General features: G+C 41.5%; 1 protein-coding gene across 1 annotated transcript; it reads right to left on the reverse strand.

Annotated features, from left to right (window-relative positions):
* Positions 1-82,166: 82,166 nt before the first annotated feature.
* Positions 82,167-232,920, reverse strand: LOC148019705 (xylose isomerase family protein). The gene is made up of 20 exons (XM_087699849.1): positions 232,763-232,920; positions 232,171-232,281; positions 188,008-188,082; positions 187,785-187,914; positions 163,516-163,607; positions 129,457-129,507; positions 129,271-129,350; positions 129,101-129,155; positions 123,623-123,724; positions 123,385-123,436; positions 123,248-123,293; positions 123,086-123,141; positions 122,927-122,978; positions 115,574-115,653; positions 115,403-115,473; positions 114,733-114,773; positions 114,508-114,607; positions 83,068-83,139; positions 82,885-82,962; positions 82,167-82,439 (listed from the first exon to the last, which is right to left on the reverse strand). Exons 1-20 carry the CDS (start codon positions 232,838-232,840, stop codon positions 82,404-82,406), a joined length of 1,458 nt encoding a protein of 485 aa, XP_087555975.1. The 5' UTR covers positions 232,841-232,920; the 3' UTR covers positions 82,167-82,403.
* Positions 232,921-288,358: the final 55,438 nt, after the last annotated feature.

Consider the following 288,358-nt stretch of genomic DNA (forward strand, 5'->3'; position numbering starts at 1 on the left):
TGGAGGTGTTGTGGGAGCCTATTAGCAAAGTAGTATCAAGTAAGGATAATGATTTACTATTGAGAGAGCTTACTGAGGAAGAATAAACTTGAGCATTCAAGAGTTACTAAGAAGTCTTTTGGCTACGATGTTATGAAAATAGAGACGTTCGATTGAGCCTAAAGGTCACATTCTTGTTTTGGTCAATGGACATTGGGCCTCTTAGAAGGTTCCTAGGTCTTGGACAAGAATCATGATTAGATTACTCTCAAAGCAAAGCCATTGTAATGAACTTGACCAATAGAGTCCCATTTCTTTAATGGGCATAGCATACAAGATATTCACCAAAACTCTTGCACTTAGATAATCATTGATATTATAGAAGTATAGAAATAAACAAGCATCAATATGGCTTTCTTAAAGGAAGGATGGACTTGGGGATTCAAACCACATCTAGTTATGACATTTGGGGAACTATATATGCCATAGTTCTTCCTTGCAAACTTGTTTGTGTCACAATAGATCATCTTAGGAAGAGATCATTGATAATGGTTAATGGTCCAATTCCCTAGATCAATAAAAATTTTAGAATTTTACTAAAAAACTCAAGTTGTTGTAATCCTCACACATGAAGATCAAGCATGAAGAAAAAAATCTATGGAGCATTAAATGATCTATTTTTCTGTAGTTTTGAGTTATCAATCTTGATCTTCTCTAGTACATTGTAGAAGAAGTCATAATGCTAGATAGGGTAAGATCAAAGCTCATCTTTTTCCATGAATATGAAGGTTCTTGTAAACTATTCTAAATTTAAATTCTCAAAGAAAAAAGCTAAATGAAAAACTATTTTAAGTTATGCAAAATCATAAATCGACATTCATTCAATGGTGTAACCTATGTTGCTACTAGTATTGTAAAATTGTAATGTTCACAATACTGGGAGGATTGTAATCATCAAATGAACTAATGAAATTCCTATGATACCAAATGATCGTGGTACTAGGATTGTAATCATAAAATTTAAAGTAATGAAATTCCTATGCTATTAGGTTACTACTTAAGTTCTCTCTCAACCAAGAATACTTAGAAAAGTATTTGAAGAAGACATTGAATAAAATATCACTTAAATTTGACCTACCACTATACCTGCTTTAGTTTGCAATATTTGAAATCCTCCCTACTTATGATCGTCCCATTAAAAGTGGAGTAAAGGACCTACTATTGATTGCATGAGGCACTATATATTGTTATTCAGAGGTATCTGAAACAAATCACACCTTCAAGGTTACAAGAAAGATAACAATTTTAAAAGCAAAGAGCCATGCATAGGTAGGCATAATATTTGTATGGCCCAAATGGGGAGGACAAACTACATGTTAGAGCTATTCAAGAAATTATTTGGTGTAGAAAAAGTGAAGAAGAGGAGAAGAGTAGCTCCCCAAGTATAGTATTTCATATAAGAAGATATGCACCTAAAGTATTAATATCATAGATAAATCAAGAGTAAAATAGTATCTCTACCTCAACCATGAACATTGGACTAAAAGTTTTGCAGGGGAGGGAGGATCATCTACATTCATGTTTCAACTCCTAGCATGTAAAGAAGAAATATTCAATACTCTAATATTTGATCTCATTGCTCATAAGCCTGGTAGGCAAGACAACACTTTGCTTTATACCTTTCTTCTTCTTTATTAACCCCAAACAAAGAAGGCCATTGAAGGATTGTTAAAATTCAAAGTAAAACAACTCGCTAAAGAAGCCAAAGTAGGGTCAAAGGAGTAAGCCAAATAAAGGTCAAAGGAGTCAATGGAGGCGAGTTAGATGAAAGGGAAGTGAAACCCATGAGGAAGAAGCTTGGTGGTGAGAGCTATGGTGGATGGAGAGCAAGAGCCAAGAGAGACAGAGACTCAAAAGTGGGAACTCCAACAACTACAATGTGTGGCTAGGCCTTCCTTTACTCAAACTGTCACTAAAAGAATAAAGAATAAGTGACTGTGACGGGCGCCCGCCACCTGTAGTGTGCAGTGGCGGGTACTATTAGTGTAGTAATACATGGGCGGTTAGGCGGAGGCACCTTTACCCCCAACAACCTCCCACTTAAAGGTGAATTTGCCCTAGTGAGAGAGAAAAAAGAAAAGACCGTACAACATGTACATATGTATAACAGGATGAGGAAAAAGACATCATCTCATCCAATGCCCATCAATCTCCTGAGGAAGGCAAAGTGCTCGATAGTGAGGCTCTTCATGAGCATGTCTGCAGGATTCTGCTAAGTCAAAATCTTGACAAGGTCAATAGACCTATCCTCAATGACCTCACAAATGAAGTGATACCTCACCTCAATATGTTTTGTTTTCACATGGAAGAACAGATTCTTGGCCAATTGAATGGCACTCATGGAATCCGAATGCAGTGTAGGCATAGCATCTGTCATACCAAGGTTAGCAATCAAACAGCCTAACCAAATAGCCTCCTTGCAAGCCTCTGTGGCTATAATATACTCGGCCTCTATAGTAGAAAGGGTCGTACACTTTTGCACCCTGGACATCCAAGAGATAGCCCCTCCAACATAAGTGAACACATAGCCAGAAGTGGACTTCCTACTATCTACATGTCCTACATAATCAGAGTCAGTGTACCCCACGACTCCTGTATCCTAGCTGCCATAACAAAGACACATATCTGCTATGCCCTTGAGGTACCTCATGATACCCTTCACGGCATCCCAATGTTTCTTGCCAGGTGTAGCCATATAACGTGCCACAACCCCAACTGCAAAAGCAATATCTGGACGAGTGGCTATCATGGCATACATAAGACTGCCCCCCACGGCTGATGCATAGGGAATCTTGGCCATCTCGGCCTTCTGCTCATCCGTCTGCGGACAATCGGCCTGTGAAACCTTCACATGAGAAGGTAATGGACAACGAATAGGCTTAATATCCTGCATGTGGAAGCGCTCAAGGACTTTATGAATGTACTCCCTCTATGACAGATAGAGTAGTCCCTGAGATCTATCGTGCATAATGCGCATACCAAGTATATGAGAGGCCTGTCCTAGATCTTTCATCTCAAAACTCTTCTTGAGCTGAGCCTTAAGAGCATCTAGCTCCTCATGAGCTATCCCTGCTAAAAGCATGTCATCCACATAGAGTACCAAAATCAATAAAGAACCGACACGGACTTTCTTCGTGTACAAGCATGAATCCATAGCACTCCGATTGTAGCCCTGTGACTGCATGAATGCATCAAACTTATGGTACCATTCCCTAGGTGCCTACTTCAAGCCATATAGACTCTTCTTTAACTCGCACTCTAGGTGTTCCCTGCCAAGGTCTGCAAAGCCCTTAGGCTGCTCCATGTAAATCTCATCATGCAAGTCCCCATGTAAAAAAGCCGTCTTGATATCCATTTGATACAAGTCTAGGTCAAGTTGTGCAACCAAGGCCAAGACTAAGCATAGGGTGGTCATCTTGACCACAGGAGAAAAGACTTCATCAAAGTCAACACCATGCTCCTACTTAAAACCCTTAGCAAATGAAAAGCTGCATTTGTAAGAATATGATTTTTTAAAAATTCTTATGCATTAAAAAAAATTCTAGGAAATTTCTTAACCACAAATTCCAATAAATAATTTGGGTTTATACGAGATGTACTAGAAATAGGGTGTAAGGAAGATACTGCGCTTCCCAAAAGAGTAGAAAAATTTAATTGAACTAGTGGAACCTCTGATTGATAAACATGTACGCTAATTCTCTATTTTAAAAAAACATTCTTGAGATGAAATTGTTAAAAAATATTTTTTGTATTAAGAATCATCAAGAATTTCAAACTATCGCTAGACAAGGACCCATAAAACTTCGTTAAGAAAAAGAAAAATATTATCATAGGAGTTGCTCTCAAAAATAGAAGTCTAGGAAAAACAAACAATTGTTTAATTTTATCCCACGCTAGATTCCAAGGGGAGAATAATGCGAGAAGATTGTTGGAAGATATGGCTACTTATGCTAAGTTTAGCATGTTATCCTAGAAAAGGAGTTTGTCTTGGAAATAAATTTGTTGAAAGTTTATGTATAATGCATTTGAAGTAAGATGTTTCTGATTGTAAACTAGGTACTAATCTTTCCTAAATTATTAGGCTAAGAGATGGATAATTGGGTACAGATCGCTAATTGAGGTAGTATTCCGATGGGCATAGAATGCCATCTAAGGTAGTGTTCTCTAATGGTGATAGACATCCCCAAAGTTAGTGTGAATAAAACCTACTCCAAGGGGTTTTCGTTTTCGTGTTAGTGAGTATAGACCAACCACAGCGTGAAAGGTCATATCATAGGGAGTTCTAGTTGGTAGGAGGAGGTGAGGATACCAGGGGGCTTTGGTCATAAACTCCTTAGACTCTTATGAACTATCAATTACCCTTCAAACCCAAATAGTATTATGGAAGTTCCAACGCTAGTCTAGGAACTAAACTTGGAGATAATAATACCTTTGGGTTGACATTACATCCAGCCAGGATAGAAAACATTGTAAAAGATATTTTGCCATTGCACTGTTTTTGTGTCATGAGATAAAGACATGTAATGAATTTGTGTGAGGAGATAATCAAAGAACCAATTTTTATATGTTGAACCTAAAGTGGTAGGTAATTAGGTAATTAAAAATACTTTATTGGAAATTGTCATTGTTAAGTTTAGCTACTTGATCAATCTCACTCATTTGCGAATAGAAGGTCTTACCACATGTTTATAAGTGCAACTAGAGAGTGTCTACCCTAGTGCATGGATGGGTCAATCATGGATAGTGTTTACCTTAGTAAATTTTGCACTCTTAGCAGCATCTTCTTATTAAAAATGGACTTAAAGACCAGTTCATGGCTAAAGAGGATGACTGATGAGATAAAACATGATTTTGATTTAAGCAACCTAAAGCTACAAGATAGCTAACATGAGAATGGAGCCAAAATAAAACCCAATTTGCAAGATAAAGAATTACTGTGATCTAAGCACCTTGTAAAGCTACAAGACAACTAACATGACAAGGAAGCCAAAATCAAGCCCAACTTACAAGAGAGATGTGGGAGGATGGATCCCCACAGCAGGTCTAGACCTACGGTTGGGTGAACTCAGTAAGCTGAGAGCTTTTCTCAAAAGGAAAAATTTAGGTTTGTGGATAGGTAAACGACTGACCACTAGATATTAGGAAACCCAACTTGCATTGTTTTAGGGGGCGAGAATGGGATTTTTCCCTATGGCATAAGGGTTGACGTGCCACACTCCCCTTTGTCTCCCATTCTCTTTGAACCAAGTGCAATTCAAGACTACTTCAGTTCAAGTAATGCTATTAGAAGTGGGAATCCAAATTACTAATGCTAACCAACCATTAGTAGGTGACTTGACCCATAATAGGGACCTAAAACTCAGGTGGATCCTGATGGGAATGACCGAAACTTCCACCGTGAGGTAGACTCGAGCGAGGCTAGACAGCAAACTCTGAGGTATTCCATGGAATCCTGGATGACATTGTCTAGGATATCTCTTGATGGGCTACTAAGAACATGCTAGTGAGGAAGTAGCTTAGGCGGCCATATCACATGGGCACATGGCATACCACACACCACCGTGCACTAACACAACCCTAGTGAACACATTTCATACTCCAAGACTTGTTGGATCTTGATTCTCTCTCTCTCCTTCCTAATGCTTGCAACGTTTGCAAGGGGGAGACCAAGGGAAAGAAAGAGAAAGGAAGATGGTATCTTGTAGTGCTAGCATAGTAGAAGGCATAGAAAAAACAAGAGGAATCATAGAGGAGACCTCAAACCAACTAAGAAAAAGCTACATGTATGCTTGTTGGCCACAAAATCTACAAGAACACATCTCTCTTCACCAAGAAACCATGCTCTCAAACACACAAGAATGTCACATAAGAAATTTTTCATTATCACCATCCTCACTCTTACTCTCTGCTTCCATGAAAGAGATACAATAAGAAAGCACAAGAGAGAAAGACTAAGAGTGGTGTCAAAATGAGTGAGGGAGAAATGAAGCATGAGAGGAGAAGATGAAGAGGAAAGGGGCTGGCAACTACCCTTAGCCACCCACCTCCTCAAATCACATAACTCAAAACCACTTTTCCTTTTCTTTTCCTTATGATATTCAAATTGCGTACATTGGCTAAGGTCTTGAAACCCCTCATTTTCAAAATGGGACAAAAGGTGTTGACCTTCCTTTTCCTTTCAACATTTTTAAATGTGAGCCTTTAGACTACAAATTTTTTACATTACTTTATATATGATTTTTGACAAAGGGTACAAAAGCAAAATGCTATTTTACAAAATATATTTCTATGACAAGCACATTTTTGTGCCTATTTTTGCACACATTTTTGAGTCATCATTGTCCAAATTGCTTACATCATCATTGCTCTTAGTTTGATATTTTAATTGTAGATATATTTTATGGGATTGCTACAAGGAACTAAATGGCATAAACTAGTCCTAAATATTGTTTATGTTTAGGCTATCCTAAGGGATAATACTTTTTGATATGGCTATTGTTAAAGTAACCATCCTTTTCCCATAGACGGTTTCAAGCTCCATATTTTTGGTCGAGCTAATCACATGAAATCGGTAGGTCCCAACCCTTTAGATTTAACTTTTGCTTATGTTCCTTAAGGAAGTACAATAGAATTAGATCTCTTTGGTCAAAAGATGATTGTTGTATGTGCATGCCAAACCAATCTTTTCTTTGGGTTTTCTCTAGAATTACTGCATGGTTGGCTAAAAATCAAGTCTCAATCAACCATTCTAGCTCAATGAGTTGCCCATTCTGGGCCTTGTTTTCTTCCCAATATTCTTGTAGTACAATGTACATGCTAGGGGTTAAAAATTCTACATACATAATAACATCAATATCATATGTCAATAAGTGTTTGATCTATGGTAGTTTTGTATGTGGTTTGGTATGCCCATAAAGTTAACATTAGCTTATTATCCCAATCCAATTATGATGCGAAAATTGCATTTGTCAGTATATTGACCAAGGTCTTACTTGCTGACTTTGCTTGGCCATTCACCTATGGGTAATAAAGAGTTCACTTTCCATGGATGATCAAGAACATAGAGAGAAAGTGCTCTCGAAAAACTTGGACTCGTATTTGGGCCTTTTAGTTTTAGAGAGAGAACTTCTCAATCAATAGAGGAAGAGTCACATAAAAAATGGAGTTTTTAAATTATATATGTTTTATATCATTTTTAACCATTCTCAACATTAAACATTTAAATGTGTTTTTTGGGGATAAATCTATTGAGGCACAAAAAGCAAGAGGCTCCTGAGCAATTTAAGATACTATATAAAGTTTTTTTTTTGTCATCCCTATACACCCTCGTGTTCTTCCCATGATTTTCTAATTTCTTTTTCATTATGATACTAAAATTCTCCCTCCATTGTAGTATATGTATCTTTTTCTTGAAACTCTTTGGTACTTCAATAAAGTGCATTTCCTCCCAGAATTTTGTGCATGATTTGTTATTCTCACTCCTGCTTTTCATTCAATGTTTTCTTTACTTCAGCTTCTATTTCAATGGAAACTACACATCTTTGGTACCCAATACACATTTATGTAGAACTTGATAAAGTAGTTGTCATAAGCTTCATGGAGGCCAAAAAGATTTACAATTAATTATATTATGAATACAAGACAATATATTACATCAAAGTATTTTGAATATTCTCATATGTAAGTAAGTCATTACTCCATGTTGGAGTACTTCATGTTCATGGATGAAGGAGTTAAAGACTCTTGTGATCTCCCCATTGTTGAGATATCGAGCTCCACTCGTGATATGCCAGGGTGACCGTTGTGCATTTATGCCATCGACTTGTCAGTTTGCAGATGCGGTTGGTACACCGCCTATAAATAATAGCTAGATGACAGCTATCCTTATCTACTCTAGTTCGTGGCTCAGTTAGTATGCCACCTTAGTTAGTTGAGTTTGGTTTGAGACCCATATATAGGGTCCTTCTATTTCCTTGTACTTGAGTTCTTTTGGCTTACACAACTAAGAAGAGAAAAACTGTTTTCAGCCTCCACCCTTGTGTGTATTCCCCCATTGTGCAAGCAAGAAAGTTACAAGTGAGACTCCTTCCTTCTCTCCCACAATCTTGACATGGTATCAGAGCCTTGTTCATGGTAAGGAGCTCAAGAAAGCAAGCCAAGCTCGCGGTGTTTTGGTAAGAGAAGCAGTGTTGCTTTCCTTTTCTGTTTTGGGAGCAGATCTCTGCAGGTAGCACAGCCGAAAATTGCAAGAGTGCATTGTCTCAGGTTGAGACGCCCTTCGCGGTGAAGCAAGAGGGCAGTATATGTTGCGGGCAAGGGCTTTAGCCCTTAGGGACCCTGTTTTTTTGGTTTGAGGCCATTTCGGGGCCTGTTTTGGAGGCGGAAGTTTTCTGCAAGCACTCAAGAAAAGGCCCAGTTTTATGCTGTGCAGCCGCTGTTCTACAGGTCGGTGAAAAGTTACTGTAGAAATTGCATCGTATACCTGTGCGCAGAGACATTGGGAGTTACAGAATCATCCCTGTTGCATGTTGATGCAAAATCGTCACTAGGAAGTGACTGTGTGGTCAAATACCACTTTCGTCAGTTTTGCAGATTTGCCCTTGTGAGGCTGAAGTTGTGTTCTTTGCAGTGATAGAATTTTTTGCAGTGTTCTGTAATGGCGTCTGATTCTCTTTCACAGATTGTCACTGAAAAGCTTGACAAGATTAACTTCCAAGCATGGAAGTTTAGAATGACGAATTTCCTTATGGGAAAAGGATATTGGGAATTTGTTGCAGAAAATGAAGAAGAACCAGTTCTTCCTGATGTTCCCAATCAATAGCAAATGCAGGCATTTAAAGCATGGCATGAGAGAACCAGAAAAGTTATGTACTGGCTGTCTATCAGCATTTCAGACTCTATGATTGTGCATATTCAGGATGCAAGTACGCCAAAGGAGGCATGGGATACTCTGTCAAAAATGTATAGCACAAATACGCAAGCGAGAAAAATGCAGCTCAAGCAAGAGTTGCACAATGTGCAAAGAGAAAATATGAGCATCAATGACTACCACATGAAGGTGAAGAAGATCGCAAATGCACTTACTTCCATTGGGTCGCCAGTGGAAGATGATGATTTAGTTTCTGTGACCTTGAATGGTCTAGGAAAGGATTATGCACAGTTCCGAACATCCATTTCCATCCGTGAAAGATTTCCTGATTTTGAGGAGTTGATCGCTCTTCTAATTTCTGAGGAGCAGAGAAATGGTGGTGCATCTTCTTCAGGAGGAACTTCAAAAGAAGCTGTCTTCTACTCAAATGCTAGAAGAGGTAGAGGCAGAGGTAGAGGAGGCCGATTTGGAGGCCATGGTAGAAATCAGAATATGCAGCAAACTCAAGAAAACCAGTCCTATGGAGGAGGACGTGGTAACTCTAGAGGCAGGGGGAGCCAAAGAGGTCGTGGTGGATGGCAAAGAGGCCAAAATGCAAACAGTAATGTTGAATGCTACTACTGTGGTAAAATGGGTCATATGGCTAAAGACTGCTATAAAAAGCAGAATGACATCATGAATGGAAAACTGCAACAAGGAAATTATGCATCTTCTAGTAGACAGGGTGATGACAGAAATGAACATTTGTTTATGGTGGAACACATGAACAATTCTGTGACAAGTGCAGAAGAAAGCAACAAAGTGTGGTATGTTGACTCAGATGCATCAAACTGCATGACAGGTCATGCAGAATGGATGAAGGATGCAAGGAAAATGGAAAAACTAGGATTTGTGGAGACTGCTGATGATACTGCACATCCTATTGTGCAGATTGGAAAAATTCCTTTGTCTATGCAGGATGGGAAAAAGAAATATCTGTCAGATGTATTTCATGTCCCGAATATCACCAAGAATCTGGTTTCTGTTGGTCAAATGGTTGAGCAGGGCTTGCAGGTCAGATTTAATCCTCATGGATGCTTTGTTGAGGATATGAAAAATAAAGGTCGGTTGATAGCAAAAGGAAAGAAGAAGGGCAGAATGTTTACGTTGGATGCAGACATGCCTGAATTGAGTGCATCAATGTTTGCACATGGGACCTGTGTAGTTGCAGATATTGATATCTGGCATAAACGCATTGGTTATGTTAATGTACAGCGACTTAAATCAATGCAAGCCCAAAATATTGTTGCAGGATTGCCAAAATTCAAGGTTGCAGAAATGCATAAGGTATGTAAAGCCTGTCAGTTTGGAAAACAGGCAAGGAAACCATTTCCTAAACATGTTCAAGAGAGTAAGAAGCCATTGGAATTAATCCACTCTGATGTGTGGACTACTAAAGCTGCATCTCTTGGAGGCTGTCATTATTTTGTCAGTTTTATTGATGACTATAGTAGAAAAGTTTGGGTGTATTTTATGAAAAAGAAAAGTGAAGTTTTTGGGCATTTCAAAACTCGTAAAGCTATGGTTGAAAAAGAAAACAGGCCTGCAAATAAAATGCCTAAGGTCAGATGGAGGGGGAGAGTACCTCTCAAATGAGTTTGCAAGGTTCCTGCAGGAGCATGGCATAAAGTAGCAATATTCATGCAGTCATACCCCACAACAAAATGGAGTTGCAGAAAGGAAAAACATGCATATTGGAGAGGTATCTCGTGCCATGCTCAACGAAAAAGACTTGCCAGATTTTTACTGGGCTGAAGCAGTTGCTACGGCAGTCTATATAATGAACATGACTCCCACTGCAGCAATACATGGGATGACTCCAGAGGAGAGGTATACTGGTAGGAAACCAGATATTTCTCATTTGAAAATTTTTGGTTGCATTGCCTATGTACATGTGCCAGATGAGTTGAGATCCAAGTTGGATCCAAAAGCTGAGAAGTGCATCTTTATTGGTTACTCTCTGCAGCAAAAAGGGTATAGATGCTATAACCCTTCTACTTGTAAGTTTACAGTGAGCAGAGATGTTGTTTTTGATGAGATGAGTAGCTGATATAAACCGGTAAATGTGATTGATGATGTAGATGCACAAAATGGTAATACTGCACAGAATTCACAGCAGCAGTCACAAAATATTAGTGGACCTGGAGCGTCCTCTATCAGTGGTTCACATTCTTCGCCATGGACAGGCAGATTGAGATCAGGAGAATCTTCTCACAGCAAAACAGATAGTGGTATTCAGGTATCACGAAAAGGAAAAGAGAAGGTAGATCAGCCCATGTTTGATGTGAATGCAGGTCACTCTTATGTGGATGGTGAATCCAGTGGCTCAGAACAGAGAATTGATGATGAGTTGGGTATTCCTTCTATTGTTACACCTGGAGTAAGGAAGACCAGGGATGTTTTGAGAGCACCTGGAAGTGAACCTACTTTGCGCAGGTCTACGAGAGCTAGGTATCCTGTGGATAGGCTGAAATATGATGGATTTACAGCCATTCACTATGCATATATGGTCAAAGTGATACAGGAACCAGAACCCACTTTTTTTGAGCAAGCCATGGATGCCTTGGAAGCAAATGCTACATGGGAGTTAGTACCTTTGCCTAAAGGTAAGAATGCAATTGGCTGTAAGTGGGTTTATAAGGTGAAGCACAATGCAGATGGTTCTGTGAACAGATACAAGGCAAGATTAGTAGTCAAGGGGTATGCACAAACATATGGCATTGATTATGAAGAAACATTCAGTCCGGTTGCAAGGATGGCAACCGTAAGAGCAGTCATTGCTATGGTTGCATCAAAGGAATGGTCTTTACATCAGATGGATGTAAAGAATGCCTTCTTGCATGGTGATTTGCAAGAAGAGGTATATATGGAGCAGCCACCAGGTTATGTGCATGCTGTTCATCCTGAGTTTGTTTGCAGGTTGAAGAAAGAATTGTATGGCTTGAAGCAAGCACCTAGAGCATGGTCTGACAAGATAGGACAGTATCTTGTCACTATTGGCTTTCAGATTTCCAAGGCATATTTCTCACTTTATGTGAGAAAAACAGAGAAAGTTATCATGCTACTTGTCATTTATGTTGATGATTTGATTATGACAGGTGACAGTGATGAAGATATCCTTCATGTGAAAATGCTATTGAAGCAGAAGTTTGAGATGAAGGATTTGGGAGAGCTGCGTTATTTCTTGGACATTGAGGTGATTAGATCACCAAGTGGGATACAGCTCTTGCAGAGGCAGTATGGATTGGACATGTTGTCCAAATATGGGATGACAGGCTGTAATCCTATTTCAGTTCCTTTGGAGCAGAATGTGAAGCTGAGGCAGATGCAGGTGAGCTTCTGGAAGACCCTACTATGTACAGACGCATAGTAGGAAGCTTGATTTATATGACTATTACCAGGCCAGATTTGAGCTATGCTGTTGGATTGGTAAGTCAGTTTATGCAGGCTCTAAGGAAACCGCATTTGGATGCAGCTAGACGCATACTCAGGTATGTGAAGTCCACATTGCAGTATGGACTATTTTATGAGACTGGGGTCCAGATACAGTTGCATGGATACACTAATGCTGATTGGGCTGGTAGCATTTCTGATAGACGATCTACCAGTGGATATGTGTTCTCTTTTGGGAGTGCTGCAGTCACTTGGAGCAGCAAGAAACAGCCTACAGTTGCCTTATCCAGCACAGAGGCTGAGTACAGGGGTGCAGCAATGGCTGCATGTGAGGTAGCTTGGTTGCATAAGCTACTTTATGATATGCATCAGTCTACAGATGGACCAGTTGTCATTTATTGTGACAACATGAGTAGTATACACTTGGCAAATAACCCAGTCTATCATGCTAGAACAAAGCACATTGAGGTGCATTATCACTATGTGCGGGAGAGGGTTTTACTAGGTCTTATTGATCTAGTTTATGTCAGCACAGAGGATCAGGTAGCTGACATATTTACGAAGGCATTGGGCACAGAGAAGCTGCGCAAGTTCAAAGACCTGCTTGGTGTGCAGGAATTGGGATTGAGCTCGAGGGGGAGTGTTGAGATATCGAGCTCCACTCGTGATATGCCAAGGTGACCGTTGTGCATTTATGTCACCGACTTGTCAGTTTGTAGATGCGGTTGGTACACCGCCTATAAATAATAGCTAGATGACAGCTATCCTTATTTACTCTAGTTCGTGGCTCAGTTAGTATGCCACCTTAGTTAGTTGAGTTTGGTTTGAGACCCATATATAGGGTCCTTCTATTTCCTTGTACTTGAGTTCTTTTGGCTTACACAACTAAGAAGAGAAAAACTGTTTTCAGCCTCCACCCTTGTGTGTATTCCCCCATTGTGCAAGCAAGAAAGCTACAAGTGAGATTCCTTCCTTCTCTTCCACAATCTTGACACCCATATTGTTATGTTTGATTTACATTAGATCATTTCAAACTCTACATCCATGGAAAGGTCAATCTCATATCACAATACATCATGGTATTTCTATGTTGAGTCCCTTGTATTAGAATTAAAATTGATATCCTTGACATTTGAGTATATCAAAATATACCATTCTATACCAAGACACCATGGATGGCAATGGAAATATTCCACTTAATTAGAAGAAATAAAATAACCTCTCATGTGTTTTTATCTCACTTTCCCTAGATTGTTGAGACAAATTTCTCCATCTTAATAAGATCCATCTATAAATAGACATGGGTACTCAGATCAATCACCAAGACAATACAAAAATCTCTTAGATCATGTAGGCCTTGGGCCAAGACGATGTGATGGAGGGCCCCCATTTTGTCTCAAGGACCCCCTCATGTTGTCGTATCCCAAGGCCCCCTTACATTGTGCCAGCCTAGGGCCAATCCAACATGAAGGAGAGGAGGGGTCCCCACCAATAGTCTTAGTGCCCCCTTGTGTTGTACTAGGGCTAGCACAACACGAGAGAGGGACCCAAGATAGTGTTTGGAAATGACTTATCACATTGTGCTAGTCACCATGGCTTCTCTATAATTTGGTCTCCTAATGTCCATTTTGAGTATTTTTTGGCAAATAATAAAAGAAATAAGGAAGTTACCTATGATACGAAGAAAAATACCAAGATATAAAGAAATAAGGAAGGTACATGAGAAGATTGACACAATGTGAGGGGTGCCTTGGGCCAGCATAAGGATGCCGCCCCCAACCCCCCCAAGACCATTGGAGGGTATGCCATCAGATTGTGCCAACCCAAGTCTTGCTCACATGGTGCTAGCCTAGGGGCTTCACAATATGATTAAGAATCCCCCAATGGTCTTAGGGTCCCTCTTCATATGTAGTAAAGCACAACATGAGAGGAGATCCCACATAGTGTGTTCTTGATGATAAGCCATCAAGGAAGTTGTACTTTTCCTCCTTGATTGCTCAGTAATATGTTCATTGTAGGGTAATGGTTAATGATTTCTCCTTGTAGCTATGTTCACCTTTTCATCATTCACGAATACTCATAATTTACTATTCTTTTTTATTACAACCACAATGGGTGATACCCAATCCATATACTCTATCTCATAGATAAGCCTTACCTTGAGAAGGTTTTCTAGTTCTTTTCTTACAAGATGTGCATATTATGGTCTATGTTTAGTGGGTTTGATGTCTAGGTCCATTAGTATTGTGTGAATGAGCATAGTGTGGTGGTACTTCCCTGAGACTAGTACGTTTCCATACAAACACAACTTGGCATTCCTTGAAGAGTTTGATGAGTATCCCCTCATCCTCCCAAAAGGTTGTCAATAATGTACATAAGTTGGGAGACACTCCATCCCTATTAAGGAAGTGGTTGTACTCCCTTCATATCAGTATGTTTCCATACAAACACAACATGGCATTCCTTGAAGATTTTGATGAGTATTCCCATATCTTCTTCCAAAAGGTTTTTAGCAATGTGCATGGGTTTGGGAGAGTCTCCATCCCTATCAAGATTTACATCCTTAATATATGTAGACACCTTGATTGATTCATTAGATTTCCCTTCTCATTTGACTCCAAGTGAAATAACTATGTGGTCTCCCTTTTTGAATTGAGTAAATCTATTTAAGAGATCTTACTGCTTCTTTTGGTTGTCATAATTAGAGTCTCAACTTTTCCAAGTTTCCTTTAGTATTCTTTGACTTGAACACATAAGCGGACTTCTCTTAGATTACTTTGATTGAGTTAGCTCTATAGAATCTTTGATCAATATCTACATTATCATCTCTTGCACATCCTTCAATAGTGATTCTTTCTCCATTGTACTCTAACATAGTGACTTGATAGAAATTGAAACGTATACAAGTGTGATTTTTAACTTAAGGTGAAGCTAAATTATGTGATTAGCTAGTTGATTGTTCCTTTTAAGTTTTCGAGGTTTTTTCTTAGTGGCTTTGGTTTCTCAATCTTTCAACAATAGGTCCCCTTTTACTAAAAATGGTTTCCGTTGCAAGGGTCTTTCTAATTCAATCAATATCTTAAGTTAAAACAATTAAAACTTAGTTGTGCCTCATGCTCTAGTAGGCTTTTTTTTCAAACAATGCATATTTTAAGTGATCAAAGTGATTCAACCTTGTATTTGTGCTCAAGTAGACTCTCTACTTTTCAAGACAATTTGTGACTAACGAGCAATTTTAGCCCTTCAATTTTCTTTTTTCTTTTCCACAAGGTAATGGTCACTCAACCACCAAACTAGTGTCATATAATTCCCAAGGTACACAAAGTGTCCTTGTCCTTCCTAAGTGTCAACAAGAGTTAGTGGTGCAACTCTAGTTTGTGGGATGCCTAGTCTATAATGATGTGTGGGACCCTATCCTATGTGACCTACATCTTAAGTTTGCTTTGCTAGTGCCAGTAGCAACCCACAAAGAACGAGGCTTTGGAGGCTACAATTTGTTTGCAATATTTGTCTCTTGAGGTATGTGGGTCCAAAGTTCCCTTGGGTGGAATTAGAGATCTCTTTTCCCCACAAAGGATTGAGGATAATTCTATGGAATGTGAACCTCAAAGACAACCAATTGATTACTCTACTCAATGCTCTAAGGGACAAAAGTTCTTGTGCAAATGCTTGGTGTGTAAAGGTTTTACTGTGATGCTTTAGGATTTCTAGGTTTCTAAGAGAGCATTTACAACCACAAGTTCTTCTTTTTTCATATATGTGCATTCAAAAATAGTTAATGAATGTGGACCTATAGGGATTTAGCCTTATGCCTACAATGGCCTATCTTAAGTAATAATGATGTGTGAAAGATCTAAGTTCACAAGTGCAACTAGAGATCTACAAGGTTCTTGAGTTGATAAAAGACTTAATATGAATACTTCAATGAGATTCCTTATATTTGAGTTCTCCCTTTTTAGCTTCCACTGCTTTCTTCAATTCCAAAGGTGATGTAGCCCACTCTCACAATTTTGAGTACTAGCAAATGCTTTATGGGTTCAAGTTGTAAGTTCAATGAGATGTGGGTTTACGGTTTCTTGTGTGCTTGGTTCTTGGGGCTATGATTGTTGGTCAAAGTTGAAACCTTAATTTTCAAAGGTCTCAATGCACTTATGTAATGTCCTAATGCATGGCTAATGTGTGTTGGCCTTGCATTATGAGTTTGTGAGTCACTACTACCATTTTCCTATATGGAAGGTCCTATTCCTAGTAATGGCAAGGGGGGCTCTATAATGCTCTACTCATGAACATGCACTACAAAACCTATGGCTTCATGTTACCTAAGGTATCCAACTCTATGCAACTTTGATATGATCATTTCTTCATAATGTAAGTGTGATGCCTAGTGCAGATGGGTAGTCAAAGTTGGTTTTTGAATGTTAAGTTGTTTAAAGCCAAAAGAAAACTTAACAAGGAACTTAGACTATGGGCATACTTAGATTAGTTTATCCAATCTCCTAGAACCAATTCTAAAGTTTAACACAAAGAAAAACTTGGATAAATTTTCCCAACAAGCAACATGAGTAAAATTATGAAGCGGCCCCTGAGAGATGGGGAGAATCCCTAATCTACCTAGGGTAGTTTTCTAGTTCCTAGTATAGAGACTTGGTCATGAGTGTTTGTTTAGAGTAAGTGCTAGATATTTTCGAACTCATTGAAACCTAGTAGTTTGATTGGTCAGAGTGGTTTTTCAATACTATAGAAGTGGTTTTTAGGTTAGCTTGGAAAGTGAGTGAAAGAATGTACTTATTAGCACAATTTCACTTGACCTAGCTCAACAATCCTTAGGGTTTGGCTTGCTATCCGGATAAAAATGGCTCCTTAGGATTTGGCTTGCTATTAAGATAAAAGTGGATTTGGCTAGTCATGGATGACCTTATGATTACAATTGTATGGATGTGCATCTAACAATAAAAGAGGCCTAACCTAATTGATTATTATTGTATGGATGTGCATCTAACAATGGCAGAGATTGAAAGGTATGATGGCACAAGCCTGGATAGAGTGAATGCCATCATAGTAGCCTTGGAATATATTTCTATAGCCAAGGTGGATTACAACATACTCAAGGGTGAGTTTGAAGCATCATATTGTCGGACCAAGAATTAACATTACTATCATGAGGAAATTTGTGGATCCCTCTATCTAGAAGGGTGCCTCATTGACAAATGAGGAGATGAAGATATAGGATGAACTAGAAAATGTAAGCTCTCAAACTTCTATACATTTTCATGCAAGGAAACTTGACCATGGGGTGCATCGAGTCTCCATGAGGCCATCGATACAATTAAGGTCCAAAATGAGGGATCCAAGGCCTTGGTTTGAAGTTTGGCATCTAGGAACTACTTCTTATTTTTTATATATTGACTATGATTTTGTGTATGTAGGATCTTTGGATGGAGAATTCTTGGATGAAAAGGACTTGTCCAGTAACGTGTGGTATATTTACATGTGATAGCATGTCACACATTTTGCATACAATGACATAATCTGATTTAATTATGTAGACACATGGTATGTGTGAATATAATCATGTAATCTAAATTGAATTTTTAAATGTGTGATACTTGTATGTGTGATAACATAACTTGGATCCGTTTATACATCATGCATGAGTGTATTAAAGTAGTCCAAATTTGTTAAACATGAGTTAATGGTTGTGCATGGCATTTCAAGAAACACAATAAATAAAATTACTCTAAATGATTGCAATTGAATACAAAAATATGCATCATAGACACTCACACACATACACACATATTCGAGAGAATATACAAAAGATATTGACTTTCCAATTTGTTATAAAACATGGCACACTTTGAAAAACCTTGTGTTATATATCTATGAATTCTACAAGGAAGGTCCCTTTCCCTCATGATGGTATGGAATTTACTAGAATTCATTATGAAAATAAGATTTTATTTATTTTATCCATTTTTGTGGATTTGGTCTATTTGCCACATGATTCATGACTTGTTGCATGTGTGTACACATGTGACACTAGTTGCATTATGTGCATGGTAGGAAGATGGAAAGATAATAATGTGTTTTGAGAGCGATTTAAGTAGATAATTGGATGGACTTATGAAAAATAAAGAAGTCAAGAAAACATAATTTAATACATAGAAATTATTCATGTTTGAGTACTTTTGTAGCATGAAATTACTCAAATTTTGATCAATTGCTAGTGCAAGGATATTATATGTATATTCGTACAAATAATCTAATTAGATGTAACTACGGTGTATGGCCTAGAGGGCATGATTATTATTTTGTTAATCTTAGATTGGATTTATTAAAATAGAATTTAGAAATATTATGACAAAGGTAAGACATTTATGCAAAGAAAGCAAAAGACCAAAAAAGGGGATGTTTTTTACTGACTTTTGAGCACAAAAACTTAATAGAAATTGAGAAATACATATATGGGGTAGGTGCTTATCCATGCATGGGTGAAGATTGTGGCCAATCTTATGTCATGCATACTTTCTCTATTTCTCGTTTCACTTGTAATATTTGTATGTCTTTTCAATTTCTTATTAATAATTCTTATTGTATAATGAAGGAACCTTAATATTGGTATCAAGAGCAAAGTGATTAGTGTATATCTCAACATCACATAGGAAATAGATAGATACATCCTTGGGAGTCATCAACATCCTCACATCATGCTGCAGAATATTACCTATATTGGATTTGACAAGAGGCTCCTTTTGAAATATTAGTCTATGCACCTTAATCACATGCTCTAGTTTCATATGTATCTTTTTCTTAGGGAAAGTAGTATCATGGCAATGGATAACATTGTGAGCATGTGGATCGCAAAGATGATAGCCCAGCTCACCATATCACCATAGCCAAGAAAAATGCATTTCATGCACTCGGATCCAACTTATTGTGTCTTTCTTCGGGAATATGGTAGAAAGCCTCACATCCAAAGATTTACAAGTATGTATACAAGAGAGATTTACCAGACCATAGGTCCTCTATAACTCTATCACCAAGAGCAATGTATGTGGATCTATTAATGAGATGTATAAATAACTGCCTCAACTTGAAAATGTTACCATAAGCATGCCTAACTAAGCATATTATGAACTCTTTCCTAAATAGTCTTGTTCATATGGTTTGAAAGACCATTTTGGGGTGGGGTGCATGGGGCGATCAAATGTCACTTAATACCCCTCTCATCACATAGTTCCTCAAAGTCCTTAGAGACATATTCACCCCCCATACACATGTCAACCTATGCTCAAACTCATTCTTAAATATCATTCTCAACCATGGCAAGAAAGTGCTAAAATGTAGGCAAAATATTTTATTTCTATTTAATAGGATAGGCTCAAATATTATGGCAATAATTTTTTATGAAAAAAATAAAGTACTTCACACCACCCAAGGACTGATTGGGTATAGGGCCACAAATATATGGATACACAAGAGCCAAAAACTCACCCACATGTGTTGAACTAGAATTTTTATGCGAGTTACAAGTTAGCCTGCCATATACACAATGATCACATGAATCGAAAAAAGAATAATCAAACAAGAATAATCAAGAGGCAAAAGATGCTACAAATGGGTCAATACTTTCATTTCTTTCAAAAACATGGTAATGATACCATAAATATACATATGGAAGATTGATCACAACCAAAATATGGTTAACAAGTCCCCCTAGAGAAAAGCAAAGGGTAGATATTACCAATCTTAACATTTTTAGCAAAAACAAGATTGCCATGGGTGATTTTTAAGGAAGATTTACAAAAGATACATGGTACCTATCATCATCTATCCAAATAAAATAAGGCTTTTAGTCAAAAGATAGGACATAACATACATTATGAAGCACAAAAGGAGCACATGTACAAAATTGTAGTCTACTCGCATCACCTATGCTAATGATATTCAATGTAGTGTCATCTCCCAATTTAACAAAACCCGTAATATTAGAGTAGCTATGAAACCAAAAATTATGCGGGGTAAAGACCCCAAATGAAGAAGCCACTGAGAGTAAGAACATGAACAAGTGTCACTCAATTGAGTAGCATTAAGTGATGAAGCAACAAGAATATAATAGTCAAAATTGTACTCCAAGGCATTTGTCTTGTCTATCTTCATGTTAGACTTAGGCACAATTTTAGTGGACTTTGCATTTTTTTGCACTTTATCCTTGCCTTTCTCATTATACCTATCATTTCACACTATATGGCACTGCAGCCTAATGTGACCATGTTTCTCACAATAATGACATGTCAAAGAGGACTTCAAATAACAAGACTTACCATGGGATTGCCCATGAGACTGAGACTTACCCCTATCAAATTGTGAGTCTCTACCATGATTATTATTACCATTTTCACTATTTGTATCTCCAATTGTAGGTGCATGAGAAGTGTAGGTTGTATTAATATTCTTCATGTTTAGTTCTTTTTTAAGTAAAGCACTCTCTACATCACTACATTTAAATCTATCTTTAGGAGGATTAGAACTCATAGTAGTATAAAATGTATCCCATGACTCTAGTAGTGTGACAAGCAAGAACAAAGACTTTATGTTATCTTCAAACTTAATGCCTTGCAAGATATGTTGGGTAAAAATAGAGTGAAACTCATTCAAAAACTCCTCAATCCAATGACCACTAATGAATGCTCAATGGAGCCTCTTGAAGCTCTGGAATAAGCTTTGATAAGTTGGGAGTAAGGTAAGACACAATATATACATTTGTTATCTTCAAACTTAATGCCTTGCGAGATACATTGGCTAAAAATAGAGTGAAACTCATTCAAACGCTCCTCAACCCAATGACCACTAATGGATGCTCAATGGAGCCTCTTGAAGCTCTGGAATAAGCTTTGATAAGTTGGGAGTAAGCTAAGACACAATATATACCTTCTTGAAAAGATGAAGGGTGGGTTGCCATGAAAGCTTAAAGTGAAGCTCTTCTTCTCGGGCTGAAGCAAGTGATGATGAAGCTCCTCAAATGCCCTCTCTAATAGTAGTTGAAAGTTGGAGTAGAAGTGGAAGCATAATTAGAAGGAAAAAGAGAGCAAGAGCAGTGGAGGTTCAAGCAAGAAGAGAGAGACCGATGTGTGGGAACTCTAATAGTCACAATGTATGACCTACCTTCCCTTATTCTATTGCTTATAAAAGAAGAAAGAATAAAGTGACAATGATGGGAGCCATCACTTGCAATGTACAAGTGTGTGGGTATAGTATGCAGGTAAATGTAGGTCTAGGCACATGTGGCCTTTAACCCACAACATAGATCCAATCATTTGAGTATATATTAATTTCTTGATCCTATAAGGTTACCAAATTTGTCTTGCATTATATCCTCTTTGTACACCCCCAATGTTTGATATTATCATTGAAGTCAAGAGAAAATACATATGAGATAAGAGATTGAGTGAACTCAAGCTTACGCTCCTTGACCTTGCCAGACTTCTTGATGAGTTCCATTTGAGATGATGCTTTCCCAATCATTCTAAGGTAACTAGGCAAATTTTAACAATCCAATTTGAAGTGGCCATTCTCTAATGTTTGCATTGGATGTATCCAATTGCAAAATAGAATCCATTACATGGGTTTGCTTTGCACCTGGCCCCCATGAGATGCTTTTTAGGTTGATTTGGATATAATTGTATCATCCTTCTTTATTGATGTAATGTCTGGTGGACTATCAGACCAGTTAGGATCATCATTGTCTTTTCAAACCTATTCTATTAGGTGCTTAACTCATAACTTCTAAGTCTCCATGGATTGTGTTTTTCACATGGTTGAACATATCAAAGAGAGCATTGAGAATCAAGAGAAGATAGTACTTGAGAAATTAGTAGCACATGATGGCAAAGCAAAGATGAAAATGCAGGTGCTAAATTCACATTTGTTTTGTTGGCCATCCTTTACCATGAGACTACATTTCTTATGCTATCACAAAAGCATTTTGTGGCTACCTATAAGGACTATTTTACCAATGATTGTCCAACTTAGTTGCCACCTCCTTGAGAAGAGTTAGACCACAAGATAGAACTATTTCTTGGATTTTCTCCTCCACATATGGCATCTTATAGGCACAGCCCACTTCACCAAAAGGAAATTCAATGGTAAGTCACTGAACTTCTAGATAAAGGCCTTGTCCTAGTTTGTCACATTTTAGATCACCTATACTTCTTGTAGAGAAGAAAAACAAAACATGTCGCATGCATCAACTATAAAGACTTAACAAAGTCACATCACTGCAAAAATTCAATATACTATACCTTGTGTTGATGATCTGCTAGATAAATTATATGAAGCTTGTATTTTTAGTAAAATTGATCTAAATTTAGGACACCATCAAATTAGAATGAGCATTGTAAATATTGTTAAAAATGTTTTTTCCCACACAATTTGGACACTATGAATTTATTTTTATGCCTTTCAAATTAATGAATGCACATGCCACTTTTGCTCTGCTTATGAACAAAATTTCAATTAATTATCAATACTTTGTCGTTGTGGTTTTTGATGATATATTAGTTTTTAGTAAATAAAAAAGCGAACATAAAGAATATTTAAAAGTATTCTTTTATTTATCAAAAGCTAATCACTTATGCTAATCTTGCTAAAAGCATATTCTTCTAAGGAATAATTGAATATCTAGGTCATATTGTTTTGGCCTAAGGGCAACAATGTTAATCCAAAGAAAGTACGCACTTTTAATGAATAGCATGTATCTAAAATTGTGTTTGCTTTTTTCTTGGATTAGCTAGTTTTTACAAGAAGTTTGTGCGTATATTTTTCTTTGATTGCACACCCTTTAACACTATTACTTCAAAAAAATATTGTTTCATATTGGAGGTTTAGTCAATAATAATCTATTGACTCTTAAAAATATCTCTTGACTTATGCTTTCACCTTGCAATTACCCGATTTTAACTCGCTTTCCTTTTTTGTTGTTAGTGATGATTAGGAATAGGTGTTATACTCATATATAATGACCAACTCATTTCCCATGAGCGCTGCAAACTAAAAGCATTCGAGTAGAATTATAGCACCTATAAAGAGTTGTTAGATGTTGTTTATGCTCTAAACATTTGAAAACAATACCTTATGGATTCAAAATTTTAAATAAAAAGGATCAACAAGCCATAAAGCATCTTTTGTCTCAGTCATTAATTTTTTGTGGACATATTAAATGGGCTTCTTTTATTCAAAACTTCCATCCTATGATTTAGTTCAACCAAGGCATACTAATGTTGTAGCTTATGCCCTTAGCCATTTCCCCCATGTTTATGTTTCTACTCATTATTCTTGGTTTTAATAAAATAAAAACTATTTATTTAAATCATGTTTCCTTAGTAGCAGCTTAAAGTTTTGATTCCATGATTTCTACTTACCCTTTAGATCCTTATTTTTGTGATGTATGGTGCCATGTGCATGATTCTAACATTACTATTTTCAATGATTATAATTTTGCTAATAGATTTTTGTATTTCCAAAAGAAGTTGCATGTGTTTGCACCATTTAGAGTTATGGTTATGAACAAAATGTATGCACTACCCTACATGGGTCATAGAGGTATTCAATCTACTTTATCTATTTGCAAATACTTTTTCTATTGGTCTAATTTGAACCTAATTCAAAACATGATGTAACTTAATTTGTATCTGAATGTCTTATTTGTTGTCAAAGGGTCAAATGGCGTCATGGCAAAATGTTTGGTTTACTTATACCTTTATCCACCCCTACTAGTCCATGGAGTTCATCAATGGTTTGCCAAACTATTTCAACACTTAATAATATGATTTATAAATTTTTGGTAGGCTTAACAAAGAAGCCTATTTTATTCCATGCAAAAAGACCTTAATTGCTCCTCAAGCCACCATGGATTTTCCCAAGTTCTTTTATCTTACCATGACCATCATTTTTGGGTTGTTTTATTCAAGAACTTAGATTCTAAAATGGATTTCATATATGCTTTCCATCATGAAAGTAATAGTCAAATCGAGGCTACTAATTACACTATCCTAGATCTTTGATATTATAGGATCAATCAACCTACTTTACAATTTGCCTATAATATTATACCCTAGTCTACTACTGGTCGAGCACCATTCAAGATTGTATATGGCAAGAGATTGCCCATTCCCATGACTATATAGCTTCTGATATTCCAATTGTGTTGATGTTTTTGCATTTAACCTTAAGAAAATTTAAGAGGACATTACTCAACACATTCAGCAATCTCCATTGTACTATACCATTCAAGATAATAAGAACATAGAGCCATTAAATTTAATGAAAATGAATTGGTATGGCTGCACAAAGAAAAATGCCAATTAAAATCTATTGATACACATCCAAAGATGAAATTGGCTCCTCATTATTATGGTTTGTTTCAAATTATATACAAGATTAATGATAATGTTTTCCAATTGGATATACCTCCATATTGGCAAATCCATAACTCTTTTCACATTAGTTTATTGGAACCCTTTCGAGATACATCTCATGTGTTACTAAATTGATTGCTTATTACACATTCTCTATTTAGTAAATTTATGTCAATAAATTAAATGAATCACTTTTCTCTAAGTGTTGATGATGATCTAGCATGGTCATGAGACCATTTAGATATGAGTATTCCTAAGTGCATCACTTAATGGGGTGATTAGAGCACTGTGATGGGGATATTTGGTACATGGAGTACAAGTTATGAAGGGGGAAGGAAGTGTCTCCCAAGTGTAAGAGTGTATACAAGAACCAAGAAGTTACACATAAATAAAGATGGATTGAGTTTTAAGAAGAGGAAGTGCATTAGCATTGTGTATATGTATCTATGTGTGCATCCAGGGACTCTTGGGAACGTTTACTTGTGTGTAATGAGCATTGCATTCATTTGGGGTCATCCTCTCCCTTACAAGTCAAGGTTTAAGGTCTTTCTCTCTTAATGAATTAAGGACATAAGTAATTATTTAACTAAGAAAGATGAGAGACGTGATCCACTAGAAGTGAGGAGAGAAGTGATTTTCTCTTTCTAAGGTCTAAGATGACACAAGCTTTTGTGTAGAAGTCAATCTTAAGGTTGAGGTCAAGGCAATCTAATCAATGGCTCAAGGTGGTTGCATGGACCATAAGTTAAGAATAGAGTTTAAAAAGCTAAGTTTTCTTAAAATAGACATAGTGAATTCATTTTTAAAATATCTTGCAATAGAAAGTCTATCTCTAAAAATGACCCATGCTCAAAGTAAAGGCGATCCTTGCAAGAAGAAGGTAAAGATGACAATTGATGAAGTGCCTACAAGTAAGCAATTACAGGCTCAATTGATAGAGTATCGTAGCTTGTTGGAGATTTCGGAAGTACATCAATTAATTGACAGCTTAAGGGCAAAGGAAGAAGCTACTTATGAAGGACCGGATCCTCCAAAAGATGGTGATATTGGAGGAAACACCATTGCACCAATTGATGGTGAAGATGCGAAGCATCCAATTGCTGAGAAGCTTCCTAGAAGGAAGAAGGACTCTCGGGTCAAGAATAGTAAAAAGACCTCACCTCGAGTGAGGTGGATAAGGAGGAAGTCATCTCATCTCCCTCAGCAACCAGCTACTCCCTTGATTACTCAAGTTCCTCCTCCTCCTCCTCCTCCTCATCTTCTAGTTCCTACTCTCTTGGTTCTAAGTCTCGTGCAATCTACAAATGGACAAAGAGGGAGCATAAGAGGAGCAAGCTTAAGAAAACTAAGACTTTCAAGTTTGGGGATAAGGACATAAAGTTTGACTCTTACTCCGATAAGAGAGATCTTGTTAAGGTGTTAGCCGTTGTCAAGCAATTTGAAGTTTCTTTTTCTGATGGTGATTTCTCAGAAAAGTCCAAGCTCAAGCATGTAGGCATGTACTTGAAAGACACCACTAGAAATCGGTGGTTGGCTCTCATTTTGAAGGGAAGGAAACCTAGGACTTGGGAAAAGTTCAAAAAGAAGTTTTATGCTCAGTTCTTGCCTCTTGATTTTGAGAATGATGTCAAGAAGGAGTGGGATTGGTTAGGCTAGAAAGAGCATGAGAAGGTCACTAGTTATGTGGATAAGTTTTGGTCTACTCTTCTCAAGGTTACTCCTTTCATGGAGATCAGTGATGAAGAGAAGAAAAGGAAGTTTGAAGCTAGCCTACTCTCTCATTTACACAACCATGAAGGTGTATCCACATGAAACCTTATCTCGCATGATGGAGTCTGCCATCATAGCTAAAAGTTTGCATACACCTGGCATATCTTGAAAGTTGGAGATGAGTTCTCATAGAGCTAGACAAGAGCAACTCTATGATCGACCAAGAGACAGGACTAATCGAAGAAGACCTACCTCTACCCATGACCAAAATTCAAAGTCAGAGGGTAGTAAGAAGAAGCGCAAGTATCTCTCACCCTTTGAGATACAAAAGTACAAAGAGGGAGGAAGGTGCTTTCTTTGTGGTGAGTTAGGCCATATGAAGCCTCATTATCCTCACAAAAGGAAGAAAACAAATGTAATTAAAGATCCTCCTTCGCCATTCTCAAATTTTATTCTGGATGTGCAAGCTAACACTCATTCAAATGAGAAGAAGAGACAACTCTTAAAGGATTGGGGAACACTCAACAATCAATGAGTTTTAATACTCTTTGATCAAGGGTCCACAGAGAGTTTTGTGTTAGCAGATACTACTAAAAGGCTACAAATTCCACCAAATCGATTGGGAACACCAATTCGATCAAGTTCGGCATTTGAAGGACTTAAACCAATTCTACTCCTACCAGGGGAAGTTGAATCTCAGAATTGGGGATTACCGTGACCAAAAAAATTTTCTACTTGCACCCATTGGTAACTGTGATGTTACCTTAGGTATGCCTTGGCATTACAAGATTAGACCTCTTCCCAATTTTGTTAAGAAGACCCTTGCATTTCAATTCAAGGATTGGAACATAGTATGCATTGCTGATGCTGGAGATTGGTCCATGCCAATGGTTAGTCATGTTAGCATTTCTAAAGAAATGAAGAAAGCTATTTTTGCATACCGTGATTTTTGTGAGAGAGTCAAAAGAATCTAATGATTCAAGGGCACTTGATGCCTCTAATGAACATACAATACCAACTACTGCTTTTAAGTCTCAGAATTTAAAAGAACCCCTCTCTTTAATTGATCAAGCCAGACATGATTTTGGTAAAATGCCCAAAAGATTACACAATTGATCTTATCCCAGGCAGTTCACCACCTAACCAATTGCCTTACTAAGTAAGTGCAAGTTAGCAAGAGGAGATCCTAAAACTAGTAAACGAATTGTTAGAAAAAGGGTTAGTTCAACCTAGCTCTTCTCCATACTGCTCTCCAGTCTTACTTGTTCAAAAGAAAGACAATTCTTTCCATATGTGCATAGACTATAGATCTTTGAACAAGATTTCAATCAAGAATCATTTTCCTATCCCAAGGATAGATGATATCTTGGATATGTTGCAAGGGGCTAGTATCTTTAGTCGCATTGATATCAAGAGCGGCTATTACTGGATATGGATAGCACCTAAAGATGTTTATAAGACAACTTTTCATACAACGTTTGGACTATATGAGTTCTTAGCGATGCCATTTGGTTTGACTAATGCACCTGCCACATTCAATCGAATGATGGAGATAATTTTTAGACCTCACTCAAAGTTCAGAGGTGTCTTCTTTGATGACATTCTAATATTTTCACAGTTTGAAGAAGAGCATAGAAAACATCTATCTATTGTTTTTCAAGAGCTTTGCAAGCATAGACTACAGGTCAATGCTAAGAAGAGTGAAATTTTCCTTTCAGAAATTCATTACTTGGGCCATATTGTTTCTTACAATCTAGTGGGAATGGATCCTAAGAAGATTCGAGCCATTGTTGAATGGCCTACATCTACTTCTGTACATGAAGTTAGAAGTTTCTTGGGCCTATGTTCATACTACAGGAGGTTCATATGAGGTTTTGCGTATGTTGCATCTCCTCTATGCGATCTTACTAAGAAGCAAATGCCTTTTTGTTGGGGATCAAGGCAACTACAAGCCTTTGAAAAAATTAAGTTTCTTGTGACTCAAAGAACCAGTTCTCATAGTTTCGGATCTTGAAAAACCTTTTGAAGTTCACTTTGATGCTTCTAGGGATTGCATTGGAGCTGTGCTTAACCAAGAGCATCATGCAGTAGCATTTGAGAGCTGATGCCTCAAGGATCATGAGCTACATGCTCCAATATATGAGAAAGAGCTTATGGTGGTGGTACATGCTCTTTAAATATGGAAACATTATTTACTTGGTGCAGATTTTGTTATTAAAACAGATCACCAAAGTCTAAGATACTTCCTCATTCTGAAGAAGCTCTCAGAGAAACAGATGCGTTGGGAAAATTTCTTATCTATGTTTCACTTTCAAATCCTTCACACATCTGGAACTAAGAATGTGGTAGCAGATGCTCTATCAGGGTGACCTCGAGTGAATGCAATCATAACTGTTTACCATAACGAGTTCATAGATTTACCCAAAATGTATACAATTGATTCCGACTTTTCAACCATATGGGATCAGCTTAGTCGATTACACCTTACTTAATTCGAGATGGTTATTTGTATCATCATCAAGAAATTTGTATAGCATTACCATTGCAACACAAGGTAATGGATGAAGCACATGCATCTCCATATGCTAGGGACATAGGGATATTCTATCCACTGCTCAAGCATTGGAAAGATATTTCTTTTGGCCCACTCTTAGAGCTAACATTGAAAGATATGTCCATGAGTGCAAGATATGCCAAAAAGTAAAGTATGACAGGCATAAACCACCTAGTCTAGTAAAGCCATTACCTATTCCCAATGAGCCTTGGGAAAGTATAGCCATGGACTAAGCAAGCACACTTTATACTTGTGCAAAAGACAATCAAAGTTGATCATATGGCTAAGCTATTAATTGCTCATATTTTCAAGCATCATGACATGCCTAAGTCCATTATAAGTGATCGACATCCCCGCATGACCAGCCTCTTTTGGCAAGCTCTCTTCGAGAACCTTGGGACTAGATTAAAGTTTTCATCCTCTTATCATCCTCAAACAAATGGGCAAAGTGAAAATGCTAATTCTACTATTTTAGACCTTTTGAAATTCTATGTCTCTGATAATCAAAGAGAATGAGAAAAGTATTTTCCTTTAGTAGTGTTTGCATACAATAACATGGTGCATGCTAGTACTGGTAAGGCATCCTTTGAGATCATCTATGGTAAGGGTCATTTACCACCCATTCTTCTTATGAAGGATGAGATCTTTGTAGCATATGAGTTTGTTAGAGACATTGATATAACTTTCACTCAAGTAAAATCTGCTATCCAAAGGATACAAGAGAAGTATAAACGCGAAGCTGATAAGCATCGTCGTAAGTTAGATCTCAAGTTGGGACAATATGTTTTTCTTAAGTTTGAGAAGGCTAGCTTGAAGAAGTAGAAATGTCAAAATGGTAAAGTGGTTAAGATTTCTAATCACTATTATGGCCCTTTTAAGATCATAGATAATATAAATTATGTGACTTTTTGTTTGGATCTACTAAGTCATTGGAACATTCATAATGCTTTCCATATAAGTTTGCTACATCCCTATATTGGAGAACCTCTAATGAAACCAATCAAGGAAGATTCACCTGACATAGAAGAAATAGAAGAGTTCGTTATGCCTGAAAGAATTTTACACCATTAGGATAATACTCTAAGGTCAGGTAAGGTATTACAAAAATATCTGGTTAAGTTTAAGAATTATCCCCCATTGGACGCTCAGTTTATGACTGAGAGAGAGCTACAAGACTTTCCAGATCTTCTTAAGGACTATGTATCCCCTCTATAGTTGAGGTCAACTGTTTAGAAGCTAGAGGGATGTTACTGATTTGATTGCTTATTACACATTCTCTTTTTAGTAAATTTATTTCAATAAATTAAATGACTCACTTTTTTTAAAGCGTTGATGATGATCTAGCACGGCCATTAGACCATTTAGAGACTAGTATTCCTAAGTACATCACTTAATGGGGTGATCAAAGCACCGTGACGGGGATATCTGGTACATGCAGTACAAGTCATGAAGGAGGAAGGAAGTGTCTGCTGCCAAGTGTAAGAGTGTACACAAGAACCAAGGAGTTACACATAAATGAAGATGGATTGAGTTCTAAGAAGAGGAAGTGCATTAGCTTTGTGTATATGTATTTATGTCTGCATCAGGGGATGCCTGGGAACATTTACTTGTGTGTAATGAGCATTGCATTCATTTGGGATCACCCTCTCCCTTACAAGTCAAGGTTTAAGGTATTTTCTCTCTTAATGAATTAAGAAGAGAAGTAATTCTTTCATTAAGAAAGACGAGAGAGGTAATTCTCTCACTAAGAAAGACGAGAGACATGATCCACTGTGTAACGTGTCCACTTGTATCTTCAGGATACGTCTTAGCAGTCCATCGGAAAGGATGTCTAGAAAGCTCCACCCGGCACTCCCATGGAATGTTACGGGGTTGACGATCTAGGGCTTTCTGCGTCTGCCACGTAGCGGAAGTATTCCGGCCGTTCCCACTTAGGATCGACCTGAATTAGGGTTTTCCTTATTGGTCATTTCCTCACGGCAACTAGCGTCAGACCCAAGCGAACTACTTTACGCAAAAACGCCAGGTTTGAAGCGGATTCACACTGTACTTGGTTCAAGGAGAATGGGAAACAAGAGGGAGGCAAAGCTTAACCTCTCTGCCATAAGGCATAGTCCCATTCCATTCCCCTAAAACATCGTAAATCGGGTATAATCATAACTCTAGGTTCGTGTTCTTTGACGATCTTCCTGCTGTCCATCGTGATTTGAAAAAAGTTCCTGGCCAACCGGAACCATCCATCCGTAGGACGGACCTATGGCCCATCCTCCGCACTTTCCTCGGGATGTTTTAGTTATTTAATTATCTAACACATTAGTTGAACATGTAACAACTAGCTTCTTTAATTAACCCGTTAGGCACTGGTTCCTTCATACAATCTTATCACTTGACATAGAAAAACAATATCAGACAAGTTCCTTATTAACACGTTGTCATAATTATCTTTGAAATACAAAGAGTCCAGCCCGTAGGCTTATCCACAATCCGCCCGAAGGCTATCCGGCAATCCACAGGGATCACTATTCCAAGATTCTGCCCGTAGACTAGTATGCGGACCTCGAGATCCAATCCCGAGTCATGTTAGCCTCTTGTGCAGGACCCGGAAGGCGAGGGATTTACGGCCAGAGCCCCTCCTGGCACCCAAGCGTCCTCCTTCTCCAAGTAGCGCTCAATGGAGAGACCTCTCGCGAGACGGGTTAGGTCCACTTTCCCGGCGCGGTCAACAACCCCCTTGGTTAGGGTTAGGCAGGTAGTCGGGGGTAATTGAAGCTGCCTCTCCCTTCAGGCCTTCAATGTGAAGTATAGATATCCATTTATCGTTTAATTCATTGATCAAACAAAGCCAAACAGTGCTCTAAAATTTGTAGCAAGCACAAACATTTCCATTGATCGTTTTTATTGGCAAACTGCTAAGGAATGAATCCTTCCTTTCGAATGCATCCAGCACTCGATCCGGGATGACTTGCTACTTGGCAAGATCCCCTATATCCTGGGTTAGGGCGTACCCTATTAACACAACTTGGTCAAACCTTAAGTTCATTAGGTACTTCAGTTTATCGGCTGGTCTTTAGTTTCCAATCAATCTTCTTTACTCAAGAAAGACCACTAAATTAGGATGATTATTCATCCTCTTGCAAGATAACTTGCATAAGGACATGCCAACTTCATTATGAGAACTTGGCCATCCCCTTGTGATCCAATCACAAGATCATATGACTCCGCACTTGTTGCGCAAGTGCTGCATCAAACTATGAGTCTATGGAGTCACGAACAATCTGTTTCAGGTTACTAGGCTGACGTCGTTAGACCTAGGGTTTCCAAGTTTCATCTTGTAAGGTTCTTAGGTAAAACCATAGCTCATTTTACGATTACCTTTCACTGTCCCTACATTCAGTGAATGTGGGAAAGTATTTAAGATATAGGCGTTTCTTGGAATTTAACTTATTCCGAACGAGTACTAGGTATATTAGTTTTATGCCAAATTGGTTAACTCTAGAAGATAGTTTCGAGATTACTTCCACATGATTCATTGACTATGCATAAATTGATTTTTCAACCCTAACTTATCGGTTTGAGGTCAGGCATAGGTTAGGTTAATTTCAACTAATCTTCCCTTTTCTTTGTGAACAAAAATTCATGCTAAATAAGCAGCCTTTTTATTGCTAATTTATGCAGTTGACAACGATAATTCCATAAATCGTTTCATGCTTTGCACTTTCCATGATGATTCATTGCGATATGGGTTAATAGTGCAAGATGTAGTTTATACTTCTAGGCTTAACCGAAGTATACTATTTTAATGGATAATAATCTAGTCTTATAATTCATTTCAATGCATAAGCTATTTGCTAGAAATGCGTTTATACTTTCTTAATTTGCATGTTCCATTTAAAAGTATTGATGATTAAGTTCCTTCGTCGTGAACAACTAGGACAAAAATATATCCTATTTCCAACAATTAACCTTGCATGATTGAATTACAACAATATCAAATAACAATTAGGAAGGAAAACCTGGGCTTGGGGTGAGATATCCACGTGGATGCCGGGAGATGACCCTCTCGCGGTTGCACCTTGGACTTTCTTAGGAGGCATTTCCCCCGTGGAAGCAGCTTAATAACTTCTTTTTGATATTCCACCGTGGCTCTCTTTCGCAATAACCTGCACCGTCCGTTGAGAGCATTTTTAGAAGGCTTCCTCCTTGGAGTCGGGATTTCGAAAGGGGATGTTTCAGAATCTTTCACGACTAAGATCTATTAAGCCATGGGAAAGGCTTAATGGCCTTTATAAGGACTCACACGAATGGGGAATAATGAGATGTAGAATCCCTTATGAGGGTTTTTTTTTTTTTTTTTTTGAGTGGGAAAGGAAGGTGTTAAAACCTTCAACACTCTTCTTCTCTTTTTCGAGTGGGGAAAAAACAAAGTCCCAAGGGTATTTTGCATACGGGAAAGAAAGGGCTAAGGACAATTTTTCTCGGGGAAAATGGCCTTATAGAATCCTAAGGGAGGAACTTCCAAGGGGAAATAGTAGCCTTTAAAGGCTATACCTTTTTGGAATGCGAAAAAAGGACTAAGGGCCTTTAAAGACAACTCGGAGGGGGTAATCCTAAAATCCCTAAAAAATGGGCTAATTGGTTTAAACACAGGGGGGGATGATTCTGAGGCCAATGAGGAAGGGCCTAAATGAAAATTAAAAACACGAGGGGGGGGTGAGGGGTTTTAAAACTTAGGGGAAAGGGGGCTTATGAGCTTTAAGCACGAGGGGGGTTCCAAAATGCCATGGGAAAGGGGGCTTATAGGGGTTAAAACCGGGGGGGAGTGGGGGGGGGGGGGGGGGAGGTGACTCCAAAGTGAAGGGAAAGGGGTTTTAGCACGGGGGTCAAAGGGGGCTTAAGGGTTAAACACGGGGGAGGGGAAAAAAGGGTTTTTAAAAGGGCACAAGAAGGAGGGGGTGAAAGCGGGCTTATCTAGCCCCCTTAGAAGCTTCCCCTCAGAAGCTTCTATGGCTTCTTACATGGCAGGAGGGGGGAAATTCAACGTCGTATTGGCATTCTATCGGCTGGCACGGCCACAGCAAAGCGACGTCATCCAAGCCCGGCGTACATCAGTGCCTCATTCCCTCCCTCTCACAGCGACGTGCACCCGGCTCACCACTTGCCGCATAGCAGATTCTTCCTTCCCTCATGGCTAGCAGCAGACCTCTTTTCACGATCTCTCCTCACGGCTAGCAGTAGCCCTCTCTTCACGATCTCTCCACACGACTCAACTACCCCCTATGGTAGTGCCTCCTCCTATTTAAATAGGGGAGGGGAGGGGGATCCTCCCTCTCCTATGTGTCGCATCGCCATGGTAGCTAGAAGCATCGAGCTCCACCGAGGAGCTTCTGCGACCTTTTTATTCCCCTCCCCTTCCAGCTTAACAGTCGGCTGGGGAGGGGAATAATAAAAAAATTTGCATTATCCTTAGGCAATTATCAAAATTGATATATCATTATCCCTATTACCTAAAGGGGTTAGTTCACATGAAGAAGAAATTTAGAACTTTACATTCTCTCCCCCTTAGAGGAATCGAGATGTTCTCATCTCAAGATAAACTGGGGATATTGATGGTTGAGAGTGCCTTCATCTACCCAAGTGGCATCCTCTTCGGAATAATCTTTCCACTGGATGAGGCATTCTCTCAAGGTTCTAGATCTTAATTGTCTCTCCCTAACATCTAAGATCCTGTCAGGCCTTAGTTCAAGGACTCCTTGACTAGGCATTACAACTTGTTGGTCATCGAGTAGATGGTTAGGATTAGGTACATATTTCTTCAATAAGCTAATATGGAATACATTGTGAACCTTTAGGTTCTCAGGGAGTTGCAATTTATAAGCATTAGGTCCTAGGCATTTGAGGATCTTGTATGGCCCACAATACCTTGGACTTAGCTTCTTGCAATCTCCTAAAGATAGGGAACTCTTCTTAGGGCTCACGCGAATGAAGACCATGTCTCCTTCTTTGAAGATTCTATCTTGATGCTTCAAATCTACGTATGCCTTCTGTCTATCCTTGGCAGCTTGGATGTCCTGTCTTATTGACTTTATTTGGTCATCCATATCTTCTAACATCTGCCTTGAAGCTTCAACCCTTAAGGTTGGATCTGAGAAGTTTAGGGGACTTCTGCAGTCATGACCATACAATGCTTGGAAAGGGGTCATCTGAATGCTTTGTTGGTAAGAAGCATTGTAGGCAAATTCAACCAAAGGCAAATATTGAATCCACCTCTTCGGCTCACGACAGCAGTATGCCCTAAGCATATCCTCGATGACTTGATTTACTCGCTCTGTTTGGCCATCCGTTTGGGGATGGTAAGCGGTGCTAAAACAGAGTTGAGTCCCAATAGCTTCAAAGATAGCTCTCCAGAAGTGTGACGTGAAGAGAGAATCACGATCACTAATGATTCTTCTAGGTAATCCATGTAACTTGAATATCTCCTTGATAAACAATCTTGCAATGTCTGAGGCTTTATAGTTTGTCTTTACTGGAATAAGGTGTGCAACCTTAGTAAGCATGTCAACCACAACCATGATGGAGTTGTATCCTCCCTGAACTTGGGTTAGGCCTACAACAAAATCCATACTGATGAATTCCCATTTCATTTGGGGGATGTCAAGCGGTTGCAGTTTCCCTGGCATCTTGACATGTTCGGCTTTGATACGTTGACAAGACAAACACTCGGTGACATATTTGAGAACATCACCTTTGAGCCTCTCCCAATGGTAGCTCTTTCTAACTGCATTAAGAGTCTTGGCATAGCCAGGATGTCCTGCGAAAGGGGAATCATGAGCTTCCCACAATATCTTCTGCTTAAGTGACTGGCTTGCTAGTATACACAGCCTTGTTCTATAGTAGACAAGTGCACTATTGATAGAGAATTCATGATACTTAGCCTGCAACTTTTGGTTCTGATCCTTGATAGAGATCTCCATCAGCATTGTTTGGTAGGCCGGATCATGGCATGCATCCTCTCTAGCTAACTCAAGTATTGGATTGTTTGGCATATATACTTTTGTAGCTAGAGATCTAGCTGTTGATGGGTTCTGCAAGATTAGGGAATTAAGGAATGCCTTGCGACTAAGTGCATCGGCAACTACATTCTCTTTTTCTGATCGGTACTTAATTCAAAGTCATATTCCTCCAACACTTCAATCCACTGACGTTGCCTCATATTGAGCTCATTCTGGGTAAAGATCCATTTGAGACTCTTATGGTCAGTTACTAGAGTAAACTTGTTACCCAACAGGTAGTGTCTCCAAATCTTTAGAGCATGGATGACAGCTAACAATTCCAGATCATGCGTAGCATAATTCTTTTCATGACTCTTCAATTTCCTTGAAGAGTATGCTACTGGATGACCTTCCTACATGAGTACACACCCCAAGGCAAGAATGCTAGCATCAGTTACTACCTCAAAATCCTTATTGAGGTCTGGAAGTTTTAGAATAGGTGCTGATACCAAACTTTGCTTCAATCTATCGAAGCTATTTTGTTCGGGAGTTGACCATGCAATGGAAGTTTGTTTCTTCAGTAAGTCCATCAGAGGTGCTGCAATCAAAGCATAGTTTTTGATGAGGACCCTATACCATCCCGTCAATCCAAGAAAGCTGCGTATCTTTGACCTTGGCTGGGTCCACTGAGATTCCTTCCTGCTTATACTATGAATCCGAGATATTCAATCTGACGTTTGAAGAATGCACACTTCTTCATCTTAGCATACAGCTTATGTGCCCTCATTGTCTCAAGGACAATCCGAAGTTGGGGTTCATGATCTTCTTCATGTTTAGAATAGAGTAAAGTGTTGTCGAAGAAGACAAGCACGAAATCATCAACATATGGCCTAAAGATATCCTACATTAATCTGTTGAAGGTGGCAGGTGCATTTGTAAGCCCGAATGACATAACTAGGAACTCAAAGTGCCCATATCTTGTATTGAAGGCCGTCTTGGGAATATCTTCTTCCTTGATCCTTGTCTGATAGTAACCTGACCTGAGATCAATCTTGGAAAAGATATTTGCCCCCTGAAGACGATCAAGAAGCTCATCTATTCTAGGGATAGGGTACTTGTTCTTGACCGTTGATTGATTCAATCCTCGGTAATCAATACATAGTCGAAGTTTCCCATCTTTCTTTTTTTGGAATAGTACTGGAGCTCCCCACAGTGAACTGCTAGGCCGGATATAGCCCTGCTCTAGCAATTGCTTGAGTTGTTCCTTCAGCTCAATTGCTTCTGGTATGGACATTCTATAAGGTCTCTTTGCAATTGGCGCAACTCCTGGTACTAACCTAATCTCATGATCCACTTCTCTTTGAGGTGGGAGTTTTGTCAACTCTTCAGGGAATACGTCCGTGTATTCCTTTAGCCAAGAAGGTTCCTCATTAGACTCTTGCTTCTGATCTAACTTGTTCAGTTTGATCAAGTAAACAGGTAATCCTTTTCTGACTCCTTTTTTGATCCGAGATACTTTGGCCGATTGGATTCTTGGTACTCCAGTCTCACCTTGGGTTGTGACTAATTCCCTTTCAGAGTCTCGAAAGGAAACTTGACCCTTTCCACAGTGAATGTAGGCATCATTAGGCTTAAGCCAATCCATTCCGAGTAGACACTCATGGATACCTAAATTCATGACTCTGAATTTGACCGAAGTCTTCTTTCCTCCCAGAAAGAATTCCACCTTAGCAGTTTACCTGGTACAAGTAACCTCACGACCATTTGCCAATTCCACAAGTAGGGTAGGTGCATCTACTATGGCTATTCCTAATCTTTTTGCACATGCTGGTGAGATAAAAGAATGTGTACTGTCACAATCAATCAAGGTCTTGAAACTTTTACCTTGATAGTCCGACGGTGTCTGAATCATCGAGAACTGGCGATTCGGCCCTTTCTTGTGTAGAGCGGCATGGATTGTTGCTCTTTCAAACTCTGCTTCCACGGTCGGATCTTCTTCTTCTTCTTCTTCTTCTTCACACATTTGCCTATTGGCAATGCAGGCGGTTCTTCCTCTACCTCGGGTAGCAGCTCCTTGACCATGGCCCACTCCTTGGAAAGGTGCTTGGCGATGTCCTCAACCGAGCTTGGGACATTGCCTCTTGAAGTGACCGGGTTCGTTGCAGTGGAAACAACAGAGGTTTCGGCCATTGCTTTGAGTAGAAACAAAGTTGTTGACGTTGTTAGTCCTTGCTTTCTTTCTTTGTCCCTGATTATGACCTTGAACTCTCTTCATTTGAGGTCTGAATGCTCCTTTGTTTAGATCATTATAAGACCAAGTTTTGTTACCCCTTGGTCTAGACTGTACCTCCTGAATTATAGGTGCCGCTCGAGTGAGTGCGTCCTGAAGATCTGATGGATGCATAGATTCGAGACGGGTATTTACTGGTGGATTTAAACCCACACAAAATTTGGACACCTGCTGTGTCATGTCCATCTGTGGCGCATACTTTAAAAGTGAGACCAATTTAGAATAGTATGCATCAAGAGTGAGTCTCAGCTGTTTTAGCTCATAGAACTCATTCATTTTCTGCGTGCGATAAGCAGGTGGTAAATATCCCTTGATCCCTGCACCATTGCTTCCACCAAAGCCTGGCTTCACTGGTGAGCTTTAGCTTGGCGAGCATAGCTTGATTGGCGGGTGCAGTACCGGCTGCTTCGATGTAATCCTCCATGGATTCAATCCAAATTTCAGCGTCCGCTTGGATGGACCTGCCTCTCTTATCAAACTCGGGTGGCTTAATCTGCTTGAGAAGGAACTTCTTCTCCTGGATTACAACAGTTTTTGATGTAGGAGGCGAATTAGGAACCTGTACCTGGGGTTGTGCCTGAATAAAGGTTTCTTAATGTTATTATATGATAATCGTTATTGATTTATATTACATATTCAATTCTGCTATCATGTAAGCAATGTAGCTACTTAACTTTTTATCAATTCTCATGCACAATCAGACATTGATAAAAAGAAGTTTTATTTGTATTTATATGGGCATAGCCCTTTCGGAATACAACATTTCTTGTGATGATAAGCCAATTGTTACATTTAGTTTGGGGAGAACAATGTTGTATTACATTTATCTACAGGAACTTTATAGTAATATGGTTTCGGGTCATGGATTTTTAGGAATCGGTAAATCATTGGAAGTTCCGGATATCCTTTCCATTGGAATCCATTCTTCTCATGGCGGCCCAACACTTTAATCATGTCGGCAGGGATTACACGGGTTACTTCCTCATATACATATGAGTTCATCTCAACCCTCCGATCTCGAATATGTAAAGTTGAGTTTACGTGAGCTTCCACAAAAATGAATAGCTTCACGACTTTCACGTCTTCCAACCACTTGATCCTCTTTAGGTTGGTTTGTAGGTAAGCAAACCATGGGCGGCTATATAATAGATTCCTAAAGTACTCGTCCATCTTCGTTCCATGTACAAGGGTGATGGATTATAGATTTGCTCCAGGATGTTCATCATCTCAACCCTTTGTCGATAATGCGGAGAATGCATTGCCGTCATAAACATGATTCAAAATACTAAGAACTTATTCCACGCTTCGCAATTCTGCAAGACAGCATTGAAGGTAAAGAAATGTTTGGAACATCAACATTTGCTTTATTTCTTCTTATTAAGATTTCATAAAACAATTCCGTTGTTGGTTGGCTATGATACCAACTGTAACGTGTCCACTTGTATCTTTAGGACACGTCTTAGCAGTCCATTGGAAAGGATGTCTAGAAAGCTCCGCCCGGCACTCCCATGGAATGTTACGGGGTTTGCGATCTAGGGCTTTCCGCGTCTGCCACGTAGCAAAAGTATTCCGGCCGTTCCCACTTAGGATCGACCTGAATTAGGGTTTTCCTTATTGGTCATTTCCTAATGGCAACTAGTGTCAGACCCAAGCGAACTACTTTACGCAGAAACGCCAAGTCTGAAGCGGATTCACGCTGCACTTGGTTCAAGGAGAATGGGAAACGAGAGGGAGGCAAAGCTCAACATCTCTGCCATAAGGCATAGTCCCATTCCGTTCCCTAAAACAACGTAAATTGGGTATAATCATAACTCTAGGTCAACGCTTTTGTTGTTCTTGTTCTTTGATGATCTTCCTGCTGTCCATTGTGATTTGAGAAAAGTATCCAGCCAACCGGGACCACCCATCTGTAGGACGGACCTATGGCCCATCCTTCGCACTTTCCTCGGGATGTTTTAGTTATTTAATTACCTAACACATTAGTTGGACATGTAACAACCAGCTTCTTTAATTAACCCGTTAGGCACTGGTTCCTTCATACAATCTTATCACTTGACATAGAAAAACAATATCAGACAAGTTCCTTATTAACAGGTTGTCATAATTATCTTTGAAATACAAAGAGTCCAGCCCGTAGGCTTATCCACAATCCACCCGAAGGCTATCCGGCAATCCATAGGGATCACTATTCCAAGATTCTGCCTGTAGACTAGTATGCGGGCCTCGAGATCCAATCCCGAGTCATGTTAGCCTCTTGTGCAAGACCCGGAAGGCGAGGGATTTACGGCCAGAGCCCCCCCTGGCACCCAAGAGTCCTCCTGCTCCAAGTAGCGCTCAATGGAGAGACCTCTCGCGACAGGTTCAGTCCACTTTCTCGGCGCGGTCAACAACCCCCTTGGTTAGGGTTAGGCAGGTAGTCGGGGGTAATTGAAGCTGCCTCTCCCTTCAGGCCTTCAACTTGAAGTATAGATATCCATTTATCTTTTAATTCATTGATCAAACAAAGCCAAATAGTGCTCTAAAATCTGTGGCAAGCACAAACATTTCCATTGATCGTTTTTGTTGGCAAATTGCTAAGGAATGAATCCTTCCTTTCGAATACATCCAGCACTCGATCCGGGATGACTTGCTACTTGGTAAGATCCCCTATATCCTGGGTTAGGGCGTACCCTATTAACACAACTTGGTCAAACCTTAAGTTCATTGGGTACTTCAGTTTATCGGCTGGTCTTTAGTTTCCAATCAATCTTCTTTACTGAAGAAAAACCACTAAATTAGGATGATTATTCATCCTCTTGCAAGATAACTTGCGTAAGGACATGCCAACTTCATTGCGAGAACTTGGCCATCCCCTTGTGATCCAATCACAAGATCATATGACTCCGCACTTGTTGTGCAAGTGCTGCATCGAACTATGAGTCTATGGAGTCACGAACAATCTGTTTCAGGTTACTAGGTTGACGTCGTTAGACCTAGGGTTTCCAAGTTTCATCTTGTAAGGTTCTTAGGGAAAATCCTAGCTCATTTTACGATTACCTTTCACTGTCCCTACATTTAGTGAATGTGGGCAAGTATTTAAGGTATAGGCATTTCTTGGAATTTAACTTATTCCGAACGAGTACTCCACGGCTTAGGTATTTTAGTTTTATGCCAATTTGGTTAACTCTAGAAGATAGTTTCGAGATTACTTCCACATGATTCGTTGACTATGCGTAAATTGATTTTTCAACCCTAACTTATCGGTTTGAGGTTAGGCATAGGTTAGGTTAATTTCAACTAATCTTCCCTTTTCTTTGCGAACAAAAAATCATGCTAAATAAGCAGCCTTTTTCTTGCTAATTTATGCAGTTGACAACGATAATTCCATAAAGTTTATGCATTGTAAGAATCGTTTCATGCTTTGCACTTTCCATGATGATTCATTGCGATATGGGTTAATAGTGCAAGATGCAGTTTATACTTCTAGGCTTAACTGAAGTATACTATTTTAATGGATAATAATCTAGTCTTATAATTCATTTCAATGCATAAGCTATTTGCTAGAAATGCATTTATACTTTCTTAATTTGCATGTTCCATTTTAAAGTATTGATGACTAAGTTCCTTCGTCGTGAACAACTAGGACAAAAATATATCCTATTTCCAACAATTAACCTTGCATGATTGAATTACAACAATATCAAATAACAATTAGGAAGGAAAACCTGGGCTTGGGGTGAGATATCCACGTGGATGCCGGGAGATGACCCTCCCGCGGTTGCGCCTTGGACTTTCTTAGGAGGCATTTCCGCCGTGGAAGCAGCTTAACAACTTCTTTTTGATATTCCACCGTGGCTCTCTTTCACAATAACTTGCACCGTCTATCGAAAGCATTTTTAGAAGGCTTCCTCCTTGGAGTCGGAAGTTCGAAAGGGGGTGTTTCAGAATCTTTCACGACTAAGACCTCTTACGCCATGGGAAAGGCTTAATGGCCTTTTTAAGGACTCACACGAATGGGGAATAATGAGACGTGGAATCCCTTACGAGGGTTTTTTTTTTTTTTGAGTGGGAAAGGAAGGTGTTAAAACCTTCAACACTCTTCTTCTCTTTTTCTAGTGGGGAAAAAACAAAGTCCCAAGGGTATTTTGCATACGGGAAAGAAAGGGCTAAGGACAATTTTTCTTGGGAACAATGGCCTTATAGAATCCTAAGGGAGGAACTTCCAAGGGGAAATAGTAGCCTTTAAAGGCTATACCTTTTTGGAATGTGGAAAAAGGCCTAAGGGCCTTTAAAGACAACTCGGAGGGGGTAATCCTAAAATCCTTAAAAAAGGGGCTAATTGGTTTAAACACAGGGGGGGGATGATTCCGAGGCCAATGAGGAAGGGCCTAAATGAAAATTAAAAACATGCGGGTGGGGGGGGGGGGGGGGGGAGGGGTGAGGGGTTTTAAAACTTAGGGGAGAGGGGGCTTATGAGCTTTAAGCACAAGGGGGTTCCAAAATGCCATGGGAAAGGGGGCTTATAGGGGTTAAAACCGGGGGGAGGGGGGGGGGGGGGTGACTCCAAAGTGAAGGGAAAGGGGTTTCAGCACGAGGGTGAAAGGGGGCTTAAGGGTTAAACACGGGGGAGGGGGAAAAAAGGGTTTTTAAAAGGGCACAAGAAGGGGGGGGTGAAAGGGGGCTTATCTAGCCCCCTTAGAAGCTTCCCCTCAGAAGCTTCTATGGCTTCTTACGTGGCAGGAGGGGGGAAATTCAAAGCCGTATTGGCGTTCTGTCGGCTGGCATGGTCATAGCAAAGCGACGTCGTCCAGGCCCAGTGTACATCAACACCTCATTCCCTCCCTCTCACAGCGATGCCCACCCGGCTCACCACTTTCTGCGTAGCAGATTCTTCCTTCCCTCATGGCTAGCAGCAGCCCTCTCTTCACGATCTCTCCTCACGGCTAGCAGCAGCCCTCTCTTCACGATCTCTCCACACGGCTCAACTACCCCCTATGGCAGTGCCTCCTCCTATTTAAATAGGGGAGGGGAGGGGAGGGGGATCCTCCCTCTCCTATGTGTCGCATCGCCATGGTAGCTAGAAGCATCGAGCTCCATCGAGGAGCTTCTGCGACCTTTCTATTCCCCTCCCCTTCTAGCACAACAGTCGGCTGGGGAGGGGAATAATAAAAAATTTTGCATTATCCTTAGGTAATTATCAAAATTGATATATCATTATCCCTATTACCTAAAAGGGTTAGTTCACGCGAAGAAGAAATGTAGAACTTTACACACTGGAAGTGAGGAGAGAAGTGATTTTCTCTTTCTAAGGTCTAAGATGACACAAGCTTTTGTGTGGAAGTCAATCTTAAGGTTGAGGCCCAAGGCAATCTAGTCTATGGCTCAAGGTAGTTGCATGGACCATAAGTTAAGAATAGAGTTTAAAAAGCTAAGTTTTCTTAAAATAGACCTAGTGAATCCATTTTTAAAATATATTGCGATAGAAAACCGATCTCTAAAAATGGCCCACGAGAGTTATCAGAAACGACAAGATCTACAACTTTTGTGTTCCATCCGAGCAATGCACAGAGAGATATTCCAAAATTGGTGTTGCAAAGTAGGTTATGGAATAGTCGCATCTTGCATGAAGATCAACCTTTCCAATCTTGGCACTCAAGTCTCTCTCCAAGAAGAGAAGCTCTTGGAGCCTATAAAAGGGAGGCTCTCCTTGGGTGTGGAGGAGGTGAAGGAAGCATCACTTTGCATGCATCCAAGAGGAGAAGAGAAGAAGCAAGTACCGTGAAAACTCTATTGAAATCAAGTTCCAAGAGGAGATCCCTACACATATTGTGTAGGAGAGAAGGTGCAAGTGCTGCGGAAGCTCTATTGAAATCAAGCTCCAAGAGGAGAGCCCTACACATATTGTGTAGTAGGAGAGACTCAAGAAGGATCAAAAGGCACCAACTTCCAAGTTGTGCAAGTGTTAGCCGGTTGTATACCATGCAAGGAATTGTGATCTTGTTCCCAAGATCTACAAGTTAAGAATTGGTTTATGTGTAGCAAAGGAGCTTGGTCCTTGTCAATAATATAACTCCACAAGGGGGGGATTGGCCCATCTGCCAGTCCCTAATGTGTTGTCAATCTCTCTATCTCTCTCTCTTTCTCTCTACATCTTTCTTTTCTCTCATCTGTTCTCTCTCTGCGCCAACATAATATTCACCATATACCTTTTAAGTATATAAGAAGGTTGAGCATGTCTCTTGGATCTTATAACATCATGTTACTCTTGCAGTTGAGAATACACCTTTATTAGATGAGGATATTGAGATTTTAGCTATTGAAAAGATAATCAATCATGACTTGAATACTACATGAACTGGCAATTAGTATCGCCGATACTTAGTCAAATATGAAAGCCATTCTCTTCAAGAATCAAAATAGATTCCAAAATCATATTTGATTCCTACTTATGATTCTTTAATTGTTGTTTACCACTTGCAATCATGCTAACAAATCTGAAGGTCACATATTTACCGCATTGAGACAGTGACCTATGAAAATCCATGATTTTCTTATTTTCCTTTGGGGGTGTGTATAGATTCACCGTGTTGAGACAATACACAAATCTTTTTTGTTCTCCATGTTATTTTAGTACAATTTTGCCACATTGAGGTAGTAGTAGTATGTGGTTAGCCACCCTTGATTTATCTATGGATTATTCAACTTAGGATAGTTACTTCTTAACCCTCTAGAATGTTACTTGAATAATTACATGAAATTAAGATAACGAGTTAATTTATTTGGATTTTCAATATTGTTAAATTACTATGTGATTGCAGCTTGTCATGCATAGCGATGCATATGACATTAATTGCTCATACTTAGTAGTTAAAGGGCAGGGACTAATGTGATTTGCACTTAGTACAATAGATTATTGTATAAATATTTTATTTTTAAAATATCACTTATGGATCCCAAGGAATATTTCTTGGATACTCAAGTAATACAAAATTATTTTATTCAGGATGCAAGCTCCTTTGTGTTTTTGGTTGTATGTACATAAGCGTTAGTGATTATTTGTGGACTAATTTTCTATAAAAGCTTGGAATTATTGTTGAATCAAAGTATATCTTGATAAAATTAGGATTGATATTTTAGATCTTACCATTAGGAAAGATAATCCACTTTGGAGAAAAGAATTGGGAAAGATGAATTGTACAAAGAAGTTAAATATGTGGGTCTATTTTTGGGATTTCTTTTGTATTTTGGATACCAAGAAAATAAAATTAAATAAATAGATTAATGGGGGAGGTGCTCACCTATGTATGGGAGGATGATTGTATCCAATTTGTCTCTCGTGCACTCTTCTCTCTCAACTCTATTATTTGGCAATTAGTTGTTTAATGATTTTTCATCAATTATGCACATACCTATAATGAAATCCTATATAAAGTATATGTGAGCAATGTGAATTCCTACACAGTACTTTTCATAATTTTATTTTTGAAAAGTTGATTAGGAGGTTGCAACTAGAGACTAGTCCTTCATTGTACAAAGGTAAGTTTAATTCTTATTGGGGGTTAAAGGAGGCTGCATGTGCCTTGCCACCTACATTTACTTGTACACATACATGCACATGTATAATTGTAGGTGGTGGGCACCCATAAAACTGTTACTTTATTCTTTACTCAAATAGTGGTAATAGATTAAGGGAAGGTAGATTGCATACTATTGGAGTTCCCACACACTGGTCGCTCTCTTCTTGCTCAAACCTTCATAGCCCTTGCTCCATTCTTGCTTTTGCTTCTACTTCCACTTATGGCTCCACCTTTCAACTAGTATTAGAGTAGGCATTTAAGGAGCTTCATCAACATTCACTTCAGCTTAAGAAGAAAGCTTCATTTGCAACTTCCATGGCAGCCACACATTGAGGTATGCATAAGTCTTGTCGGCTCCCCAATCACTTCCACTTTTTCCAGAATTGATTAGGGCCTTCTCTGAAACTTTTGAGCTTTGCAAAGTGAGCATTTAACTCAAAAGAAGCAATAAAAAACAACTACTAGCCATTAGTATGATCTATACAACCTAATTTACTACCTTTCTCCCTTACATTTTTCACCTCTTCTAGCTCTCGATGTTCACTCTGTACAAGACAGATCTGTTGTTCAGTCCTACTGTTCACTTTGTACAAGATAGACTTGTTGTTCACTCTGTGTAGGATAGACTTACTATTCATTGTATTATAGGATAGACATGATGTTCACTGCATTGAGGTCATACCTTCTATTTATTGTGTTCAATCTAGACCTACTATTTAGTATTATTCATCAAGTTAGACTTGTTGTATACTCCTTTCTTTAATAGCAAACACCTTGTTTAAGCACTCTACTACCTATTGTTTGTAATTACATGTACACACCTTTGTTACCCACCTCTTGTACACTTCTTCCTGGTATAAAGCTAGAAGGTTGAGATAGAAATGATTGGGATGAGATGAATGAGTTATGCAAGTCTACAATCATACTCTCATTGTCTAAGCACGTGTATTTCAATATTATTTCTATAGCTAGTCATGCATATGATTTATGGGAGAAGATATGCGATCTTTATGACAAGTAGACTAGATCTTAGTTTTACTGGTTGAAGAAGAATTTGGACCTTCACATGAAGGAGGGAACACCTATATCTACTGATATGAATGAGTTTCACTTTACTTTAAGCTAGCTTATCTCGCAGGACTTCAAGCTTGAGGTTGACATAAAGTCTTTGTTCTTGCTTATCATAGTACCAGAGTCATGGGGTACATTTGTATTGCTATGAGTGCTAATCCTCCCAAGGATGGCTTTTGCAATGATATAGAGATTGATTTACTTACATAAAAAGTAAATAAGAAGAATATTGATGTAGCTCCACACTTCTCATGCACTTATTGTTAGAGTGAGACATGGCAAAGTGGTAATAACAACAAGTCTTGGACTCATAAGCAATCCCTAGTGATTCTCATTGGTCATAAGTCCTCTATGATATATTATTATAGGCCACAATACCATAAAATGCACAATGATAGGTGCAATGAGAAAGGCAAGGGGAAAGTATATGAAAATGGAAAGTCCACTGAGATTGTGTCTAAGTCTAGTGTGAAGATAGGGGAGATCAATTCCTTGGAGTATAATTCTGATAACTACATTCTTGAAGCTTTATCTCTTTATGCTACTCAATTGACCATTGCACCATCTTCTTACTCTTAGTGTTGGCTTCTTGATTAAAGAGCATCATTCCATATTACTTTGCAATGTCATGGGTTTCATGGCTATCATATTGTTATAGGTTCTATTAGACTAGGAAATGACTGCACCTTGAATATTATTGGTATACATGATGTTAGATTGTAGTTTGATACTAATGCTTCTTTTGTGCTTCATGATGTACATAATATCCTAGCTTTGACAAAAAGCCTTATTTCAACTGGACAGTTGGATGATGATGGGTACCATGTATCTTTTAGTGATTATTCATGGAAGATCACCCATGGTAGTCTAATTTTTACTGGAGGTGCCAAGGTTAGAAACCTCTACCCTTTGCTTGTTTTTGGGTTTGTTGACCATATTTTGGTTGTGATCAATCTACCACATGTTTCTCTATGGTATCATCACCTTGGGCACATGTCTTTGAAAGGAATGAAAGTATTGACCCGTATGTAATATCTCCTATCCTTGGATTATTTTTGTTTTGATTCATGTAATCATTGTTTGTATAGCAGAAAAACTCATAACTTGCATAAGAAGTTTGGTTCTATGCCACGTCTTCCTAATTACTATGAGCCCTCTATGGGTTATGTCATAGTGATAGACTCTATTGAGTTACTTTTGTATGAGAAGGCTATGCATAGAGGTGATTCTCATTCTTGGGAGAGAGCTATATAGTTTGACTTTGATTCATTATAGAAGAACCCTACATGGGACTTAGTTTCCTTGCCTTATGGAAAGCATGCATTGCCATGCAAGTGGTTGTACAAGTTGAAGAGTACTCTTGGTCACTCTAAGCCATCATATAAGACTAGATTGATTGCTAAGGGTTTTAAGTAGGAAAAGGGAGTTGATTATGATGAGATATTCTTCTGTGTTGTCAAGATGACTACCCTGTGCTTGGTATTGGCCTTGGTTGCTTAGTTGGATTTGAATCTTTATCTAATGGATGTTAAGATAACTTTTTTACATGGTGACCAGTATGAGGATATTTATATGCAACAACCTAAGGGCTTTGTGGAATAAAGCAAGAAACACCTAGTGTGCAAATTGAAGAAGTGTCTTTGTGGGCTTAAGAAAATGATACTATAAGTTTAATAATTTCATGAATTCATAGGAGTATTCTCATAGTGATATGGATATGTGTCTATACACAAAGAAGGCCCATGATGGTAGCCTTATTATCTCGATGCTTTATGTTGATGATATTTTTATTGCTAGGAGTGCTCATATTGAGATGGATAATTTAAAGACTTAGCTCAAGAAGAGCTTTGAGATGAAAGACATGGGTTAAATCTCACACATACTTGGCATGTGTATTACACAATAATTACTCTAAGGGACTTCTCTACTTGTCCCATATATAAGGAGTACATTCATAGAGTACTTGATTGATTCCATATACAAGATGGCAAATCTGTAAGTTTTCCTTTATCTTCTCATGTGAAGGTTAGTTAGGCCAATTGTTCTTAGCTAGATGATGAGAGGGATGCGATGGCCAAGGTTTTGTATGCACATGTAGTGACAGTTTGATGTATACCATAATAGCCACTTGCCCTAACATAGCATTTGTAGTGGGAGTTGTGGCACATTATATGGCTACACTTGGCAAGCAACATTGAGATACCATAATAGCCACTTGCCCTAACATAGCATTTGTAGTGGGAGTTGTATGCACATGTAGTGGCAGTTTGATGTATACCATAATAGCCACTTGCCCTAACATATCATTTGTAGTGGGAGTTGTGGCACATTATATGGCTACACTTGGCAAGCAACATTGAGATACCATGAAGGGTATCATGAGTTACCTTAAAGGAATTGTAGATATGTGCATGTGTTATGGTAGCCAGGATACAAGAGTTGTGGATTACATTGACTCAAATTATATAGGATATACAAATAGTAGGAAGTGTATGTCTTCACCCTTACTAGAGGTGCTATATCTTGGATGTCCAAGGTGCATAAATGTATGGCCTTATCTACTATCCAAGGTTGAGTACATTGTAGTCACTAAGGCTTGTAAGGAGGCCCTATGGTAGGCTGTCTAGTTGTGCAAATCTTGGTATGACTATGACTCATATACTATGTTCAGATTTGACGAATGCTATTCAATTGGCTTGTACTTTGGTCTTTCATATACGAAGACAAAGCACATTGATGTGCACTATCACTTTATTAGAGAGGTAGTAGGAGATAAGTCCATTGAGCTTGTTAAGATCTCTATGAATATGAATCCTACTGATCTGCTCACTAAAAGTCTCTTGGTGGAAGTTATGCCTTTCTTAAGAAGATGATAAGTGTAGGATGATATGATGTATTTCCTCATCTAGTTGTACCCTATGTACATATTGTAAAGCTTTCTCTTTTTCCTTTACTCCTCACTCAAGCATGGTTGCCTTTAAGTGAGAGGCTATTAAAGGTTAAAGGCCACTTGTGCCTAGCTACCTACTTATATATTGTACCCACATACTTGTACACTACAGGTGCATGCATTGCTGTCACTTTATTCTTTATTCTTTTAGTGGTAATATAATAAGGGAAGGCATGTCATGTATTGTGATAGTTAGAGTTCCCACACACCAGTCTCTCTCTTCTTGCTTGAACCTCGATAGCTCTTGCTCCATTCTCGCATTCACTCTTGTGCTTCCACTTTTGGCTCCATCTTTCAATTTCAAGGCATAAGATATAACGGAACATGGAAAATTAAAGGGCTAAAATTTTATATGGGTATGTATAAAGAAAAATGTGACTTTCTAATTGCATCTCTTCAATGTAAAACATCATTCTAGGTATGTCATTTAGACACCAAGACAATATGGGGATTGATTATCATACTCACATGCTCACTTTTGAATTCCAAGGCTAATCTATCTCTTTATTTAGAGACCTCAAGATTACTATTTTCACTTGTTAGCCATACACAAGCTAAACGAGTACTCATAAAATAACAAAAAGCATGTATTTTTGTCACTGAAGTAGAAATCTTAGAATCTTGTACATTGACTACTACATAGAAAAAGTTATTGGGTTCCTACAAGTATTGGTCTATTAATGATTATCCACTTTAATTACCACCATCTAGTGTAGACCTAGATCACAAGATAGAACTTTTTCCTAGGGTACTCTATTGCACTAAGCTCCATATTTGCATAATCCTTTGCATAAAAAATAAATACAAAGAAAAGTGACTTAATTGGTAAATAAAAGTTTGACCTATCCTTGTTCTTCCTCATTTGATGTACTTGGTTTTTTGGTTTAAAAGAAAAACAAAGCTTATACGATGTGCATTGGTTATAGAGCACTAGACAAAATGAATTTTAAAAACCAATACCTATTTACTAGATGATTTATTGGATAGAATTTTGGGTGGGGGGATTTTTTACTAAGATATATCTCAAATCAAGATATCATCAAATTCTAATTGATTCAATTGATATGTTTAAGACCATATTTAGGACATAGTTTGGTCACTTTAAATTTATTGTTATGCCTTTGATTTGATTAACACACCAACTATTTTCATACAGATCATGAATAAAATTTTTCTTGATTATCAATGTCTCATTATTGTCTTCTTCAATGTTAGATTTGTTTTTTGAGTAAGTTAGAAGAGGAACATAAGAAACATCTTTGAATTGTATTTGACTTAATGTGTAAAAATAACGTGTATGCAAATCTTGATGAAGTGTTTATTCTTTCATACTCAAATTGAGTACTTGGGACATATACATTAAGTCCAATTTTGAGGAAGAATAGACTTTTAATTAGTGTTTATACTAATGACAAGATTAGTGAATAGGTTGATGGGTCTAACGTAATGTTTGACTCTCTATACTAATTCGGCCAAACTCCATCCTCTAGCAAAAAGATGAAAAGGAGCCTCTAAACTTATCCTCACAAGACAATGCTAGCCAAAGGACTTGTCCTTAATAATGACTTTTTTTGGTTCCTTTTTCTTACTTTAAATACCTTGACGTGACTTTTTGAAAAGTAGGATTCTTTTAACTCACCTCAAAGTTAAAAACTATAAAAATTTTACAATGATCTAAGAGATATTTCAAAAGTTTTTGTAGTTCGTGTACTGTTTGTGCACATTCATCTCATAGATCTCATTGTTTTGGTGCTTCAGTTCTCCAAACTCCTTTTTGCATTACCTTTGCTCAATGTTAGCCTCATTTCTTGTCAACACCTTAGATTTTTTCTTTTATGGCTTCATCTAAGTAACCATCTAACTCTATGTAGGCATGCACATCTTACAATACAAGGTAGAATGGTATGTGGTATCTAGTGAGCTACAAGCTTCATAGTTGGACAACGATGCTCCCCTCTTGTAAAATTTCTCAAAAGAGCAATAAACAAAAAGTTAAAAATGTGCACTTTCATTAGAAAGGATGAATTCTTAGATTTAAGTTACAAGTGAAAAAATTGTATGTAAGCATTCAACATGTGTATTTTATTCAGGATTGTTAACCCTTAAATGAACGAAGGTGGAAAATCCGGAAAAGCCAAAGCAGAAGACAAAGACAAAGGCCAAGGCAAAGAGAAACGGAAGACAAAGACACACAAGGAGAAGAGTCCTAAATAAGGGAGAAAGGCGCACAACGAAAAGCGCAAGTCAAAACTTTTGTAAAAGAGCGCAAGCGCATCATGGTTTAATTCAAGGAGCGCCGGGCTCTCACCCGTGCAAATTGTAAATGTAGACAGGCGGTGGAAAGGAAGATAGGAAGATAGAAGGACAATGGGAAAAAGGGCCTAGGCTACGGCCGGCCATGTAAAAAAGGGGAAAAGGGGATGACCGCCCAAAAGGGATTTAGGGTTTTGTATATAAAGTTGAAAAGTGAATGAGAAGCTCATTCTTGTGTGTGGCAAAAAGTGGCTCTCCTCTTCTTCTTCTTCTTCTTGTTCTTGCTTGCTTGAGCTTGTGCTTGAGAGAGGGAGTGTGAGAGTGTGAGGGAGTGAGTGTGTGAGGGTGAGGGACCGAGGAGGAGAAGCTCTCCATCTTCTCCTCTCTTCTTCTCTTCTCTTCTCTTCTCTTCTCTTGTCTTGCTCGCGGCAATGGAGCTTGGAGCGTGGAGCTTGAGGATGGAGCTTGCTTGAAGCTTGCACTTGGATCGTGGAGCTACCGGAGTGCGCGGGAGAGGAGGTAACTCGAACGGCACGGAGGTAAGCTCACTGCACCCTTAGATATGGATGGCGCGTCGGTTATGTGAGAGGTAGCCATTAGTGCTCGGCTTGGAACGCTTGAAACAATAAGCGGTCCGTGGGTCTTGGCGGTTGAGCGAAAGCTCCCACAAGGATCTTCACTTGGTGCCTTTTATGCATCAACACTTCCTACCTCACTGTAAGGTTACAAAATTTACCTTTTAACGAAAGTCAACATCTAGTGTATCTTTTTATTTTAACTTTTATTGTTTCATTGAGCTAGTAGACTAGCTTTGAGTTTCAGTGTATCTTTTTTATTTTTATCACCTCAAACTTCTTTTATGGCTTTTTCTAAGAAATAATATAGCTCTATCTGGGTATACACATATCACAATAGAAGAGAGGATGACGTGTGCCATCCAATAACCTAGAAGAGCCATGATTGGATAACATTGATTCCCTCTTACAAATATTCTCACAAGATCAACAAACACAAAAGAGCAATGTTGACTTTCACAAGAGATGATGGATTTCGAGCTTCAAATTATGGGATGAAAAAATTTATGTAAATATCTAACTTGTATATTTTACAAAATATCTTCATCTATCACATTTTATTCAATACTATTTTTTCATGTTACTACAAGGTAATGATTGTGTTGGTTATTTTCATTGTTTTTATCTTAAGTAAAATTTAGGGCTAATTGTAAAAACTTTGTATAGATGTAGTCCCATGACCGAATGTGAGAATGGCAAACATTGAAGTTTTTTAATAAGTATATTAGAAATCATGCATGAAAAATTTGGATACCTTATTTACCCTAGACATCATTCATTCTTCGTTGTAAAAAGAATTGAGTTTTTACTCTACAATATACATTGTTCCAGCAAAGACACATACATTCATACTCAATCGTATTCCATTCCCAAATTGGGATATGCCTAATGATGGATACATCCATGCCTTCAAGCCATGAGAAGAGTCAAAGTTTGTTCAACTTAGAATATCCATACAATTATTCAAAATACTCAAATGAAATCATAAATATATATTTTGATTTTCTAATAGTTCAATCAAACATTATCTATTGCGGCTCTTTTAGGATCCTCCTAGGGGATATTTCATATTGTGCATCCTTGCACAATGTTCTCTTAGGGTCTTTCTTGGGGATAGTTGACTCTTTTTTAGTGTGCCATTTGCAATCTCCTTGGCTCCTTTGGGCCTCTCCCCTTTGGTATCCTTGGGGGCCTTTTTTGTCTTTGAAGTCTATCTTTGCTTATCAATAGTAGGTAATGATTACAAAATCTTCAATAATCCTCACATTCTTGACAATGGGACCCTTCATTTCTTTGGTTGTTACAAACCATACATTTTCTCCTTTGCAATAATCTAATGCATATCACACATATGACATTATGGATGCTAAAAATAATGAGAATAAAATTCCAAAAACTAGATAAATCATTGACAATCATCGTCTTCTTTTGAAGCATAAGTTTGTTTTTAGAAACATCCAAGCATTTGTTTTTACCCCATCTACAAGTATTTTCATCTAGTTGGTGAGAAACTTAAAGATTGCACAAAGTTATTTCTTTATTCCTTTCTAAATAAGGCTCCTCTAAGATAGCATATATTCCTCTTGAAACCTATTTAGTGGGATCCATAGAAAAGTGGAGATATTGTATTGTTAAAAAAAGAATGTGCACTTACATTTTGACATCTCCATGAAATCCATGGAGAAATTTCATCAGCTAAATCTATCTAAATTAGAGATCAAGTACTGCAACACTCTTGTAAGAACTCCATAGATAGCCAAGATTAGTCTACTAATAATCCAAATTATTTAACAACAAATATGATTAAGTATGCATTTATTGAATGCACTTACCCCTCATGATAGGGCATTATGATATTGTAAATTCTTTAGCAAGTCTTCTTTATGCTTAAAGATACCAAAAGTATAGTCAAATTTTATTTGAGCAAGCTCTAAACCTTCATTCACAAAGAGAAAGTGATGAAAAAATAGGAAAGGTAGAATCTAGAATGATATTTTAGGTAATGATGATAGAAAGCACTACAAAAAATGGTTGGACCCTACTGTACGATAGGAGACAATTCCATGCTTCCATATTACTTCTCAACACATCATAGGGTCTTGACCTAGATAGCTCATAAGGCTTAAAATATTTCAAAAACTCCATAAGGCTTGAAAGTTATGGGTGATTACCTTAGTAGGATGAAGTGTGTTGAAGATGGGGATACCTTAAGATACTTATAAGTGAAAATTTATTATAATTAGCATTACTTGAGGTGTCCAAGTGTAGCAATGATATATTTTTAGACACCTCTAATATTAATTACTCTGGGAAAATTTTTAATTATTTGAGCTAATAACTTCTAAACATATGTTAATAGTAAGTACAACGAGAAAATGATAATATCATGAGCCAAAATTTAAGATGCAAGGTACACATAAGAAATAATAACAAAGTTTTTAATGCAAAAATTTTATGGTGAGAATTGTGAAATGTAAGGTCATAGATGCACTCGTCATTTCTATTGGTTTGAATTTTTAAAGCCTTTTGAGCTATCTAGGTCAAGACCCTATTATTTTTGGCTCATTTTTGGGTCAAGACCTTATCAGCTCATGTAGGCTTAAAAAATGTAGCCTTTCTTGTATCTTAAATTTTGTCTCAAAAAAATAGTTTCATTATAGTAGTTCATCCAAGTTTTCACATATGTCTTTCCTTGTTAGAGACATGCAAATTAATAATGTGTGTCTTATTTGTCAATGTGAAAGTAGATCTCCTGTATCATCTTCCATACCAACACTCTAGAGAGTACATGACACAAATCCTTATATCACCCTCATATATGCCTCCTTACTTGGACCCTATGGTGCATGGGGATGGGATCCAAAATTGTGGAAAGGGCTTCTCTTGTTTCATGTTTACCCCCTCACTTGCGATTTCAGTCATCCTCTTGCACCATGTCCTAATAGCCAAACACGGGGGATTCACTAGTAGTAATAAGGAGATGTCACCTGTGTGAAAGAAATATATGAAAATACCCCTTATCTACCCCCTATTTATGGGACCTTACCTTATAAAATGTACCTTCCTTCCCTTAAATAACCCCCCTCCCTTACACTCACATGGTACCATACGATAAACCCTAGTGGACCCCTCGGGTAGCCAAATAACCAAAGAATTTGTGATACCTAAGACAATGATGAAAAAATATATGAAGAAGCCATGTATAAGCATTGTCACATCTAAATCACAAGTTGAATCATGTTAGAATATCCTTAAGTGCAATGGCTAAGGAAGAAGATGTTTATAGTGGTTTGCCATTCCAAAAATACTTGAGCTAGATGGCTAGTTTGATAACCTAGCTTGTGCCTAGGAAATGTGCGATTTAGGGGTAGCAAAGTCTTGTCAAGAGAAGCCCAAGTAGTTATAAGGAACTATCAAAAACACATAAATACCTACAAATTTAAAATAGTTCATGAGATGTTGGAAAACCTTACAACTTTGCATAGGTCAATACTTGTAGTCTAAGTAGAATTTAACCTAACAAGGGGAATAGAAAAGGATCATGCAAATATATCCCACCTCCACAAATTAGGTACTCTTAGATTGATATTGCCCTTTTAGATGAGGATGAGTGAGATGAAAGAAATGAACATATCACAAGAAAAGAATGTATGAGGAGATTCTTTATGAGGTGACCATAAAGACACAAGAGAAGTCACAAGGGAACATCTTGAGGGCTTGAAAGAGTGAGATAATATTTCAAAGAGTGAGATAAGCAGCTTGACACCCTAGATTGTGCCTAAGAATTGTGTGACATAAGGGTAGCAAAGTCTGTTTTTTCCCTATCAACAACAGAGAATACTACAAAAGGATCAATATCTACAAGTTTAAAATAGTTGAAAAACCTTACAACTTGGCATAGTTCCCATACTTGTAGAATTTAGCTACACAAGGGAGAATAGCAAAGGCCCATGCCAATATAGCCCACCCCCACAAATCATGTATAGTTCAATTAATATTGCCTTTCTAGATGAGGATGAGTGAGATGTAAGAAAGGAACAAATCACAAGGTAATAAAGTTTAAGGAGTTTGTGAGGTTAGGGGTAAAGAACTGAAGATTTCCTATTTCTTAAACTACTTACAATTGAAAACTTATTGCATGATGTATCATCATTCATATTGATTGAAAAGTATGCTACAATTAAGTTTGTTGGCTATACTTTAGGATTCAAAGGTCTAAGAAGTGTATACTTCTTGTGCTACAATGCTTATGCGTTGGCAGCTAATCCTTAGAAGAACCCCTTATTGCCAGGCTACATGAGGCAAAAATACCTCATACAAAAAAAGAGGAGCACATTCTTGCTTGTGAAGACAAAGAGAAAGATGGGAAAGTAAAAAACAAGAGAGAAAATGGCTTTATAATTGACTTCTAAGTAGCACAAAAGAATAAAATCATACTTATTATATAACCCTAATTATCAATATAAAATATTATTAAGTGACTTATATGCAAAATAATTGGATCAAAATCATGTCTTGTACAAACTCATAATATTAATGAGAAGCTTATCTACTGAGTTAAATTTGGTTTGTATGTGGTTTCTTTAGTTTGTTCTAGTGTATTGATTTTATACATCAAAGTTGTCTATAGCAAAGTGATTTTACTTTTCTTTGTCCACCACCACATCTTGTGATTCTAAAGTAGAATGTTCTTGGTTGGTAGTGGGACTTCTCCATACTTTGTGTATTCCATTTTGATAATGGTCCATAATTGTTAACAAAGTATATTTTGTGTGCCTGAATAAAGCGTACTCCATAAGAAAAACGATTCAAGACTATGGAAAATGTTCTTACGAGATAAAGTGGTAACAAATTATAACTCACCTAGCATATGTGATTGAATAGCCATTTTAGGGTCTCATGACTCTCATCCACCATAAATTATTCTCAAATTGAATGCTTGTGGCCTTACCTTGTGAAGACAAATCCCTACATATTGTAGATCCCTATTCATGAGTGCAATACTTACAAGTTCCATGTTTTGGTGTTTAATATTTGTGCCTCATCTAGTTTCTTGCTTCTTAGCATTCAAATTACCTTAGCAAGTTTCTTTCTTATTTCAATCCAATCAACATACCAAGGCTTTTTGGATAGAGCATATGAATATATAAACAACACAAGAGTGATAGTAAGAAAGAAAGAAGATAAAGGCTTGTAGCAATGAAAGACTTCTAAAATACTTATAGTCAGTAATACAATTACCTCACAAATTTCTTATTTCTTTTTATCCAATTGACATAGCAATCCTATTCCAATAGAGCATACGAATATATAAAAAGAGCAAGGGAAATAGTAAGAAAGAAAGAAAACAAAGAGAAAGGCTTGTAGTAATGAACAACTTCTAAGACCAATCAAATTACGCTCATAGCTTTGTTGCTTCTTCCATTTCAATTGACATGGCAAGTTTCTTCCAATAGAGCATCCAAATACATGAAAAGGGCAAGAGCAATAATAACACACAAAAACAAAGAGAAATGCATGCAGCTCAATGAAGGTGGCTTTTAAAAAGCTTAGAATCTTAATGTTCAATACCATGTTAACTTTGTTGCTTCTTCCAATTCAATTGATACAACAAGCTTATTTCAATAGGGCATATAAATACAATAAAAATGTAAGACTTCTAAGACCCTTAACAATGTCTTTAAATTGAAATGATATCTCGAGCTTCTTCAATGGCGCAAATGCGATATCTCAAGATTCTTCTGATGGAGTACATGAATATAGAGAAAGATAAATTTTGAGAGAGAAAAAAAAGAAGAGAAAACAAAAAATTTCTTGGAAAATGGAATGTCATTTTGAGGTCTCAATCAAAATCCTTGGGGACAAGGCTATTAAATATTAAATTAAAGAGAAGAGAGAGAAGATAGAGCTACCATTGTTATTTAATAATAATTTAGCTCTAAAGTTAGAGAAAAAAATCCATTAATAAGGTATCATTCTTTCCCTATTTTTACCTACTTAGGATGTAATCAAGACTAAATCAAAGTCCTTATAGGGCCTGTTTGACCTCAAGATTGGCATTAATGGTTTTTACTAAATAAATAACTATAGATCTAAAGAAAGTTCAAAAAATAAGAGAGCAACATATCCCTAAGAGTGGGCATGAAGTTAGATTTTTTGTTGGACTATTGGGTTTCTACTTAAAGTTTGTTTAAAATTTTACATTGACTACTTTGCCTTTAATCATGTTTTTGTGTTAAAAATTTATTTTCCAATGCTATCCTTGCTAATAAAAACCTTTTGACATCTTGAAATACCTTTTGATCCACACATCTATACTTCAATTTGCCATATTTTTTTTCACCTTTCTTTCTAGTGGTGATGACTTATGCTAGTGGTTTAGATCTACATGCAATTTTAATGCAAAATGATTACCCTATTGCCTACGAAAGTTGATAACTCAAAACCTATGAATAAAGTTTTAGTACCTATGATAAAGAACTATTGGCTGTGGTGTATGCACTAAATATCTGGAGGCATTATCTTATGGGATCTGAAGTTCTTATTTTACAAAACCAACAAGCCATTAAACACTAATTGAACCAAGTACTTTTTTTTACAGTCATATTAAATGGACTTCCTTCATTCAAAACTTTCACCTAATGATCAAATACCAAATTGGCCATGCTAATATGGTTGCAGATACATTGAGTTGTATACCTATTGAAAATGTTGCATCACATTATCTATTTTTTAAATAGAATGAAAATTGTATATTTGAATCATAAATCTATTATTAAAGTTCAAACTTTTGATGCCACTATTTCTTCGTATGTGACATATTTGGATTTTTCTATTATTTGGTAGAGTTTGTGGAATATTATACGAAGTGAGACTAAAAGTAAATGATGATTTATGCAATAATATCCCTAGAATCAAAGAAAGAATGGCAAATCATATAGACAATGCTAGCTCTTACTTGTTGCAAAAACTAGCATCGAGATTTAGAAATGATTCAATCAATAACATATTCTCCAAGATAGATCTTTTTCGTGTCAAAGAAATGAATGAAACAAAGGCTTTATTCTTAGGATAGTCAACAATTAAACTCCCGAATCAATCTATCTCATACATATGTCAATGAATTTCTGTATTATTAAGGAAAATAGTGTGTTACTGCATCTTTTAGAAATGTTGTAATGACTAAAATTCATGTACAAGCTTATGTTAAAACTCTAAAATCATTTTGCATTAAAATTGCATGTATGCCAAAACCATTAACATTAAAACCATTGAATGTTTAGCTTACATGTTTGAATGATTAGCCTTTCAATGGTCTTAATGCTAGTGGCTAAGGCATATATGCAGCTTACATGAAATTTTTGTTTGAATGTATTGTGTATCAATGAATTGAAAGTTGCCATGCTTATGCGTTCACCTATACCTATTCGACCATGGAGACAAATCTCTATGGATTTTATTACTAGTCTCCCTATGAGGTCCACCCATCATGGCATGATATAGACTATAGTGGATAGATTCAATGAAAAATATTACTTTCTTCATTGTAAAAAGAGCTTACTACATCACAATATGTAAAACTTTTCATCAACACTATCTTTTCTCATCATGGATTTCCAAAAGCAATACTTCTTTATCATGAAGATAGATTTTGTAATTACTTTTGGGTAGCTTTGTTTAAAAATCACTTTTAGGTAGCATATAGATTCTAAGATGGATTTTGTCAACTTTTCACCTCGAGAGAAATAATATGGACTATAGGGAATATTTTCAATAAACAAGCTTACTTTTTCCCTTGTAAAAAGAGCTTGACTACACCACAAGAAGTTGCAAACCTTTTCATTTCAATACTATATTTTCTCATCATAGATTTCCAAAAGGAATACCTTTTTATTATTATGGTAGATTTTATAATTACTTTTGGGTAGCATTGTCTAAAACTCTATGTTCTAATATGGATTTCATCTCATCTTTCCTTCTCAAGAGTAATGGTTAGACTAAAACAACCAATAATACTATAATTGACATTCTTAGATCCTACACAATTGATAATCCAAACAATTATCTAATACTTACACCTCCTTCGATTCTCCTATAACAACACCCAACACTCTGCTACTGGTAGAGCACATTTTGAAGTTATTTATGAGAAGAAACTACCTATCCCCTATGGTCACTATGGCTACTGATATTTGCAACCACTGATACTTTAGCTACTAACTATAGGAAAATTCTAGAAGAAGTGATTGAGAAGATTAAACAATCATGACTGAGATATGTTAGTTAAGAAAACAGGAAACATAAGGCTATTATATTCAAAGAAAATAATTTAATTTGGTCACATATTGAAAAGAGGAGGTTAAAATCCATTGAAAGGCACATGAAAATTAAATTAGTCCCTATATATTATGGGTCATTTATATTGTTTATAAAATCCAAGATAATGCATTTAGATTAGGCATTTCTCCTCATTGGTAGATTCATAATTCTTTTCATATTAGCTTTTTGAAGCCTTTTAAGGAAGCCCCGCCAGTAACTCTAGTTGCAAATGGCCCTCCATTGTTAGAGAGAGGAAGACAAACAATTTGATACCCAAAGTTATTCTTGACCATGCTCAAACCATAGCTAGAACTAGTGATCAATATCATATGTATTTAGTATAATACTGAAATCATTACGAAAGAATCCTCGTGGATTCAAAAGATAGTGGTAACTCAAACTTATGATCATCTAATAGCTCCTACCACTCACAATCATATTAATGTCCCACAAGCACACTGATTCACCACACCACGTAACCCACACACACACACACACACACACACTCTCTCTCTCTCTCTCTCTCTATATATATATATATATATATATATATATATATATATATATATATATATATATATATATATATATATCATTAATATAATATAGATTCACTATACAAGATAATGCTAGCACATGGTCACTTATGTAGGTTTCATGTATTTCATCTATTTGTTGCATGATGTGTCACTTATGGTACATATGCATGCATTGGTCACATTATGCTTGGTAGATAGATGTAATGATATTACTATTTTGTGTTTTGATGAGTAAATAATGAGATGGAGCTATATAAAATAAATATTTTAAGTAAGTCTATTTTAATGCATAGAAACTATTTATAATTGAATGCCTCATATCGTAGAATTTTAATACTTTTGATGCTTACTAGCACAAGGATATTGTATGTGCATTCATGTATATTATTTAGTAGGACATAACTATGGTATAAAACCTAGAGGCCTTGATTAAATTTTTGTAAACCTTAGAATATGTTTATTAGAATAGGAGTTAGAAAATATAAGGATAAAGCAAGGCATTCAGGCAAAGAAAGCAATAGCCTAAAAGGGGGATGCTTCTCAATGATTTTTTAGCACAAATGTTGAAAGGTATAGCTCGACTGGAAACACAAGCAAGGCAAGAAACGAGAGAGACGAGCTATGGAGGAAGGAGCAAGAGAGCAAGAGAGCAAGAGAGCAAGAGAGAGACACAGGATGTGGGAACTCCAAGAGTCATAGTGTGTGATCGACCTCCGCTTTTTAGTCACTTTCTAAAATAATAAAGAACAAAGTGATAGTGATGGGAACCCGCCACCTACAATGTACACGTGTGCAAGCACCGTCATTGTAGTGAATAAATGGGCGATGTAGGTGCTTTACCCCCAATAACCTCCCACTTAAAGATGAACGTGTCTCTAGTAATAAGGAGATACAAATGTACATAAAGTACAATAGAATAGGGAAAGATGTCATCTCAGATGACAAAGAATCAGCCTAACTAACCTTCACATGAGAAGGTAAAGGACAACCAATAGGCTTAATGTCCTACATATGAAACTGCTCACAAGGACCTTTTGGATGTACTCCTTTTGTGATAAGTAAAGAAGCCCTTTAGAGTGATTGCGTGTGATGCGCATTCTCAAGAATATGATAGGCTTGCTATCCCATGTCCTTCATCTCAAAGGTTTTTTTAAAGTCAACTTTTCAAGGCATCCAGCTTATCATGAGCAGTGAGCACTCCTAGCAATCAACATATCATCCAACTATCATCATTGACCTTCTTTGTGTATAAACACAGATCCATATCATTGCTAGTATATCCCTATGAATGTGCACAAAAGTATCAAACTTGTGATACCATTCCCTAGGTGCCTACTTAAGGCCATAAAGGCTCTTTTATAACTTTCACACTAGGTGTTCCCTACCTTTTTCGTCAAAGCCCTAGGGTTGTTGTATATGAATTTCATCATGCAAGTCTCCATGTAAGAAAGTTGTCTTGATATTTCTCTATCACCCCTATGCATTGCCTTATCATAAGTAAGAGGCTCAACAGGCATCTCTCACCATAATATAATCCATGGAGGGTGCAAATCGATTAGATTGACATCTATCTTTAGTAGACTGCTTCAAAATAGGCTATGGGGCTCGTACATCTTGTCCAACATCATAGTCATGGGCCATTGGAGCATTAGCTAGTACATGCTATCTAGTTGGCTATATAGTAATAGGAGACTTCTCTTGAAATATCACCATGTGTACCTAAACAACCTGCTTAGGCTACTTTAGCATTTTCTTCTCATGGAAGTCAATATCATAGTTATAGATGACCTTTGGAGCATGTGGGTCCCATAGGAAATATCCCATCTTACTTGCGTCCCCATAACCAAGAAATATGCCTTTCATGGACTTAGGATCCAACTTATTGTGCGTGCCCTTAGAAACATGGCAGAAATCCTCACAACCAAATATATGGAATCGATTAATCAAATATATAGTAGTAATAACTACCTCAATCAAAAAGTGTTGTGATAGTTCTACCTAGCTAAGCATACTAGGAACTCTCTCCTAAATTATCTTAATCATGCACTTAGTCTTATCATTCTAGGTTGGGGTGTACGAGCTGATCAAGTGATGCTTAATGCTCCTCTCATTACAAAATTGTTCAAAGGCTTTATATACATATTCATTGTCAAATCATAGGCATTTCAACTTATACCCAAACTAGTTCTCAATAAAAGCAAGCTAGCATTGAAATGTAGATAATACTTTTGGTTTCTGCTTTATAGGGTATGCCTAGACCTTATGTGATTAATCATCATTGAAAATAACAAAATACTTCACGCCACCTAACGACTTACAAGGCATAGATCCACAAAAATTAGAATGAATAAGAGTCAGAGGCTAACCCATGTACGTAATGCTAGACTTATTATGTGAACTGTGTTTCTAGTAGTTAAGGGATGGAAGTTACTGCAAACAAGTAAGCATTTTCATTCCCTTTAATGGCATGTGCCTAGGCGATGATGCTGTAGCAATATATGTGGTATTGTAGCAACTACCAAAACATGGTTAATAGACCCAGATAAAAGTAAGGGCTAAAGAGTTCTAGACTTGGGACCTCATGCTAGGACAAGGTTCCCACATGTCATCTTCCATGAGGAATCCGCAAAGGATACAAAGTAACTTGCATCATTCAACTATCTTCCAAAGGGTTTCCTTTTAGTCAAAGTCGAAACATAGTGTACATCATACAAAGTAAAAATGCCATCTAAAGCAAATTGTAGTTGTACATCTCTAATACCAAAAATATCAAATCGTGGGTCATTATCCAATCTAATAGATCATGTTATGTTGCAATAGAAGTGAAACCACTCTTAATGATGAGGGGTAACATGAAATGAAGCCCCTAAATCAATCAGTCAACACCAAGTATATGTGGACAACTACAAAACATCAAGAGAAGCTGCAAGTATGTAATCATCATCAAAATCATTATGCACAATATTAATCTCTTCAATCTTGATACTGGACTTGCTAGAGACAATGCTATGATCATCATACTTTTCTTGCACTTTGCCATTTCCCTTTTCCTTGTGCTTGTCATCACACGTTTTGTGGCACTGTGGCTGAATATGACCCTATTTCCCACAATAATGACAAGTCAATGTGGACTTATGACCATGAAATTCCTGTGAGACTGTCCATATGACTAAGAATGAGACCTCTAAGAGTCTGTCCTATGGCGATTGTTACCGCTATTAGCATTATTGCCTCTAACTATCAAAGCATGAGAGCTACTAGAAGTGTTAATATTCTTTCTATTAACCTCTTCATTCAACAATGTACCCTCTACATCCTTCAATTTCAACCCAATAGCAAGCATATTGCACATATAGTATTACAGAATGTGTCCTGTGATTCAAATAACGTAACCAATAAGAATAATGGTGGAAGATTATCCTTAAAGTCAATCCCCCTGAAGTGGCTGAGAATGAAACTCGTTCAAGTGGATGGACATGGAAGTTCCATCCATACATAGGTTGATGAGTTGCTTTAGCCAATACATCTGAGAGACATGGCTCTTCTTATCATAGATATTATGGATCTTTTGGCATAATTTCCAACAAGCAACATTATAGAAGAACTTCTTAGAGAGTGGAAACATGATTGTAAATTTACATAACTCATCCAATTCAGCCCAATCCTTTGCATTAAAGCATTCAAGCTTTACACCCTTGTGTCTCAATGGCTTAATCTATAATTTCTACACCAAAACTTTTCATATCCATGCCTTTCAATAGTTATAATTAGTGCCATCCAAATTTTCAATGTTAAAGATAACACTATCATTTGATCCATCAGCCCCCATCATGCCAAGAGATGAAAGCATAGTGCAAGAATATGGGCTATTGTAAATTACTATAAATCAACCCCAAAAATACAGCAAACATAAGGGCTAAGCAAGAGAAACTACCAAAATAGTGAGTTATCCACTAATTACAACCAATGAAGTGTGAAGACAAAGTGTCTGCTCTCATAAATAATGCTGAAAACTATAATTATAGCATGCTAAAATAAATACATCAGCAAGTCCAAAGCCAAGTGTAGCAAATTAAAAAAAGACCAAGCTTCCACCACCGCCACAAATATCTAGGAAAACAACTAGGATATGTAGAAGCAACTAGTAGTGAAGTGTAAAATATTACACGGCGCAACGAACAGAATCTGAGAAAGAGATAGAGAGTACACAATAGATAAGAGGAGAATCAGTAAATTCTTTAACTCCAAACAACTGATACAAAGATGGCTTTGTCCACCCGTGCGCTTCCATTGTGTGAAGCTTAGATGGCGATCTAGACAGAAGATAGGTGAAGAGCTTAAGGCTAGCTGGAACAACAACTCAGACTGGGTGAAAGATGAGTGATCGATGGCTGTGAAGGGGTTTATCTTTTATAGCCCGCGAAGGTCGTTAGGTCGGCCTGCTGACCAACCTACCATATGAGCCTCCACTAGTCGGCTAGGGAATATTCCAGCGAATATTCCCTTTACCATCGGGTCGGGGGCGCTGGCCCCGGACCCCCGCCAGGGGGGGCTGCTGGCCCCCCTGGGACCCCCCCAGCCAGGGGCAGCTTCTGCGGCCCCTAGACCCCAAAATAGGGGCCCCTTTTAACTCCCTTACCCCGCAACTCGATGCAATGAGTCTCGAGTTGCTACTAGCTTAATCACTCCGTCTAACCCAAAGATTAGACCCATAATGGTCACCTTTTTGACATCCGATCACATAGACCTCATCTGATATACAAGTCAGGACTCAACCAATGTCCGGGCTCACATTTGGCTTCTCCTCATAATGGGGGCCTTACAACTTTGAGGACCATGGATCATTGGTAGCACCTAATGAGGGTGGGGCATTGATCATATCTAACACCCCTCCCCTCAATGTCCACCCGTAGGTGAACTATCTCCTCGGGCCAATGCCGAGTCTCTGAAGATGAACTTGAAGCAGATCCTTCGTAAGTGCTTTGGTGAAGATGTCTGCTCCATTCTCCTCTGTTGGACAGTAGACTAGTTCCACTATCCCATCCTCCATCAAATCACGCACATAGTGATACTGGATCTCTATATGTTTGGTGCGTGCATGAAACACTAGATTTTTGGCAATGGCGATGCAATTCTGATTGTCACATCTCAACACAATTGGTTTTTCATCCTGCACTCCCATATGCCATATAATCCTTCTCAACCATACTGCTTCATATGCAGCAAAACAAGCTGCCTTGTACTCTGCTTCGATAGAAGACAATGCCACTGTTGGCTGCTTCTTACTAATCCAAGAGAAAATTCCTGAACCCAAAGAGAAAAAATAACCAGAAACTGACTTCTTGGAATCACTGTCTCCTGCCCAATCTGAGTCACAGTTCCCCACAAGAGAAGTTCCGAAACTGTATATGATACCATAGTCAAGAGTTTTCTTCAAGTATCTGAGCACCCACATCCCAGCCTTCCAATGACTCTCATGAGGTTTGTTTGAGAACCTGCTCAAAACACCAACAACAAAACTGATATCTGGTCTGGTGTTACACAAGTAGATCAGATTGCCGACCAACCTCCTATACCTCCCAATGTCTACTAGTGTTGATGTATCCTCGACGGATAACTTTGCATTCACCTCCATAGATGTAGCTATCTCCTTGCACTCAGTCATGCCAAATGCCTTTAAGATCTCCCATGTATACTTCTTCTGAGAGATGAAGATCTTTCCTGACTTCAATCCCCAAACAATAGTGTAGCAAGCCCAAGTCTGTCATTTCAAACTCAGAACTCAAAGCCTTTCGAGTTTGGTTGATCATATCTTCATAGTCACCTGTAATAAGAAGGTCGTCCACATATAGGACAATCACTACAGACTTTTTACCATCCCTGTAAACATACAAGTTAGCATCTGAGGCACATCTTTTGAAGTTTAGGTTTAAAAAGAACTTATCTATCCGCTGGTACCATGCTCTAGGGGCTTGTTTCAGCCCATATAATGCCTTCTTCAGCTTACACACTTTGTTCTCAGAATGGGGGGCCTCAAACCCTGGTGGCTGAGCCACGTACACCTCCTCCTTGAGGTCACCATTTAAGAACACTGACTTAACATCCATTTGGTACACTGGCCACTTCTTGTGGGCAGCCACTGCAAGTACCGTGCGAATAGTGGTCATTCTGGCAGTTGGGGCAAATGACTTTTGAAAATCAAACCCTTCAACTTGTGAAAATCCTTGGGCAACCAGTCTAGCTTTGTACTTTTCTAAGGTACCATCAGCCTTGTACTTTACCTTCCAGATCCACTTGGTGCCAATAACCTTCCGCTTTGCTAGTTGATCCACTAGCTCCCAAGTGTCATTCTTCATTATGCTATCATACTCCGCCTGCATAGCAGCCTTCCATGATGGATCTGCAAGTGCTTCTTCTAAGTCAGTTGGCTCCTTTACTTCTCTCATAATCTCAACCATCAAGGCCATATTGACTATGTGAGCAGAAGCCCTCCTTTGCTCCTCTATTCTCTGAGACCTCCTTGGTCCGTCTGCCTTCTCCTCAACAGATGCAGGCATAGGATTATTGTGGTCATAGAGCTGCTTCACCCAGTGCGGCAATGGCTTTTCCGGTGGGGTGATGTCAGGTTGGTGAACTTTTTCCTCATCATCTGAAGATGATGCTTCCTCCTCCTTAAGGATATGGATAGCTCTCGGGACAGGTTCATAGTGGACTACTTCTTCGCTTGATGATAAAGTGGAAGAACTCGCCTTCTTCTCCTCCACTGTATGCGCCTCCTCCTTGAACACCACATCACGGCTCGCGATGATCTTCTTTGCCTCTTGGTCATATAAATTGTAAGCCTTCTGCTCATCACTATAACCCAAGAAGATACATTTTCTGCTTTTTGGTTTTAACTTGTTTCTCTTCTCATTTGGAACATGTGCATAACATTCACATCCAAAAATTCTGAAATGTGAGACAGATGGTTTCTTACCAGTGTAAGCCTCATGAGGTGTTTTTCCCTTGAGAGCCTTTGTGTAGCTCTGATTTAGAATGTAGACTGCAGTATTAACAGCTTCAGCCCAAAAATGGTTAGGCAATCCCTTGCCCTTTAGCATGCATCTTGCCATCTCCACAATGGTGCGATTCCTGTGTTCCACGACACCGTTCTGCTGAGGTGTGTGAGGCGTCGTCAATTGACGCTTGATCCCTTTGCTCTTGCAAAAGCCTTCAAACTCCTTTGAGTTGAACTCACCACCACCATCTGTTCTAAATTTCTTCACACTTTTCCCTGTTTCATTCTCAACAAGTTTTAGCCATTCTTTAAACTTACCAAAAGCTTGAGCCTTATCACGAAGGAAATACACCCATATCTTCCTACTGTAGTCGTCGACAATCAACATCAAATAAGAAGATCCTCCCAAGGCCTGTGTAGGCATCTTACTACACAAGTCAGCATGCACCAACTCTAGAGGAGCCTGTGCTCTATTCTTGCTTTCTTGTGGAAATGCCTTTCTCTATTGCTTGCCCATCATACAAGCTTTACATGGTTCCTTCAATTCAGTTATTATAGGTAGGTGAGCAACCATACCTTGCTTTTGCATCTCCTTCAACACTGCAAATCCGATGTAACCAAACCTTTCATGCCAAAGCTTACTTGTGCCCACTCCAGCAGTGGCTGTAAGAGCACTTAGCTCATACAAGTTATTCCTTCTTTCTCCTTTGCCAACAATTGTGCCAGCACTATCAAGAATTTCTGCACCTGTCTTCTTGAACCTCACTTCATGACCAAGATCAGTTATGGCAGCAAACTGATAACAGATTTCTCCTGATTTCAGGAACATACAACACATTTGAAAGCTTTTTGACTTCACCATTTGCAGCAACAAAAGATATAGTACCTGTGCCCGCAGAAGGGCATTTAGCATCATTTCCAACTGTCACAGTGATGGATTCTTATAGAGGCTGCATAGAACTGTATAGACCTTTCTTGTTGGTCATGTGACGGGAGACCCCACTATCCAACACGCATGAGTCAGTGGTAGATTCTTCTTGCGCCAAGGAGCACACTTTCTCAATGGTCGCCATGAATAATTCCAACGCTGCTTCAGCCGTATTGGCTGTCTCTTTCCCTTTACTTTTAAGGGTACCATTCTTTTCATCTGCCTTCTTGACATGACAATCTACAATTGCATGTCCTTTCTTCTTGTAGTAGAAGCACTCTCCTTGAAACTTCTTCTTGCCGCCCTTCTTCTTTTTGTCACCATCATTTTTGGTGGAGGAACCACCTTTGCCTTTTGCATTGGCAGAGAATGCAGCATCTCCATTGTTGCTTCCTTCTCAGGCTTTCATCCTCAACTCCTCCTCCCTCACTAATGCACAAAACTCCTCAAAAGTCAAAGCTTGAGGTCTCACCTGAGTATTAAGGGCAGTTACTAGTCCATTAAACTTTTGTGGACAAATCCGAAGACACCTCCGAGCTAGCTCTTCGTTAGTCTTTTGTATCCCAGCACTAGCCATCTGGTCGCGTAGATTCTTAATTCGAGTGATGAATACTTCAACTGTCTCTCCTTCAGCAAACTTCTCCGCTGCTAGTTGATTCTTCAAGTTTTGAATCCTTGTTTGGTTTCGTGTTTCATACTGACTTCTTAGTACATTCCAAGCCTCTGACGCTTTGGTTGTATGTGCTGAATCAAAGTCAGAACACTGTCAGAACAGCTTGTAACTAAGGCACACAATGCATGTAAGAGCCTAAGGAGTTTATGACCAAAGCCCCCTAGTATCCTTACCCCCTCATGTCGATAAGAGTTCCCTATGACAAGATCTTTTATGTCATGATTGGTCTATACTCAGTAACGCAAAACAAAAAGTGAAATCCCTTGGAGTAGGTTTTATTCACGCTAGCCTTGGGAAGGTCTAGCGCCATTAAGAATACTGCCTTAGTCTCTCGGTGTTCCTGTGCTCATTGGAATACTATCTCAGTCAACATTCTCTACTCAATAATCCATCTTTTAGCTTGATGATTTTAGAAATGATCGGTACCTAGCTTGCAATCACAAACATAAACTTTCAACAAGTTTATTTCCAAGATAAAACTTTTATTTCCAAAAATTAATAACATCGAGATAAATTAGTATAAGTTACAAAATTAGCGTAAGTGGCCATACCTTAATAACGTCGAGACAAATTAGCATACATGGAAAATTTAGCATAAGTGGTAATACCTTCCAATAGTCTTCTTGGATTCCCCTTCCTTGGGGACTAGTTTGATCTAAATCTAAACAAAAATTTCATATTTGAGAATAATTTCCTTGGAGTTTCGTGGGTCCTTGTCTGCAATAAAAGAAAATCTTGGTTAGTTTAATTACGAACAATATCCTTTGGCAAATTTATCTCAAGGTCTCTTATATATCAAGAATTAGCATCCGTGATTACCCATTAGAGATTTTGTTCAATCAACAAAAAATTAAAAATATTAAATATTTTAGGGACATAGTGCCTTCCTTGTACTCGTTTAGGTTCATCTTGTAGAGACCCAAGTTATCCCTTGGAATTTGCGCTTAAGAATTCTTTAAGGAGATTATATGCAAGAATCAAATAAAAACTTATTTTACGAATGCAACTTTTGTTGCTTGTTCATGGGGTGAAGGCCTACTAGTTGTTGTTTTTAAAAAAAATAGTATCTAGGGATCCATGATGGATGCTTGGTTGATGGTATTCGCATCTTTGTTTGTAATCCATGTACTTGCCATTCCATTTGTAGTAATTATTTATGTAGCATTATTGGCAGCTCATGCTTCCCCAAACTTCGTAACTTTCTTCTTTGGGGCCATGGTCTTTAATCGCGAGATCGCAAAAAGGGAATTTCGGCGAAGGAGCTTGGGGTAATTATATTGACGGAAATTTGATCAAATGTGGGGGGGGGGGGGAAGAAGATCACAAAGAATTTAGGAAAATCGAGAAGTCTCGATTCCACAGAGAAATAGGATAGAAGAGATGGAGGATTTGAATTCAAGAGCTCGTGGAGTATCCTTCTTGTCTTCGTGATGAGAAATTCCTGTGCTTGTACTTCTCTTGCCCCCCTTCCTCTTGCTCTATACTCCTGAGAAAGGCCTCTGCCCTCTTGCTTGGACTGCCCTCAACGGTTCCCCATGCCTCGTATTTATAGCTAAATTAAAGAAGAAGGGTTGTGGCCAAGAAGAAGAGCTCTTTATGAAAGAGATCTTGGCAAAATCAGCAATCTGAAGCTTCTAAGATGCAATCTGACGTTGGTGATTTGATCTTTGAGGTCTAGAAAGGCTACCAAAGATGCCATGACTGATTCGCCTACTCTCGAATGATCTTGTTGCTGGAGTTAATTGCTAAATTACTGAAGGTGAACTGAGGATTTTTGGTTCAGAATCAAAGATGCCAAAATTGGGGAAAATAGTGCACCATTTTTTCCATTAAAAAAAGGGGGGAGGGGGTGCACGATGGCCTGTTTGCCATCATCTCCTTCTCAATCTTCTTCTTTTTTATAATGCATTAAGCTTTAAAGCTTAAAGATTTTGTGACTTACCTTACTTGCCAAGTTTCAAACGTGTTTGGTCGACTTTGACTTATAGCTCACAACTCTCGTTCACATGGTAACTTCCATGATGACGGATGGCTACAATCCTTATTAATTTGGAAAAATATCGGGTTACGATCCTCGAGTCATTTTTCTCGAGATCTTCTCTATTTAATGATTTAGAGTTCTTCAAATCCATTTTTGTGAGTAGTTGGGAAGATTTTAAATTAAAATTGAGATATCACAAGAGAGCCTTTAATGGAAACAAGTATACAAAAAATGAGTATTTCAACTTACAATATGATTGGGTAGCTCTTAAGAAACAAACCCAATTTTTGTGAAAATGTTCAAAAGTCATTTTTTGGGGCAAAAATAAATCCAATTTATTGATGTGGCACCTTTGGAGGAGTGGTAGTCCCAACTTGGAGGATGAAAAGAGCTAGTTACCAAGGTAAAAAGAAAGGGAGACCACCCCTCGTCTTTCTTTCTAGGTAGTCGGTGGAGGCTAGGAATGTAGGGGGAATAGGGAACAAAAAGGCATGCAATGATAACCATTAAAGAGGGACTAATCTAAGATTAAGGATTCCTAATCAATTTCTTATGAGGTTCTTTTTGAGTCCATACTTCCCCTAGTATTTTCTCCACTAGTTTGATAAAAAATGATAGCATGTAAAATTTTCCACCCATTATAGTCTTATAGCCTACAAACTACAATATTTCCTTCCTTGATATGAGCTAAAAGAAGCTTCTTGGCCTTGGCTTATTCAAAAAAATGTTTATTTGGTAAATTACCAGAGTTTCATGCTCTCTTCTTTTCCTTAATTATTACTTGATGCTTGCGTACCCCAATCTCTAATAGCACTCACTCGAAGTTCTTACCCATTGCAATGGCTTCTTTCTCTAGTTACATTCTATAAACAAAGGAAATATATTCGTACACAATTCTCTTCATAATATTAACAAAATCGTACAACAAGCAAATATAAATATGATCCAATGGAATGTTGAAGATATGCTTCTACATGGAATCTTCTTTATGATGCATTAGTGTATTACTTGTCACTCTTTGTCAATTCTTCTTCCCATCCTTCCTTCTAGCCTCTTTGACAAGTAGTATAGGCCTAGAAATATTACATTTTCACCCTTGGAGATTCCATATATGTAATTTAAAGCTTTCAAGTCTCTCGCAAGGTTCCATTCAATCAGGTATTTACCATACCCTTTGACTAAGAGCATCTTGCCATATTCTTCGTTATCAATGATGTTTGGAATACATGCATGTGAATTAGAGCGATAGTACCTTAAATGTGTTCTTAAAAACTTCAAATGCAACAAGCCACCGTACATGGTGCTTTGATTGAACATTAAACTTCCTAGGGTTTTTTTAATCGAATTGTGAGGCTTTGTTAATCAAAGTGATACTAACTCTTTCAAGCTTTACTCCTTTGATGATGTCACAATCATGAAATTTTATAACAAATTGCAATTTACAACCACAATCTTCTATAGCCATATTATAATACATCACCATTGTGAGCTACACCTTGCATAGATTTAGGTAGTAATTATTGAGTTATGTAAACCTAATCTCATAGGCATTTTCATATGCCAATAACATGCATGGGATCTCCTATTAGCTCCAAAACCCTTGTGTTAACTTTGAAGGCCTAGAAAGAGGTATTATTCTGCATACATGACCAAACCCAACCTTGACACCCTTGAATATTTTCAAGTAAATCTCTATGCTAATGCCAACTCTATCATAAATAGATTGAGTGTAAACTCATTTGACATATCTTTTAATGTGGACTCAATCACCTTCTCCTTAATATTATTGAGCTTTGGGTTGCATAAAAAGCATCTATTCCAATGTATTTGCCTTCAGCAATCTATGAATGGCTGATCACACCCTCACCTAGGTTTTCATTCAAAGCAACCTTATAAGTTCTTCATGCATTGCTCACACGAGCTATTATTCAACAATCCACTCATTAATTGGATTTTTCCTTTGTTTGTATTTTTTTGTCAACTTACTATTGATCTTCTTTAGGTCTTCCAATTGAAGTTGATGTGCAATGATGACATCTTTTGTATAGTTGCTTGGCACGTTGTAAATACCTTTAGTGCTTGTTTGCTAAGTCTCCTAGTATAAGAAAGTAATTTGTTTTACCCTCATACATATACTTTACCAAGTTTGTATTTCTAAAGAAAGCATGAGGTTCATTGGCTAGGGAACCAATTGGATAGATTCTTCCATCAACCCACAAGTCCTTCAATCCCATCTACCTATAGCTTTGTAGAGATCTAAGATTAATACAAGTATACTGTCGGCCTATTGAAAAAAAGAGTATATTCAAGCTCTATCTCAATGTGTAGCTTCTTCTTGCATATATTCATTTCGTTTATTGATTGTGAGGTCAAGTTGGAGATATATGAATTGATTAAAAATTTAGGTGAACATATGTTCAGTGTGTTAAGGAGTCTAGATGGGCATACAAAGATGTCGATGAAAGTAGGGGGGTTTGATGTCTATGGAGTTAGATTGAAGAGGCCAAGAAAGACACATAAAGTTGTAAATGGAAATAGGGTAGCTAAGTCTATGGAATTAAATTGGAGAGGCATGGATAGACACACGAAGATATTAATGATAATAGAGTAGTTGAGTCTAAGAAGATAGACTAGAGAGGCACAAATAGACACACAGAAATATTAATGAAAATAGGGGGTTTGATGTCTACGGACGTAGGTTGAAGAGGTATAGATAGACACACAAGGATATTAATGGTATCAAGGTATTTAAGTCTATTGAGGTAGATTTGAGAGGCATGGACATGTTAATAGAAATAGGGGATTTGGTGTTTATGGAGGTAGACTAGAGAGGCATAGATAGACAAATGGAGATATCAAAGAAAAGCATGTAACTTAGTGTGTGAAGGTAAGATCGATAAACATACAGAGATGTTAATGGACATAGAACAGGTCTGTGATAGAAAGGTGCATAGACACCAATAGACTCCATAATATTGGATATTATTGATCGATGGTGATGAGTAAGAGAGGTTAAGGGAAATGGATAGTTCAATGTGTCAAGGTAGGCTGGATAGACTTAAAGAAAAGGCCATAGTAGAGTAATGAGAAAGTAGTGGAATGGAGTAGAATAGCTCAAAGAGAAGGGATGTCTAACACTTTTCAGATTTTAGAAAGTCCAATTTTACTTTGAATACATTTGTTAAAAATGACAACATTAGCCAACACATTTGTTTGTTGACCAAAAGCTAGAATATAAAAATCCCTAAAAAATCCTAAAAGAGACTCTCAAGTGTTTATTTTTCTTTTTTTATTTAAGAATAAATTACACCACATTTATGAAACATTTTATATTCAAAACCAAGCATCACAATCCCTTATTTAATTTCTATCTAAATATGAAAATTGGTTTAAAAAGAGCTATTAAATGTGGAGAGAGAAGAAACTTAAGAAAATCATTTGTGGATAATATTAAAAATGTAAAATGAGATTAGAAAAGTAGAGAAAGAATATGATTATTTTACTATTCTTCTCTCCACTTTTATTTGTTTTAAAGAGGAGAGAGGGGGATTAAAAGGCCCTAGAAAGAGTTTGTTATTTTCCTAATGACAATTTTGCAAATGGGCCTAGTACCAAAAAGGTGAAACTCCTTGGATATGTCCTACATTTGAGTATCCACTTGGTAAAAGGATGGATGGTGTAATGTAATTTGGGATGACAAGTTTGTTGAGCAAGCACTAGATGTCCTACCCTTGAGGTGCCCTAAGTTTGTGCTGTGATGGAAAAAAGGCTAGGGTGTTAGAGATAAAGTTTTCCATTCAAGACATTGAGCCGCGTGAGGAACCTTAGGTGTAGTGATTATGGGTGCAATTATTTTAAGTTGAAGCTTTTTCTCTCTTTTAGTTTTTTTCATTTTTTATTTTACTTTCTTCTTTCCTATTTTTGCTAATGAAAGAAGGTGAATATTAATTTTAAGGGAGTGATTGTAAAGTTTTTGACAAGCATTTTACACTCAAAGAGGTAATCCTTGAGCGACTTTAATAGTGAAACAGACGACTCCCAAAAAAATGATGTATGTCTCTCACAAAGTGTAGCACCATTTTGGTTTCACCTTCCATGTGTTCCTAGGCTTCATGCTAAGCACAAGTTTTGATGAGGGTATCTATGGTGTCAATAGGTTGGATCCTTCTAAGCCTTGGGTCTTGTGAGACAACAAAGTCAAACGCCACAACAGTATGTGGCTTGTGACAACTTAAATATCCTTAGGGTCTCCTTCCCATTCTTTTGGTCCTAAGAAGTTTGTGTGGCTAGTGGAAGGTGTGACACCCTCTATGACCAAGCCCTAACATTTTTTTCATCCTGGTGTCCTACTCTTAAGAGTATGTGGATGTTTCTAATGTTGACTCTATCTCCTTTAGTTGGATGGACCCAATCTTTGAGTTTGAGTAGTAGTAGCTCTTATTGAGTTTCGTGGCATGCAATATCATCGATTAGTCCTCCTATCACTCTTGCATACTTCCCTAGGCCACACCACTACACTACCTTTGTTTTTGCATCGTTGCTTATGATTACCTGTCAAGCTTGTTCATCTCTTGATGTTTTAGTTCTTCAAGGCTCTAGATCTATGGTGTAAGTCAAATCGGTTTTTTGTTCCATAGTGAAAATCATGTCGTTCATCTTGATATCTTAGGCAAAAATAATTGCAACTAGGGCAGCTATTCCACTTCTTGCCATCTCACACAAACAAAAATCCTTTCCTGAATGCATTTTTTCATATAAGGAAAAAATGCAAAAAAATCAAGCTCAATTCGATTACCTTTACCTTGTACTTATCTCCCCCAACATAAGCTCAATTTAGTTACCTTTATCATGTACCTACCTCCCCTGCACAAGAAGCATTGCAATGCTTCCTAACATTGTAGGGGTTGAGTGTGCCTAATTCTTGAGTGGATCCGTGTGATGCACATGGTATTTTTTTGGTTTATATACATACAACTAAATAAGTGTGCCTATTTTTGTACACATGAATGTGTCCTACGCCTTGGAAACCCACCAATCATAGAAGTTTTCGTTCTGTTGAAGGTTTCGCTCTAATAGGTCTAAGGAAAATGGTATATACATTAATACCCAAAGATAAGTTATGGTATTAGGAGGCATGTTGGGTGCATTGAAACTACTTCAACATGGATTTCTTCGTCAAATAGAATCTTCTCCAATAAAGGATGTTGTTGAACTTTTGGTGGATAGTCCAGATTGCATGCAAGGGTTCGGACCTTAGAGAAGTGGACATATAAAATGTTGGTCATATTAGTATGCTTTAATGGGCTATTATCACTCAACATTGGTCATAATATGGCTATCTACACAAGCTATTTGTATCATATGTTTATACCACCTTTGTTGAAGGGGGCTTCAATGTGATTTCTATTTGATCTCTTCTCTCTTTGCCTTGTCTATGATCTTCATAAGAGGTGCATGGAGTTATATGAGACAAATATTTTTTTTTCTCTTGCTTTGTCAAACCCTTTAGGAATCTCTCTTAAATCAAAATGCTCTTAAGCTAGATGTGTTTTCTATCTTCCTAGGTCATAGACTAACAAGACATGGCCTTAACTACATTGTCATTTATGCTACCCAAATCAATCATTTTATAGGCTTTGGCTAGAGTTCCAAACGTGACATCAAGTTGGGGCAAGCATTTTGTCACTATTAGCTCTGTTTGCTTTGCTAGTTCTTCAACCATTTTACATATCATGTGTTGGCTGTTAGGTTTGGACATAGTTACCTAATGGTGGTTTGGCTGTTAACCTCCAAATATTTTGTCTATATGATACTTCATATTGATTGCTTTATCTTCTTTTGATTGTGGGGCATCATTGGTCATAGGTTGAATAGTGATCAAATACACTAGTTTGGGATTAGCTCCATAAGAGGTGTTGTGTACTACTATTTGTTAGGCATGGAAACCCATGTTTCCTTTGATGAACTATAAACTAAAAGCAGAAGAGGCTAATGGTACTGTGCATCTAAGGGTGGTGGGTTGAGTGGGCCTTTTCACTTGTTCATTCAACTTAAGTTGTGTGTTTCAAGCAATAAATAGGGGCTATTACTATTCTAGATGTACAATTATAGTTCCTTACAATCACCTTTGTTTAAGTATCTTTGAACTAGCCCTTGGTTGTACTAACTCTTCCAGGTTCATCATGAAGTCTACCTTGCTAAAATTGATTCCTTACTTGATTAAAACAAGTTCATAGCAAGCTCTTGCAATCCTTCTTGACTCATTCTCTAGCAAGCCAAGCACGTGCACCCAGTCATGTTCATCTTTTGCACAAGAAATGTACTTAGTGGCTTAAGTGCACCCATGTCTTAAAGTTTCTCCAAGCACTAGATTACCTTTCATAATGTCCCCAATGAAACTTTCATATTTTTGAGGCTAGGGTTACAAATGATGGCAACTTGGATATCAATGCACTTATTTCTCTTTCTTGAGCTCTTCTTTCCAATCATTGATCCATTGGCTATACATGCATTAGGTATACCAATACCTCGTTTCTCTCTTCGAGCTCTTGTTATCACATCCATCAAGATTGGGATTGTGTCCTTGCCATTGGTCATCTACAATCTAAAGAGACTCACTAGGAATGATGGAAGAATTGCCTTACTCATACTAAGCATATTCTCCTATAGGGAATAGTTTCTCTTTTTTTAAAATAACTTTTCAAAAAGGTTCAATTTAGTATGCCAAAAAAACCTCATGCCATGTTCAAGTTGTTGGTAAAATGCATGTTATAACATCTAATAACATTATTATTACATCTCAACAATGTTTTATGTGCAAACAATATGTTTTGTCAATTTTTGTAGTTGCAAAAGCTAGCTCTATCATTATGTTTGTGAATACAAGATGTGTGGCACATGTTCCCAACAATAGTGAAATGATTGTTACATTATTAACCTTATATCTTAGATGGATATAAGGTGGAATACTTATGAGTGACTTGCACATTATGCTTATGCTATTGTTGTTTATTCTATAGATGATGCTAAATTGCAGTAGTATGTACGTTTTAGCCATTTGAAATAGGATTCCTTGTTGCATATTGTTGAAGAAGACACTTCATTTTCTAGATTTGGACTCTCCTACAAAACTTGTGTAGGAGGGCTATATTCTTGGTTGAATGTAGAAAGTTTCATGTGCTAAGAATTGTTTTGTTTGGATCACAAGGAAGTTATAATTGGTGCTTGTCAATAATAAAAAAATAAGACACGTCATACTCTTGGTAGAATGCATATGGATGGTGGGGAGTAGTATTATACCTAAATTGTTTTGTGCTTTTTTGCTCAAAAAGGGCATCATGCATCATTTTACAATGCCTTTCACTCCACAAGAAATGGAGTGGTTGAGAGAGAGATTGACTTTAAAGGAGATGACATGATGCATGGTAGATTGTCACATGGTTACTTGTCGAAAATTATTTTGTGTGCTAATCAATTATTGAACAAGTGTCTAACCAAGGATTTGTAAACAATTATAACTTATGAGGCTTGGCATAGTAGAAAGTCTTTTGTTACACATTTGCATTGTTTTGGATGCTTGACTTATGCTCTTATGATGCCAGAAAAATTAAGCACAAAGTTGGATGATTGTCGTAAAATGCATTTCCCTAGTTACAACGTTGAAAGTAGAACATATAGACTTTATAATCCTAACACAAAGAAGTGATTAATAAGAGTATGATCTTTATTGAAGATATAGCTCAAACCTCACTCACATGTAAAAGGCAATGAAATGTGTCTACAACAGACATCTTGAATGATCTCCTTTCCTTATTCGCTATAAAAATTAATGGAGATTATAGCTCTTTGTTATCTACACATTCTCATTTGCTACTAGAGTAATTGCCCAATAAGTATCTTCATAGATTACAACAATGCTTGAAGAGAGAGAAACCACTATTGAGTCAACACAATTTTCTAAATAGGCTTTACAAACTATTAAAAATAACAATTTCACTACTCTTTGTCTAGTAAGACGTGTTGGGACTTTTTTCCATGCTTTATTTGTTGATGATCATGCCCTTATTTCTATATGAAATGGAGAGAAATTGAACTTACTTGAAGCAACACAAAAAATATTGGTGTTGAATGCACATCATGAATAGTGAGTACTTAAAAATGATACATGAGATTTGGTTGACTTGCTTCCATCCTTAGAATAGCAAGCTCTTGGTTGTCTTGATTCTAAAACACTAGAACAATCTTTATAGCTACAATTGAGTGTGGCTCATGGTATTGATTATCACTTATCCATATCAATAGAGTGATTTGCCACCTACAAAATATTGAGTCTTCCATGCTCACGTCAAGCACAATGAGGTGGATAATCATTAGGTGCATGAGTGCTCTTAGTCAATGAGCTCAACTTGACCTATATGCCTACATACAATACAATGCCATCTCTTTTTACAAAGCCTCTTACTTGTGAGAAGTTTAAAGCTTTCATCAAAGATTCAAACATCTCACCCTTAGCATCATGATCCACCATAGCACTGTACTTATTCACATCATTGCTTTTAAGGAAAATTTAAAGCATATACTATGGTAGTGATGTGTGAAAGATTCAAACATCTCACCCTTAGCATCATGATCCACCATAGCACCGTACTTGTTCGCATCATTGCTTCTAAGGGACACCGTACTTGTTCGCATCATTGCTTCTAAGGGAAATTTATAGCATATACTATGGAAGTGATATGTGAACACACTTGGGACTATCCATTTTTTCCCCTTAAAAGGTTGTTTTAACTCAAATTAGTATACATCTTAGCCTGGTTCATTTTAGGGTTATATACTTACCTTTTGTATCTTCTCTTCATTATCTTAAATAATAGAGCTCTCAGCTTCCTGTTGCTCCTCCATTGCTTTTCTATCATTACTTAGACTCTTACTTTTGCCCCTTGTCATTATTTTCCGTAGGGTTTGTTTTTTAAGAGATTGAACTTTCCCATGTGATACTAGAATTCTCATGTCATGCAGACACATCCCAAATTTGACACAAGCATTCCACTCACTTTTGGGCTCTCACACCTAGTTGTTTGTTAGCATAAAGTGCTATGTTTCTCTTGACACCCTCCCAAGTCAAGAGTAGATGTGAGGTTTTAATGTCTTTCAGATTGCTTGTATCCAAAAACTTCAGATTCCTAGAAATTATAAATTTAGAGGAACAATTTAATGATCAGGACAGCTATGTGCAAAAAGAAAAACAAGAATCACAGAGTCTTAGTGGACCAGAAACATCATTTGGTACTATATCTACAATGATCCCTTGGTCTGGGAGACTAAGGAGTAGTCCCATATCTTTAGGTGGATTTATAAGTATTGCAAGGAAGGACAAAGAAAAGAAGAAACTGCTGGATGGTAATGATGCATCTACCAATCATTTGGGATTTGACAGAGATTCTAGTGGTTCAGAGAGTTTGGATGATGAGCTTGGTATTCCTTCAGTCAGGACACCAGGTGTACAAAGAGCTCATAGTAATGTAAAGGCTCCATCGAGTGATCCGGTGGTACGTAGATCTAGCAGGGTCAGATACCCTGTTAAAAGATTTGGTTTTGAAGGTTATGTAGCTCACTATTATGGGGCAGGACTCTTGCATGGGTAGGACAAGAGGATTCATTTCCTTGGTTGTCATTCACCCTTCTCAAGGGCTTTTTGACACTCCTAGTGCAGTCTAGCATAAAATGGAGTACCTGACCAAAAAAGCAAACTATATTTGCTCATGGAAGGACAATAAAGGTATGTGGCAAGACAAACTGCTTCGATTGTGAAATTAAAGATCCTTCTTATGAGGCGGCCTTTGTTTGGAGGGTTTTGATAGGTGGTCTTTTCATGGGTAATATGCTCTGATGACTATTGTCACACCTTTTCATTTTCTGCCTAGGCATGCATAAGGCCTGGGCCTTTTTTTTCAATTTTCATGCTCCGCGGTTGTGCGTCCAAATGGAAACATTGATCAAAGAAACATCGCATAGAAAAAGTATACTTTGTACCAACGAGTGAAAAAGGTGGAAATTTGATTACAAAAACCTGCTTTCCATGCTGATACCATTGTTTTTGTGGGTGGGGCAAGTTGTGGATCAATCATGCATCCCATATAGATGTAGCATTCTCTTTCACGGGAAATCGTTTCCCAGCTTAAAAGCTACAATCTGTTGTGATCTACTGAACTTGTGTCTTGCTTTTGAAGCATCTATGACCTTGTTCTCATGATGAAGATCTTCTAAAGAAAGGAGTAAAATATCATCTCTGCTAGTTCCTGCAAAATAAATACCAACTTATGTGAGTGATTTTGTGTTCAGAAACTGGAAAAATAAAATAAAATTTGCGATTGAAGTCTTAAAACACGCAAAACATGATTGCAAAAAAAGGTCCAAACACACTTGCCATTGAATTCTTAGAAACCCATCCCAAAAATGTCTAGACATGCTTGCAATGGAATTTTCATGACCCGTAGTGTGATTGCCTAACACGTGCTACGTAAACATGCCATACATCATTTTTCTGAGGCACATACAATCTCCTTGCTATGAAAGTAGGTATTTTACTCATAGACCTCCTCAAAGCTTGCAGATGTCTAGAGCAGAACCATTCTACGAAAGATGTGGAGTTTCTTGCTATGATTTGTGCATAAAGAAGTGGCACCATCATTACATGAATAAATTTTCCAAGGATGTTTGGCCAAAGTAAAACTCGGTCTTTACCTGTTTTCCAGAAACAAGAGAAGGTTCTGCAGATTTTAATGCTTCTTGCTCAAGCTCTTCAAAGCCTATTCTTCCTTCCTGTGTACAAGAGCAACATATCTAATTAGCAAAAGTTTGCAAAGGAGAAATTAGGCTAGCTGATCTAAACTAACTGTGAAAGTGACCAAGTATTCTGTAACAAACCTTAATGGCTTTTCCAAGTGGTGAGTCAAAGCTTGCATAGCGTTTCTTAACAAGTTCAGCCAATGTTCCATCCTGAAGAAATATATATAATAAGATTAGACCACACCCCCTGCAATTATCATGAAAATGAGACCACATCATCCTTTCAATAAATCAGATCTAGTACACTAGGGATGCTAGCCAAATTTGGCTTCAGAGCTTCATGAGTATGACAGTTGCACACAAGAGCTAACAAGTAGTGCTAATAAAACTTCTAAACATGAAAATAGTAAAGACACAAAAGTGATATTGACGATAGTGCATGCATGTCACAAACATGGTTTTCCTCGAGCTGCTTGCTGCCACCTTTGCAGCCCTTTTCACACTTATTTCCCCCACTCCGACGGACACTACCCCTCCCCTCTTTGCGCTTCTCTCACTCCTTTCCTGCTTAGCACCACCAGCCAGTCCTTTCTCCTCTCCCTTTTTCTCTTCCTTAGCACCACCTGCCCTCTACCCTCATCATGTTAGTGTGTTTGCAGGTACGGGCTGTGAGTCACCTGAAACACGAACCCATACCAGTACATAAACTTCAATAGAGAATCTTGAAGCAAAAGATCTCCATCAGGCATATGTCAAGGTTTACATTTTGCTTCACACGAGCACATGTTTGGTCCATTCCAATCTCAAAATCTCTCCTGTCCCACCATATTCTCAAAACTTTGTAGGGCCTCTCAAAACTTTGTAGGGCCATTTCACTGCCATCTCTTGAAGTCCACATGCCTCTATGCCATAGTGACATGTAATAGAGGGGATGCTGGCTTGGAATGGAGGAATGCCATTCCCTAATGGTTAGGAACAGAGAATGTGTTCCAAGATAGGGGAACATTCCGGCCCCCTTCCTAACAAGTACTATCACGGGGACGTGAAATTTTAAGATGCTTTAATCTTGTTGATAACGTTTGATTAAGTTACTAATCAAATGTGCGAGGTTGTTTAGCACATGTGATGCACATAGTAGTTATTTCATGGTAACAAGCCAAGGGCCCTGAGGATGCAATGGGTGTCAAAGGCAAAAGTTATGATAAGTTATGCCAGCTAGGCTTTGGGGGTCAGTTAGTGTTAGTTTTGACCCTAGGAAAGTTGTTTGGTCAATAAGTGTTAGTGATAACACTAGGGACTAGCATTAATTCATAAATTAATTAATGCTAGTCTAAGGTATAGTTGTACGGTACTAATCGTACCGTACGATTTGTACCATACGTATCCGTACGAAAAAACTTGCCTTCTTTGGCTGCCACATCTTCTCACGTCTCCCTGTGTTCCGCCTACACGTGTGCTGCGTGGCACTTTTGGGGGGGGGGGGGGGGGGGGGGGGGGGAGCCTTGGATACCTCAGCTCACTGCCTTTTCCAGCTATGCACTCCTCCCCCAACCCCCCTTGGATCCCATCCAGCTAGTAGCCATGTTTGACTCTTAACCCCTCTTTGACTGTTTGACCCTTCTCTCATCTACACAAGGTGCTCCTCTTCTCCATGCTTCCACACCAATTCAGCAAGCATTTGCCATTCTCATCTACCTCTCTTGGATCTTGAATTGATTTGTGATTCATGAAGCTTTAGCCTCTCACTCTCTCCTCTTCCTGCACCCTATCAAGGCTCAAGGCTCAAGCCTCTCCCATCCTCTCCCTCTCACTCTTGCTCTTTCAACTTTAAAGTTTACCCCAATAGTATTGTTACTTGTAATTTGTGGTTGTAGGTAGGCCCCTTAAATGTGGTGCAAGTTGTTACTAACAATGCATCGAATTATCGCTATGATAAGCATGGGTAGTCCAAAGCAGGTAAACAATTAACCATAAAATTTGAAATTTGTTGTTTTAAATTTTGAAGTTTATACTTTACAATTTAGACTTTAGCATTTGCAACCTTACGTACATTATATAGGTGAATGTTGATACATTGAAGTTGATTGGCGACACTCTTCGGAGTGTACATCAGGAGGTGGACGAGGAGATGATTTTGCAAAGCTCTATAGAGAGCTTATAGCAGTAGATACTCATGACACTCACAATCTACGTACTCGTGGGTGAGGAGTTTGAGTAGGTGGTAGTAGGGGCATGGTCATTCGGTGCTCTCCAACATCAAGGAGGGGTGGTTCAAGTGGCTTGCAAACATATGTAAGGGCGGGGCTCTAGTAGCTCACATCCCATGCCTCATGATGATATCCCCCCCTTGCCTACACAACCATCACCTAGGGAGTCATCATTTGATGATGATAGTAACCTCATCAATGAGGATGAGTATGAAAGTGTCTTATCATCCAATGCCGAGGAGTAATCTTTAGACTTTCTTGATGAGCACTCAAATGGTTTTGATGATGATGATGATGCCTCATCATAGATTCATAGATATCTCTCTTTTTTTAATCTACTATCATTGTATCCACATACATGATGCCACTATGATGCATCATCCATGGATCATATATGTACTAGACTATAGTTGTACCGCATGTTATGCCCAGCCCATGTGACTACGATAGCCACCCTCATGTATTCATCTTATTTTGTAATAAAATGGCTATTTCCACTTTAAACAAGGATTCTATTATTTAATGATTTATGATTTTTTTAAAATCATGCTAACTTTTTTTTGTACTAATATCGTACAGTATCTTCTAAAATCAAAGGTACCATTTAGTACCGTATTTTATCGCACCATACCATATCGTATCTTTCGTACTTGGACAACTATGGTCTAAGGGTCAACAAAGGTCGGGGACCACTCTAGGTTGCAAATGGCCTAGCCAATTTAATTATGGATGGGTATATTTAATTTGGCACGGTTAGAAGGGCTAAAATTAATTTTCATGATTATTTAATTCTGAAAATTAATTAAATGGCTAGATAATGCTTAAAAATGGGTTTAGAAGACCGTCACTTGGCAAAAATGCCCACACAATTGAGGGAACATTTTTTTTTGGGGCCTGAGTCTCAACCATTCTGTTAGTTTACAACATGGAAGAGAGGGAGGGAGGGAGTTACTACTTCATTTTCTGATCAGAGAACAACAATTTGCTACAGAAGAAACCCATTTGGGGGCCTCAATAAGCAGGGGAAAGCAAGGAGATACCTTCTAGGAGCATGCAATAGCAATGTTGTTTAGGTGACAACATTTTGGAGGTGCCCGGTAGTTGGTAATTGCATTAAATGTAGGTTGGAGCAGGCAGTGGCTCTCTCTCTCACCTTCTTCAATTATTTCTCAAAAGATATCAACACTTCTCAGTCATTCTCAGTAGATCTTAGCTAGATTTGATGGACAACATAAGGATTTCTATTGTAAAGCCTAATTTTTTACAGAATATAGAGTTTGACAGTCACCTTGGGACCTATGCCAACAAGAGAAAGCATCGTATACTGAAATCGGCACTTGAAATTTGTGGAATTGATAGGGATTTTAGATACTAGCCCATCCATTGTAAATTGGGGTAGCATTTGGCCAGTTGATGGTTCCATCTATGCAAGTCCTATGTGAACTCAAGGAGCAATTGGTCCAAATTGCTTGCTGATTGTATGTATAGTAAGGGGCTTTTGAATCAACAAAGAAGATTATGGAATCTCAACTTGTACATTATCCCTTAGCAATCAAAGTTAAAGAAATACTGAAAGGGGTGCCAATTTTGGGGCCAACTAGGTGTCTATTGTCCAAGATTCTTAAGGTAATGTATGCATTTTAATTTATGCTTAGTTATTAATTGATGTAATTAAGTGCTTGATCAAGTTTTACCACCCGTTTCATGGTTCCATTGCCGAGATACCACTCAATCCTTTGATTTGGTGGGGTCGAGTCACTTGATTGCAAGCCAAAGTTTTGTGCTAGTACTGATTTTTTCTCTTAGTTGAGAAATTACAGCAATATGTCTTCATACAATGAGATGGAATCAAGCAGTGATGATGCCTTTGAATATAAACATTTACATGGGAATGAAGGAAATGCAATGCCTAATCTTGGACAACACTCGTACCATGGACAACAAGCTGAAAATGTTGTTGTTAGGCAAGATGTAGGGCCTTTAAGATATAATGAGGCCAATGACTAGCACAGTGTAGTTTAAGAATCTGATGAGAACAACAACAAATCTCTTTGCTAAATTGGCAAAGGATCCTCAATTCACCCGATTTTTGAATGCTCCGAAGGAAGAGGGCAAGGGTAAGAAAAAGAAGTCATCTTCTACACCTTCATGATAACAAGGTGCATTGAAGGAAATGCCAAAACCTTCATTTGAACCTCCCAAAGATACTATAGAAGCAAAACAATTAGTACGTACGGGGCAAGAAATGCAAAGGCAAGGCTATCATGGAAGTGCCAATCCAATGGATTTTGGACAGCCAGGTATGCATGCTATGATGGGCCAACCAGGATACTTTGGTGGTAGCACGATTTTTCATGCTATGGTTGGACAGGGCCCGCATACCGGAATGTATGGCACAAATCCCTATCGTATGCAGCAGCCAATGCATGGTGTGCAAGGCCCAATGTATTCAGATATGGATGGAAATTATGCAAAACCCTATGGATAGCAACATTGGCTTGATTCTTGGGGCACAAAGTAGCATGTTTGGTAATGCATCTACACCCCTGAATGCTTATGGGACTCAAGAATGAGTGCTCGTCATGTAAATATTCCATTTGGTATTGGTTTTTATGTAAATTCAATGAATGCACCCTTTTTGCAATAGCCACTAAATGACAACTTGAAAAATAAAGGGCCAACAAAAGACTATGATGAGGGTGGAAAAACAGTGAAGTTTGAGTCCTTCAGTGGTGCACAAGATAGACCGAAAGCTTTGACTTTCATTTAGCAGTTTGATACAGCCTACTCAGGGAGGGACTTCACCGAGTCCTCAAACATTTGAAAGGCAACCACTTTCTTGAAGGGAAATGCATTGTAGTGGTGGTCCACTCTTTTGATGCAAGGTAGTAGCACCATCAACATGGGTACAATTCAAGCAAATGTTTGCATCGAATTGGTTGACAAGTACCTTTAAGATGGACATCATGACAACTTGGAATAAGCTAGATGCTATGAAATGCAAGGATTTAAAGAAATTTAATAAGAAGTTTAGGGATACATTGCTGCCTATCACTTCTTATCACCCCATACCTCTTCATGAGCAAGTGGAAAAATATGTTTGTGGGCTATCCAAAGCAATCAGGATTTTTTGCAATAAATCCACTGTGTGTAGCATGTCTCAGCTCATACAGATTGCTGCTACAACAAATACTTTGCTACATGGGAAGGATTCGGGCTTCCTAGAGAGTGGGGAGAGGCCGAATAAAAAGTTGTGTAAGGCTCAGAAAGGGGCAGATCTGAAAATCAGCCTAATGAGAGGCCAAAATAGCAAAGAAAGGGCTCGAAAACATTGGTAAAATGTAGGGAATTTATGGCTGCAAATAGATGCTTTATTTGTGAACAAAAGGGTCACATTACAAGGGATTGTCCCAATAGGCAGCAAGTTGGAAAATCAAAAAATTAGAAAATGAGGAAAATCCTAAGAGAAAGAAGTCCAAAACACCTGTGGGATTGATGCTTGATGTTGTTAGTGATTAGTCCAATGATGATGCTACTGAGTTGTGTAGAGCATGGGACATAATTAGGGATCACTATGCATTGATTTTCTTTGATAATGGTGCATGAGCCAACTTCATCTTTGTGGACATGGCAATCCATCTAGGCATCAGAGAGGATGAGATGGGGCCCATAGGGGAAGTTGAAATGGCATGTAAAGGCCATGCAGAGCCTATCACACCACTCATTGGAAAGCTTAGGTCACTTTCAAGGCAACTACCGCCTCAACAACCTGAAGATCATGGCATAGATTTTATCCTTGGAAGTAGCCCATCTAATAAGCCACCTTAGAGAGTTAGTTTATTAAAACCACGGTTGTTGAATACCATGATCCCTTTTCACCTATGACCTCTCTCCACCTACCAATACCACCTACTCTAAGCCTATAAAAGGCACTCATCCCCACACTCATTCAATCAGTCATTATCAATCAGTTGTACTTGCATTAAGCTTGGATAATATTAGTTGTTCTTCCTTGTCAATGCTTTTGCCTCATTATGATTGTCTATTTTCTCATCAGTGATGCTCCATAGCATGCATTCTCAGTATCGTAACATGGTATCAGAGCGGGTTTTATGTTAATGAGTCATCAGGCCACTAATTGAGTCATTCCAGTTTGAATTTCTGGCTCCCTCCACTTTTCCTTGGATCTCTCACCTACCTCCATAGCTACCCACCTTCAGTGGACTTGTAGCTCCCAATCTATGCCATTTCAGCTCGTTTTTTCTGGGCAAACCTTCTCTGACTCAGGGCGCTCCTCCCTATTACCTCAAACCACGACATTGTTGACTCCACACTCCAGCATTGCGCCATCATTCAGTCGCTGCGTTTTCTGCGCCCTCTGCTGTTCGTACAGTCAATTCCGCCTACACTCTTCACGATTTTGACGACCATCATAGGGCTTTGATAGCTTACTTCCTAAGCTTCATTTCTATTAAAAAAGTTTTGGAAATGATCAAGTATTCAGCTCATAGGAGGTGAAAAACCAAGCTGCCCCTTGAAACCCTAATGCAGACTCCATAGCTATCAAGCTCCAAGCTCTTGTTTTACTTCCTTCTCTCACTCCTGTGGCTCAAATCAAGTCATTGACCCTCTAATCTGCTCCAGCACTCAGTCTTCAGCAAGCATTCAAGTTATTTACCAGCAAGGAGAGGAGATCTTAACAAGTTTCTCAACAACAAGATTCTCAAGCATCTCAAGAAACAGTGTCCATTGACACTCATCTAGTGCTTTTAGCACTGATGTCAGTTAACACAATCAGCTTTGCCTCTAATCAAAACTGATTTTTTTTGCAACTCCAGCATCAAATCAAGGAGGGAAAGACTCAAACTTGCATCAGATCTTGAAGATTTCAACTTCAAGAGCATCATAGTCACTAAATTGCCTAGTATCTCTTGATACTAATCACCTAGTGATTCTTAGCACTTGTGCTCAACTGAAATTGGAATTGTTTGGAGCTGATTTGCTGTTGATCTTGCAATCTCAAAATGGGCAAGGATCCACCAACATCCCGATTCAATGGTATTGGATTCCATACATAGCAAACTAGGATCAAATTGATCCTAATGAAGAAAGGCTTGTGGTCAATCACAAGTGGTCAAGAGAAGAAACCAAGGGAAGCTGCACTTTCAGTTGTATGGGATAAAAATGATGATAAGGCTCAAGCTATTAGCTCGAACTTGATGACAGCTACATTCATCATGTTGATGATTGTGAAACCTCTTACGCAACATGGGATCGATTAGAAACCTTATTTGGAGCTCATTCCAAATCCTCAAAATATTGTTTACTAATTGAATTTTTAAGGCTCAACATGCAAAGTAATACCTCACTTGCAACTCATTTGAATTATATGGAAAGCTTGTTGACACAACTTGGAGGAATCAACTTGAAGATGGATAAAGACATTTGTATTGGAGTGCTTCTCAAACGTCTTCCACCTGAGTTTGACAATGTGTCTACCACATTAATCAACATGCCAAAGCCAAAACTTGTGGACATCAAAGCCTCTCTTGGAAGAGGAAAAAAAGATCAAGAACAAAGGAGAAAAAAGCATCCCAAGAGGAGACCACCAACTCCTCTATGTTAAAGGGAAGAAGAGCGTAGTCTGTGACTTTTGTAAGAAACTTGGGCATATTGAGAAATTCTTCTATGCTAAGAAAAAGTCTCAAAGAGCATATCTTGCTACAGCCAAAGAAGATGAAGACAACATTGAAGAAGAAGGAGAAGAAGAAACCCAAGATGAAAAGGATAAGACTCACCAATCCCTCTTTTGTAGCTCATTTTCTGATGATAGACTGTTTTAAAGTTCAACATGTGGACTTGCCTTATGTTTCCACCATAAGCTCCTAAAACTCCTCATGTAGCCTCTGCACACTACAGCCTCTACATACTTAGTGAGGCTTTGTAACAGCCTCTAGCTTTGTATGGTTGTTTTTTTCCTTCCATGTCTACACTTAGCAAGGTTCTACTCACAACAGCCTTTGTATACTCAGTGTGTCTTTTCTGGTTGTGATTGAGGAGGGGTGTGAGAAATGTGCAATCACATCCACCACAGTCTCTTTATATGGGACAAACAAGGCAAAGAAACGGACTGCAAATAAAGCTTTAGACTAGGTTATGTATGCACGGTTTATTAAAACCACGGTTGTTGATTACCATTGTTCCTTTCCACCTATCTCCACCTACCAATACCACCTACTGTAAGCCTATAAAAGGCACTCATCCCCACACTCATTCAATCAGTCATTATCAATCAGTTGTACTTGCATTATGCTTGGATAATATTAGTTGTTCTTCCTTGTCAATGCTTCTGCCTCATTATGATTGTCTATTTGCTCATCAGTGATCCTCCATAGCATGCATTCTCAGTATCGTAACAGTTAGTGCAGCCCAACACAAGGAGATTGAGTCAGGTAAATAAGCTATTAGAAAAAGGGCTAATTTAGGCCAACTCATCTCCTTTTGATTTCCAATGCTTTTGGTGTAGAAAAAGAACGATTCGTGGCATATGTGCATTGATTATCGTGTTCTGAACCAAATCACAATAAAGATTTGCTTTCTGACTTCTTAGAACAATGATGTTATGGATAGATTGTAAGGGGCAGCCATATTCAATCGTATATATTTAAAAAGTGGATATCATCAGATACACATTAGACCGGAGGATGTGCCTAAGATAGCTTTCGTGACACCTTTTGGGTTATATGAGTTTCATGTCCCATAATGGACCGTATTTTCAAGTGTCTTTGTAGGCCTTCTTTTATTCCTTAGTGGACTCATCAGGAAGTTCAGGCATGCATCTTCACCTATAATGAGGTCCCGAAGGATTGGGGTTTTACATGTCATTGTCTACGTCTTTGTGTTTCAATCGTGGCTGTACTTTTTGTGTTTTCTCACCACAAACCCTAGCATATCTTTACATGGTATTAGAACCGATGCTCTTGTAAAGAGTATCCTCTAGATATTGTGGAGGCTTGGTTTCATGTGAGGTACATGAACAACACATAACTGATTCATAATGTCTTACACTCCTTCACGGATTCCCACGATGTCTTATCAAGCTTCTCCATCATTGGAAGCCCTGAGGAAGCATTATGGACTTGGCGAGGAAGATGACACCCCACCTTCAACTTTACCTTTTTCTTCTCCTCCTATTCCAAATTTCAATCACTTGACAGAGGAGTTTAAAGAGTACTTATGCATCACGTATAGTCGAGCTTACACCCCTCCTACCAACTTTTCTACTACATCCGGACCGGTTGATGAGACTGATCATCTCTTTGATCATGGAGAGAACATACGATATTTGGAACAATTGGCAAGCCATCTTCTCCATCTTATCCAAGCCCAGTGTGAGGTTTGTACAACCACTTTGGGTTATATGAATCAAAACCCTCTCCTATTTCTCCTTTTGATATGCAGGATCCAAATGATTTTCAATATGTAAACTTCAATAGAGGGGGAATTTTGAAGCAGACATTCTTCATCAAGTATATCTGTATCTTTTATTTCACTAAGCATGTAAACCACTCTTCTTTAATCCCTCCCACCCCATCCTCTTTGTTGGGTTTCACCCACACCTACACTCACAGAGGAGTGTCGGTGATCAATAGGACACTGAGGCACCTTTTACTCTCCGTATGAGAGGTTTTTTCACCTAGATTCATTCTCTTTATTGTATGTGCCTATGTTTTTTTTTTTGCAAGTAGAATGTGGCTGATTATATTACTCAAAAAGCTAATTACAACAGAGTGCTCCTGCTCAACAGACTAGCTAGGGCTGAAACAGAGTCACCAGTACATCATGTATACAAGCCTCTCAAGGCGGTCTAGGGGGGATGGGGGCAAGAAGCCATTGGGAGGGGGGGGGTATATCGCCAAATGGGGTTGCTTGCCTGCAATCACCAAAAACAGGCCTTGGCTGCCGCAGGTACACATGAAGTGACCACGGAGCTCCTAACGAGCCCTGGACTTGCCCTGCACCTGATCCCATCGGCCGCGGAGGGAATGGATGATGGAGGTCCATAGCTCTGCTAAGGTCGCAAGTGCTGAAAGTCTCTCTCCGCCAAAGGCCACCTGTCATTCGTGCCTTCCGAATATGCCATCTAGTAAGACTCCCTATGATCTCCCATATCTCCAAGCGGTCTGCTGTGGGCTCCAGTACCTGGCGGATGGGAAAAGCCTCCAAACCGACCACTGCACATGACCCTGCCTCAATCATGAATATCATGTCCTGCATCCCAGTCTCATACAAAAGGTGACGACTATGGCTGACTGCTTGGCAACAGAAAGCTCCCCATGAGATACACCCAAGGATGGGCGCTATACGTCGAAGGATACGGCATGCTCCTCTCCACATGAGCTGCGCCTCCTCACAAGACCAAAGGCAGTGCTTTGGGGTTTCCAAAGGCTGCTGTGAGCAGTGCTTACAACCTCTCTCCTTCTGCATTTGGGCAAGCCAGCTTCCCACCGCCAACCCTCCATGTGCCACCAGCCATAAAAAATACGACACCCTCCTCGGCCTCCAGCTATCCCATAGGCGGCGCCAGAAGGTCCGTCGGATCCGTGATGCTGTGCTCTGCCTAGTGCCCGCTGCGTGACACTGCCCAGTTCATATCCTCCTGCATCAGTACATGTCTGCCAATCTTGGCAGTATACTCTAGGAACCTGGGTGGCTTTTTGGCGAACGCAGAGGCCGGCCATAGCCACTCTCCTAGATCCCACTCGAGCTCATCAAGTGGTCTACCCTCCCAGATCCAAAGGCGCCACTCCTTGAGCTCCTTTCAAAAAATATAGGGGTCCAGTCGCCAAGTCTTCCCCTGAAGACCCACCACCTGAATCCTCCTCCACGAAAGAGTGGCAATCCCCTCATCCTGGTGGCCTCTGTCAAGGGCCAAACATCCCCCCTCCTGAACGGCGAAGAAGATTCCATGGGGGGCGCCACCCACTCTACCTGCCACCTCAAGAGGAATGCTTGCTGGAGAGAACCTAGCTGCCCATACCTCCCTAGCCTCTATCGGCTCTCGTATCGAGGGGACAAGCCACTTCGGAGGTATTGCTGCGTCTATCTCTCTTCTCCTCAACTCCACTCCTCTTGTGCAACCTGATAATCACTGTAGCACCTCTTCGTCCGCCATCCTGTACACCTCCTGCCATGTCCTAATGGAACGAGCCGGGCCAGCCTCCCACCCAGCCTCCCACCCAGTCCACTGGATGTGGGGGGGCTCACCTATCTGTGCCCCTTCCCTATCTTTGACCTAGAGGTTCCAGATCACCGGCTGACGGTCTATTTCCTCTTGGCAACCTGGGGGGCTCTGGATTGGGGCCTTACGGAGGTCCTGCCACACGCGGAGTAGGCTCCGCAAGAAAGGTGATCTGGGCTAAAGTGAAGATCCATCTCAGGGACGGCCTCCACTCACCGCCAAGCCTCCGTTTACAGTCCTGAAGGCCCTCCTGTAGTAAGACCTTCCAGGTGTGCCCGCCTAGTGTGAAACCACGACCAACTAGCTTGCCCAAGAGGGCCACACTCTGATATTCTGGGTCTATGATCCCAAGCCCTCCCTCTGATCAATGTCGTATGATGGTCACCCACGCCACCTTGGCCCTGGAGTCCCTGGAGCCATAAGACCCAGACCAAAGGAAATTCCGCACTAGGCGGCGAAGCTGCCCTACGCACGATGAGGAGAAGCACCAACACGAGGCGATGTACCACGCCGTCGCTAGGAGGACCTGGTTAACCACCAGGGCTCAACCGGCTAGTGAGAGACGAACCGTGCTCCAGTAGGTCAGTTTCCTCCGAATAGAATCTAGGACAGGAAGAAATTGCTGGGCAAGAGTGATGTCAAGTCCCACCTGGAACCCTAGGTATCGGACGGTCTGCCCTCTGCTCACCCATCTGAATCCCAGGTGGACGCCCCACTCCGTGCTGGAGTCCAGGTCTGTGAGGAAACCAACCGACTTTCGCCAGTTGATTTTCGCACCCGTTGCAAAGCAGAACACATCAAGAGCCAGACTCATTCTCTCTAGCATCACCTCATCATCCTCTATGTAGAGGCATGTATCGTCTGCATACTCTGAGTCTAACAACTCAGTCTCCTCTCTCATTGGAAGTCGCAGGCCGTGTAGTCCGCTCACACATGACCTGAGGAAGTGAGACATTGCCTCTACGAAGAGTAGGAACAGGTATGGGGCCAGGGGACAGCCCTGTCAAACAGATCTCTCTAGCCGAAACTCCTCCCCTCACCTTCCGCCTGTGAGAACCCTGCTGGTGGCTAATCTGTACAGGCCGAAGACCCCGCGAATCCAAGCATGGGGGAATCCCAACTTCACCATGGTGCCCTCTAGGAAATCCCAGTCCACCCTGTCATCATAAGCTTTCTCGAAATCCAAGAGTAGTACTGCCAGTCTTTGCCCATTGTGTTGAGCCCACTCTATCGCCTCAAAGAATGTAAATTTATTGTCTAGGATGCTCCTATCCTGGACAAAGCCTGTCTGTGTGTCATGAATGATATCTGGAAGCATAGGGCGTAATCCCCTACCAATCATCTTCGCTAGTGCCTTATAGGCCACTGACAATAAGGCGATCAGTCTCCACTGGGAGAGCTCCAACCGGTCTTCCCCTTTGGGGAGAAGACTGATAAGGCCTGCTGAGAGACTGCCTCTGGCATCTGTCCTGAGGTGAAGATCTCCTGGAAAGCCCTCAGTAAGGGGTCCTTCACCACATCCCAGTAGGTAGTGAAGAAAGCCTTAGAGAGGCCATCCTCCCCCGGGCATTTCTGCCCATCTTGTGTATGGAAAGCCTCCTCTAGTTCCTTCTCTGTGAAGGGGGCTAGGAGGGAGTGTCCTATCTCCTCTGTGACGAGGGACGGGGTGTGATCCCATACCTGTTGTCTGTATCTCTGTCCTCTAGCTGAAACTGTCTCTTGTTGGAAGAGGCACGTGTAATAGTCGGTGGCAATCTCCATCACCTCATCAGGGCTAGAACGGGTCCTCCCATGCTGATCTCTAAGGCTGCGTATTTGCTCTCCCACGGTGCGGGGTTGGTGCACCTGGAAGAACTCCTTGCACATCGTGTCCCCCTTCCGCGCCCAAAAGGCTGCTAAAGTGCGGAAAGAGAACTCCGAGCGCTTGTCCCCTAGGCCAGGAATGGCTGCACGCGTGCGCACCTCTTGTGCATGGAGAGTGGGGTCCCCTGGTGCCTCCTGCAATAATCTCTGCGTGGCTGCAAGGTCCTGCCGGAGTGCTCTCCCCTCCTCCCAACACTGCTGCCTCGCCTGTACGGCTGCCTCTTGGTAGATTCTGCTTGACTCGGCTAGGACCTCTGCAACCTCCTCTGCTATCCTGTCCCTCCTGACCCACTCTCTGGTCCAAATCTTCTCTATCTGTCTCGACACCTCCTCCCTCCTATAGATCGAGTTAGGGATCCGACAGGATCATGTATCTAGGGCGGATGCTCGGGGATCAAGTGTCAAGAGAACCGCGCAGTGATCAGATAACGTGGTGCCTGCCAACTTCTCAATCTAGCCTCCACGAGAGCCTCCTCACTCTCCCACATAAAACCTGTCCAACCGCTCCAGCAGAGCTCCACCTAGCCGCTTGTATCCCCAGGAGAAGTCCAACGACCTCTCCCTCCTGTGGAAGGCAGGGTCTTTCCGGGCATCACGTGCTCCATTTGCAAGCAAAAAGACCTCCCATGCCTCCTACTCCTCCCCAGCCATGCCCTGGTAGTTTCTTCCTCTGCCCTACTGGTCCTCCAAAGCCTCTAGGTTGTTGAAGTCTCCTCCAACAATCCAGGAGTCCACCTCTAGGAGTCCAGCTGCAATCTCCACCCAGAACCTGCTACGTACCCTAACCTCCGTAGGGGCATAGACATTGAGGACTCCAATACACGAGTCCCCAATATCCAATCTGATCCATAGAACCCTTCTTGCCACTATTGTCCTGTGGTCTCATACACAAGTGGTGAGACTCGAGCCAATAGAGGTGCATACGCCTCCGTTCCTACCATGGACACCTATGGCGTGCTCCTAGTAAGTATGCGAGCTGCCCGGAAATACCTTCCCAACCCACTTATCTTGGGCGAGGATGAGCTTGTGCTCCTGCAGAAGCAAGATGTCGATCCGTCCGGCAAGGGCAGGTTGCAACTCCTGCCGAACAATCAACTTCCTCAAGCCACGTGCCCCACTGTAGTGGAGACTGTTCACATTCCAAGATGCAAGATGTAAGCTCATGGGGAAACCTATGACTGACCGAACAGGCATCTGTTCGGTGTGGATGCTGCAGATGAGAAAGAGAGACTATGAGGCATGCAAGTGCGCTTTGCCGCCGGTCTGGATGGTGAACTCCAGTCCCCCATGGTGGCCCTCGGCCGGACCATAGGGGTGATAGATGCTCCAGGTGGTACTATCAATGCATCTATCAGCCATGCTGAAAAACGCGACTTTGTACACTGGTAGAAGCGGGCCACCTGTGCCGAGGGCCACTTGATCACGTCCCTCGACGCTCTCCACTGTGGGGGGGGCTCGAAAGATAGTGCTCAAGTGCGGGACGTCGGCGCCAACCCACCAGTTAATGTCCATCATGCAACCTGGTCACTGTTGTGCAAACAGTGCTAATCCTTCATCTCCCATCCACTGGGAGATGTGATCAGCCACCTGACTCTTCAACTCCTCCTCAATATGTGTAGTCGTCCACTCCTTTGAGTAAGATGATTGAAGAAAAAAGGCGTAGTTTAGTCCATCCGGTGGTGCTAGTAGGTGGACCTTGCCCCTCCTTGACTTACAAACCACGAAGATCCCCACCTCTAGAGGTAGTGGGAACTCTCCGCGCTCCGCAACTCGCAGGTAGGACCATGGGCCACTGCCGAAGAACTCTTGTGGCAGCAGTTGTGCCTGTCTCAAAAAGTGTGGCGGGTGGTAGGGGCGGATGAGGTGGTGGTTGTGTGGGCGGAGGGAGACTGCTGGTGTGCAGAGGAGGTAGGTGTGTGTGGCTCATTACCTCCTGTGGGAGGAGGGGAGTGTGTCTAGGGGGGCTCACCTAACCTGGGTGCGGATCAGGGGGTAAAGAGAATGAGGGGAGTGTGTCTAGGGGGGCTCACCTAACCTGGGTGCGGATCAGGGGGGGTGATGGGGGTAAAGAGAATTGAGATATGGTGGGATGGCTGGGTGGGGGGGGGGGGGGGGGAGGGACCTGTGGGAACTCAGGCGAGGCAGTCTGTGGCGCATGTGGAGAATGTGGGGGGCTGCGGTCCTGTCGGGTGGGGCGGACAAGGGGGAGGTTATGGAGTACTCTACCGAGAGGGGGCCGCTCGCCCGCCAACACCCTACTAATGAGGCTGGGTCTGAGGAGCTGGTTGCGCCCCCCCTTGCCGTCTCCTTGTCCGTCGTCTCTAGACCCGTGTAAAACCGTCAGCGTCCACCTGCGGACCTGTGGGCGGAGCCGCCTTGGCTCCAAAACACGTACAAACTGCTGCCTGATGTCCAAAGTCGTGGCAGTGCAGGCACTGCCCTTGTTGCCCAGTCACAATGACCTGCTGCCTAAAGGAATGCCCACCTGCCTCAATCTCTAGGAACTATAGGATATTCTTGACCTCTTTCACTGCCACCCGTATCTTTGGGACCCATGCAGCTATCACTGCATCCGCGAAGGATGCGGGAAGGACAGTGCCGAAGAGCCGCCCAAAGTCTTCCACCAACTGGCGATACTCAATCGCCAAGCCGGGGAACAGAAGGGTGACCGGGTGCCGAAGAAACCTGTTGTGGAGTGCAAACGCCTCCACAGTAAAGCCACTGTACCAAGGGACCATGTATATGATCCCCTTCGTGGATGCATATGGTGAACTGGCGAGTAGCTCGCGAGTTGCGTCTGCCGAGCTGAGGCGGGCCATGAAGATCCCTTGGCCAATAGGACCGCCTCCATGATGTGCGCTGTGCCGATGCACAACGTGGAGTGAAGCCAATCCCGAAGCTGGGCCCTGGCTGGGGGAATGTCCTACTACTTGACCATAAATCGTTGTTTCCATTAGCTCCAGCTCTTTAGCTCGGACGGCTAAGAGCTACTCCTCAGAGAGGACTACGCGCAAGGTGTTCGACTGGGGGGTACTCAGTGAGTGCGCCGGCGTCTGAGCATAGGTTTCCATTGTGCGTCCCTTCTGGGAAAACCTACCTATCGCGCTGCTGTGCTAATGGATGGGGAGTTGCTGCAGGGGGAGGGAGCAACTGGAGGGGGAAGGGGGGGTGTCGATGGCGGGGGGGGGGGGGGGGGGGGGGGAGCCAACGAAGGCCCTAGCGAAGGCGAGAAGGATGGGCGCAGGTGATGACAAGGAGAGTGGTTCCTGTCGATAGCGAGGGAGGGAGTCACTGGCGAAGGCGTTGTACCGGCGAGACACAACGAAACGACGGGGCGGGCTAGGGCACAACGAACAGGTGGGCGGGGGCACGACGAACAAGCGGGCAGGGGCAGGACGACGTGACGGGCAAGAGAGCTCGCTTTATTGAAACTGTGGATTAAGTTCTTAGGAAGCTCTAGGCTATTAAGAGGTATGTGCCTATGTTACACATTTATGGGCACTTATCATGTTGCACACACTTTTGGGTGTGAACACCCTCTTACAACCCCAAGGTTTAAGGGTTGTATCTTGTACTTTCATCTTACACTCTTTCAGTCTATTGCATTGGGTGTCGTGCTTCTCTCTCCACACTGTCTACTGCACTCTTAGCTAAGCTTTGATCCTCTAAATCCTCTCACATTTGGTATCAAAGCTCAACTCAGCTCTGTTCTGGTCTCAATCTTCGGGAGTCCCCACTCAGTCCAGCTTTGCCACATCAGTTCCCTCACCACAAGCCTCAACTGAAGACCGTCAGCCCCCCCTGTAGCAGTTTGGTAGTAGCGTCTCACCACCTCCAATCCAGTGCAGCGCCTACCTGCTCCACCCTCTACTGCCGCTGCCCAAATGGCACTGCCTGACTAAGTCGCTTGCCGCCCCCAGCGCCTCCTGTGCACTGCCCCTGTGGTGCTCCTCCTGGACTGTGCCGCCCAAGTCCCTAATCAGCGCTGCATGTCCTCTAGTGAGCTTGCTGCACACGACTGCAGCCTGTGAGCGCTGCCACTTCGCCAGTCCACCACCACTGTTTCCTGCATCCCTAGCCCGTTCCTACTCTCCACGCCTCCACAGCACTCTGGTCCAGCAGTTTGAGCTTGCTCAACAGCCAAAATCATGGCAAAAGAAAAAAAAAATCAATTTTTTATTTCAAATCTTATTCGCAAGAAAAGGCTTGTGTCGGGGCAACACATTTCTGCATTTGAAAGTGTTTGGGACACATTTCATGCAGGGATTTTGTGAAATTTTGGGGCTTTTGTTGTTAGTTTACAGATTGGCAAATGTACTGTAGTTTCAGTCTGAAATAGACTGTTTTTGACAATTTTGGGGCAAGAATTTTTGGGGCTTTTGCTTCTATAGAGTTGCTGAGCATTAAATGCACCTTGGGTTGCGTGCATTACAGACAGTTTTGACAAAGTGAATTTCAGTTTGCGAATTGCAACAACCTATTTGCTGTAATTTCTGGAAATTTTGAGATTAGTCCAGCTTGGACATTGCTCTTTTTTTTTTTTTTTTTGCTCTTTTTGGCACTGATTATCATGGCAAATCAGGGAGGTGATGTATTTACCTATGTATCCAAGGAGAAAAGGTTGGATGGTAACAACTATTCACTTTGGTCCTTCATGATGAAGAATGTGCTGATTGCGAAGAATCTTTGGGACTACGTAAGTGGAGAAGAAGTTAGGCCCAGAGTTGTGGCTCTTACTACTACTCCTCTAGGAGGACGTGGACAACGGGCACCTCAGCTTATTCAGCCTGCTCCACTTGAGCCACTTCCCCAAAGATCAACAGCTCAAAAGGCATGGGATACACGGGATGCACATGCTTTATCGCTGATTGCATTGGCAGTTCAACGGTCTATCATCCCTCACATTTGGTCTACAGCTTCTTCACGAGAAGCCTGGCCAACTTTGGAGCAGATGTTTGCTGGTAAGAATGAGACCCGCATCTCTTTCTTAAAGAAAGAGCTTGAGACACTAAAGATGGATGAGGGTGATTCTATGCAGGATCACTTAAACAAAATTTGGGACTCGCGCCAGCAGCTTATGAATGTCAATGAGTACTACTCAGATGGATAGTTGATATCTACTACATTGAACTCATTGCCGCTCTTATACTTGGCCTTTCATACAGCCTTGAACCTCACCATGAGGATTGCCCCACAGCCAATTATTTTTCTTCAGCTCGTCAGTTTGCTCTTAGAGGAGGAGCAAACAAGAAGAAACAGTGGTGTCGATGTCATAGCCTCTGAGCAAGCTTTTATGGCACGACAGAAGGGCAAGGGCACCCAAGCAAAGAATGCTACGTAGAGCTCTAGAAATTCAAGCACTTCAGAGAGTAATAAGAAGCAAGGGGGAGTACGCAAGCCAGGAAGGGAAAATGCCATTATTGCAAGAAGCCAAGCCACTACATCACTAAGTGTAGAAAGCGCATAGCCAAAGAGAAGAAAAAGAAGTCAGGGATGTCTGTTTCTGATGCTCCTTCCACTGCTACTGAGTCAGCGTCCTTTGTTGCAGACAGGGACTATTGCTTTTATACATACAGTTACGACTCTTCTTGGGCTGATAGAGCATTTAGCTCTACTGAGGATGCAAGTACTTGGTTTTTTGACAGTGGTGCTTCTACACACATCACATCTCACAAAGATTTATTTGCTTTTGTTGGTGCAGCTCCAGTTAGCGAGTCTATACAGTGTGCCAACAATGCATCATACCCTATTAGAGGTATTGGGGAGATTGTGCTCACAGCCATTGATGGCTCTATTCTGCGCCTACATAATGCTTTGTTTGTGCCAGGCATCAAGAAGAATTTGCTATCTATTTCTTCTTTGACACGATGTGGATTGCAGGTTACCTTTGATGATGACAGATGCATGGTGCGAGATAAGGAACACATGACTTTGGTTTTGAACGGCACTCTATGTCATGGGTTATATGAGTTGGATGCTCTTTTAGTTGATCAGTCTGCATACTTAGTGCCCACTCTTACTCCTGCTATGTTACAGGTGGAGCTATGACATGCTCGCATGGGGCATGTGAACTATGGTAGCTTGATGCTCTTACAGCGTACACAGATGCTAGATGGATTACCTATCTTGGAGAGACCTCCTAAGCACTTATGCGAGGGATGTATGTTGGGGAAAATGCATCGGTTTTTGTTTCCCTGTGATGTTGCTTTTTAGAGCCACAATCAGGTTACAACTTACAGTTAGTGCACTTAGATGTATATGGCCCTATGCAGACAAAGTCATTGGGTGGATGTTACTATTTTGTGACTTTTATTGATGACTTTGCTCGCTTATATTGTGGGTCTATTCTTTATAGAAAAAGTCAGAAGTGTATGATGCATTTTTGGCTTTTGTAGCACTTGTTGAGAACCAATCCGGCTGTAAAGTGAAGACTCTCCATTCGGACCGAGGGGGGGAATATATGTCCTCTATGTTGAATTCTTTTTTGAAGCAGAAGGGCATTGTTCATCAATTCAGTACTACTTATACTCCACAGCAGAATGGGGTTGCAAAGATGAAGAATTGGTCACTCATGGAGATGGCCACATGTATGCTGAAAGCAAAGAGCTTGCCACACAGTTTTTGGATGGAAGACGTCATATGTGCTTGCCATGTTTTAAACAGATGCCCCACCAAAGCATTAAAGAATGTCATGCCTTTTGAGACTTGGAACAGCTAGAAACGTTCTGTTGGGCACTTTCGTACCTTTGGATATCTTACATATGCACACATTACCCAGGTACTTAGAAAAAAGTTGGATAACAAGGCTGTCAAATGCATTTTTGTGGGATATAGCAATGAGAGCAAACGATACAGACAATATGATCCTGTCTCTAAAAAGGTATTTGTCAGTAGGGATGTACTTTTTGATGAAAAAAACAGAATTATCCCTTGCTGGTTTTGACACATATTAGGTTGCCCGTGATGTATTTGAAGGGTTGCTGCCCATTTCATTTGGTGATTCAGCTGGAGTTTCAACAAGTGAACTTAATGTTCAGCCAGCTGTTCCATTGGAAAATGCAGAAAATCAGCCATTAGCTGATCTGAATATTCAGCAAAGTGCTGAATCTGAACTTGAGCAAGAGCTTGTGCACGGTCAAGAGGCAAGACAAATGCCTAGATGATATTTACATATTATGAAAGATAGTCATTTGGATGCTCCCATGGCTGGTCGTACTAAAAGGCAAGCTTGTATGCATAATACTGCACATACCATGGAGTTTGTTATGGCAGCAAGTACACTTGATGATGAAGAGCCTGAATGTTTTGAGGATGCACAACATAGTGTGCATTGGATGGTAGCAATGCAAGCTGAGTTTGATTCTATCATTAAGAATCAAACATGGGATTTAGTGTCTTTGCCTATTGGGAAGAAAACCATTGGAACAAAATGGGTCTACAAGCTAAAAAGGAATGCAGATGGATCATTAACAAATACAAGGCAAGGCTTGTAGCCAAGGGCTATGCACAAAAAAAAAGGCACTGACTATGGGGAGACTTTTCTCCTACCTCCCGCATGACTACCATCAGGTCTATAGTTGCTTTGGCTGCCCATTATGGATGGAATGTGCATCAATTAGATATTAAGACTGCATTTTTACATGGGAAACTTCATGAAGAAGTATATGTACAACGCCCCATTGGTTTTGCAGTTGAGGGATCCGAACACTTGGTTTGCAAGCTAAAAAAGGCTTTATATGGCTTGAAACAAACTCCTAGAGCTTGGTACGCAAAGATTGATGCCTTTTTACTCAGCCAAGGGTTTATAAACAGCTTGTCAGAGTCTACCCTTTACGTATGTAAAGAGGGGGGATCCATGCTGATCATTTGTCTATACGTTGATGACCTTTTGCTTACAGGGACACATGCTGATTAGATTTCAGCATTTAAACAAAAATTGCAGCAAACTTTTGAGATGTGAGACTTGGGGTCTTTGCATTATTACTTGGGCATACAGTTCATACATGATACTAGAGATATCGGTTTATCACAGTCAAGATACATTGGTAAACTCCTTGAGAGGTTTGGCTTACAAGATTGCAAGCCAGTATGTACACCAATGGAACCTAGACTGAAGCTTTCATTACATGATGACTGTGATTTGTTTGATATACACGCATATGCTCCAGCAGTTGGATGCCTTATCTACCTATGCAACTCTAGGCCAGACATATAATTTGCAGTTTCAGCCTTGAGCAGATATATACACGAGCCATGCATGTCACATTGGCAAGCTGTCAAGTGTGTCTTCCATTACTTGCAAGGTACTAGATCTCTTGGATTGCTTTATGCCAAGGGGGAACCACTACACTTACATGCTTACAGTAATTTTGATTGGGTTAGTGATTATGATTCACGTCACTCTACTGGTGGCAATTGTTTCTTTCTAGGCTCATCTTGCATATTTTGGCTTACCAAGAAACAATCCACTATTGCCACATCGTCATGTGAAGCTAAATACATAGCAGCTTTTACTACCACAGTTAAATGTGTATGGCTTAGACGCTTGCTACATGATCTAGATGTATCTGTCATGGAGCCTACTCCTTCATTCAGTGACAGTCAGAGTGCCATTGCAGTGGCATGAAACACATTGAGATACATTATCACTTTGTTAGAGAGAGGCTACATGCAAGAGATATCAGCCTTATCTATTGCCCTACCACCAATAATGTGGCAAACATCTTTACCAAAGCTCTTCCTCCTGAAAAATTTGAAGCATTTTGCAATGCTTTAAATTTGATCTCCTTTGCTGGAGGATGACCCTTCTATCTTGATCACTCTTCACTCTAGGGGGGTTTGTTGGGTTTCATCCACGCCTACGCTCACAGAGGAGTGTTGGTGGTCAGCAGGACACTGAAGTTGTACGAGAGGTTTTTCCCCCCAAATTCATTCTCTTTATTGTATGTGCCTATGTTACACATTTACGCGCACTTATCATATTTCACACACTTTGGGTGTGAACACCCTCTTACAACCCTAAGCTTTAAGGGTTGTACCCTGTACTTTCAACTTACACTCTTTCAGCCTATTGCATTGGATGTGGTACTTCACTCTCCACACTATGTACTGCACTCTCAGCTGAGCTTCAATCCTTTCAATCCTCTCACACTCTTCTGATCCACACCTTGATTTCCTCAATTCTTCATTTCAAGACCTCAGATTGCACTCCCCTTCCACCTCCAACACAATAGGAGTTGGATCCTACATCTCCACTCCTAGCAGTTTCTTCTTTTCCACACCATATTCTACCTACCCTCACTTCACTATCCTTCTTTTGACTTCCGATGCATTCACTCATATATACATTCATTGCATTTTGTTTTGCTTTAAATAATCTCACTACTAAACTCTGTTTTGCATTTTCTAATCTCTCTTACACAGTTTGTACTTCACTCTCACTAGTGTAGAGCTAACATGCAGGTTTGCACATATCCTTCTTGGGCTGGATACATGGGATACGCACCATTACTTTCGTGGTTTCACCTTCCTAGGAGATTTGCTCTTCTATCAATGTGGAGGCTTCCCCTCTTGAGACAGATCGCACATCACCTCTCTTAATGCAATCATGGCAATGACTTTTACCTTGCCTTTCTAGTCAAGATACTTCATCCTCATCTTCATCTATCGTCATGGTTCTTAGCACCACACGAAGATCGACATCAGGCTTCTCTTCCTCCTTCGGCATCGACATCCAAAGTTAAGAGGGGTTTTCTACCCTTTCATGGTATTCTACAGGATTTGACATCAGTCTCCCTTCCCTGTTGTACCTTCTTCTTTGCATTGCATGATTTCATTATCTTTGTAAAGGTCACTTGGGCAAGTGAACAATTTTTCCACAAGGGACACTGTCCAAGTGACACCTGTTGCATGCGTATTCTCATCATGTAGCACACTACTCTATGTATCTCATTTGGCAAAGCAAATATCTCAAGGTCTTGGATCCCACACTATGAAATAATTAACTTGCACCTCACATGTGCAAGTCACATTAGCACATTTGATTAACTTTTAATCAAATGCTAAGCAAAACAATAAAATTTCACATTCTCATGACAACAGTCTTCAAATCCACTTAATGCATATGCCAATCAAAATGAGATGCCAAAGCAATGGAGTCACCTTAGAACAGAGCCAACAAGAGTTGCAGAGCACATTGCCCACGGCCCATTGATCCAAGTTTCCACTCGAGGCACCATGGCAAGATACAAATGATACTAGTACCTCATCACGCAACTCTACTTTGACAGTTCAAACTTATCCATATTGGAAAGACCCATGAGAGATTTTTGGGGATGATATTGATACCCATATCACTTTCACATTGCATTAGATCCCAAGTGCCTTTTTAGTTATTTTAGTTATTTGTTGTTTCCCAGCTAAATGTTTTTTTAGATCATGGTTTCTTTATTCTACTTGGGAAACATGACAATTCCTTAAACTTGAAATATATCTATTTTTTTCTCATGGAACGATTTGGTGTCTTCTCTTTTTCTTCTTTTGTAATAGGTAATTGTATTAATCACAAAAAAAGTACAAGATTACAAGATATAGAATGGCTCTAAGCCATTGAGCATAAAGCACATACAACAAACTCGACAGATACTCTCTGAGACATCACAATCAAAGTACAAAGGGAGTAGATGAGCTGGAGGGGCATAGAAGAAACTACGACGTGTCAAGAAAGTAAATCCTATCTAGGGAGAATATCTACTAACTCAATCAAGTCAAGCTATCAATGAAGAAGTCCTTTCAAGCAGACTATATAATTCTGCACTCCTAATGAAGCATCAAAGATGAATGCATTTCTCATAGTTCACATTTTCCAAAAACCCCAAAAAATAAGAAATGAAAGAGTACTTTTAAATCGGCCTACACAAGATCCACCAACTTGGGAGTCCAAAGACTCGATCTTTTGGAAGCATCAATAGCCCAACCACTCAAAACCAAATGGCCAATAGCAATGACCAAACCTTCCACGCCATCGGGCAAGTAAGGAATTGATGGCGGGGGGTTTCAACAAACACCTAACAAAAAAAGCAGCAACCATTGGAAATCCTCTACTTGAAGAGTGCAAAGGCAAGAGGAAAAGCACCATCAACATTCACCAAATAAAGACCTTGGATCCAAAAGGCGTTTTGTTAAACCACCCTATCATTACCACAGATTTCCACTACGCTTGACCTTTCTAGAGACCCCCAGTGGTGTTGCCCTTCTAGGCAAGTCAATCCCTATCATGTATAAGCAAATGGTATATCTGATTGGCTGAAGCATGGCCCCTCTCTCTCTTTCTCTCTCTCTCTGTAATGGGTAATTATATTAATTATGAAGAAAAGTACAGGATAACAAGATTACAAAGTGCAGGCTAGCTCTAGGCCATCATGTATCCAGATACAAAGATTCAGCAAGTACAAAAGGGCAAGAGTGCAGGAGCACCTTGAGACTAGACACAAGATCAATAGTTTTGACAAGATTTTGTCGCATGGGCATATTCCTTTGCTTCCAATGTCTCCAATACACCATCTTTTTCCCTCCTGTAAAGAAGTTTGAATTCACATATAGAAATATGTACATCAAGCCTTCTAGCCAACAAGGCACAATCAAAGACTGGCAACAAACACTCATGAAGCCAACATTATTTGTTTCTTTGATCATGAGCATTTGCTTTCACCTTTTGAAACTACTCATTTATGGGGGTTTCTAGTCAATGTGACCACCCAATTGAAGAGTCCTAGTTATCCACGCTTCTAGGTCAATCTAACCACCTAGCTAAGCTTTTAATCCTCTTGGGCATCTTCTCCATGATGACCCAATTGTAAAATATCGAGCATCAAATTATTATGATTCATTTCAAGCTCTAAGAGCCTCAAATTAATATGGGTCATTGAGCAATACATCTAGAAAGTAGTTGATTTATTAAGAACTTGTTATAGGCAGCTTGGGGATCATTCATCTAGATAGGCAAAGTAGAGCGTCAATAGTGAGGCTTATTGTAAGGGATCTTCTTCTGAGTGAGGAGTAGTGGAAGAAGTTTCTGCTATGGATATTAGAGATTATTGTTCCTACTAATGGAGGACCATGAGAGCATAGCATGCATTGGATTTTTAGCACATCCAAGCTACAAGGCTTGGAAATGATTTCAAGGTCAAATTTGCTGAAGCTAGTATATGGCCTTGCAGATCAATATCTATAGAACTCACTAGATTGACCTAACCATTATTGAATAGAAGTTGAGACAGCCACTTCTTTTCAAGAAAGAGATGCCACACCATCCAAGAGGACTCACTTATCTTGGGGGATGTTCTTCCATAGATCTCTTCTACAATGTGGGAGGATACTTTTCCCTTCTTGAGCTAGGGACTCAATCACACCAAGGGAGGCTTTGTTGCATCAAAGGGGCTAGAGACATGATGGAGAGCATTAGGCAAGGGGTACCCTTGAAGTAGGATTGATATAAACACCTCTTAGATATTTATTGTGCTCTTCAACACACAAGACATTCTTCTCGCAGTGGTAGCCACTAGTGTAGAGAGAGAGAGAGACAGAGAGAGAGAGAGAGAAAGATATATTAGCGTCTACATAAGGCCAATGTGGCCTATGAGACAAAATCCAGAGTACATCCATGTCTAATGTCATCCCATCAGTAAGGAAAATATAACATTACAAATAAGTGTGTGGTCTATGAAACAATGCTGAACCTATACGATGGGACTATACTAGGGTTGAACCATGTGTAGTGTTGTTCCATCGATAGAAAAGAAAAGGAAAGGAAAGGAGAACCAGATCTGATAGAACCATATACAAAAGTGTGGTGGGGACTATGGGCTATAGCTAATCTCAAGATCTGCACATGATCTCAGCTATGATGTGGTCCCTAGCTGCTTCACGGATACGCTTGGTAGTGAGTCTGCGGTATCTCGTGATAATGGCTCTAATCCTTCTGTGGTGTGGCCTCCTCGGACATGGTCCTGGTAGACGGGGTCGTCGTGCTCGACGAAGGGAAATGGCTCTATCTAATGCGACTCCATGGTGTGGCCTATAAGGTGTCTGGCGGGGTGGCTCTGTCTCTGCTAGGCTCGTAGTGTCAGTAGGGTCGGCTTTGTAGAAGAAGTCTGTCACTGCTCTCTGTGTGTGTCCCTCTAGGCGAGCTAACCTCCTATCTCGCAGTAGTGCAGTTCGGCGCCTCTTGAGCTCCAGGAGGAAGAGACTTAGGTATCTCTGGTCCTCGTACTCCATGACGCAACGAAGGAGTCCAAATTCATCACGGAAGAGGAAGTGGTACCGTCCTTGTATGTCATAGTATACTGTGCATCTGCATATGTAGTGCTCCTCTGTCTCAAGCTCTTGACCGCAAAGCTAGCAAGTCCTATCCTCTGCTAGGGTATTTGTCCATCTGCCTGTCTCCATCTGAAGCCTATGTGAGGAGGTGCGAATCTGTCCAATAGCAACCCGTACGCTATGGGAGAGATGGGTGTCCACATATGTTGGCCGAATAGTGAAACCATCATCAGAGAGACACAAGAAATGACTCTTGTAGAACTCCATCCTCGATCCTAGAGGGAGTGGTGGACAGATCCATGTCCTTGCGCACACACACACACACACACACACACACACACACACACACACACACACACACACACACACACACACACACACACACACACAGAGAGTTTATTGTCTCGATACATGAGGATGGAAAACTCAAGAGAGAATCTAGATCATTTGGAGTTCAAAATATGCTCTTGGCAAAGGATTAGGGTTGTGGCTCATTGTGATAGAACTTGGTACCTAGACCACACATATGATGGGTGGCTAGAAGTATTGGGTATATAGAGATTCCTTTGCAAAGATACCTAGGGATTTCCCTGTTTGGATACACCACTATAATTGGGAGGAGGATCCAAATGAGCAAGATTGTAGTGATGTTAGGGGCAGCTTAGCATCAAACCACCACCTAGCTGACTTCTAGAGCAAACTGGAGGACAAATTTATACCTAGAAATTCAGAAGTTGGTACTTGGCTTGGCTACATTAGAGACTACTATTCCTTGTGTTGCATGTGAGAAGCTAGAGGAGACATAGAGACATTACATTTGGGATTTCCCTAGGGCTTTGGAGGTTTGGGGAAGAGCCCTTAGGATGGTGTTTCATGGCACTACACATTCTAAGTTTGCTACATGGGAATGGTTGCTTGGGTCATGGGTAGAGACCCAACTTATAGACATGAGAATGTACAAGTGCATCATGCTTAACTTATCTCAACATAGTTTGTGAGTAGGATTGCCAAGCCAGATTATTATAGACTTGTGGATCCAAGGGCATTGTCACAAATGGGAGCTCATACCTAGCATTATTTCTTGGTACATATGAACCCCAAGATGCAGCCATGCTATGTATTAAATAGACTATCCACTACAAATACCCTCTATAGTGTTTGGACAGAGAATCTCCACGCTCTTTGCAAAAAGATGGGCAAGGATACAAGGCAATTCAGAGACTATGCGGATGAGAGATGCTTTTCTTAGGACTCAGGATTTTGGCACTTTCTTTCATTGTCAACCACATATAGTGTGGCATTATAGAACTCCAAAACGGTTATTCTCTCAAGCCTTATAACGGACTTCCCCTTGTTGAGAAACCCTTCACCTGCAGTTCGCGTTTTGTGTTTTGCGCTTAGGGTTTCACAGTGGACAGCCCCAAAAATCACCCTAGACAACCGGCGCCCTCCCTTCGAGTGCCATCCTAAACAGTCTCTTGCCTATTTATAGGCTGCCTTTGTCACTCGTTCTGTGTGGTTGATTCACTCAGTCCATCACCTCTTCTCTCCAACCTCTCCACTGGCCTCACACCCCTTCAAGAGGACATTGCAGTTCCTAGTTCATGGTTGCCTTCATCATCTTCCTTGTGCTACGACACCCTTGTTCCCCTGTATCACATTCACTCCATAATTCAGATCTTCATCATTCCATTCATCGGAGTTTCTTCTCTCTTCTCTACTCTTCTCAATGTTTGCCGAGTTCACTCTATGTTCCTCCCCGCAAACCCTATTGTCTCACTAGTACATCGTCTTTTTACATGGTATCAAAGCTGGATTTGCTCAAACAACGGCAAAAATTCTCCACTCCAGTGATGGCAAAGACCCGTGGCGGGTTCAACATCCACTTCTCTTCTTCTTCCGCTGCATCAACACCCTAACTGGCGGCTGCTCCCTCCTGCGTTTGCTGTTTTCCAGCCTACGTTCAAGGTTGCTGCTGCCGCCTCCACCTCCCCTTTGCTGCATTTACTGTTGGCTGCACCTATCGGTATTCCAGCACCTACCCCCTGCTGCGTTTACTGCTGGCAACTCTTCTACTGCACCTGGCGGTATTCCAGTACTTATCCCCTGCTGCGTTTCAGCCACGCAACCACCGACAGCACCTCCCCCTTCCTTTTCAGCCTGCCTTTCAGCCAAGCGGCATTTGGCAGCAACCTTCTCCCTCTTTGGCCAACAGTCTTGTATGTGAGAGCTAGTGGCTCCTCCCTGACTGCTAGCGGCTCCTCCTTGACTACTGGTGGCTCCTCCTAGTTTGTTGCAAGCTGCGTTTGCAACTGGCAACTCCTCCCCGCAACAGGCACTTCACTTCCAGCCCTTCTACTACCCTCCCACCCCTTGACGTGGACATTGCAGTTCATGCTTCCCACTGCCCTCACACCCCTTTGAGGCAAATGTTGCCGTTCACTGTGGCATCATCGCACACACCACCGATGCTTGCCGACTTCAACCTTTGCTCCCCACCCCCCCTGGAGTATATGTGTCTCCCACCCAACACTACCTATGCCACCTCTCCTTTTTGGGCCACAGAGATCATTCTACATCAGCTATCAAAGTACTATGCTTAAGGCAATAAGATGCATCTCATGCGCACTAAGTCCTCACAAGCACATGGAGGATCAATTGGCGCTACCTCTTGGAGATCGTCGCAATGCCAGCGGCAATCTTTTCCCACCTATTTTCAGGTACAGTGGCTACTACGGCTCACAGTTCTGCAATCGGCTCCATCAAGAGATAGTGATTGTTTAATATCATCTCCTCATCAGTCCGCTCCTTCCAGAGACAATGGTTGGCTGCTCGACTCCTTTCTCTTCTTCCACTTCCCAGTTCGCTCCATTGAGAAGCGACGATTGTTGCCCACTCATTGCTCAACCTGATCCCTAACCTTCTCCACCCTCGCCTACTCAGGTTTGAGAGGCCACCTCCCTCTGGGAATTCTTCACCACCCCAAATACCTTCTTCAGTATGACTGGTGGCACTTTCTTCGTCCTCCAACATTTCAGAGTTCGTGATCCATGACTCTTTGGATGCCCTATCTACCTCAAAGGGGGATTTAGAGGGGGATGATCTTTCTTTGCCTTCTGAGAGGGCATCTATATCTATTGCAACTTCAAAGGAGGCTCCCATTCCTCCAGTTTCAAAGGGGGTCCCCACCCACCACTCAGTCCTTCACACGCCCTAGTGGAGGCCTTTTACCATCTTCTACCCTTGGATGGGATGACTTCCTTCCAGCGGTCATCTCACCTATTGATTCCCAAAATCTGGAGGATCTACCTAGCTTGGGGCCTTGGAGGTTCAACTGCGACTTGGTGACGAGGCCTTCGTATTCCTTCCCGCATGCATGGATGCATGGAGCTAGTGGCTTCTCTCCCGAGGATGATTTTCGGGTTCTCCAATTCACTCTATCTACTCTTTTTTACTACAAGTTACCTTTCAAGTGGAAATCTTGGATCTTAGGGATCCTCTACATCTTCTTCCTCCTCTTCTTCTTGCCTTGGTCCCTTGGTTAGCATGGAGCCAACTCTCGCGATCGCGTATGGGCATATCCTTATGGTCCTCGACACCACAAAAAGTTCGACATTCCTCCTATGCATTGCATGATTTCATCATTTTCGTACTAGGGCGCTTAGGCAAGTGAACAATTTCCCCAGGAGGGACACTATCCAAGTGGCACCTGCTGCACCAGCATTCTTCAACCTATAGCATTGTATCTCCACCTCACTCTTCTCTTGTTCCCCCTTTTGGGCCTAAGAGGGGGTGTTGAGAAACCCTTCGCCTGCATTTTGCATTTAGGGTTTCACAGTAGACAGCCCCAAAAAGGGGCTGGGTGCCCACAATGGGGCACCACCCTAGACAGCCCCAAAAAGGGGTTGGGTGCCCACAATGGGGCACCACCCTAGACAGCCGGCGCCCTCCCTTCGGGTGCCACTCTAGACAATCTCTTGCCTATTTATAGGTTGCCTCTGTCACTCATTCTTCACGGCTGATTCATTCAGTCCGTCGCCTCTTCTCTTCAACCTCTCCACTGCCCTCACACTCCTTTAGGAGGACATTGCGGTTCGTGGTTCGTGGTTGTCTTCATCATCTTCCTTATGCTATGGCACCCTTGTTCCCTTGTATCACACTCACTCCATGATTTCAGATCTTCATCATTCCATTCATTAGAGTTTCTTCTCTCTTCTCTTCTCTTCTCTTCTCTTCTCTTCTCTTCTCAGTGTTTGCCAAGTTCACTCTATGTTCCTCCCCGCAAACCCTACTATCTCGGTGGTACATCGTCTTTTGACACCCCTTTCTTGTATATATCTTGTTTCAAGAGCCCCTTACAAGGCTGCTTTGTACTTTATACTTCGTTTAGCAATGCTGTCTTAAGAGGGATTTATTACTGGAGTTTTTTCTCTTCTCTGGGATAAAAAATGTCTAGATATAGCTGATATTGTATGAGAATGCAAACTTGTATACCCTCAAACCTCTATGCATCCTTGTTATTTCTTATTCTCTCTTGTGCCTCTCATATTCTAAGGAGAGAGAAGGTGAAGTCCATCTTTTAAAAATGTAAACATTGTTCTTTAATTATTTGCTAGTCAATGTTCTTTTTGTAACTTACATTTTCAAGGAGAAATTGTTGAAACAAACATGTGTTATAAACTACTTTTTCTGAACCAGCAATGCACATTATACAACATTATAACCATCCACTCATCAGCCAGATGCTAATCTGAGACAAGATTGATTCAGCAATCCAACTGCAACTAACAAGATGCTTGCTCATCATATACCAGCATCATCTAGTGGTTACATCAATACTTTAGGCCCATACAATGCTTCCAAACCAGGTACCCAAAGATGCTAATTAAAACACAAACTTCAGAAACACAAGTGCAATGCTTGAATTACAAACAAGGGAGTGATCTTGACCTCTACTATCTTAGCGGCATTGCGTAATCCACGGGCCATTGCATCCATTCCAACTATATGTGCAATGAAAAGATCTTCAATGTCTACACTCTCTCTCCTCCTATTATAGATCAATCGACCAGAATTCATAGCTTCAGGCTTAAAATTTTGAGTGTGACTGAAGGTAACTAATAGCATGCTACAGTAGTTATTCTTGTTCAGAATAGACATAGATTAAAACATTACAATTTCGCATCAAAGTTGAATCCACCAGGGGCGATACCCTCCTGCACAAAGAAGAAAGTACTTAGATTGAACTTTCTGCTTGTAATACATCATGTAGCTAAGCATAGATTGATGTCTAAGAAGTTTCAAATTCCATGCAAACAGCGCACACTTGTGCACATTTCCCATCTATCGGGACCATGCTCCATACTTCTTCAACTTTATAAACACACTGCTAACAAATCACAAGGTTATGGGTTATCAGGTAATGATACCAGTTGCACTCAAATCATTGAAGGCAATTGAGATGTCAACAGCATATCCAAGCAAAAATGCAAACGGTTTGAAACATTTGCTTCAATATTTATCTGCAGAAATCATTCTTCTATATTCCAATTGTCCCATTCAAGCCAAATGGAAACACCAGAAACATGCACTACAGGATTCTCACTTTAAATGTTTATCTTTACAAACAAATTTGATTTGTTGACTAGGTTGATCTCCCACCAAATGAAATGTGGACCTTCTATAAGAAATAATCAGACACCTACCATCTTTTCAAACAAAACATGTATGTGCGTTAACATATAATATGTTGCTGGTTCCTTGATGACATGCTGCTCGCAAACTAACACAAATGCATCCATCAAGAATGAAGCAATACAAGAACACCCAACCTTTCTCAGCTTACATTTCTAATTATAGAAAGCATGATGTGAGTTGCCTCTGCAACATCCACAAGGAACTGATCTGTATCCCAACCTATCAGAACACAAATTATTTGGTCAACATTTTCTCCAAACAAAAGTTCACAATGTGTCTGGGAAACACAATTGCTCAAGTGAACTGTGAAGAAAAGAACCTGTTTGTGCATCGCCAGTATTGGCATCAAAGCTACCAAGCATGCCATGAACCCTTGATATCTCTAGTTCATGATTGCAACTACAATCAAAACATCAAATTTAGTATTTCAAACAAAGCTTTCATTGCCCTATCGGAATAGAGTAAGCTTCATAAAGGAAAATTGATAAAAAGGAAGTCTGCAGTTCAAAACTGGGATCCATTTCTTAAACATACTGCAACCAAATTGCAAGAGGAGTGAGCTGCAATATGGTAGCAGCAAAGTTCTGCATGGAAGATTAAAAAGATCCGTTCCATTAAGTTGATAACATGGAAATTAATATCCTATCTCTTGTCTGCATCTCTTCTCAAACTGTTCTTTGATTTGAACTCACATGGTTTAGCTAGAGAATACTAAAACACGACAAGATGATTGAGACCCTTGAGCTATTTCTTGTTTTCAACTATTATCAAACTGTTTTCCAACTTTAACTCATATATTTTAACTAGAGAATACTTTAACAACACAAAGTAATCAGATTGTTTAGCTTAAAAATGCATTATATACTGATAAGCTCTTTATTACAGCCCTGAAGCATGCTTATTACCAAAAGTTCCATTAAATGGCCACTTTCCTAGAGAGTGTCTTGTGTCCCATAAGCCAAACCCTAATCTCAAAGAATCCATTCATCTATAGATAGACAAACTGCCTGCCACTCAGCCTATCCTTGTTTTGCAAATTGTTGGCGCTTGTCCTGTGCTATCCACACCCCTTCCTAGTTGATATCTTAGTTTGAGGTTGCTTTCCATCAACTAGCACCTGCATCCAATCCTTCGTCGGTTGGTGGCTGTTCTCTACCCTCCAGGCCTGCATTTACTGATCTGCAGCCATCAGACGACAGTTTCCAGCCATTGATCACTTTCTCGGAGTCACTGGATTCATGCGTTTACTGCTGACCAAACATTTGCAGCCTGTGTTTTCAGTCCAGCAGCTGTAGCCAGCCCGCCAAGTGCTGTCACCTGTGTTTTTCTGTTTACAGCAGTCACCTGCATCCAACTGACAATTTCCAGCCTGCTGCCTACTGTTCAAGCTGTCCTAGACCTGTTTGGCACTGATTCAGAATCTCCAAATCTGCACTTGCTGCTGTCGTACACTTTCTGATTTTAGGACCAATACAGAGGACAGCACACTCTCCAACTCACACTCTCTGCCCCACTCCTCGAGACACGGGAGTTCAAGGTTTTGTATTCATCGTGCATAGTGTGTTTACTACATGAGTATTGTATCTATTCATTATTCTTCATTCATCTACATTGTTCATTGTCTCTGGGTTACCCTAACCCTACTGTTTTTTTTTTTTTTTTTGTGCAAATAAAGTGTAGCTAATTATATTACTTCAGAAAAAACCTAAATACAAAGAAGTGCTCATGCTCAACAGACTAGTTGGAGCTGATGCAGAGTCATAGATATGTCAAGTATACAAACCTCTCAAGGCGGTCTAGGGGGGATGGGGGCAAGAAGCCATGGAGAAAGGGGGGGGGGGGGGTGCCCAAAGTGCGCATGAAATGAAAACGGAGCTCGGGACTCGCCCTGCACCTAGTCCCATTGGCCGCGGATGGAGTGGATGATGGAGGTCCAAAGCTTTGCTAAAGTCGCCTGTGCTGAAAGTCTCTCCCTGCCAAAAACCTCCTGATATCGCATCTTCCAGATATGCCATCCAGTAAGACTCCCTATGATCTCCCATACCTCAAAGCGGTCTATTGTGGGCTCCAGTACCTGGCGGATGGGTAGAGCCTCCAAGCCGAAACTGCACACCACCCAGCCTCAATAATGAATATCATATCCTGCATCCCAACCTCATACAGAAGGTGATGGCCCTGGCTGACTACTTGCCAACAGAAAGCTCCCCATGAGATACATCCGAGCCTGGGTGCTATACAGCGGAGGATGCGGCATGCTCCTCTCCACATGAATTTTAAAATGAATTTTCATGAGGTGAAGTATCAATTTTAGGATTTTTGGCTTCAAATAATATTTTGGCCATTTATGGAAGCATTTTCAATTGAGAATTTATTTGCAAAGGGGCAAGGGGGTTTGTGGAATTTTCTGTAATTTTTCTAGGTTTATTTCTGAAATTTTACTCATTTTACATGTATTTTTGAAGTAATTTTGAAGTTTTAATTTTTTTGCAATTTATTTTCTTGAATTTTCAATATATCTAAATATTCCAAATGATTTCAACAATATTGGAAAAAAAAAAATGCAATTTTTTTGAATTTTAAATAAATTTTAATGAATTTTTGGAGTTTTCATGTATTATATGTTTATTTTTTATGTATTTTGCGAGTTTTTTTTACTATGAAATAAGTCCTAAAGAGAACCAATTTTTGTATATTGTATGTAAACACAAGAAGAGGTGCGTACAAGAAAAGTCAAAGTGGTTCCATCTGCCTTTGCAGGTCCTTTTAGGCCAACAGGCAGCCGATGAGCGCTCTGTTGTGAAATAGACAAATGATGTATGCTCCAAGAGGAGCTATCCTGAATCCCATATGCACAGTGAGGAGAGTGGAACAACTCAAAGCTTATAAAGCATTGTACTTGACTATGAAATAAACACAATATCATGATGCTTTGTACTTTCAGTTAAGTGTCTGTCATTGTCGATTCTACACAAGATTGTGTTTATGAGTCCAAGCTAACCTATCTTGGAACCTAATTCACTTGTGTAATAGTTTGTCTCTACTTGTCCATGTCATTATGAACTTGGTTTACATCTTTGATCCACCATAGCTTGTGTCAAGTCCTAGATCCACATCATTTAACATGGTATCAGAGCCCAGTTGGGCATGGCACAGCTCACACTCTGAATCTCTAGTCTCCCTTCATCTCTGGTGATCTCAAACCAGGCAATATTTCAGTGTGCTTTCTTCACGAGGATTGTTCTTCTACTCAAGGAGCTTCTGCCTATCACATCTAAGCCTGACATTGGATACCTACAAGCCTGGCATTGCTGAAATTCGACGTCGCTGCCATAAATACGCTTGGTTACGTTTCACTGATCTGTGCGCATACTGCTGTACCCGATCTTGACGATTATCATGGGGCTCTTGTAGAGCATGGAGTAAGCTACATTTCCATAAAAAAAGTTTTCAAAATGATCAACTCTAGCTCTAGATATCTGGAAAAAACCAGGCCTGGGTCAAAACCCTAATCTAGGAAGCCATAGCCATCAAGGTGCAAGCTCATTTTTTCTTCAATTTCTCATTCCCTTCAACTTAGGGCACACACTGCCACTCTTATCTGAGTTTGAACTCAGTTCCCAGCAAGATTAACACTTCTAATCAACAAGCAAGAAGAAGATCAAGCACCGACATTCAATACTAAGCTCAAGAATAGTATCTATTGATACTCAACTAGTGTCAGTTGACACTAACCTCCTTGTGACACTTCACAAATCCCCCTTGTTGGTCTTTTCTCAGTTAATTGGAGCTGCTCAACATGGCAGAACTTGAGCAAATAGCAAAGTTCAATGGAGAAGGCTTCCATGCCTGGAAGGAAAAGACCATGTACCACCTGATGCGAAAGGACTTATGGGACTTGTTTGAAGATGATGAAGACGGGTTCGTTGAAGAAGACCAGTTCAAATCCAAAGAATGGAAAAAGATGAATAATAAGGCACTAGGCATCATTGCTTGGGGATTAAGTGATGATGTGCTACATCATATATCTGGCATTAGAAATGCTAAAACCGCCTGGGAGGAACTTGATAAAATGTTTGGTACTCAAGCAAAGAATTCAAAGGTAAAACTTCTCATGCAGTTTTATAAACTGGATATCAAAGACAGTGCTTCTATGACCATACACATTAATAAGTTTAAGAGTTCAAAAACTCAACTTGCATCTCTTAAAAAGAATATTGAGAAAGATGAAGCAATAGCCATACTGCTTGCAAGTGTAAACAAGGATCCATATGAAAATCTTGTGTCCACTTTGAGTAATGTTCCAAGCCTCACACTTAAAGATATTGAGCACTCACTACTCGGTGAAGAAGGCAAAGTAAAAACCAAGAATGCAAAAGACAATGTCTCATCATCTAGGGACAATCTTTTGTACACCAAAGGAGCTGCTGGACCTAAAGGAAGAGGTCGAGGATTCATCAACAACAATAACAAGGATCAGATTACATGTCACTATTGTGGTAAGACTGGCCATGTAGCCAGTGAATGTTTCCACAAGAAGAGAGCCCAACAATTGCAAAGTGATCATCACCAGAACCAATTCATGGAAGAAGCAGAAGAAGAAGAATATGCTTCCGCTACCATCAACAACTCTGACAGATTGTTTTGAAGAACTTTCATTGTATCTTTCATATGTTTTTCCCATAGTGGATCTTTCTTTTCCTTAGTGGATTTGATTTGTACAACCCTTGCCAAGAGTCTCAAGCTTTAACTTGACTAGGCTGCCTATGAGCTAGTCTTCCGGGCCATGTTATCATGAAGGGGGGGCAAAAGCCAGCAAGTGTAGGGACTCATCATTTGAGGGGGGGGTGTTGAGAAATAGACAAATGATGTATGCTCCAAGAGGAGCTGTCCTAAATCCCATATGCACAGTGAGGAGAGTGGAACAACTCAAAGCCTATAAAGCATTGTACTTGACTATGAAATAAACACAATATCATGATGCTTTGTACTTTCAGTTAAGTGTCTGTCATTGTCGATTCTACACAAGATTGTGTTTATGAGTCCAAGCTAACCTATCTTGGAACCTAATTCACTTGTGTAATAGTTTGTCTCTACTTGTCCATGTCATTATGAACTTGGTTTACATCTTTGATCCACCATAGCTTGTGTCAAGTCCTAGATCCACATCATTTAACACGCTCTTTGTTTGATATCTTGGCCTCTTTGGGGTGACCCTTTGGGCTTCCTTGTAAGGTAACCATCACCTCTGTAGTCTTGCTAGAAAAGTCAAAGTGGTTCCATCCGCCTTTGCAAGTCCTTTTAGGCCAACGGGCAGCCGATGAGCGCTCTTTGTTTGATATCTTGGCCTCTTTGGGGTGACCCTTTGGGTTTCCTTGTAAGATAACCATCACCTCTATAGTCTTGCTAAATCCTTGGGCAGCTGACATGCACCCTTGGCCCAATGCCTTTGCTACTTTGAGATGAAACTTTGAATTTTCTCTCTCTGTAACATTCTCTCTCATCCCCTAGCAAAACCCAGCTACTTGAGTCATCAAACGTGGAGATATTAGAAAATCTACACTGTAAACCGCAATTTACAACAAAAATTAGGATTTGTCAACGACCTCGGGATGTATGCTTAGAATAGAGGGCCTACGACTTGAATTCCAGCAACTGAAATTGAGGAATTTTAAGGAGATTCAAGAGGCCAATCAACCAATATTAAATTTGGATCTGAATTTGTCTTTCAAGGAGCACGGTGAAGGTTAATCCCCAAGCAAACCAAGGAGCAAATTAGTTTGAAGGTTTGTTGGTTAGTTTTTTACAATCCAAGTTGTCTTTGCTCCTTCCCTTTCTCCAATGGGTAGCCACTATCTATGAAACCATATGCTCTTCTTTCTCCTCAAGAGGAATACCTGCCTCTCATTGGATGCTAGAGAGCTAGGAGACCAACTATTCAGTTGAAGCTTTGGTTGCAAGGACAACCACCTGTGCAACTGGCATGTCAAGCGTTATTGTAGGCAGTTGGGTCATACACGTAGGGTGCTTGATCCCAAATGGTGGGGACATGGTTACCACCCTAGATGGTAAAGAGTGCTAGTACTGCTAGAAGTGACTAACTGCACTGTCCCTTATCATCAATGTCGAGGCCAGCTCAAGCACAGCTGTATCTCGCTCCCTGTTTCTATGTCTCTCTCCTCTGTCTAGCAGCTCATCTCCTCTGTCGTGCTCTCTCCTATGCAACCGATCTCCTATGCTGAGTCCTACAGCAATCTGCTGCAAGGAGGAGGATGGAGGATAGTTTTGGACTAAGAAAGATTTCCCTCTTTCTTTGGTTAATTGTCAACATGAGTTTAACAATTAGTACAAAGCCTGGCTATGGTAGAGATATTGTGTTAGTCCTTGAGCCAAATGCATGTCTCTCCCAAAATCCATGTGAGTCTCAATCTTAGATGTATTGTCTTAAAGAAAAGAAAATATATGATGTCTAGTAGCAAGATGCACCTGCAAAATCAACCCAAGAGGTGGATGAAGAACAAGACAACCAAAGAAGACATGAAGGCCAAATGCCAAGTCAAAGCTTGAGCCAAAGAAAAGAGCTAAACCTAGGAGCAAAAGCAAAAGCCAAAGGCCAACAAGAACAAGAAGACAAGACCCAAGAGTCAAGCACTAGCACTAAGAAGAACAAAGAACTTAAAAGACCACAAATATTGAAAGCAAACAGACCAGAGCACACAAGAAAAACATCAACTTAATTAAATACCCTTTCCAAAAACCCTCGTAATCTATTTAAAAGATTGTATCTTCATTAAGAGGCCAACCACCCATGCAATGTAAAGACTTAGCACGACCTACCTTGAGGGGGTGTCAAGAATGTAAGGGTAGATTAGGATTTGTTATGGTAGCATGCTAAGCCAATGATGCAAGCAGTAATGAAACTCTGAAAGACTTTAAGCCTGAACATGTCTCCAGAAGCCAGCAAGTGGACAGAATCCAGGGGTGCATCCTCCATTTTAAGGTGGAAAGGTGATAGTGCACTGACTCTTGGATCCCTGGGCCTAACAAATATGTATTAGTGTCCTTATCAATGGAATAGAATGAGCTATGTCAAGTTAGCAAGTAGATGACCCCCTTCCCTTTGCCAGTAACTTGCTAACAAGAGGTTTAGGGAAGGCTGCTAAAAGGTAGGGGGTCGTGAAGAAACACAGCCAGAGATGGAAGAGAAGAGGAAGAGGACAGTGGTAGAGGTAGTGGATGCGAGAAGGGTGATACTATCGTACACAGCCATGGGAAGTGTGGCATGGTGGCAGAGGAAGAACATGAGCAATGGGGATAGACAAAAAGAAGCTCCAGCAACAGGGACAGGCAATGGTCCTGCCTATCAACAACCCAGTAGGGAAAGGTGGCAGAAGGAAGAGGAGTGCGAAGGATATGAGGCACAGGGAGAGGGGAGAGGGGCACATTGATCTGTGCATTAGCTGGCAAGTGCCACAACAGATCAACAGAGTTCGGGGAGCTTTAGACCAACCAACAACTGGGGCACTGTTGGAAAAATCGGGCTGCTCCTAATAACAATCTAAAGACAGAGAATGTACAACCTGCTGTATTCAGGTAGTGACAAATAGGGGGGAGTTTCTTATGGTCAATAACAGAAAGAATTTTTTTTAATATCAGATTAATAGATGTAGATTACCTGTGCCCAGCCAAGGTAGCATGATTGCACTCAATGTTTAGTTTAAAATCATCTGCACACAGGGAACCCCATTAATCATCTTCAACTAGTTTACAAGTGTTTCCTTTGTTCAGCAGCAGATGCCTATTCCCAAGGTGACAATGGTTGGCATGTGCAAACCTGATAGGCTGTGTCTCTGCAAAAACCCCATTGTGGTTGCGGCATCCCAATCATATCTGCCAGAAACAATAAAGAAATTCTGTGGAGGTTTTCTTCATAATAGCTCATATAGAAAGACATCCTCTTATGATGGTAACAGCACTTTGAAATGACTCCTCTTACTGATGTTTTGTAGGCTCTTGTGGCTTTGGCTCCAACAGCAGAGTTCCTGAATATTGAAACATAAAGTTGTATCACAAGTCCCTTATCTACAGACAGAATATTGTGAGTTCTCAGTTTATTAAGCACCGCTAACATACCATTAAAACCTAATTTGTTCTTCCATGCCACAGCCAACTTCAAGAAGACAGCCTGCTCATATGGAAGTGCACAGAATTTCCATAGACCCCAAGTCAAGACCTTTCCAGGCTGATAAATAAGATTGCAAATCTTTTTCATGGCACCTCTAAGCCAATTATATCCAGACAGAAATTTATTTTTATATTTCTGTCAGAACATAATTCATTCTGTTGACACATGCAAGAACCAAGTACTGACCATGTTATCAAGCTCTGTCTTCAAATCAGTGTTGAGGAGGGTCTGATAGCCTTCTCTACCACCCCAAAACACAAAATTCTCTCCTCCAAGTTCATGTGTCACCTGGCAGTAAGACTTTCGTGTCAAAAGTTGTGTGGAAGTTTCATCCACTGGCCTGCAGGCTATTATCATGACTTCATAAGGTACTATAAAAAGTTGTATCATTTCTTATGACTAAATGATATTGAACCAAAAAGGCTTTATTGCATATGTTTGATGTATCTGAAGATGGAAAGAAAACTCTATACATTGGAAATTTGTTGAATATCTACTCTAAGAATCTAAGACAAACATTGAACTGATAGTGAACCTTTTCTATTAGTTCAATAACTACTTATACATATTTGGATCTTGCAGAAAATTGATAATGGAAGCAACTTTGCTATGAAAAATTAGGTGCTGGCCCCTTTGTTCAACTTTCATACAGCTGCAAAAAGAAAGTCCCACTCAGATTGAAACTAAACCTAAATTTGAGAGTTTTTGCGGCAACTGGGTCAAAAAACCTTGTAAAGTAGATCAACCACTTCCATTCCCAAACCTTGCACACTTATTAACATCCCTGTCCTCAGGCATCATTGCCATCATTTCAATCTTTGCCATCAAAATCCATCTTGCCATTCATATCCCTCAGACCACCTCTGCTGTAGAATACATGCACGTGAATACACTTTAATCGACACATGGGCGCAATGTTAGCATAACACATGTAAATGCACTTTGGGAAAAGCCAACCATGCTGCCATCTGTCCACACGGGCATGCCACCCTCTTATACTGTGTCTTTGGAGGGGAGGGGGTGTTGGGAAACCACTTCTTCAGTTTACACACTTCAGTTAGGGTTTCGGACTGACAGCCCCCAAAAAGGGTTGGTGTCCACATTTTGGTCACTTTTTCAGTGGGCGCCCACACACTAGTGCGCCACCCTAGACAACTTATGCCTATCAATAGGCAATCACTTCATTCATTCTTACATTCACTACAGTCATTCTTTATCCCTCCTCCTCCATTACTCCGACACTTTTCCCTCTTCTCTTCACCATTGCCCATACCCCTACTGGACAACATCACAGCTCGTGGTCACCCTTCCCTTCTCCTTCACGCGCCCTGTTCCCGTTACCTTTCAAGCTGGCGTTTGGAGGCTTCACCATGCTTGTGCCATCATCTAATAGCTGGCAACTTCTCTTCTCCACCAAGCAGCATCAGTCTACTTGCGTTTTGGGTCTTCTCAATCTTGGCAACAGTCTTCACTTGCTAGCATCATCATCTACCTTGTATTATGCACAAAGGAGGTCCCTAAAGTCTGCATTTTCCATCATCAAGCATGGCCTTCACATCTAGTGACCTTTCCCATATAGGCATTAGCATTCCACTATTTGTGTTTTCAACATTTTGGGCTCAAGTACTCGTGTCTGCTGCCTTGGCTCATCTCTCGCTATCTGAGGACTACAGTTTGCTCCCTCGACAGTTGGTGCTCATCTTCCTCATCTCCCACGGCATCTGAGGACTGCGGTTCGCTTCCCCAACAACTGTCCTTCACCTTCCTGTGATTACTTCAATAGCCCACTACCTGCATGACTATGTTTCACTCCTTCACTGTGCAAATTCCCACAAGTGCTACAACACTCTGGTGCTATGACTTCTCCACAGGCAAATGGACAAACCACTGAGTGCTCCTCTTCCGGCATCATTGGAAACCCCACCGATGCTTGCTAACATGGACTTTTGCCTCCTATACCGCCAAAGTATATGCATCTACCCCCATGCACTCGTTGTGCCACCTCTCTCTTCTTCGCCACAAAGTTTATTCTGCACCGGCTTTCAAATTTTTATGCTCAAGGCAATAAGACGCATCCGATGCACACTAAGCCCTATTGAGCAAAAGGAGAATCATTAGGCAACACAGCCTCCTCACGACCACCACAATACGCTACAGAGGTTGCCTCTACTTCTTCTAGGGTTTCAAGAATGCCACCTTGACAACATGTGGTTCTGTAGTCCACTCCAGCGAGAGACAATGATCATAGGTTACCGTTCCCTCAACAGTCTGCTCCTTCAAGAGACAATGGTTGTTTGAAACCTTTCCCCACCCTCGACTACTCAAGTTCGATAGGCCACCTCTTAGAGTTCTTCGACATCTTCGACACCCCAAATGCCTTCTTCAGTACAATCGATAGCACTTCCTTCTTCATCAGCGCATTTGGAGTTCATGATCCATGATTTTTTAGATTCCCTCTCTACGAGAGAGAGGGATTTAGAGGGCGGTGTACTCTCTTTGCCCTTAGAGGGGGCTCCTACTTCTTCTTTGGCTGCAGAGAGGGTACTCTTTGGGGATGGCTATCTTCGAGCAATCATTTCTCCTATTAATACCCAAGATCTTCATGTACCATCTAGCTCAAGGCCTTGGAGGTTCAACCACAACTTGGTGACAAGGCCTTCGAATTCCTTCCAGGATAGAGTTTCGGAGCTAGTAGCTTCTCTCCCAAGATGGAGTCTGGTTCAACACTTCATCCCGTCTATTGTTCCTTACTGCAAATTACCTTTCAGGTGAAAATCTTGGATCTCTTGGATGACCTATATCATTTTCGTACCTCTCTTCTCTCCTCTTTCTTCATCCCTTTTTGGGCCTGAGAGGGGGTATTGAGAAACCACTTTTTCAGTTTACCCACTTCAATTAGGGTTTTATTCTAATAGCCCAAAAAGGGCTGGTGTCCACATTTTGGTCACTTTTTCAATGGGCATCCATACAGTGGTGTGCCACCCTGCATAGCTTATGCCTATAAATAGGCAGACACTTCATTCATTCTTACATTCACTTTAGTCATTCTTCATCCCTTTTCCCCCGTCACTCCAACACTCTTCCCTCTTCTCTCCACTGCTACCCATGCCCCTCTTGGAGGACATCGCAATTCATGGTTATCCTTCCCTTCTCCTTCAACCGCCCTAATCAGGTTATCTTTTAGGCTGCATTTGGAGGCTTCACTCTACTAGCGTCATCATTTGATAGCTGGCAACTTCTCTTCTTCACCAAGTGGCACCAGTCTGCTTGTGTTTTGGGTCTTCTCATATCTTGCTCATAGTCTCCACTTGCTAGCATCATCATCTACCTTGCATTTTCCACAAAGGAGACTACTACAGTCTGCGTTTTCCATCATCAAGCATTGCCTCCACATCTAGTGGCCTTTCCTACACAAGAGTTAGCATTCTATTGTTTGCATTTTCAGTCCTTCACCTTCGAGTGATTACTTTGATAGCCCACTGCCCAAAGAACTGTTTCACTCCATGCTGCAAAGTCCCATGGGTGCTATAGCCTGATTCAGATAGGACAATGCACTCATCTTTTGAGCTTCAGCTCTACTGTATGAGCTTTTTTTCTCACAACATGATTCAGTGCATCATCACCGTGTTCTTCTTGCATTCTGAGTATTTCTTCTCTCTCAGTGTTTGCCGTACATACATTGTGTTTCTCCCCGCAAACCCTGTTGTTTGTCTGGACTGTCACATATCTTGATAGGGGGTACTAATGAGCACTTCCACGACTTTTGTTGGGATACCCAATGGTAAGAATTGGGCTACCTAACCACTGGCCAAATGCATTGGCTCCCTATTCGGGAAGGAGCAAGACACTCCCAAGGTACTATTGCATCAACCTCCCTAACCCCCTCCTTACTATTGTAGAGACTCATTGCTATTAGGGATTTCTCACATGATTGTAGTTTTAGCCCTTTTCCATACAAAGAAGAGAAACAAGCTCTCTACTATACAACTGGAGAGGGTTGTGTTTCATCATTGTAACTTAAAGTTGATGGAGAGAAAAGAAAACCCAATAGATCCAAGGCAAGTTAACATCAATAAGATCAGTTGTCTAATGCTGAAATGCAAGAGTCTGCTGCCCAGTGATTGCCTGTTTGCTGCCATGCCATCTGTTCATTGCCCAAGATTTTCCTTGCTTCAAACACAACTGTCCTGTGCTTAAATGCAACATCCCACTGTCCATAACTGCTGTCCATGAGAAGCTCGCTATGTTTCATCACAAAAGCACAGCAGGTGGCAGTGTTCCAAGTCCACTCAATACAACACTCTCCTGCCATTTGTGGTATGAAAGGCCTGTAAGGGAACAAGGTTGCTCTTCCACCTTTGCTTTGAAATGTATCAGTTGTTTAGAGCTAAATAAATTTTTTTATTCACCTCTTATCTATTGTGTACTCTCTATCTCTTTCTCAAATTCTGTTCGCTGCATCGTGTAATCTTTACAACTGAGAGCAAGGTGAAGAAGAGGAGGACAGTAATGTATTAATGTGTCAAAAAGATGAGAAAAATTGCATATCCCCTCCTTTATACCAATGTCAATGTGATATGGCATCAATACTATTTACACACTAAATGCTTATTCTTCATGGCTTCTTACAATCCATCCCATCCCAAAGGTTTTTGCCCTAAAAAACAAACTTACAAAGACTGGAAAATGATAGGTAAAACATATCACTAAAACCCACCAACCCCCCCCCCCCCCCAAAAAAAACAACCCACAAAAACCCAACTATTACACTTTGGCTACATTACACTTCATCCTATACTTTGTATTCATTTCCTATGTTGCTCATTTAGTGCATCCTTTCATTCCATTTCTTTGGGCACTCATTTGTTAGTCATATTATTCATACATCTTTGAACAATGCTAATGCTCAAATCTTACACCTTTCTTTCACTTAAGGGATTCCACATGGTTTGGCATCGTCGATTGCTAGATTGGCTATTCTGTTAGCCTTGTGTTTGGCATCACCTTTGAGTAGATGATTGACCCCTTACGTTTTTTTCTCTTCATTTTTATATAGTGGGATTTTGTACAATGCATTTTTACCTTGGCGATGAGTATCATTGAGGTGCCATTTGGGAATTTTCTCTTCTTAAAAAGAAAAAAAGTGCCCTGAGGTTGAAATTTCAATTACTAGGTACAAGACTACAGACAGCAGATACCATGCTGTAGAGCCAAAGTTCAAACTTCAAACACAATCTTCAATGTGGCTTCCTGCAATTCATAATTAGCAACTCATGTTCCTTGAAGTTGCATTCTTTATTGCCTTATGTGGATAATTTCTCATAAGGAAAATTGTTAACAGGTTATATTTAAGAAAACCTGTCACCATGCAACTACCACTACAGGACTCTCATTAGATAGTGAAAGAAATAGAAGAAACAACAGGTTGTTGAGACAAGCATAGTAGTTGTGACCAGACAGAGAGGTAAGAGGAGCAATTGTAATAAAAGAAGAAAAGTCTCAGGATGTACAGCCTACAAAAAAGCAAGAAGGGATACGATGAAAGTGATGGACAGAAGGAAGAGATTGCATTAAAATTTGCAGACAGAAAGGAGTAACAACAGCATCACTTCAACCCTCACGAATGTGCTACCTTCGCAACTTCTTAGGAGCTGTGAGAGTTACCTCCATGGCTTTTTTGACTTGTGCAGCAGCATGAGCAAAGACATTCACATAAGGACTGCATACATGTCAGAATGTGAGAGCATCCAGCACAAGAGGAAATTTTGCACAAAACTCATGTAGTGCTTTTAGCAAAATATTACAAACTGCCAAGCCTTGGAATCTTCCAATACCTTGTAGCTGCACCGTGCATGTATCTAGGATGCTTAAATAATTGTGCTGTGCCCCACAACGGCCGGATGTTTGTACCCTCCTGTAAAAATATCTCCACATTCAGTAGTAATAATTAATGATCAAGAACCAGACACCAAAAGCCTAAAAATTTCTATTGTTTATCAGTCTTTCTAGAAAGAAAAAACCTGCAGTTTCTTTGCAAGTGCAACCACTGCATCAAGATTTGCATTTGTTTCCTGCCAAAAGAGCACAACAGGTAAATATTTGACATGAGTTTAAGTATTATGCCTTACCACAGAACATATCCTTCACAAACTCGTATCTATTGTATTTTGTGCAAAAGAAGAATAAAAACTGAAGGAAAGCAAATATTCAGATATACAAATATGCAACAGTGAGACAAGTGACTCTGCACCAGCCTCATAATATTATATTTACCATAGTGGATGCTCGGAAATGAGCATGGTTGAGTAAAAATGAACATTTCACCTTTATGCCTAGAACATTGTCAACTGTAACGACACAAGAACTACAAGAACATTTTTTGGCATTGGCACATTTTACAACTATCTTGCAGTTGCATGTTTGCTTCAAGTTTGCCTGACTATTCAGCTCACAAACCTGCTGAAAAGAAACAATACTGTGTGGTAAAGGCAGAAATTGAACGATGGTCCACTTTAAGCTGTGTAAAGTCCTGCCAAAGTATTTTAAGCCTTTAAGGACCTGACAAGCCAGATAAGGCACTTTCATGCTGTGGAATGTAATGATTTATGAACCTGAACCAAAGGGTACTACTGGCTAATGTGATTCATAAAACCATCTTAGATAAACAATCTTAGTAATACTGACCTCAAGGATTATAGTTCTCCCACAGAAGTCTAAAACCAAACCCAAGAGTAGTCCACACTTGCTGAAAGCTTTGGTACTAAGTTTTTGTTGGCAAGTGAACTCCATTAGAAATGCAAAGCTTACAAGTGACATGACTCAGGGCTCATAGCTTGATCATGCTTTTTTCTTCTCCGCTTGTTTTGGCTCTCTCCAAGTGAAATATTCACTTAAAGCTTTAGAAAGCTGCCATTGCAATCTTTCTGCTTGGCTTGCTAGAGAGTTTCCTACCAAGCCAAGCAGAAATATTATCTTGACTTAAAGCTTGCAAGTTGTCATTGCAAGCTTTCTGCCTGGCTTGATAGGCATTCCTTATCTTCTCAAGCTTACATGCCTAGAGTGCAAATATCTGCATTAGACATTTGAACCACAAAACTTGTTTGTTATACCCTACAAGATTCAGAAGAAGTCAAATGCCATTGGAGAGTAGAGAACATTCATGTTCTGCAGTTGTTTTTCACTGCTTGGCTGTAAGTGTTACCTGCATACATCTCCCTCTGGGCCATGGCATGCTGCTTGCTGTCAATAATCTGTGCCACATTCTGCCCATCCATCTCTTCAATCCTGCCACCTGCTATTATATTTCCATGTGCTGCTCCATATTACCTCTCTGTTTATTACCTGCCCCCCTCAGCTGCACACAGATTTTACCCACTCATCAACTGTTTTTCACTTTTTCAATGCTCAAGAGCTTCGTACTTGCTCACTGCCTCCTCTTCCCAGCCTCCAGGTCTACTGCCCATATTCCTTGGCCATGCCTCTTGTTAAGCTAGAAATGCATTATGAACTGATTGGCTCGTTTAAACAGCCCCAAAACTCACATGTTACCAAACTTTCATTAAAAAGAAACGTGATCCTAGAGAGCTTGTGTCCCATAAGCAAAACCCTAATTTCGGGGGAAGTCCATAGCAATTTCACCCAAGTGTCTCAAGTAGTCACAAACCAAGTCAACATCAATGGGGCCCATTTTTAATGCAATTAGGTCAACTGACATGACATAGTTTTCAGCCAAGCATAGAGAAACCTTTGAGCATACATGTGTGCTGATTTCTTCATCACCATTTGCCACTTGAACTTTCAGGGGGTGCTATAATTCCACAGAAAACCATTTCAACCTATCTCCATCTGTTGTCCATCTACTACACTCCCTGCTTCGAGTGCCTATTCATTGTTGTTGGCATCGATATCCAGCTGTTGGTGACTGAATTTTCTGCCCCGAAACTGCTGCATTTGTTGTCCCAGCTGGCCTTCTGCTGACCAGCATCATCATCTACATCAGCCAGCTTGTGTTTATGACAGTGTAGGCCCATACATCCTCTGGCTGACCCTTCGCAATTGGCGCCCTGCTATTTTCAGCCTTGGTGACCAGCTTCTAGCCTTTGATCAATGGTACACTACTGTGTTTACCTGATTTCAGCCTCCAGACAGCTGCACTTTGGTTTGCAACCTGCTGCCCTTCCAGATTCAGCACTCTTTCAACTCCAACTAGTGGTTATAGGCATTATGGACTCAACAAGAAGCTGACGCTCCACCTTCACCTTCTTCTTCTTGGCCAAAGCATGGCCCATGACTTATGAGGAGTTCCAATAATACTTGTGCATCAAGTATGGTTGCAATTACCGCTCCCCAGCTCCTGAAAACCAGATCAATTGGCAAGGCTGGCCACCTTTCCAATCAAAGAAAGCATACGGCATTGGGCCGACTGGCAATCTATCTTCTTCATCACAACCATTCCTAGTGTCAAGTTCATATTTCATCTAACCCTTTTGAGTTATTTGGATCAAAACCCTCCCATGTGTTTCCTCTTGGTATGCATGATCTAGATAATGACAAGTTTGAGTATATAAATTCAAATCAAGGAGGCTCTTGAAGTAGACACATTTCCACATGTATATCTAACACTTCCACTTCATTCGAGCATAGTGTTGGTAGTCACTTTTCCCACTCTCCTCTCATCTCTCCATGTTTTGGTCAAAACAAATATTTCATTTCTTCTTCTTTCACTAATTTAGAATTGCACTCCATTTCTACATCCAATGCACTAGGATTTGGATCATTTGTTTCAATTCCCCAGTACCTTTTCTTTTTCATCACCACAAGTTAACTATCCACAAGTAGATGCCACTTTGCACCCTAGTACATCGTTACAAGGATTTCACTTTTTAACATTGTGCCTTACACACACCCACAAGTGAGCATATCTATCTATCGAACAGCTATGATGGGCATCCCCCTCACTACCCCCAAACATTCACAACCCCTCCCCCATCCATCAGCCTGTCAAACGTAGGAATTTCCGTCCCCTGCCCATGGTGCACCATCCCTCACTACATGGGTCACTTCCACATAGGGATTTCCATCCTCTACCCACAGTGCCCCCATCCCTTCCCCTTGCGCTATACATATGCCTACCATGCCCAAGTCTACTCAGCCAAGACTCGCTTTTGGATCCATTCTGAACACATCCCCCATGAATAGTAGGCACTCTAGGGTTAATCCCCAAGTGTGCACCACTCCCCCACCGTACGCACCCTATTCCTCATTTGGCACTACCACTCATGTTGCTATGGCCAAGACTGCCTTCATGGATAAGACTCATTTAATGGGTTGAATTTCACTACTTGGTCTAGCTTTATGCAACAAGTGCTTTAATCTCAAGGTCTTTGGAACCTAATCATTGGTCTAGAGCCTATGTCGGACCCTTGATAGGCTCACCTTGATCACAACCGTCAATGGAGAGCTTGAAATGCTTCATCTAATATTAAGTTAATGCAAGGATTGCTTCCTAAGTTCCATTTTCAATTACAATGCTTTCTCCTCACATCTGGATGTTAAAGTTATCTCCTTGACCGCTCTGGGGTAAGAGATTTGAGCCCGACATATCAATCTCGACCTTGAGCTTCAAGAGTTTTCTATTAAGGAAGGGGGTGAATTAAAAGTCAAGTTAGCTGAATATAGGTGGTTACAATCACTCACTTCGCCACTATTGGCTCATCGAAGTCAAATGACAATCAAGTTACATTTCTTTTAAACAAGTTGTATGACAAATACTTTCACTAAAGAGAGAAGCCCTAAGTAGAAGCACGCAAGCAGAAGTGAGAGCTATGGTGGAAGAAGCAAGAAAGAAAGAGCAAGACACAAAAAATGTGGAAACTCTGATAGTCAAAATGTGTGACCAGCCTTCCCTTATTCAAATGTCACTGAAACAATAAAGAATGAAGTAACAATGATGGGCACCCACCATCTACAATGTACAAGTGTGTGTATACTATCAGTGTAATAAATACAGGGGCAGTTAGGCATAGGCGCCTTTACCCCCAGCAACCTCCCATTTAAAGGCGAATGTGCCTCTAGTGAGAAGAGAAAATAAAAAAGATGACAAAGTATAAAAGTACATAAAGTATAGTAGGATGAGGAAATACACCATCTCATCCAATGCCCATTAGCTTCCTAGGGAAGACAAAATGCTTCACTAAGAGACTTTTAGTGAGTAGATCTGCAAAGATTTAGTCAGTTGAGATCTTGACAAGCTCTATGGACTTGTTCTCAATTACCTCTCTAATAAAGTGGTAATGCACCTCAATGCAGCAGGACTCCCACAGGTGGACTCCTAGATTGTTGTTGGAGACTCCAACAACCTGGAGGCCTTAGAGGACCAACATGGTAGAGGCAGAAAGTAGGAGGCATGGGAGGTCTTCCTACTAGTAGTAGGAGCTCACGATGATTAGAGAGACCCAGCTTTCCACAAGAGGGAAAGGTCGTTGGACTTCTCGTGGGGATACAGGCGGCTAGGCGGAGTCTTGCTAGAGCGGTTTGATAGGTTCTATATGGGAGAGTGGGGATGCTCTCTCGCGGAGGCCAGATAGGGCAATTGGCTGGCACCACTCTATCCGATCACTGGCCGGTCCTCCTGACACTTGATCCCCTAGCATCTTCCCTAGTAGGTACACGATCCTGTCAGATCCCTGACTCGATCTACAGGAGAGAGGAGGTGAAGAGACAAATTGAGCAGATTTGGACTACGGAGTGGAGCAGGAGGGACCAGATCGCACAGAAGGTTGCCGAGGTCTTAGCCGCATCGAGCAGTATATGCCATGAGGCAACCCTACAAGCTAGGCAGCAGTGCGATGGGAGGAGGAGAGAGCACTCCAGCGGGACCTAGCAGCTACACAGAGATTATTACAGGAGACACCAGGGGATCCCATTCTTCAGGCACAAAAGGTGTGCGCACGAGCAACCATCGCCGGCCTAGAGGACAGGCGCTCAGAGTTCTCATTCCACACCTCAGCAGCCCTTTGGGCTCGAAAGGGGGATACGATGTATAGGTAGTTCTTTCAGGCACACCAGCCCCGCACCTCAGGAGAGCAGATACGCAACCTTCGAGATCAGTATGGGAGGATTCACTCTAGCCCAGACGAGGTGATGGAGATTGCCACAAACTATTACAGACACCTTTTCCAGCAGGAGACAACCTCAACCAGAGGACAACGTTGCAGACAGCAGGTCTGGGATCACATCCCGTCCCTCGTCACAAAGGAGATGGGACGCTCCCTCCTAGCCCCCTTCACAGAGAAGGAATTAGAGGAGGCTTTCCCAACACAAGACAGGCAAAAATGCAGATGGCCTCTCTAAGGTATTCTTCACTACCTACTGGGAGGTGGTGAAGGACCCCCTACTGATGGCCTTCCAAGAGATTTTCACTTCAGGACAGATGCCAGGGAGTCTTTCGACAGGTCTTATCAGTCTTCTCCCCAAAGGGAGAGACCGGTTGGAGCTTTCCAAGTGGAGACCGATCACCTTATTGTCAGTGGCCTATCAAGCACTAGCAAAGATGATTGGTAGGCGACTACGCCCCGTGCTTCTAAACATCATTCATGACACACAGACAGGCTTTGTCCAAGATAGAAGCATCCTAGACAATGTATTCACCTTCTTTGAGAGGCAACAGAGTGGACTCAACACAGTAGGCAGGGTCTCCGCACTTTACAAATCAGCCGCCAGCAGGGTTCTCATAGGCGGTAGGCAAGGGGGAGGAGTTTCAGCTGGAGAGATCGGTCCGACAAGGCTGCCCCCTGGCTCCGTACCTGTTCCTACTCTTTGCAGAGGCGATGTCTCACTCCTCAGGTCACATGTGAGCGGATTACGCGTCCTCCAACTTCCAGTGAGAGAGGAGATTGAGTTGCTAGACTCAGAGTATGCAGATGATACAGCACTCTACATTGATGAGTTGATGCTGGAGAGAGTGAGCCCGGCTCTTGAGGTGGTCTATTCTGCAACGGGAGCGAAAATCAACTGGTAGAAGTCAGTTGGTTTCCTCACAAATCCAGACTCTAGCATGAAGGGGGGCGTCCACCTGGGATTTAGATAGGTGAGCAGAGGGCAGACCATTCCTTACCTAGGGTTCCGGGTGGGACTCGACATCACTCCCACCCAGCAGTTTCATCCAATCCTCGATTCTATTCGGAGAAAACTGACCTACTAGAGCACGGCTTGCCTCTCACTAGCAGGCCGAGCCCTGGTGGTTAACCAGGTCCTCCTAGTGACAGCCTAGTACATCGCCTCGTGTTGGTGCTTCTCCTCATCTTGCATAGTGCAGCTTCGTCGCCTAGTGCGGAACTTCCTTTGGTTCGAGTCAAACGGCTCCAAGGATTCCAGGGCCAATGTGGCATGGGCGACCATCATATGACATCAGTCCAGAGGGAGGGCTTGGGATCATAGACCCAAAGTATCAGAGCATGGCCCTCTTGGGCAAGCTAGTTATCCACGGCCTCATACCAAGAGGACTGACCTGGAAGGTCCTATTGCAAGAGGGTCTTCAGAATTATAGACCGAGGCTTCGTGGTCAGTGGAGGCCGTCCCTGAGATGGATCTTCATGTCAGCCCAGATCATCCCCCCCCCCCCCAGATCACCTTTTCTACAGGTAGCTTGCTCCGCGTGTGGCAAGGCCTCCATAAGGCCCTAATCGAGAGCCCCCCAGGCTGCCAAGAGGAGATAGACCGTCACCCGGTGGTCTGGAACCCCCACATCAAGAGATCGGAAAGGGGCACAGATTAGGGAGCACCCTCACATCCAGTGGGCTGGTTGAGAGGCTGGCCCGGCTCGTACTATCAGGACATGGCGGGAGGTGTATAGGATGGTGGACTAGGAGGTGCTACAGCGAGTATCAGGCTACTAGAGAGGAGTGGAGTTGAGGAGAAGGGAGATAGACGCAGCAATACCTCAGTAGTGGCTTGCTCCCCCGATACGAGAGCTAATAGAGCCCGGGGAGGTATGGGCCTAGGTTTTCACCAGCAGGCATCCCCCTACAGGTGGTAGGTAGAGTGGGCAGCGCTCCACCTGGGACCTTCACCGTACAGGAAGGGGGCGTCTCGCTCTTCACAGAGGGCAGCAGGATTAGGGGATAGCTGTCCTTTCATGGAGGAGGATCCGGGTGATTGGCCTGCAGGGGAAGATATGGAGGCTGGACCCTTTTGTCTTCTGGATGGAGTTCAGGGAGTAGCGCCTCTGGATCTGGGAGGGCAGGCCACTTCATGAGCTGGAATGGGATCCGAGAGAGTGGCTATGGCCAGCCACTGCAGTCGCCAAGAAGCCACCGAGGTTCCTAAAGTAGACTGCCAAGATTGGCAGACACGTACTAATGCAGGAGGATATGGATTGGGCGCCATCACGTAGCGAGCACTAGCGAAGCACAGCATCACGGAGCCTTTCTGACGAACCTTCTGGCGCCGCCTATGGGATAGCAAGAGGCAGAGAAGGGTATCGTATTTCTTATGGCTGGTGGCATATGGAGGCTTGGCGGTGGGAAGTTGGCTTGCCCAGATGCAAGAGAGAGGTTGTAAGCGCTACACACAACAACCTCTGGAAACCCCAAAGCACTGCCTTTGGTTGTGTGGCGTGGCGCAACTCGTGTGGAGAGGAGCATGAAGCATCCTTCGCCGTATAGCACCCAGCCTTTAATGTATCTCATGGTTGGGAAGCTTTCTACTGGCAGGCAGTCAACCAAGGCTGTCACCTTCTGTATGAAAACAGGATGCAGAACATGATATTCATTATCGAGACAAAGTCGTGCGTAGTGGTCGGTTTGGAGGCTCTACCCATCCGCCAGGTACTAGAGCCCACAGCAAACCACTCTGAGGTATGGAAGATCATAGGGAGTCTTACAAGTTGGCATATCTAGAAGGCACGGTGTCAGGAGCCTTTCAACGGAGAGAGACTTTCAGTACAGGCGACCTTAGCAGAGCTCTAAACCTCCATCATACACTCCCTCCGCGGCTGATGGGATCATGTGCACGGCAAGTCCAGAGCTCGTCAGGAGCTCGGATGTCATTTCATGCGCACTTGGAGCGGCCAAGACTTGTTTTTCGTGATGCAAGCAGGCAGCCCCAAATGACGATACACCCCCCCCTCCATGGCTTCTTGTCACCCACCCCCCCCAGACCACCTTGAGAGGCTTGTATACATGATGTATTTGTGACTTTCATCAGCTCCAGCTAGTCTGTTGAGCATGAGCATTTTGTTGTAATCAGTTTTTTTGAGTAATATAATCGGCCACATTTTACTTGGAAAAAAAAAGAGCAAGCGCGTGTGATGCATATCCCAAGCATATGTAAGGCTTGTCCCATATCCTTCATCTCAAAGCTCCTCTTGAGTTGACTTTTCACACCATTCAACTTATCATGGGCGCTCCCAATAATCAACATATCATCCACATAGAGTACCAAAATCATAAGACTGTCATCGCGAGTCTTTTTCCTATATAAACATGGGTCCATAGCACTGCGGGTATATCCTTGTGAATGCATGAAAGCATCAAACTTGTGGTACCATTTTTTAGGTGCTTGCTTGAGGCCATAAAGGCTCTTTCTCAACTAGGTGTTTCCTACCTTTTTCCTCAAAGCCCTTAGGCTACTGCATACAAATCTCATGCTACAAGTCTCCAAATGTAAGAAAGCCATCTTGAAATCCCTCTGATAGAGGTCCAAATGAAACCGATCTATGACTCACATAAAGTAATAGTTCCTTCAATTAATACTTGGTCTTTTCAAACACACACACAAACAAAGACCTCACTCCCTCGCTCAACATCAGATTGGCCCCGAAGTCCGGCGCCCCTTTCGGTATTTCTGTTTCAATTAAAAGATGGAAAATTACAATAATAAAATGTTCCAAAGTACAGAACCTGTGAACAATTGGCTTTCATCTTTTCTGAGTAAATCTCAGCTGCATAAGGACAGTACAGCATATCCAAAACAGCATCCCTTTTAGGAAAACACTTTCTATAACCATAACTCAATAATTCAAGTGCAAAATTGCAGTCTGTAGAATTCTGTATTTACTATCTTTTACTGTCCAGCATATCCAGAACAGCATCCCTTTTAGGAAAACACTTTCTGTGACCATAACTCAATGATTCATGTGCAGAATTGCAATTTGCAAAACTTTGTATTTACTGTTTTTACTGTCCAGCATATCCAGAACAGCATCCCTTTTAGCAAAACACTTTTTGTGACTATAACTCAATGATTCATGTGAAGATTTGCAGTCTACAGACCTCTGTTTTTACTATTTTACCTGTTTGTTCACCTGTTCTCAGCCTTATTCCATTCCAGATCTGTTCCATACCAGATGGACTACAAACCCTTTGTCCTTGGCATCATTCCAGTAGTAAAATAGTCCCACAAACAGCACTTAATCAGAGCTCCAAAAGCCTGTTCCAGTGTGACATGGTCATCACTTTCTTTAGTTCCTGCATTGGAGAAGCCATCAGCTGCTCCTGAACCTAGACACTAAGGCTCTTGCCTCAGCAGAAGTGCAAAGAAAACACAGAATTGTACATTCGATGGAATCAACCCATCATGCAGAGCATTTCCTCTGAGAATAGATAGAGAGTTGACCAGAGGGAGCAAGCTCTACCTTTGTACATGAGTCTGAGACGAAGAAGTACTCTCCATAGCTGATGAACTTGCAGCAATATGCCCTTAGCTCCTCAAAACTTCATTCTCAGATCTGCCCCTTATGCCTATTACATTTTTTTTAATGCTCTCTCTCTCTCTTTTGGGAATTTGTACCACATGGCATACATGTAACAATTTTCCCATTTAAACCTTCCCGTCTGAAATTCTCCATGATCGGTGCTAAATTTGACCTCGGCACAAGCAAAGAATTAATCCTTGTACAAAAACGAAGATAATGATGCGAACAGATTCTGGGGTCCAAAAATAGTAACTCCCTAAATTTTAGGGATGGTGACCCCTGCATTCCTCAAGTTGTTCTCAGCAACTTTTATCATTGCAACCACATCAAAAAGTGTAATGTGGCTCAATTACGGTGACTTTTATTCCATGAGCATTCTCACATGTGCATCTTCTGTCTTCGCCAGGCTCATTGCCTTGCACCATTTCCACTGGCAAAGCACACACTCCCAAACCACTGGCATTCTATTCTTCAATGCCCATTCAATATGGAACCGGTCCTACGGCTCAGACAAACCATTAGTTCAATTTGTCCCAATGGTTGCCTCTTCTGGCCATGCAAAGATCTTGGCTTAATCCAAGAGAACTCTAGGGGTAAAAAGCAACAACAACTAAAGAAAAGAAAAATAAAATATTGATATAAGTAAATAAGGAAAGCAACTACAAAAAGTATCACCACCTAGTAACATATCCCCCTCTTGAAAGAAGCAAGTGACCTCGATTGCATGCCACACATACTAACAGATGACACAGGATGATAACAAGATTCTCCATGTTATTAGTGCCATTCGCATGTGTCACATGCTAACATATGACACAAGGCGATGGTAGGAGTTTCCCCACTACCATTTGTAACATTGCAAGTTCAAGTCTCACATAGGTGGAGGATCACATCCTGTATCGAACTATGATTACTAGGAGCCTTTCTAATATACATGTTTCCGGATGCCACACAGGGCGATAGCACGTATCCCCGAACTATTAGTGTCACAACATGTATAATCATTCAACTAAAGTGTAACAAATACAACTTCAAAGCACTGAGATTTTATTCGTTGATACACATATTAATACTAAGTGTAAACTACACATTGTGCATTATTCAATGAGATGCAGTATTCAATTGTACAATAGAGAATGTACATTGCTTCAAAAAGCATTCTAAGTCACTGTAGGTTCCAGCAAGAAAGCTTCTCAGTAAAGTTGCAATAACTGAGGAGAATCTACAAATTCAACCTCTTCCATCCATTTGGCATCCATTGATGAATAGTTCTTGAACTTCACCAAAAATCTTCTTATAACTCTACCTTTCACTTTCCTATCCTTATGTGCCAGGATCTGCTCAAGAACTAGAATCTCATCTAATTCCTCTACTTCAGGCTATTCCCTTGAACCATATCTTCTGGCACTTCACCAATAAAAGGCCTCAATAGGATCACATGGAATACATTATGAATTTTCCAATTCTTTGGCAATTTCAGCCTATATACCACGTCATTGATCTTCTCTGAGACTTGAAAAGGGCCATAGTAACACATACTCAGCTTTGGAAACAAACATTCCGCCATAGTAACGCATACTCAGCTTTGGAAACAAACATTCCTTCCCTTCTGTTTTTTCAAACGTGCCTTTTCAAAACGCAATAAGACCCAATCATCCTTTTTGAACAAGAGTTCCCAACGATGACTATCAGCAGCTCTTTTCTATTTAGCTTGTGACTTTTCTAAGGCATACTTGACCTTTTTATATGCTTCTTCCCAATCTTTTACATAACGATCTGGTTCAAAAATTTTATCTTTTGTCTACAAAATGGGAGACAATTTTTTTCCACCTTCCACAATCTCAAAAGGTGCTTTGTCAGGACATGAGTGCACTATATTATTGTATGCATACTCGACCAATCGCAAGTAGTGTTCCCAAGAAGTCTTATGATCTGAAACATAACACTTCAGTAGATCTAAAACAGTCGAATTTGCTTCTTCAAATTGTCCATCAGTTCGTGGATGGAAAGAAGATGAAAATTTCAGCGTAGTGCCCATGTTTTCAAACAATGCTTTCCAAAACAAGCTAGTCATTCTTGGGTCTCTATCATTGACAATTGACCATGGCATTCCATGATACTTGAAAATATTATGCATAAATATCTTTACAATGTGTTTTATCTTAATTTTTTTCCTTACAAGAATGAAACGTGCCTGTTTGTTGGATCTACAAATGATAGTCCAAATTCCATCATTCCCTGAAGAAGTTCTTGGAAGATCAAAAATGAAATCCATGGCAATACTTTCCCATGGCCTTTCTGGAATAAGTAGTGGTTGCAATAACCCTGGTGCCTTCTGTCTATCAAATTTAACCTTTTGGCATACAAGGCAAGATCTAACATATGCATCAACATTAGATCTCAAGGTTGGCCAATAGAAGAAAATCTCTACCGCTTTGACTGTAGCATCAATACCACGATGTCCTGCATACGGTGAAGCATGACTTTCTAATAAAACTTTTAGCCTTAGTTGTTTTGTAACGCATAGTCTTCCATGCATCATGATAAAGCCTTCTTTAAAGACATAATGATCATGATGTTGGCCATTGATCAATTGTTCATAGATTTCAAAGAAATCTTTGTCATCAGCGTACTACTCTTTCATATCATCCAATTCATGGTGATAAGAAATTGAAACAACTGACACCTATGGTTTGCGAGATAAAGCATCTGCAACTACATTCTTCTTGCCTTCCACATGCACTATCTAAAAATGAAACATAGATAGGAAATTTGCCCAACGCATGTGTTTCTCTGACAATTTAGCTTGTGTGAGAAAGTATCTAGTGTTTGATGATCCGTTTGCACTACAAAATCAACACCAAGCAAATAGTGCTTCCAACTAGAAAGTGCATGGATCATAGCCAATAACTCTTTCTCATAAATTTGGTAAGTCCTTTCAATGAAAGAAAGTACTCTACTCTCGTATGCCACAACTCGGCCATTCTGCATTAATACAGCACCAATGCTATTTCCACATGCATCACACTGCACTACAAATAGCTTAGACAGATCTGGCAAAATAAGTACTGGATCTGTAGTCATTTTCCCCTTCAAACATCTAAATGTTGATTTCTCTTTGTCAGTCCATTGCCATTTCACATCCTTCTTTTCAAGCGCATGTAAAGGAGAAGCAATCTCTGCAAAGTGTCTAACAAATTTTCTGTAGTAAGAGCATAGGCCAAGGAACATCATGAAAAGTTTTCAAGTCTGGCCAAGAGACAATTGCTTCTATCTTTGCTGCAGGATCCATCTTCACACCATCTTTAGAAACTATGTGCCCAAGGAAGTGAATCTCTTCCAAAAAGAATTCACTCTTCTTGCCATTAATGAGCAATCTGTTATGCTTAAGCTCATTAAAGACTCTAACTAAGTGTTTTGTATGCTCCTCTTCATTCTTTGAAAAGATAATCATATCATCAAAGAATGTGCCAATGAAACGTCAATAAGGGCAGAAAATTCTATCCATCATCCTGTTAAAAGTAGCAGGAGCATTGGTCAATCCAAACGGCATGACTAAAAATTCATAGAGACCAAATGCCGTTTTAAAAGCAATCTTATGGATATCCTTTGGCCTGATTCTAATCTCATGGTACCCACTTTTCAAATCTATCCTGCTAAACATTCCTGCTCCCTATAATGGATCAAAAATGTCATCTATCCTCCGAATCGGAAACCTATCCTTGATTGTGTTCTTATTCAAGGCTCTGTAGTCAATACACATTCGCCATCCAAGAGTTGTCCTTTTTTTGAACTAGCAACACAAGTGAACAAAATGGAGAACTACTGGGCTGAATTAGTCCCTTCTCTAAAAGCTCATTAACCTATGTCATAATCTCTTTCTGCTGCATTGCACTGACCTTGTACGGTAGCCTAGTGGGCGGAGTAGTCCCTGGAATAAGATCTATGGTATGATCTTCAGCCCTCTCAGGGGGTAACTCTCCTGGTAACGAATTTGAGAAACATTCCCTGAATCTATTCAAGAAAGCCCTTCTACTTTCATCTAGTACAGACACATTACTATCAACTTCATTAACTTTGCAAAAACCAAGTACGCAGAAATATGATTTTTCATTACAAAAGTAATTGCAGAAGCAGAAACAACTGGGACGGCTCTCCTTTAAGCTTCACATCTAACACATGAGTCTTGTCCCTATGTACAAGAGTAATCGTTCTGTTGTAAGTATCCAGGATAGCATGCTTTCTGTGGCACCATGGAATACCCAACAAAACATCACAGCCCTCTAAAGGCATAATATGGAACTCCTCTGTGTCCACATAGCTCTGAATATGCATACAGAGTTTGCCAAGAATGGGGGTGACAGGTTCAGTATGTCCTGGGCATGCCAAATCAATCTGTCCAACTGGTCCCATTTCCTCGGGACGTATACCCAAGTTAGCTGCCAATGCCAGAGAGATAAAGTTTGTACGAGCTCCAAGATCAAAGAAAATAAGCACTGTAGAATCTCTTATCTTTCCCCAAGCTCTACACAATTCTATAGCATCATTAGTTGATTTATCTCCCATCATATTAGGCACTAAGCCAATGCTGGGCTTCTTTTTACTTGCCACATCTTTATCCTCATCATCTTTAGAAGATTGGTGTGGGCACTTAGAAGCAATATGGTCTTTTTGTTCACATATAAAGCATTTCCCAGCCATCATTAAAGCCTTTCTTTCTTCAAATGATTTGCCAAAAAGTGGCCTCTTTTGTCCTTTTCCCTGTTTAAAAGAAGTCTGAGGTTGCTGCTGAAATCTTTTCTTCCAAAAAGACTTCTTTGTAAAGCTAGTCCTTTCTGGAAATTGCTTCTTCTTCTTGCCAGGATCCTACTTAAACTGAGAATCCTTCTTTTCAGTGCCTTTAAAGCTATCAGTTTTTCCTTTCAACAATGCATTTGCCACACTAGCATTTTCAATTAATTGTACCATATTTGTAACCCTAGTCTTGGTACAAAAATCCCTCATGGCTTCGAGCAAACCGCAACAGTACTTTTCAATTTGTTCTGATAGGGGCACTATCATGTAAGAACTCACGGGCAAAAGTGCTTCCCAAAATTTCTTATTGTACTCTTCTAAATCCACACAATTTGCCGCGTCCAATTTATGCCATGCAATCATGACATCTACTTCAAACGTGTTAGTTAATCATGAGGCTGCAAACAACTGTTTAAAATGGACCCAAGTGGCAAGTGCATATCCTTGCATCAACAATATGTTCCACCACTGCAAAGCATTACCTTTCAAAAAAGTTGCAGCCTTCCACACCTTAGAAGTCTCAGAAAAATTCCCTCCAGTGTAAGCTGCATCAAACTGTTGTATAAATGTCAAAGCTTTCAGCTTATCTTGCATACCACTGAAGGTTTCAAACTGTAATGCTTGACCACCCTCTTTATAGTATTTAGGCTTTGCACTTTTTTGTGTCAAGTTGTCATAGACAGGTGTCTTTAAAAAGGGGAGTCCCTTAAGCGCATTATCAGCATTCATTTCACCTGTCTTAGCTGCCATATGCCCACTAGGCTGAAAAAAACATGCCGTTGCATTTTGTACTCCACTATCAAATAAGGACTCTGCAAAGCCTGATAACCAAGCTGTAGACCAATATTAGCATAAAGTGGATTCATTGCCTCAATAGGCATCATTCCTGGTGGCCCTCTAGGCACGTATCCCTAATAACTAGTGGGTAATCCAGCCATTGCTTGAAAAACTGACCCACCACCAAAGTAACCAGGATAAGTAGCAAACTAAGGAGGAATAGTCTATTGTGCCACTTGTACATTACTGCCTTGATCATTCACTCCCCGGTCATGTGCTTGTGCTTCTTGTTGCACTGGACATGTCTCCATGTTTGGTGTCTTTTCCGCATGCTCACGCACATTAGAGGTTTGCCTTTTTTAGCGCTCCATGGTATGATGTGATGACTCAACCTGAGAATCCTCATTATGTGACTTCAAAAATTTTTGCATCCAAGGATTCTTTACCCATTGTTCAAAAGAGCCAACCATACTGAGAAGTTGTGCCACAAACAAGTCCTCATGTTCTTGCTCCTCATCCTGTGGTTCAATCTCGGTTCTAGAAGGTGATAACACCTGTGCACCAATACTCTCTCTTCGGTGTCTATGAGCAAAAGAAGAACCCTCTTCCTCATGAGGGAGTTTTCCTTTGCCTTTATCCATGTTTGCCATCTCTCTAGTCCTATAATCTCTATAAAACCTGTGTATGGACTTTTCACCCAAAACTGTCCGAGCTTAAATTCTTACAGAAAAGAATTCAAATCCCGAGGATGGAACCATGAAACCAGTCTATGACTCACATAAAGCGGTATTTCCTTCAATTAATACCTGGACTTTTCACACACACACACAAACAGAGACCTCACTCCCTCGCTTAACATCAAATTGGCCCCGAAGTCCGGCACCCCCTTCGGTATTTCTTTTTCAATTAAAAGATGGAAAATTACAATAATGAAATGATCCAAAGTACAGAACCTGTGAACAGTTGGCTTTCATCTTTTCTGAGTAAATCTCAGTTGCATAAGGACTATACAGCATATCCAGAACAGCATCCCTTTTAGGAAAACACTTTCTCTAACCATAACTCAATAATTCAAGTGCAGAATTGCAGTCTGCAAAACTCTGTATTTACTGTTTTTTACTCTCCAGCATATCCAGAATAACATCCCTTTTAGGAAAACACTTTCTATGACCATAACTCAATGATTCATGTGCAGAATTGCAGTTTACAGAACTCTGTATTTACTGTTTTTGCTGTTAGCATATCCAGAACAACATCCCTTTTAGGAAAACACTTTCTGTGACCATAACTCAATGATTCATGTAAAGAATTGTAGTCTGCAGAACTCTGTTTTCACCTGTTTCTTGACCTATTCTCAGTCTTATTTCATTCTAGATCTGTTCCATACCAGATGGACTACAAACCCTTTGTCCTTGGCATCATTCCAACAGTAAAACAGTCCCACAAACAGCACTAAATCAGAGCTCGAAAAGCCTGTTCTGGTGTGGCATGGTCATCACTTTCTTTAGTTCTTGCATTTGGGAAGCATCAACTGCTCCTGAACCTGGACACTGAGGCTCTTGCCTCAATAGAAGTGCAAAGAAAACACAAGACTATACATTCGATGGAATCAGCCCATCATGCAGAGCATTTCCTCTAAGAATAGAGAGAGTTTTGACCATAGGGAGCAAGCTCTACCTCCGTACATGGGTCAAAGACAAAGAAATACTCTCCATAGCTGATGAACTTGCAGCAATCTGCCCTTAGCTCCTCAAAAATTCATTCTCAGATCTGCCCCTTATGCCTATTACGTTTTTTTTAATGCTCTCTCTCTCTCTCTCTCTCTCTCTCTCTCTCTCTCTCTCTCTCTCTCTCTCTCTTTTGGGAATTTGTGCCACATGGCATACATGTAACAATTTTCCCGTTTAAACCTTCCGGTCTAAAATTCTCCATGATCGGTGCAGAATTTCACCCGGCACACGGCAGAGAATTAATCCTCGTGCAAAAACGAAGATAATGACGCAAACAGATTCTAGGGTCCAAAAATAGTAACTCCCTAAATTTTAGGGATGGTGACCCCTGCATTCCTCAAGTTGTTCTCAACAACTTTTATCATTGCAACCACATCAAAAAGTGTAATGTGGCTCAGTTACGGTGACTTTCATTCCGTGAGCATTCTCACATGTGCATCTTCTGTCTTGGCCAGGCTCATTGTCATGCACCATCTCCAGTGGCTAAGCACACACTCCCAAACCACTGGCATTCTATTCTTCAGTGCCCATTCAATATGAAACCGCGGTCCTAAGGCTCAAACAAACCATTAGTCCAATTTGTCCCAATGGCTGCCTGTTCTGGTCATGCAAAGATCCCGGCTTAATCCAAGAGAACTCTGGGGGTAAAAAGCAACAACAACTAAAGAAAAGAAAAATAAAATATTTATAGAAGTAAATAAGGAAAGCAACTGCAAAAAGTATCACCACCTGGTGACATCCAAATCTAGATGCACAACCAAAGTCAATCCTAAGTGTAGGGTGGTCATCTTGAATATAGAAGAAAAGACTTCATCGAAGTCAATATAATGCTCCTACTTAAAATCCTTAGCAACCAATCGGACCTTATAGGCTAGCTTGAGGTATCCAAGAGGACTCTTCAACTTGTACATCTACTTGCATAGCAAAGCACATTTTCCATAAAGCAAAGGAACTAAATCCCATGTATGATTTTTTTATAAGGAGTAACACTCTAACTGCATGGCCCTCTTCCAAGAGTAAGTATCACCTCTGTGCATGGCCTCATCATAGGTAAGAGGCTCACCAACATCTATCACCATAATATAATCTATAGAGGGTGCAAACCGAGCAGGCTGACATCCATCTCTAGTAGACCTACTACGGCTGCTTATGCATTTTTTCTCCATGAAAAACATCATGGCTGTGAATGACCTTCTAAGCCTGCACATGTGTATCTGGCATGCTAGGAGCACTAGATACATTAGAAAACATGCTTCTTTGTATACTTTGGACCATTGCAACATGACTATGCATGTTTAGTGGTCAATTGGTGTCAGTTTTGAACCTAGGATAGTTGTTTCGCCAAGAAGTGTCAGTGTTCACTAGGCACTAGCATTAATTAATTACTTAATGCCAATCTAAGGGTCAATAGAGGTTGGAGACTACTCCATGTTGAAAATGGCTTAGCTAATTTAATTAGGGATGTGCACATTTAATTTTAGGCAAGGTCAAAAAGGGCTGAAGATAATTTTTTGAAAATCAATTTAATGGCTGGAAACTGCTGAAAATTGGGTTTACAAGGCTACCACTTGGCACAATTAGCCACGCAAATTGAGAAAACATTTATTGGGCCTAGTTTGAGCCATTTACTTTAGTTTTCAGCCTAGGAGAGAGAGAGAGAGAGAAGGTGTTGCTGATAAGATTTCATACCCATTTTCAGTCACTCGAGACAATAGACAACATCCAAGAGGCTAGGAGTTGCAAGTGACAACATGTGTGGCATCAAGATCCACTAGCGACAGCATTTATTGCAGACAAGAGCAAGTTTGGGGCTCAAGGCAATAGGCAACTCAGATCTCAACATTTCCCAACCATTTGGAGCATATCTCAGCTAGATTTGGTACACAGCAAGGGGAATTCTGTTGTAAACCCTAAATTTTTGCAAAAATTAGGGTTTACCGACCACCTTGAGATCCCTGCCACCAATCGAAGGCATTGTACACTGAAATTGGCACCTGAGATTCGTGGAATTGTCAGGGATTTCAAATGTCAATTCATCCATTGTGAATTTGGGGCAATATTTGGTCAACTGGAGTTCCATTAGAGCAAGTCTTGGGTACAAATCAAAGGTCAATTTTTCCAATTTGTTTGCTAATTATTGGTACACCAAGGGACTTTTGGATCAGCCAAGGAGATTGTGGAATCTCAACTTGTACCCAATCCATTAGTCAATAAAGTAAAAGAAATACCAAAAGGGGTGCTAGTTTTGGGGCCAACCACGTGTCAACTATCCAAGATTATTAAGGTAAAGTGTATATTTCAATTTATGCTTATTTATTGATTGTTGTAATGTAATGTTTAATCAAGGATTACCATCCTATCCTCGAGAAGGAAGGCTGGTTTCAGCAAACTAATTAGCTCTCTTAAACAGCCCCAAAACTCAAATGTTACTAATATATTACCAAACTTTCATTAAAAGAGATGTGGTTCTAGAGAGTTCTTGTGTCCCAAAACCAAAACCCTAATTTGGGAGGATCCTTCTGCATCTATAAATACACAGGCTGCCCATCATTCATCCCATTCTTGTTTTGTATGTAACATCAATCTACAAACTCTCTACTACTGTTGACCCCTTATTCCCATCCTACAGCCCATCTCCATTTGTTGCTCAACCATCATCGATTGCAGCCCCTTCTTCAAGAGCCTTTCCACTATTGTTGGTGTCAATCCACCTGCTGGCGACTAATTTTCCTACCCCAAAATTGCTGCATTTCCTGTCCTAGTTGACTGCCCTGCTGATCAGCATCATCGTCTGCATGAGCCAACTTGCGTTTATGACAATGCAGACCCGTACATCCTCAGATTGACCCTTCTCAGCTGGTGCCCTGCTGTTTACAGCTTTGGTGATCAGTTTCCAGCCTCCAACCACTCGTACATTGCTGCATTTATCAGATTTCAGCCTCCAGACTGCTGCATTTTGGTTTCCAGCTTGCTACTCTTCCACATTTAGCATTCTTTCAAGTCCAACTAGTGGTCGCAACACTTGGAATCCATCTCCAATGGACGTCACACTCCAACTACATCCATTGCTCTACCTTTGAGCATCTTATACACTCTTTCCATCATTTATAGCATTGATTCATTCACTTCAGAGTTCTCTTTCTTCTCTGTTTGTGTTTGTGTTTTTGCGTTTTGCATTTGGTGCATTACTATGTTGAGTTATTGTGTTTCAGTTATGTTCATACATTCTATGTTTTCTCAGTGCAAACCCTAGCATATCTTCATGCCTCTCCTCACATTTTCTCCACAATACTCAGTATAATCTTGTGCTTTCTTTCTCCCCTCTACTAGGCATTCCATATCCCTTGGTTGATTCTTCAAAGGATCCAATGGTACCTCCTCAAATTGTGTAGTTGGCTCCCAATTGAGCCTCAACCTCACATCCGTGCGCTACACTACCACCAACTTCAGCCTCTACGTCATGACTTCCTCCCCACCCTGTTTGCCACCTGCCAACAATGTCATGCACACTACGCTTGAAGCCCCTAGTTCCACTAAGCCCACCATATGTCCCACTGCAACCCCCACGTTACACTACACCTACAGCCAAAGGTCCCATTGTGCTTGCTCTACCTATACCACCTCCCAGCTACAAAGTTGCCTCTATATGACATACTAACAAGTTCATACCATACAATGTTATACATATCTATACAATTTCATACGGAAAAACTGGCCTTTTATGTGGCAACATCTAGGCACATTCCAACATCACTAAAACCTGGCTCAACCTCACATCTTTTAGACATTGGTGACTGCCTGGCACTTTATGAAGTCTCTAGGCCTTGGATACCACGTTCCACCCCCTTTCCTAGCTATGTATACCTCCCCCAATCCCCTTGGATTCCAAACAGCTTTTCAACCTTGATTCTCCTTTCAATTTTGACTATTTGACTTCACATACTTGAAGCTCCAGTCTTCGCCCTTGGATTCCATCATTTAAGCCCTCCCTTGGAAGCCATAATCCATCAATGCTCTTGGGTCTTGGATCCCTCTCTTCTCCCACACTCTTCCCTAGTCTATAAAAGATTCTCCTCCCCTCCATCATTCCACACCAAAGAAGCAAGCATTCTCATCTCCCTCTCCTAAGCATTGCTTGAATCTTGGCGGTCAAGCTTACACTCTCTCCTCTCCCCCAAACCCCTCCATCTTCAAGCATCAATCTATCAAGCCTCTCCCATCCCCTCTCACTCTTAACTTTCAAGCCTCTCACTCTCCTTTCCCAAACCCCCCCCCCCCCCTCTCTCAAGAGTCAAGCCTCTCTTTTTTAATTCGTAAAAGGTAATTGTATTAATTACGAAAAAAGTACAAGATTACATGATTACACGAGTACAAGAGGCACGAGGGCCGTAGGCCAACGTGTGGGAAATCCCCGGACTAGGGTACTAAAAAGTTACACCAATCATGGCAAGGACCCAGAGGCAATTGCCAAATGCCAGGAATACAAATCCTCCCGAGGGAGCAAGTCAGAGTGCCTGATGAGATCTAGCTGCCAATGCAAGAGCCCTTTAAGCCTTGCAATATGTCGCGGTACATTAGAAGCCGAATCAAAGAGAAAAGCATTTCGGGTGGTCCAAATGTGCCAGCATCCCCAGTATCTGAAAAAATGGAATAAGATCTTCATATGTAACGGTGGCGGTGTGGGATACTTCGGGCGCACAAAAACCCAATCGAAGGGAGTCAGTGAGGACCCCACCACCGCGTGCCAGATTTGTGACAAGAGTGACCAGATATTCTTGGCGAGCGGGCAAGAAAGAAAACGATGTCGGGCCGATTCCGCCGAAGTGGTGCAGAAGAAGCAAGTGCCATTCGAGATTCGACGCTTGGAAAGGGCCGAGGCAAGAGGAAGACCACCAATCATTACCCGCCACAGAAAGACCTTGCATTTGAAAGGTGTCTTATTCTGCCATCCCTCCATCAGCATTGCCTGCCACCATGACAGTGATTTCCGCAGGCCCCAAACAGTATTAACTTTCACACCCAACCATTGGTGATCTTTAATGAGAAGATGATACACCTGATTAGTAGAGGCCTTTTCCAGACTCAACCGGCCTGCAAGGTCCCAGTCCTGCCAAGGGCGATCCATAGCCAGGGCAGGAAAGGGTTGCCTACCCTGAAGTTCCGAGGAAAGCTTCCCCCATAAATCACGGTATCCGCGCGGGATCCTGAAAAGTCTCCTAGCAGTCCGAAATGATGCAAGGACATTGCGAGTGGCAAGGGTAGCATCCGCAATCGAAGTCACACCCAAATGGGCCATGCGGTTAAATCTTGGTCTAAGCTGATGTTTATCTGAGTCAAGCCTCTCTCTCTCTCTCTCTCTCTCTCTCTCTCTCTCTCTCTCTCTCTCTCTCTCTCTCTCTCTCTCTCTCTCTCTCTCTCCTTGAGATACAACGGCTTCATGACATGCGCCTCACACCGAGGCCCTTCACAGAGGCAGCTCACAAACTTCTTTGCAAAGGAGACTTAGAATACTTCAATACAGTTACAACCACAATCCACACAAGAGCCTCTCTCACCGCCGCAGTCCACACACAGACAACGAGTATTGATTGATTGAGCCGTTCAGCTTAGCCGATCCAGATGTCCTAGGCCTTGACACAGACGCACCGACGACACCTTCATAGGCGGATACAAGGGATTATTGCTTGGGTTAGAGCTAGGCCCTCCATACTCACATGAGATTGTACCATTTGGAGCTCATTGTTACTAGACAGAGCTCTATGTTTTACACATAGCCATAGTTACGGCTTCATGACATGCGCCTCACACCGAGGCCCTTCACAGAGGCAGCTCACAAACTTCTTTGCAAAGGAGACTTAGAATACTTCAATACAGTTACAACCACAGTCCACACAAGAGCCTCTCTCACCGCCGCAGTCCACACACAGACAACGAGTATTGATTGATTGAGCCGTTCAGCTTAGCCGATCCAGATGTCCTAGGCCTTGACACAGACGCACCGACGACACCTTCATAGGCGGATACAAGGGATTATTGCTTGGGCTAGAGCTAGGCCCTCCATACTCACATGAGATTGTACCATTTGGAGCTCATTGTTACTAGACAGAGCTCTATGTTTTACACATAGCCATAGTTAGTTTCCTTTCTTATTTTGCTTTGTGCTACATATTTTGCCCAGACAATTGTACCATCATACACATGATTGTAACTCGTGGTCTCATAGGTCATTTTGCCCTTTTGTAGACTTTAATATATCATTTCATTTCATTTCTCTCTCTCTTTCCCTTGAGCTTCCAAGCTTACAACCTCCATCAGCATCATGACTCATGGGAAGTATAAGGCCTTCAATTTCCTAAAGCAAGAGCAATGAAAAGATGGTAAATGCCATTGCCAATGTAGATCCATGCAAAAAATGGACCGGTGTCACCTATAATGACATGAGGACCAAGAAGATTGATGAAGAGGAGAGGATCAATAGGACCCTCGATCCTATTTGAGTTGAATGGACAAAGTATAGCTGCTCCATTCTCACCAATAGATGGAGTAATTGTAAGAAATAGGGCATCATCAACATACTCATTTCATGTTTACTTGGCACATATCTTTTGCGGGCCATAGAAACTAGCAAGAGAGGGAGGAAAACAACAAGCATGTTCATCTACCACTACATTCGACAAGCCATCATTGAGGTATACATTGTCTTTTTAAAATTATTACTTTCATAACCTTTCAAGTTTTGTATTATAATTTATTAAATGACCATGGTTCATGAAGCCTCTCCCTCTCTCTCTCCCCCCACTCCCCAATTCTTGAATCTTTTGAGGCTCAACTCTCTCTTTCTCTCTCTAAGCAAAGTATTGTGGTTGTAGATGGGTCCCTCAAATGTAGTGCAAGTCATAACTGACAATGCATCAAATTGTCAGCGCATGGACCGCTTGCTTGAGGCTGAGTTTCCCACAATTGTATGGACTCCATATGCAAGTCATTGTTTGGACTTGCTCATGGAGGACATTGGGAAACTCAAGTAGGTAAAGAGGGTGGTGCATAAAGCTATATTAGTTGTCACCTTCTTCACGGTAAAGGTATAGGTACAATGCATCGCAAGCATAGCACACTTGAGTTAAAGAAGCCTTCTTCAACTCGATTTGCTTCTATGCAACTGTTATTGGAGTGCCTTTATTAGATGCGGTCTCTGCCCTTCACTAAATAGTGTTTTCCACTCTATGAAATAAGTGGGATGAGCGTTAGGCAGAGAAAGCCAAAGTCATGCGACGCTTGTGCCTTAATGAACAATTTTGGCAAAAGATCCATGGCATTATGATTTCCATGACTCCCTTTTATACATGTTGCATCTAATTGATTGCGAGGGGTCTACCATGGGCCTTCTTGTTCACTTCTTCAAGGTGGCACTAGTGGATGCAGTTGTTATTGGAGTGTCTTTATGAGGTGCGGTCTCTGCCCTTCACCAAATAGTATTTTCCACTCTAAAATGAGTGGAATAAGCATGAGACAGAGGAAGCCAGAGCCATGCAATGCTTGTGCCTCAATGAACAATTTTGGCAAAAGACCCATGCCATTATGATTTCTGTGACTCCCTTTTATAGAATGTTGCATTTGATTGATTGCGAGGGGTGGGTATGTAGGCTTGGTGGAGATATAGGCTTGCACAATGATCACAAAGACACAACATGCACACATTCTAGAGACAGCAAAGAGAAATGGGTAATAGATACATAAGCCCATGCATGATTTTGTACCTTTGGTACACCCTAGCCAGTCTACAAGTCACCACATAGCACACTTGAGCTAAAGAAGTCGCCTTCAACTCAATTTGCTTCCATGCAGTTATTATTAGGGTACCTTTATGAGGTGTGGTTGTCTACCCATCACCAAACAGTGTTTTCCACTCTATGAAATGAGTGGGGTGAGCATGAGACAAAGAAAGCCAAAACCATCCAATGCTTGTGCCTCACTGAACAATTTTGGCAAAAGATCCAAGCCATTATGATTTCGCGACTCCCTTTTGCAGGATATTGCATCTAATTGATTGCAAGGGGTCTACCATGGGCCTCCTCGTTCACTTATTCATTGTGCATTGGTGGAGATGCAGGCTTGCACAATGATCACAAAGACACAACGTGCACATTCTAGAGATAGCAGAGAGGAGACGGGTAATAAATATATAAGCCCATCCATGGTTTTGCAACTTTGGTACACCCGATCTACAAGTTACCAACGATCATGGATGATAGAGATCTCCATTTAGACCAGCTTATATATTTGACTCGTTTGCTACCAACAAATGATCACAATGCAACACTAGAGGAGCATGGATGCTATGCGAATCAGAGAGAGCATGTGGCTTTTGCTTCTCCCACTTGTTGGAGAAGGGAGTCACTTGTGAAGCCCCTCTTTTGGTGGTAGAATTTTGGATATGCATTGAACACTCTTCAACTCTTGTCCATAAGAGTCCTCACCCAAGATTGCTCTTCAGGTACATATGAGAGAAAACAAGAGTGTCTATTCTCTCATACGCAAACATTAGCAATCAACGTAGCACACGACTGTTAGAGCAACTAGTATATTGCCGCACTAACTTAGGCATGATGAAGGTCATGCTTAGCATGGGTAGTCCAAAATTCAAGTAAACACTCGACCATAAATCATTATTCATGAATTATAAATGATAAATCAAGTTTTAACTTATTTTCAACTTTGTAGTTTACAATTTAGAATTTACAATCTTTATGTGCATTGTGTAGGTAAATGCCAATACTTTTAAGTTGACAGGTGACACTCTTCTAGGTGTACATCAAAAGGTTAGTGAGGAGGAGTTGATCTTTGTGGAGATCCATAGAGAGCTAATGACTGTTGACACTCGCAATCGATGTACTCATGGGTGAGGAGTTCAAGGAGATAGCAGCGGAGGTGTGGTCATTCGGTGCTCCCCAACATCAACGAGGGGTGATTCAAGTGGTTTACAGACACATATGAGGCGAGGCTCTGGTAGCTCTCATCTCGTACCTCATGATAGCATCCCCCCCTTGCCTGCACAACCATTATCTAAGGAGCTATCATTTGATGATAATGGTAATCTCATTACTAAAGTATGAGTACGATATTCTCTCACCATACATTGTATCCACTCCTATCTATGACCCATCCATGTATATTGTTGTACTACATGTTATGTGCATGATTGCCAAGGCCTAGTATATGCGGATTTTGGCTTGTAACCTCCTGTATTCATCTTATTTTGTAATGGCATTGCTATTTCAACTTTAAACATATGTTCTTTCACTTGTAGTTTTTAAAAATTTCAAGTTAATTTTTTTCGATACTAATATTGTCACTCCATACCTTATAAAATCCTAAGGTACAATTTAGTATTGTATTGTATCATATGGTATCACACCTTTTGTACCTAACAACTATGTTAATGAGAAGGCTTGTTGGTCATTTATGACAGCAAGAGGCATTCAAAAGTGAAGGATATTGGAGCAATTTCATTGTACTTCATCCAATTGCAATGCAAGTTAAAGAAATACCACAAGAGCGCTAGTTTTTGGAACCAATTGAGTGTCCAATGTCCAAGATTAAGTTGTAACATTTATATTTCAGTTTATGTGAATTTTATGCTTGCTGTGATTAGGTTTTCAGTTTATGTGAATTTTATGCTTGCTGTGATTAGGTTATTTACCACATTATCAAGGAGGGATGGTAGTTGTACGCATCTCATGGATTGCGAAGGCATTGCTAATGGGGCAAGGCATTTTCATGGTATGGCTCACTTCTACAAATGCTGCATAAGAGCTAGTTGATCATCTCCTTGAGGGGAATCATTTGCATGGCTCCATGATACAAGAACTTCACAATCTAGAGCTTTGTGCTTCATAACATACCCAATTACTCCTCTTCCCTGCTCTTCCTGGGCCTTGCAATCGAGTATCGATAGTTGATGGAGGACTTTGGTCACCTTTTTCGCACGATCCTCCCTCCCCCCCCCCAATGCAATGACGGGGCTAGGGTCCCAAAGGTACGGGTAGCAATTTCGAACTTGAAAAAGAGCCCTAAGTTCTTGGAGATTGAGGCAAGACACCATGAGTTCCAACAACAAATCATAGTGACAAGGCGGGGCCTAAGCTAGAGTTTGGGTATCATGCTTCAAACTCTACCCACTTCGAGGCTAAGGCCATAGAGAAAGAGATCACACAAGTTGAAAACGAAGGTTTCGAGTCCAGTAACGTCAGGGCTGTAAAGAAATACTCGAATACAGAATACAAACACAACCATATGGCAAATGCATAGACTGATAAAGAAACACGGTTAGGGTTAGGGAAACATTGAGAGAATGAACACAAAATATGAAAGAGTCTAAAGAACGAATAAATACAATATTCAATACAGCAAATACACTATGCAAGGTGAATATTAAACCTCGAAATCCCATGTCTCAGGGACCATGACAGAGAGTATGAGATGAAGAGAGTGCCATACTCTTAACAGTGTATGACAGAGCCAAGCAATGTAGAAAACATAAAATGCAGTAATGGCTGATGATGTGGCAGCTGCGTGATGACGTTGATCAGCAAAACGCAACAAATCAAGTGATGTGGCAGATGCAAACAGTAGTTGCCAACTGGACAGCAACACTAACAAACAGGAAAACAATCGCCAACAGCAACAAGGAGCTGGACATCAGGTGCCTAATGATGGACAGTAGTGGACAACAGCTCAAACTAAGATATCCTCCCCATGAAAAAGATGTGGACAGCTAAGAGATGGCACCTGCAAACTGCAAAAACGAGATCCAAGGCTAAGCGGTGGATAACCTATTTATTTAGAGATGGATGGGTCCTCCCAAATTAGGATTTGGATTAACGGACATACACACTCTCTAGGATAGCATATCTTTTTAATGAAAGTTTGGTAATTTGATTAATTAAGCATGTTTTGGGGTTGTTTTAAATGGCTAATCAGCATATAATGCATTTTTAGCTCAAGATCCCCTCTTAGGCCCAAAACTGGAACTAGAAAGGGACTCTACTAGCCCAAGCCCCTATGTTTCTTTTCTTTTACCCCAAGGCATCTCACCCCAACGCAGCCAGGGCATTGGACAAAGGGTGCATGTCAACTACCCAATGGACTCGACCTACCAAGACTACAAAGGAAATGGTTATTTTACCAAGGGAGCCCAATGAACTCCCTAGAGAAGCCAAGGCATCAGACAAGGTACTTATTGGTCACCCAATGGCCTACCAAGACCTACAAAAGCAGATTGAACCATTGCAGACTTGTGTGTGTGTGTGTGTGTGTGTGTGTGTGTGTGTGTGTGTGTGTGTGTGTTTTGAGGAATTTTGATCTTTGATTTGATTTAGCATTAAGTGTGGGTTTTCAATTAGCGTTTGTTCTATCGAAAAATCAATGCCCCAACAAGAGAATGGAAAGGGATGGGTAGACCCAAGATCACCATAAAACAAAGAAGATATCTCAATCACTATTGGGAATTGGTGACGAGGAAAAAACGCCATAAAGAAGCTATGGAGTATGGAGAAGCAAAAAAGAAAGATGAAAGGTAGAGAAGGAAGACTATCCTAGGAGAGTGCCATGTGAGCTGCTTCAAATATGGTGGATCTAGAGTCGATCACTCTTTGATGGAAAAGGAATAAATGCACATAACGACAAAATGCCAATGTACAGGGTAATGCAAGAGGCGATGTAAGATGTCATGCTCATGTGAAACGCAATGCAATATTGCCACTTGAAAAGTGCCCTCGTAGAAGAATTATTCACTTCTCCAAGTGCCTTTTACAATTATAGTCATCCGTAGGATACTTATAATGATACAATATACAAAAAAAATAACTATCTGTGAAGCAAAAAATGAACCAAAATCCTATCACCCTCAAGAGAAGAAAGCCACCCCCTCTCAAAGTGGAAGGAAAAGCCAGAGGAAACCCCTCTCCCCCCACACCCAAAGGGGATATATTACTATGATTGTTGATAAGGACCAAAGGACCAAACCTGATGACACCTACTCTCCAATTATAACCAATATGCTCCATGCTATGTAACTCATATAAGCATAAGGAAGTAACAACGCATCCCATTCACATAATATATGAGTCCCATTGATTCGGTTTGGATGTGCATGAGGGAGAGATTAGTGGTTCAGTATAACCACTCACTCACTCACTCACATTCAAAAGCAAGGTTCTCTCCACTCATGCGCACAACCATAATACTTCAGCCCTAAAGAGAATCTCTGTGTGTTATGTCCAAAATTATAGAGCTCTCTCTCTCTCTTTTTTTTTTCGTAAAAGCTCTCTCTCTCTCTCTCTCTCTCTCTCTCTCTCTCTCTCTCTCTCACACACACACACACACACACACACACACTCACTCTCTCTCTCCGTGAAAATAATTGAATTAAGTAGTAAATATTTACATCAGACCATAGGTCATCATTCTCTATATATCTCCTACTTTCTACTACATCAGACCATCATGTCATCAAAGAAACTCTCTCTCTCTTTCTCCCATTACATTCTATTTTCTCTCTCTCTCTCTCTCTCTCTCTCTCTCTCTCTCTCTCTCTCTCTCAAGCTACCATGGTAACTAGCATTCGAGAGAGTTTGTTTGATGTGTGGCATCTTCTAGTATGCCCAGCTGCATCACCTCATCATGTTACAATAGTAGGAGAGGACACACACAAGCCAATCCTAGGTAGAAGATAATGAAGAGTCGAACGATTTACTGGTTTAGTCAAGATATCTGCAAAATTGTCCGATGAAGGAACAAACTCTAGATAGATGGTTCCTAGCTTAATTTGCTCTCTGGTGAAGTGGTAACATACATCGTATCACGTCCCACTAATTGATGATAGGGTTACCAACTAGTGCAATAACACTCTAGTTGTCATGGTAGAGGGCAATCGATGAAGCACATGGAAAGAGAAGTACCGTTAACAAGCTCCTCAAGTACATAGCCTCTATAGCACAGTCACAGAGGGTTCGATACTCTACCTTGGCCATGGAAACAACCATAATCTCCTACTTACGGCTTGACCAAGAAATAGGAGCCATGCCCAAAGAGAAGATGTAGCCCTTATGGGAACGCAAGTATTGAGATCCTTTGCCGAGTCTAAATTTATGTATCCTCGCAAAAGCAAACCATGAGTATTAGTCGGTTCACATGAATAAGTATACGGATCATATCTCAACACATGTAAATAAGCAGTCCAATGTGACATCTTAGGTACATTGAAACACTAAGTAAGTTAAAAAGCTGAGTATGCAAGATCTAGCCTAGTATGAATTTACCATAGCAATTTTCCTACATTTGACCTATAAGTAATAAGTATGCTCATCAAACACTTACCTAGGGAATCCTAGAAAGCTTGACAAGTGGATCAAAAGGCATGGCCATAGGTCCAATCAATGCAATACTACTCAACTAATTGAAGGGCATATTGCTGCTATTAGATAAAAATACTATCCCCAAATCCAACTACCTCCATCCCCAAGAAATAGGATAGTTGATCAAGGTCAATTATCTTGAATGTGGAACAAAGCTGGACCTTTATATCCATTATGATAGCAGAATCCAAGCCTCTGATAAATAAATCAACAACATAGATAAGGATATAGTTGACCCCCTCTAAGGTGGATTTGATATATAAGTCTTGGTCATATGGGGTAGAATGGTATGAGTCTTAAGGAATTTATCAATCCTTTGGAACCAAAAGCTCAGTGTTTGCTTTAGTCCATAAAGAGCTTTGCGCAAATAAAAAATCCATCTTTACGGTCTACACGAGGAAATCAGGAAGGTTGCTCCATATAGACTTCCTATTTCAAGTAACCATTCAAGAATGCACTTTTGACATCCATCTAATGGAGCAACCAACCATGGTGAATGGCTAGTGCAACCAACAAACAAAATGATGTCAAGCGCGCAATTGGTGCAAAGGTCTCTTCAAAGTCAATTTCTTGTTTCTTTCATAACCTTTGCATAATAAGGCAAGCCTTGTATTTATCTAATGTTCCATCAACTTTTAATTTCATCTCAAAAATCCACTTAGTCCCCATGTCTTTCTTGGGACTTGGAAGATCCACCAAAGTCCAAGCCTCATTTCAGCCAATGCTCTCAATCTCCTTTTCCCTAGCCTCTAGCCATTAGGGATGTTGAAGAGCCTCCTGTCAACTTTCCAGCTCAAAGTGCACTATTCATCTTCAGCAATGTGACTACCATGTGAGCTATGGGATGTTCAAGCTCTAAGAGAGTTCTATTCATCTTCAACAATGAACTCATAATCTTTGAGTTTTGACTTTAATGGGTCGCCTAGAAGTAGCACACGATTGGAGAAGGCAATTGCAAAAGAAGACCTGGAGTCTTCTTCTGCAAGAGAATAGATCATTATGGACCAAGAGGCATATCCTATGGCCACTCCAATCTAGTCAAGTTAAACCAGTCTTTCTTCATGGATAGGGTGGTGATAGACCTAATTCAACACAATTTACAACAAACTATATATTCACAAATCTGAATTTTATACTTTACCAATGAATCTTGGATAGCTGACACCCAATTGGCCCCAACAATTGGCACCCCTTGAAATATTTCTTTAGATTGTATTGCTCCAATTTGAAGTGCACGGAGATATAGGCTGATCTCTCTTGAAATAGGACTGTCACAAATGACCGACAGCTCTTAAAATCAATTTTCCCCTTGATTAGGCTTGATCTTCAAGCTCTTACATGCGGGTACAATCAAATGCGAATGGGCAAAGCCTTCAGACCAGCTGTAATTTCTTCAAATCACAGCTACTACGCTGATCACTGAGTCTTCAAGCAATGGACACATCTTCACGATGGTTGAGAAACCTAATTTCTACTATAAATCAGGATTTTGACAGCAAATATCTCTTATGTCTACCTCAGTGGCTGCAAAACTAACGACAATTTGTCAAAGAGAGAGAGAGAAAGAGAGAGAGAGAGAGAGAGTGTGTGTGTGTGTGTGTGTGAGAAAGTCAATTGAACCACCTCCCACTAAGTTTGGGAAGGAATCCTACTACCCCTACCTTATCACGATAAGCGATCAGCTGTCACCTAAATTTGAGCGTTCCCTAATGGTTGGTTCCTTTCTCTCAGCTGTTCTCCACCTCCAGAATGGCCTCCCACAGCCTCAGTCAGTCCCCCAAAAGCCTCCACTAGCTTGCATGAATGTGCTTTCCCAAACTGCCAAGTGGCACAACTTCTACATTGAAACTCAGCCTCTAGACTTGTCCCCTACCCAATAATCAGCTTGTGCCCATCCACATTTAATGTGCTAAGCCTTTTGGAACTGAAAGTTGTTTCCAAGTTTAATTGACCTTAGTCTAGCATTAATTGATTTAATTAATACCTAGCTCAAGTGTCACCACATGACATTTCAAACTAAGTCATAACTCACCGAAAATGGATCATACTTGCCGGTAGAACCACATGGGATGCATCAATTAACTCTAAACCAAAATTTTTTTTCCACACAACCATAGTAAAGCTTGAACTAAGCATAAACCATGGCTGAACTCTTAGTGGTATTACATAAACTACTGTCCAATAAAACTCAGCTGAAAACCACTAATAACTAATGCAAATCTATAGTCTCAGAGCCATGGTGAAAACAATATCCATACACATACCAATTACAATGACCAGTACTCTAAATAATGACCTCACCGCAGACATACTATCAGCAAACTGTAACTTGGATACACACTAACTACATCAAGATCCACTATATATATATATGAGTTTTCTGTCACCAGAGAAGTTCATACACACTTTGTGTTTCCTCTATGGACCCTAAAGTATTCTCTCCATAGAGGATGCATCAAATATGATGGAGATCTTATTCAGACACTCCAGAGTCATTCGCTACAGGTGTATCACATTATGGAGTCAAGGGGACTTCCTTGCTGCCTAAATACCAGACTCATTCCTCGCAGAGCATGATCATGTACTTTCTTGGGAGGATCATAGCCCATGATGGCTATTCACTCATCTCCTTGTTCCATAGCCTTTTGACTTTTGGATATACTCCAGTTTCCCCATAACACAGCCAGCCAGCTTTTCCTTCTTAGTCTATTGTAGATTGAGTTTTTACCTTTTATCTTTTTTGTTTCTCTAGTGTAGGGGGTTGAGGGTTTGTTGGGTGTTGTCACTTGTTTTTCCAACAACTCATTTTTTCTGGTGCATAGCTAGAATAAGATCAAAATTCAGTTTTCATTTCAAATGACCCACTTTTGCAGAAGTCTAAACTCACATCAATTCAATGGTCACCCCATTGAAGCATATCATATGACTGTTTCAGTAAAAAAATGTCAGACTTGTGTTCAGCTCAACTGACAATCATCTCAACTATGTAAGTGCACCTATGTAATGTGTGGATCAACAGAAATGTTCATTGATCTTGTGTTCTACTCAACAGACAATCAAGCAGCACACCTACATAATATGTGATCAATGGAAATACCCATTGATCAAGTAAAAGCCTATCTTGAAGAAGTAACGATTGATGATAAAGTTACTGCTTTCCGTGCTCTACTCTTAAAGGTTCTCTATTTACAGATATGACATAATACAGCCAAATATAAAGGGACATTTGAAAATACTACTCAGCCATGAATAATCTGTAAAAACGACCCAAGAAATTATTAAATAAGCTTCAAAGTTAACAGAAAGATTATATGTTTGTATCCTGGACCTGAAATAATGTTATCATGCTACATGGTATAATGATCCATTTCATAAAACCACGTTTCAGTCTTTGTTGTGGGAAATCATCAACTTCATACTTTGATGAGCATCTTGAATCAAGTTTCCCAAAATTTGAACATCGCACCATCATTTGACCCACTTTATTGATGAGCATAATGTTGCAGTTTGTGCTCATAAAGCAGAAGAGTTGTAAATTTCAAAGAGAAGACAGCATGCTAGATATTTCTCAACTTTCGTCTTTTATGCAATGCACATTAGAGCTGTTCGAGTAGGAAAGGAACCCAAAGGCGTGAATGCGAACAAGAAAGATATTAAACAACTCATTACCTTAAGAGTTGGTCCTTCAGGAGCAATATCTCTGTCATGAAAACACCAGTGCTGCACTCCTAGTTTCTTTAGGAACTCAAAATTAGCTCTCACTGCAAATATAGCATGCTGGTCTCAGAATTGTAAAAGCAGAATTATTTTAAAAAGTAGACTTTGCATGCAAAGTACTGCTCAACTGTGTCCCTCCCAAATCAAACTGAGCATCAGCACACTTGAGGAAATACAAAAATATTGCCCGTCATTCTGGGGCTGCCTAGCTAGTAAAACATGGTTATTCTCATAACAGCCCAAATAAGTAATGCTACATTCCTGCACATCTTGACAAAGCGAACTGGTTGGCCTGCCTGAAATGAAGCCTTGCAGTCTCTGGAAATGCAGCAGGAAACCACAGGTAGGATAGAGTGGAAGCTGTCCAGCAAGCCATACTAAGGCACAAAAGTACAAAAATTCTATAGAACAGTGGCCAAGATCAAAACCAAGGGCAAGGGATGACATCCCTTGAGCCAAGAGAGCAGACATACATCAAACTAGTTAAGAGATGCTCCGTATGCACTAGCTCAAGGAATGTGCAGACGAACTGTTGGCATGACATGACTCCCTGACATCGTGAGCTGCTGCAACCTGTGCCTTGACTGATGTGACACTGCTGCCCTGACCTGCTGTAGCCTGCTGGCATGACCCTGACGTATTGTTCATCACCTGCCTGTTCCCTCGCCACCAGCCACTGCTGCCCTGCCTGCTCCTTCACCACCAGCCACCCGCTGCCATCCTGTTTGCTCCTTCACCACCAACCTCCAGCCACTTCCACCCTACTGTTAGCAGAGTATTTGCCAGCTCCTATGTGAGTCTGTGCTTGCCAAATAGACTGGGCAATTTAGTCTGTATTTTAGGTATTTTTCTATGGGCATTTTCCATGCAGATTGGCATTGATTGCTGCCAGTCGGCAAGCATTAATGCTGGCTGACCAGCATTTATTGATCCCATATTTTTGTCCTATTTAGTCTGTGGCATCATAGCTAGTGTGACTCTCCTAGACATTCACCAATTTAACTAGTTCCTTTTGACAAGGTTTGAGACCACTCTTCCTCTAAAAGGGTGGTCGTGACCTAATTAACGCTTAATTAGAGTGAAAAACAAATTCACATACAATGAAATACACACCTTACCACTTAATCTTGGACAACTGACACCTGATTGGCCCCAAAACTTGGTGCCCTTGTGGTATTTCTTTAACTTATATTGCAAACAAATGGAGTACAACTAAAATTCTTCAACCTCTTCCACTAATCCAAGTACCTCTTGCTATCATAAATTACCATTCAACATAAAATTATGCATCATAGTCAAAAAAACATTAGCCACTGTTACTTAACCATGATACTACCAAACACTTGCTGAAAATTTCTAGTCAAAATAAAAAGAACATAAAACTGAAAAAATCCAAAATTGCTGCTAGAAACTCACGAAATGCATCCATTTCTCATGTTTCTCAACTATTTTGGCTAAGCAACCATAGTAAAGCATAAACACAAACCATGGCTGAACTATGAAAGCCCTTCATTAAACATGTTATGTCCATAGAACAAGCTGAATACCACTAAGAATTGAGCATAAATTGATCATAATCGGATCATATGCTAATCTCAAACTAATGCAAGAGTATGATTTCAAAGCCATGGTAAAAACCATGCCCATCTGCATACAAACTACATTGACTAGTAGACAGAATAGTGACCTCATGGCAAACATACTATCAGCACAGTACCTTGGACACATGCTGAATGAATCCAAGATCCACTATACACGAGAGCTGCCATCACTGGAGCAATGGAACTACTATCTCCCCCTTGAGCATCAAACAATACTCTAGACCCTTACTCTATTGAACCTAACTAAGCCCGATCCAATGTCGTCTCTAACTAAAAAGCCTTGAGGTAAAGCTGCAACAATTGAGGATGGTCTGCTAAGTCATCCCCTTCCATCCACTTAGTATCCATTGGTAAATAGTTCTAAAACTTCACCAAATACCTTCTTGAAACTTTACCTCTGATCTTTTTCTCTTTATGTGCCAAAATCTGCTCGAGTACCAAATATCTCACCTAGCCCCTCAATCTCTAGCTGAATTTCAACAGATACATCCTCAAGCATATCGCCATGAAAAGGCCTTAACAACCTCACATGAAAGGCACTGTGTATCCACCAATGTGGAGGCAATTTCAGCCTATAAGAAACATCGTTGATCCTCTCCAACACCTAGAAGGGCCCATAATATCCCATACTAAGCTTTGGATACAACCTCTCTCTACCTTTCATTTTTTTCAGCCTTGCCTTTCCAAACATGGCAATACATCCCTATAAGCAACATCGTTGATCCTCTCCAACACCTAGAAGGGCCCATAATATCCAATACTAAGCTTTGGATACAACATCTCTCTACCTTTCATTTTTTTTAACCTTGGCTTTCCAAACATGGCAATACATAATATCTCATACTCAGCTTTGGATACAACCTCTCTCTACCTTTCATTATTTTCAGCCTTGCCTTTCCAAACATAGCAATAAATAATCACCCTCCGCAAACTACAAAGCGCGTCTATGGCAATCAACTACCTGCTTTCGCTTCTCTTGAAACCTTTGAAGGTCATACTTAACCTTTACATAGGCTATATCCATGTTTTCTGCATACTAATCAGCCTCAAAGATCTTCTCCTTTGTGTACAAAATAGGGGACACTTTCTTGCCACCTTCCACAACCTCAAATGGAGCTTTACCAACGAAAATATACACAAATTGTATGCAATCACTACCAAAGGCAAATACTACTCCCATTGTGACTTATGCTCAAATACATAGTATCTTAAGAGGTGAAGTACTGTAGCATTCGCCTCTTCTGAGACTGACCATCTATTTGAGGATGGAAGGATGAATAAAATTTCAGCATAATACCCATATTTTCAAATAGCCCCTTCCAAAATAAATTGGTCATCCAAGGATTCCAAGACCACTAATGATCAACTCTGGCATACCATAATACTTCAATACATGTTGCAAAAATAAGTGTGCCATATAATCAATCTTTATCTTCTTCCTCACCAAAATGAAACAGATCTACTTAATGAACCTGCAAATATTAGACCATATTCCATCATTCTCCGTCGGTGTCCTAGAAAACTCAAAGTTAAAGTCCATAGCAATGCTTTGCCAAGACCTATGTGGAATAGGCAAGGGCTATAATAAACCACATCTTTTACCAATCATGCTTCACTTTTTGATATACAATACATGTCCTAATGACAAACTTCTCAACATCATGTCTCAAAGAAGGCCAATAAAAAAAATGCTCCACTGCTTTTTACTATAGCATCAATCCCTGTATACCTTGCATTACACTGCTAGACATCCGAATGGGCGCTAGGACCATTGGTCATAGTGGTCATGAGGTGACTTAGTGTAAATGTACTAAGAGCACTTTGGGCTAAGAGCAACCAAGTCCTATTCATAGGACTCAAGGCCCTATTGTGTGCATTCATTGTGTGATCACCACACTTGGACTCTTTGCCCATTTATCGACACATTCGCACATCAAGATAGAGTGGGCTAGTAGTATGGGATGCCAACACTTGGGATGTAGTGGTGAAACGGAGTGCTACTAACTCCCAAGCTCAGGTGTAAGACCATTTGGCTCTATGGCTAGGAGGTGAGCCTGATGTCCAATCCCTTTCATTGTAAGTTTGGCTTGCATCCTCTCTCGTGTGCAGGTTGGATCCTAGGGGGTCATTACATTGGTTTCTACACAATAGGCAAGAGATCTTAATGAGTGCTAGGGAAAGGATTAGAACGACCCATGATCATGCCAAGCTTTATGTTAACCAACATTATACTCCTAGAGAGCTCCAAAAGGGTATATGGGTTTACCTTAAGTCCCAAAGGACTCCAAGTCAATGACTACCGGCAAATGCTACAAATTATCTTTGAGGTATTGTGGTCCTTTCCAAATAAACAAGAAAATAAGCAATGTATCCTATGAACTGGTGTTACCTTCGGAAATCTGAGTTCACCTTATATTCCACAACTCATTTGAAATAATGATTGGGACAAGATAAACTGATTGCCAATTGAGGAAGTCTCACAGCTTGAGAATATTACTCATTATGTTCCACTAGAACCCAAATTCATTATTGACCTTAGGACTAAACAATCCCATCGAACCATTTATCTCGAGTATTTGATGGTGCCTAGAGGCAAAGGCTACTTGGGAATTGGTATGTTCATTGAAGAGTTGTTTTCCTCACTTCGTTCCTGAGGATATTACTGAGGATAGCAATCATTCATAATGAGAGAAGTGTTATGTCCTTGAACATCCAAATGGACGATAGTAGCATTGGTCACAATGATCATGAGGTGACTTAGTATGAATGCACCAAGGGCACTTTCAGATTCGGGAGGCCAAGTCCTATTTATAGGACTCAAGGACCTATTGTGCATATTCATTGTGTGATCACCACTCTTTGACTCTTGGCCTTAGGCTGACGTATCCGTACACTGGAATGGTGTGGGCTAGTGGTATGGGACACCAACCCTTGGGATGAGGTTCTAATCCGAAGTGTTGCTAGTCCCCAGGCTCCATTTGGCTCTATGGCTAGGAGGTGAGTCTAATGTCCAGTCCCTTTCATTGTGAGCTTGGCTCACGTTGTGTCTTGTATATAGGTTGGATCCTAGGGGGTCATTACACCCTCCATAAGGAGGAGCACGACTCTCAATGATCATATAGGCCTCAACTACTTTGTGACACAATCGCCCATGCATCATCAAAAAGCCATCTCTAAGCAAAAAGTGTTCATGCCTCTGGCCATTGCAAAGCTAAACATATACATTCATAAAGTCTAAATCAACAACACATCGATCCTTCATGACATTCAATCCAGTGTGATATACCATAGTCATAGCCGAAATCTAAGGCTTACATGGCAATGCATCACTCAATCACCCCATTCTTTTTTTCATCTATGTACACAATCTAAAAGTGAAACATAGATAAAAAGTTGGCCCATCTCATGTGCTTCTCAGACAACTTTGTAATAGCACAATGTCTAATGGTCCGTTTACACTATAAAATCAATCCTTAAAAGATGGTATTTCCATGTCGAAAGTGCATGAATTACAGCAAGCAACTCTTTCTCATAAACCTCCAATTTCCTTTTTGTACCATGGAGAATACGACCCTTATGTGCCATAACTCGGACATCCTAAATTAAATCAACCTCTATGTTGTTCCTACATGCATCACACTGAACAACAAATGACTTCCTTAGATCAAGCAACACAAGCATAATATCTGAAGTCATCTTTATATTTAGCTCCTCACATATTGAAATTTCCACTGCTGTCCACATAAAAGGTACATCCTTCTTCTGTGAAGCATGCAATGGAGATGCAATTTCAAAAAAGTTATATTCCCTATAGTAAGAATATAGACTCGTACATCATATGGCACTATCCGAACCGTACGATTTGAACCGTACAGTATGATACGTGTTTGCATGATTTCGTATGAAAAAACGGGTCTTTCTTGGCCACCATGTCTGCCATATCTCCTCACGTCCTTGCATGTTTTACCTATGCATGTCATCCTACATGGCACTTTTGGGAGGGTGGGAAGCCATGGTTACTTCAGTCCACTTTCTTTTCCAGCTATGCACTCCTCCCACATTCTAGGTACATTAAAATATTGACTAAGCAAACTAATTGAGAATGTAAGATCTGGCCTAGTATGAATCAACCAGAGTACTTTCCCTACAATAGAACAATAGGTATGAGCATAAAAAGGCTGGCCCAAGATATCCTTGTGCAAATGGAAAGTGGGATCTAGAGAGGTAGCCACTGGTCGTATCTGATCAGTGCAATATTGTTCCACCAGCTATAAGGTGCACTTCTATTGTGACAGAAAGATACTTCCCTCCGATCTAACAATCTCCATTCTCAAGAAATAAGATAAGAATCCTAAGTCTCAAAGTGCACAAAGCTGTGTCTTAATTTTAGCTAGGGCTGCAAAATTTGAGCCAGTGAGTAGTATATCATCAACATATAGCAAGATATAGCTAACCTCCGCACTAGTGGTGTACACGTACAGATTTGGATCATAGGGGGTTGAATGGTATCCATGAGTCCGTAAGAACTCGTCCATCTTGTAGTACCAAGACCTCGGCGGTTACTTCAACCCATAAAGAGCTTTTCACAACAAGTGAAATACCTTGTCAGTCTGGTCAATGGAAGAAAAGCTGGAAGGTTGCTCCACATAGACTTCCTTCTCCAAATAACGATTCAGAAATGCACTTTTAACATCCATCTAATAGATTAGCCAACCGTAGTAAGCGGCGAGCGTAACCAACAGACCAAAGGATATCAACCGAGCAATAGGTGCAAAGGTTTTTTCATAGTCAAAATCATACTTTTGCCTGAAACCTTACACTAGAAGGTGAGCCTTGTATTTGTCTAAAGTACCATCAGCCTTTAGCTTGATCCTAAAGATCCACTTCATCTCGATGACCAGCTTGTCATAAAGATGATCCACCAATGTCCAAGTCCCATTTTGATCAATACTATCCAATCGCTTCTCCATGGCCTCACGTCACAGAGGGTCCTAGAGAGCCTCCTACCAACTGTCCCACTCAAAAATGTAATGTAATCAGCTATAAACAGTGATGCATATGAAGCCTAAGGGGTGAGCCGAGCATACCTTCTAGGGCCCTCCAAAGTAAAATCCAGTGGAAGGATCCCTGAATCCTACATGGTTTGTCTGGTACCAGTGAGATAACGGGTGTCGCGAAGGAGGCCTGGGAGCTAAAGTATCTGCAAGAAGGTCAAAAGCGAGCAGTAGACCCGGCTCAGTATACATAATCTCAAATGATGTGAGAGAAGGTGAGGACAAAGAGTCCAGTACAGAGAACTGCACTATGTCTCTCTCATCAATGACAACATCCCTCCGAATGATCACCTTGTTTGTTCGAGGATTGAACAAACGACAAGCTTTTGCTTTAGAATAATAGCCCACAAAAATCAAGAGATCAATTTAACGGTAAAGCTTTCCTATCTTGTCATCAAGAGGTCACAAATAAGCACAACTACCGAAAACTCTGATGTGAGCAATAGCAGGCCGAGAGACCAAAAATGCCTTGTACAGAGTCTTTTTAGGGACTACCACAGTTAAGCATCGATTAAGGATATATACTGAAGTGTTAACAGCATCGATCCAAAGGCGGCCAAGAAGCTCTCTTGCAAATAGCACAGAGCATATCATATTCAAAATCGTCCAGTTTCTACACTCTACAACTCCATTCTGTGCAAGAGAGCTAGTAGAGGTGAGCTAACGTGCAATGCTCTATTCTCGTAGAAACTCGGAAAACTCGTGGAAGATAAACTCGCCATCAAAATCACTCGTCATTGTATCCACACGACAACCAATTTAGTTATGAACCAGCAACACCCAAGCACTGAAATAAGTGAAAACATCAAACTTGTATTTGAGAAAATACACCCACATGTATCTAGAAAAATCATCCACTATCAAAAAGAAGTACAGTGCACCATTTAGGGTGGCAATGGATGTGGGACCACAAACATCGACATGAATGAGCCTTAAGCATTCCGTAGGATGAGTGATAGACTGTTGAGGAAAGCATCTACGATGCTTCTTACCTAGCTAACATACTTTACAAACCTCTCGAGATATTTTTAGGCGTGGAAGGCCCTCAACCATCCCCTGACACCACAACTCATAAAAAGAGTCGTAGCCAAGATATCCTAAGTGAAAATGCCAAAGACACTCACAGTTTATCGCCTTCCGCGTAGTGGCCAACGCCTGGAAGCGATGGAACTCTAAATCCTCAGCAATCGGCTTGGTAAGAAAGTATCATTTGGTAACAACCATTAGGTTGTACCTTGCTGTGAGCAATCACTAAACAAGTCTGAGAGTCTACGACCTTGACAATGGTGGATGTGAAGAAAACTATTCGCCCTAACTGGAAAAGCTACTGAACGGACAACAAGTTCACTCCAAGTTGGGAGACATGATAGATATCATCCAGTGGAGAAAGATCACGACCCAGGTTAGTCGGAAAACTAACGCGATCCTGGGCCTAAGGAGTTGTTTCCTACGCGGACACTCTCGGTTGCTGCTGTGAGAAGACGGCAGGATCGAAGCTCAGCATAAAAACTCAGTAGACAGTGTGAGAGTGAAGCACGACACCCAATGCAATAGATTGAAAGAGTGTAAGTTGAAAGTACAAGGTACAACCCTTAAACCTTAGGGTTGTAGCGGGTGTTCACACCCAAACACAATAAGTGCCTGCAAGTGTGTGTCATAAGTACATACAAAATAATACCATAAGTCTGGGGAAAAAAACCTCTCCTACCGAGGGTAAAAAGTGCCCCAGTATCCTACTAATCACCGACACTCCTATGTGAGCGTAAGCGTAAGTGAGGCGTGAGTGAAATACCCAACAAACCCCCCTGGAGTGAAGAGTGATCAAGAGTACAAGGACCATCTGCCACCAAAGGAGATCAAATTTAAAGCATTGCAAAATGCTTCAAATTTTTCATGAGCAAGAGCTTCGATGAAGATGTTTGCCACATTACTGGTGGTAGGACAATAGACAAGGCTGATATCACCTACATGTAGCCTCTCTCTAACAAAGTGATAATGTATCTCAATGTGTTTCATGCGTGCATGAAACACTGGGTTCCATGCCACTGCAATGGCACTTTGACTGTCAGTGAACAAAGGAGTAGGCTCCATAACAAATACATCCAAATCAGCTAACAAGCGTCTAATCCATACGCATTTAACTGTGGTAGTAAAAGCTGCCTTGTATTCAGCTTCACATGACAATGTGGCAAGAGTGGACTATTTCTTGCTAAGCCAAGATATGCAAGACGAGCCAAGAAAGAAACAATTGCCACTAGTGGAGTGACGTGAATCATAATCACCAACCCAATCAGAATCACTGTAAGCATGTAACTGCAGTGGCCCCCCCTTTTGGCATAAAGCATCCAAGAGATCTAGTACCCTGCAAGTAACGGAAGACACGCTTAACAGCTTGCCAATGCGACATGCGTGGCTAATGCATATATCTGCTCAGAGCTGAAACTGTAAACTGTATGTCCGGCCTAGTGTTGCATAAGAAAAAAAGACATCCAACTACTGAAGCATATGTTTGTATATCAAACAAATCACTATAATCACGTAACGATAGCTTTAGTCCAGGTTCCATTGGTGTATAGACTAGCTTGCAATCCTGTAAGCCAAACTTCTCAAGAAGTTTACCAATGCGTCATTTAACATCATGTATGAACTCAATGATCAAGTAATAGTGCAAAGACCCCACGTCGGACATGTCAAAAGTTTGCTGCAAATTTTGTTTAAATGCTGAAATCTGATCAGCATGGATCCCCCCTCTTTACATACGTAAAGGGTAGACTCAGATGAGCTGTTTATGAACCCTTGGCTAAGCAAGAAAGCATCTATCTTTGCATACCAAGCTCTAGGAGCTTGTTTCAAACCATATAAAGCTTTTTTCAGCTTGCAAACCAAGTGTTCCGATCCCTCAACTGCAAAACCAATGAGCTGCTGTACATATACTTCTTCATGAAGTTCCCAATTCAAAATACAGTTTTAATATCCAACTAATGCACAGTCCATCCATAATGGGCAACCAAAACAACCATAGACCTGATGGTTGTCATGCGGGAAGTAGGAGCAAATGTCTCCTCATAGTCAATGCCTTTCTCCTGTGCATAGCCTTTGGCTACAAGCCTTGCCTTATATTTGTCAATGGATTTATCTACATTTCGTTTCAGCTTATAGACGCATTTTGTTCCAATGGCTTTCTCCGCAAATGGCAAAGACACTAAATCCCATGTTTGATTCTTAATTATAGAATCCAATTGAGCTTGCATTGCTGCCATCCAATGCACACTTTGTTGTGCATCCTCAAAACATTCAAGCTCCTCATCATCAAGTGTGCTTGCTGCCATAACAAACTCCATGGTATGTGCAATATCATGCATATGAGCTTGCCTTCTAGTACGACCAGCCATGGGTGCATCCAGACGACTATCTTTCATAGTCTATAAATACCATCTAGGCATTTGTTTTGCCTCTTGACTGTGCATAAGCTCTTGCTGAATTTCAGTTTCAGCACTTTGCTGAGTATTCAGATCAGCCAATGGCTGATTTTCTGCATTTTCCAAAGGAGTAGCTGATTGAACATTGAGTTCACTTGCTGAAACTCTAGTTCAATCACCAAATGTAATGGGCAGCAGCCCTTCAAATACATCACGGGCAGCCTGATATGTGTCTAAGCCAGCCATTGACAATTCTGATTTTTCATCAAATAGTACATCCCTACTGACAAACACCTTTTTAGAAACAGGATCATAGAGTCTGTAGCCTTTGCTTTCACTCTTATAACCCACAAAAATGCATTTAACAGCCTTGTTATCCAACTTTTTTCTGAGTACCTTTGGAATGTGTGCATATGCAAGGTACCCAAAGGTACGAAAGTGTCCAACAAAAGGTTTCCAACTGTTCCAAGTCTAAAAAGGTGTAATTTTCTTCAAAGATTTGGTGGGCCATCTGTTCAAAACATGGCAAGCACACATGACGGCTTCCATCCAAAAACTATGAGGCAAGCTCTTTGCCTTCAACATACATCTGGCCATCTCCATGAGTGACCGATTTTTCCTCTCCGCAACCCCATTCTGCTGTGGAGTATAACCAATAGTGTACTGATGGACAATGCCCTTTTGCTTCAAAAAAGAATTCAACATAGAGTACATGTATTCCCCCCTCGGTCCAAACAGAGAGTTTTAATTTTACAACCAGATTGTTTTTCAACAAGTGCAATAAAAGCCAAAAATGCATCATACACTTCTAGCTTTTTGACCAAAGAGTAGACCCAGCAAAATCGAGTAAAGTCATCAATAAAAGTCACAAAATAGTAACATCCTCCCAACGACTTTGTCTGCATAGACCCACATACATCTGAATGTACTAACTGCAACCTGGTTGTTGCTCTAAAAGCAACATCACGGGGAAACAAAAAACGATACATTTTCCCCAAAATACATCCTTCGCATAAGTGCTTAGGAGGTCTCCCAGAAGAGGTAATCCATCTAGCATCTGTGTACGTTGTAAGAGCATCAAGCTGCCAAAGTTTACATGCCCTATCCTAGCATGTCATAACTCTGCTTGTATCATAGTAGGAGTAAGAGCGGATGCCAAGTACGCTGACTGATCAACTGAAAGAGCATCCAACTTGTATAACCCATGACATAAAGTGCTTGTCAAGACCAAAGGCATGTGTTCTTTGTCTCTCACCATCCATCTATCATCATCAAATGTGACCTGCAATCCACAACGTGCCAAAGAAGAAATAGAGAGAAAATTCTTCTTTATGCCTGACACAAATAAAGCATCCTGTAGGCGGAGAATAGAGCCATCAATGGCTGTGAGCACAATGTCCGCAATACCTCTAACAAAGTATGATGCATTATTGGCACACTGTACAAACTTGCCAACTGGAGCTGCACCAACAGAAGCAAATAAATCTCTACGAGATGTAATATGCCTCGAAGCACCGCTGTCAAAAAACCAAGTATCTGTATCCTCAGTAGAGCTAAATGCTTGATCAGTCCAAGAAGTGTCATAATTGCATGTGTAAAAGCAATAGTCCATGTCTGCAACAAAAGACACGGACTCAATAGCAGTGGAAGGAGCATCAGAAACAGACATTCCTGACTCCTTCTCCTTGGCAATGCGCTTTCTACACTCAATAATGTAGTGGCTTGGCTTCTTGCCATAATGGCATTTGCTCTTTTTGGCTTGCGTGCTGCCTTGTTTTTTATTTGCATGTGATGTGCCAGAAGTCCCAAAACTCTGCGGAGTATTCTTCACTTGGCTACCTTTGCCCTTCTGTCTAGCCATAAAAGCCTGCTCAGAGGCTATAGCATCCACATCACTATTTCTTATTGTTTGCTCCTCCTCTAGAAGCAAACTCACTAGCTGAAGAAAAGTGATTGGCTGTGAGGCAATCCTCATGGTGAGGTTTAAGGCCGTATGAAAAGCCAAATACCAAGGAGATAATGAGTTCAAAGTGGTAGATATCATCTCTATATCCGAATAGTATTCATCAACATTCATGAGTTGCTCATGCAAGTCCTGAATTTTGTTCAAGTGATCCTGAATAGAATCATCTTCATCCATTTTCAATGTCTGTAGCTCTTTCTTTAAGAGACGAGTGTCATTCTTGCCTGCAAGCATCTGCTCCAAAGTTAGCGAAGATTCTCGTGAAGAAGCTATTGAACAAATATGGGGAATGATTGATCACTGAACTGCCAATGCAATCAACGACAAAGCCTGTGCATCCTGTGTATCCCATGCTTTTTGAGCTGCTATTCTTTGGGGAAGTGGCTGAAGTGGAGCAGGCTGAGGTGCCCGTTGTGCACATCCTCCTAGAGGAGGAGTAGCTGGAGCCACAACTCCAGGTCTAGCTTCTTCTCCACTAACATAATCCCAAAGATTTTTTGCCACAAGTACATTCTTCATCATGAAGGACCAAAGTAAATAGTTATTTCCATCCAATCTGTCCTCCTTGGATACATAGGTGAAGACATTTCCTCCCTGATTTGCCATGATTATCAATCAACAAAAAAATGCAAAAGAGCAATGTCAAAGCGGGACCAAATTGGAAATCTGAAAATTCTTAGAAATTGCAGAAAATAACTTTCTGCAATTAGTATAGAGAGGTGCACTCTGTCAAAGCTGTCCATAATGCACGCAATCCAACGTGTAATTAGTGTTCAACAATATTGTACCTACAAAATCCCCAAAATTTCTTGCCTCAAATTTGTTCAAAACGGTCTTTCTGTTACTATAACTGCAGTGCATATGCTAATGTCCTCAGAAAACATGAAAGCCCTAAAATTTTTTACGAATGTGCCAAAAAAAAATTACACCCAATGTGTCCCAGACACGTTTCTGAATTATGTGTCTGTTGCGTAGGAACCCTTGCTTCCAGAAATTTAGCTGGAATTTTAAAATTAAAAAAAAGTTTACCACAAAAATCACGAGTTGACTGGCGCAAATTCGTCAGGCAGGTGGCAGGCGGGTACAGGCGGCGCTTTAGTCGGGCTGAGTTGGCGGGACGAACGTTAAGCAAGCGGACATCTGGCGGGGCACAACAAGTGACAAACGACACAACAAACATCTGGTGAGCACTAGCGTTTGGTGGGGCATGGCAAGCATAGGGGCGCAGTCGACGGGCGAGAGAAAGGCGTCAGGCGGGCCAAAAGAGGCAAGCGCCTGATGTTAGACGGATGGGCTCACGCTAGCGGCAACTCCAGCAAACTGGCGGGAAGCACTAAAAACGTGATACAAGACTAACAAAAGGGGTCAAATACCTGAGGTCCAGGCGGCAGGAGCTAGAGGAGCTGACAAGCAGAGCGTTGGTCACTGCTACAGGTCGTGTTGAACTTAGGGCAAGGTTGAGCTGAGGAGAACCGCGAAGCTGAGCTGAACAGAGCTGAGCGAAGCAAAGCCACTACTGCTCTAATACCAAATGTGAGAAGAAGACAAGATCGAAGCTCAACATAGAAACTCAATAGATAGTGTGAGAGTAAAGCACGACACCCAATGCAATAGACTGAAAGAGTGTAAGATGAAAGTACAAGGTACAACCCTTAAACCTTAGGGTTGTAGGGGGTGTTCACAACCAAACACAGTAAGTACCCGTAAGTGTGTGTCATAAGCATATACAAAATAATACCATAAGTCTGGGGGGAAAAATCTCTCCTACCGAAAGTAAAAAGTACCCCAATGTCCCACTAATCACCGACACTCCTATGTGAGCGTAGGCGTAAGTGAGGCGTGAGTAAAATACCCAACAGCTGCATGAACTTGAGAAATTAAATTGTCTGCTCTGAGTCATATGTTGGGTAGCTCCACTGTCCACAAGTCAAATAGGCACATGTACTCGACTGTGACAATTGGGCCTCTACAAGCACCTCATCAGGAGGCAACTTACAGATGTGAACGAGACTCACATCCAATGTCTCTAAGGAGACGATGTGAGCCTCTGTAGACTAGTCAAACAAACCCTCTAGAGTTGAGTAATTCACCGATTGTGATGACAAACCAGTAGCAATGTGGGTCCAGTCTCTCCACTACCCCTACTGAGGGTTGCCACCACCCTACTTCCCTTGTTGAGGATTATCCGATTGGGGTGTGGGGGTCTAATTCTTGAATTTTGGCTATGTGCCTCTTGCCTTAGATCAACACTCATCGTCATAATGGCCAGCCTTTTGACAATGTTGATAATACCTATTCTATTTAGGTACATTCTGCAATCCAAGTTTAAGAGAAAATTAAGGGTTTCCTTGGGATTTACTAGTCCTATTTTGATTTTGATTTTGATTTTGATTTTGATTGGATTTTTGTACCCTTGCTCTATTGCCCCCTCTAAGAAGACGCAACTAGAGCCCCCTCTATCGAGGACGTATTATGAAATTGATCGAGCAACCATTCGTAATGCAACAGCTAACACTCAAACTCATAAAATGTGGGCATCTAAGGCTGTGAAATCACCTGCTGCACAAAATATTAATATTTTCTTGGTAGCTTATTAAGGAACAAGGTGATATGATCGTCAGAGGACTTACGAGCCCCTAATGGTTGAGAACTCACCAAGGAGATGCCAATACTCAGTCATCTTGACTTTCAAGTCATCCTTGTCTATGATTTTGAAATTTTGGAGCCCATGATCCAAATTGATGCCACGGGTCCTATCCCAAGCCACATAGCGCTCAATCAAGTGTGCCCAACACTCAAATGCTAAGTCGAAATACTAAAGTTGAGAGTAAAAATCAAGCAAAAAGCCCTACATAAGCTCGACAATAGTGGAGGCATTATGAGCCTTCCATGAGTCGATGATCTCATATGGAACAAGAGCGGGATCAGATTGGGGTTCCAACCACTGTACTAAATTCCATAGATTCTAAGAGTCTAAGACATGCCTCATCACATTTGACCAAGTGGTGTAGTTTGACCAATTGAAACTAGTCTTTTCATTAAACACATGCTTGGCAAATGAGGAACTAGAACCATGAGGTGTCTATGACAATGGATAGATGGGATAAGATGGTGGTGGCGGTGGTGGATAAAAAGTAGGAGAGAATAAAGGTGGATAGACACAAATAGACTCTTAATGTCCAATGAGTGCCGATATAATGGATAGACCCAACAAGATGACAATCACAAAGATCTTTCCTCACTCTCCCACAACCCCCACCTTCACGGTTTAGGCAAAAAACAAAAAGAAATCTCATTTTTTTGTGTACACAGGATCAATATCGATAGTTGCGAAGGTACCGAAATTGACATAGGTGCATATGATACCGTAGGTGTAGGTGGAGGCACTAGGACACGATAGCCTTGTCCAAATGTCCGCTAGGATACTATAGAATGATCAGATGGTCCACTAGATAATGCCATAAAGACAAACCGCGATACCAAACGATCCATACTCCTGTATGTCTGGGATACACTCCCAAAGGGATAGCCCAAAAGTGTGTGTGTGTGTGGGAGGTCAAGCCTCCATCACACAAGGACACCACCTAGAAACAAGTATGTAGAGGTCCTAAAGGCTATTAGATATGCTCAATGCCCCACCCTCAAGGTGCCACCAATGATCCACAGTGCTCTAACAAATAAGTTCCCATCATGAGAAGAAACCATGTGTGAGCACTCACATTGGGTGGATCTTGACTTGTATATCAAATGAGATCTATGTGACCGGATGGAAAATGTGACCTTTATGGATCTAGCCTTTGGGTTAGATAGAGTAGTTATGTTGGTAGCAACTTGAGGCATAATGCATGGAGTTGCAGGGTGTGGAAGTTATTAGAGGCCCCTAATTAGGGGTGCGAGGGCTACGGAAGCGGCCCTTGGCTAGGGGGTCTCAAGGGGGGCAGTAGTCCCCTTGATAGAGGATCCAAGGACAACAGCACCCCCCAGCCCGATGATAAAGGAAATATTCCCTGGTTAACTAGGGAATATTCATAATATGGTCGGACATGCTTACCAGATTACCTTTCTATGTTAAGTGTAAAGGCCCTTTCGCTATTCCCGTGTATATATATTTACTTGTACATGTGAGCACACCCTTGCACATGTCAGTGTACCTTGCCCTGAGTGTAAATACATTCTTTTATTCTTTGTGTACACCATACTAGTATACACCCATCTCAAGTCTCCACTCTCACTGCACACTCTCTACTACTGAATACGCCTTCTTTGTCTCATACACTACCTAGGTACTTCCACTCGCCCTTCAAACTAGTATCAAAGCTGCGGCAAGAGTGTGCACACTTCTCGAGGGCTATACGGGTCAGTCTCTATGTGCACATGTGAGAAGACAGACAAGTCGTCACTTCCATGTGCAAGCGACAGGCATGATCAATCGGCACCAGTTCGGACCAGCAATAGCAACAATCTACGCGACTACATGCATGACATGTTGGGATCACTTCAGTGGTCAATTTTTTACCAGAGGTAGGTAGCAACCAAGCGCAAATCATTAGTCAGCAATGGGCGTCACACTTCCAACAAGCGGTATCAGGCGCAAGGCTCGCGACAGGTCGATGGCTACGTTTTTCAACACATTTGAAGCATTTTTTGTCATATTTTTAATTATTTTCTGTAACAGACCCCTTGCTCACTTACAAGGGTTCGTGAGTGCAAGCATAGTTTTCAAAATTGTGCAAATCTGTGTGTGGAAATTTGGGGCTTTTCCCAACTTTAATGTTGTTCATGTGAAACATTGACATCTGACCTAGAAATTGTAGACATTGTGCGCATTTCCTTCAAAAATTGGGGGCTTTTCATATACAAGTGAAATTTTTTCACTGTGATTTGTGCACATCTGGACCCTGAAATTCAAGGGTTTTGTAGAATTTGTGAAATTTCTGCAACATTTTCCTGTATTTGACACTCAAGATGATATATTGATGCAATTAGGGTAGATTTATTGCAAAACTTTTAAGGCTTTTCGCATCGGTGATGCATTTTGAGCTGATTTGTGCTTTGACAGTGAAATTACAGCCGATTCACTACTAAGTGGGAGAAATTTTGGACTTGGGATATATTAAATGTTGTCAAAGGGCAGCTTCTCTTGGTACATGTATTGCTAGATGCTCATTGTACAGTGAAATAGTGGTACATATAGCACTTGGGTTATTGCATTTGGGCATTATGGTGATGTATTATTGAAGTGGGAGCTGTCTTTTATGCATATGTATCAGATTAGGTTCATGTATATGCTGTAATCAGCCCTAGGTACTAAAATTGCAGTATAATATCTACTTCTTGGGCACTTTTGGAAGTGCAAGTTTGAATACTTGCTGTTATATTCAGCAACCTTGCTATTGGCTGAAAGTATTCAGCATTTTATTGTTAAAGATGGTTGGCAATGCTTCTACATCTAACACAAAGAATCTTTTTGAGATTTATAAATTTGACGGCAATGGCTTTGATCTTTGGAAAGATTGTATGCAAGGTATACTTTTTCTAAAGGATTGTGATGATGCTTTGGCAAAACATAAGCCCGTTGCTTTGTCAGATGAGGATTGGGGTAAAATGAATAAGAAAGCCATTACTTGCATCAAAATGGCAGTCACAGATGATATCTTAGTTGATATAAAGGGTCTCACCACTGCATATGCAATTTGGGAGAAACTCAAGGCTACGTATGAGAATACAAATCTTGTCAATCAAATCCATCTCATGCGAAATTTGGTTAACTTGAAGCTTGATGAGTCTAAGCCTGCCTCAGAGCATTTAAATGCTTTCACTACTATTTTGAGTCAATTACAGGACGCAAGCTTGCCGGCTTTTGATCCTAAGCTGAAGGCTATCTTCTTGCTCATGACTTTACTGGATTCGTGGGAAGTATTGGTTGTGTCATTGAGCAACAACCCCAACTTGACATTTGATGGTGTGCATGGTTCTATTCTCAATGAGGAGATCAAACGTAAGGCAAGTGGGAAAAACAGTGGATTAGCCTACAATGTAAGAGGATGAACTGAAAAGAGGTCAAATGCTACAAATAAGCACAAAAATCGCAGCAAAGCAAGGAAAAATTGCAAGATGTCACTTGCTATCAGTGTGGATACAAAGGGCATAAAAAGCCCGATTACATATACTATAAAAAGGAGCAAGAATGCAAGAAGTAGACTAATGCAAAAGGCAAAAGGATGGCAGCTCTACCCTCTAAAGAAACAGAGAAGGAAAATATGGTATCTAATGTTGTTATTGAGGAGATAGAAGAAGATAAAGATATTGATTTACTGGTTGCATCTTCAAATCCACATTCTATGACAATGAAAGACATGTATATCACTAAAAGGGATGCGATAGATACCTTGTTGTCTGCTCATGATGGTTTGTCACAATCGTGGATTGGTGACAGTAGTGCCTCATTTCATGTAACCCCATCTTTGGAGTGTTTTGTTTCTTATGCAGCACGTAACCTTGGGAAAATTTACCTAGGGAATAACCATACGTGTGATATTGAAGGAGTAAACACCATACACTTGACTCTTGAAAATGGCCAAGAATTGATTTTTCATGATGTTAGGTATGTACCTAGCATTAACAAGAGCTTGCTTTCTATTGGCAGTTAGACAGCAAGGGTTACTTCACTACTTTCGATGGTGGAATGTGGAAGATATAGAAAGGATCCATGCTAGTCACTAGAGGCAGAAAAAAGGGAACTCTATATTATCTTCACTACAAGGTACTTCCTAGAAAGTTTGTTGTAGATGCAGAAGTGCAGTCACACATGGAGTTATGGAACAAGCGTATAAGACACATGAGCCAAAAGGATTTACATGCACTTTCTTCACTTGGAAGAGTTGATGTGAAAAACTCAAAGCTTTACTTTTGTGACGACTATGTTTTGGGAAAAACATGTAAAGAGTTCATACTCTCATGGAGGCTCTAGGAAGGCATGTATTTTGGATCTAGTCCATTCTGATATATGTACCATTCCAATAAAAACTCAGTGGTTTCCGTTATTTTGTGTCTTTTATTGATGAGCATTCTAGAAAGCTATGGGTTTACTTGCTTAAGCACAAAAGCGAGGCATTGGACGCCTTTAAAAGGTTTTATGCATTTGTTAGTACTCAAAAGAGTTTAAAACTAAAATGCATAAGAACAGACAATGGGGGAGAGTATGTATCAAAAAAATTCACTAAGTTTTCTAATGTCAATAGGATTAAATGGGAGCTTACATCTCCTTATAATCCATCATCTAATAGTGTGGCTGAGCGAATAAATCGCACTTTATGTGAGAAGATCCAATGCATATTTTCCACAACTAATTTCTCGCAATCGTTTTGGAGGGAGGCACTTAAAACCACAGTATATATTTACAACCAATCTCCACATCGTGCACTTGACAATGGCATTCTTGAAGATGTTTGGTCTGGCAAACCTGCTTCATATGACCACTTAAGGATCTTCGGCTGCGAATGCTATGTACATGTACTTGTTGATAGTAGAACCAAACTTGACATGAAATCCCACAGGGGCATCTTCATGGGTTATAGAGATGAAGGTAAAGTGGGTTATAGAGTTTGGTTTCCAAGCATGAAAAAGGTACTACACAACCAAGATGTATTTAATGAGTCAAAGCTGCTGAAAAATGTCACATCTAGCGATTTAGACAAAAAGAAAGTAAAATTTCAGCATGATCAACAACTTGGATTGCCATCAGCCACTAAAAATTCAGCTCCATTTGATGTTGGTTTTGATAATCAACGTATCATTATTGAACCAAATGACAATGGGCAGCAAAGGGATGCTGAAAAAAATTACAGCAGCCTGAAAATGTATTATAACAACTTGAAAATGCAGTTCAGTAGCCAAATAATGAGGTCATTGACATTCCTTTGGATATGGATACATTGCCTGATAACACAGATCATTGGGTGAGAAGGTCTACACATGTCAGGAGACCTATACAAAGGTTTCATCTCGTGATTTAGAAGAAGAGTTGTACATGAAATAGTTAGCGGGCTTTGTTATACCAGGGAAGCAGTGTTTGGTGTGTAGGCTTAAGAGAAGCTTGTATGGTTTAAAACATGCTCCTAGGCAGTAGTATAAAAAATTATATACCTTCATGCTCTCACATCGTTTAAAATAAGTAACAGAGATCACTCCTTACATATAAAGAAGGATGATGGTGGAAGCCTTATAATCCTTGTGCCTTATGCAAATGATATGCTTATTGCTGGTAAGCATAAAAGCCAGGTTAATGCACTAAAAAGACACCTGAATTCAGCTTTTTCCATGAAGGACTTGGATGCAGTCGAACACATTTTGGGCATGCGTGTGAAAAGAGATACAGAGCAGCACCTCTTATTTATCTCACAAGAAAAGTACATCAGCAAAGTACTCGATCATTTTCTATGGCAAATGCTAAGCCACTTGGTGTTCCTTTACCACCATATCTTAAGCTTAGCAAAGCAGATTGTCCAAAAGATGATAAGGCACCTAGCTCTATGAAGGGTGTTCCTTATGCTTCAGCTTGCCGATCACTCATGTATGCTATGGTTGCCACTAGACCTGGCATTGCTCATGAAATGGGAGTCACAAGCAGGTTTATGTCAAATCCTGACAAAGCGCATTGGGAGGCAGCGAAACACATCTTTCGGTACCTTAAAGGCACTCAAAGAAAATGTATTTGCTATGGAAAGGGTACGTTAGATCTACAAGGATACTTTGATGCAGCCATGGCAGGTGACTTGGATACTCCCAAGTCTACTAGCGGGTACATATTTACCTTAATTGGTGGGGCCATTTCTTGGTGCTCTAGATTACAAAAAATAGTAGCACTTTCTACCACTGAGGCTGAAGATATTTCAGCCACTGAAGCTTCAAAAAATGCTGTTTGGCTTGGTCGTTTGGTCAAGGATTTTGGGCTGCCCACCAAAACATCTACACTTGGATGTGATCGCCAGAGTGCTACATACCTGGCTAAGAATGCCATGTTTCGTGCGCATACCAAACATATTAATGTGCGGTACCACTTTATCAGACAAGTTCGGGATGATGGTCTAGTCACACTGACTAAGATCAAAACACAAGATATAACTCTACAAATGTTCTCACTAAGAATCTTGCAAAGGCTCAACATGAGCATTGCATTCGACTAGTGGAAGTTGATTAAAGGTTCGCTTGGGACCTTTAAGTGGGAGGTTGTTGGGTGTAAAGGCCCTTTCGCTACTCCCATATATATATATTTACTTGTACATGTGAACACACCCTTGCGGGTGTAAGTGTACCGTACCCTATGTATAAATACATTCTTTAATTCTTTGTATGCACCACATTGGTACACACCCATCTCAAGGCTCCACTCTCACTGCACACTCTCTACTATTGAATACACCTTCTTTGTCTCACACACTACCTAGGCACTTCCGCTCGCCCTTCATACCGGACTATAAAAGGAAGAACCCTCTAAAGCCATCAAAAATCTATCTTTCACCTAGTTAGACTTCTTTCAGCTACCCTTACGCTCTTCACCTGGATCGCCATCTAAGCTTCACAGTGAAAGCACACAGGTGGACAAAGCCATCTTTGTATCAATTCATTTGCAATTAAAGCAGTCTCTGTTTTTCTCATATTTACTGTTTGTTCTCTACTCCTTGCTCAGATTCTCTCAATTGTGCCATGAAATTTCTACAAAGGCTGTGCCTAAATGTGCAAAACCCCCCAATGCGGTGTGTAGCCCTGGTGTGGTGTATGGTAGATAATGCGATGCACTTAATGGAAGCGAAAAGGAAGATGCAATGGAAGATGAGGGAGGAATGGGTGGGAACCCAAATGGATTTGTGATGGATGTTGTTGTCGAAAACATGGTTAGTTTCTTTTGTCCATTAAATACACTAGATAAAGATGCACCTACTCCATATTGACCATGAGAAATAAAATCATTTGAAGGAAAAGGAAAGGTAGGAATACTTATAAGTTCTTCTTTTAGCTTCTTACCTAGTTTTGAGTTCATGAAAAAGTACATGTCTTCCTCATTACTCACAAACCAAAGCTTATTTTGAAGAGTCCCTTCTTGATGAGCATCTCCCAAAGATCCAACAAAAAATATGAAATCAGTTAGCATGGAATCTGAAATAGTAGGGTTCATACCTGGCATTGGAGAAAAGAAGTATTGTGGAAGTGGTGTGTAATCGCAGCCAGGTTCCACTTGCAGATGGCCAGTCTGTAGTGGAGATTCCGAAGGTCCTGTAAGATCATTAGTTCTATGTACCGAATCTAGAGGAGAAAACTCATACTTACCTTCAATCTCATGTTGAGCCGTATGCATAAGAATGAGATCATACTCACTAGCAGAAACCTGATATGGTTTGTGAACTCCATGGTAGTCCAATGATTCCCCGCCCATGTCAGATCAAGCTAGGAGGCTACTCCCGATCATTTCTCTCCATGTTTGGCTATGGAGATTGGAGTGGTGTTGCGAATGTGTTCGATGTCATCTGACCCTTCTATTGTTCCTACTTTCGCAAATAAGCTTTCTGATCAAAAGCGAAGGTTTCTCAAAGAGTACCTAGCTCTAATACCATCTGAAGAAATGCTCTAAATGCAAAAATTACAAAATCAATCGTATGACAAAGCATAGACTAATAAACTTAGAATACAGTTAGGGTTAGGGTTAGGATAACACAGAGACAGTGAACCCAATGAATAATGAATATATAGTACTCATGCAGCAAACACACTATGCAATGAATACTGAACCTCAAACTCTGATAACTTTGGAATCAAGGCAAAGGTTATGAGCTGTAGAGTGTGGCGTACTTCGAATATATCCTAAATCGCAGCAAAGGCAACCTCTGAGTGTCCAACACCAACAAACGCAGGGAAGGCTGGACCTTATGAAAACAGCAATGCAAGAGAGAGAGAGACTAAAAATGCAAGTACCTGAGGAGAGAAAAACTGAGCGACAACTATTAGGTGCAAACGCAGCAAACAAAGGTGAGAGAATGTTAAGGTGGCAGCCAAAAACTGCAAACGCAGCATTCAAAGGAGAGAGAAGATCAGGGCAACAACTGCCAACAGATGAAGATAGCAACAAATTGTCGGCGACAGTGCCCAATTGTAGGCGACAACTCTTGGGACCTAGTGTCAACTGCAAACAGGCATGGAATGCTGGAATCAAGTGCCAGATGGTGGCAGGTGGCTGGTGGAAGTTGTGACCGCGATGTCTTTCGCGAACGGGGTGTGGGCAATAGAGATACGACTCTTGAAACCTACAAAAACGAGATTAAGGGAGAGTGGTGAGCTACATGCCTATTTATAGAAAGTTTGGGGCACCCAAATTAAGGTTTTGCATGGGGGACACAGTAACTTTCTAGGATCACGTTTCTTTTGAAAACAAGAGGTTTTCTTCATTAATTAAGCATATTTTGCGGTTGTTTGCGTCAAGCGAATGCATTTTTAGCTCAAGAAGTGGTGGTTGGTAACCAAGTTCTTTTGACAACCCTGTGGTATGTTACTTCATGTTGGAAATTCAAGCTTGCGTGAGCATGTTATATTGTATAGTACTCCCTATTCTTAATCACCCATATTCAGATTGAAAGAGTGTGGGGCTTCCTCACCCCAATTTTGGTGCCTATTTCCCAATTTTATTTTGATTTTAGTTGCCTTTAAGACTGATAGGATGTTGTCTTACATATTAAGCCCCATTCTTAATTATACAAATCCAAAACAAAGAGAATGGGGATTCCTCACCCCAAATTTAATGCCTCTGTTTCAATTTTTTTTTTTCATTCTAGTTGCCTTTAAAGTAGTTGATCTAACTCTCATGGTATAGTAGGCCATTTGAACCTCTCCTATTAGGCAGCCCTTGCACTAACTAGTCCCATCTAAACAATTCATGGATGCAATTTGGAAGCTCTAGCAACCACAATTATCTAGCAAGTATAAAAGATCAAGTGAAAACTTTCATTTGAAAGCCATAGAATACAAATATCACTCATGAAATATCAACAATTGGTATAACAATATCCTTCCTTAGGTGATATTTTCAACCATTTCAAAAAGTCTTCCTTTTAGTCTTTGTTTGCATAATTTTACCACTATTAGCATGTATTTTCTTGTAAGTACAATACAACAATATATGATACCCAAAACTTACTTCGATTATAAGCTGTTGTAAGAGAATTTGTGCCATCATCCCATGGCCACCGTTTGGTTGCAGAACCAAACATGTCAGCCCCATCACCTCGAAAAGTATGCCAAAAAGCAATGCTAAACCTCAACCAATCCTAAATAGATGCAATTAAGCAATTCTTCTAGTTAGCATAGCATAATGTATAACGAAATTAACATTTTGCAAACATGAATTGTTTGAGCTCGACCTTCATCTTTTTTCCCAGAATTTCCTCTTCCGCATTGTACCACTTATATGACAGTGGATTTCGACTAGAGGGCCCCTAATGGTAAAAAACAAAATTATAACAAGCACACCAATAGCAAACACATGACATTGAAAATACAAGACAAAAAAGTGAGACAAGACTCTAAAAGTGGCACAAATACAAGATCATGGAGCCAAATTCATAGGTCATAAACTTTTGCAAATACTTTTAATATCTAGGAAATCATAGGTAAGAAACTTTTGTAAATACCCTTAGTAACTATGTAATTGACAAGATTACCAACAATGCAATCTTAAACTCTACAAGAATCTATTCTTAAATTTTGACAAGTCACCTCCACTTGTGTGTTTATAAGACTTGCTTGCTTCATCTTCTACAAACATAAAAGCATGATGTAACATGTGATATAAATGTCATGTTTAACCTCTTAAAGAATGCAATTTTGAATTAACTAGTTGACTAATAATTTTCTCCCCTATGCAAATGCCTACGCTACCATGAACAGATACACCCATCAATAATTGCCTACAGGCTACTCATATTCCACAAGCTGCCCAAGTACTAGTCTCTCTATGTGGCTGCCCACAAGATTACCCACCATCTGCCATGACACTGGTCTATTCATGGGTATAACCCTCATGGTTGACCATTGGTGGCATGGCTTCACACGAACTGCCTAATCACATGGCCAAGGCATACCCTACAAGTCACCACCAATGCAGTAGGGCCACCTAGCTTACATCAGGCTGCCTAAAGTGGGCACCATCCGGGTCACAAGGTCCATGCTTGGCCCTTTCAAGGCACTGCCTACCACAATCCTTTAAGGCTTTCCAATTAGAGATACCTGTGAAGGAAACTGCTAGGGTTTGCACTAAGGACACACAGAGTGTACAACCACGACAGAAACACAAAGAGACAAACACAGACACAGAGGGCAAAACTCAAAAACTCAAACCCTAAACGCAAAACTCAAAACTCAAACACAAACAAAAGAAGGGAGAGAGAGAACACAACTCTGAAGTGAATGAATGTTGTAAATGAATGTAAGAGTGTACAATGTGCTCAAGGGCAGAGCAATATCGGAGTGTGACGTCCACCAGCCATCATCCTTGTTTGCAGGTTATACTAGCCCACATACCCTCTGCTACTGTTGGCGCTCAGTTTCCAACCTGCAGCCCACCTCCATCTACTGTCCAGCCATCATCGACTGCAGCCACATTATCTTTAGCCTGTCCATTGCTGTAGGCGACAACTCTCAGCTGCTAGCGATTGCTCTAGGCTGTCCCAGACTAAAAGAGCAAGGTAGAAGTCATCGCCATGCTAGCATCGAGAGAGATGCTGCACGATCCGCCTCAAGAGAGGAAAACGCCATGCTGGAAGAAGACCAAGCACTCCTAGGATGATGAAATCATGAAAGGAACGGTACGCATCCCCACGTCTCTAGCCTAGAGAAAACCAAAGCAATCTGTAAGTTAGCCCTACACTGAAAGACAAAACTCTGCAAAAGAGATGAGAATCTACAAGCACAGAGGCTAGTGGTGAGATGCTCCAAAGCAAAACAAAACAGAAAGAAAATCTAACGCAAAATAAATGCAATGAATGTGTATGTGTGTGAGTAAATGTAGTGGAAGACAAAAAAATGAAAAAACTAAGGATAATGAATCCTATGGGCCAAACTCTAAGAGTGCGAAAAATGAATGCTAGACTAATCTAGGGTATTCGAAAGGACCTAGAGACATGCAAGTCGAAGAAGGTGGCAACCATCACATACGTCTAGAAGCAGGGCTCTGCCAAGGGAACGCCTGACGAGGTGGGGAGGAAGGTGAGATAGATGCATGAAGTGCAACTGGATCAGAACCTGCACACCAATCAACCAATCCCTCAGGGTTAGTGAAAGAGATGGGCTGCTGAGGCTGTACTCAAGCCACATGTCCAACAGCAACAACAACAAGTGCTAAAGAAGCAGATGAAGCAGGAGCGGAGGGCGTAGCCCCACTGGACTGTGCAATCACAGCGGTCTGCTGAGGCTTTTTAGGTGGAAGACCTTGGGCCTTGGAGCAACACTCCTCGTCCACATGGCCTGCTCTCTGGCAATGTGTGCAAAACCGGTTTTTCTTAGGGAGTTGCTGCCAAATAGGTCTAAATTCTTTGGTTCCATCTGAGGAAGAGGAGTCACCCTTTGATTGGCTTGCCTTTGCATCTAGCGAGTTCTTGCCACTAGTGGTTGTTCCTCCCGAAGAAGAGGCAACCAACCCCCTCTGCTCTAAATAAGGCTGTGATGAGGATTTTTTGTGGACTTTTTCATACAACCTCGCGTAACGTAAAAACTGGCACTCAAACTTGTAGAAGGTTAGCAATCTAGGTTGGGAGATGATGTGTTGAATGAAATTGAAGTACTTGTCATGTAACTTATTCAAGAAGAATGTAACCTGATCATCATCTGACTTTGGAGAGCCAGTAGTGGCAAACTCGGCAAGTAACTGCCTATAGTCAGTCAGCTTGACTTTCAGATCATCCCCTTCCTTAATAGAGAACTCTTGAAGCTCAAAGTCAAGATTGATGCGCCGAGTACGATCACAAGCCGCATAGCGGTCGAGAAGGTGACTCCAACACTCCGACACAAGTAGGAAGTGCTGCAACTGAGAGTGAAACTCAAGAAGCAATCCTTGCATCAGCTTAACATTGGCTATGTCATTGCGGGCTCTCCATTGACGGATGTAATCAGGGTGAGCTAGTCGAGGGTCCGGCATAGGCTCTAGACCAATGATGAGGTCCCAAAGACCCTAAGACTCAGGCACTTGTTGCATGAAATTAGGCCAAGTGGTGAAATTTGACCCGTTAAAACATGTCTTATCTGTGAAGGCATCTTGGCCGTTGCAACAGGAGTGGTAGTACTTGGAGATGGATAGTGTGAAAAAGTGTAGTGTGGGCAGGATGGGGGAGTGGAGTACACCATGCATGTAGTGTGCAAGGTGGATCCATAGATAGGGATGGGTTAACTAGGCATGGGCATGGTAGCCACATGAGGAACCCAAGGAGGTGGGACGGGAACACAATGAGCAGAAGATGGGAATCCCTACATAGGTGTAACCCAAGGAGAGTGGGAAGATGCACCATAAGCTGAGGATGGAAACCCCTGCGTATCAATGGTCATAGGAGATGTAAAGCTGGGGATAGTGAGGGGGATGCCCATCACAGTCGTCCCAGGAGTTATGGGTGTGCTCATGTGCTGAAAGGTGAGAGGCACTGTGTTAAAGGGGGGCATTCCCCCTAACGAAGTACCATGGTGCAAAGAGGTAGAGAATGGGGTGGAGAAGGAAAAGATACTAGGAGCGGAGATGGAAGATCCAACCCCTAAGGTGTGTGATGCAAATGTAGAGTGTAATCCAAGGTTTTGGAAAGATGATGAGAGGTGTGATATAGAAGAGGGTGGGATGGGAGGGAAGTGAGAAGTGTGCGTGATATGCTCAAATGAAACAGAAGCTGTAGATGTACCTGAATTCAATCTACTTCGTGAACCCCCTCTATTGAAGTTCACATACGCAAAGCCATCCAAATCCTGTACCTCAAAAGAAGAAATAGACAAGGGTTTTGATTCATGCAACACAAAAGAATTATACAAAGCTGACATTGGACTTGGCTGAGATGATGAAGATGGATCGCCAAACGTTCCGAATGTTGTATGTCCTCCATGATCGGAGAGGTGGCCAGCCTCACCAACCGGTCCAGATGTGGTAGAAAAACTGGTAGGAAGGGTGTAAACATCACCATACTTGTTGCAATAGTACTCCTCGAAGTCCTCCTCTGTCATGTTGGTGAAATCCAGTAAAGGTGGAGTGTCGTCCTCCTCACCGAGTCCATAATGCCATCTCAGGGCCTCCAATGATGGAGAAGCCTAATAAGACATCATAGGAACTGGAGAAGAAGTGGTCTGGGACATTGTGATTCAGTTACGAGTCGTATTGAGTGCCTCGCACCAAGACAAGCTCTCCACAATATCCGCAGGATACTCTTTACAAGAGCACCGGCTCTGATATCATGTAAAGGAAACTGCTAGGATTTGCACTGAGGACACACAGAGTGTACGACCATAACAGAAACACAAAGAGACAGACACAGACACAGAGGACAAAACTCAAAAACTTAAACCCTAAACACAAAACTCAAAACTCAAACACAAACAGAAGAAGGGAGAGAGAGAACACAACTCTCAAGTGAATGAATGTTATAAATGAATGTAAGAGTGTACAGTGTGCTCAAGGGCAGAGCAATGTCGGAGTGTGATGTCCACCAAAAATGGATCCCAAGTCTATGACCACCAGTCAAAGTGTAGGAGTGCTGAATAGTGAATGGCAGCACGCTGGTCACCAAAACGCAGCAGTCTGGAGGCTGGAAACTGGTAAATGTAGCAGTGTACCACCAATCAGAGGCTGGAAACTGTGCGCAGTCTGCTATAAACAGCAGGCTGAAACAGTTTTTGAGAGTGTCAGGGCTTGCAATGCTGAAAACACAGGCTGGCTGACCCTGAAGATGATGGACAGCAGGCTGAACAGCAGTCTGGGACAGTTTGGAGCAATCGCCAGCAGCGGAGCGCTGTCGCCTACAGCAATGGACAGGCTGAAGATAATGTGGCTGCAGTCGATGATGGCTGGACAGCAGATGGAGGCGGGCTGCAGGCTGGAAACTAGGCGCCAACAGCAGCAGAGGGCGTGTGGGCTGGTGTAACCTGCAAACAAGGATGATGGCTGAATGGGGGCAACCTGTCTATTTATAGATGTGGAAGGGCACCCCAAAAATTAGGGTTTCCACTAAACTCTCTCGAACCGCTCCACGTTTTAGGGTTTTACTCTAAAAGAGCATTTTTAGTGTGTTTTGGGGCTCTTTAAGAGGCTAATCAGCAAGTAATGCATATTTTAGCTCAACAATACCTTGCCACATGTTCCTCCTACAAAGTGCAAGCAGTTTTGTTTGCTATGAGCTAGGGTCTATTGCCATTCAAGGGTCCCTAAGATGCCGCACACACAGGTCACTTGGGTAGAAGATGCTGTCCTAGAGATGTGATTGCCAAGGATCGTGCTTGCATGGCAAATTTCAAGCCCACCCCTATTTGCCCTTTTAAGACTCTAATGCCTGCCCCCTTGCCTAAGTTCCTAACTAAAAGCTGCACCAAAAGGATCCTCATCTGGTCCATTCCCCATCAAGGCTCCCAAGACAAGGTCACTACCATCATGCAAGCTTCAAGTTCCCAATCACTAATAGCAATTTTGAGTTTGTTGGCATGTGTTAGCACACATGTTCTTCTTTGTCTTCTTTTGTGTTAATCTTCTAGTTGAGAAACTTGCTAAGTCTGGTGAGAACATTCGGAGCTCTAACACACTCTATGTCTATCAGTCCTTTGTGATCGTAGCATTCATCATACACATACCAAGTGGAGATTTCTCAGATATGGCCATGGCTGCCTCTAATCTTTCTAAGCTTGTCCAAGAGTCCCATCGTCTCTCTTCTCCGTATTCAGTAGTGTTGGGTGGGATACTTTAGTAATGGTGACACCGTATGTATTAGCATTATGCTGCCTCGGTAGGACAGTTCTATCGGCCCATGTGCGAAGTAATTGCATGATTAATTGAGAGAGAATGAAAGACGATGCAAGAATTAATCGATGCCGATAACTCAATCACAAAATGAGTGGCAATGAATTAACGAATGAGAGTGAATACAATGCTTAGGGCAATCACAATGAATAATGTTGGGATTAATGATGTCCAAATTGCATTACAACATCACTTCCAGAAGCCACTTGGTGTCATTTATGTTAGTGTTCTTCATAAACCCTTTGATCCCCAATTTTTCACCACCATCAAAGAGGGGGATACTTCCATCACCAACAGGCTATTCAGTTTCCCAATCAAGCATCATCATCAACAGCCCTTTTATGAATTACTAGCAATAAGTAGTGAAGAGTGTCTTCACACACTTCAAGGACACAAAGGATTTAAACCTTTTCTTCAAGGTTGTTTCTCCACTTATGCATGGATTCATGGATCGAGATTGGATTGATTATTCAGAAGAAGACATTTTGGCAGGTCTTTTGATGATGGCTATTCCTCCACAAAGTTTCGAGCTCTTTGGCTATCTTTACATGTGATACCTTTTAAAAACATAATTTTTCATTCATTGTATTGTAATAGGTTGTTATGTCCACCAAGATGAACATATGAAACTATTACCACATGTATTATCTCTTCTAGGATTTTATTTTAGTTCCTAGACTAGTCCACCCATTCCATGGAGGGTGATTTGTAGATCATCTCATGGGCTACACATTGATGTCCTCCTAGGCATATCTTGGGCTCCCTAGGCATTTAAACTGTTATTGAACATACCCTATTGCCCCTAGCATCTTAAACACTAAGTGACACTGAAGTTAAGAGTTTTTGTCACAAGGACATGCAATTTTTATGCTTTGCTTACCATTTGATTAAGTGTTAATCAAACGTAAAAATGTGACTTGCGCATGTGAGGAGTAGGTTCATTATTTCACAATATGAGACCTAGGATCCCAAGATATCAATTGGTGCCAAAGGCAAAAGTTGTAACAAGTTGTAATTGATAGGTCCTAGGCAGTATCTGATGTCAAAATTTTGCTTAGATCACTTAATTAGCCATAAGTACCAATGATGACATTGGGGATTGGGCAAGAATTAATTATTTAATGTTAATCCAAGGGCTAATGGCTACTCAGGAGTACTTGTGTGATAAATTGGCCTAGCCAATTTAATTGTTAGGTGGTCAGATTATGTTTTTTAGCATGAAATCATTATTAAATTAATTTTCATTAATTTGATTAGGAAGGCTGCCAATTGGCAAAACTTGACAATGCAAGTGGGTAGAGTCTCGCTAGAGGCCAAGAGAGAGGGAGAAGAGTCGTTCTGGAGGTGGAACAAGAGAAGGAAGGGCTGTTGCAGACATTGGTAGCCAACTAGAGTGGACTCCAGTCAGCCACTGCAACCCAAAGAGCAAAGGTGACAATAGCCAACAAAGGGCAACTGCATTTCTTGGCCTTCTTGGTAGTGGGCAACAACCTCAAGGACTATTAGGACAGGACAGCAGCTGAATACCTCCAATTCTTCATGATAGAATTCAGAATTTTCTCTCTCTACAGCATTCTCTCTCATCCTCCAACCATTTCTCATCTTCCCTCAAACAATTCCAAAAATTCCAATCTTTAGAGGGGGAGATTTTGAAGAATATCTGCGGTCAACCCTAATTTACAGCAAAAAAATAGGGTTTGACAAACACCTCGCAAGTGTGCTTAGATTTGTAAGGCCTAGAGACTTGAATTTCGGTCATTGAAATTTGGAAATTTTCAAGAGATTCAAGAGGCTATTAGACAACAGTGATTTGGGGCTGAATTTGTCACCCAAGGAGTATAGTGAAGCCCGATTCCCCACGCAAACCAATGGGCGAATTGGTTTGAAGGGTTGCTAGCCATTTGTGACAGCAAGGGGCAATTAGAGAGTGAATGAGATTTAGGAAATCTTAGTGTATTCCATCCAAATTGCAATACAAGATAAAGTAATACTGCAAGGAGCACCAATTTTGGGGCCAACAGGTTATCCATTGTCCAAGACTAGGTGGTAAATTTTGTATTTTCAGTTTGTGTGAATATAATGCTTGCTGTAATTAGTGCACTTAATCAGGTTATTACCACCGTGTCCAAGGAGGAAGGCTGGTTTCATGGTTCCATTGCCGGGATACCATCGACTCTCTTGATTTGGTGGGCCCAAAGCACATAATTGGAGGTAAGAAGCTTTGCTCTAGTGCTGAAATTGTGTTCATATGAGTAATTACAACAAGGATATCTTCTTACAATGAGATGGGATCAAGCATCGATGATGCATCTCAATCTAAAAATGCACATAATGAAGGGGAAAATGCAATGCCTAATCTTGGTGTTATGTCCCTAGACATCCGGATGGGTGCTAGTAGCATTGGTCATGGTGGTTACAAAGTGACTTAGAGCAAATGCACTAAGGACACTTCAGGGCTAGGGCAACTAAGTCCTATAAATAGGACTCAATACCCTATTATACACATTCATCGTGTGATCACCACTCTTGGACTCTTGGCCCATTGTATCTGTACACCAAGATGGTGTGGGCTGGTGGTATGGAACACTAACCCTTGGGATGAGGTCATGAACCAGGGTGCTGCTAGCTCCCATGCTCGAGGGTGGGCCTATTTGGCTCTATGCCTAGGAGGTGAGTCTTATGTCCATTCCCTTTTATGGTGAGTTTGGCTTGCGTCGTATCTTGTATGCAAGTTGGATCCTAGGGGGATATTTCATTGGTATCAAAGCGCCAACCTGCTACAATTGGACATGAGATCCAATAACATGCACAAAACTACTTTTGCTCACGGAACCGTTATGGTTCTCACCTAATGGGTACGCCTTTATCTCATTAAGGATGGTATGGGACATTGTTGGCAGTGTTGAGCTAAAAATGCATTAGCTTTCCTTAAACAACCCCAAAACTTGTAACGTGTCCACTTGTCCACTTGTGGGACACATCTTAGCAGCCCATCGAGAGGGGAGTCTAGAAAGCGCCACCTGGCACTCGCAAGGAATGTCATAGGGTTTGCGATCTAGGTTTTCCCGAGTCTGCCCCGAAGCGGAAGTATCCGGCCGTTCCCACGTAGGACCAACCTGAAGTCAGGGTTTCTTTCCTATCAGCCAAGTCTCTAGAAAGTAGCTAGCGTCGAGCTCCAGATGAACCACTTTGCGTAGGAACAATAGAGTCGAAGCGGATTTATGCTGCACTTGGTTCATGGAGAATGGGAAACGAGAGGGATGAGAAGCTCAACCTCTCTGCCCATAAGGCATAGTCCCATTCCGCTCCCCTAACACAGCATAAATCGAGATTCTAACTCTACTGACTCTAGGTCTTCACAGTTTCGTTATTACGTCTTTTGAGAAAAGTTCCCAGCTAACCGGGACCACCCTTCCGTAGGACGGACCCAAGTCACGTCCACCGTTTCCTCAATAGCTTTAGTTGTCTAATTAGGTCCTACCACATTTATGTGCGACATTTAAAATTAGCTTCATTAATTAAGCCTTTTAGGACACAGAGTTCGTTCACGTAATTTACAACACATACACAAAAACAAAACAAGCAATCCTTTTATCAAACAAGTTCCTTAACTTATCTTTAAGTTAATCTTTATCTCATGCCCATACATGAGAATTATGTATCCCTTCTGTCCAACAGAAGTGCCCGGTCCAAATCTCATGGCATCGAAATTTCCATCCTTTATCTAGAATAGAATCTTCCAACGTCCCAGATGTTGGGCTCACGGGATCTCCAACTCCATTCTGGACAGGCAAGGGGTGTCCAAAGCTCCACCTAACCCACAAGCGGTCTAGGAGTGAGATGCCATTTCCGTAGTTGACATTTTCACCACTCGACCATCGGCCTGTGAATCGAGCAGTGCCCTCTCGGGATAATCCGCGATGTGATCTTGGAGATGATCCACGCGTGCAAAATATCCTTCCTTAATTAATCCAATTAAAATTTAAGCACAATCGAAGCAATCAGCCCTAATATCATATTCTAGAAAAACATTCCTTTATTCCCATGGCAACTTGTCATTACAGACCCCTGCCATGCATTTGCCATCAACACAAGCCTTGGAATATTTATCCAAATCACAATGCAACAATCCCTTGATTGAAAGAAAAACATTTAGGGTGTTGTTCAATCAACCAACAAAACTAATTGTATTTTTCCCAAACAATACAATAATAGATGCAACAATAATTCCATCGCATATTTGCTCTCCCCCTTGGGGCCAAAGAGTAGAATTTACTTAATATTCCCTCCTTTAGCCTAAGGCATATGCTAAAGGTTCCAATATTATACATGACGTAAGTCCTATCATTCCAATGCAAATTAATCAATCTAGTAAGAGCATTTATGCCTCTTCTCTAAGTGACAATTATCTTTTAGCATTTCCCTACTATGCAACATTTTTTCTTGGCTTTATCTTCCTTTCTCCTAAGGCAAGGAGTTGCATGTCATCGATGTAAAGTTTACATAATCTCTCCCATGTATATACCGTGTATATGTATTTGTAAACTTTAAACAATATTATCCTCAGTAAAGATTAATCAAAGACTCATCGATGCTCAATACTTTAGTGTCCCATATGTTGCTTATGCTATGCATAGATTCATCACATAGCAACTAGGTACAATTTAACTCCCTTTGATACAAGCACTTCACAAACTTCATCTTTGAATATTTGAGATGTGATTTATCCTTTTCAATTACATTTTCTAGCACCACAAGGTACGGAGCCTAATGCATCTCTTGCGAGCATTAAAACAAGCATCTATCAATTTGAAAATACATTACTTATGACCGGTACCGCAATTGGATTGATAGTGATGCCTTCACCCAAAGCTCTGTTGCTGGTTGTAGGATTATCATCCGCATGCGACATTCTTTGCTTGGAGGCCATCGTCCGCAAGTAGACTCAAGAGATTAAGAAGGGAGAATAGATTCGAGATGGGAGAGCGAAAGAGAAGATGATTAAATCGAGGATCGAGATAGAGGAAAATTGTGCAGCCTCTCAAGGTAACTCCTCTCTTTTTTTTTTTTCGTAAAAGGTAATTATATTAATTACGAAAAAAATACAAGATTACTGGATTACAAGATACATGATGACACAAAGCCATCATGTGAAGAGGTTTTCTCTTTCTCTCTCTCTCTCTTTTTTTCTGATTACAAGATACACGAGGGCCCTAGGCCAACGTGTGGGGAAGCCCCCGTAGTAATGCACTGAAAAAGTTACACCAATCATAGCAACGACCCAGAGGCAATTGCCATATGCCACGGATGCAAATCCTCACGAGGGAGCAAGTCGGAGTGTCGGATGATATCCAGCTGCCAATGCAAGAGCCCTTTAAGCCTGGCAATATGTCGGGGTACATTAGAGGCCGAATCAAAGAGAAAAGCGTTGCGCGTGGTCCAAATGTGCCAGCATCCCCAATATCTGAAAAAGTGAAATAAGATCTTCTCATGCAACTGTGGCGGGGCGGAATACATCGGGCGCACAAAAACCCAATCGAAAGGAGTTAGCGAGGATCCCACCACCGCGCGCCAAATGTGCGACAAGAGTGACCAGATATTCTTGGCGAGCGGGCAAGAGAGAAAACGATGTCGGGCCGATTCCGCCGGTGTGGTACAGAAGAAACAATTGCCATTCGAGATGCGACGCTTGGCAAGGGCCGAGGCCAGAGGAAGACCACCAATCATTACCCGCCAAAGAAAAACCTTGCATTTGAAAGGTGTCTTATTGTGCCAGCCTTCCATCAGCGTTTTGTGCCACCATGACAGCGATTGCTGCAGTCCCCAAACAGTGTTAGCTTTCTCTCCCAGCCATTGGTGATCTTGAACAAGAAGATGATACACCTCATTAGTGGAGGCCTTTTCCAGACTCAGGCGGCCTGCAAGATCCCAGTCCTGCCAAGGGCGATCCACCGTCAAGGCAGGAAAGGGTTGCCGACCCTGAAGCTTCGACGAAAGCTGCTCCCACAAATCACGGTATCCACGCGGGATCTTAAAGAGTCGGCGAGCAGTCCGAAATGAGACGAGGACATTGCGAGTAGCAAGGGTAGCATCCGCAACCGACATCACACCTAAACGGGCCATGCGATTAAATCTTGGTCTGAGTTGATGTTTATCTTCCCATGAAAGGAGTCTCGACACTGCCAACAATTCCAGCTGAAAGGAGTTAGTCTGCAAGCGGTCCCCCACTGGGTGCCAGCGGGCCTTTTGGAGCACCACTTTCCAAGAGGCGACCAAGTGCAGTAACAAAGAGGAAGAGGGACTGGAAACACGAGAGTCAGCATTAAGGACATGCCACCAGGAGGCCCGAAGCCGTGTGTTGCCATGGCGGAGCCCGCTGTCCTCAAGAAAATAACAGGCTATGATGGACCAAGGGTGGTGATCCACACACATGGCACGAAAAAGGGACCAACGGAGAGCTAACATATGAGTGTGTGCATCCAAAATCGCTCCGCCACCCATGCGCTTAGGGGTACATGCGTGTGACCAAGAAATCCAGGAAATACCGGCCTGCAGTGAGTCCTTCTTCCAAAGCATGAAACGGATGGGCTGAGTGAGGGCCTTCAAAGTAGTAGGAGTCCATGGCAACAATGGCAGGAAATACGTTAGCATTGGAAGCATGATTGTCTGGGCCACTTTGAGGCGGACATGGAATGGCCACGCTTGCGACTTCCAATACATAAACTTTGCTGCCAATTTTTGTGAAATCCACTCCAGCAGGGCTTTTGGTCGTACATCCACCCCCAATGGGTATCCAAGATGCCTGACAATGGAGCCACGGGAAACCACCCGGCCTTGCCAGCCTAAGGACTGCAAATCAGGCTCCGTACAACTGAGAAGGGCTGACTTAAGGGCATTGATGCGAAGCCCAGAGGCCTGACCAAAGAGTGTCCAAACATCTAATGCCCTTCGAATGTTGTCCCTGTCCGCCTGCAAAATCATAAAGGTGTCATCCGCCAAAGATTGGCTAACGAAGTGCTGACCCAACGGAAGAGACAGACCGGCCAGCTGGGCAGAGGCTGCCATGGAGGATAACATTGAAAGGACCGGGTGAGTCGCCAGGGCAAAGAAGAGAGGGCTCAAAGGACAACCCTGTCGGACCGAGCGTGCAAGGACAAATGGCTCTGTAACTCCACCATTAAGCATAACTCTGGAGGAAGCCTCAGCACTAATGGTGTAGATCAATCGGGACATTCGGGTACCAAAGCCCATAGCCGACATGAGGTCTGCAATGAAAGACCAGTCCACATAATCAAATGCCTTTTCCAAGTCCAATTGGATCAATACCACTTCCTGACCGGAGTGCCGCGCATAGTCAATGGCCATTTGCACATTTAAGATATTATGCAAAATGTTGCGGCCCTTAATGAAACCATATTGGAGAGGATGCACAATAGCTGGAAGGTGCTTGTGGAGCCGATTCACCAGCACTTTGGAGTAGATTTTATACATGGAGCCCATCAAAGAGATTGGTCGCCAGTGTTGCAACTTTGACGGCGAAGGGACCTTTGGAATTAGTTTGATAAGGCCTTCTTTCCATGAGGAGGGCATGACCCCCGTTTCCCACACCTGCTGAAACATGGCCACCAATGGCTTTGCCAACTGCGTGGCCGAGGTTTGAAAGAATTCATTAGTGAGACCATCCCAGCCAGGGCTTTTATCATTTGGCAGGTGCAACAAAACATCCATAACCTCGTCCTCGCAAATATCCGTCTCCAAAGCGGCTTGCATATCAACTGGAACCTGCTGGCGGACCAGATGATAGAAGACCGCACGGGCATGCGTAACTTGGCTAGAAGGCGAGGAAGAGGAACCAAGAAGATCCATAAAATAGTTTCTGCACATAGTGACAATGGTCTGCGGATCCGTGACCATGCGACCTTCCGAATCCTGGAGTCTGGTCATATTTTCGCGGGGCGGAGATGCATGCAAGGCGCGAAAGAACTTATGAGACTGGCAGGTGCTATCTTGCATTGTGTCCATCAAGTTGTGCAGCTTGGCCTGTTGATAAGATTTCAGCTGAAACACTTGAATGAGATGGGCCAACCGCCTCTCCAGAGACAGCAGAAAATCATCATCAGGGGAATCCAGGAGCAAGGAACGGACCAAGGCCAGTAAGTCTTCTGCTGCATGTCGACGTCGGCGGCAAAGCGAGGCATGATGGATCCCATACTGGCGAGCAACCCGCTGCACATTAGAGAGCAGCCGTGCAAATGAAGGCCAGCCCTCAGAGGCAAAGTCCAATAAGAACCTCTCAATCAACTGCTGCATATAGCCCTGGAAAACTGAATGCTGCAGATAAGAGGAGTTGAAACGTAAAGGGAGCCTATCCAGGAATTGCAGAAAAGGTGCAATAGAGTGTGCCCGCATCTCAAGCTGGAGGGGGAAATGGTCCGACAACGCATATTGTCGCAAGACCTTCATTTCCAGCATGTCGGGAAGAAAGTCATCGCCCTGCATGATATACATTCTGTCCAGCCGCGACCAGGTAGTTGCATATTGTGCGGAATGAAAAGTAAACCCTGAAAAAGAAGGGTGAAGCCACGACCAAAGATCTTGCTTGAGCACGTGCAAAGCAAAAGAACTCCACACCCGGCTTTCCGGCGTATCCATTACCGAATGCCCTGAAGTGGACTGAGAAGAGTCGACACACATATTGAAATCTCCCATCAAGAATCCCCTTCGGCCGAGTGACATGGAGCCCTGCAAAGTGGACCAAAGATTCCGCCGGGATGCGGGATCATTCGGAGCATAGAGGCCCAACAGCCATAAAATCTCGCCTTCAAATAAGACTTCGATCACCAGAAAGCGGCCCTGCACATCATTTTTAACAAGGACAGGCTGATATTTCTCATGGACAATCATCAGCACGCCCGAATAGTGCGTAGCATGGGTCCCTGCATAAAACAGGCGGAATCCATGACAATCCATCACTTTTCCTGCTTCACCGTGACTTTTGTGCTCAACTGCACACAATACATCCCACTGGTTCTCATGCAAGACGGTCCACATGGCATGTTGCTTATGGCGAGAGCAAATGCCTCACACATTCCACGTGGCTATCTTCATGTATCCTCAAAGAAGGAAGTCAGGAACGAGGCACCTGCTGCCTCGATTTCACCTTTTCCGCGAGAGCATCCAGGACACCCTCATCCAGAAAATCAGCCAATACTGCAAAAGAATTTTGGCGACCTGCGTTGGAGGTAGAAGGGCAATCCACTGCCTTGGGAGAGGGGCGGGGATAACGCCGATCCCAGGGTGTAATAACATTTCCTTTGGCATCGAACGCCAGCTTGGCAGGTGGGCCTCTGGGGCCGTCGGTATAGGCTCTCCTTGGAGACTGATTGCGGGGGCCCGACGGGGCCCTAGGACGCGGAGCCTGGGGTAAAGTGGCCATTTCTTTCCGGCGCGTATACGTGCGCACGGAATCCTGGGAAGCAGAAGGCCCAGGATCCGCCAGGCCTGTATCCAACTTTTTGCCTTTTTGAGGACGTGCCTCAATCCAGTCAGTACGACGGGAATCCACACTTCGGACCTGTTGTTTGCCTTTGTCCATGACATGAGGAGACTGAAGGGCTTCCTGGGACGTGGCATCAAGCACCATGTCGTCCTTGGGCAGCACAACCTGCGCATCCTCCGAAGACGATTGCTTTTCAGGGCATTCGGCCATGAAATGCCCCAGTTTACCACATGAAAAGCAGTGGCCCGCAAAGTTGCCCCATTTTAAGCGAAAATACAAAGGATGCATGCCCGAACAATTGAGGCGAAGCCACGCAGGCCTTTTCCTGGCCGTGTCCCATAGCATGCATAAACGGTTGCGGTTCATCGCCCTGAGGCTTGGGGGAACCAGCACTGTTCCCACAACTGCCATCGCATCCTTCAACATGGGCCAATAGACCGCCGGACAGTTTTCCACCTCTACCCACACCGGGCATTCGCGTTGAAGCAGACGCTGGAAGTCGGCCATGGGGCGCCATGGCACAACATGAACCAGGCGGCGATCAAAGAATAGCGGCAACTTGGACAGGAGCTCAGCGCGATGCGTTTCCGATTTCAGCAGGACCTCATAAAACCCGCGAGGTCCAAGGAAAATCTCCTCAACCGACTCCCCTTGCAATAGATGGTGCAGCCACTGGCGAATATGCGAAAGCATTGGGATCCTGCCAGTGAAGAAAAGAATAACTGCACGGTCATAGAACACGGAGAAGGATCGCAAGACTGATTTGGGGTCCACCGTGGCTTCCAGCACATCATCCGTTCCCGCAACAGAAAAAGATTCGGTATTATGCTGGACATAATCGCCAAGCAGAGTATTGGCGAAGTCCAGCAAATGCTCCCAGTCGATTTCCTGCGAATCCACCGGATCAGAGGCCACTTGCGCATAGGAGCGTTCCGGAGGACTCATGAGCTCATCAGGCGTAGGCTTGGAGCGTTTGCCGGCAGGCGGCTGTTCAGAACTCGGCGGCAACTCCTCTGTGCATGGCACCATATCTTCCGGCTCCTCTGCATCGGAATCAGGGCCAAGGGCTGCAACCGTCCGATCAAGAAAATCCAAATCCAGGCCAGCCATACTGCTGTCTTCACACAGAGGACGAACTCTCTCTCTGCTGAACCGTCAGCCACAGACTTGCTGCGAAGCAGGGGCGACAGGAGATCAGGCACGCAGCCGAGGGCGACGGAGCCTGCAGACTAGGACGACGGGGCTCAGGCGGCGGGGCCTGCTGACGAGGGCGGAGGGCCTGCAGACGAGGGCGGGGCCAGCAGACGCAGGCGGAGGGCCTACAGACGAGGGCGGGGCCTGCTGACGAGGGCGGAGGGCTTGCTGACGAGGGCGGGGCCTGCAGACGCAGGCGGCGGACCTGCAGACGATGGCGGACGGGCACAGAGCCTGCTGACGAGGGCGGAGGGCCTGCTGACGAGGGCGGGGCCTGCAGACGCAGGCGGCGGACCTGCAGACAATGGCGGCGGACCTGCAGACGATGGCGGACGGGCGCAGAGCCTGCGTGCAGAAGCGGGGCCAGGTAACTCCTCTCTCTCTCTCTCTCTCTCTCTCTCTCTCTCTCTCACAATCTCTTGGAGGGGTATATTCTCTCTCTCCCTCTCTCTTGCAGCCTTTCAAAGTCTCCTTATGCTCCCTTGTGCCTCCCCATGCCTCATATTTATAATGAATTAGAGAGGAGGGGATAAGTCTGAGAACAAGAGTGGAGGGGCTCTTAGAAGACTCAGTGATCTGATGCTCAGATTATAAATCTGATGGTTGCATTGGCTCCAAAAGGGGGATAAAACTCCAAGACACTTACTTGGAAAGCTCTTACTTCACTCCTTCTTCTTTTCTCTGTTCAAAGTGTTGTCTACTGCCTGTAGACTATGATCGCGGCGCGCGCGATTTCACAAATCACTTTTCTTTATTTTTCTTTTTATAAATTCTTCAAAACTAACTAAAACATCACTTGTCTTTTCTTTTAAATGACTTTTAGTTCTATCTTTTTAGGATAATATCTAAAATATAATAGTTTTTTTTCCCCCCCCCCAAGAATCTAATATTTTTGGACCATTCAAACTATACACATTAATACTAGTGATTAATATGGCTCATAAGTCCCGTTCACATTATACTTTTCATGAAGGATGGCTACGGTCCTTATCAATCCGAGAAAAATGTCAGATTTATGACTCGATTTTTTGTAAGTATATTTTTGATTGAATGAAAATTATTAGCTATTAATGCTAGTCAGTTTTTACCTTAGTTAGTCTTTAGTTAGTAATCTTACTAACTTATTAATTGACTAACTAACTTTCGAACTAACCAACTAACTTTTATTGCGTGGAAATATTACAAAACTTGCTTAATTCATAAAGAAACATTGTTTATTTAAAAGAAACGCAATCCTAGAGAGTTTCTGTGTCCCATAAGTACAAACCCACTTGGGAGGGCCCAAACTTTCTATAAATACATATGTTGCCCTCCATTTAACTTACAATCTTGTTTTTGCAGATTTCAGGTGTTTCACACACCCCGTTCGCAGAGTACATCTCAACCGAAGCTGTCTATTGTTGTCTACATCAGTTGACGCCTGATTTCCGGCCCTCTTCTCGCAATTTGGAGCTGATTCCAATCAGGCGATTATTGTTCCTGCGCAGACCTGCTGTCGTACAGCCTGCCACGTCATCACAGCCCTGCATTTGCTTCCTACAGGCTGTCATCCAGCTGCTACAGCTATTGTTTGGTAGTTTTCTCTCTCCTCCAGCTGTCACCCAGCTTCTGCAGGCTTGGCAGCTTTTTCTCCTATAGGCTGTGCTGCCTACGTTTTCAGTATTTCTCTCTCTTGCAAGCTGTCCTGCCTGCGTTTTTAGTCTTTTTCTCTCCTCACTGCTGTCTGCATCAGATCCACCTTCTCATTGCTACATTTGCTAGTGTTCGGCATCCAAAGGTTATCTTGCTGCGATTCGGAATCCGTTTACGGTACGATGCACTCTCCAGCTCATTACCCCTGCCCTGATCCTTGAGATAAGGAGTTCGAGGTTCAATATTCATTCACTCCATACTGTGTTTGCTGCATGAGCATTGTATATTCAACAAGTATATCACTTCAGTTATTTTCTGTGTTCATTGTCTCAGAGTTACCCTAACCCTAACTGTGTTCTTTTATCAGTCTGTGCTTTGTCGTACAATTGTTATTTGTGCTTCTATGTCAGAGTATTTCTTTACATAGTATCAAAGCCTGGTACTTTCTGAGAAATCTAGGCCTTTGATCTGAAAGCTCTCCGCAAGAAGCAAAAACAACAGTAGGAACAAATGACTTCAAGAACATCAACACCAAATCGGTCTTCGGATCAACCTATGCCGAGAACCGAGCGAGAGTGGGCAGAAAAACTTGCTCCACAAAGTTCCAACATGGTGGAAGATACTTTTGACAACACGGAAGAAAGGCTATACAAGCTTTCCACTGAAGAATATCATGTGATCATGGACTTTAGAGGAAAGAAAATTGAGGAGCTCAATCAAAGGATTGCCCTTCAAGAGAAGCTACTCAATGAAGGTATGCATGAATTTCTCTATTCAGATGTTGCACATAAATCTGATGATATTGTAGGGCCGTCGAGACCTCACTCAGGGATGGACCCCCCTGTTGGAGAAAGAGATCCGGAGTATGCTCCATTCTTTCATCCTCTTCCATCCACTCCGGTGCAAGGTACTTTAGATTCCGTCTTTTGTTCCTTTGTCTTTTACCTCTTCTGCTTTGCAATATACTAGTAGAAATCATGAGGAAGATAGGGTACAATCAGTTGACTATGGAAAAGGTTCTCTTGAGGACCAATTCTTGTATGTTAACACACGTTGTGGGGATAATAAAAAAAAGCCAGGTACCTCTTCCTCTACCCTTCCTTCTTTTCAGTTTAATTCTCAAAATCAGAATGAATTTAGTGTTCCTATTTCTACGTTGCATAGTGCATCATCATCATCATCATCATCATCATTTCATTTTCAATCATTAAATCGTAAAAATGAACAAAATGCATCTGCATCTTTCACACCACAAATTCAAAACCCACCCATCCCACCACATTCTTCCTCTGCTTTTCCACTTTCCTTCACACCATTTATATTCCCCTATCAAACACCTCATATTGCACATCACACCGCACCGGGGGGTTATGGAAACATAGGCACCGCCTTTAGACCTCATCCTTTCCTCCCTCGGGTAGTGTTTCACCTACTTCTCACACACTTTCGAAATCATTGCAGCCTGGGTATCCCCCCTAGTCTCTCCCGAGTGTGGATCAGCTGGTACCACAACTTGCCTCTATAGCATTACCTAGTGGACCTCCTGGTCATTCTGTTGTGCCCCAAACAAGCTTTGGACAGGGCTTCCGTGTCCCAATGCCTCCATCTCCATCGGCACATTATGGAAGCATTCCTGTTCCAGTGCCTCCACATCAATTGGCACTCATTGGGCACTCCCATCCTATTTCTGTCTACCTACCTTTTCCCCCTCATTCTTCCTATCAGACACACGCACCACCACCATCTTACCCTCCACCTCCATCTTATTCCACTTTCCCGACACCTCATGGTTCCACCTCATCTTTTGCCAAGCATGCTTTCAATGATAAGACTCATTTTAACGGGTCAAATTTTACCACTTGGTTGAACTTGATGAGGCATGTCCTTGACTCCCAAAACCTATGGGATCTTGTGTAGGGGTTGGAACCCCAACCCGATCTCGCACTTGTTCCATACAAGGTTGTCCGCTCATGAAAGGCTAGGAATGCCTCCGCTATTGTCGAGCTGATGTGGGGCTTATTACTTGAGTTTCATTATCAACTTCAACATTTTGACTTAGCGTCAAAACGATGGGCACACTTAACTTATCGCTATGCGACTCGGGACAGGACCCGTTGTATAAATCTTGACCATGAGCTCCAACTCTTTAAAATCACTGACTGGGATGACTTGAAAGTCAAGTTGGCCTAGTATCGGCGACTTCTTGCCGAATTCTCCACTACGGGGACTCCCAAGTCCTCTAACGATCAAGTCACATTGTTTCTTAATAAACTTCCCACGAAATACTTCAATTTTGTGGAAGGTATAGTTTCAAAGCCTACCATGCCTACTTTCTATGAATTTGAGTATCAGTTGTTGCATTATGCACGGTTGTTCATGTTAGCAGTCATGTTTGTCATGCCTTGTCATCTCCTGCCTGTGAGCCTCAGTTTGAGTCAGACGAGGACTTTAGGAGCTCTGACTTGTCTATCACTTGTTTTGACGGAGGAGGTAGCTCATTCTAGAGCACTCAGTTTATTGCATTTCAGTGCATTTTCTCCTCCAGTCGGGATTTTATGTGCATTTCCCGGGGCAGTTTCTACATTCTTCAGCCTGCCTCACCTGCCGGACATTGTTCACCCTTTCCGGGATTTTTCTGAGCATTCCTGGCATTTTTACCAGCATTAAATGCTGGTCGGATCAGCATTAAATGCTGGTCGGACATATTTATGGCCTCAAATTTCAGGTCGGCCAGTTTTTGGGTTTTTTGGCTATTTATAGCCATTTTCCACTTGGCAGTCAGTTGTATTATCATCTTCCCTCCTTCTTTGGCAGGTGCACACTCCGACTCCGTCATCTTCCTCCGTCTTCGGTGCTGCCGTCATCATCAGCCTGATCTGGTGCCCTCACTGACGCTTCGGGCTGCGTGCAGGGGCTGATCAGTCCACAGTTTTGTATTCAGCATTCATTTCAGTCAGTGCAGATTTTCTTCCTTCATTTTCTGTTGTCTCTCTCTCCTCCTCTGTGTTCGTGTTCTTCTTCCGTTGCGCACTCTCACAGTTCACTCACTTTCATATGAACTCTTCCTCTGAGGGGACTCTTGTCGCTCATTCTCAGAAGGGGCAACAAGGGAAGGGCAAACAAAATCAAACCTTCACTCAAAATCAAAAACAAAATCAATCCGAGGAATCACAAGGAAACTCCTTGTCACAACTCAAATAAGGATGGTAGAATGTACCTAAAAAGAATAGATATTGTCAACATTGTCAAAAGGCTGGTCATTTTGATGAGGAGTGTCAATCAAAGGCCATAGGCACAGCACCCAAATCTAAGTCTCAAAACCCTGCCCCTCATTCGGGCAACCCCCAGTAGGGGAGGCAGGGTAATGGCAAGGGGTAGTTTAAAGGTTAGACTCATCCTCAGCCATCTCAGTCAACAACATTCTCAACTCCAAAGGGCTTGTCTAACTGGTCTGCAAAGGCCCACATCGTCTCCATATAGACATCAAATGCAAGTCCCGTCCACATCTATGAGTTGCCTCTCGACGAGGTTACCGCAGAGGCCCACTCGTCGCAACCGAGCACTTCAACTCTTGTTTGGATTGTGGACAATGGAGCTACACATCATATAACTCCTATAGAAGACATTTTCCGTACCCGAGCCCCTGCAACCGAGCAGGTCCGCGTAAGAAACAACTCCTCGGTCAAGATTCGGGCTCAAGGTAGCGTCAGTTTTGCCACTGACAAGGGTCTGAATCTGGCTTCGCTGGAAAATGTATACCATGTCCCCCAGCTTGGGGTGAACTTGTTATTTGTTCAACAGCTTTGCCAGTTGAGGTGAGCAATTTTCTTTACAGCGACCACAGTCGAGATCCTTGACTCTCACACTAGTTTAGTTATTGCTCGCGGTGAGGCACAACCTAATGGCCTTTACCACATGACTCACTTTTTGGCCAAGCCGACAGTCGAGGGCTCCACATTGCACAACTTCCAAGCATTAGCCACATCTCGCGAGCCTATGAACAATGAGCGCCTTTGGCACTTTCACTTAGGGCATATTGGTTATGACTCTCTTTATGAGTTATCCCGCCGTCAGCTCGTTGAGGGCCTTCTCGCCTCAAACTAGACCGCGATGTCTATAAAGCTTGTCAGCTCGAAAATAGTCCAGACATCGTGTTGAGGAGCCTCTTAGATTGTTTCATGCAGATCTTTGCGGGCCGACATCCACTGCCACCTTGAATGACGCGTTGTACTTCTTTTTAATAGTGGATGATCATTCTAGATGCATGTGGGTGTACTTCCTCAAGCATAAGTCCAATGCTTTTACCTATTTTTCTACTTGGGTGATGTTGGTACATAACCAGACTGGATGTCGTGTTGGTTGCATGAAGAGTGATAGCAGTGGTGAGTTTATCTCCCACGAGTTTTCCGAGTTTCTACTGAAGCATGTAATGCAAGCCACTGATTCAGATGATGATTACATACTTGCAGCTTCTTTATGTGATGTCTTACAGACTTCTGAGATACATTCTATATATGCGCAATGCTGGCTCTTGGATTCGGGTGCATCCTTTCATGTGACACCCTGTAGAGATTTGTTTCATACCTATCGTACCATGTCTGGTTCTGTGTGTCTTGGTGATAACAGGTCTCTTGACATTGTGGACATTGGAGATGTTAGGCTGCAGTTTCCTTCTAGCAGTTCTTTTGTTTTGCATGATGTACGCCATGTACCTGCGTTGACTCGCAGCCTTATGTCAACTGGACAGCTTGATGATGCAGGGTATTTTGTGTCTTTTAGAGACTCTGCATGGAAGATTACTTGTGGTAGGCTTGTACTTGCAAAAGGTGCCAAGTCTGGCAGCCTCTATCCCTTACCTGTATCTGGAGCTACATTGGATTATGTTTTGTCTGTGGGTTCTATTCCCCATGTATCCCTTTGGCATGCTCGTTTGGGGCATATGTCTCTTAAAGGAATGAAAATGCTACGTGCTTTGCAATATCTTCCGCCATTTGACTCTTTGCATTTTGATTCTTATAATCATTGTTTGTATGGCAGGCAAACTAGAAATACGCATAAAAAGTCTGGTAAGAAACGCATGGATGAGCCCTTGGCTCTTGTGCACTTGGATGTATGTGGACCCATGCCCTGTCAGTCACTTGGTGGGGCAAAGTACTTTGTTACTTTCATAGATGATTACTCACGTAAGGTTTGGGCTTATCCCATAAAGAGAAAATCCGATGTCTTCGATACATTTCAGCATTGGATTGCATTGGTAGAGAACCAGTCTGGGCAAAGGCTCAAATACCTAAGGTCAAATAATGGGGGTGAGTATGTATCACGTGCTTTTGAACAATTTTGTGATGAGCGCGATATTAAGCATCAGTTAACCGCCCCTTACACCCCACCCCAGAATGGTATGGTTGAACGCATGAATAGGACCATTCAAGAAAGGGTCCGTAGCATGCTTAGCCAGGCTGGCTTACCGCAGCACTTTTGGGCTGAGGCAGTTACTACTGTAGTGCATCTCATTAACAAGTCATCTAGCAATGGCATTGACTTTTAGGTTGCAGAGGAGGTATGGGCAGGCAAGCCTCCCTCTTATGATCATTTGCGTATCTTTGGATATGAAGCATTATGCCATGTGCCCAAGGACAAGCGCAATAAGCTGGATCCTAAAAGTGTCAAATGCATTTTCATTGGCTATGGAGATACAGGAGAGATGGGTTACCGTCTATGGGATCCGCAAGCGCGGAAGGTGATCCGCAGCCATGATGTCATCTTTCATGAGGACAAAATGCATATGCAGCCTGAGAAAGTGGTTGAGAGGTACGTAGAGTTATCTTTCAAGAGAAGCCACCTGCTCCCGTTCAGCCCGCTCCACGGCCAGCTAGACAACATACAACATCACCTGATGCTCATGGCCCAGATGCTAGACATGCTGATGTTAGACAAGATGTCGGTCAGGCAACAGAGCCTGGATTGAGACATTCTACTAGAGATAGACGACCTCCTGATCATTTTGCGTCCTCTATGGATTATGTACTGGTTACAGATGCATGAGAGCCTCTCACTTATGATGAGGCTATGTGCAGGGGTGATTGTCACTCTTGGGAGAGGACTATGCAGTCTGAGCTTTACTCATTGCATAAGAATCAGACTTGGGATTTGGTTTCTTTGCCTCAGGGTAAGAAGGCTTTGCCATGGAAGTGGGTGTACAAGCTGAAAAGCACCCCTAGATACCCCAAGTCGGCATACAAGGCTCGATTGGTTGCCAAGGGTTTTAAGCAGGAGCATGGTGTTGACTTTGATGAAGTCTTTTCTCCTGTGGTCAAGATGACCACCCTACGCTTAGTCTTGGCCTTGGTTGTACAGCTTGACATGGACTTGTACCAGATGGATATCAAGACGGCTTTTTTACATGGGCACTTGCATGATGAGATTTACATGGAGCAACCTAAGGGCTTTGCAGACCCTGGCAGGGAACACCTAGTGTGCAAGCTAAAGAAGAGTCTATATGACTTGAAACAGGCACCTAGGGAATGGTACCATAAATCTGATGCATTCATGCAGTCACAGGGCTACAGCTGCAGTGCTATGGATCCGTGCTTGTACACGAAGAAAGCCCGTGACGGTTCTTTACTGATTTTGGTACTCTATATGGATGACATGCTTTTAGCAGGGACAGCTCATGAGGAGCTAGATGCTCTTAAGGCTCAGCTCAAGAAGAGCTTTGAGATGAAAGATCTGGGACAGGCCTCTCATATACTTGGTATGCGCATTACGCGTAATAGATCTCAGGGACTACTCTATCTGTCACAAAGGGAGTACATTCATAAAGTCCTTGAGCGCTTCTACATGTAGGATGTTAAGCCTATTGGCTATCCATTACCTTCTCATATGAAGGTTTTACAAGCTAATTGAGAGCGCTTCTACATGCAGGATGTTAAGCCTATTGGCTGTCCATTACCTTCTCATATGAAGGTTTTACAAGCTGATTGTCTGCAAACAGATGAGCGGAGGGCCGAGATGGCCAAGATTCCCTATGCATCAGCCGTGGGCAGTCTTGTGTATGCCATGATAGCCACTCGTCCAGATATTGCTTTTGCAGTTGGGGTTGTGGCACGTTATATGGCTACACTTGGCAAGAAACATTGGGATGCCGTGAAGGGTATCATGAGGTACCTGAAGGGCACAGCCAATATGTGTCTTTGTTATGGCAGCCAGGATACAGGAGTCATGGGATATACTGACTCTGATTATGCAAGACATGCAGGTAGTAGGAAGTCCACTTCTGGCTATGTGTTCACTTATGCTCGAGGGGCTCTCTCTTGGATGTCTAGGGCCCAGAAGTATACGGCCCTTTCTACTACAGAGGCCAAGTATATTGCAGCCACAGAGGCTTGCAAGGAGGCTATCTGGTTAGGCTGTTTGATTGCTGACTTTGGTATGACAAATGCTATGCCTACACTACATTCGGATTCGATGAGTGCCACTCAATTGGCTAAGAATCCGATCTTCCATGCGAAGACGAAACATATTGAGGTGAGGTATCACTTCATTCGCGAGGTCGTTAAGGACAGCCTACAGGTCTGTTAACCTTGTCAAGATTCCGACTGAGCAGAATCCTGCAGACTTGCTCATGAAGAGTCTCACTACTGAGCGCTTTGCCTTCCTCAGGAGATTGATGGGCATTGGATGAGATGACGTCTTTTTCCTCATCCTGATGTACATGTATACATGTTGTACTGTCTTTTCTTTTTTATCTCTCACTAGGGCAGATTCGCCTTTAAGTGGGAGGTGGTTGGGAGCAAAGGCGCCTCCGCCTAGCCGCCCGTGTATTACTACACTGACAGTACCCGCCACTACACACTGCAGGTGGCGGGCGCCCATCACAGTTACTTATTCTTTATTCTTTTAGTGACACTTCGAATAAAGGTAGGCCCGGCCACACATTGTGGTTGTTGGAGTTCCCACTTTTGAGTCTCTCTCTCTCTTGGCTCTTACTCTCCATCTGCCATAGCTCTCACTGCCAAGCTTCCTCCTGGGTTCCACTTCCCTTTAATCTGTGCACCCAATGATCAAGATATCCACATGAAAATTTTATCTGAGAATTACAATGCACCGAGCGTTATACACCTCGGACTTTGGCCTTGGTCACACGTTACTTTTATTGGCTACATATTAAGACCGTGGCTGAGCTTTATGTGCATGAGTGCCCGCAAAGTCGTCCTTGGAACATCCAAAAACCAATGGGCAAAAAAACAGATAAATTAAACCATGGAGGATATACTTCATATATATGTCTCCTGTAGGCAATCTAATTGAAAGTATTATCTTCCTCAGATTGAGTTTGCTTATAACAATGCTAAGCATTCGGCTACTGGTTATCGCTTATTTATGCTTATGTATGGTTATGAGCCAAAACTACTAATTGCCACAAAGCTCAAGGGAGTGAAAATGTAGTCTATATTCAACTTTGCAGGAGATGTTAATGATTGCTAGAGAAAATATTAAAACGGCCCAAGATCATGTCATGTTTTATGCTAACCAACATCATACTCCCAAAGAACTGAAGGAAGGCATATGGGTTTACCTTAAAAGTCCCAAAGAACTCTAATTCAATGACTATCAGCAAGTGCTATAAATTGTCTTCGAGGTATTATGGTCCTTTCTAAATTACCAAGATGATTAGTACCGTATCTTATGAGTTTGACTTACCTTCAAAAATACAAGTTCACTTTATATTTCACGTGATTCGTTTGAAAGAACGATTGGGAAAAGATATGCAGATTATCCTTATTGAGGAAGTCTCCCTAGTTGAGAAAATTGCTCATTACGTTCCACTCAAATTTGAATTGGTTTTGAACCTTAGAAATGAATGATCCCATCGAACTCTTTATCCCGAGTATTTGGTCAAGTGGAAAAAAAGCCCAAAGGCGGAGGCTTCTTGGGAGTCGGTATGCTCATTGAAGAGTCATTTTCCTCACTTCATCCTTAAGGATATTGCTAAGGACAGCAAACATTCATAAGGGGGAAAGTGTTATGTCCTTGGACATCCAGATGGGCGCTAGTAGCATTGGTCATAGTGGTTACAAAGTGACTTAGTACGAATCCACTAAGGACACTTTGGGGTTAGGGCAGCAAAGTACTATAAATAGGACTCAAGGCCCTATTGTGCACATCCATTGTGTGATCACCACTCTTGGACTCTTGGCCCATTGGCCAACGCATCTGTACACTAACATGACGCGGGCTGGTGGTATGGGATGCTAACTCTTGGGATGCGGTTGTGACCCGGAGTGCTACTAGCTCCAAGGCTCCCCATTTGGCTCTACAGCGGGGTGAGTTTGATGTCCGGTCCCTTTTATGGTGAGTTTGGCTTGCGTCGTGTCTCGTGTGAAGGCTAGATCCTAGGGGAGGCATTTCACTTGGAACAAGCTCACAACATGGACAGCAAAAAAAAAATGTGGGTGTTGACCAAGAAGTGGGTCCTTCTAGGCCACAAGATGCTAATGCCTAGCAAGCAATTGGCTAAGGATCCATAATTTGCAAGATTTTTGAATTCTCCAAAGAAGGGCAGCAAGAGCAAAGAAAAAGATGTCATCCTCCTCAAAGGCTAGGACAACAAGAAGCTCCCAAAGGGCAGCCATTGCAAGCTCAAGATGTGCCAAAGGTTGGTAATGAGCAAAAGCAATTAGTGCCACTCGGACTAGATACGCAAATACAAGGTCATCCCGATAGTGCTAATCCAATGGGTTTTTGGACAACAAGGCCTATATGCAAGTATAGGGCAGCCAAGATACTTTGGTAGTGGTATTATTTTTCATGCTATGGTGGGTCGAGGACCATAGAGGTGCAGCTCAATTATTTCACAATGTGGGACCTAGGACCCAAAGATATCAGTTGATGCCAAATGCAAAAGTTGTAACAAGTTGTACTTAATAAGTATTAGGTGATACTTGGTGTCAAAAATTGGCCTGGATCACTTAATTAGCCTTAACTGTCAATGGTAACACTAGGAACTTGTTAAGAATTAATTATTTAACACCAATACAAGGGAAAATGGGTGCTCAAGTATACTCGAGTGATAAATTGGCCTGGCCAATTTAATTATTGGCTGGTCAGATTTTTTTAAAGCATGAAGTAATTATTAAATTAATATTCAGAATTGCTTGAAAATGGATTAGGAAGGCTGCCACTGGGCAAAACTTGCCCATGCAAGCAGGTAAGAGGCTAGTTGGAAGCTGGGAGAGAGGGAGGGAACTCATTCTAGAGGTGGAACAATAGACGAAGAGGCTATTGCAGCCATCACTAACCAACAGGAGGGGATTCCAGTCGGCCATTGCAGCCCAAACAGCAAGCAACAGCTTGAGGAGGCCCTACACAAGTAAACAACAACAACCAATAGGACTGCATTTCTTGGGCTTCCTGGCAATAGGCGATGTCCTCAAGGGCTGTCAAGATAGGGCAGCAACTGAATTCCTCTAGTTCTTCGCGATAAAAGTCAGAATTTTCTCTCTCTACAACATTCTCTCTCATCCTCTAGCCATTTCTCATCTTCCCTCAGCAAATTCCAGCAATTCTAGTCACTGGAGGTGGAAATTTTGAAGAATCGAGGGTGCCAATTTTGGAATCAACGAGCGGTCCATTGTCCAAGATTGTTGGGTATTTCACTTACGCCTACACTCACAAAGGAGTGTCGGTGATCAGCAGGACACTGGGGCACTTTTTACTCTCGGAAGGAGAGGTTTTTTCCCCCAGACTTCTGGTCTTATTTCGTATGTGCTTATGTCACACACTTACGGGCACTTATCGTGTTCGGGTGTGAACACCCCCTACAACCCTAAGGTTTAAGGATTGCACCTTGTACTTTCACTACACACTCTTTCAGTCTATTGCATTGGGTGTTGTGCTTCACTCTCACACTGTCTATTGTTTTCTGTGCTGAGCTTCGATCCTGACTTCATCTCACATTTGGTATCAGAGCATTGGCTCTGTTCAGCTAAGGTTCCGTTCAGCTCAGCTCCGCTTAGCCTTTGGGAGCTCCTCACTCAGTCAAGACCTGCCCCTTGTCGCCATTGCCCAAGAGGTCCGCTACTTGCATTGCTAGGTCCACTACAGCAGCGCCTTGACCAGCCCCCGTAGCTCCTGCCGTCAGCTCCACCTGGTTCCCTACTGTGCCACCTAGCGCTAGCGTTCTACCCAGCGCTCCCGTCAGTCACGTTGGCTCTGGCCACGCTCGTCGTCAGAGTGCCGCCTGCCTGCTGAGCGCTGCCCGTCCATCTGTCTAAAGCGCCGCCTCTGCAGCTCGCCGCCTGCTCAGGCCGCCCATCTGCCACAACGGCCACCGTCTGGTCCCTGTGCCGCCCGTCAAAACCACGCTAACCACCCTTCTGACCTGACATCATCTGCCTGTGGTCAACAACGTCTCTGCAACCCGCCACCAGCTCATCATTTCTAAGGTTTTTTTTTTTAATTTGCCTTTTTTATTCCAGAATTAATTTCTGAAGAGGGGGTTTTCATCCACGCAGACACAAATCTGTGGATACATGTCCCGAACAGGGTGGATGCAAATTTCTGGGCAAATTTATCAGACATAGGATACACAAGCTTTGTTGCTGATTGCATTGGCAGTTCAACAGTCCATCATTTCCCATATTCGTTCAGTAGCTTCTTCACGAGAAGCGTGGCTAAGTTTGGAGCAAATGTTTACAGGAAAGAATGAGACTCGCATCTCTTTCTTAAAGAAAGAGCTAGAGACATTGAAAATGGATTGTGATTCTATTCAGGATCACTTGAACAAAATTCAGGACTTGCGTGAGCAACTCATGAATGTTGATGAGTACTATTCAGATGCACAGATAATATCTTCTACATTGAACTCATTACCTCCTTCGTACTTGGCTTTTCATACAGCCCTAAACCTCACCATGAGGATTGCCGCAGTCAATCACTTTTCTTCAGTTAGTCTGTTTGCTTCTAGAGGAGGAGCAAACAAGAAAAAATAGTGGTGTGGATGCTATAGCCTCTGAGCAGGCTTTTATAGCTAGACAGAAGGGCAAAGGCAGCCAAGTAAAGAATGCTCCGCAGAGCTTAGGGACTTCTCGCACATCACAACAAGTAAAAAAACAAGGGAGCACACAAGCCAAAAAGGGCAAATGCCATTATTGCAAGAAGCCAAGCCACTACATTACTGAGTGGAAAAAGCGAATCACCAGGGAGAAGAAGAAGAAGTCAGGAATGTCTCTTTCTGATACTCGTTCCACTGCTACTGAGTCCGCGTTCTTTGTTGCATACAAGGACTATTGCTTTTACATATACAGTTATAACACTTCTTGGGCTGATCGAGCATTTAGCTCTCCTGAGGATGCAGGCACTTGGTTTTTTGACAGTGGTACTTCTAGACATATAACATCTCACAGAGATCTATTTGCTTCTGTTGATGCAGCTCCAATTGGCAAGTCTGTATAGTGTGCCAACAATGCATCATACCCTATTAGAGGTATTGGGAAGATTGTGCTCACAGCCATTGATGGCTCTATTCTCCGCCTATAGGATGCTTTCTTTGTGCTAGGCATAAAGAGGAATCTGCTCTCTATTTCTTCTTTGGCACGTTATGGATTGCAGGTCACATTTGATGATGACAGATGCATGGTGAGAGACAAAGAACACATGACTTTGGTCTTGACAAGCACTTTATGTCATGGGTTATACGAGTTGGATGCTCTTTCAGTTGATCAATCAGCGTACTTGGCATCCACTCTTACTCCTACTATGATACAAGCAGAGTTATGACATGCTAGGATGAGGCATGTGAACTTTGGCAGCTTGATGCTCTTACAGCGTACACAGATGCTAGATGGATTACCTCTTCTGGAGAAACCTCCTAAGCACTTATGCGAATGATGTATTTTGGGAAAAATGCATCGGTTTTCATTTCCCCGTGATGTTGCTTTTAGAGCAACAGCCAAGTTGCAATTAGTGCATTCAGATGTATGTGGGCCTATGCAAACAAAGTCATTGGGAGGATGTTTTACTATTTTGTGACTTTTATTGATGATTTTACACGATTCTGCTGGGTCTATTCTTTGGTTAAAAAGTCAGAAGTGTATGATGCATTCTTGGCTTTTGTTGCACTTATTGAGAACCAATCTGGTTGTAAAATTAAGACTCTTCGTTCAGACCAAGGGGGGGAATACATGTCCTCTATGATGAATTCTTTTATAAAGCAAAAGGGCATTGCCATCAGTACACTACTACTTATACTCCACAGCAGAATGGGGTTGCAGAGAGGAAGAATCGGTAACTCATGGAGATAGCCAAATGTATGCTGAAAGCAAAGAGCTTGCCACACAGTTTTTGGATGGAAGCCGTCATGTGTGCTTGCCATGTTTTGAACAGATGCCCCCACCAAAGCATTGAAGAATTACACCTTTTGAGGCTTGGAACAACTGAATCTGTTGGACACTTTCATACCTTTGGGTGCCTTGCATATGCACACATTCCAAAGGTACTCAGAAAAAAGTTAGATAACAAGGCTGTCAAATGCATTTTTGTGGCTTATAAGAGTGAAAGCAAAGGTTACAAACTCTATGATCCTGTTTCTAAAAAGGTGTTTGTCAATAGGGATATATTATTTGATGAAAAATCAGAATTGTCCCTTGTTGGTTTAGATACATATCAAGCTGCCCATGATGTATTTGAAGGGTTGCTGCCCATTACATTTGGTGATTCAGCTAGAGTTTCAGCAAGTGAACTCAATGTTCAGCCATCTACTCCATTGGAAAATGCAGAAAATCAGCCATTGGCTGATCTGAATATTCAGCAAAGTGCTGAAACTGAAATTCAGCAAGAGTTCATGCACAGTTAGGAGGCAAGACAAATGCCTAGATGGTATTTACAGACTATGAAAGATAGTCATCTGGATGCACCCATGGCTGGTCGTACTAGAAGGCAAGCTCATATGCATGATATTGCACATACCATGGAGTTTGTTATGGCAGCAAGCACACTTGATGATGAGGGGCTTGAATGTTTTGAGGATGCACAACAGAGTGTGCATTGGATGGTAGCAATGCAAGCTGAATTGGATTCTATAATTAAGAATCAAACATGGAATTTAGTGTCTTTGCCATTTGGCAAGAAAGCCATTGGAACCAAATGGGTCTACAAGCTGAAATGAAATGCAGATAAATCCATTGACAAATATAAGGCAAGGCTTGTAGCTAAAGGCTATACACAGAAGAAAGGCATTGACTATGAGGAGACATTTGCTCCTACTTCCCGCATGACGACCATCAGGTCTATGTTTGCTTTGGCTGCCCATTATGGATGGATTGGGCATCGGTTAGATATTAAAACTGCATTTTTATATGGGGAACTTCATGAAGAAGTATATATATAGCAGCCCATTGGTTTTGCAATTGAGGGATCGGAACAATTGGTTTGTAAGCTGAAAAAAGCTTTGTATGGTTTGAAACAAGCCCCTAGAGCTTGGTATGCAAAGGTAGATGCTTTCTTGCTTAGCCAAGGGTTCATAAATACCTCATCTGAGTCTACCCTTTACGTATGTAAAGAGGGGGGATCCATGTTGATCATTTGTCTATATGTTGATAATCTCTTGCTTACAGGGACACATGCTGATCAAATTTCAGCATTTAAACAAAATTTGCAGCAAACTTTTGACATGTTAGACTTGGGGTCTTTGCATTATTACTTGGGCATTCAATTCATACATGATGCTAGAGGTATTGGTTTATCACAATCAAGATACATTGGTAAACTTCTTGAGAAGTTTGGCTTACAAGATTGCAAGCCAATCTGTACACCAATGGAACCTGAACTAAAGCTATCATTACATGATGATAGTGATTTGTTTGATATACACACACATGCTCCAACAATTGGATATCTTATTTACCTATGCAACACTAGGCCAGACATACAGTTTGCAGTTTCAACCCTGAGCAGATATATGCATCAGCCACACATGTCACATTGGCAAGCTGTTAAGTGTGTCTTCCGTTACTTACAGGGTACTAGATCTCTTGGATTGCTTTATGTCAAGAAGGGACCTTTGCAGTTAAATGCTTACAGTGATTCTGATTGGGCTGGTGATTATGATTCACATCACTCCACTAGTAGCAATTGTTTCTTTCTTGGCTCGTCTTGAATATCTTGGCTTAGCAAGAAACAGTCCACTGTTTTGCCACATCATCATGTGAAGCTGAATATAAGGCAACTTTCACTACCACAGTTGAATGCATATCGATTAGACGCTTGCTAGCTAATCTGGATATATGTATTACTGAGCCTACTTCTTTGTTCACTGACAGTCAGAGTGCCATTGCAGTGGCACGGAACCCAGTGTTTCATGCACGCACGAAACACATTGAGATACATTATCACTTTATCAGAGAGAGGCTACATGCAGGTGATATCAGCCTTGTCTATTGCCCTACCACTAGTAATGTGGCAGACATCTTCACTAGAACTCTTCCTCCTGACAAATTTGAAGCATTTCACGATGCTTTAAATTTGATCTCCTTTGGTGACAGATGATCCTTACACTCTTGATCACTCTTCACTCCAGGGGGTTTGTTGGGTATTTCACTTACGACTCACTTACGCCTATGCTCATAAAGGAGTGTCGGTGATCAATAGGACACTGGGGTACTTTTTACTCTTAGTAGTAGAGGTTTTTTCCCCCAGACTTACGGTCTTATTTTGTATGTGCTTATGTCACAAACTTATGGGCACTTATCGTGTTCAGGTGTGAACACCCCCTACAACCCTAAGGTTAAATATTGTACCTTGTACTTTCACTACACACTCTTTTAGTCTATTGCATTGGGCATTGTGCTTCACTCTCACACTATCTACTGTTTTCTGTGCTGAGCTTCGATCCTGACTTCATCTCACAAAGATTAAGTGGTAAATTTTGTATTTTCAGTTTATGTGACTTTTATGCTTGCCGTAATTAGTGCTTAATCAGGTTTATTACCACCCTATTTAAGAAGGACGGCTGGTTTCAGTTTCAATTAGGGTTTTCTACGATGATTAAGCCATTTAGGGTTAGCTTTTATTATAAAAAAGACACTTTGTGCATTATTAGCACATAAGTGTGGCATTATTCATTATGATCGCCTTGAACATTGTACTCATCCTCATTCATTAATTCATCACCTCGCATTTTGTAATTGAGTTATTGTGCATCAATTGATTTGCACATTATCTTTCATTCTCTATCAATTAATCGTACAATTACTTCACACCTAGGCCAACCAATTCAAAGCATTATGACATGGGATGGGTTTTGGATACAAGGATGGGAACAAGGGACTAGGACAATAACTATTGTTCCCTGTCACCATGACAAGAGCTATAACATAGGCATGAGACTAGGATGGTATGGGGATAGGATGGGCCTAAGATAAGATTCAAGAAGCTTGAAAATGGCCATCCCATGTCACTATGGTTCATGGGCAACTAACTTGGACAAACGCCTCTTTGGACAAGGCAACCACTTTTTGGCCCAAGTATTAGCACTCTATTTACTCAAACCTACACTTCTAGATTGCCATCTTTTGGGCTGCAAATCAGCCAACATGCTGCTCTCTAGGCTATTTTTGTCCTCTCATCATTTTGATAGGTTCGCTCCACGTCTAGTTGTCGTGATCAATCTTCTCTCTCCAACGAGCATTGTTATCTCCTCTCTCCTCAGTTGGATCTCTCTCCTACCTTTGCCATCTAGTCCCACATGGAAAGGTAATTGTATTCAGCTTTCATTCCATTCATTCCAATCAAAGTTGTGTTTCCCTCATTGTCATCTATGCTCTCTCTCTTTGTGTGTTTTCTTGCTTTTATACTGTGCACTCACATGGTATCATTCACCAAGTGTATTGTATGGAGAGATCTCAGCCTACTGCATTTTTCAGCTACTGCTGTGTTTTCTTCCCCTTCTACCCTCTTCTCAACCTAATCATTCTCTTCACATGAAGGCTCTCTCAAGGGAGCAACCAATTGTTCATGGGCAGCAGTCTTCTTCAACAAACACAGCATTTTGTTTGCAAATTTTGAAGAATTCAGGTTGTCGGACCACTATGATTGGCAAGACCTTGTGGCCCATGATATCAATCGAGTTGCAAGGACCACCAAGAAATCCGACAACACTATGAGGATCATTGTGAAGACTACCCATATTGGGAGGATAATCACAAGGACCATCATGGTGAAAGGTGAGAAGGATCGAAGCTTGCACGCGAGCTATGGCGGGAGAGCGAGAGAAAGAAAGAGAGAGAGACAAGAAATGGGAACTCCAACAGTCACAATGTGTGACCGGGCCTTCCTTTATTCAAACTGTCACTAAAAGAATAAAGAATAAAGTGACGTGACGGGCGCCCGCCACCTGCAGTGTGCAGTGGCGGGTACTGTCAGTGTAGTAATACACGGGGCGGCACGACGGAGGTGCCTTTACCCCCAACAACCTCCCACTTAAAGGCGAATCTGCCCTAGTGAGAGAGAAAAGAAAAAAGAAAAGACAGTACAAATGTACATAGGTACAAGGGATGAGGAAAGGTGACATCTCATCCAATGCCCATCAACCTCCTGAGGAAGGCAAAGCGCTCAGTAGTGAGGCTCTTCGTGAGTAGATCTGCAGGATTCTCGTCAGTGGAGATCTTGACAAGGTCAACAGACTTGTCCTCCACGACACCACGTATGAAGTGATACCTCACCTCAATGTGTTTCGTCTTCGCATGGAAGACCGGATTCTTAGCCAACTGAATGGCACTCATAGAATCTGAATGCAGTGTAGGTGTAGCATCAATCCCAAGGTCAGCAACTAGACGGCCTAACCATATGGCCTCCTTGCAAGCCTCAGTGGCTGCAACATACTCGGCCTCAGATGGTAGCCATCAGCAGAGGCAGATGGCTGGATGCTGGCACATGAAAAGAAGTTTTAGTCATTAAAGGATGTCGTGGGTGAGCCTCTTCCGCAGGTAGCCATTTCTTGAAACTCGAACATAACCTGCAAGAAAAGTTGTGCACTCCCTAAGGGGCGTGTCTATCTCGCCGTGTAGTGTGTGGTGCCCGTGGCAGTGGAACTAGGAGATGGGTCTAACCTTGGGCAAGCCCTTGGTAACGTCTCACACTTGAGGACCCAGTTCGTGCTTCGTTGGAGGTGCGGTGCAAGTCTTAGGGTAACAGGTTTGAAAGTCTTGCCCTTGATGTGCCCTAAGTGTGAAGTGGGGAGGGGGGGCTAGGGAGAACCCTAGGTGTAGTGACTGTGGTCCCTTCACGGCATCCCAATGTCTGTTGCCAGGTGTAGCCATATAGCGTGCCACAACACCAACTGCATGCGCAATATCTGGACGAGTGGCTATCATGGCATACATCAAACTGCCCACGGCTGAAGCATAAGGGATCTTGGCCATCTCGGCCCTCTGCTCATCTGTCTGCGGACAATCGGCCTGTGATAACTTCACATAAGAAGGTAATGGACAGCCAATAGGCTTTACGTCCTGCATGCGGAAGCGCTCAAGGACTTTATGAATGTACTCCCGCTGTGAGAGATACAAAAGCCCCTGATGCCTATCGCGCTTAATGCGCATCCCAAGTATATGTAAGGCCTGTCCCAAATCCTTCATCTCAAAGCTCTTCTTCAGCTGAGATTTAAGAGCATCTAGCTCATCATGAGCTTTCCCTGCTATCATCATATCATCAACATAGAGTACCAAGATAAGCAAACTGCCATCACAGGCTTTCTTCGTGTAAAGACACGGATCCATAGCACTCCTGCTGTAGCCCTGTGACTGCATAAAGGCATCAAACTTATGATACCATTCCCTAGGTGCCTGCTTCAAGCCATACAAGCTCTTCTTCAACTTGCACACTAGGTGCTCCCTGCCAGGTTCTACAAAGCCCTTAGGCTGATCCATATAGATCTCATCATGCAAGTCCCCATGTAGAAAAGCCGTCTTGACATCCATCTGATATAGATCTAAGTCAAGCTGTGCAACTAAAGCCAAGACTAAGCGCAGGGTGGTCATCTTAACCACAGGAGAGAAGACCTTATCAATGTCCACACCATGTTCCTGCTTAAAACCCTTTGCTACCAATCTAGCCTTGTATGCCGGCTTGGGGTGTCCAGGGGTACTTTTCAGCTTGTACACCCACTTGCATGGCAAAGCCTTCTTGCCCTTAGGCAAGGCAACCAAATCCCAAGTCTCATTCTTATGCAGGGAGTCGATCTCAGACTGCATAGCCCTCTCCCAGGAGTGACTGTCACCCCTGCGCATAGCCTCATCATAAGTGAAAGGCTCTCCTGCATCTGTAACCAAAACATAATGCATAGAGGGCTGAAATCTGTCAGGTGGACGTCTGTCTCTAGCAAACCGTCTCACCGCAGGCTCTACTGCCTGTCTAACTGCCTGTCCAACACCCTGGCCCTGTGGAGGAACTGCTACAGGCTGTACTACTGGCTGTGCTGGAGCTCTAGGCTCCTCCTGAAAGATCACTCTGCGGATCTCAACCACCTTCTCAGGCTGCCTGTGCATCTTGTCTTCATGGAAGACGACATCATGGTTGCGTACTATTTTCCGCGCCTGCGGATCCCATAGGCGATAGCCCATCTCTCCTGACTCACCATAGCCAAGGAATATGCATTTAATGCTCTTTGGATCCAATTTACTCATCTTGTCCTTAGGCACATGGCAGAATGCCTCACATCCAAAGACACGGAGATGCGCATAAGAGGGTGGCTTACCAGCCCAAACTTCCTCTGCAACCTGGAAACCCAATCCACTAGAAGGCGATCGGTTTATGACATGCACTGCCGTACTAACTGCCTCAGCCCAAAAACTCTGTGGTAGGCCTGCATGGCTAAGCATAGAGCGCACACGCTCCTGAATAGTCCTGTTCATGCGCTCAGCCAAACCATTCTGGGGTGGGATGTAAGGGGCGGTCAACTGACGCTTAATACCTCTATCATCACAAAACTGCTCAAAAGCATGCGAGACATATTCTCCCCCATTATCTGTCCTAAGGCATTTCAGCCTATACCCAGTCTGGTTCTCAACAAGAGCAAGCCATCTCTGAAAAACTGCCAAGACATCGGACTTCTGCTTTATGGGATAAGCCCACACTTTCCTAGAAAAATCATCAATGAAGGTAACGAAGTACTTCGCGCCACCCATAGACATGCAAGGCATAGGCCCACAAACATCGGAATGCACCAATGCCAAGGGCTCATTCATGCGTGGCTTACCCGATTTCTTATGCGTAGACCTATTCTGCTTACCATAAAGACAATGATCACACGAGTCAAAACATGCATAATCCAAAGGCGGAAGATACTGCAAATCGGATAACATTTTTATTCCCTTTAAAGACATATGCCCCAAACGGGCATGCCAAAGTGATACATGTGGGATAGAGCCCACTGCCAAAACATGGTCTACAGAAGACCCAGATACAACAAGAGGATAGAGGCTGCCAGTCTTGGCGCCTCTAGCAAGCACAAGTCTGCCTTTGGTAATTTTCCAGGCAGAATCTCTAAAACAAACATGAAACCCTGCATCATCCAACTGTCCTGCAGACATAAGACTGCGCGTAAGCGCAGGTACATGACGTACATCCCTGAGCAAAAAGGAACTGCCAGTGGAAAACTGCAACTGAATATCTCCACAGCCCACAATATCAAGAGACCTGTCATCTCCAAGTTTGACTGATCCAGATACAGTACGGTAAGAGTGAAACCACTCACGGTAAGGCGTCACATGGAAGGACGCACCTGAATCCAATAACCAGCACTGTGCATACATACTAGATGTCTCAGTCAAGTGTGAAGCATCAGAAGAACTAGCTGCAAGTATAAACTCATCACCACCATCGGACTCCTCAGTCTGCGTGACATTAATTTCCTCAATCTTGACGCTGGACTTCGCAGGTACTATGCTGCGATCAGAGGACTTCTCCTGCACTTTATCTTTTCCCTTATCCTTGCGCTTCTCATTGCGCAACTCATGACACTGTGGTCTAATATGGCCCTTTTTCCCACAATGATGACAAGTGACATTTGCATTGCGCCCACGCGACTTACTACGCGACTTGCCACGAGATTTAGACCGACCCTTCTGCGAGTCACGGCCTCGGCCATTACCACGGTCATACCTGTCATTCCTGCCTCTAACTATCAAAGCATGACTACCACGAGAGGCATCCAAGTTTTTGCGATTCACCTCTTCCTGAAGAAGAGCACTCTCAACATCTGCCAATTTTAGAGTAGCACTAGAGGCACAAAGAGCAGTACGGAAAACATCCCATGACTCATTCAGAGTCCCAAGCAAGAAAAGAGGAGTTACTTCCTCTTCAAAGGTGATATCCTGCGAAGTCAGGTTCTTCAGTATAGCATGGAATTGACTCAAGTGAGCAGACATAGTCGCATTATCGTTCATGCGCAGATCCATAAGTTGCTTCAACCAATACATTTGACTTGCCGGACTTTTCTTATCATAAAGATTCTTGATCTTATTCCATAGATCCCATGCACTCTGTGCTTCCTCAAATACATTATAATGTACCTGTTCAGTGAGAGACAATACAATCGTAGACTTGCATAGCTCATCAAGTTCAAGCCAGTCGTCATTGTCCATAGTTTCAGGCTGCTCCCCACTCAACCGAAGTGGCTTAATCTGAGATTTCTGCACCAAGACCTGCCAAATTTGACTCTTCCAATAAGAGTAGTTGGTACCATCCAACTTTGTAATATTAAAGATGGCACTATCATGCGAAGATGACGCCATTATGCAGGCTAGAAATGCCCAAACAGCCCAAAACTGCTTGCTGTTTTACTGCAGAAACTGCCCAAAAATGACCAAAACGGGGTCCAAAGGGCGAGCAAAGTGTGCCAAAAGTTGTTGCCCACTTAGTACTAGGTGCGGTACACCAAATCAAGATATTTTAGCATGAAAAGTACACCTCAGTCCACCAATAACTGCTTGCTGTAATAAATTGCAAGTATGCAGTCTAGAGAGCAAACTGTCCCAAAATAGGATCCAATGTCAAGCAAACAATGCTAGGTCCAAAGCCGGCATGAAACGGACATAAGCAAGGCCAATGACAGTGAAAAGAACATGAGCTCAATACCGAAGCATATCAAAATAACATCTGCCAGTGAAAGGCACACCCCCAGACACTCTAGGCAGAGTGTTCCTGTAACTGCCAAAACCTGACACAAATAGGTGTCTGCTCAAAAAGAAAGATCCAAATATGAGACTTAGCTCATAAGCATCCTGTGAACCAAGAGTACATCAATGCATATCCATAAAGATCGGAGTATGATCCCAAAGTCTCAATGCGTATATAGCTGCTCAAGACATAAACTGCTCCAAATACATGTAAGTGCTCCAATAGCATGCAACTGTCAAAGGTCAAGCAAGCATGTAAAATACTCCCACTGGCACAAAAGGCGTACAAAGCAAGCTCAGAAGCTCAAACAACCCAAGAGAAAGCACCAGTGATAAGTGACCCTGTCAATGCATCAAGCGCATCCAAGAGAGCATGACATACATGAAGCACCGGTCGTATTAACCATGAAGCAATACATAAGCCCAAATAAGCTCTCGGTCAACTCAATGACATCCAAATAGCAACCAAGATCAGTGATCAAGTAAGCCGGGAATGCTCAAATACATCCAAATCCATACAGGAACCAAATAGCATATGTCACGAACCAAAGCATGTAATGCAAAAGCCTAACTGTCAAGCAGAGACATGAGGCATAGGCAATCCACAAGCATGCCAAGTTGGTCCAAATGCCAGTGAAGACGGAGCTAATGCGAAGCTCAAAAGCATCCCATAATCTCATACATATGCTCCAAGCCGTCCCCAAATGTCAGAGACATCATGCCAAAACTCAAAGCATACATCCGGTATTGGTAGGTAAGTGCCAAAGCATGTAAAGTACCTTCAACCCACTGTTATTCCAGCATGTATTTACTGTTCTAAACAGTAGATTTCAGCCCCAAATTCAAGCCAAAATCATGGTCAAACCAAATGCATACATCCCCAATACATCCGGGTAGGAAGTAGACCGCATACGGGCATCAAATAAGGTAACCGGAGTAGAGTATAAGCATCAAATGCCAATGCCAAGTGTGGCTGCCCTGTTTCCAGCACTCAGTATCAATGCCTTGAAGGTGCCTCAATAGGCCGGGAAGGTGCTCGGGAAGCCGGGGAGTGACGGGAGCTCGGGGAGATCGGATATGGCTGCCGGGATGGAGACCCAATGCGTGAAGCGAGTCGATGCGAAGGTCGGGAAGCACCGAGTCGAGCTCGAGCAAGAGAATGCCAAGCTCTGATACCAGTTGAAAGGTGAGAAGGATCGAAGCTTGCACGCGAGCTATGGCGGGAGAGCAAGAGAAAGAAAGAGAGAGAGACAAGAAATGGGAACTCCAACAGTCACAATGTGTGACCGGGCCTTCCTTTATTCAAACTGTCACTAAAAGAATAAAGAATAAAGTGACGTGATGGGCGCCCGCCACCTGCAGTGTGCAGTGGCGGATACTGTCAATGTAGTAATACACGGGGCGGCACGGCGGAGACACCTTTACCCCCAACACATGGTCATGAGGATTGCAATGTCAACATGACCATGACATAGATTGAGAAGCAAACCGTGATCAGCTTCACTCATCCCCCATCCATTCACATTTCCCTTCCCCCTCTATTGAGCTAAAAAATACATTATAAACTAATTAGCTAAAAGTACAACCCCAAAACTTAATTGTTACCAAAAGTTTCATTAAACAATGTGTGTTCCTCGAGAGTGTCTATGTCCCACAAGCCAAACCCTAATTTGGAAGGATCCACACTTCTATAAATAGAAAGGCTGTCCACCACTCAGCCTAATCCTGTTTTGCAAATTGTTGGCATCCATCTCTGCTATCCACACACCATCTACAGGGGATATCTCAGTTTGAGCTGCTGTCTACTGTTGTCCACAACTAGCACCTGCTGTCCAGCCCCTCTTCCTGCTGGCACTATTTTCAGCCTGCTGCCATCACCCTACAGGCTGCATTTGACCCTGATCTGATGTCACCAGCCTGACACGTCAGCATCAGCATCTATGTTTGCTGTCTCCAGCCCTGTCACATAAGCAGCAGCCTGCATTTAAGTGTTTCCTGCTGTCTCATGGCTGCTACATCACCTCAACTGGCTGCATTTGCAGATTTATTGCCTTCCTCATCAAACTACTTCATCTCCAAGCTGTCATGCTTCATTCAGACTCATTTGATGTGTGTTTGCTACTACCAGACACATCCGTTTGCTACAATTCAAGATCCGTCAAAGTATGGCACTCTCTCCAACTCATACTTTTTGTCCCAGTCCTAGAGAGAGGAGTTTGAGGTTCAGTATTCACCTTGAACCTTCCATAGTGTATTTGCTACATTGAGCATTGTATTTATTTGTTATTCATTTATACATATTCAGTCTTCATTGTCTCTGAGTTACTGCTGATTGGAAATTATTGATCCCAAGTTTATATTCTACAAGTTTAGGGTTTACATAGCTACATTGGGATACATTCCTCTATGCCTCAATTATCTATGAAGGTCGTGGATGCAAAGTCAATCATGGATACAAGCCTTACTGTCAATGGACTGTAGACTCAGTAAGATTCTAGAGATGGCTAATTTGCATGCGATTGGAGAAAACTCAATTTGGGCTCCCCTAGCTATGGAATTGAGGGGATTCAAGAGTTGATAGCTACCGAAAAACAGTAAATTGTTCAAGATTTTGTAAGAAATTGGCATCGTTCAATAGATGAACTAGAGACTTAAGGATGAATTCCTTGAGTTTGCGGCAAGGCCTTCCATCTTTCTATGGATCTGGCCATTCTCTTGGTTATACACAACATCTTGGAATAACGTGAAAAGAATACCCAAGTCTATTTCTAAAGAACTATGCATTTATCAAAGACATCATGCCTTGTAATCCACATGCTGTCATGGACACAAGGAATCTAGTATCTTCTAGAAACTTCTACAAGATTCTAGAAAATTCGAGATCTAGAATATTCTAAGGACGTTCTAGAATATTCTTGGAAGGTTCTAGAAGATTGCTTGCATTAGCATTGCTTATGTCATCGCTTATATCATCAATAATATCATCATCTAAAAGTTTCCCCTTAACCTTCTCAACTTTAGTATAAATAGGGATATTGGGCTACAAGCCCTTCGATCCTACCAAATTGCTATGAGGCTCCTGCGAGAGAGAGGTCCTCTTTAGTTCCAATTCAAGCCATGTATCTCTAATTCTTTTCTGGCCTTGTCATGGACACCAAGAAACCTACTACCTTCTAGAAAAGTCCTAGAAGGTTCTACAAGACAGTAGGTTTCTTGATGTCCATTACACATGCATACAAAGAGATCCAGATCTCTTATACATCAGCAATGTAGGAGAGAAATAAGGAAACGAGCTAGGAACCCCTTTTCCAAAAGCTTATTCACCACCCTTGGTAATATCAGGATGTTCATAATGCAAAATTTTTACAATTATACAGCATGCTCAAAGTCTAAGAATCAGACAGCACACTCTTCATTAAAATGTAACTACAGGTTTGAACAAACCACCTACGAGATTGGGCCACCCCATTACAAGTGCTCGATATATTGCCATTGCCAATCTTCAGTGGACATCGATGACCAAGAGTGCTCAATGAGGTTTCAATTTAATGCAAAAATAGGGAGTTCTAAGTAAGGCGGCGATACTACCAAGCCAGAGTGCATCTATAACAGAGATAAACTAAAGTAGGAACATTTATGACAAATAACTACAAGGACACTAGGTACATTGATCCACACGTAGTTGGGAATCCATCTATGACAGAGAACTAATTGACCCAAACTTAATTCAGAATCAGCAAAACTTCTATTTGATTACTATCCCAAAGAGTCAAAGCAAAGGTGTGATCGCAGAAATGGAAGTATTCACAGTGAAAGCACAATAACTATGTGCTGTAAAGGCATGATATAAACACCTTCACAGATTGGTACATTTACGGTGCATTCATCACCAAGATACATGGTATCTAATACAAACCGAGGACTAGTTAATAGTTACAGGGAAAACTGCTCTTATATTTAAAATTTTCTGCTATCAAAAGCTCAGATGTGCATGGGAAGATGATACTAAACTTCAAGCTAAGACAGCATGAAATAACGGTGTCTGGAGACACTATACCTCATATTTGATTGCAGGAATATCAGGAAAAAATTCGCCCAACCACTCTTTGCCAGTATCCTGCCCATAAACTTCAGCGCGGCAGGTCATGTCGGCAATGATAGGATCTCCCTGGTAAGGAAAACAAGCAGGGCTTTATCCAACCACTAAGAACCAGGCGTTAAGGCAAAAATCCATCGACTTCATTTTTGAGAAAAGCAATCACATGGAAGATTACACGTTTAAAAAAGACACTGAAGAGGATTCTGCAATGCAATGATTAGAGTTGCAAGTTGATTCATTTCTTTCAACTTCATTTTAAGGCCATTGCGTGATCTTTCAAATGTAATTTTGTGACCTGAAAACCTTCTCCACATTGTGCAATCAAGGTTTGTGTGCACAGAAAAGCTTCTCGTATACTTGACTAGTAAAGGTCTAATTGTTCGTGATCATGCGAGGAGAACATGGAAGGCACCTTATAATGCAATTACAGAGAAACGACAATGATATTGGGAAGGCAATCAGAATCAACAATTGAAAAACGACACGGACAAGACAGAAGTGACGACTCAGGAGCAAACTGTTGGAGCAAACGAAGGGGAAGGTATCCTACATGGCCCTGTGTGAAGGATTCAAAGCAGGAGCCGAGAAGAAAGAGAAGGAGCGCCGTCATGCTCTTGCAGCTCGCCATTTCTGCGGGTGCACAACCAGACAGTATCGGGAGCAGTGGAGGAACAGCTCGCGCATGTTACACCGTGGCTCTTTTGGCCAAGTCTCAACAAATATAGTAGATCGTCACAAACGATGACGCGATGCAATTTGTCCAGTCAGCACCTCTCATCCGAATGACAAAGAAAAAGAGCATTTATTGTTGCTTCACCTATTATTAATTAATAATCAATCAATCATTATTATTACTAGAGTTTCTTGAATGCTATCCCCCTTCATGGCTATCCCCGCGCAAGGCACACAGTAGTTTTGCTTCCCTATCGCGCAGTAACTTTGCCATCCTTGAGTGTGAAAACATCACATGTTTCGCTTCTATTGCACAACTATAACATAAACACATATTCTTCTTTTGCATCCTTGAGCGTAAGACATCACGTGTTTGCTCACTATTTTCTCTCTTTTTTGAATCTCTCTCACTATTTGTTGTCAATCTCTCTCTCTCCCTACCCTTCACGCCTCTCCTCTTTGTGATTTTTCTCCCACATATTTGATCTCTCTCTCTCTCTCTCTCTCTCTCTCTCTCTCTTCCATTTTTATCTCTCTCCTCTCTTTGCAGCACCCACCATCGCTTTCTCTCTCCCCTCCTTTCCACCTCTCCCTCCCTCCCCTTATTTATCCCTCTCCTTTGTTAGCGACCCCTCTCTCACACACCATTTCTCTCTCTCTCTCTCTCTCTCTCTCTCTCTCTCTCTCTCTCTCTCTCTCTCTCTCTCTCTCTCATGCATGTATAAAAGAATAGACATGCATTTTCATTTAGGTGTATAGAGACTCATATATGTATACAATACCTATTACGCACTAGACTTGTTAACTTTATCCATACTTACTTTGCATGATATCTAGAAGCAGCTCTATATGATCCTTGAATGTTACAATTAGCAATAACATTGCATCTGACCATAAACAAGATATACAAAATGCATATTTTGTATCCTTGATTATAAGAAATCACATGCTTGCTTACTATCTTCTCTCTGTCTTAAATCTCTCTCATTATTTTTTTGCCTCTCTCCCTCTCTCTCCTTACCCCTTTTCACCCCCCTCCTCTCTTTGTGACTTTTCTATCATATATTTGTTACCCATCTCTCTGTCCCTCGCATATCTTTTCCTCATTCCCTCCCACCTCCCTTTTTTTCTCTCCTCTCTCTGCAACCTCTATCTCTTTCTCTCCCCCCCTTTTTCACCTCTCCCTCCCTCCCCTTTTTTACCCCTCTCCTCCACTTGCAACCCCTCAATCTCTCACCCCTTTTACACCTCTCCCTTCTCTTTTCACACACACACACACACACTCTCTCTCTCTCTCTCTCTCTCTCTCTCTCTCTCTCTCTCTCTCTCTCTCTCTCTCTCTCTCTCTCTCTCTCTCTCTCTCTCTCTCTCTCTCTCTCTCTCTCTCGTATATGCATGTATAAAAGGCTAGACATGCATTTGTATCTAGGTGTACAAATACTCATATATATGTGCAATGACCATGCACCAAACTTGTAAACTTGTATCTATACTTCCTTTGCATAGCAGTTAGAAGTAGCTCTACATAATCCCTGAATGTTACAATTAAAAATAACATTGCTACACTGAAATGAACCATAAATGAAAGATACACGAAATACACCACAAAGTCTAAGTGTATCCAAGTATTACAAACAAACTCTTAGTATTAATAATACACACAAGTGAAGTAGAGTCTAAAACCAAAGTTTGTTCTAAAGACTATGCTAGTAACTTTGCACCACAAAGTTAAGTATCAACAAACCACAAAGCATTACTCCTTGATTGTGCCTATGCATTTGTATCCAAATGTTACAAAAAGGACCCCAACACGAACAAAAAATTAGAAATTTCCCATGGGGCCTAACCAAAATTAAGCTTTCTTTTCTTTGAAGAATCATCAGGAAAATTTCCATTCTCCAATATATCATGGTTAGGTGAAGCAAGTCCCATCGCCACTCCTCGTCCTAGCGATGGTACTAGTGGGGACATGATAGTCTTTTCTCTCTTTTTTGCACCTAAAATTTTAGAAAGCTACAATGTAAACATAAATACATCTAGCAATTGACAAAGATTACTTATTTTAAGAATAACAAAATCTGACCTAACATTTGCAAACCACTCCGTAGGCATTGTCATAGCTTGATGTAGCATCACAAAGTAATTGAGGTCTTTAAATTCATATGTCGGCCACCCCCTTGGCATTCTATTAGAATGAGATTGTCAAAACCTCTTATCTTGTTCAGCTTCACCCATATGCACTCAAAAACACTATGTATATCCATAATGCACCAGCTCAATAAAAATTAGAAGTAAAATCTCTATATTGATATCATTATATAAACTCTCAATGACCCTTGCAAGTGTTCTTCTTATAATATCATGTGTTGTTACTATGCATAACATACATTGCAGTTCCTTTTGATACTCAGAAGTTAGATAATAGCCCTAACTTGGAGTAGGCATTTGCAAAAGTCGAGTAAACAATTAAATATAGTATAGGAAATGATTAGTTATTACCAAGTATATGCCAACCGAACATGGCATAAAGGCCATTTCAGACATGTGCTAAGTAGGGATTATGAAGCTATCAATTTCAATAGATACATCTCTCCAAAAAAGCAAGCATATCATTTCACCCTCCAAAAAACACATCTCTATATGCATCTCTGCAAAAAAGCAATACATATTATTGCATCTTCCAAAGTACATCCTTGTATACAATGTTCGTCGTGATATTCATAATGCTCCCATTTTCACCCAACAAGACGCTCACATCGCATGAGGATTTCACCCTTGAAAATACAATATACAATTGTTTATGTGTAAATACCGATGTCTTTAGGTAAAGACCAACAACAAACAAAGTCTGGCACTGTGACTTATTGATTGTCCTAGCAAACGCCAGTTGAATAGGAAATTGCCTCCACCTCATAGTAAATGGAAATTGCAAAGCGCTAAGAATAAAAGTAATCCTAGGAATGAAAACTCGTTCCCCTACATTTGTTACTATTATTATCTTAGTATCTATCACCTTTTTATTGAATGCCTTACATATCAACCGTCTATTATTAGACAAACCTTTTCTTGGATTTAAGTTCCTAAGTAGATTAATAGGTGCATTCATCTTTAGCAGTAATAGATGGGGAGGGAACTCACCTCCAAGATCTAGTGTATTTAAATACTCTACTACAGAGTACAAAAATGATCTATCATCCATCTCTGCAATTGAATCTGCACTATAGTACTGTATAACCTCTCTAGGCATCAATTGCAATGCATGATGATTAAAAGAAGCCACCTTTGTATTCCGTGCTGCAAGTATAGCATGCTTACTAAAATATGCTCCAAAGTTTTTCATTGTGGATACTTCACTATACACACTATCAAACCAAGATTTCGATAGAGTGTCCTTTTAATACCATGCCAGATGGAATATGTACATTCACTGACCTTTGAGAAAAAAAAATTAGCACATTGACCATCATGCATGCAAGGGCTCTTGGGATTCTATACATTGCAAGAACCATGAACATTGCATTTTGAGATAGTTTCAAACAAAGCCAAAAACTTTGATTTATTAGGAAACTCGACACAAACAAATATATCATAATGGCATGCTTCAGAGGGTTTAAAAGGGTGCTCTAAAATCAACAAAGTATGAAAATGCGATAGCCCTTGCTTTTGAAACTCAATTACACTAACATAGCCTGCAACATTTCCAAACAGATTCCTTTTCAACAATGTATGCATCATATCAGCATGTTTTTTATGAAAGACTCGAGTAGTCAAATCAGGACGAGATCATAAGTATTCTATCTAGGAAACAAAGCATTAGTTATCTCTGACCACTTTGGATTACTTGTCAAAGAGATCAAGTTTCCCCTTATTTTGCACTATATCCATGGCATCTTGATACAACTGATACACGTGTCTTGGCCCACTAGTAAAAGAAGGTGGCAAAACCACCCTTTTATCAACAGAGGCACCAATAACTTGTACTGACCCATTATCCATCACTCCCATCATATATGCCAAGCCTTTATAAACTTTTGAGTGTAAAACTAATTGATTTTGACGAACCAAGCCAACCTACATTGCTCTATACTACAATAAGCATCAATAATAAATTGTTGCAACAATCAACCACCATGCAACATACATACCAAAATGTCCTCACGCACTTGTAGTCAAAATGCATAAAATTGCATTTGAATAACATAGTCCTTATTAGACAATCCATGTATATTAATTGGAATATTGACATTACTATAAGGTACCTTTACATGCCAACCATCATCACCCATAGGAAAAAGAAGAACATATAGCATGGCGTATATGCCCTATGTAAGTTTGAAATAGCAATATATCATCCATCTTGACTATAAACATGTATGTCTTGACAATCAAGAGCATTCTTATCACCTTATCCTGGCATGATAGCTACAGCTTCAATTGCCACTGGAGCTTAGTATTGTCTATTAGTCTGTTGAACTCCAAAAATAGTCATTCTTAAATCATGCAAGGTATTGTTTTGCAATTGCATACCAACAAATCTAAAAGCTTTTGCATATACATTGTGTTGATGAATCATAAACTGAAGCTACCCAAGTAAACTTGGTAATAAATTAGGCATAACACCCAATCGATTAGATAAATCATGCTCAATATCATAAACATAAGGTTGTGCAAATCTTGGTCTTTCCTGTCATTGCACATTAGGAAGCAGAGGACCTATACGATGATAAATGGAGCCATGCACTCTAAAGGTATAAGAATTCCCCATAACAGACAAAAACTCATCAATGTTGGCACCAAGTGACACAAATGTAAGAGCATTATTATATGCCCATATATTATTTTTAAATACTCTACTTTGAGGATGCATACCATGCAACATATCATGCAATGGCATGCGGTGGATGTTACAATGGTGGCGATATTACTTTTCCATTTCGGCAACAATGTTTACCAAACAAAATCGATCCTTGCACTTGAATCTCACATCTCCACAATTTAGCCAAACATCACTTACATATCTTAGAAAGACTTCCCATAGAATGCATAGTCAAGTCTTGAAATTGCAATATTATAGTTGCAGGATGAATATCCATCATAAGTAAAGCATGCAAAATTTATTTAAAACCTTCATTTTGAGGGCTAAAGGTTGGAGCATTATTGACAATTAACTCATTAACCACAACATTTCCTAGATAGTATTGCAATTATAATTCATAGCAAATTGTTGCTCAATCGATTTACTATTCCCATTTAAAAATTTCCACGTGAGAAGGCATACATATTTTGCATACTATGCACTAAACTCTGAACTCTCGCATGAATCAAGCTATATATGATTTAGAGCTCCTCTCTATGAAATGTTCTGGCACCCAACCATAGCAGAACACATCTCTTTCTGCCCCCTCTGATCATGTTTTGTTTGTAGTCGAACCATTTAAGTCCTAAGCCTAGCAACTTGCCGTCTACGCCGTGTAAAGTTGAGTTTATGCCTATGAACATGTAACACATAATCTCTACTAGTTGCCTAATGTGAAAATCCCATATTAATTGGATTCTCACAAAGCCTATACGTCAAGAGAGACCATGCATTCTTTCAGGGAGAGACTTGATTGTGATCAATATTTTCAAAAAGACTTAAAAGTAGAATCAATCTAGAATCACATAATTCAAAACACTGTAGCAATTTAAACGGGCACAATGCTCCTACGCGTAGGAACCCTAGTAGTCAGAATCAAAACTCTATATTTTTATATTCTATATTATTAGATATTGATCCAAAGAGAGACAAAAAAAATTCTATCTAACCAACAAGCAATCCCCCAAGCATATAACTCAAACCCAAATATATAATTCTTCAATATGAACGCGCAGTATACATAAAACATTTGGATTCTTAAATTATTACCAACACTAATAACTTCCTTGAATGTTATAGATGGGTGTTACTAAGAGTTGAGAGAGAGAGAGAGAGAGAGAGAGAGAGAGAGAGAGAGAGAGAGAGAGAGAGAGAGAGAGAGAGAGAGAGAGAGAGAGAGAGAGAGAGAGAGAGAGAGAGAGAGAGAGAGAGAGAGAGAGAGAGACCCAAACGAATGCATATGCATTTAACATTATTCAACATTAAATTCTCCGCACATGATCTACATGCAAATCCAAATGCAAATCTCTAAGTACAAACTGGATATCTAAATGATTTTCAAAGCTTTTTCCTAAATGCAATATAATTCTTCAATAGGAATGTGTAGTATACATAAAACATCAGGATTCTTAAATTATTACCAACACTAATAACTTCCTTGAATGTTATAGATGGGTGTTACTAAGAGTTGAGAGAGAGAGAGAGAGAGAGAGAGAGAGAGAGAGAGAGAGAGAGAGAGAGAGAGAGAGAGAGAGAGAGAGAGAAACCAACACATATGCATTTAACATGAAATTATGCCAATGCTTATTGGACACTTGATGGAGATTCCAGAATTACCTTTGCCATGACAAAAATAGTAGCAGAGTTATTTCTTCACAAATTGCAAGATTTCTATAAGTTAATATTTAAACTTAATACATGTAGTCTAGTCTTTAAGCTTGTCACATCAAAAGTGCTACTTAATTTCTTAGCCCATGAAATGCAAGTTCATAAAAAGAAAGTACATAACATTACAAAAAGCACAAATCAATGCACTTTAAAATGCTAGTAGCCAAAATCAAAATTAACCCAAACCCAAATAAAAAAAGGCCAATAAAGACCACAACTCTGTGTGTGTGTGTGTGTGTGTGCTCAATAAGTTCAGAGACTCTTCAAAAGAGAAAAAAATGCATATCATTCTAACCTAATGCAAGTCCTTATACATTGAACCGAATATTGGAGAGAGAGAGAGAGAGAGAGAGAGAGAGAGAGAGAGAGAGTTGCGTATATCCAAATATTAAATGCTAGATATTAAAATTAAACCATACACTAAACATTTTATAGAGAATATTACTCTCTCTAGATTGCAAGATATAATAAGTCCTTATATAGGTATTGAACCTCAAGAAAGAGGCTTCACACTGTATATACCCATTACGTTTCACTCTTTACATTTCGAAACTAATGCAAGCTTCACAAAAAGGAAGCATATATCACCACAAAAACATGGTGGCCCAAGCACTTTACAAAAAGCAAGACAATAGTAGCTTAAAGTTTATCCGGAGAGCAACAGATACATACTCAAAATTAAAAATGTGAATCTATCCTTATACATTGAACCAAATGTTGCACATAGAGAGAGAGAGAGAGAGAGAGAGAGAGAGAGAGAGAGAGATGTGAATATTCAAATATTATAATTAGACCATACACTAAGCATTCTACAGAGAATATTACTCTCATATGCATTATATTGCAAAAATCAATAAAGTTCTATCTAGATTGCAAGACACGATACGATGCCTCTTTCTACAAACCAACCCTCAAGAAAGAGGCATCACATCACATTATAGGTACCCAATACATTTTACTCGGTTTAGCTTTGTTACATCGAAATCAATGTAGGCCTCACAAAAAGGAAGCACACATTATCACAAAAAAGTAGCATCATATCACATTGTATGTAACCAATACATTTTACTTAGTTTAGCTCCGTTATAACAAAACCAATGTAGGCCTCACAAAAGGAAGCACACATTATCACAAAAAAGTGGTGGCCCAAGCACTTTAAAACAATAAGTGAGATAATAATAGCTCATAAGCTTCATCTTGAGCAAGTCCTCCTCCTTTGTTGTGACCATTCATTTGATGACTCAATTGTTGTAGCAAGGCCTTAAACCTATTAACATTCATTTGAAACTGCAAGAATGGTAGTCGACAACCCCTTTGGAAAATCACAGGCTTGTGGCTATCTCTAAGCCCCCAAAATGATGCCCACATATCATTCACCAACAAATTCATCAATCTGCTTGTCTCAGAAACAATCATCTAAAGTTTCCTTACTTCACCACCTAGACTGCTCGAGACTTGCTGAAGAACACTCTAAGTGTGCTTTGTCTCACACATAACACCATACCAACCTTTAGCTTGTTCATGTAGTTCTATGGAGTAAATGGCAAGTGCATGATCGATACATGTACATAAACTCATATGCAATTCCAACAACTCATTCATCTTGGCCTTGAGACGTTTAAAGTCTGAAGAACTTGAAGTAGCCTTTGCGTTTCTTCGAATCCTTACTGTTCTTGTAAATTTAGCAACATACGTCCCATGTTGCCTTGCCACTTCTTTCACTTTTCGTATATTAACTTTATTTGTTCTACTAGACTCCACATTTTGGATGCAACAACATATACAAATGATTAACTCCAAAAAAAGTATACAACACCTTGATGTAAATACAATTAGAACAACTATCTTCCATACCCATGTGAATGGCTCCAAGTAGGCAAACATTGAAGAGACGATGTCATAGCTATTTTCTTTAATTCCATTGAATCAATTGCATTCAATGGAGTTAAATGCACTATGTCTAGAACATCATCCATGGCTTTGCTTTGTTCCATGATGACTACACGAAACTTCCAAGAGAGTATAAGAGTTCCAATAGAGATATCTCAAAGCCATTCAAGATACAATGGATAAACACATTTGCAATCAAAAACCCTAAATCGAAGGTGTCCTAGACTTAAAGATAAAAGAATAGTGATGCAGAAGCACATGCGTAAATGGTAATGCACGAGTGCATGTATACATGGTGCTCACCAAAGGCCAACTAATAATCCCCCTCTCTCTAATGGATGTCCATTCATCAAAAGACGTGCATTAGGTTCAATATGCATAAGCAAATGCATATATGGCCATGCATACATGGTGCTCACCAAAGGCCAACTAATAATCCCCCTCTCTCTAATGGATGTCCATTCATCAAAAGATGTGCATTAGGTTCAATATGCATAAGCAAATGCATATATGGCCATGCATGAGCGTACACAATTCTCAATAAAGGCCAGCCAAGCATTGTCTAAAGCCCCCCTCTCTCTCTCACCAAGCCTTGCCAAATGGATGTTCATTCATCTATATCCGTACATAGGGCTTGCCAAAGAGGCTTGAAGGTGTTGTCTATAGATCCAAGGGTATTTGAGACTCCAAACTGAAAGAATACCAAGGTGAAAGATGGAAAAAGAAACCATTAAAATGATTTTTAAAAAGTTCTATATTTTGGAAGAGATAGACAATGTATTTCAAAATGCATTAGGGTTAAAAACACTTTAAAAAATGCACTTTTGTTAATCACATGATTAAGAAAAGGGCCAAAGAGAGTTTGCCACATGTGTAAGAATATTATATTCTTGTCTCCTCTTTTTTGGAGATAGTAGAGTCCCCTTCGTGATTCTCTCCTCCTTTTTAGCCAAAATCTCCAAAGTCTGACATGTTTTAGTAGTCTGAAGTCCTTATTTACTTATAAAATTTGACAAAGGACATAATAAAGATATTGTGAAGTTAATAATGACTTTTTTGAAAGTGGTGAACTTTTTGGCACCCAATATATTTTCATTAGTCTTCTTAATATTCCTTTTTAGTTCATTCACCTTTCTCGATGAACTTCTTTCTTTGCAAATTCAATTTAAGTATGGCCAAGGAGCTAACGAAAATTGGGAGCGAAAAATCTATAGCATAAATGATTTGGTTACCATGCTACCCTCTTGCAAGGACTCTCATAACGTGAAAAGAAGAAAACAAGAGGATATAAAACATCATTAGAAGGAACATATCATTGCTTTCAAAATTATGCCTGGAGGGTGGTATATCAAAGTGCAACATGTTTACATGACCAAGGATATGCACTTGCCTCCAAATGAGTGTGTTTCCTAGCAAACACGTTGTAAATCTTGAGCTGATAACATATGTAATATTTTTTTCATTTAAGCAAGTACTAATAACGAATTCTTGATAATAGACATATTTCTATCAGCAACAAGTACTGAATGGCAACCTGTGGAAATCTTAAGTGGAACCTTCCATGCGATTCATAAGGTGTTCGCATACATTATCTATGTTGATTAGACTATGGGTTCTTTTACTGAGGGAAGCGTTTTTATATATTATGCATGTTGCGTGGTTTTCTGAAGGGGAGTCAAAATCAATTAGTGTGATTGCCCTATCCAAAATCAACGCAATACATCACTCCCTTATCCACCACATATATGAGTCATGGTAATCTCAGCACTATGAGAAAAAATGTAATAAGTTGGTAAACTGAAAAAGGGTTCCTCAAAAAACCAACAATATGAAAGAGATTTACATTCACCCCATCTATCTTGAGTATCTTTGAATCTATTGTCTTGCAGACATTTGAAATCACTCTCCATCCACAAGTATATGTATAACTTTGCAATGGTACTTCTTGATAGAGAAAGTTATATAGTTTTTCAAGATAAGCAATATCCTCTTATGTGGTGTTTAAGAAGGTAGTCATGAGCCTGCAAGCATTGCAAATGGAATTATGTAACTAAACAATTAATCACTTAGAGAGTTAAGGAGGACAATTTCTCTCGTGAGTATATTTGATGTAAGGAAAAAATGTGGTAGTTTGTGATGGAATCAAAAGCTTTGAAAAACATTGTTATGTTTGAACCAAATCTCAAAAACAATTCCACTGATAATAGTGGATCAATAATAAATATACTTTTAGAGATTTCTTAGCTAAGAGAAGCAATCAATGTCCTAAAGCTAATAACAAAAATAAAGGAGTGTTATTTGCAATCTACTACACAATCATTCCATATACTAAAAATTTTGAGAGTCAAAATGCTTTACCTTATGTAACAATAAATTGCAGAATCTGACAATTGAATATCCTTTTTAACAACTAGCATGGACTTGTCCTCAAGAGATATGCTAAGATAGTGCTCTTTCTCAGAAGTGTGTGACACATTGACAACCATTTGTCCATACACCTTACCCATTCTCTTATAATTAAAAGGGCCAAGCACATTGATTTTTCTCTTGCAAATATCATCCTCAATTTCTATGACCTCTTGTGTTTTTTATTCTTAGACAAACTCTTGCTGGGATGCGGTCCTTGTTGGGTATAGATATATCACATCCTCGATCTTTGGCCCTTTCGCTTTTTTAGGCGATTTTGGGGGAATGTTGAGGATCTCAAAGGCTTTTTTTATGAGTAGTGGGCAAGGGCCTCAATACCTTGTCGAACATGTACCTGATTCTGCTGACCATACTAAAATATTTGTTCATCAAGGTGATCCTATGAGCGTGATTAGCAACAATGTAAGCATCATTCATAAATTCAATAACAAAGTCTTCAACTGTCTCCTAAAGACAAAGAATCGTTGCAAGCTACCATTTCTTTTGCATGCCAGTTTTAGTCGACACTCTTAATAATCTATCTGAAATATCCTTGACAACTTTGATAAAAGCTATATTTGGAATGACATGTTGTGTAGCTCCCTAGGTCTTCCTTATCTCACTGAAACACTTTTGCGTATAGTAAAACCTAGACCTTATCTTTCTCCTTGGCTTGGAAGGCTCATTTCCTTGAGTAGAAGAGGGTCTAGATTGATCTCTTGACTGATTAGGTGCTCTAGGGGAGATTGGAACCTTGGTGGTTGTAGGAGAGGATTATCTAGCATGATCATAGGGTTGGTCATTAACCATATGGACCTTGCCTTGGGCAAGAGGAGAATACATAGTCTCTACACTTGATTGCTTTGATTGTATGGCAGGAGATTGGGGTAAACTAGGGGTAGGAGGGACAACAACTTGTGGAACCTTTGATAGCCTTGCCTCTTGTTCACTATCCTTGCTCTCTATATAAACTTTCCTTACTATCTGATTTGTCCTTGTCACCATCACTGCATGATAGAAAATGAAGGAAGAGCAATAAAAAATATTCACTGGAGATATCATTAATATGACACATAGAGAATAAGTTGATACGACGTGAGAGCTGTGAAGCCAAATCTTCGCACGATCCTATTCGTGTTGTATGGTGGAGCAACTAATACGATGTGAGGGCAACAAAGCATAATGTCATCACGATCCTTTTCGCTTCATATCATGGGATGAGTTGATATGGTGCAAGAGCGGCAAAGCAAAATCTCCGTATAGGGGTCATCCTTGCTCCATATTGTGGAGGAGCAAACAAGCGCGTGCAAAGTATAAACCCCCTATTCGCATCGTTTTGTAATGTCTTATTTTTTGTGAGACCTTATATCTATCCAAAAAAGTTCAAAAAATTCTATAAATATCTTAGGTTTTGAAAAAAGTTAAAATTTTTAAAGAATTTTTTGAGCTCGTTTTTCATTTCAAAACTATTTTAAGCAAAAAATGTCTAAAAATTACCAAAAAATAGGCCATCATGGTATGGTGTTGTAAAAAACTGAATTAGGAGCATATAAAAGGGCAAAAGGTCACATGTACAGTTAATCAATTTTTACATAATAATACATCTTCTCTCTCTAGCTTCTCCTGTCCTTTCATGGCTTCTAGCCATCTCTCTTCTTCTTTCCAATCTTTCTCTCTCCTCGTCACTCTCTTTCTCTCACTTCTGCACTTCTTCTTTTCTCTCTTCTACAGTCTTCTCTCTCCTCTTTCTTTCTCCCCAGTCCTCTCCTTGATAAGTGGTATCAAAGCTTCTCACGTTCTTGATCCAGCTAGTCATATTTTGTTTAGTTTTCCCTTTTCAGCTACACAAATCCAAGAACTTCAGGTACACAGGTACAGAAATGGTTCATTGGAGTGACTAATGGACATTTCCAAGAAGAAGGCATGCAACATTGAAGACTAGAGTCTTGGAGTAGGTAAAAACCTTGCCATTCTATGGGAAGCTCATCCTGTAGGATCAACTCCAACTCGTGAAGCAAGAGCTGAAGCATCATGTCCATTCCCTTAAGCATTATCTCAATAGCAGTGACCTGCTGTTGACTTGCCTGCAACAAAATTCCCAGGCTTCTTCATCATGTGCCGATTGTTGTGGCACCTTCATAGCCTCCTTTTTACCAAAGATACTCCGCACATCACCTCTTGGCCCTCTACAGGTCTTGCTTGTAGAACTAATGTTTGTGCATGTGTTCACTCTGCCTTCAACAAACTTTCCCTCTTCTCACTTGTAGCTATTTTTTGGCAAATCAATGCTATGAGTGCCTCAACCCATTCTTGGTCCTTTCCCTCTTGTGTTGTTTGCTGTAGGATAGATGATGTAATTCTCTCATGCATAGGAAAGAGATAAAGAAGAGAGAGACTCAGATCAAGAGCAGGAGAAATATGGGGATGGTTTGTAGCATTTGCCAAATAAACACAAGTCCACTTGCACGGCAAGATGAGTTGATTTGCAAGCAAGCACTACTACCCACCATATTTTTGCTCGAAAAGTCAGATTTGGATATGGATTCACTTTGAAGAAATTGAAATATGAGATTTATAGGTTGTGTCATAATCCGTTGCACCTTGATGGTTGCCATGGTTACTGTGACGGGACGCTTAAGGGGAGCCTTTGTTAGCCCGTAAGAAGATGGATTTATGTCCTGGAAAGCCACAATTTGGACGAGATCCACAGCTTTGTCTGGTACACAAATATGATCTGTCTAGTGCGAGATGATAGTTACATTTATGACCTGGACTACTGGTATCCCATGAAGGGATTTTTCTTCTATGCATAATCGAGAATCAACCTCCCCAAAATATCAGGAGTGGGACCCTTCACTTCACTTCAAGTATCTTGAAATCAAACAATGGAGGCAAGCTGGATGATCAATGTAGAAGGTGCCCTATAAGTTGGAAAATCTGAATATGGTCTGAAACAGGGAGAGAAACTGTTGCCATATTTCTTTGTCAAGAATTCAAATTTTATCCTAATAACATTAGTGTATCAGTTGTTGGTGTTGAATGGATACTCAATCATAGATTCTAGAAGTTGTGAAGCCATAATGACTAGCTTGTTCGCTACTATTGCATAGATGGAACCTACTCAAGTAGGATTTGTGCACCAAGATCACCTCTGGCTACCATCACACCATCTAATACTTGTATGATGTGAAAGCATAATTGGAAATCATGATGTGCCATTACCTAGGGGGCAAAATGGAAATACATGTTCTTTAGTGGTAGACATTAAGCTGCTAAACGTAGGCAAGGATGCTCCAAATGCATATGAATGGTGCAATTTGTCAAAGCTAAATAACTTTGTAGTTTCAAATATGTAATTGTGCCATGTCAACAAGTGTTGCAATGGACGTGTAAAATGAAGTTTTGCACCTAAGAGCAGCGAAATGAATGCTGAGAAATCAGAACCCATCTCAATAAAATCCCTAGATTGCATTCGTTGCCATTGAAAGAATCATTTGATGAATTAAGCAGATAGGGCTGTGGGAACTCTAGCATCAAGAGTTGTCTTGAAATGAATGGTAATCATGTCAATGATCAGGAGGTTAAAGATAGTGCTCAAGGGGTTGTGAGTACATCTTGTTTACAAAAGTTGGGAGTGTGTTTTACAACATCCTCTTCTAAGAAAAGAGACTTTGTAAAGGTTCCAAAGCAAGGGGTGAAAGTTTCATATGGGCTATATAATGATGCTGAGGATTTGCATCAGACAAGAATACACTTGAATTTACTCCATTCACTCAAAGTGGCATAGTCGTAGCTTCTTTCTTCATAGCATTGGTATTTGGATTTTGTTAGTTTGAAGTATCTTGGCTATGAAACATATTGTACAAGTTACATGGCTCCATCTCAGAGATAATCAACCATGGTGATTTAGGAGGAACATATTCTACTCAAAACATCTTCCTCAACATTGTTGCAAATTAGAACACGTCCATGGTTTGTAGGCAATTCTCTAGTTTGATTCAAATTGTTGTTTTTATTTCAAATGGGTCTGAGGCTAGTTTCTTGATATTGAAATTCTCATGAGATCATGTGCAACTATCCTATTGAGAAGATGGACTTGAGGTGGACATATTCTTTTCGTAAAGTGATGTTGTTTTGGGAAAATCTTTTTGATATAGATGCTCAAAAATAACCTCTAGAAATCCTTTGATAAGAATTTAGATTTTATGTAGTGCAAGATCCAGCAAGCACTGTTGCTCTAAAACAAAGCAAAGAAGAAGTTGATTCACATTCAATTTATGTTGGGAATGCTATTATTCTTGCAAACATGAGGAGGTACATCAACATTTTTAGTCTTGTGGCACAGTCAATCGAGTTACGTCTCTAACATACAAATTTAGGCAGCCTAAGGGATATGCATATGTAGAATTCTTGGAGGTGGCGGCCTGTTCAAAATGCCCTTCTATCGAATGAGTCTGAGCTTCTTCTATTGCCATATTGGTAACTTGGTTGACAGTGGGGATGATCTTGGTATTTGACAGAGATGACCTAGTTGGTATAGAGCTTGCCCTTACTTGTTTTATCTGATCAAAGGAGCCTTCCATCTCAATACTTCTCAGATTTGAAGACAAGACCATAAGTAGAGAAGTTATGCAGCTTTGCTAATGCTCATCAAACAAGAAGATTTTGAAGCAACTTGATTATGATGGCAACTGAGATCAATAGCTCCAAGTGTAACAAACAAGGTTGGATTCAAACATAGAAGGAATTTTTGCTTTGGTGACTTTGAAAGTTGCACCTACCCCTTCGTAATCACTCCAAGGTGGATGAACAAGGTAACATTCCCATGGCAATAGGCTCTTGTAGTGCTGGCCCCCATACATGTAGCTTGCTTGTTGTTGTTGTCCCTCATGGAATGAAAGTGGAGCTTGCTGATAAGGTCTCCATGGCAAACTTGCAGGCATTGCAGAGTCTTGAATAGCTTACTGCTTCCTTCAGCGCCATAGCTGAACCTCATTAGATGTAGAATCAACACCCTAGGCAAACTTTGCAACTTCACAGACTTGCTTGTGCTGACTACTACAGCCTTCCCGGTTGAAGTTTTGTACCCTTCACTCAAGACACTCAGGAGTTGAAAATAGTCTCAATGCATCCTCCAATGTACGGACAACTTTTGGTAGAATATCCAATCAGAGCACAAAAAAAAAGGGTTGAATAGCTACTGAGGCTTTGACTCCTTTAGATTTAGCTAAACTGTATAACTGCCCCCTGTGTAAAGATTGGTGTCTCTTCCACTATCTTCTTTTCTGAGTTCAGTTGCACCTAGTTCTGCTACAAGAATCCCCCTTTTTGAACCATGTCTCAAGGTGAATGCCTTCAACATTTTACTATGCAAGGGTAAGGTATGATGGGACATGTCCTTCAGTGGTCTATAGGCAATATGGATGGAGCTCTACATGCTGTCCTCTTTTATCAGGAGACAAACAGAATGTTGGACCAGAGCAATATAATGGAGGCCTAAATGTGCCACTAGACTATCATTTGGGGACATCCATGCTTCAGACTCCTTATCTGGGGATTTCACAGTTTCAAATGGATGGTTTTGCATCTGTTCCTGGAACTAGCCATGGTGTGGTTGCCAAAGAGCATATCTATCCAAATCCATTTGTTGGTCACAATTCCTATCATTAGGGAGAAGAATTGAGTGTGGGAGGAATCAGATGACTGATAGTTCCCAATATATGAATCCATTGCCTAAGAGTCAGCAAAGTCCAGGTAATGTTCAACAAAAGATGGAAAACTCTTCCCAACCTAACCCAAAAAGTATCAATGTGCTTTTGGGAATGAGGGAAATGCAGGAAAATGGCTGGAAGGAGAGTGACAGGGCCACCAAAATGGGTCATGCACAACCACCTTCTTCGGAGGCACGTAGACATTCTTAGGGATCTTGGAAAAGCCATAAACCATTGAGTCAATCTCTAGTGGGGACGGATGCTGTGGGTCAATCATTAGATAAGGATGGTCATGGCAACATTTGTAATTATGATTTCCAACAAGGTAATATTGATTCTGAAGTGTCTTATAGGATGCAAATGGCATCCAATAGCAATATTATGAGCATGATAAGAGCATTGGAATTCAGCAATTCAATTGCTCACATGCTTGACATGATTGACGTATTGGCATATGCACATGCATTTTGATGCAACCATGATGGCAGTTGAAGTGATAGATGTTGTTCGGATAGAACGAGCACTTGTCACATTTAACATCTCCTGTGGATAAGTTGTTGGTACAGCCATGCATCTTGGAAGCTCTCATCAATCTTTATGGTAATGTTGTTTTCCAAGAGGGTTTAGCACATGTATATGACAAGTATATGCTAATTGTATCAATTGCCATGGCTGATGCCGTAATTCAGCAATACTTATTGCAATCATTACCAAATATATATAGCCAATCACTCTTTCATGGACACCGATACCTATACGGACATCAATATAACTATGAGCAACATTCGTGTACTTCTCAGTCATATGCTTCTCATGGGTACCATGGACAACAATATGATTATTCTATTGCTGATCTATATAGTGCTAATGTGGGCAATATTGGGTCTAAAACTGGTAAAGCTCGACAATTAACCAGTGATTAGATCAGAGAGTTGCATGCTCAAGGGTTATGTTATAGATGTGTTGAACCAATATATTCTAATCATCAAGATATGTGCAGAGCAAAGAATGCAAGGATATTTGTGGTACTTGCATATTTAGATGAAAAGGATAAAGATAGTCATGTTGAAGAAAATTTTGATGATGACCAAGATGAAGATAAAGGGTTTACAGTTGCAGCCTATGAAGTTTTTGATGAGGAATACCATAACCATGGGTTTCTATTTAATTTAGATGTTGAAGACCATGACCATGGGCTTCTATTTGATTTAGATGTTGAAGACCATGACCATAGGCTTCTATTTGATTCAGTTGCTTATGCTTTTGCGGATTCATTCGTACATACATATTATCTCATGAGTGATGATATCTCTGATTTGGTGGTCATGATGCACATAATATTACCTTTCCTTTTGACTTGGGAGGTTAAGGGTTGGACTTAACTCTCGGCATGGACTAGCATCACTTTGGAAATGATGTCCTTATCTTCAAGAATTTTGAGACAACTATCATGCTAACTAGTGGACTTTCTTTCACTGCAAAATAGATCCCTGTTTTGGAACATATTTGATGATGAATTAATGACAGAGATGTGTGAGTCATATGGGCTAAAAGCAATTAATGAGAGCTTTGTTTGGAGCTATATATAGCATGTCTGATTTGGATCAGCCAATCCAAAGTTATTATAGATTTAGTACAACATGGTCTACAATGGACAACATAGAGCCTCGAGCTCGGAGAAGCTCTTAATGGCAACCTTTTGGTCCAAGATTTCATTTTTATATTTCCCAATGGTTTCCAATGCTTTGTACTTGATTCTCAGTCCTCTAGTTGTACTTGTTTCTTGAATCCTTGAAGATTAGACCATTTTATTTTGGTCCATGCAGAGTACCCTACCCCTTTCCACCACTTGGCAATTTGTAATAAGTCCTATTTTGTTTTTTAGGACAAAAACATTTGAGTGGGGCAGGAATGTAAATAAATGAATTAGGGACATGTAAAAGGGCAAAAGGCCACATGTACATCTAATCAGTTTTTACATAATAATACATCTTTGTCCTTCATCTCTCTCTAGCTTCTCCTGTCCTTTCATGGCTTCCAGCCATCTCTCTTCTTCTTTCTAGTATTTCTCTCACCTATTCTACTATTTCTCTCTCTTTATCACTCTCTTTCTCTCACTTTTGCATTTCTTCTTCTCTCTCTTCTACAGTATTCTCTCTCCTCTTTCTCTCTCCCCAGTCCTCTCCTTGATAGGTGCGAATAAGGGGGTTGGTGGGTGACATGTGACCATTATCCCAAAGCTTAAAATTTTTTGGGCTATTCCTTTAGTTTTTTTAAAAACTTATCATTATATAATTTGGATCCAAAAGAGACTATCTTTTTTTTGCATTAGTGTATTTTTACTATAGAAATTCTATCTTCTTTACGAGCTTTCAAAATATATAAGATATATTGAATAGTTATATCTTTTTGAGATTATATATATATATATATATATATATATATATATATATATATATATATATATATATATATATATATATATATATGTATTTATTAATCATTCTATCAATTCACTAAGTTATTTTTATTTTAGAGAGAGTATCTTTTTGAAGAGTTATGAAAAATAGTTTATCTTTACTAAATAATATATTCTATTCTTTTGAGTTATAGAAAAAGATTAAAGAGATATTGAATAATTATATCTATTATCATGGGTTTCATGTAAGAATTTAACTATTAATGATTTATTTATTTAACTCCATTTATTTATCAAAAGTTTATATTATTATATAAATGACTCTACTAATAATTTATTTATCTAACTTCATTGACTTGTCAAAAGTTCATATTATTTCATGTAGATGACTTTGTATAACATCATATAATACTTTTTAAACTATTTTAAAAAAATAAATAAGATCATGAATGCTATAGAGTAAAGGAGATCTATAATCACAAGGATTATTTTGAAGGTAAAATTTTTGTGAAATGTGAGATATATTACATTTGAAGAAAGATGTACAAGGATAACACATCAATAATGTAGTGATGCTTTCAATCATAGATCAGTCTACATTAGAATTAGAGTTCTGAGAGAAAAAAATAGAGTTAAGTCCTTTCTATTTCTTCCTACAAATCAAGGGAAAGATCTTAAGAGATTTGCCAGGACATTATAGCATGAGTAGTATCACCCCATGACATAAAGCCACCATTTAAGTATTGAAATTTGATAGTGCTATTAAGAATCACAATCAAGGATATTGAAACTTGATAATGTTGTTAAGAATCATAGTTAAGGGTATGATGAGAAAAAGACTCCCAATAGCTAATATCAAGTAAAAAGTTATATCCTTCATATTCTCTGAAGCATCCTGTACACATGAAATCCTTTTAGTCTTAAAGTTGATATGATACACAATATCACTAATACTTTTATGTATTACTATGTTAATATTTTTTATATTTTAAGAGAATAAAAATTAAATAATAAACGTTTTTAAATCTATTAGTAGCTAAATATTTTTGTCTCTCAGAAATCAAATTATTGCCTTTCTTCTAATGATAATATATTATCCTTGTCTTATCCATTAGTGCTTGCTAAAAAGTTGATATTACAACACTCTATAATGAAGATATTCTATTTTCAAGTGCCAAGATTAAGGTGAAAATTTTCATTTTCTATTCTATTAACTTAAGGTTCATCCTTAGTATATTTATCCCTACCAATTTGTATCAACACCATGAGACACTTTTAACCATTTTCTTATGAATCAAATTGAAGAGATAGAAGAAAAATATTGGATTTGGTTGAAACAAAATCGTACAGAATGAATGTCTTGGGGGACAAAGTAAAGATGCGGTTTGGATGTTCCAACCTAGTTGGGTCTATTGAAACTGACGAGATAATCTCATTTTAGGTCCATGGAAGACCATATCTCTATAGCTCAAAGTAGAATATTTTACCATTCAAAAAGAAAGAATAATGGCCGTAAAGTGACTCATGACATGAGTTAATGTCCTTAGGCATTTAATGACTGACCTCTTATATATTCTCTCATTAATCACGTCTGAATGGCCAAATTTGGAGGGTTCATTCTTTTAAAACCTCAACTAATTAGCAACTTAATCATTTTCTTACAAGTGTCATTTTTGAAACATTTTTGGTCCTAATGGAACATTTTCACAAATCAAATCAAATATAACTCATTTAAGAAGTCTTGTAGAGGTTATATGTATATATATATAAAGTAAAGCATGGATTCAAGGATGTGCTTATGTGATGATTCATCCAAGTTAACATGGCTAAAAACCGATCAAGGTAAACTTTGAAAGAAGCAAGGTGCATATTAAGGGTAATGTTCTCTAGTGTAAGGGGATGAGTCTACACGGTGATTCATATAGGTCAACATTGCCAAAAACTTATTAAGATAAACTTTCAAAGAAGTTGCACATCAAGGGCAATGTTCTTTGGTGTGACCAAGCTCTCATTCTTGTGAGAAATTAACTCACATACTCCATCCTCTATACGATCTACACTGATAATAAGATCTTTCATCTTCTTGTCATGATCATCCAAGGATCCATCATGTGGGCAATATTTTTGGATATGATCATATATCTCCCCTATATAGCCCTTGATTTCTTCAAACTCATCTTGTATCCTCACTCCATCACCAAGGTTCCCTTCATATTTCTCCTCCAATATTCTCTCTTTCATCTATAGACAATTACCAATTTTCTCACTAAGAGAAATTGAAGCTCATTAACACCGAAATAATGTCTTCACTTACTTTTGAATCCTGTCCAAGCAATGAATGATTCTCAAGAAACCAACAGAACTGTCATACGCTTCAACATGCTTGAGTGCACGATGAAGTGCATTCTTCCTTGTGATCTCTTTCACCTTGCATTTCTTCATTTGCATGTTGGGAGTGCATTATACAACATTTCTTGCAGACACGTTTTTGTTTGCTACAAAAGCCTCTATGTTGCGCAAAACACATGCATCAATATTGAGGTGCATATCAACTATTCTTAAAATTTAGAAAAAGTGAAAAATCCTAGATGGCATTAAATGAACCTTCCAATGCATTAAATTTGAAATGTATGTGCTTTAGACCATATGATCGATTACGATAGGATTTGCTATAGCAAGCAACATCTGGAGTGAGGTTTCAATTTGTTTATCTCACACATGGGACTCAAGTGGGTCTTTCACTAACTTACATATTGGTCATGCACAGGTCTTCAAGGTGCAATTGGAGTATTTCAAGCAAATTCCCATGGCTTCCTAGGCTAGAGACTAGAGTTTTTGTCACAATGTATGTATTCATTTGAACATCCCTATGAATACATCCATCATGATTCAAAGTTCTTTGTAGTTATACCCATCTCATGAATTGCAAGGATGGATCTTTTGGTGTACCTAATGTTACAATGATGACTAGTAAGTTGACCTTTTAACTAGAATGAGATTTTTCCTTGGGATAAAGAGTCTCATTGCTTGTGTACACTACACAACATCCTTCCCTAGAAAATCATGCACTGCAATGATGCAACATTCTCCACTCCTGCCAATAAAACCATAACTCACACATTAAACAACTCCCAAAGTTTGAAAATGCCAATAATAGGGTTTTATGTCATTAAAGTATTACATGCATAGCGGCCTCATGAATTGCAACGAGCAACGTAAAGGATGGACCTACCTCTCAATAATGAAAGTCATGAATAAACAGTATTATCACTTAGCCCTTGGTGCATTGAATGCTACAATTACCAATGATCTGGCTTTTCTATTTGAATGAGGGTTGTTCTCAAGGACAAATAACCTCATTGATTGATCTCATTCACATGTATAAGATGGACCCCTATGGTCCAAAGGTGCACACCACACAATATCCTTCCCTAGAAAATCATTACTTGATAACACACGAAGAAAATAGGTATAGAAATTTGTAGTCCCTACTTTGGAGTTCAAGATATATGGCTCCATCTTGGCACCTATAGGGGTTGACAATATAATGCATATCTTAAAATTAGTACAGAATCTTCCACCATTTGTTAAAATCAGTGTAGAAGATAATAAAATAAACATAGAGTTAAATCCCCATATCATCGATATCTTAAAATGTTGATATCTTCCACTCCATGTCTTAAATGCATATCCTAAAATGTTTATCCTAATACAATGTAGATCCTCATATTTTAAAGTGCATGGGTAGGTATTCTCTATATAAATCCAACATTAAAACTTTACTATTTCAAAAGTGAAGAGAGAGCCACACACACACACACACACACACACACAGATTTAGACTATAAAACCAAATTATTGCACAAACTCAAATCAAAATATTGAGACTTCATACCATACTACATGTGAGAGAGAGAGAGAGAGAGAGAGAGAGAGAGAGAGAGAGAGAGAGAGAGAGAGAGAGAGAGAGAGAGAGAGAGAGAGAGAGAGAGAGAGAGAGAGAGAGAGAGAGAGAGAGAGAGAGAGAGAGAGAGAGAGAGAGAGATGTTCTCTCCCTCCCTCCCTCCCCCCCTCTCTCTTACCAACAAACCAACCTACTAACAAAACTAACTTGCTTCACACCCTATATGAGAGAGAGAGAGAGAGAGAGAGAGAGAGAGAGAGAGAGAGAGAGAGAGAGAGAGAGAGAGAGAGAGAGAGAGAGAGTCCATAACTAATCAATCAATAAAAATTTCTCTCCCTTCCCCTTCCTCCCATACTCGATTTATTTATCAATTAATTTAAAACAATAATTACTAATTAATCTCCATTTCTCTCTCTCTCTCTCTCTCTGCCCCACACCTACATCAAGAGAAAGAGAGTCCATATTCAAACTAATTAATCTCCATTTCTCTCTCTCTCTCTCTCTCTGCCCCCACACCTACATCAAGAGAAAGAGAGTCCATATTCAAGTAATAATCAATTAATTAATCTACAACTAATCAACAAAACTAATAATTAACCAATAATTAATAATCTCTCTCTCTCTCTCTCTCGTCTCTCTCTCTCTAACCAACCAACCAACTTACTAACAAAAGTAATTGACATCAATTTACTTATTATCAACACAAACAAAAATAACCTATCACCTCACCCCAATAACTCACCAACCACTAAAAAAATGAATGATTAAAAAAATAATAAATGAACATTCTTTCTCTCTCGCTTCCTACTAACTAATAAAATAAGCTAACAAATAACCAAAGGGATGGTCAATGCAAGTAGAAGATCTCAAGCACTGTATTGCATATTGTTATTATGTATTTTTGTAGAAAAGTGAGAGTTAGACTTGCTCTCATGCAATGTGTAATACTTCTAAGGGGTCATAAAGACATACTTTTAAATTTCTATTCAAGTACACATAAAAGATCACAAAGCATGTGGATTAACATGCAAGCTTATCTATCATGTCAAGTCTAGGAATCTACAAGTATACAAAAAATAGATAACTAGACTTGAGAGAGGCCAAGGGCTAAGGCTACCTGCCCAAGAGACCCTGTATGTGTGTGTGTGCATGTGTGTATGTGATTCTTCTTCTTCTTCTCATCTTGCCATACCATGCGGTGTGTTGAGGCATCCTACCATTGCTACCATAAGAGAAAGATAGTGAGGGATTGGGAAGGAGAATCTTTTTCTCCTCTATTGCTTCTCTACTTTCTTAGTTGCATTAGAGTTGAGTGGATCGATTGGCAGAATAGTGGCTTGAGAGCTTGAAGAAATTGTGAAACCATCAAGCTTTCTTTTGATAGTAAGACTATAACATGAAGGGTAAAATTGACTAGTATGCTATAACATTTGAGTCATTTTCTTTCATTCATGGGGATTAAATGGAGAGGTAGAGATGGTTTGGAGCTAGAGTACAAGTCATCTATGTTAGAGGTAGCCTAAAGCCATTGTGAGAAAGGAAACTTTTGAAAGAATACATGTCTCTCAAAGTCATTTTCGTTATGTGCAAGCCTAACCTTTAATTTGTATCATTTTTCTTACTCTTCTTCATGGTATCCATGGTTACGAATTAGTTCCATTTACTTCATTAATATTGTTCATGTGAACAAAGTTTACAAATGAAATCACTTCTATATTTCAGCATATGTGGTTTCTATGTATCCATTGGTAATTGTACATATGGTTTAGTGAGAGCACCCAATATTATGGTTTTTGTCATAATCCTTGGCTCATTGGTTTGTGATTCTCTTTTGAAGATGTAAGATTTGCTTTTCTACTGTAGGTAGTACTTTTTGTGTTCAGATGCTTAGATCATATGTACATTTTGTCCTTTGACTCTCTTTTTCACAAGTTTCTTTACTATTATAACTCTCTCTCTTTTTTGTAATGTGAACTTTATATTATGATGACAATTAATAAATAAGAATATTTACATCAATAGGCTTCAAGCTTGACAACCTTAGCATTTGGCTAGTTGCCTATGCATGACTTAGAATGCATGTATGTGTTTTTTCAAAACCCTAACTATAGCTAAACTATCTTATATAATGACATGAAAAATCTCTACTATAAAAGCCTTCCTTTCTTTCCCCATCAAAATTTTATTTCCGTTATTCCATATCTACTTGATAACTAAATCCCAAATCACGTTCCACAATGTCAAGGACTCATCATTGAACCTGCCTTGATCTCCGAACAATGTTGATCTCATTCTTATCATCATGTTCAATCCTACAACTTTAAACTAGTCCTTAAGATTCCTTTAGACAACCATTGCTTCCTTGCACAACAAAAAGAGGTGGTTCACCATCTCCTTTCGTGTTGCACAAAATATGTAGTTTGAATTGACTGTCATCCATCTCCCATTCCTATCTTTCGTAGGTAGCTTCCTAGTGACAAATTTCCACATAAGCAAGTTTATTTGCCAAGTTGGAGGCCCTCCATGCTTCAACCAATCTTATTTTCTAGACACTCACACTACCTTGTGGATATTGTTCTTCCATTTGCTTTGAACCTTCATAAAGATTTCTATCTTCTCCTCTTGGAGATCCCTCCTCAAGCTCATGTTGATTGCAAGCTTCCTTGTGTGATTTCCTGATGACTTACAAACCCTAGTAGGCCCAATTTTGGTTGAAGGTAGTGATGATTGGGTTTTCCCCCTATGTGATTCTCCATCCAATTGCGTTCCTCTTTATTGAGGTTATGTCATACCCAAATCTTCTATATTGAGAAAATTTCTCCTCTCTCCTCATTCGAAATATTATTGGGGTTCCCAAATACCTAAGTACTTCACCCATCTTGATTAGTCTAAAACCTAAGCCTTGGACCTAGCTGGGTATCTCTTTCGACTCCACGTACATTATCTCTATTTTAGGATTTCTCATTATAGCCCTTGAGACTTAGAAGTACAAGTCACATACTTGAAGTACTCTAGCCACATTTTCCTCCTTAGCCTCCATGATATTTGAGTTGTCATTACCAAAGAATTGTGTGTATATTTGTGCCATCATGAAGTGGCAGTCCTCTCGGGACTCCCCTTTCCACCTTCTATAGTAGAGAATTCAACACAATAGATATGCTACAATAGCAAAAAGTAATGGAATAGGGGGACACTCTTCTCTTACAGACCTTTGCAAATCAAATGGATTTGACATGTATCCATTGACCCCGACCTGTTAACCCCAAGCCAAGAAGGCCGAAGAATGAATGAAAAAGCGGAAAGAGGATGAAAAAAGAGCAAAGACACGCAGGCGGCCCCTAAAGCTAAGCTGGGGCCAAAGGCATAATTTTAAATTAAAGGCACCTCAAAAAACTCCAAAAGCTCATGTAAAAGAGCACTAGGCTCCCTCCTGTGCCAATTGTAAAGTATTCGACGGGTGTTGGCTAGAGGCATAAGGCTAGAAGGGGGAAATAGAGAAAGGACCTTGCCACAATGGCCGGTCATGTAAAAGAAAGGGATGGGTGCCCATGGGAATTTAGGGTTTTGTATATAAAGTTTAAAAAGTGAATGGAAGCTCATTCTTTGGTGTGTGGCTAACAAGAGTTCTCTTCTTATCTTCTTCTCTTCTCCTTGCTTGTGTGTGCTCTTGAGAGAGGGAGTGTGAGGGTGTGAGAGAGTGAGTATGTGGGAGTGAGGGATCAAGAAGGCGAAGCTCTTCACCATCTCCTCTTCTCTTCTTCTCTTCTATTCTCTTCTCTTATCTTCTCTTCTCTTGCGTGCGCGGCTATGGTGGATGGAGCTTGGAGATGGAGGAGGCTTGAGGATGCTTGAGCTAGCATCTAGGATCGTGGAGGACCGTGGAGCTATCGGTGTGTGCGAGAGAGAAGGCAACTCATATCGGCATCAAGGTAAGCTCACTACACTCGTAGGATCGACGGCACGTCGACTAGGTGAGAGATAGCCATTAGAGCTCGCTTGGAACGCTTGAAACAATAAGCGGTCCGTGGGTCTTGGCAGTTGAGCAAAAGCTCCCACATTTTGGTTTTGTTGCCGGGACCAACGGATTCAAGCTTGAGTACTTGCGCACCTCATATCAAGCATCGAAGTAAGGGATTCATCCCTAAAACGGAGCTTGAGATAGGTAGGAAGTTTGGGTGTTTTGATCTTCGAAACAAGTAAGTATTTTGGGTTAGTTAGTTAGTTTGATGATTGAAAAACATGGCGAAATCATTTCAGTTTATTACTTTCGATTCTTGTTGCATTTAGTGTAGGATAGGATTAGGAAATCGAATCGGAAAAGGGTAGGGTTTACTATTGCAAAATAGGGCAAAACATGGTATAAATCATGCAAAAAATGCCAAAAAGCTTGCTTGGCATGCTTAATATCAACAAGTGAGTGATTGGGAGCATCAAAGCCTTACTCGGGAGGGGGTTTAAGAGCCAAATGGCCAAGGGAGAGCTCATTTGCAACCATTGCAAAGAGAGAGAGAGAGAGAGAGAGAGAGAGAGAGAGAGAGAGAGAGAGAGAGAGAGAGAGAGAGAGAGAGAGAGAGAGAGAGAGAGAGAGACTCCGCAAAGATTCGATTTGATCTTGTCATCGGAGAGCCTAGGCTCACCTCAGGTATACCAATCACTTCCCTTGGTACCTTAGTTAGGATCTGGAAGTTTGTGCTTGGAGTGATTGCCTAAATCATGAGATTTGATCAAAATCGTCACCGTGCAGCATTCGTCATGCCGCGTTCAGCCCATTCGAGCGGCCATTTTTGGGCTGAGTCCCAGACTCGGCCCTCAGCCCTTGCCATTCATCCAGCTCAACCCAAAAACCCTAATTGGCCCTCGGTCCACAGTCTACTCGGCCATCCGAGTGACAGCACTCGGCCCCTTGACCAACTCGGCACTTGGTCTGGAGTCCACTCGGCCCTATTTACCAGTTCAGCCCTCGGCCCCTTGACCGACTCGGCCCTCGGCCCAAGACCTGACTCGACTTGTCCGAGTGATGGCACTCGGCCCTTGGCTCGTGAAAAGTTTTGTCCTCAGACCAGTGTGATTCGGCCCTTCCGAGTCACCCACTCGACCCCTGTAATTTGGACTAGTTGGGCCGAGTGTGAATTTGCCTCAACTTCTCAGAAATTTGACCTAACTGAGCTAGAGCTCAGCAGTGTAAACTGTTGCAAGCCTTCTTGATGCTCATAACTTGATTCTGGCATGCGGAATAGACAAAATCATAAGGCGCAGCTGCTTAACAGCTTGAGTGGGTTGTCGCAAGACCTAGAGACCTAGAGACCTAGAGGCAACCCGATGAGCCATAAAACCATGATTGGACCCAAAAACGAGCAAGGCAACGTAACCGAAAAGCCCTAAATTTTGTCAAGACGGCTAGAGAATGGATTGACAAAGCCTATCAGGCCCAAAACGAAGCGACGGTGCGTAAGACGCTTAGAGACTGTTTGCCACACTCAGCTTGAATTTTTGCACTTAAGGAAAACTGAAAGCCTAATTGAGCACAAGTGAATTGGAAAGAATACAGGCACTTAGTGGAGATGAATTGAGTACTGTATTTAATAAGTCAAGGAACTCACTCAGATAAGCCACTCAAGGAACCCACCAATAGGAGAGAACCCACAGATGGAGACAAACCATCAACACGCGAAGTAGGATCAAGCAAGCGGCACCAACGAAGTGGATCTGACAAACCTACTCAACCTGATCGATAGCTTGGTGGAGCATGAGAACTCGACTATGGCAGAAGAAAGTTCAGACCATAGGTCTAACGAGGAACTCGACTTAGGCTTCTTCACAGAGGGTATTCAGCAGCTGGTCAGCAGCCACGATGCGCATGCCCGGTATGAGCATTGCGGCCAAATAGCAGATGCTATCATCACAGACTTAGAAGAAGAGAGAAAGCTAGCCCACAAAGCATTGCAAAGCATAGTCGAATACGATAGAGACCAGTAGACCAAGAGCCAAAGGCAAAGCACGGAGTCGTGTGAGGTGCAACGAGTGCTGAACTTAGCCGGTAGAAACCAAACGGATTACGAGAGAGTCTTAGAAGGAGACCTAACACTGAGCAAGCTTCTCATGAAGCGACTTCTAGACAACAACGTAGTAGCGCAAAGTGCTGTAGCATTGGCAACATCACTGCTGGTAGGATTAGGAGCAACCCAAGGCTCTAAGAGCAAGTCTAAAATCCCAATAGTCACAAAGCAGCTCGACAAGCACCAACCCCATGACAATCCATACAGCTTTGTAGAGCAGTTCGAGCAAGTTTGCGAAGCCAACGGCCTCAGCGACCTGACTCAGCGCTCTCAAGCGTTTGGGCTCTGCTTAGGTGATAAGGGCAGGACTTGGTATACAAGCTTAGATGCCGCAGAGTGAGAAAATTTCAATGGCCCCAAGAATCTCTTCATCAAGAGATTTACCGAGCATGGATACTCCGACAATCTGCTAGTACAACTGATGAATGTCAAGCAGAAAGAGAAGGACATCCACGATTATGTAACCCATGTGAGGAGTCTCTTCAAGAGAATCCCTATAGGTGAACGACTAACTGAAAGAGTAGTTTCAACTATATTAATCAGCGGAATTCGAAACAAGGAACTGTATAAGGCTTTGGCAGGCATTGAGCTTGCAACGAGATGTGCTAGCTACGGTTTTTGAGGAAGCCATCAGAGTTGATGATCAGCTAAAAGAGCGGAGCTCCAGGAGCTCCAACTCAGAAGAAACCAACTCGTGAAGTTCAGAGAGAGCGTCAGCCTCTAGTGAACGACCAGCCCCATCATCCCAAGATAAGGGAAAAGCCACTGAGACTTGGCTGATGTTAAGATGGAGATAGCCAAGCTGCAAGACATGTAGAGACGACCAACGCGCCCACACGTCCAATGTGTGTACTGTGGTGGAAACCATTTGCCAGCCGAGTGTCAAGACCCTCGGTCGAGACCTTGCACTAACTGCGGTAGGTTCGGTCACGACATCGTGCATTGCAGATTGCCAAGAATACTTCCATTCTCCCAACCATATGGCTAGCTTTACCTAGCAAACAGGCCATAGCCACTCTTCGGAAGGGGAGCCCCATTGGCCCTTCTCTTGCCTAACGACATTAAGCCAGATATCCCTAGGGTGGACATAAACCCTACAGGCATACCTAGACCACCTAGTCCCTATGTGACCCATCCATTGAGTGATGCTCTAGTCCACTACGTGGAAGAGCCAAATGAGGAAGAGACTTACTTGTACCCTTATGTCTCTCACGACGATGAGGGCAACACAGTCCTTATGGATTATCGACGAGTTCCGGTGATGGCATTCGGGAGAGGACGAGGTAGAGGCCTAGAAGGCCAAACCTAGGATCCAATCATTTGTTGGACTTGTGGTCACCTAGGTCATGTCTCATCACATTGCCCCGAGAGGGAGCAGCATAATAGAGACAAAGCTGACCTAAGGTGTGTTGAGTGCAGAATCACCCATCTCTTCATCGATTGCCCAAAGTGAAGACCTTCTTCAAGTTCAGCCAACGTACCATCTGTCCCATTGGGGCTGTTTGGTGTGGAGAACCTCGATGGGGAGGCCACACCTATTCCATTGCGGGTCATGACCCGTGCCCAGACAAAGCAGGCTGGCATATCACTACCAAGACCCAGCAACCTCAATGTAGCCTCGATAGGGAAGAAGAGCCGCAGAGCAGAGGAAGAAGAGGTCGGAAGCTAAGATCTCACTAAAAACTGAGAGTGCTACGACTCTGCCTGTTGGAAAGAAGGTGACGGACGCAAAGGGAGAAACTTCAACCCCCAAGACAGCCCAAAAGGGAAGTACCAAGGTAGGGGAATACCCGCATCTGAAGCGCCAACTCGAGGCCATAGAGAAAGTGAAGGACTAGGTGAAAGAGGCCCGAGAGCACTTAAGGGATGCTGAGCCTATCCTAGAGGACGAGATCGATGATCTCCTTAGCATAAGCACGCCGATCTCACCCCCTCGACCAAAGTCAGGAGATGCAATCGCACCACAAGCAGCATCGCTTAGGCCAAGCCTTGACATTGCAGGCCCACAAATCAATCACGGCCATTGGCCAGAAAATCTAGTTTAGGAGAGAGACCAGCAGCCAACAAGCTCCTTACAATGCTAGTGACCACCCCTGTGATGTTAAGCCTGGGAGACCTGCTTAAGCAGCATCCCACCCTATGGGAAGACCTCAAGCAGTGGGTTGAGGGGTCACGAGAACAAGCTGTGGATATGCACAATCATGATGCAGAAACAAAAATACTGAGTCTAACGCTGCATTGTGTGCCAAAATCCTTACATGTTAATGCCTTCTGGGAAGGCACCGAGATGCATACAGTATTACCAGTCCTAGCCTTAGGCAATGCAATGAGAATGGGGATCGTGGATACGGGAGCTAGGGTTAGTGTGCTGAGCCATGCAGTACTTTAGACTTGGGGAAACCCATCTGTCAAGACCGCTCAGTTTAATGTCACACTAGCAAACGACATGAGAGTGAAGCCATTCGAGGTACTTAAAAATAGGCCAATGAAAATCGCAGGTGTCCAGTTCTCTGTCAACTTTATAGTCATGAAGGGGGTGGACTACGATATCCTGTTAGGTCGACCCTGGATGCGCAATGCCAGAGTTATCGAAGATTGGGGTAATGGCTTGATCTTCCTAGGCAATAGAACGAAAGCTGTAAGGGTAGAGATGGACACTTGGAATACCTCACCAATCAATTTGGATGCCATCTCTGTGATGCTCAAGGGTGACACTCAAGTCAAGAAGTCTTATGGGCCCTTGACTAAGTATATCCCATGTCCAGAGGATGAGCGAGATTAGATGCATGTCCTTGCTACAGTCGACCTGCCGTTCTCGGATCATGAGGCATATGAGCAAGCCATCAATATGAGGGGCAGGCTTGATGGCACGCCCTCCGTATGAGTGTTCATGGTGGCAGGAACCCTTCGTGGGAGACCTAAGCCTGTCACCTTCCAAGTGCCAAACAACAAAAGGGAACTCCAGGAGATTCTGGAATACTTAACAGATAAACTACCTGACAACCTAGCAGCAAACTTCAAACCACTCCAGGATCTCTTAGGCGAATCCAAGTGGAAATGGACCAGGGTGCATGACTTAAACCTTACGTATAACTGGGCCCTAGTCCTTGATCAACGATAAGAGATATACCAAGCCCTAGGAGACGACAAGTAGTCTGACGCAGAGGACTTTGATAACAAGTACGAAGACTGCCAATCCTTTAGTGATGAAAGTGAGGGTGAGATAGACACAGTAGAAAACGATACCGAGGGACATGAAATAGAACAGATACGGGCAGACTCAAAGCCACAGAAAAGGAGTGTTTTCAGGATAGAGAGAGGGGTCATGCGCATAGATTGTGATCACTCTTGGTTAGAACACGTAGGAGCCATAGACCTTGAGTAAGCAGGCCTAGCCCAATCGGGAGCGACACCAGTGCTTAGGATAGAATCACCATCTCAACTGCGATCACCAAGGGAGACCACCTCTTCTAGCGAAGAGACGACGAGTTTGACTCTGAGTCAGAGGTAAGTTTGGATAGCGACCCAGAAATACCTAGGCCACCCGACGCACCAACGGGGATCTACCCGTCCACTTGAGGGAGAGACGATTGAAGTAGGAAAGGGCGAAACAACCTAGGGATACACGAACAGATGAACAACGAAAACCGCGGGACCTCCCTAAAAGATTACGAAATTCAAGAAAGGAGATAAGGTAGTGATCCTATTGGGTTCCAAACGGCAAGGAAAAATGAGCGAACCAATCAAGGGACCAGCCAAGGTCAAGGAGGTGAACCTACCCCAGGAAGGGGAGACACCTCGACCAGCCTTCATTGTCGATGACTTGACTGAGGAAGAAGAAACAAGTCTTGTCTCTCTCTTGCGAGAGTATGTAGATGTATTCACTTGGTCCTTGGAAGAGCTTAAAGGGGTAGATTCGAGTGTAGCGACTCATAATATACCCATGACACTAGACGCAACACCTGTGAAGCAGCGACCGTACCCAATGTATCCAAAGCATGCTCATGCTGTCAAGGAAGAGATTGATAAGCTGATGAGAGTGGGATACATTTATGAAATTGAGCACACAGATTGGGTATCACCCATAGTCATCGTGATGAAGAAAACCGAAAAAATTAGAGTGTGCGTCAATTACAAGAAGATGAACGCTGCTACTAAAAAGGACAATTATCCATTGCCATACACCGAGCATATGCTTGAAAGAGTGGTAGGCAAGGAGGCCTACAGTTTTCTGGATGGCTTCTCAGGATACAATCAGGTGCAAGTGCATCCTACTGACACTGCCTTTGCCACTGAGTGGGGCGTCTTTGCTTACATAGTCATGCCTTTCGGGTTGACTAATGTCCCTGCCACCTTCCAACACCTCATGTGTACCATATTTAAAGACATGCTTCGCAAAGAATTGGAAGTCTTTGTCAATGACCTCTGCATTTACTTGACCTGGATGGAACACTTAGACAAACTCCAAGCAATCTTTTGAGGAGTGTGGCCTATATCGTCTCTCCTTGAATCCCTTGAAATGCCAGTTTTGGGTGAAGCATAGATGCATCCTAGGCCACGTGGTGTTGAAGAACAGCATTGCCACTGATTTCTCAAAAGTCAGGGTTATTGTCAACCTTCCACCCCCAATCAACTACATTGGAGTCGAATGCTTCTTAGGCCACACGGGATACTATCGACAGTCTGTGCTGAATTACGTATTGATAGTCAAACCTTTATACAAGTTGCTAATTGTCTTTGAATGGACTGAAGCATGCCAACGAGAATATGAAGAGTTGAAGAAGGTTCTAACCACATCACCAATTCTACAAGCCCTAGATTGGACCATTATCTTCCATATGCATATCGATGCTTCTAAATTTGTTGTGGGGGTAGTGTTGTGCCAATTTGGCGAGCACAACCTAGACTATACAATGAGCTTTGCTAGAAGATAACTCACTGAGATGAAAATGAATTACTCGATGAAAAAAAGAGAGGTCTTGGCCATGGTGTTTGCTTTGAAGAAGTTCCGGCATTATCTATTGGATACACCCTTTACCTTTTTTGTGGACCATCAAGCCTTGCTATATCTAGTGAATAAACCTTACGCTACAGGATGCATAGCTCTATGGCTCCTTCTGCTTTTGGAGTTTCACTTCTCCGTTATTGTATGGAATGGACACTACATGGCTGATCATATGTCATGCATCCCCATAGGAGAAGCCATTGGAGAAGGCATTGCCGATGAATTGCCAGACGCCCACCTCTTTAACCTTCCAACGAGAGAGATTTATTCAAGGTCGATCTAATGCCATATTGGGTAGATGACATAGTCCAAGTGCTTGAGCAGAGACTGCCTGAGAGATCGATAGAGAAGGCAGGACTGAGGTGACTCATTCTCAAGATCCAACCCTACCAGTTGATAGTAGGCAAGTTGTATCACCTAGGGCAAGATGGATTGCCGCGGAGATGCGTGTGCGAGCATGAGATGCACGACATGCTCTCAAAGGCACACAGCGGAATCACTGGTGGACACTTTAGCCAAGACACCACGGCCTTCAAGAACGTGCTGCAATCTCAACTATGATGGCCAACGGTGTTCCGTGATGCAACACGATTTGTTAAGCATTGTGACGACTGTCAGCAGACAAAGTTCCTGGTTCACAAGGATCAAACGGAGTTGACCCCAATCATTGCACAATAACCCTTTGAAAAATGGGGAATCAGCTTCATAGGACCCATCAGCAACGCTGCACAGTATTTGCAAGCCAAATACATTATTGTGGCCACAGACTACTTAACGAAGTGGGTAGAGGCGAGAGCAACATGAAAGAACAATGCTTGAACGACTGCCAAGTTCTTATGGGAGCAGGTGATCTCACGATTCGGCTGCCCCATCAAACTAGTTAGTGACCAGGGCACACACTTCATCAATGAAGTGATAGCGTATCTCCTATCCACCTTCCTAATTATCCATCGGAAATCCTCTCCATACTACCCTCAAGCAAATGGCCAGGTAGAATCCAAGAATAAGATTCTTGTCAACTTCCTAACCAAGGTAGTCTTTGCCTTGTGCAACGATTGGGATAACAAGCTGACGGCAGCCTTGTGGGCTTACCGCACAGCTTATAAAACGGTTGTCGGCCAGACCTCCTTTAGGTTGACCTACGGAACCGAAGCAATTCTCCCTATAGAATTATTCATGCCTAGCCTGCGAATCACACTTCAGGAGCGATGTGGGAAGGATAGGAGGCATGGACGCAATGCCTAGTTGAACTCGAACGCCTCTCAGAGACTCGCCTTCTAGCCACTCATGCACTCATATGTGAGAAGGCACGACGCAAGAGCTGGTTTGACAAGCACGTAAAGCAACGTGACTTCGAACAGGGTGACTTAGTGCTCCTATACTTAGTTAAGGGGCATAAGCAAAAAATGAAGTTTAGGGGTCTTGGACCTTTCAAAGTCCGTGCAATCAGATGAACGGGCAACGTCGACCTCGAGACTCTAGACGGTGAGGGAATAGGCTTCTTCAATGGCACTCGTGTCAAGAAGTACTATCCTTCCACACATCCTTTGCATGAGCCACCAATGTTCAAACCGCTAGCCACCATCATCGAAATCGATGATGAGGATGAGGAAACCGTAGATCCCGCATACCTGCACATCAAGGTCACTGCCAAGTGAACATGCATCTTCAATGCCTTGATCGACGAGGGAGCAGACTTCAATGTCTTGACTCACGATCATTGGACCAAACTTAGCAAACCACCACTACAACCCACTAACGCCAAATTAAGCCCATATGGGGGCCACTCATACACACTTCTTGACAAGTGCAGGACCGTCGTTTCTATTGAGTCTGAGACTGTACCAATGATCTTCTATGTGTTGCCAAATGCCAAAGGCAAGGATTTGCTACTAGGGCAAACCTTCAAAAAGCATACTCATTGCAACGTTGATTATGAGTTATAGCGTATCCACCTTGCCATAGGCAACATCCGCATTGTTACAGCTTTCAACAAGGGTTGCATGACCTCACCAGAGTCCGCACGGCTACCGATAGAAATATTAGCAGCCAAATCTAAGGAGAAGGATAGTGCTCAGTCACCACTCACCACCTCTGAAGAACCGCTGCTCATTGCAGCAAAAGCTAAGGCCCAATAGCCTAGGTTTCAATGGAGGCCTAAATAGCCGCAACCACTGCCCTAGGAGTCGACGCATACATTCTCATAAGGCCCAAAGCTCTAAACCTAGGAAACTAAGGCGCAGTTACAAAAATCGGCACATGATCAAGCAAAGGTAGGTCCCTAAAGCCCTCTTGCACGTGCAAAGCTACTATGAAGGGAATGCCTAGATATGGATCCCTAAAGCCCACACGGCCAAGGGCACCACTCGTACGCCATCCTCAAGCTTGATCACCCCAAGCCCCATAGAACCTCAAAACCATAAGCCGTAGTGCTTTCCAGATCCACATCCATCAAGCTCATCCACGCACATGCTCAAGAGAGTCGAACAAGCCTATCGGCCCAAATGATAGACATCATCACATGAGCCATTACCCACTAGAGGCAATTCGACAGACATCTTCACATGAGCCATCTCTTCGAATTATCGTCACAGAGGCTTGGCATGATGAATATTCTGGACCGCATCTATAATCCTTTGCACCTGTATGAGGAGCGGAGTTAGACAGGAGACTCAGGAATATACTACATAGCAGCCAATCGTCTTGCGTACCTTCAGACCAACTTGAAGAGAATCAAGTGGATGGAGGATTTAAAAATCGTAAAGCTATTCATCTTTGTCGAAGCTCGCATAAACACAACTTTGCATGTTAGCGGTCAGCAAGTCAAGCAGAACAAGTATGTCTTTAAAGAAGTGACTTGAGTGATCTCTGTTGTGACAGAATCAAAGTGTTAGGGCACTATGAGAAGAATGGGTATCAAAGGAAGGGATACCCCAAGCTTCCTAGGACTTACCGTTTCTTGAAAATCCATGACCTTACTCCATATTATTATTCCGTCCCTGTAGCCAATTGCAACACAATCCTATTTTCCCCAAGCTGATGTATCAATCAGCCTGTCCTACTTATCCAAAATAAATATACTCAAGGGGTTATGCCTTCATGAATAAATAAGACTTTTTACAATTGTCTACCTTGATCATAAATGTTAGCTAAGGTGTTAAGTGATTAAATCACTTAGCTAAAAAGCTGTGCTAGTCATATTAATGTAATATGAGAACGTATGATAAGATGTTAACGTAAATAATTTTTTTGTTCAAACGCAACCCCAAGCGCAGGTTCCAAATCCGACTCTTGCACTAAGTTCAGCTGTGGCTCAAGAGAAGAAAATTCTTCTCAACAAAATTAAGCCACCTAAGTTTGATGGCAAGGGAAGGACTGTTCAAGCTGATGCCGAGATCTGGATTGATTCTATGGAAGACTATTTTGAGGCAGCACGAACTGACCTGCTAACCAAGCCATGTTCACCAAACTTAAGCTTACAGGCGAAGCGAGATTTTGGTGGAAACAGTGGTTAGAGGCCAAGCGATCTCGGAGGGGACAGTCACTTGGGATAAGCTTGAGGAAGCTGTGCGAGGGAGGTATCTGCCACCTGCCTACCGCACACAAAAGATGAATGAATTCTATGACTTGAAGTAGCTAGGATTATCCCTTGAAGCATATTATTCTAAGTTCATTTCACTCCTAAAATATGCACCTCCAATGGATATGACACAAGTGTCAAAATTCTGTGTTGGGTTGAATCCACCCATAAACACTCGATTGGAATCAATGCACCCAATGGACCTACAAGATAAAGGGCAAAAAACTAAAGTCGAAAGGGAAGATTCTACATTGGATGGGATTGTAATGCTTTTATTCAATAAACATATAGAGTCTTTCTTTTTAATTATGACTTTTCGAGCAAATTGTTAATTTGGAAGCACTAATGGAAAATTGGGATTATGACAGGAACAAAAGATATCACAGCAAGAACGCGCCTACTGACTTCCGTTCACGAAGGAGGAAAGAGTGCAATACTACATCACTCTTGAAAGTCGCGCCTACAGCCAACTCAAGTTCCGAATCATTCATAATGTAGAGGGTGTGATGGCCAGGGAGGAAGCGGCCAAGAGAGTCATCGAGCAATGCAACCTCATCAAGTACCTCGAGAAATTTGCACAAGAACCTAACCACATGTAGTGTGTGGAGTTTCTAGGACATACGACCCTGACAATGAGTGCGGCACCATCACGGTAGGAAGGGGAGAAAATGCTAAACAAGTATAGGTTCACTTAAACCTAGCTTTGGTGGAGAAGGCATTGGGACTAGAGTCGAAGATAGAGAAGAAGCACAAGAGGAATGTGTATGCCATGCTGAAAATGAAAAAGGAGAATGTGCTAACTAATGATGGCATCAACATCCAGGACATTCCTGATACGGAAGCCAGACTACAAGCAAAGCTAGTACACGCGCTCTTCTCCAGCTAGCGCCAGAACGCCTTAATGCATCGAATCGGCGTGCCTGGGATTGAGAATGTAGTAGCTCACACCTTGCATGAAGTCGATTGGAATGGATATGTACGCAAAACCATCGATTAGGTGGCTAAAGTACTAGCTTTAGGAAGTACACCAGCAAGAGGGGTGTCCCTAGCTTCCAAGGCCACAGAAAGAAAAAAGGCCTCTTCCAAGGCCTCGTTTATTGCCTATGGAAGCATTTTGACTGCGCTCATCCAGGAGGCAGTGAAGGAGACACAAGATGTAGAAGAAGGAGAAGGAGAAATGCTTGATAGGTCACCCCCTCACTAGGACTAAGAGAGGTCTAGTGAGACAGGACCGAGAGTGATAAGGAAGGGCAGGAATAAGAAGAACAATCAAGCAAAAAGCAGGCCAAGAAACCCAAGAAGAAGACGGTACAAAAGAAAAAGAAGCCGGATGAAGGTCACAAGAAGGAGAAAGAGGATTTGGAAAAGGCAAAAAGAGAATCCCTCAAGGAGGCCGACGAGGAGAGGGAGAAGAAGAAGAAACATGAAGAAGAAAAAGTAAAGGAAGAAGTCAATAAGGCTAAAAACGTGTCAAAATAGCAGGCTGAGAAGAGGAAAAGGAAAGAACAGGAAGAAAAAGAGAAATTGGAGGAAGAGTACAGGAAAACTAAAGAAGAAAGGCAAAGAAGAGTTGCTGAGGAAGAAGAGGAACTAAGAAGGAAGGAGGAGGAGGACTTGGCTGAAGCCAAACGCCAGTCCATCGAGCAACAGAGCAGGGCCGATGATCTGGGAGCCTGGAGCCTGTTGAGGGAAGAAGGGCCTAGTTCCAGCACGCAGCTCTACCAGAAATCACAACGCTCGCTGTCCTTGAAGGCAAAGGCAAGGCCCTTATCCATCCTATCCCCACCCTCATGGTGCCTCTTACCGAACCAACCACCCTCACCCCTAGTATCCCCACCAGCGTAGGGGTCTCCAACTTTGAGGCATGGATGTAGTATTTTATCAATAAAGAAATGGCCCAAGGAAAGAGCACATAGACCACAACCACGGGGCAAAAGAGACCAGCCGCAGATGCTGAGTCGAGGTAGGACTAGAAACATCAAAAAGTGGAAGCCTTGACCACTCTACTCCACACAACAGTGACGCCACCAGCCAATTACGATGAGTACGTTGTCGCTGAGTTGCTCTCCCAATTGGAGAAGGCTATGGAGGAAAAGAAGATGGCTGTGGCTGAGTTGGTGGCGGAAAAGGAGTCGGTAGCCGCTTTCCAGCTCGAAAAGACCCGCACAATAGCCATGCAGGAACGATAGATCTTTGATCTCAAACAGGAATTAAAGGCCAAGGAGGACATGGAGAAGAGCTACAAGCAGTGCTAGAGGATGAGAATCAGGAACTGGTGCAAATGCAGAGAGAGTATAAGCTCCTCCTGATGCAACATGAGGAATTGGAGGCAAAAACTGCCAACATCAAGCAAATGATGGAGAATTTGAATGCCAAAGAAGAGAAGAGAAAGCAGGAGAGGGAGCAACAACAAAAGGAGATCCAGATCAGCTAAATTTGGGAAGGAAAGAGCAAGAGAACATGAGCAGGGAAATGAAAGCCTAAGAGCAGAAGCTCGTAACCCTGGTATAGAAGCAAGGAGAAAGCATGGGAGAAATGAACAAGAGAGCAGAGGAATGGGCAGTGCAGAACGAAAAAAGGGTGAAGACACTGGCACGATGCCTTGTTTTGGTGGAGAAAGAAAAAATCATCGCAGAGAGTAAAGCAAAAGTCGCCCAAACAGCCTTCAATGTGCAGCAAAAGGCCTTCATTGACACACTAATGGACACGACCCGCCCAGAGGAAAAGGAGTCATTGCACGTGGTATAGAAAAAACTGAGCATCGCACCCAGAGCTCTATATGTAGGGCTGCAGATACCACCCCAACTAGAGGTTAGGTTGATCCTAGAAGAGCAACAAAAATACCTACTACTGGCCACCCTAACCCCCAAGGAAATTGATGTAAAGGGCTTTGAAGAAGGAGCACAACAAGAAGTCCGGAAGGGGAGGAGGCTGAGCTTGAATTCGATATGGGGAGATTCAGAGAAGAGGTGATCCCACAATCGCCCTCGTCGCGTGTCCAAGAACAACAAAATGTTGATCCATCTGCAGAGAGACAAGCCGCACTCAGGGAGAGACGAAGAAAGTTACTTGAAGAAACCAGGAAGCAACTAAGAGCCAAAACGGTTGTGCAACTGTCCCGCACCCCTCCCACCATGCCCCAATGACCTCCCTTTTGAATTCCACATGGATGGGGATTTGGGAGCGGCAGGACAGAGAAAAAGACCCATTCACCTTCAGCTTTCTCATGCCCAACAGCCTGCGGAGGGTCCTAGCGCTCAAGGTGATGGAGGAGGTGATCACAACTGGCAGCTGACTGGGACACAAGTGACTGGAGGAAAGGGAGAGGACCTCCACTCTGTGGGAAAATCAAGAAGCTGAGTTTTGGCAAAACAAGGTGTTTGAAGTACCACATACTGTACAGGGATACAACTGCCAACCCCTATGGAGGAGGCGAGCGTGCGACATCAGTATGCTCGCCTGGATGGCTTTTTGCAACACCCTGCCCTACGAGAGGAACGACCCCACGTTCATGGCGTACCCTCGTAGGGTAAGTGTGGATTTTGTTGCCACCCTCCATGGGCATTATGATTTTCCTATCATCTACAACTCCAATGCTGCCTCCTCTTCAACTTGGGAAGCCTAAACGATTCCATGACGCATTTCCTTGCAGATTTCTCTTCATGCCCCGATCCAGCCTTTGTAACTACCTATAATTATCTTAGGTTACTTAAGTTACTACTCAAGTAGGACCCGACCCCACAAGAATGTGGCCTGCCTCCCCTCTTTTTTGACCCTAATGCCATCAACAGTTGTGCCATGGCGTGTCTGATGATGAGAGCTAACCTTCTCCCCTCTTTTTGCCTAGCTCTCTTAGAGGATATGAATGACAGCTAGTTCACTAGATGCAACCGTCCTTTCCTCTCCACCACCTCCCTCCACGTCCGCATGAATCTTAAAGGATACATGAAAAGCCATCAAATTTTGAGCAAATCCATCTGACCCCCCTCTTTGCCTAAATCAGACAAGGAGAATTAGGCACAGGCTGTAGTTCTACTAGTGTAATACTATTTCAAAAAGAAGAAGAAGAAAACGAAAAATAACAACCATAAAAGGAAAAGCAAGAGGAACATTATACACGGAATGGACATAAGAACTCACTTACAGAAGCACTTAGCACCACATAAAGCACAATCACTGAACCTAGGGGTCCTCAAGTTAGGAATGCCCGGTGGCTTCGGTTGACTGGCCTTGCTCCTAACCCCCTATCCCTTTTTTCTCCCCCACTTCATGCTTAGGGCCCATCAACGACATGACATAGCTAGGGGGGTACCACTCATGGTTAGACCTGTCACCCTAAGCTACTTGCACCGCATCTCCCTTTGCACGAATGGGTCCTCAAGTGTGGGACATCACCCAGGCTAGCCTGTGGTTAGACCGAACTCCCCATTCCACCAACACGAGCACAATACACTCCACAATAAGATCAACACCCCCTTTAGGTAGAGCATTGCACCTTTTCCTTCCAGGCATCACAAAGGCGACAAATCACTGACTTCGCAGACTCCCGTCATCCACTTGCTATCCATTTGGCTTCTCCAACAAACCGTATTACCAAGCTTTCATGAGCACCCGAGTTTACAAGTGGCCCTACCCTCACACGACTACTTTGCCAGTTGCCTCTTAAACCCCAACAGCAACCAAGAGTGCCATGGGACTAGCACCCGTCTCGGAGGGGGGTAATGTTAACCCCAAGCCAAGAAGGCCGAAGAATGAATGAAAAAGCAGAAAGAGGATGGAAAAAGAGCAAAGACACGCAGGTGGCCTCTAAAGCTAATTTGGGGCCAAAGGCGTAATTTTAAATGAAAGGCGCCTCAAAAAACTCCAAAAGCTCGTGTAAAAGAGTGCCAGGCTCCCTCCTGTGCCAATTGTAAAGTATTAGACGAGTGTAGGCTAGAGGCATAAGGCTAGAAGGGGGAAATAGAGAAAGGACCTTGCCACAATGGCCGGTAATGTAAAAGAAAAGGATGGGTGCCCATGGGAATTTAGGGTTTTGTATATAAAGTTCAAAAAGTGAATGGAAGCTCATTCTTTGTTGTGTGGCTAACAAGAGTTCTCTTCCTCTCTTCTTCTCTTCTCCTTGCTTGTGTGTGCTCTTGAGAGAGGGAGTGTGAGGTTGTGAAAGAATGAGTGTGTGGGAGTGAGGGATCAAGAGGGTGAAGCTCTTCACCATCTCCTCTTATCTTATTCTCTTCTCTTCTCTTCTCTTCTTTTGCGCGCACGGCTATGCTGGATGGAGCTTGGAGATGGAGGAGGCTTGAGGATGCTTGAGATAGCATCTAGGATCGTGGAGCTACTGGTGTGTGCGAGAGAGAAGGCAACTCATATAGGAATCAAGGTAAGCTCACTACACTCGTAGGATCCGACGGCGCGTCTGCTAGGTGAGAGATAGCCATTAGAGCTCACTTGGAACACTTGAAACAATAAGCGGTTCGTGGGTCTTGGCAGTTGAGCGAAAGCTCCCACATTTTGGTTTCGTGCCGGGACCAACGGATTCAAGCTTGAGCGCTTGCGCGCCTGATATCGAGCATCGAAGTAAGGGATTCATCATCGAAATGGAGCTTGAGATAGGTAGGAAGTTTGGGTGTTTTGATCTTCGAAACAAGTAAGTATTTTGGATTAGTTAGTTAGTTTGATGATTGGAAAACATGGAGAAATCATTTCAGTTTGTTGCTTTCGATTCTTATTGCATTTAGTGTAGGATAGGATTAGGAAATGGAATCAGGAAAGGGTAGGGTTTATTGTTGCAAAACATGGCATAAATCATGCAAAAAAGGGCAAAAAGCTTACTTGGGATGCTTAGTGTTGACAAGTGAGTGATTGGGAGCATCAAAACCTTACTCGGGAGGGGATTTAAGAGCGAAGAGTCCAAGGGAGAGGTCATTTGCAACCATTGCAGTGAGAGAGAGAGAGAGAGAGAGGAATCGATTTGATCTCGTCATCGGAGAGCCTACCACTCACCTCAGGTAAACCAATCACTTCCCTTGGTACCTTAGTTAGGATTTGGAAGTTTGTGCTTGGAGTGATTGCCTAAATCACGAGATTTGATCAAAATTGTTGCCGTGCGGCATTTGTCACGCTGCATTCGGCCTGTTCGAGCGATCGTTTTTGGGCTGAGTCCTAGACTCGGCCCCCTCGACCCCTGCCATTCGGTCGGCTCGACCCGAAAACCCTAATCAGCCCTCGGCCCATAGTCTACTCGGACGTCCGAGTGACAACACTCGGTCCCTTGACCAACTCGGCACTCGGCTCGGAGTCCACTTGTGCCCATTTACCAGTTTGGTCCTCGGCCCCTTGACTAACTCGGCCCTCGGCCCTCGGCCCAAGACCTGACTCAACCTGTCTGAGTGACGGCACTCGGCCATCAGCCCGCGAAAAGTTATGTCCTCACACCAGTGTGATTCAGCCCGTTCAAGTCACCCACTCGGCCCCTGCAATTCAGACCAGTTGGGTCGAGTGTGAATTTACCTCAACTTCTCAGAAATTTGAGCTAACCCGACTGGAGCTCAGCAGCGCAAACTGTCGCAAGCCCTCGTGATGCTCAGAACTCGATTCTGGTGTGCGGAATAGACAAAATCGTAAGGCGCAGCCGCTTAGCAGCTTGAATGGACTGTTGCAAGACCTACTCACCTAGAGACCTAGAGGCAACCCAATGAGCCATAAAACCATGATTGGACCCAAAAATGGGCAAGGCAACGTAACCAAAAAGCCGTAAATTCCGTCAAGATGACCAGAGAATGGATCGACAAAGCCTATCAGGCCCAAAATGAAGCGAGGGTGCATAAGATGCTTAGAGACTGTTTGCCGCACTCACCTTGAATTTTCGCACTTGAAGTGCACTTAAGAAAAACTGAAATCCTGATTGAGCACAAGTGCACTGGAAAGAACACAAGCACTGAGTGGAGATGAATTGAGGACTGTATTTAATAAGTCAAGGAACTCACTCAGATAAGCCACTCAAGGAACCCACCAATAGGAGAGAACCCACAAATGGAGACAAACCATCAACACTTGAAGTAGGATCAAGCAAGTGGTGCCAACGAAGTAGATCTAACAAAGCTACACAACCTGATCGATAGCTTGGTGGAGCATGAGAACTCGACTATGGTAGAAGAAAGCTCAAACCGCAGATCTAATGAGGAACTTGACTTAGGTGTCTTCCCAGAGTATATTCAGCAGCAGCTGGTCAGCAGCTACGATGTGCATGCTCGGTATGAGTACCACTGCCGGACAGTAGATGCTATCGTCACAGACTTACAAGAAGAGACAAATCTAGCCCACAAAGCATTGCAAAGCATAGTCGAATACAATAGAGACCAGTAGGCTAGGAGCCAAAGGCAAAGCACGTAGTTGTATGAGGTGCAGCGAGTGTTGAACTTAACCGATAGAAACCGAACGGATCACGAGAGAGCCCTAGAGAAGGGGACCTAACATTGAGTGAGCTTCTCATGAAGCGACTTCTAGACAATACCGTAGCAGAGCAAATTGCTGCAGCATTGGCAACATCACTGCTGCTGGCAGCATTAGGAGCAACCCAAGGCTCTAAGAGCCAGTCTAAAATCCCAATAATTGCAAAGCAGCTCAACAAGTATCAACCCCATGACGAACCGTATAGCTTTGTAGAGCAGTTCAAGCAAGTCTGTGAAGCCAACAGCCTCAGCGACTTGACTTAGCACTCTCAAGTGTTTGGGCTCTGCTTAGGTGATAAGGGCAAGACTTGGTATACAAGCTTAGATGCCACAAAGCGAGCAAATTTCAATGGCCTCAAGAATCTCTTCATCAAGAGATTTGCCAAGCTTGGATACTTCGATAATCTGCTAGTAAGACCATCTGTCCCATAGGGGCTATTTGGTATGGAGAACCTCGATGGGGAGGCCACACTTGTTCCATTGCGGGTCATGACCCATGCCCAGACGAAGCCGGCTGGCATATCACTACCAGGACCCAGCAAACTCGATGTAGCCTTGATAGGGAAGAAGAGCCATAGGTGGATGAAGAAGAGGTCGAAAACTAAGATCGCACTGAAAACTGAGAGTGACGACTTTGCCTATTGGAAAGGAGGTCACGGACGCAGAGGTAGAAACTTCATTCCCCAAGACGGCCGAAAAGGGAACTGCCAAGGTAGGGTAATACCCACATCCGAAGTGCCAACGCGAGGCCATAGAGAAAGTGAAGGACTGGGTGAAAGAGGCCCAAGAGCACTTAAGGGATGCTGAGCCCATCCTAGGGGATGAGATCGATGATCTCCCCAGCATAAGCACACCGATCTCACCCCCTCGACCAAAGTCAGGAGATGCAATCGCACCACAAGCAGCACCGCTTAGGCCAAGCCTTGACACTGTAGGCCCGCAAATTAGTCACAGCCATTGGCCACGACAATCTGGTTTAGGAGAGAGACGAGGCTCCTTACCATGCTAGTGACCACCCCTCTGACGTTAAGCATGGGAGACCTCCTTAAGCAGCATCCCACCCTATGGCAAGACGTTAAGCAGTGAGTTGAGGGGTCACGAGCACAAGCTGCGGATCTGCACGATCATGATGTAGAAACACAAATACCGAGTCTAACGCTGCACTCTGTGTCAAAATCCTTGCATGTTCATGCCTTCTGGGAAGGCACCGAGATGCATGTCGTATTATTGGTCCTAGCCTTAGGTGATACAACGAGAAAGGGGATCGTGGATACGGGAGCTATGGTTAGTGTGTTGAGCCACTCAGTACTTCAGATTTGGGGAAACCCACCTATCGAGACCGCCCGGTTTAATGTCAGAATAGCAAATGGCATGAGAGTGAAGCCATTCGGGGTACTTAAAAATTGGCCAATGAAAATTGCAGGTGTCTAGTTCTCTGTCGACTTTATAGTCATGAAGGGGGTGGACTACAATATCCTGTTAGGCTAACCCTGGATGCGCAATGCCAGAGTTATCGAAGATTGGGGTAATGGCTTGATCTTCCTAGGCAACAGAATGGAAGCTGTGAGGGTAGAGATGGACACTTAGAAGGCCTCACCAGTCGATTTGGATGCCATCTCTGCGATGCTCAAGGGTGACACTCAAGTCAAGAAGTGATTGCATGCCCTCCGTACAAGTTTGCATGATGGCAGGAACCCTTCGTGGGAGACCTAAGCCCGTCACCTTCCAAAAGCCAAACAACAAAAGGGAACTCAAGGAGATTCTGGATTACTTAACGGACAAACTACCTGACAACCCAGCATCAAACTTCAAATCACTCCAGGATCTCTTAGGCAAATCCAAGTGGCAATGGACTAGGGTGCATGACTTAAACCTTACGTACAACTGCACCCTAGTCCTTGATCAACGACAAGAGATATACCAAGCCCTAGGAGATGACGAGCAGTCTACCACAGAGGACTCTAATAACGAGTATGAAGACCGCCAATCCTTCAGTGACGAAAGTGAGGGTGAGATAGACACAGTAGAATACGATACTGAGCGACATGAAATATAATAGATACGAGCGGACTCAAAGCCACAGAAAAGGAGTGTCTTCAGGATAGAGCGAGGGGTCATGTGCATAGATTGTGATCACGCTTGGTTAGAACACGTAGGAGCCATAGACCTTGAGCAAGCAGGCCTAGCCCAATCGGGAGTGACACCAGTGCTTAGGACAGAATCACCATCTCAACTACGATCACCAGGGGAGACCACCTCTTCTAGCAAAGAGATGACGAGTTCGACTCTGAGTCGGAGGTAAGTTTGGATAGCGACCCAGAAATACCTAGGCCGCCCGACGCACCAACAGGGATCTACTCGTCCACTTGAGGCACAGACGATTGAAGTAGGAAAGGGAGAAACAACCTAGGGACACACGAATAGACGAATAACGAAAACCGCGGGACTTCTCTAAAAAGATTTACGAAATTCAAGAAAGGAGATAGGGTAGTGATCCTCTTGGGTGCCAAACAGCAAGGGAAAACGAGTGAACTAATCGAGGGACCAGCCAAGGTCAAGGAGGTGTACCTAGCCCAGGAAGGGGAGATGCCCCGACTAGCCTTCATTACTGATGACTTAATTGAGGAAGAATAAACAAGTCTTGTCTCTCTCTTGTGAGAGTATGTAGACATATTCGCTTGGTCCTTGAAAGAGCTTAAAGGGGTAGATCCGAGTGTAGTGACTCATAATATACCCACAACACTAGACGCAACACCAGTGAAGCAGTGACTGTACCCAATGAATCCAAAGCACCCTCATGCTGTCAAGGAAGAGATTGATAAGCTGATGAGAGGGGGTTTCATTTACGAAATTGAGCACACAGATTGGGTATCATCCATAGTCATCGTGATGAAGAAAAATAGAAAAATTAGAGTGTGCGTCAATTACAAGAAGGTGAACGCTGCTACTAAAAGGGACAATTATCCATTGCCATACACCAAGCAGATGCTTGAAAGAGTGGCGGGAAAGGAGGCCTACAGTTTTCTAGATGGCTTCTCAGGTTACAATTAGGTGCAAGTGCATCCTACCGATAGGCATAAGACTGCCTTCGCTACTGAGTGGGGCATCTTTGCTTACATAGTCATGCCTTTCGGGTTGACTAATGTCCCTACCACCTTCCAATGCCTCATGTGCACCATATTTAAAGACATGCTTTGCAAAGAGTTGGAAGTCTTTGTCGATGACCTTTGCGTTCACTTGACCTGGATGGAACACTTAGACAAACTCCAAGCAGTCTTTGAGCGGTGTCACCTATATCGTCTCTCCTTGAACCCCTTGAAATGCCAGTTTTGGGTGAAGGAGAGATGCATCCTAGGCCACGTGGTGTTCGAAGAACAGCATTGCCACTGACTTCTCAAAAGTTAGGGTTATTGTCAACCTTCCACCCCCAATCAACTACAAGGGAGTCCAATGCTTCTTAGGTTATACGGGATACTATCGGCGGTTTGTGCTGAATTACACATTGATAGCTGCCAGACCTTTATACAAGCTGCTGCTTGTCTTTGAATGGACTGAGGCATGCCAACGAGCATATGAAGAGTTGAAGAAGGCTCTAACCACAGCACCAATTCTACGAGCCCTAGATTGGACCATTACCTTCCACGTGTATATTGATGCTTCTAAATTTGCTGTGGGGGCAGTGTTGTGGCAACCTGGCGAGCACAACCTAGACTATCCAGTGAGCTTTGCTAGCAGACAACTCACTAAGATGAAAATGAATAATCGACGACAGAAAGAGAGGCCTTGGCCATGGTATTTGCTGTGAAGAAGTTTCGACATTATCTATTGGCTACACCCTTTACCTTTTTTGTGGACCATCAAGCCTTGCTATATCTACTGAATAAACCTTGGGCTATAGGACGCATAGCTCGGAGGCTCCTTCTGCTTTTCGAGTTTGACTTCTCCGTTATTGTACTACGGAAGGGAAAACAATACTACATGGCTAATCATATGTCATGCATCCCCATAGGAGAAGTCGCTAGAGAAGGCATTGCCGATGAATTGCTAGAAGCCCACCTCTTTAACCTCTCCGACGAGAGACATTTATTCAAGGCCAATCTAACACCATATTGGGCAGATGACATAGTCCAAGTGCTTGAGCAGAGACTGCCTGAGCGATTGATAGAGAAGGCAATACTGAAACAACTAATTCTTAAGATCCAACCCTACTATTTGATAGCAGGCCAGCTATATCGCCTAGGGCAAGATGGATTGCTGCGCAGATGCGTATGCGAGCATCAGATGCATGACATACTCTTAGAGACACATAGTGGAATCACTGGTGGACACCTAGCGAAGACATGATGGCCTGCAAGAGGGTGATGCAGTCTCAACTATGGTGGCCAACGTTGTTTCGTGATGCAACATGATTTGTTAAGCATTGTGACGAGTGTCAGCGGACAAAGGTCTTGATTCGCAAGGATCAAATGGAGTTGACCCCAATCATTGTATGACAACCCTTTGAAAAATGGAAAATCAGCTTCATAGGACCCATCAGCCCTGCTGCATAGTATTCGCAAGCCAAATACATTATTGTGGCCACAAACTACCTAACGAAGTGGACAGAGGTGAGAGCAACACGAAAGAACGATGCTTGAACGACTGCCAAGTTCTTGTGGGAGTAGGTGATCTCACGATTCAGCTGCCCCATTGAACTAGTCAGTGACCAGGGCACACACTTCATCAATGAAGTGATAGCGCATCTCCTATCCACCTTCCTAATTATCCATCAAAAATCCTCTCCATACTACCCTCAAGCAAATAACTAGGCAGAATCCACGAATAAGATTCTTGTCAACGTCCTAACCAAGGTAGTCTGTGCCTTGTGCAACGACTGGGATAACAAGTTGATGATAGCCTTGTGGGCTTACCGCACAGCTTATAAAATGATTGTCGGCCAGACCCCCTTTAGGTTGACCTACGGAACCGAAGCAATTCTCCTTGTAGAATTCTTCATGCCTAGCCTGTGAATCGCACTTCAGGAGCAATGGGAAGGAAAGGAGGCATGGACGCAACGCCTAGTTGAACTCGAACGCCTCTCGGAGACTCACCTTCTAGCCACTCATGCGGTCATATGTGAGAAGGCATGATGTAAGAGCTGGTTTGACAAGCATACCAAGCAACACGACTTCGAACAGGGCGACTTAGTGCTCCTATACTCAATTAAGGGGTATAAGCAAAAAATGAAGTTTAGGGGTCTTGGACCTTTCAAAGTCCATGCAATCAGCCGAATGGACAATGTTGACCTCGAGACTCTAGACGACGAGGGAATTGGCTTCTTCAATGGCAGTTATGTCAAGAAGTACTATCCTCCCACACATCCTTTGCATGAGCCACTAATGTTGGCAGTCATGTCAAGAAGTACTATCCTCCCATGCATCCTTTGCATGAGCCACTAATGTTGGAACCGCCTGTCAAAGTATGAGTAGCCACCATCACCAAAATCGATGATGAGGATGAGGAAACCGTAGAGCTCGCATACCTGTACATCACGGTCACTGCCAAGCGAACATGCGTCTTCAATGCCTTGATCAACGAGGGAGCAGGCTTCAATGTCTTGACTCACGATCATTGGACCCAACTTGGCAAACCACCACTACAACCCACTAACGCCAAATTAAGTCCATATGGGGGCCGCTCATACGCACTTCTCGGCAAGTGCAGGGCCATCGTTTCTATTGAGTCTGAGACTGTACCAATGATCTTCTATGTGTTTCCAGACACCAAAGACGTAGGCACGGAGTTGCTGCTAGGGCGAACCTTCAAAAAGCAAACTCGTTGAAAGATTGATTATGAGTTGCATTGCATCCACCTCGCCATAGGCAACATCCTCATTGTTACAGCTTTCAGCAAGGGCTGCACAACCTCACCAGAGTCCGCACGGCTACCGGTAGAAATATTAGTAGCCAATTGAAACAGGTCTCTCGATGCTTGGCAATGTCTTTACAGGAGGCAAAGACTACTCAGACCTCCCTCAGACATGCCTAACCTAAACCTGGGACTTCATGCCTTGGACACCGATCCCCAAAAAGAAAAGAAAATCCCCTACAAGTACACAGACACATATAGGATAAAAACACGTTACTCGTAAAGGAGAGATATCACCTCTGGATAGGGCCACGAGAAGTCTCCGCGTGACATAGGCTCCTTCCAAGCTCTCCTTTAAACCTGTCTAGCACAGGACTAAAACAAGAAGCCATTAACTACACCCGTACTAAACAGATGACTGGCCCTCTTGGCCTAATGAAATAAAACATTTCCCTACAAAAACTTCTCGGCCCTCTTGGCCTAATGAAATCAAACATTTCCCTACAAAAACTGCTCGGCCCTCTTGGCCTAACGAGATCAAACAGAATAGCACCTACACATCCCTTCCCGAAATAGTATAGATATATAATAATATGCTCATTTCCAAGGAGGAAAAATAGTAGGGCTCGCAGCCCTAAACTAAATGCATAAGATTATGACCCATCCCTCCTGCATATATAGCAAGAGGCATATGCATAACATGTTGTCTAATCAGCCTATGGGTCCAAGATAACAACGGTAGATGGGTCTCGGCTACTCTTTGCATCACCCATATCAACCATTGCCTGCCATATATTGCATGCTCTGATAACATTCTCCACAAGTGACCGGGTCCTGTCTCATTATTGATAGCAATATCCCAATATCCAAACTAGGACCACAGTTGAAGAAAATGTCTTCTTCATAAGCAAGGTTTGCTAGTGAATCCGCAAACTGATTCCAGTAACGTGGAATCAGCTGAAGAGACACTCTCTTAAACTCCTCAAGTAGGGTCATAACAGTTCGATGATACATACAAAGGATGGGATTCCGCACTGTATATTTTCCATCTAGTTGATTCAAGATCAACTGGGAATCCCTTTTCACTAATAACCACCGAATACCACCTTGTTTGGCAATATGCAGTCCCATAATCAAGGCTTTATACTCTGCCATGTTGTTAGTGAATCCTACCTTGAGACAAGCAGCTAACTTCATCGTAACTCTACGTCGAGGATCTCGGATTACTACTCCAACACTCCCCTTTTTATTAGGGCCACTGGACGCTCCATCAAAATATAATGTGTACGTCCACAATGGGTTTACACAGCCTGCCATCACGAACCCCTCTATTCGTAATTATGGTAGTCAAAATTTAGCATGCAACGGCTCCATCCCGCCTTCTTCATTGAACTCAACAGGGATACTTGTCAACACTCGTAAGCAGTGATGGCAGAAGACTTTGATCTCCCACACAAAGGTTTCGTCTTCTTGCTCAATCACTTTGTATCCTTTGCTCCACCAGATAAGTTTCCCCTGATGGTATCTCTGCTCCAGATATGGGTGCTCCAAATAAGGAATTAACCGCCCCATCAACCAGCTTTAAGCTCTTTTGCAGGTCTCAAATCAGCCCTAGCATGGACCTGCAATGCATGTCTCCGTGTAAGAGTACTTAGAAATAATAAGGTTTAATCTTATTAAGATTAACCTTATTTTTAAATTCTACTCCCTGCAGATCAGCTAGTAGAGCCGTAGACTTATTTTTTCCTATCCTGACAATCTTGTAGGGGCCATCCCATCTAGGTTCCAGCTTCCTTGGAAACAGCTCCCTACGTGCATCGTAATACAGAACTAATTGCCCTTTTTTAAAGGTATACTTCTTTACTTTAAGGTCGTGCAACTGCTTCATTCGACGTTTAGCTACTCCTAGTGTAATAAGCTCTGCAATTTCAGTTCATCTAGGTGGGCTATGGTCGTGAAACATTCAAAGAGTGCATCCTCATCTCCCAAAGAGTGGTTAATTGCAAATTGTATGGTTGGCAACTCGATTTCGAGGGGTAACACACAATCTTTCCCATAAACTAATTTAAATGGAGTATGGCCGGTAGCTTGCTTGAACGTTGTATTGTACGCCCATACTACCACATACAACTTCCTGTCCCAGTCTTGTTTCTTCTCAGAGACTATTTTAGACAAGATATCCACAAGCTGCTTATTAGTACTTTCGACTTGCCCGTTGGCTTGTGGATTATAGGGGGTCATTTTGTTATGCTTGATTTGCCAAGCTTCAGTCAGGCTTTTGATCACTTTATTCAAAAAGTGGGTTCCACAGTCCGACACTAGTTCCTTTAGTGGACCGAAATGACAGATAATCTGCTCTAAGAGGAAACTTGCAGTCTCTTTTGCATTGTCCTATCTCATCGCTCGCGCTTCTGACCATTTTGTAAAATAATGAGTTGGTACTATAATGTACCTCTTCTGGGTAGTAGACGACGGGGTGATAGGACCCACAAAGTCAATGCCCCACTTCTCAAATGGAAGGATAGCCATGATAGGCGTAAGTGGGCATTTCCTATTCTCTCTGCTGTCATGTCTTTGATAGGTATCACATCTCTTAATGTACTCAAAGGAGTCTTGGAAGATGGATGGCCACCAATACCTAGCTCTTAAAGCTTTCTGTGCCATCAACCGTCCAATGAAGTGTCCTCCACACGCAGAGTCATGGCACTCTTCCAAGATGAAAGGAACCTCGTCAGGCATCACACATCGACAATAGATATCATCAACACCTTGCCGATATAGTGTTCCTGCGATCAAGGAAAACTTCAAAGCTTGTTGTCTGATTTTTCTCTTTTCTGATTTTGATAAACCAGCTCCAGTCTCTCCTGTTGATAGATAATGCGTGATAGCAGCATACCAAGATGGGATGGAAGCTATATCAATTTTAAACATTTCTTCAATATCACTTCCTTCAGCCAAAGTCTCTTTTGGCTCCCCGAAATCCACAAGGCATTCCACAATACCTTGCAACCTCGATGGCTTGCTCTCAATTCCATAATCGAACTCCTGCAAAGTGATTAACCACTTTGCCAAACGATCAGGCGATTGCAGCTTGTTCATAAGCAATCTAAGCCCTTCCGCCTTCGTGTAGAAAACTACATTCTCATAGAGGATGTAGTGCCTGAATTTATTAGTCGCAAAGACCATCGCAAGGCACAACTTCTCCATGTAGGTGTAGTTAATTTCTGATATGCCCAATTTTCGACTAGCAAAAGCTATCGGATGGTACCACTTTTCCTCCCAGATTTGGGCTAAACAGCAGCTGATATTATGTATGGTGGCTGCTGAAAATATGTAAAATATATCGCCTCTTTTAGGTGCTTTTAAAACTGGTGCTTTTACTAGCTCCTGTTTCACATCCTCGAAAGCTACCTTACAAGGGTCGCTCCATACCAATAGATAGCTAAAGGATAAGACTAAAGTACCTTGCGTGTTATGGTGTCTCTATTGAAATGCCCTCTAGCAATCCTGCCATGTGCTTCTTTGAGTGCATCATACATTTCGTGTTCGCAGACACATCTCCTTACGATTCCACTCTGTCCTAATTGATACAATTATCTTGTAATCAATTGATAGGGTTAGATTCTCATGATTAGTCTCCTTAACCTAGCTTTTTCTATGGATCATTTTAGTAATCTGTACTTTAGGATGTGGACGATGTCATTCTCCCAATATGATGTGAGGTTTGCTTGAAAAAAATATCGTTCAACTGGACATTCGAAAAAGATGTGCATTTGGTAGGTCATCAATGATGCCCTATCCCCAACGGCTTCACTTGTGGGTATACAAGACATGTGATATACCATGTAGTGCTGTTTGCCCTTGCCTACTACCAAAACAAGTCAAATTCCAAAAGCAAAAGTAACCATTGAGAAATGCATCCTGTTGTGCAGGGTTTGTTCACAAGGTAAAGCAATGCTTGATGATCCACAAAGAAGGTAAAGGGTGTCGCTAGAAGATAGTGTCTAAAATTCTTTATAGAGAATACCATGGCTAACCCTTCTCTCTCTATTGTGGAGTAGTTCATTTATGTATCAGTGAGTTGTCTACTAGCAAAGCTCACTGGACAATCCAAGTTATGTTCACCAGGTTGGCATAACACTTCCCATATGGCAAACTTTGATACACAATGTGCACATGGAAGGTAATGGACCAATCTGGGGCTCTTAAGATAGGAGCTAAAGTTAGAGCCTATTTAAGCCTTTTGTAGGCTTATTGATATTCTTTGGTCCACTCGAATAATATTAATAGCTTGTACAAAGATCTAGCAATCAATGCATAGTTCAGCACAAACCACCAATAGTACCTTATGTGCCCTAAGAAGCATTGAACTCCCTTGAAGTTGGTTAGAGGGGGAAGGTCTATAATTATCTTGATTTTTGAGGAGTTTGTGGCTATCCCATTCCTCGACACAACATGCCCTAAAGTACAATTGTGCTTCACCCAAAACAACTAGCATTGTAAGGGGTTCAGTGAGAGATCGTATTGCTGACACCATTTAAAGACTATTTATAGCTTTTCCAAGTGCTCTTCCTAGTTGGTGTGGACACACATGTCATCGACAAAGACTTCCAACCATTTTCTGAGCATGTCCTTGAAGATGGCACACATGAGGTGATGGAAGGTAGCATGGCATTGGTTAGTCC

This window comes from Lygodium microphyllum, chromosome 19 (assembly GCF_053477565.2).
Source record: "Lygodium microphyllum isolate KBCC chromosome 19, Lygodium_microphyllum_v1.1.10, whole genome shotgun sequence".
Lineage (NCBI taxonomy): Eukaryota > Viridiplantae > Streptophyta > Polypodiopsida > Schizaeales > Lygodiaceae > Lygodium > Lygodium microphyllum.

Bases quoted from the DNA above. Each gene is read 5' to 3' on its own strand.
- LOC148019705 (XM_087699849.1), bottom strand. From the start codon at position 232,840: ATGGCGAGCTGCAAGAGCATGACGGCGCTCCTTCTCTTTCTTCTCGGC. The intron at 123,142-123,247 runs GTAAGAGGAGTC...TGTTTCTGGCAG, and splicing joins CAAGAGCCTACAAAACATCA to ATATGATTGGGATGCCGCAA. The intron at 114,608-114,732 runs GTAATGTTTTAA...GATCTATAATAG, and splicing joins TTCAACTTTGATGCGAAATT to GAGGAGAGAGAGTGTAGACA.